The sequence below is a fragment of the Emydura macquarii genome, unplaced genomic scaffold (genome assembly GCF_026122565.2).
Source record: "Emydura macquarii macquarii isolate MOO-44397 ecotype Brisbane River unplaced genomic scaffold, CSIRO-AGI_Emac_v2 contig_2636, whole genome shotgun sequence".
Lineage (NCBI taxonomy): Eukaryota > Metazoa > Chordata > Testudines > Chelidae > Emydura > Emydura macquarii.
The window spans coordinates 29,176,651-29,465,008 of NW_027132773.1; the positions used below are offsets into that span (position 1 = coordinate 29,176,651).

General features: G+C 40.8%; 4 protein-coding genes and 1 long non-coding RNA gene across 16 annotated transcripts; 2 read left to right on the top strand and 3 right to left on the bottom strand.

Moving 5' to 3' along the window:
* Positions 1-13,262: 13,262 nt before the first annotated feature.
* Positions 13,263-31,584, bottom strand: CRELD2 (cysteine rich with EGF like domains 2). Of its 2 annotated transcripts, none has more exons than XM_067564373.1 (10): positions 31,080-31,584; positions 29,930-30,000; positions 28,743-28,853; positions 25,818-25,909; positions 24,278-24,454; positions 22,676-22,774; positions 18,556-18,639; positions 17,368-17,463; positions 15,926-16,066; positions 13,263-13,835 (listed from the first exon to the last, which is right to left on the bottom strand). In XM_067564373.1, the coding sequence occupies exons 1-10, from the start codon at positions 31,227-31,229 to the stop codon at positions 13,780-13,782; spliced, it is 1,077 nt and encodes a 358-aa protein (XP_067420474.1). In that variant the 5' UTR covers positions 31,230-31,584; the 3' UTR covers positions 13,263-13,779. The 2 variants fall into 2 exon arrangements, with proteins under 2 accessions (XP_067420474.1, XP_067420473.1); XM_067564372.1 differs by having other exon boundaries at positions 29,918-30,000; positions 31,080-31,580.
* On the top strand, positions 30,677-53,997 carry ALG12 (ALG12 alpha-1,6-mannosyltransferase). 5 transcript variants are annotated; one of them, XR_010922873.1, is made up of 11 exons: positions 40,277-40,421; positions 40,671-40,852; positions 41,015-41,147; positions 42,509-42,682; positions 44,034-44,228; positions 45,685-45,788; positions 47,366-47,589; positions 48,705-48,874; positions 49,064-49,139; positions 51,696-51,857; positions 53,023-53,155. XR_010922873.1 is itself a non-coding variant. In XM_067564371.1 (10 exons), the coding sequence occupies exons 2-10, from the start codon at positions 40,691-40,693 to the stop codon at positions 53,252-53,254; spliced, it is 1,470 nt and encodes a 489-aa protein (XP_067420472.1). In that variant the 5' UTR covers positions 30,677-30,892; positions 40,671-40,690; the 3' UTR covers positions 53,255-53,997. The 5 variants fall into 5 exon arrangements, 4 of the variants coding, with proteins under 4 accessions (XP_067420472.1, XP_067420471.1, XP_067420469.1 ...); XM_067564371.1 differs by lacking the exons at positions 40,277-40,421; positions 51,696-51,857 and adding an exon at positions 30,677-30,892 and having other exon boundaries at positions 53,023-53,997; XM_067564370.1 differs by lacking the exons at positions 40,277-40,421; positions 51,696-51,857 and adding an exon at positions 31,679-31,832 and having other exon boundaries at positions 53,023-53,997.
* LOC137163701 (uncharacterized) lies at positions 33,584-36,071 on the bottom strand. Its single transcript, XR_010922794.1, has 3 exons — positions 36,022-36,071; positions 35,315-35,459; positions 33,584-34,629 (listed from the first exon to the last, which is right to left on the bottom strand). It is a non-coding gene; the product is annotated as an uncharacterized lncRNA (long non-coding RNA).
* Positions 53,998-58,959: 4,962 nt separating the features above from the next.
* Positions 58,960-86,600, bottom strand: ZBED4 (zinc finger BED-type containing 4). Of its 3 annotated transcripts, XM_067564380.1 has the most exons (4): positions 86,453-86,600; positions 79,608-79,684; positions 76,807-76,884; positions 58,960-64,231 (listed from the first exon to the last, which is right to left on the bottom strand). In XM_067564380.1, exon 4 carries the CDS (start codon positions 63,832-63,834, stop codon positions 60,313-60,315), a length of 3,522 nt encoding a protein of 1,173 aa, XP_067420481.1. In that variant the 5' UTR covers positions 63,835-64,231; positions 76,807-76,884; positions 79,608-79,684; positions 86,453-86,600; the 3' UTR covers positions 58,960-60,312. The 3 variants fall into 3 exon arrangements, with proteins under 3 accessions (XP_067420481.1, XP_067420480.1, XP_067420482.1); XM_067564379.1 differs by lacking the exon at positions 76,807-76,884; XM_067564381.1 differs by lacking the exons at positions 76,807-76,884; positions 79,608-79,684.
* Positions 86,601-111,125: 24,525 nt separating this feature from the next.
* BRD1 (bromodomain containing 1) lies at positions 111,126-229,740 on the top strand. 5 transcript variants are annotated; one of them, XM_067564375.1, is made up of 13 exons: positions 111,126-112,263; positions 117,284-118,664; positions 148,857-149,013; positions 166,821-166,952; positions 168,577-168,705; positions 169,649-169,961; positions 171,020-171,280; positions 174,274-174,762; positions 200,659-200,794; positions 203,538-203,665; positions 211,795-211,904; positions 213,456-213,610; positions 228,266-229,740. In XM_067564375.1, exons 2-13 carry the CDS (start codon positions 117,298-117,300, stop codon positions 228,447-228,449), a joined length of 3,561 nt encoding a protein of 1,186 aa, XP_067420476.1. In that variant the 5' UTR covers positions 111,126-112,263; positions 117,284-117,297; the 3' UTR covers positions 228,450-229,740. The 5 variants fall into 5 exon arrangements, with proteins under 5 accessions (XP_067420476.1, XP_067420475.1, XP_067420477.1 ...); XM_067564374.1 differs by lacking the exon at positions 111,126-112,263 and having other exon boundaries at positions 116,862-118,664; XM_067564376.1 differs by lacking the exon at positions 111,126-112,263 and having other exon boundaries at positions 116,862-118,664; positions 174,658-174,762.
* Positions 229,741-288,358: the final 58,618 nt, after the last annotated feature.

Genomic DNA, 288,358 nt, shown 5'->3' on the forward strand with positions numbered 1-288,358 from the left:
ATCTGAAGCACAGGGAGGTGAAATGACTAACCCAAAGTTCCATAGAAGTTTAAGAAAGATGAATTCAAACTGGAACAGGTGCAGAGAAGGGCTGGTAGGATGATCCACGGAATGGAAAACCTGCCTTATGAAGGAGACTCAAAGAGCTCGGCTTGTTTAGCCTAACCAGAAGGTGGCTGAGGGGAGATAGGATTGCTCTCCCCTCCCCCGACCCGACCCCCCCCCCCGTCCCCACACACACAATAAATTCCAGGGAGGGAGAGGACTTATTTGAGTTCAGCACCAATGTGGGCACAAGAACAAATGGATATAAATTAGCTATCAGGAAGTTTAGACTTGAAATTAGACAAAGGTTTCTAACCATCAGAGGAGTGAAGTCCTGGAACAGCCTTCAAAGGGAAGCAGTGGGGGCAAGAATCCTAGCTGGCTTCAAGACTGAGCTTGATAAGTTTATGGAAGAGATGGTCATGAGGGGACAACCTAATTTGGCAACTGACTGATCTTTGACTACTAGTGGTAAATATGTCCAGTGGCCTGTGATGGAACATTAGATGGGTGGGTTCTCAGTTACTACAGAGAATTCTTTCTGGGTGTCTGGCTGGTGAGTCTTGCCCACAATGATCAGGGTTTTAACTGATCATCATATTTGGGGTTGGGCAGGAATTTTCCCCCAGGGCAGATTGCATAGGCCTGTGGGTTTTTCACCTTATTCTGTAGCATGGGGCACAGCTCACTGGCTGGTGGATTCTCTGTACCTTGAAGTCTTTAAATCATTATTTAAGGGCTTCAATAACTCAGTCTTAGATTAGGGGTCTATTACAGGAATGGGTGGGTGAGGTTCTGTGGCCTGCATTGTGCAGGAGGTCAGACTAGATGATCATAATGGTCCCTTCTGACCTTATAGTCTATGAGGTGTTGATGGCAGAGCTAACAGAACCCAGCTCTCTAACTCTTTGTCTTGGGTCTCTACAAGATAATCTTCTTTCCCACACAATCCCATTGATTTTAAGGGTCTACATGGGGTGTAAATCAGCATGGAGGTTGGGCCAGATTACTGAGTAAACTCATGAAATTCTTGCTTATTCAGAGAGCGACTCCTCTTGAAGAAGAAATGTTTGGTCCAGATCACAAAAAGCATTTTGCTGGTGGGTGCCAATGGCAGGGGTAGGGTGGGTGTGTCTCAGGGAAAGAGGCGGGGTAGAGGTAGAGTTTCAGGGGAAGAAGCCGGGCCACAGTGAGAGCTGGCCACTGATCTGTGTGCCACCCCCAATCATCAGCTGATTTGTGCAGCTGATTCATGTGCCCCCCCTCACCATTTGTTCAGCAGTGGTCATCTCCCTGAGAATCAGCTGGTTTGCTGTGACCAGCCCCCATGAATCAGCTGATTCATGGCAGCCAGCCCCAATGGGTGCTGAGCACCCCCTATTTTTTTTCCTGTGGATACTTGAGTACCCATGCAGGCAGCCTTATGGCCTGAGGGATTGCAATGCTGACCATTGCAGCACCTAATTTTAGGCACCTAGAAGATTAAAGGAACAACACTGATCTACAAAGCCCAAATTAGGTGCTTAGGCTCCCTATACAATGAATGAGGAGATAGGCACCTAAAAATGGGATCCACTAAAAAGTCAGCATGCTAGGCAAGGTGCCAGCTTAGCTAGCCACTGGGAAATGCTGAGAAGAGGCATGTCCCCTCAGCCCCTCAAGGATTTGTGCACATATCTCTACTTGTGATCCACAACTGGGATCCCCCCACCTGAAGTCAAGAGACTTAAGCTCTTAAGCTGTATCTTGTGAGATGGGAGTGAGGTGGCCGCCTCACTGCACACAAAATGATGGTTATGGCAGTGGGAAGTAGCACCCAACTGATAACTTTTATGCCACTGGTTAGTGCACTTTTCTGGGATGTGGGAGACCAAGGTTTGATTCTCCTCTCTCGGTCTGATGGGTCAATCACTATGTCTTGACCAACCTTGATTCTGACATATGGAGCGTTAAGTCCTAATATCCAGTCGATAGCTTGACAGCATAGTGCTGGGGCAAGAAGTCCTCCTTGCCCCACACCTGTGGTGTATTTGCCGACCAAGACTATGTCAACAACACTGCCTTGCTTGAGGAGAAATCAGAGAATTTCAGCCTTGTCCTCCCTGGTCTCCAAGATGCCATCTGTACTACAGGGTTGAATGTGTCATGGCAGAAAACCAAAGTCCAGAATCTCAGATCTGGGCCACCAGAAACTTTGTTGCAGGTGGGGTTAAATATCATACAGAGTATTGAGGAGTTCATGTATCTAGGCTCCAAGCAGAGTTCAAACGGTCACAGCAAACCGGATGTTCTTTAAGTAATAGGTCTTGCCACCTCCTGCATGAAGTCCCTGTCCCACTTATGGGCACAAAAAAGTCATTGCACTGGGACCAAATTCAGGAGCTATCAAACCTGTGTAGTACCTAAATTGCTATACAAGTCATAAACCTAGACCCTCTTACAGCAAGACAGCAAAGCCCCGACTATAAAGTGGTTTGACCTTGTGTGAAATGTCACAATCTCACAGAAGTGGCTTCCCTTCAGTTGCTCATTATATTCAAGAGTGGCATTACATGTTCTTCTGCCATGTGGCCAAAAATCTCAGCATGCCATGCTCTCAGATTCTCCATCGTTGAGCATTCCCTGAATCTAATCTAATTGGTGCCACCATGGGGCTGCCCCTACGGTTCCTGGATTCAGCTAGATGAGGGAACTTCACTATATAAAACCTACTGCAACACTGTCACCCCCCAGCAGTCTGGCTGGTGCAACAGTTCTCAGTAGACTGCATGTGTTTGATGTTGAGGGGAAGAAAGGATCTGAACAGGAGCAATCTCCAACCTTTTAGGCAAGTTACCTAACCATGGAACTATAGGATATTCGGAGATAGGTCCCCATCAAACTCTCCTGTTGAAGCAGTTCCATTGTGGATAAATAGAGTTACTGGAGCAGGGAAGACCCTGACTCTACCACCTCCCTAGTGGGCACCATAACCACCAGGCTATAAAATTCTGACTTTCTGGTGCAGTGAGTATGGAGTATTTATCCAAAGTCTAACAGCTTCAACTGGAGAGATTTGGGGACATCCTTATTAGAATATCTCATAGCCCAGAGGTTAGGGCAGTCACTGCAGCATTGGAAAGCTTTGTTCAAATCCTGTCTCCTGCTCAGGCAGAGGGGGGAATTTGAACCCAGCTCTCTCTCATCCCAGGAGAGTGCTCAAGCCACTGGGCTAAATGTTATAATGGTGGCAACATCCCCGCCCCCTGCCACTACCAGAGTTTGAATGGGGCCTGATCTGATAGGCATCCTAGGAACATGCATACCAGATCAGGCCCTACAGGTAAAATAGGGGGGTGAACACTTACCTTCCCAGGGATTAGGCTCGGGCTTAAGCAGGAGATAGCCTCAGGCCACTTGGAGTGAAGCAGCAATGCACATGCCCAGAGCCAGAAATGTAGGTGCCAAGGGAATTTTTACAATGAAAAGTTAGGTGCCAAGCAAGTTGAGAAGCCTTCAGGATTTTGTAGCAGCCTGGCAGGTATTTTGTGGGTCACAGTGGTGCCTAAACCCCTTTAGGATTACACAGACTCAATGCTGGCCCCCCTTCTCACTACTGTATTAATGCAGTTTCTCTGCATCACTTAGTCCACGACTAAGAATTGGAAGGCTTTTGAGGCTTTCCCAGGACCTTGGAAACAGCAGCCTAATTGAGTTCACAACATTGTGCATTCTCTCTCTCTTTTACTTGTAAACACAGAGACTAAGAATAAAGTATGTCATTTCCATTTCACCACTAGCAAAGACAGACTATCCCAATCCTCTGATAAATGCTTCTTCTACCCCAGGGAATAGGCAGAGTTTTTCACAGCATGAGTATTTCCTGGACCCATTTAACTAAGTTCAGAAATAAACAAAATTTCCCATGGAAGTTTATTCAAGTGCTATTCAAGGAACATTAACTCATGTAATTGCATCTTTCCAATACTGTACTCCTTACTCATATAAACACTATGTTCTTATTTTACATTATGTAAAGCCCAAATATTATCACAATAAGAGCTGAAGTCAATAGCCAGATTGCAATATGATTGATGACAACTTCCTTGCTAAATATCATGCTATTTTGAAAGCAATAGAAGACAACTTCAAAAGTAGTCCATTCTCATGTTTATAGACTGACTACTATGAAACTGGCAGCCTTTTACATTGCTGTTAACAATCACATAAATTCACACTTTGTTCTAGATTTGGAGCATGTGCTCGGAGATAGTTGAATTCAACAGCAAGGGATCTTTCCCATGGTTATGCGTTGTCCTAGACTGAACCGCTTAAACCAACATGCAACAGAGTGCCTCTTTAACATCACCGTGAGAAACCCAGCCCTGCTGGTAATTTAGGTCCTCATGGTAAAAGCACTTGTACATGTGCTTAACGTTAACCATATGAGTAGTCCCATTGAAGCCACTAGGACAATTCAGTCTTGAAGTTAAGAATGTGCATTACTATTTGCAGAAGGCCATAGCTTGGTACAAATGAATACTCCAGTTATTGGTTATATGAGCTCGGCTATCTGATTCAGAAAAGCACTTAAGCCCATGCTTAAGTCATACTGAAGCCTAAAGATAAAGATGCACTTAAGCGCTTTACCTAATAGGGATGGATATAAGCATGCATTTACTTCTGTTAGACAATACACAGGACAGGAGAAATCAATATAAGAAGAAAACACACAGATTTCACATTTTAAAAACAGTATAGCTCCCCCTCCCAAACAGCACATGAATAGAGTTTGTAATAATAAATAATGATGATATGTTGCATTTCTATAGTATTGCTCAGAGCAGTCACAAAAGTAGCACAGAGAAGGTTATACAAAATAACTTAATATCACATATTACAAATATGTTTAAAGTGAACATGTTTAGACAATAAAATACCTCCTAAATAACAAGAGAATACTCTCCCCCTCCCTGTGCAACAAGAACACTGATTGCCTTGTCTGTGTTTCACTCCCTAATTCCCTCCTTGCTACTCCCTGATCTTTTATAACTATCAAATCATTTAATCAGGGCAGAGTGACAAAATATGCCACTCACAATGCAATGATCATACTTTTTGTCCTTCCACATTACTGTCTATAGAAAGTTTTGAAGAGAAAAAAGGATGAATTAATAATCTGCAGTGTCAAGGCAAGAGCTACAGTAGAAAACAATGTTATTCTGTTCTTAATGAGCCACCAGCTTCCATTATACTACATCTGGCACAGGTAGTGTTGGGCTGCAAATTGACCATAAAAGTGGTTCCATTAGTCTTAGCGCTTTAATCATTCTGAGACCTCCAGATGTGCCAATAAGAATAATGAATTGTTCCCAGGTGTTGCTGGTTACCTCATCTCTCTGCTTCTCTGCCAATTTGTAGAGATGAAACATCTGTGAGCAATAAGAATAGACTTGATGCTGGGTACAGTTGGCTGATGGAGGCTGGGTCTAGGAAAGATAGAGAAGTGTGGAGAACAAATAGTTCATATGTTTAATAAAATAAGTTGTAGTTACACAAATAAAAAGCAGTACAAAAAGCAGTACTAGTACAAGTACAAAAGCAGTACTTCTCCATACAAAAGCATGGAGAAAGCATACGATGTTTTAAGAATCAATATATTATTTACACTTTTGTTGATAAAAATATTACCAAGAGAAGTGAATTGTATGTTTGTGGTACTGACTTTAACTTGTATGAGATTGAAGAGTAAAATATATGTAAATAATGATAGACCCATTTTTCTAATATCACATGGTATCAGTTATTCTTCTGAGGAGGATTACAGTACATCCATCAGGGATGATCTAGGTGTATTTAATCCCGCCTCAGCATAGTGGGGATAGTCTTCTTGAGGTCCCTTTTAGCTGTACATTTCTATGAGGTCATGTGGCTTTATCACCTATTGAATCCTATAGACTTAAATCACTTCATACTAACTACAATATTAGTTAGTTGGTAGGAATTTAAGTTTATAGTAATCTATGGCCACAGTCCTGCAAACACTTATGCTTCACTTTATGCATATGAGTAATACCACTGACTTTAAAGAGACTATTCACATATGTAAAGGGAAGCATAAACGTTTGCTGTCTTAGGATCTACCACCAGGTATGTTATTTGATGACTAAGGTAGACCTTTAGTATTCTGTGTTTAGGAATATTTTTATATTCTAAATGTTAGTTTTACCTTACTGTGAGTGAGAGCTCTCTCCTATAGACTGGCATTAAATGTTTAAAATAATTCTTCTCACCCTTCCTCTAGTAATATTGTTTGCATTTCAAACACAGGCTCGCCTTTGGGAATACAACCCCTATTCCGCTCGTAGCAGTTTAAGAGTACCCTCTACTGGTTTAAAATGAAAGCTGAGAAAGTCTGTTACAGTACAGTCTACTCACTAAGTGACATGAGCGATGCTTTTTTTCCCCCTATATTTGGAGAATAGCTGTACATCTCTAGAGAGGGGGAGATCGCTATGTAGTCATAGTTACCGTCTATAAAGACGAAGAGAATGCCTGCAACAGTACCAGACTGTTCCTGTTTCTCCCTCCTTCCACAAAGAATGCCAAAGTTATCATTCCCCTAGAACGCTTGTCCTGTCAACTGTTTTTTCAAATGCCATCTGAGTTGCTCCAACACACTAGTATTTGTTTTAGGGGGCACTCCATTTGTGCTCTTGGGTTTGAACAGTGTACAGTAAATGTTTTGGGGCTGAAAGTTGGGACACTTTGTTTTAATTGCTTCTTTTTAATATAGCTCTACCCTATTTGAGTTCATCACCTTTTTCCCCCTCTCTATCTCACATACCAAAAATGAATCTTTAGGGTCAGCTTCGTGGTAACATGTGGGTACATTGATTGCTGGAGAAAGTACAGGAGATTGTTTGAACATCAGGCCAATCATACAACAGCGTAGATATAGCTGTGGAGAACCACGTTTGCAACTATATTATGCCCCAAACCTCCAAATATTCTCATGAGTAGCTCTTACCAATTCTCTCTAGACTGGCAATAAGGATGGAGCTGAGACTTCCAAGATGGTTGCTATACTTTATATTCCTTACATTGGATGCACCAAGATGGCTGCTACTCTTTATATTCCTTAACTTGGATGCAATGGACTGGCTATCTAGTATTGTAATTGCCTGGGCTGAAGTCCTGTGGAACATGCAGGGCTTTGATACATTGTTTTTGGATAATGGCTTCCATCTATTCTTACCTTTGACAGCTAGTGTGCATGCTCAGGTACTACCTGGGCTCGGTCTCCTGGATTCCTGGGGAACTGGTATGTGTACAAATGCCAAAGCACAGCAGGCCGGGCTAAAGCCCCCACAACACTAAATTAAAAATGGCCACAGAGTTTTCTTCAAACCCTTAAAAAAATCCTCTGTGGAAGGAGATCAAATTCAGAAAACTTCGGCTCAGCAGGAGAACGTTCCAAAAGCCAATGAATGAGTGAAAATGGGCGGTTATCGCTAAAACCATTTTAAAACCTGCTTTGCATTTCAGTGCTGCAGTAAGTGGTATTTGCCTTAAAACCTCCACAGCTGGAGTCACATGATAGGTGAGAATTTCAGCTTTCTGTTCAAATCCCTTCTCCACATCAGGCTGAGGGGGGAACTAAACCTGGGTCTCTCGTATCCTGATGAGTGTGGTAGCCACTGAGTTAAAGGTTATAAGGGAGACTAGTGTCAATGCACCTCACAAGAACCTGCTTACACACCTATGTCCAAAAGAGTGTGTTATAATGCTTAAGGCCCTTCGTGGCTCTACATCATGATTGCCTAAAAGACCCCTTCCATTTTTGATTTAGAGGATTATACTACTGACTCAGTTTTACTAATAGGCTTCCCCCCCCCCCATTTCCCCACCCTCAAAACATCCTTTAAAGCTGTTCAGAGGCTTATTGGTGTTATATGGTGGTGGGTGGGTTGTTCGTGTAGGATTGTCTGCAATTTATTAACAATCAGAAACTCTCAGAATATTTCTTATTCTTATGCATCTTCCATATTGCTAGAAGAAACAATTGTCATATAAAATGTAATCTTTCTGGAGCAGGAAATGTCTTCTTTGTTGTTAACTACTGTATGGCTAAGTAATGAGTTTTGATTTTTGAATAAACTCCTTGGCACTACTGTGACAAATAATAAAATATACCATTTTTGCAACTGATGTCAGATAAATGTGCTTGATTCAGGTCATCCTGTCTCTACCTATAAATAGCGGAAGGTACCACACTGTAAACTTATATTGTACTGGCACTTACATATAAACACAAGTACTTATGTTGCACAATGTATAGTAATAGCAGAGAAGAGCCCATGTACATCACACCCGGAAAGTTTGTATAACATGACACTCAATCACAAGCACCATGTTTTTATTGAACATGTAGAGGAATCCTGATTATGTAGCCCTGCTGTAATTAAAGGTAGGTATTTTAGGAGTTAGCTAATGTGACCCTAAGAACACCCAAGTGCCAGAGGGCAAGGAGCTCAATAGTATTAGGTAATGAGCTTCAACTGGCCTGACCAATTCAATGTACCCCAACTCACTATTAGTTTAATCTGTATCTAAAATGTGTCATGTAATATGTCATTGGAAAATTAATAATTCACAGATACTAATATTCTTGTGTGATGTCTGTACACAGGATGCATTAAGAGCTATGGATATATGCTGGAATGATAACTAAATTATGTTTAAGCCAGGCATGTGAGGGGGAATTGGTAAACCAGTCAGTCCTAGACAAAGGAATGTGTTTGCTTCTCTGACCAGCTAGGTCATCAGGCAAACACAGTGAAGGTCCCTTTACATGTTAGGTAAACAAAGTTCTCATGACCACAAGTGGGGAAGGAGACAGCATAATGTCTATATCACATTGTCTGGAGCGGCTCATGGCTGAGTTCCAACCTAAGAGGACGCTATCAAAAAGCAGGGCAGACACCCCAAACTGGTGGTATAGTCTATAATTAGATTTCATCAATCTACTAACAAATGTGAATTCCTGAAGTATTATAACAGTCTTACCATAGAGTCACAGACAGTCCACTTGGGCATTCCAGTTGATCTTGCCACCCAGTTAAGCTGGACTTAGTGATAATGGCCACTTTTTTACACCCCAAAAAAAACCAAACAAACAAACAAACAAACAAAAAAAACCCACACAAAATATTCAGGCTACTGCTAAGAGACCAGTCACATACCCCAGATCAATTTGTACCGTAGCTCTCTAAGCCAATGCTGATAGACAATCCTCTAGTAATTTAACTAAGGATTTATTAACTAGGAAAAAGAAATGAGTTATTTACTGGTTAAAGCAGGCAACATATACACACAAATGAGTTACAGGTCTACGGTTCCAAAAGATGAGAGCTGTAGTAATCTGTCAGCACTGAATGTCCTTTAGGGCTAACCCAGGGGATCTCCGCTTTTGTTTCTTAGCTCTTGCCCCGTGAGAGTTCAAACATCGAAGTGAGAACTATTTCTTCTGAGCATCTTTATATGCCCTTCCCCAGAGTTCAAACTGATGGGATGAGTGCTCCTGCACCTAACTTCATCAGTGGATGAGGTAATCAAAGTTTTTGTCCTACAATGGCCCATTTAGTTTTGATCGTCCTTCTTGATGAGTGGGGGAGGGGACCACTCCTCCTCTCTGAGTTCACAAGTTCAGAGCAGGCATTTTTACAATTATAAATCAAAACTTTCATATTACCTTATAGCATAGGATACAGGCATTACAAGTAAGATTGATGCAGGCAGCATCTTTCAAGTGTTTTATAGAGTTTAAACACATCCTTACAAATCTAACACCTCTCTCAAACAATACTAATATATAGGTGAGCTGGTCTGGCTTCCAGCTATGAATTTGTCAGTGCTCAGGTGCTGCCTGCAGCTGTTCATACTTGATGGCATCCAAAAAAAAAAAAAAAAAAAAGGAGCCCCTGCCCGGCCCATCTGGCAGCCGACCCGGACTCCGATACAGATATTCAGGATTTGGGGCTATGTGATGTGGTCAGTGCAGAAGGGGAGGAGAAAGGCCCCCTGCTAGTGCAGGCTTCCTCCTCCTCCCCAGATGAAGCTGTGTCAGAGCTGAGTGGCTCAGTGCCTCAAAATCACATTAGAGCTCTCCAGGAGCTATTGAAAAGGGTAGCTTTTAACCAACGGCTGGAAGTGGAGGTTCTTAAAGAATCCTCCCACAGCCTAATTAACAACTAGGCCCTGTCGACGGTGGCCCTACCCCTCAACGAGGCTGTTATGGGTCCAGTCAGTTGCCTTAGCTGGCTTTGAAAGAAAACAATTTCTCTAATTACCCCATCTCTATGTCCTTCTTAATTAACACCAATCGTCTGTCTGAGAGAGGAAGGTGAATCCATGTTCAAAATATCTTCTACTTGAATTTCCTCTCTGGAACCTATAGGAGAGTTTAGTAATCAATCAGTCTCTTGTAAACTCACAGAAACTTGAGCCACAATTTAAAAAAAAAGAAGTAACCCATTCCTGTTCAGACTGGTAACATGGGGAACTTTCATGTTCTCCATTAGAGCTAGGCCCAACTAGGGAGCAGTTTGATGATGAGTTTGCAAAACATTATTGGGCAGTGTTTAATCAGAAAAATGGAAAGAATAACCAGCATTCATTTACATATTAATGGATGACTTGTATAATTAAGGTTTGATTAAAACACCAGCTCATGCTGAAGCTCAGATATGCTGCCATGGCCCTGTGCCCAACCCCACCAACTTCCAGGTGATTAGAGCAGGCCCAAACTGAGTGACAATTTTCAACTTTTTGGCACTTATTCATACAGCTACTACTGTACTGTTGGTTGATTGCAAAGTTTCTATAGACTGTCGCAGTGAGTAACACAAATTTCCTTACAACATAGATGGCAGTGAAGAAGCAGTCTGTGTAAGCTCAAAAGCTTCTCTCTGACCCACAGGAGGTGGTTCAATAAGATATTACCTTACCTTCCTTCGGTCTCTAAAGCAAGTTGGCATTCTAAGGAGATTCTAACTGAGGTGTCCAAAACCCATCATTGCATAGCTTTACCAGCAGTCTCCATACAGACACCGACTGAATGGCAGACAACTCCACCACCTTCCACGTGGGACCTTCAAGTCTGACATGATACTTCTTGTATGAAGAATGTAAAAGCATTAACTACTGCTGCTTGTGCTGTGGCTAAACAGAGGGTTTCAGTCGCACACATCAAGCGAATACTAGCTTCTAAAACACTAGTTAATGGGAAGTACCTTGATTTAAAAGAAATGAGTGCTGCTTTGTCTATACAACTGCAATCCAAAGAAAAATATTCAATCCAGTAAGTCAGTTGCTAGTTTTTACAAAGAACAAAAATCCCAGCAAGCGTATATACAGCATAACTGATGAACAGTCACTTGTTTATAGAGCTGTGTGGGGAGTAGTAGCTCACCACAAGAGGGCGATTACTTCACAAATTGAGAGAGCCAGTTCACTATTAAGTTTGACTAAAGACATGGTTTTGAAACAGTGTATTTGATAGCTGCAGTATGAAATATGGTTGGATATACTAGGGGATACAAATCACTCAGAAGTTTATTCATTCCACCACCTCATCTTTTTCAATGTAACTCTTAACATCTTTGCCTCTATCTATCCTTCAGACTGTGTCCATAATCTCTCTGCCGCACAAACTCCTGCTTTCAATTTTCTCTTCCACCATCTTTTAGTGGGTTCCCTCTCCCCCCCTTTTGTCAAGGGAGGTCCCACAAGGCTCTGGTTTTCACCCCCTCCTGCCTTTATTCCGTTTCTGGGTGATCTCACTTTCTCACTTAGCTTTAGAGATTGTCCCTGCACAAATTACATACAAATTGCTCCAGCACCAACTTCTCGCTTCAGTCAATCCCACCTGTCTGACATCATCTTGAATTTAACATAGCATAGGGCTGTGGCATTTTCCCACAAATCCTCTCACCTTCATCATCACTGTTGACAACCCTCCATCCTGCCTGAGATTAAGGCCGATAGGTTGGGTGATCTTTATTACTCTCCCATCCCACCTTTCCCCAAATCCAAGCAACGTCACTACTGCCACTGTTGCTAAGATCCTTTTCCTTCTGTTGCTGCAGCTAGCGCTCCTGTTGAGGGTCTAATTCTCTCCCAGTTTTATTACTATTACCACCACCTCGCTTCTCAGACTGCTTAAGGCTGTAGCTCCTAAGGTTATCTTCCTTGCTCATTGCTCTAATCATTCTTCTTGGTTTTGTCCAGTGCATCAAGTTTTGTGAGGGGGCAGCTTTTGAGGCACATCATCAGCATAGGGTGATCCCAAGACTTAAGTCTAGTTTATTGTCCAGCTCTACTCTCCACTTTTTCCATTCATTTTCCCCCACTGTTCCCTCATTAGAATGCAACTTATTTCATTTTGTCTCTAGGAATACACAGACAGTGATGCTTCTCTAGGACTCAGAGTACTAGCGGCTCTGATGCTCTAGAAATCCAGCGGTTGAACCTGTTTTCTCTCAAGAGCAGTCAATGGTATGCACTACCTCATTTTAAAAACTTCACATATATGTAAAAATGCAAACAAACATTAGAATCATTTTCAACTCGCGTCACTATGCGCTGAGTTTTAGTATATAAAACTACCACTATTATTGAAGATACTGGCACTGTCAAGCTCATTGTTAAAGATGATTTTTACATCTACTGGCACATGGAATAGTTCAGGTACTTACATACTTAAACCATACTTGGAGCAATTCACTAAAGACAACTGCCAAAAGAAGAATTAATACAGTTAGTAATATTAGTTTCAAATAACCCATTGCTTTGTCATTGGCAAGATACTAATATACTGTACACTATATACGCAAAGTAGTTACTGGTGTGCCTATGTAGTATCTAGTGAAAGCATATATTTCTATCAATTTCAAAGCGGTAGCTGCTTACAACTGTGAGCTCTTTAGTGCAGGGACCATGCCTTATGTAGGTAGAGCACCTGGTATAACGCCAACATTTGATGTAATTGCATAATTTAGGAGAAATTTGAACTCATCTGGTTTTGTAGACACCTTTCTGAAGAAACATACCACTAAGTTTGCTCAGAGAGAGATCTTTTTTCTATTATTGAAGCTGTAAGGTAATCTTTCTACTTTCCCCGGTAGTTTACATTTAGGGCTGGACATGGAGGTATTCTACAATTTAAGACACACCAGTCAAAATAAATCTTTATTGAATGCAATATCAGGCATTCGGTTTTCATTTAAGAGAAGAGTTTGTAAAAGTCTTTTTGGAAATTTCTAAAAACCACATTCTAGTATAGAAAAAATATTCACATCTGAAATCCCCAGATAGTCAGTCCATTTTGTTTGAATTGTGAAGTTTGGGACAAACTTAATTCCTTCCAAAAGGATGATCATTCCTAGTAGATGCCAGAATGAGAAATAGGTAGTTTGCTTAGTAATAAACTGTTTTTTAATTAAATACACCAAATCAAAACAAATTCTATATTGTTATGCATCTAGAGTGAGGTTTTTAAGTTTGAGGTTTTTTAAAAAACTGTATAGAAGTGATATTTAAGTGAATGAAGAAATGCAGCTGAAAGGGCAGTTTTCAAAATAATCACACTGTCAATCTGCATATTCAACACCATTTCCACAGTACATCAGGTAAAGAGCACTTCAGTCCAATAATTTAAGATGTAGATATCAATGTCTTGCTTTGGAATGCAGATCATAAATCCTCATGTTCAGTAGATGGAGGTGCAGTTGCTAATGTCTCTACTTCTCCTGCGAAAAGTAAGTGTCTCAGTTAGAATAAATCTTCTAATTATATTTTACAATGAATACCATCATGCTTGTTACCCTTTGACTCTGGGAACTTACTGTGTTAAAAGAAACTAACTACCCCAGAGTATCATCCATCAAGAAAGAACCAGCAACATGTGTCAAGTCATACTGGGGAGCTGCCTGCTGGCATTAGTCTCCTGATCTTAGCTTTATAAATTGGTTCCAGTCTACAGAGCCAGATTATTTGAGCCAGTGTTTCTATATCAGATATGTTCCAAAGAAATTAATTAGAATACACTTATAGCAGGAGCAACCATAACAGCAGCAGTATAGCTGTTTCCGTTTTAAGCTTTTGTTTTCAGTATATTATAATTCTGACTTTCTGCTTTACAAATGTGACTTAAACTTAAGTAGAATCAATTCAGGCACTTTGAGAACAAGGAGAGAGACCCTCTTTCAATTAAAACAAAGAACTCTTAATAGACCTATATCCCAAACAACTGTGTTGGAGACTGACACTTAACAGGGACATAACTTTTAAGAAGTGCCTTTTGAACATTCTGATAAAATTTATTCTGAGTTATAACCTCATTAATTCACACTGTGAACTTGCAATACATCTGTATTTTCTGTTAAACTCAAAATGCCTGATCCAAAGCCTGCTGAAATAAATGAGAATATTTCTACTGATTTTAGTGGGCTGTGGGTCAGACCCAGAGCATACAGCTAAGGAAGACTGCACATGTATGTGTTGCTAACTTAGCTATTTAGTAAAATTATATTGAAGGTAAGCATAGCTCAGTCCTTCATGATGTTGGGAAGGGTGAAGGAGGGCTGTGGCACAATATGGCTCACATGAATTAATAGATTAAAAATCAAAAGGGACCATCACCACCTAGTTTGACTGTCACGTCCCCTGTACCACAGGCCATATATTTTCACCCCGTCAAGTGACAGAAAATCATCACATCTGTTAGTGATCTGTTCCAGTCATTTCCTTGACCTAAAAAATGTGCACCTTATTTCAAATTTGCATTTTCTAGCTTGAACTTCCAACCACTGGATCTAGTTATGCCTTTGTCTGCCAAAATAAAGAGACCTTAGGTATCAGATATCTTTTCCTTGTGTAGGTATTTCCAGATTATGATTAAATTCCCTCATAGCCTCTCTTTGAACTTCATGGATTGAGTTCTTTAAATCTCTCATTGTAAGGTATTTTCTCCAGACCACAAGTTCTGGTAGCTCTTTTCTGAACCCCCTCCAGTTCAAAAATATGAAAGACCCTAGTCTGGATTCTTTTGACCCCTTACACAAGAGGGGCTCTCCCCCAAGGACCTTTAACATACAAGGGATAGAGAATTGTGGTGAAGTCTAGCCAAGTAGTTCTATATCAGAGTTTACAGATGGAGTGATTTTCTTAAACACACCCAGTAATTCCCATTAAAAATACTATTGCAATATTAAGCACTCAAGTCAGGAAGCAAGAAACTTCAGGCAGACTTAACTCCCCCTTTGTGTTCAGCCATTATAAGAAGTTTTTAGTCACACAGTCACTTCTTTTCTCAAGCCAATTTTTTCTACAACTTTAGAAACATGAATGAAGTGCACAAATCATAATTAACTACATATTAAGTTTACAAGAGACTAGTTAATCTGTTGACATAAATTTGCAGCTAAATTAGTTACAGTTAATTGCCTTATCCATTAAACTATGCCTGTAAAACTCTCTCCACTCCCCAAAGAAAAGCAGCAAAGTATAGCACAGAAATGACAAAAATAAGTAATAGAAGGAAAGTTACTATCAAAAAGAAAGTGGACCAATAAAATTAATACTGACACCTTCTATCTGGGAATGCCTCCTCTACCCATAAACAACTTAAAGACATTAAAATAGGAGGCTCAGACTCAGAGGATTAGAGGTTGATGGGTGAGTATACATGTACCTGCAGATGAGAAAGTGGAAGTGACTGGGTACTCTCAGAAGAACAAATATAGTGACTAAGTTGTAGGGTATTCACACCTTTAATGCTGATGTTAGGCAGGCTGTATTAAAATACATTGAATTTCAGGGCTTTTTTAAAGTCACTCACCTGCTTTTACAGTCTGAACACAAATACCATCTTTTTCTTCAAAGCTTTCTGAACAGACACATTTGTAACTGCCTGGAGTATTAATACAGTCTTCATTTTCTCTTACACACACTTTTTCAGCAAGGTTACACTCATCAATATCTAAAAAAAGAATTTAACTGCTTTAAAACAAGCAACTCCTTCATTTATAATGAAAATTGCTAGCACCCAGATCCCTGAAAGCATCTAACAATCAGTTACATGGGATTTTTAAAGAACTTTCAAGACTTATATAAAAGTTTAATATAGGAAGAAAAACACTGCTCTCTTCCTCTGTGGATATCAAGGCGCTTCTAGTGTATTCATGTATTGCTCCTCTGTACTGAAGACGACAGAAATGCTGCTCATAGTTTTGACTTCTGTCAGAGTTACCTGCCTTGATTCTTCCAACTTCAGTCTACCAGGATGTCAAACTCATTGGAAGGAGTGTGCTATGTTTGATTATGGTCCATGGGGTGGGATTAGCTCAGGACTCTGTACTCCTCTCATATACAGCAAGCCTCATTGATGTCAGTTGAAGATTTGCATGTACATCAAGGGGAGATTAAAGGCTTTGGGTAATAAACTATTTTTTCAGTACTACATGGTCACATTCAGTAAGAAAATGCTCCTCTTTAGGCCATCAATTCTTTTGCCTGTTGTTTATCTTCCCTGCCCATCCCTTCACTGTTTTGCTCCCTCTTTGTATCCTCTCTGTTCTTCTCTCTGAATTTCCTTCTCCACAGCAATGCCCATTTCTACACCTTGAGGACTTCACTCCACCTCTTTTCCCAATACTAAAGTAATCACCAATGGAATAATTAAAGTTGACACTGAAGTATCATCATTGGGCTTTAGAGTTGGCTCTCTAATTAGATTAATAGGAGACAGGGCGTGCACGTCTGAGGCATTGTTACAGGCTGCCTGCTAACTCCAGTAGACATGACAAATTACACTTTTCACATTTGAAAGCTTGCTTTTAATAAAAATTAAATCTTGAGTCTGCATAACATGAGCATGTAATTCAGGTCAGAAATCATGAAGGCCATGTTTGACTCTCCTCATTGAGTTATCTTGTCACTATAACTGATATACCAGGAACAAACATTAAGTGTTAAACACAATACCTTTTTCTCCTGTGTAGCAGTGTCTAGCCTTTTTAGGCCTTGCTGTAGATCAGTTTAGCAATATGCAGAGAGCCTATATATTAGAAGTGATCTCTACCATTACATGAAACCAGTGGACTATTGAGCTTTCTATTTTGTAAATGCATCAAAATATTTCATAAGAGCTGAAGCTCTAACAGACTAATATTGAAGAGAGATACTCAGCAATAACCCATCTTATTCCAGCTTTTGGAACTTACGTTGATCTAGCAAGAGCACTACAGTACATTAAGAGTAACTAATAAAAATCCAACTAACCTGTACACTTCTCATCTTCTATTGAGTATCCAGACAAGCAGTTTTTACATTTGCCAGGACCTTCTCCTGTGCACCCTACACAGCTAGCATCACACTCTAAAACAAAACACCATTAATGAATACTGGAATGCAGATGAGATGTAAACAGAAAAGATTGTATCTTGAACTTAAGTTCACAAATTTATATGCATAAGAGGGAAGAAGTGAAAAATTATAGTTCCCAAAACAACTCACGATTAACACAGAACCACCTTATTTGTACTACGTAGTGCCTATAAGCTCTCCTCCCCCACAATCAGGACTGGGGCCCCATTATACTTGGTGCTTAACTGAACAATAGTAGGACAGCACCTGATGAACTCCCAATTAGTTTCTTCATTGTTGTGCATTTAATTTTGTCATCTTAATTTGGATTTTTTTGGGGGGGAGTATTCAGCTTCCTTGATTTAAAAATTAAACAAAGAATATGGAAATAAACTGCCTGTGCTGGTTATTATTAACATTTAAACATTCCTTGCAGGCAGTGAAGGTTATCCATTATTGAGCTGAATAGTTTCTACTATTTAGCCAGACAATTTCCTGCAGTGAGGGTTTAACATGGCAGCAGTACATTAGTTTACACTCTGAAGACTCTCTGTGAAACAGAAAAATAAACTTAGTTTTCTTCAAGCATTCCAGAAGAGTCCACTCTGAGCTGAGACTAAGCACAGAAAATTTGATCAATACAGAGAATTTCAGAAAGCTATGAGCAAGGAAAAGCTGGAAATAATTAATGGGATTTTAGGTGTAACTACATCATTTACAGCTGCAAATAGTGTAAGAGGCTTTAAGTGCTTTTTAAACAAATAAAACTGATTTATAATGATGATGTAGACAAGATGGTCAAATTGCAATATATGTGTCATTACTAATGCATTCAGATTCTGAACACCAGCAGCAAGCTTCAAGTCACTCTACTGATGACATCAGTTATACAACATCCCTCAAATTAAATATGAAAAAAGGAATAGGACACAAAGTTCTTATTCTAACTTGTGGTTAGGACAGAAAAAAGTTGCACTTCAATTAATATGGATATTTTTGAAGCAACAGACACTCTTGTCTAGCAGAAGAAAACAATTTGTTCCATTCTATATAGATCAAGCATTATTCTAAATGTTAAGGAAAACAAGCATATTGAAAGGAAACCTTTGCATGTAAAAGATCCATCTGTGTTTAGACAGTACTGATCATCTTTGCAAGGAAAAGCCTCTTCAGCACATTCATCCACATCTGAAACATAAGAAATGACACAGGTTATCTACAACTGTGCAATGTGGTTAACAGTTAGCATAATGTTTAAATGTTAATCTTCAGCATCGTGTAAGAACTTGTTCATACAGGCCATGATCCAAGTCCTCTGAAGTCAATGGAAAGACTCCCATCGATTCCCAACCAAAGAGTTTGCGTTAGGCCCACAATATCCTGAAAACAAAAAGCATTTGGTGCCCAATATTAACTTGCCCAACTTGAAAATTTATATTTGACATAAATACTAATGAAGCTGTGTTGTTTAGAGCAGCAGTAAGACAGACACTTCAGACTGAAATGATTAAGTTAAATAAAAAGCAATTTGAAATTGAAAACACCTCACATCCTGCTGTGTTTCCAAGTCTAACACTTGGAGGCATGCGTTCTCCCACGCTAATCACATGAACAGCATGCAACAAGCAACATTCAGACAGTCACTTCTATCTCTCTAGAAAACTTCTGTTCTTTGCTGCTCCCATGTTAGCAAGCCAGCCAACTACTTAAGATGCTGTTAAAGATACAATATTGAAGAGGAAAGTACAGGATAGGAGAAGAAATTAAGTTTGGTTAACAAGCCATGTTGAACACTAATGCCACTTTAGGAAACCAAGTATGTGCTCGTTTTGGTTGTGAATTCAAGGAAAGGGCACAAGTCCACTCAACTAAATCAAAATCAGACAGAGTAAGGCTGTTTGGGTCATTCTTGCTGTCCACTTCATCCTGCTGCTGCTTATCTATTCCTATTATTCCTATTCATAGAATATTAGGGCTGGAAGGGACCTCAGGAGGTCATCTAGTCCAACCCCCTGCTTAAAGCAGGACTAACCTCAGCTAAACCAAGCTTTGTCAAGCCACATCTTAAAAACCTCTAAAGATGGAGATTCCACCACCTCCCTAAGTAACCCATTCCAGTGCTTCACCACCCTCCTAGTGAAAAAGCTTTTCCTAATATCCAACCTACACCTCCCCCACTGCAACTTGGGACCATTGCTCCTTGTTCTGTCATCCACTACCATTGAGAACAGCCTAGCTCCATCCTCCCTGGAACCCCTTTTCAGGTAGTTAAAAGCTGCTATCAAATCCCCCCTCATTCTTCTCTTCTGCAGACTAAACAAGCCTAGTTCCCTCAGCCTCTCCTCATAAGTCTTGTGCTCCAGCCCCCTAATCATTTTTGTTGCCCTCTGCTGGACTCTCTCCAACTTGTCCACATCCTTTTTGTAGTGGGGAGCCCAAAACTGGACACAATACTCTAAATGCGGCCTCACCAATGCCAAATAGATGGGAATAATCACTTTCCTCGATCTGCTGGCAATGTTCCTACTAATGTAGCCCAATATGCTATTATCCTTCTTGGCAACCAGTGCACACTGCTGACTCATATCCAGCTTTTTATCCACTGTTACCCCCAGGTCCTTTTCTGCAGAGCTGCTGCCCAGCTCGTCAGTCCCCAGTCTCTAGCTGTGCATGGAATTCTTCCATCCTAAGTGCAGAACTCTGCACTTGAACCTCATTAGATTTCTTTTGGCCCAATTCTCCAGTTTGTCTAGGTCCCTCTGTATCCTATCTACCACTCCCCCCAGCTTAGTGTCATCTGCAAACTTGCTGAGGGTTAAATCTACCCCATCCTGCAGATCATTAATGAAGATGTTGAACAAAACCGGCCCCAGGACTGACCCTAGGGCACTCTGCTATTCCTTTCCTATTCTTATTCCTATTTTCTTGATGTAACCCGTACTTAAATACTTGAAGTAATTGTATAGATGCTTTTTCTAAAGTGTTCTTCAGTTACCTACACACATATAGACAATAACTGTAATTCTGTTGATTGTGTACTAGTTTTCATGCCAGTCACTTCCAAAGGGGCTGTGTCCACACAAGTTTTTTCCTAAAATACTCTAAGAGCAATTTTCCTCAAAAAATATGTCCAGTGGCTTTTGGTAGTTTAATCTGACCTATTTATTGTTGCTAAGTGTTTATATTGGTAAAGTGTAAATTTAATTCTGTAGTTCTGAGAATTAAGAAGTCATCCAGAATTTCTTGATACCACCTACTGCAGGCAGCTACAAGTAGCACTGCTTTAATGGATAAGAAAAAATCCTAATTTAGGAATACAGGCCCACATTAGGCCTGAGTAAACTATGGTTTTAAACTGAGTTTGAATATTAGCATGAGTAAGGCTGAAAGTGTGTGACCAAAAAAATAAGACCAAGAGAAATAAGAGTTATTTGTGTTAAATATGTAGTGATCCTGGAAATAGCAGTGTTATCTTACTGAAGGTTAGGGCTGAACATAGTTAATTAGGTACCAGGTGCAGTAAACACTTATACAAGTCTCTTTTTGAAAAGAAATGCTTAATCCAGTAGTTGGGGAAAAATATAGCAAAGTAATATAGAAGAAAACCTTGAAAAGAAAGGGGCCCAGCCATGAATCTTGCCTTACCTGGGACAGACGATATGGTTCAGCCCTAAAACTCCTGCTCTAGCTTTGGCTAAGGTCCAATAGCCAGCAGTGACAACACTTGTTTATTACAGTGTATAAAAAGCAAGGTTCTTTGGGAGTTTCTTAGTCAGAGCTTTTCCTTACTCTTCTGAAGTCACACCATGATGGGAATATGCTTCCCAAACCTGAACTTCTTGTAAATATTTTGGCAAATACTCTTAACTGTACTGTTGCTAGGATATGGTGTATAGGCATGTATATGCTTATTCTTGTATTTTGGATGTAACCAAACACCAAGTGGCCTCTGAACTAATAAAGAAATAAAGAACTAATAAGAAAGCTGTTGTGGCAAATCTTAAACTTATTAGGGAAATTATTTCTAACATCTAACATTAAAAGTTTGTTCTGTACTTAGTGTTTCAGTGGCTCAGACACCTCATGCTTTTCCAGAAGATTGTATGCAGTGATGTAGGTGTGTCGGTCCCAGGATGTTAGAAAGACCAGATGAGTGAGATAGCTTTTATTGAATCAACTTTTGCTGGTGAGAGAGAAACTTCCGAGCTATACAGAGCTCTTCTTCAGGTCTAGGAAATTCATGACTTTGCTAACACTTAAAAATCATGGTCTTAATAAAGCCACTGGATTTATGGTTTATTACAACAATGTATAACCCACTAATCCCCCGTGCACACTCTTTTGTCTTATGACTACAGGAGTATTAACAGGACACTTCACCTAGAACGGCCCCTTAGTTTAGCAAAAGTAGTTAGCACATATTCTATCTGTTTGATCTCATAAGTAGCCATGACACTCCTATTACCATTCCCAGAACCAGAGCTCTGATTAGCTTGAAAGATTGTCTCTCTCACCAACAGAAGTTGGTCCAATAAAAGAGATTTCAAGAAAACCAGCATTTTTTAGACAGCGTCTGGACTATAATCTGTAGCCAGTATTGGGGAAAGTCTTGCTCTATACTACACTTTTACAGAGTTCTTAAAGCTTTACGGAAATACTTAAACCCTACTAGCACTGTTTAGCTGTACAGTAGCATGGAGATGGCTTCAGAGTTTTCTGCATAGCTTTTCCCGTCATCAGTTCTCTCAGACAATCCCACAATACACAGTATGATGCCAACAAGGTATTTCTAAAGCATGAATTAAAACATTTAGTATTAAAATACATCCACGTTTACCAGAAAGTGGGATATCTACATTGGTGGTTGACATATCTACATTGACATATCTACATTGGTGGTTCTCTGGATTACAGATGCAAGCTTTCAGTTCAAATAACTTGATATATCATCAGACTGATCTTTTATTATGCATTTGAGAAGCATTTTATTGAGGAAAAAAAATAAGAAATCCTTCCCATGTTGCCTTGCATTATGTTACAAATCAGGAATCAAGAGATTACCATAGATCACAGTACACATCTGAACTAGTTTCCAGAAGAATAGAATATATGTTCTTATAGTGGAATGGTTTCAAATTGAGGTGGTCTAAGCTTATCAATGTTAGCTTCAAATGTTTTTTAAAAATGTGTTTAACTGTGTTAGTGTACGCAAGACCTTGCTTACCCACACAGGCTTCTTCATCGTTTTTGATCCAGCCCTCTTTACAATCCTTGCAGTCTTTGTTAGTTGAGCCAGTGCAAGTTTTACAGGCATCATGGCAAGCTGGAAAGAAATTTTGAGCATGGCTCAAGTTAGAGCTCTATTAACTTATGCTTTAAACAAATTAGATTTTCTTTCAAAGTGTAAGTCTTCAGGCAACCAAATAGTAGGATTTATTGGCAACGACTAATCATATTAACGAATAAATATGATTCTTCAGAATAAATCTCAGAGTATTTTCCAACTTTTTATACAAATCATCACACACACAGGTGGCTGTCCTAGAGCAAAATTAGGTGCTAAAAGAAATAAATTTGATTCAGTAAGTAGCACTGCTCTGAATTAGTACTAAAATAGTGCCCCAATAGTGCTAGTGAACAAGGTTGCAGGTGTTGCTATATTTCTGGTAAGATGTGAAATTGGTCCTGACCACTCGCAGTGATCAAATTATCTCATGGCTCTCTTCTCAACATAACAGGTGCTAATCTTTCTGTACATGCCAAGTTCTACTGTGGGTAACTGCATCCTGCCCACCTCGTAGCTAGTTTCACTTGATTTTACTCTTCATGACACTTATGCAAAACACAAAAACAAAAAGCCAGCTTGTTATATAGTGTTGCTAGTTAAAATGGTTGCTCTCTTTCACACCATAGGTGATTGCATTTTGGTAGTGGGTAAGTGGAAAGTGTGCCTGAGGTGGTACTAGTCTCAAACAGCTTGGTGAAACACGCTATGCATTCAGCATTAGGATCGGGTACTACAGGATACATTTGTTTAGATCATAATGTGAAGCAAGTAAGATGGAAAAAGTGCTATGTACCTGCATTATAACACTGCCAAAATGTGTATTACTAGTTCAGTTAAAGTGAAGTAACATTTTTATTTAAATCCTACAATAAGGCTTTTTAAGCTACCAAATAAGGCTACTCTGGACTGAATTGCAAAATTAAAGGAGAGACCTGGGATTAATACTATATTTTTATTTGTAAAATTAAAGATCTCAACCAGCTTTTTTTTTTTTTTTTTTTAATATATATTTTAGTGAGAGACTGAAGCTATACAATTGTGAGGCTTTTTCATATTTTACATGGGACTTAGATGAAGCTGCTCTATAATACAGTTGAAAATATTTTAAGCCAAAATCCATTTAAGTGACCAGGACAGGCTATTACACAGGCTATACTGTGGACCATTATATGGGAACTTCAGGTCAAAATTGTATAAGACATTTGCTACGTATTTTAATATATTATCGATACATTTAATAACTGAATTTTTATGCTACAAATTAAAGAACATTTTTAGGATTATTATGAGAGCAGATTAACAAAAAAATAAACCATTCAGAATAATCATTTAACAGATGCTCCACCACAATTGAGCAACACATGGATGACAGATGTCCCACTGTTAAGACAGTAATCTAACCTTTTCCACATATTTTTCTCATTTCTTGTCAGCTCATATTCTCTATTTACAGGGTTTTCCAAGATATTTTATTTAACATATTAGAATTCTTAGCTACTAACAAAAGGCTGTACAAAGATGTAAACAAGTGATAGTTACCTGCACAAATCGAATGTGTATCATTTTTCAGGGTGCTATAATAACCATCAGCACAGTCTAGACAAAACTCTCCCGTGTACTCCCTGTTACAGCTGCATGATCCATCCCCACCTCTAGTGCCATCTCCGTCACACTGACCATTTCCATGGCAAGGCCTTTCTGATGTACCGCGACATGCTACAAAAAGGGTTAAAACATTGTAACTTAAAACTTTGCACTACTGTGAGCGGAAAAAACCTAGAAATTCTCATCTTAAAAAACAGGAGTATTCTCTACCTTCTTCCAGACCTACTCATCTCCTTCTACCCCAATCCTTTCATCACCCATCCATCCCCAAAAGGGCCAATAAAGGTGAAGTGGTTATTTTTCATGTTGGAAGAGCACATCATTAGTTATGTGTTCTACTCTTGAAATGACAATAAATAAATAAATAAAATGTGACATGGTCTTTTTCATATTTCAGTATACAGATCAATACCAATCATCAATGTCTCAGGGACATCTGACACTAAAATCATTAGTTTCAGATAAAGATTAATTTCCATAAGAATTCTGCAGTTATCTGGAGTTTACCTGTTGTGCTGATTTTTTTGTTAATCATTTAATGAAAAGTAGATTTCAACAACAATTAAAAAAGGGAGCAAAGAGGTTTTCTGTGAGGAATGAGACCCTACCCTTTTCTCACTTGCTCTCTCTCACACACACACGTTTGTGTGGTACTCCAACCAGAGCCAATATGAAATAATTATGTTTGTGCTACCTGGTAACTGGAGTTTTGACTAAGTTAATTCCATTTCCTATATGAATTTGGGTTTCAGGAAGACACATGAATTTCATGTAACTTGGAATTCATTTAATCAGAATTTGAATATTTGCAACTGCAGATAGGCATTAGTGGCACTACTTATAGGAGAGGTCAATTTCTGAGTTAACGCTATTACCATGACACCACTTTAGAGGGCAGACTTGGCCTGCCATCTGCAAGGGCTGTAGTTCTCTCACAGATGCAGCATCATTTTGATCTAACGCACTCTTTTCCCAGAATCACCTAGCCATTCTGTCTCCTCTGCTGCTGCTCCTAAACTTCTCCAGATGCCTCCCTCCAACTCCTCCTACTCTCCATTCCACCTGATCCTCAACTGTGGATTTGCCTGTGTCTTCCCCACAAGCCTCGAGGATGCTTTGCTGTTTCCGGCTTCTCAGCTGCTGCTCCATCCATCAGCTACACTAGCTACTGCCTTATGTACACATACATCCTGCTATTTATGGTACTACTATTGTACCTATCACCACAGTATGTAGGCACTAACCGTTCCTTCTGTCTCATTGTTCTAGTTTTGCCTGCCCAGCCCCCATTTCAAGGTACCATTTTCCCTCTCACCTCCTTGGATCTGGATCCCCCATTTAGACAGCTGGAGTCTCCAGAAAGGTTCCATTTTTACAAAGTAGTTCAGGATAGTCTAGCATAATATGACTGGATAAACAGTCAAACCAACCATAAGTTTAAAACTACTGTAATATTTTTAATTTAAAGAAATACCAAGGCAGTCTGGTCCATATGTTCCAGCAGGGCAGCAAACTTCAGTAGTTTCTATACAAAACCACTTAAACAAGTCAGGGTGCTTCTTCTTTCTGTATAATAAAGACATTAATTTCTTAAAAGAAGTAAAGATTCTTGTAAGTATCTAGCTCAACACACAACTTAAAAAAACCCAAAAAACTCTATTGTTTGAAATAAACACGTTTAACGCAATTCTCAAGAGTAGTGCATGGGTAAACCTCTCATCTCGGCTAACAATTTATTATAAAAAGTAAGTGAAATGCAGTTTTAGTTTTGGAGGACAAAATAAAAATAGTCAGAACATACAGATTAACTAAAAATGGATCACTGTCATAACTAAAAATGTCACTGTCAAGAATGGAAAAAGCCATCTTAATTCAGTGATCAGTTCCTGGAAGCCTTCCAGAATAGGGTATTATTCCAAAACCATATTAATTTAAACTTTTTTTAAAATTACATAATTACAAAAACTATTTAAATAAGGTAAGGTCTTATTTCATATCCCCTAACTTAAAAAAATAAGTGGAAAGATAAAAAGCAAGGCAACAGTCCAACCAACTATTTGTTTTCTTAAGTTATGGTATACTGTCTGAATAGTAACAGTTGTAAGTATTACATCTTATTCACCAACTGCACCAACCTGACATTTGAGTCTGCATTTTAACACCAGTTTTAGACCTTTCAGACATACCGCTCTCTCTCACATCAGTATGCCCAAAATACATCAAGACACCACAGGAAAAAATATTTAGATTTGCTTAAGTACATAACACTGAAGATCTCAGTATTTGAATGATTGTAAAGACTGCAGTGATAAGCTGCATTCCAACACTTTAATTTTCCTCCTGCAGTATAAACCAGTATTTTGATAGAAAAAAAAAAGTTAAAAATATAAGTCAGATTGAAATTAGAAACACGGTCAAATTCTACTCAATTACCCTGGCCTAAGTCAGGAGTAACTATTTACTTCAATAAAGTTCCCCTGATTTCTACACATGGAGAAAGTTTAGCAGTTTAGATACAAGTGTACTTTAAGAAGTTACATTTTAAAGGCCTGATTTTCCCAGGACAGGTTACAGAGAAGTCCCAGTGATTTTAATGGAGATTTCTTCTAAAGAAAAACTCCATTGAAATCAATGTGATTTTCATGTCCTGTGGCAAAAGCTTCAAATCCTAAGGTAATTTCTGAAAGGAGTACTTCTCCATCAGCTTCCCTCTTCTTACTGTTAGAAACCACAGCTGAAGTGCCAGTATGTTACTAGGTATGGCATGCTTCAGGACCTTCAAGGTGTTTAAATGCATTTTAAGTTATTCAATAATAATCTACAGAAGGATCCTTGTGAAATGGACTACAAATGCCTAGGCCCAAGACTGAATGTTTGTTACACAATCTTTGGGAACCACACTACTTTCTTAAGTGCACTGTTTTAATATAAGATGTGTCACATTAGTGGAGTAGTGGGCAGAAGGGGGGAGAGAGTGCATGTGCACTCAAGAGCAAGCAGGTAAACTAGCTGTGCTCAGCAGAAGAGTCATTCTCACAGTATGTGACAACCTAGGTGTTCTTTTTAAAGTTTATTAACATGCACGAACTTTCCACAAGTATTAACAAATTTCATTTATAACCTATAATAATGATCTTTAAAAGACCAATTTGTGTTTGGTCAACTTCCCTTCCTACTGGCTAAAATAAGTCTTTGGATGTTTTTGTTTGCACCTGTTTTTTGATCTGTCTGCCCAGCAGTCAACACTACTTGGGGAGAGAGTGCTAGATTTCATTCTAGCTCACGCATCAGCATTGTTACCTCCAATTGCACGGCCAAATTATACTCCTCTGACACCTGCACAATGCCAAAAAAAAAGATTGTGCAGATATTAAGGGCAGTAGTCTGGTTTGCAGAATCTACATCAAGTAATGATGAGGTAATACAAGCACAGTTTGCCCTACTAATCCCAAATTGAGTTGGCAGGACTGGCAGTTAGATAAACTACTTTACCAGCTGTAAACTGAGAAAATATCATCTGGATTATGAAGAGATATGAAATCCAACAAAGCCATTCTCATTGAGTAGGACTTTTTATTTATATTACAGTAGCATGCAGAAATCTTAACCAATGATTGGGGTGGGTACTGTAATGGAAATCATGGGATTGTACTGAGGGCTGTTAGAAAACCAGTGACAATGCTACAAGTTCACAAGGGATCAAATCCCTGGACTCACATTAGCATCAACCTTCTATACAGTGAGTTAGGAAGCCAGGAAAACAACAAAAAGAAGCAATATGAAGATGAAGCCTATGTCTTTAAGGAAACGTCCATCTAGGACAATCAAGAAACTCCATAGGCTAATCCAGTCCCTAATCCATCCAAGGTAAAAACAGAACAATATGCTGTTTATTGTGTATAATCTTTCAGAATTTAAGAAGAGTTAGAGATTTCTGTTCATGTACTTTTCATAAGAATAAAGATTTGCCTGGGTGTCTCAGCTAGATTTCAACCTTTCCTCATCGCTGTACTGTGTGCCAGTTGGGTGCTACCTTCCAGTCCAGATGTGGCTGCATTTCATGATGCTTTGCATATAGAGTAATAAAGTGCTTTTAGATCCTTTAGAATGAAAGGTGCAGCATAAATATAAAATAACTTCAAACTAGTATCATGGCTACTCCATGAACACTCTCTTCAATTTATTCTTATTCCATAATCCTAACTTTGATTAGTGACCACAGGAAAAAAAAACCTGTAGCTTCTTACTGAGTTATTATAGCATTGGGGGGAAGAGGGGAGAGGAAACAAATGAGACTGAACTATTCTTATTGATCAGACACAGGATTTGGTAATTATGGATTGTCCTCTCTAGATATTTATCCACAAATAAAGACCTCACTAAAAACTTTGTTACCTACAGTTTGAACCACCAAGTCTCTATATGTTCTTCATGCTCTTCTACCATGTTGTTGCATTCAAAGTTGCTGCTATCACACAGGTTCTCTATGATCTCTACAAGACGGATTTCACTACAAGTGAAAAAAATCACAAGTTTAAAACTGGATACTCAATGATCACATATCATTCTTAAATTAGATTCCAATCTCTTAACTTGTACATTATCACTTTGTAGTGTGATTTGGGCCAGTTCCCAAATATAGCAACAAAACAACCCCTGCAGAAGTATCAAGAATTAACTAAGGTTGCATCACCAACTAAGAAGCCAGCACCAATGAACAACAAAATCACAAGAAACATTTTATTGATTATACTTTCAGATTATAAAGGTATGAAAATGAAAAAAAGCAAACATTTTCATGTGCAGTATTTTTAATATTCATCTAATGTAAAATCAGATGTTGGCAATATAAATCCACAGCTTTGGTAGTAACTCAAATCCAGGAATTTCACACTTGCATCTTATTATTCAGAGACCAACATTCAATATTGAATTTGTAGATTGGGAGAAGACTGCAATTCAGACTGGCAGGTCTGAATATCCTGCATATGAAAGAAATGGGACTGTAAAGCATAAGTTGTTCTAGAATTGAAACAGGTAGAAAGTCTTTGGGGCTTTGGCTGTCTGCGAAAGTGGTCTAATGAAAAATATTACTTCATCCACCTTGTCTCTCTAATATCCTGGGACCAACACAACTAAAACAATACTGCATTCTATAATAGTGAACGCATTTAGGGAATGAGTTTTCATTTAACAAACTCTAATGCAACAAATACAACAGTAGTTTGGAATTAAGATCAACCCTATGATAGATCTGACTGACAGAAAAAAAACTAAGTAGTCAATAAATGGCTAAATAAAACAACAGCCTCACGAGATTTTCAACAGTGTGAGATAACAGAGCTTAATTTTTCGTGTAGTTTGAAAAAAAATCAGATAAAGATACTGGACTGTAGTCTTCACCACAAATAGGAAATACAGTGAATTTTATACTTCCAGAGGTATTTATCAGAAAGCATTAATACAGATTTATTTTGTTATTTTAGAAAATATTTATGTTTTTGTACAGATAGTTATAACATTGCAGCAGATGAAGATGACGACTTAATCAAGTAATAAATGTTCAGGATATACCTGGATTCATACTTTGATAGTGTTTTCTCTTCCCAAGCAGTATTCCCACCACCAAAATTCTTTTTCGCTGTATCTGCTAATCCCTACAGAAAACAAAATACTTTTTAAAAAATAAGTTTGATTGAAAATCATCCATGTAGCCCTTTACTATTAAAAAGTAAACACATTTTAAGTATAATAGGCAAGTAATATTTATTAATTATTTTCACAACATGCAAAGTGGCAACAGGTACCTTACAGAAACTTAAAACAAGATTTTGACACTTACAATCAAATGTAATGCAGGGGGAGAGGAAAACAGATAAAAAAGGGTAAATTACAATAGTATCTCATGGTGCCTATAGTACCATTTGCATTGAGGTTCTGTAAGAGTCTTGTTTAAGATTCAGAGGGGTAGCTGTGTTAGTCTGTATACAGCAAAAACAAGGAGAGTCCTGTAGCACTTTAAAGACAAACACATTTAATTTCTGCAGGAATAAGCTTTCCTGGGCCGTAAAGTGAAGAAGTGCTACAGAACTCTCGTTGTTTTTGTTTAAGATTGGTTTTTTGGCTGCCATATGGGAATATGAATGAAATCCCAGCCCCACTGAAGTCAATGGAAGTTTTGCCATTGAGTTCAGTGGGGCCAGGATTTCATCCCAATACTTGCCTGTTACTTGGATTTATCTTCCCACCTGCAGCATACGCGCACAGGCATATAACAGACGGGCCAGGGCCAGGGCCAAGGCCAAGAGCAGCAGGAGCAGAGCAGCAGGCTGGCGCACCAGGCACCATACCGGCCGGAGATCGGTAACGAACTACTGCCGAACGGGCTCAAGTCTCAAACCTCATCCGTTCAGCAGCCCCGTAAAAAACAAAACGAAACGACTGCGAAGTGAGCATCTCGTCCCCTTACGGCGGAAGGAAACCACCACCCGGCCCGGCCGGCCGGCCAGCCAGCCCTGGCACCCCGACCCCTCAAATCCACTCTGGGAGGTAACACAATGCCGGGACCCTGCCCCGCTCTGCAGCCTCCTGCCTCCCCCACCCGGTTCCACTGGGCGGGCGGGCCGCTGGCTGGGGCCGCTCACGGGGCGCCGGACGCCTGGGTCCCATTCCCGTGGACCACCCAGCCGCGTGACGCGCCGGTCTGCGGCTCCACGGACCCCAGCGACGCGCCCACCTGATTGAAGCGGTCCGCGATGCCCCGGCAGGTGGCGCAGGCCTGGCGGGGCCGCGGCCCGGCGCCCAGGGCAGGGGGCAGCAGTAGGGCGGCGCACAGCGCCAGGGACGCGGCCAGCAGCGCCAGGTCTGGGCGAGGGCAGCGCCTCATGTCGCGGGGGCCGGAGGGAAGCGGGGCGCAGCCGCCCCTCGCTGAGGAGCCGGCTCCTGGCAGCGCCACACGAACCACGGCCCCCGCTCCAGCTGCCGTAGCAACCTCCCGAGTCGCCCCAGCCCGGCCACGGCGGCCCCCATTCAGATTTCCGCGTCAGCCCCACGCACGCTCCACCCATTGGAGCGGAAAGCGGAGCTGTAGGAACGTGGTCCACTCAGAGCTCGCCACGCTCCGGGCCAATGAGAACCCGACGTGTCGGCCTGCGGCGAGGATGGGCAGGTAGCCGGAGAAGGAGTGAGGGGCGGGCCTGGCTGCACGCTCGGCGGCGGCCATCTTGCGTCTGGGCAGCCGTGAGCCCTGGCAGTGGCTTCGCACCAGGGCGCCCATTTCTGATAGAAGCTGAGTGTACAGGGGCCTGAGGCCGAGGTCCCGTGTCTGCCTGCTGTGGGCGCTTTGCCCGAATCCAACATGGCCGTCTGGAGCGTCTTGTACGGCCAGCTAATCATCTGAGCCGTCTGGCTGTCACGTGCTCCTCCCTAGGCTGTCCAGTGTGAGGAGGAGGCCACGTGGCTGACGACGGGCTCTGTAGCCGGCTAGCTGGTGAGTTCAGGCGGTTGCGGAGGCAGGTTGGCCGGCCGGACCCTGGCTGCCGCGGGCGGAGGCACATCTCAGCTTCCTCCATCATGGGCTCCCCCGCCATGCGGGGCGCCGGTGCTGCCGCCAGGGGAGGCCGGAGATGATTTAGGTGGTTGTTGCTGCTGCTGCTGCTGCTGCTGCTAAGGGGATTCGTTCTACGTGTTTTATGCACGCGCCGCCGGCGTGTGGGAAACACGTGGTTGTGGGGCACGTGTGCGAGCCCCGCCGATTCCGCTCCCAACCGCGCTGAGTGAGTGAGTGGAGCTGCTGGGCGAGGCGCGCCCACCAGTCTCGTCCGCCACGGGCCGCGAGGCCGCCTGGCGTGAGGTGCTACGCAGCTGGGGCTGCCTCCATAGTGAAAGCAGGGTGAGGTTTTCACTGCTGGGTCGCTCCCCTAGGCTAGTGCTGCTGTAGTGTGTCTGCTGTAGAAATGCACACACGCACACGGTAATTATAATGGGCCGGGAGGGGCTCATCTAAACGCGCCTCACCCCTGTCCGCATGTGGGAGAGGGACTGAGCTGGGTCATTGAGGAAGCTGGGAGGAAGATGCAGGGAATCAAAGTTCCAGGCCCCGTGTTTAAAATTTAAGCCAGGGTAAAAAAAGTTGGCAGACTTTTGTATTTTGACAATATCTGAATGACTATTCACGTCACACATCTCATAGCATTTGCTGCTAAGGCTTGGAGTTTGTCCACAAAAGTCAGCTTTTGTTAAGGAAACAGTCGAGGTATTCACACTGAAATGCTCCTCCCTCGTGACTGCCCTGATGTGCCAACATAATGGAACCACCTCAATGAGAGGTGTGGGCTTTATGTTGGTGTCCTTATGGAGACTCAGTATAGACACTCTGATCCTTACATTGGCTGGTGGTTGTCATTCTTGTCAATTTCATTTTTCAAGAGAGCCAGGCAGCTAGAGCCCAGCTACCCCTCATCCCCCTTGAGAGCTGGGTGAATGGACCCTGCTCCTGACAGGAAACCATTGGCGACTGGACCATGTTACTGGTTGGGAGCCAGGGTGAGAAGTCCAGGTGGCCAGACCTCGTGTCCGTTGGGGAATGGGGATCTGGGGGGCAGCTGGGCTCCTAGCAGGGAGCTGCCTCACATTGCCCTTCTTAGGTCAGTGGAAGTGCTCCTGGTGAGGACACAGACCACCAACCCAAGGACGGTAGTGTGGACGTCAGCCACTGCAGTAATTAAAGTGGTGGCTGTAAGTCCTAACATATGTCGACTTATCTTTGTAGTGTAGACAAGGCCTTAGACTGTCAGCAGTCTGTTTACTTGTAATATCTCTGCAGATGCTCATTTCTATCAAACACCCTTTCTTTAAAGAAAAACTGCACTGACTAGCTCTAATACCTTCTGGAAAGCATCCCCAAAAGGTCTGATGTATGAAGAGACAAGCATGGATAGCATTAACATTTATTAGAAATAAAATATTGCAGGATATTTTGATAACCTGGTTACAACCATGGTCCAAAGAAATATTAACAAGTTTTCTCCTCAGATTTACAGTTGAGTATTACAGCCTTCTCTTTTTGATTGCCCCAAACTCGAGATGTTAAAACCTAGAAAGATTGTAGTATGATAGGCTCATTACCAAGCACATCTCCCCTCTCTTCCCCCCCCCCCAAAAAAAAAAAAAAAAAAAAAAAAAAAAAAAGCCTGGTGTAGTCCTCCTGACTTTAAATATACTTTGAAGGCCAATTCAAAATACATTGTCAAAACTGCTGATACAGCTCAAGTAAAGAAAACTATCCTTATCATTGTGGCAAATTGCAAAGGGATGTAGCCTCCTAGTTGTATTCTAATTCTGATTTTCTAACTTTTAACACTTAGTTAAGTAAAAAAAACCACAACCCTTGTGTTAAAATGTTGATGTTGCAAAACCAAGCACTCAAAAGTAAAGATTGTACAGGCAATTCTGTCTCAGCTCACTCATGGATATGCAGTCTGGTATAGTTTTTAATTACATGATCCCTTACTATTTTTTCTACAAGGCCTCTGCTCCAATCCAGTGCAATGTGGACAATGCTTCGATTAGAAATCAGGGTTGTGTAGTGAATGAAGATCTGTAGGATCACTGGCTTATTTGTTGTAGAAGTTGAAAGGTTTGTAGTCTTTGAGGCAGGGGACTGAAGGAAGAGAAAGGATGGTCTTATGGTTAAGGCAGTTGAATGGGACCCTGGAAAATTTGATTTTGTCTCTGTCAAAGAGCTCCCGTGTGATGCTAGGCAAGTCACTCAAACCAAGCTTTTCAGAGGTGGTCCCTAATTGTTCTCTCATTTTTTTTTAGTGCTCAGCTTGAAATACCTGAGGCCTAATTTGTAAAAGTGCTGAATATTCCCAGTTGAAATAGAAGTCATTGGGAGCTCTGCTGTGAACATATGAAGTGCTATGAAATGTTAAGTACTCTGAAAAATCGGGTCCTAGGTGTTTCAAATTAAGCATCCAAAATTAGTGAACACATGACCTTATTCTCTTGCTACCTCAGCTCCCCATCCATAAAATGGGTAAACTACGACCTCTGCCACCTCACAGGGATGTTAAGATAAATTCATGAAGCACTCAAATATTACAGTGATGAGGGCCATAGGAAAGCCCATAGGGAATTTAATTCTGTATTTAGAGCAGGGTCTGAAGAATGTGCAATAAATAAGACATAGGCCACACATCGAACAATCAGTATAAAACAAAATATTGAATGGCTGCTCAGTCAGTGAATACTGTCCTTCCTGTATACTGAATGATGCAGGGGTTCTGTGGAAAAAAAAAATAGTGTATGATCAGTAATTAAAGGCTATATATATCATAATGCATATGCATCATGGAGGCAAATTACAATGCACAATAATCATAATACTGGCATTTCCTAACTTAAGTGCTTTACTTTGCAACTTTAGACACAAACAGCTATGTTAAAAGAATGTTAATTTCCTAAGTTTTAAACAAACCTTAGCTTAGTTCCTCTTATGCCTCTGACACATTGGGATGTCTAGTTCCTCCAATGATTACAGTTGCTCATTGGTTGTGGTACTGCTCAGGTGATGCCAGTGCATTCAGTATCCCCTATCACTGTCTCCTGCCAGTTCTTCTTTGGCCTTCCTTCTTTCCTCCCTCAGATACTCAGTTCAATTCTTGGTTAGCTTGTCTCCCATCTTTCTGATGGTGTCATGTCCCAATCACCTGATCCTTCTTTCTTTGATATTTTCTAACACATCTATCAGCTCCTTTATTCTTGCATTTATTTTATTTTTCAATTAAATATGTAATATCTTCCTCGGCCATGTGCGATGGGTAGCCTCCAATCTTTTTGTTAGCTCTTGTCATTGGCCAAGTCTCTGCACCATAGAGTAGAATGCGTTGTACAACTGCATGGTATAATCTGATTTTTAGTTTGTTGTGGAGACCTCCGTTTGGCCAGACGTAATAGGGTGGCACCCACCTCTCACGAGCGCCTTCTGGTAGAGAGTGTGCGTGCCTGCAGTTTTTCCTCAATTTCCTCCACTCATGGTGCCGCCCTCTGTTGGCTGCTGTGCTCATCAGACAGGTCTTCGGTGACTCAGCCTTCCTGCCGAGTCTCCCACAGTCTGTGTATGAAAACAAACAAACCCCTTTCAGAGTACACAGTCCAACCGGGCCTATATCAGTGCCCTCAATAATGTCCTATAGTCCTCCCAGGGCTCTGTCCTTTAACAGTCCAACAGGGCCCATCAGAGTACCCTAAGTTGGTTGTATTTCTGTAGCCCTCCCCAGGTTCTAGCCTCAATTTGACCAATAGACTCTATCTAAGTAGCCACATTGGCCAGCTTACGTGCAAAGGTTCCTGCTCTGGGGTGGAGCAGTGCCCCCAGGACTTCTTCACTAGAGACTCTTCATCAGTCCTTTAGTTCTCTGACCCTGGCTCTCTAGCTGGGCCAATCTGGGTTCAGCCCCCTTCTGAGGCATTTGGGGTTCCACATACAGTCCCTTCTCTGGGCCTATCTAAAGTCCCTTTTCTCAAGGAATAGCCACTTCCCCAGAAGTTGTTGGGAGGGACCCAGGTCCGCCCTCTGCTCCAGGCCCCAACCCAGGGACTCTTTAAGTGACACCCGCATGCCATATCCCTTTAACTAACTGCATTTCTCTGGGTCACTTCCCCATGGCCCTTACCTTTGTCAAGCACCAGGAATCCCTTCTTTGTTCCATCAGTCCCTCCCAGCAGACTGAACTCATGCTGGCCTTGCATCTCCTTTTATATGAGTTTGCTGTGCCCTGATTGGCTGCTCCCTACAGCCCTTTTTCTGATTCGCTGCATCCTGCACAGCCATTCTAGGCTGGGGTGTGGCAGAGCTGCAAGGTCTCCAGCAGGGAGCCTCAGGGCCTATCTACTCCCTGACATCAAATGTTTTTCAGCCTTCCAAAAGGGTGTATGCTTTTCTTAATATCATATGAATATCACAATCACCTTCAAATGTCATCTCCCCAGATATCAGAACTGTTCTACCTGTTTGATTTCTTCTCCATCCATGTACATACATTGTCTAGTGTCCTGCCTTTGTAATGTTGGTTTTCTCTGCATTTACTTTCAATCCAATTTTTGCTGCTTCCTGTTCTTCTAATGTAAGGACATCATACCTAATAATATCTGTTCACATGATTTATCTGGACAGAACCCAGCCTGTTGTTCTCAGAATATTCCAACCACTACCTTCTTCATTCTGTCTAGCATAATGATAGCCAATTTTTTGCCTGGGATTGATAGCAGTACACTTCCTCTCCAGTTCATGAACTGAAGAGGATTACCTTTTTTTTGGCAATGGCATGATGGTACTGACTTTCAAGTCTTGTGGCATTTATTTTTTCACCCATATTTCATTACAGAGTTTTGTTAACTGCTCAATCAGCATTTCGCCTGCTACCTTTAGTACCTCTCCGCTCTGCTTGTATTCTGTCAATCCCAGGAGCTATTAATGTTTGAGGCCTTTGATGGCTACTTTAATTTCATCAGGGGTTATTGGTCCCTCTTTTCTATTTCTAACTTAGTATTGGTATTTCTCTCAAAACCTATGCATGATCATTAGCTCTGGACAGTTTAATATGGGATGGAAATATTATTTCCATCATCTGGCTTGTTCTTTAACATCTCTGTCTCTGAGAGGCCCTGAAGAGCATCACCTGTGTCTGTCTAGTTCTTCCTGAGATGTCTTTCACTATTCTGTAGAGCTGCTGGAAGTCTCCCTCTGTGCTACTTCTTCTGCCTTTATATAGCCTTCTCCTGAACCCAGGAAATCTGTCTTGCCTTCATCTGGTTTTTGTTTTTTTGGTCCTTTTCTCTATATTTTGCATCCACCTCTAAGAGTTCTGCCTGTGTCTTGCATTGTTTCTTTTTTGCCTTCAGAGCTTTTGGCTCGTCAGTTGTTGCTCATGTTCCAGGTGTAATCCATGCATCTTTCTTCTGCCCTTTTTGATGGCCTGTTACTTCTCTGCTGTGTCAACTACCAAATCCAAGACAGTTTGATCATGTGTCGTCCCAATTTTCATCAGCCCGGTCTTGTAAAACACTAGAACAGTTAAATGCAATCTGGAAATTGATCAGTGTTTCTTTGTCCTTGAACTTCTTTATTGCTATAAACATTCTTGTTTTCATATTTGTGAGGTTTATTTAGTCTAAATTGTAAGGTGGCCACTCAAAGATAATGATCTGAGCCAACACCTGCTCCTCTGCTGGCTCTGACATCCCTCAAGGAAGATGTCCATCTCTTAGATATTTATACATGGTCTGACTGGTTGACAGTAGCATTATCTGGTGATCTCTGTCTGAGCTTGTGCTGGAAGAGACTGTCTCCTATTTTTAGGGTGTTTTGCCATTATCAGTTTGGATGCCTTCCGCTGCTGTGCTCCTTACTCTTTCGCATCCGGTAGAGGTGTTGCTGATTTGTTCATTGAAGTTGCCTATCATCAGCTTGATGTCATGAATAGGCATGTCATCTGATACTTGGTGCACCTTGTAAAAAGGAGTCTGCCAGATGGTGGGAGACTCTGGCCAGCCCAGTTATCTATGCTGGGTGGCTTATACATAGGAATCTACCAAATTCAGGTCCATTCCAGTTAATTTCACAGCCATAAGATTTGAAAATTGGTCAATTTCATGATTTTCAGCTGTTTTCATCTGAAATTTCATGGTGTTGTAATGTTGGGGGTCCCGACCCAAAATGGGGTTGTGGGTGTGGGGGGGGGGGTGTCACAAACCTGGTGTGTGTGCGGGGGAAGGGAGGGCTTCTATGCTGTCTTCAGGACTGGGCTCTGACGGTAGCAGGAAGGTAAGTCTGAACTCCTCCATGCTGCTGGGAGCATCCCAGCCTGGTTGGGACTTGCAGCTAGAGGCCCCCAGTTGGGACATTCCCAGCAGCTTGGGAGAGATCGGATTTCACAGGGAAGAGCTTATTTCATGGTCTGTGACTCGTTTTTCGTGGCCATGAAATTTGTAGGACCATACTTACACACAAGTCCCAGTATCCTAATCCTTGCAAGGGGGAATCCTGGCATTGTGGGCCTTCTTAAATCTCTTCTGATAGGGAATGAAAAGGAAAATTAAATGTCTCAGCACACCCGATAATAACTTTTTCCTGGAGCCAACTCAAAGGGAATAAGGCAGACAGTACCTTCTGGGTACTGCTAAGCAAACCGATCTGCTTAGCAGTTTTCAAGGAGACCTTCTGGTTGGGCTACTGAAATTGGGCCCACTCTATCAGGCTTATCCTGGGAACTAGGGATAGGGGTGGTTATCTCCTGGATGGGAGTTCCCTTTGTGGCTTCAGGAGTTGCTCCAGCAGTTTTCTGCTCAGGGTGATTTTGCCTCACAGCTGCAAGGCATCCTCCCTACCATACAAGTTTGACAGGGACAGAGGGGTGGGGTTAGCCCTGCACATAGGGCCTCTCTAGTGCCTTCATCAGTGTGTGGTCCATACACCTCATCATACACCTGCTCATAGAATGTGTCGTTTTCACTGCCACCTGCTGCGTTTTTGGTGCATACTTGGATTTATGGGTCAACCAGTAAAGGTAGATGAGGCACACACTTTGCCAGTGGGTGTCACAGGTATTTGCTGACAGCAGAGGAATGGTGAGACTCGGGGTTCAATTCCAGGTACTTGAGGTGTACATGTTCTAGTAGTTACAGACCATTATGCCTTGGACACCTTCTATTTCTGCATCTTGCTGTGTCTGGTCCCTGACACCATCTTCCTCCTGTCTTGGTCTCCCCTCTCTGCTTCTCACCCTTCTACATTCCAGTTAAGTTACCTCTGTCTTCTCTATACTGCCTGGGTGCTATTAGGGAGGCATAAAGAGCACAGAAGAGAGAGACTCCCTAGTCACAGTTCCAGTGCATGGCACCACAGTGGCCTGTAGCAGCCAGGAGGAGCAATTACAGAGAGACCCTCAGAGTTACGAACACGGAATTACGAACTGACTAGTTTAACCACACATCTCATTTGGAACTGGAAGTATGCAATCAGGCAGCAGCAGAGACCAAAAAAAACCCCAAACCCAAATATAGTACAGTACTGTTAAACATTAAAAATAAAAGGAAAGCAGCATTTTTCTTCAGCATAGTAAAGTTTAAGAGCTGTACTAAGTCAATGTTCAGTTGTAAACTTTTTAAACAAAACAACCATAACGTTTTGTTCAGTTACGAACATTTCAGCGTTACAGACAGCCTCCATTCCTGAGGTGTTCGTGACTCTGAAGTTCTACAAAGAAAGTTCTACTCAGCCTTCATTCTCTGAGTGTCTTCAGCAATGGCATAGTGCTGAACAGCAACGTCTCCCCACCAACCTGGTCCTCTAACCCCGCCCCCCATGCTGGTGCACAGTAGTGTAGCAGAGCCAGAATGCTGTGCTGGCACATTCTGCCTCCACCATGCCCCTGGTCCTCAGTTGCTCTGTGAGGATGGGACATGTGCAGTCTAGCCAGCATGAAGGTTTTATATGAGGTAGCATGATTTCTGCAGACAGAATCTGCACAGAATTTAATTACCACGCTCTAATATCCGCCTACTAAGCATGGATGAATTATGATTTTCAGAGCTGTATAACTTGGGCAAATTTGGGTGGGTTTTCATGGGAACAGCAAAAGGCACATTCCTGACACCAGGATGAGCTTCAGTTGCACGAATTTCTTACACATGGGGAAAATATATTGTTTTGCCCTAATTTCATTCTTGTAAATGTCTGAACTGCTTTCCTGAAATTGCCTCAGAAAATAAGCTTGTCTCTCTCATCAACAGAAGTTGGTCCAATAAAAGATATTAGCTTGCCCACCTTGTCTCTCTAATATCCTAGGATCGATAGAGCTACAACAACACTGCATGTAATCATTAAAGTTAGGCTATTTCAGACCAGAGGGAGGGGCAAATTACAAAGATATGAGACCCACACAGAAAACACCATGCCAGGAGCGTCTTCTCTTTTATGCTGGTGGTGGAGAGACGTGGTTTATAGATCAAAGCCAAAACCTTACACTTCAGGCGATTAATGCAAATCATGGAACACTGGCTGAGTACGCTCTTGGTAAGATACTCCACTTGTTTAGTGTGTGTGTGTGTGTGTGTATATATATATATATATATATATATGAAAACCTGATTGATTATTTGATCTGTTAGTCATGCACTAGGCTACCTGTACAATAGCACTGTCTTTCCCTTTATATTTTAATAAAATGCATTAGTTTCCCTTTTTCACTTTGCAGGCACATTGTCATGATGTTAATATTTCTTTTCTTTTCCTTGTCAACTTTGATTTCTGATAATGGACTAGATGTGGATTTCAAGTCCAGCATGGCTGAGAAGAGGAGCTCAGGTGAACAGCCATTCCTGCTTTTGCTGATCATTGCTGTGGTCTTTGCACATTTAAATGTCTGTCCATTTACAAAAGTGGAAGAGAGCTTCAACCTGCAAGCCATCCACGACATTTTGTACCACAGACTGGACTTGGAGAAGGTGAATGGAAAAGGACATTATTATTTATGTTTATGGTCTGTTCAAGAGAATCCGCTCTCTCTTTCCTGATCAGCACAAAGCATAAGGGCATTATTTGTCTAGTTCTGCTACATTCATCTGTTGTTAGACATTATTTCTAGCTTTCCTTTCCTTTCCTTGCAGTACGACCATCATGAATTTCCTGGAGTTGTCCCAAGAACGTTTCTTGGACCAGTCTTTATTGCTGCGCTTTCCAGCCCAGCTATATACGTGCTGTCTAAATTGCAAATGTCCAAGTTCTACTCCCAGCTGATAGGTGGGTTTTAAATCAAATCTGAAAGGAGATCTTTTATACTGCAGAATTTTGCAATACTGGTCTGTAATGCTCTTGTAAGGTATAGTGTTTTGGATCACTGCTGGGGAATATGGTAGTATATTTATTTTATAAGTGATCTTCCAAGACTGGAATTATTTAACTTAATACTAACTTAAAGGTTCCACTCAGCCTTTTTGGACCAGCTAAACAACACAAAGCAAGTTATACTAAAGTAACAGAGTTCTAATAGAAAACTCAGAGGGGGGAGGATGACAAAGGGTATTCAAAATTCACTTCCAACTTATTCTGGACACGTGTTTTATTTAGGCATAGCAGCATCTGCCTGTACAGTCAGCCACACCCAACTCTGTTTTAATCTTCAAAGCAAGCTCTTTTATTTTTCTCGTACACAAACACACATACAAAGAAAAAATTAACATTCCTGACCTAGACTCACTACAGCAGGGTCCTCCTAGTAGCTCAAGCTTCATGGTTCTCTCTTAGCCTGAGGGGTAGGGATCACAGGGCCTACCTGCCCTGTTGCAGCCTTCAGCTTCTGATCAGGGAAGTGTTTATCTCTCCTAGCCCTCCTTCTCTGACAGAGCTGGGTCCCCACTTACATCTTCCAGCTGGGAATCAGCACCAGTCATTGGCTACTGCTTAGCTGGGTTTGCTCATTCCCAGCACCTGTCTTCTGGGCTTCTCCTTTGGCTGCTATCTTGCTCTGCAGGCCTTTAAAGGAGCAGACCACCTTGCTACACCACTCCACATAACAGCATTCAGATTACTGAGCCCTAGCCTACACTTACCTGGCAATTCAGCGGCAGTCAACGGCAGTTACACAATCTAGGCAGAGTAGCTTGCGTAACTCGCGTCAACTACTGTGCTTCCCTTCTGTGCGGCATCTTCACTGCACTGTGCCGATGGGAACCACATCACTTGAGGGGGTGGTTTTACAGTGTTGACTTCTGGATCAATTGAGCGGGTCTTCACTGACCGCTCAATCAATCCATGTAGGTCAATCTGACGAAGGCGACTTTGCCGCCGTCAGTATAGACATACCCTGAGTCACAACCAAACAAGGATGGATTGCATTGGAAACACCACGTTGGATAGTTTTTCCTTTAAGTCTGATCTGTAATGTTGTATTTTAACATAATATACCTGCTTCTTCATACTCTCCTTATCCCATCTTTTAAATATTTTACTACTTAAAATATTCTTTGTAATTGTGCCATAGTAATTTAAATTATTTTGTAATGTGGCATCTTAATATTTCTTAACATTCATCTCTGTTGTTGCCTCCATCAATGATCAACCTGTCATTGCTTTCTTATCTATAATTTTTTTCCTCACAAAAGTCCGAGGAAGTCTGGGGCTCAGTGTGATTTTTGCACTATGGAAGTTAAAGAAAGAAGTTAGAAAACAGTTTGGATCAACTGTATCGACGATCTTCTGTCTAATAACTGTTACTCAGTTTCATCTGATGTTTTATTGCACAAGAACACTTCCCAATATGTTTGCACTTCCTATTGGTAAGCACTTACTTTGAGGATGTCATTTATATTTTGAAATTATTTCTAACTTTATTGAATACATATGGACAAATAAATGCAGTCAGACCAAGTTAATGTGTATATGCTTGATGGCTGGACTGTATCGGAAGGAGTCTGGTGGTTGTATGTTTTATTGCATGTGTGTTAAAATGATTTGTTAAACTGAAGTTGTATTTAAGCTGAATATATGGGGAGTTTACAAAATGACTTTAATTAAATAGAGATTTGACTACATTTATTTGATTTATAAAACATGCAGCCATTGCACAGTCTCTGGACATTCTTGCCATTTAAAATTTGTAGTAAGAGTAAAGCTAGTCTGTGCAGGAGATGGATCTTCCTCAAGAGCCAGTCCGAGATTATGAAATAAGAACCATCACAAACCTCACCACCTCCCTCTCCAAGTGCAATATGCATTTCTTTGACCTGATCTAAACGCATTTAAAAAGTAAGAAATTCCCCAAAACCAAAACATTCCACTGCAGACACAGTTCTCCCCCTGGAGAGAGAATGTGAGAAACAACCAACCATGTGTGACAGATGTGCACTTACTGCACCAGTGGATGGTGCTCAGATGAGGGCAGTGTAAGAACCTACGTAGAACAGAATAGAAAAACATAAATGAATCATCAGGTGACTGTTGTACAGCAGTAACCTTTTCAATGTACTGTGCAAGGTATTGAGACACCTAAAGTACTTTTCTGCTATTCTTCTTTCATATAAACAATTGCTGTAATTGCCACATGGATGCTTTGTGATCATGACTGGTCCTCAATATGATCTTTGTTAGGATGTGGCCCACACTAGAAAAAAAGTTGAGAACCCATAGTGTAAAGAGATGTGACGTGCAGCTAGCCGCCCAAATGTATTTATATTTCCTTGTTCCTAGGAGACACAGGGTACATTCACTTCTTGATGCTTGGATTTGAGTGCCATTAGCATTAATGCAAGGTACATGCAGGTCATGAGAATAACAAGCACACTGGCTGTCACTGAAAAGATTATAATAGTAATAATCATACCTTCTGTATTCAGAAAAGCTTTCAGTACCCTGTCACGTGTGGAGTTGTTCATGTCATTCATTATATATACTCCCCAGGGAGGGATTCCAGACTCCTCCTTTTGTGATACGTCCTTTCCTGGTTAGCAAGGATGTCAGACTAGAGTACATTACGAAGGGTCCTATTCTGCATATCTTTTTCTGGCTTCAGTAGAAGTTTTACTGCAGTAGGAGTCCTGAATAGGGCCCAAAAGAAGGAGGAGATACTTGAATTAAAAAAACCTTAAAGATGTCCAGTGGTTAATATAGTGTTTTTATATCTTTTTACAGTTCTCTTGGCACTTACATCTTGGATACAGCAAAAGCATGGACCATTTATTTGGTTCTCAGCACTGGCAATTATTGTCTTCAGATCAGAACTCTGTATTTTCTTAGGCCTCATGCTTCTGGTGACATTATTAAGTAAAAGAATATCTATTTTAAAGATGCTTTCCCATGCTGTTGCTGCTGGTGTTTTTTGCTTGGGTATGTGCTTATGTTTTCATTGAATTTATCTAATATTTCTTCTTTTTTCTAAGGTCTTTTATTTAAAAATATGCTTGCAGTAAAACTTGCTTATTAGAAAGTGAAGGTTGAGAATAAATTCCCTCCGTCTTCACATTTGTGTTAATTTATTCATTAAACTGGTGAAATTTTACTCTGGGAGAAATATGAGATATTTAGCAAAAATCTTAGGTCTATATTGTTTCATACACAGGATTAAACTTGTGTAGGAGCCAAAAAGTGCTGCACATTTCAACTTGCAAAGTTTCCTAGAGTGCACTGTGGCAGTAAAGTGAGATGGGGTTTCCCACTCACAACAGTCGGGTTGTTGGCCATCGTTACCAGCAAATGGCCTGAGATCTACAGGGCAATTTAGGATTAGATTGTTTGTCAGCATTTATATATAATGACCTAGATGTGCATGGTGCTATACAGAGAAATTAAATAAAATGGTCCCTGCTCTGAGGAGCTTACAGGCTAATACCTTTATCTTCCCAAGACTTGTGCATGTGTTTAACTTCAGACATATGACTAATCCCACTGAAATCATTTAACTACTTTAGATTACTCTCTTGCTATGTCTATGAGTAAATTTTCACAGAATTAGTGCCTGTCCAAACCTGAAAACACATACTATAAAGTATATCTACCACCCTGAGTAGCAAGTTCAGACCGGGCATGAGATGTGATGTGACACAAGATGATATTGAGCAAGAGGGAAGGAGATTTACACCAAACAGGTTCTAGGGATCCTTGAGTTGCCTGGTACATGCTTTGTTTAGTCCTTTATTATTTTATTTCTTTAACTTTAATAGCTTAGGTGTTGGTCACTGCTGAAAAATTGTGAAATCACCTGGGTCACAAGCCATCTGTGGAGGGCTGGACCATATGTGTGTATACCCACTGAGCCTCCTCATGGCAGCATGGCTCATAAAAAGCATGCTCTCAGAGGCTGCCTGCTGGTGGCTGCATCAATACACTGCCTTTTTAGGGGGAGCAGGGGGGGTGTAACAGCATGGAGAGGAGCAGCAATGTAAAATAAATCTGAGCACATCAGCATTCACTTATTCTGTGTTACCTCATGGCGCTGTGAGGTGGAGGATGCTACAGAGAGCAGCCACTCCCCGCTCCACATCCTTCCTGACCCACAGTGCAGACTATTGTTCACACTGGACATAGGGGAAGAACACAGGATGAGTCTCTTTCTAATCCTGCCTGTGATTTCTACAATGAAGTGCAAACTGTGTAAGCACCTGTCACAACATTTCTGTCAGCACGACACAGAGCCTGACCTGGCTCCCATTGGTTTTGATTGGCATTAAATCAGGCTCATAGGGCGCCCTAGTCTATGTTAATCTCTTAGGCAAAAGTTCATCTTGAATGAGCTGTTCTAGACTTGTACAGCTCCTCAGTCTTGGCTATTACTTTTTTCTTCTAGGACTAACAGTTGCTGTGGACTCTGTGTTTTGGAGGCAGCTTCTATGGCCTGAAGGGAAAGTGCTTTGGTATAATGTAGTTTTAAATAAAAGTTCCAACTGGGGAGTATCCTTTAAATATATATATAGGAAAATAAAGACATGGCCCTATGTCAGCTAAGCCAAATATTTGTATTGATTTATTCATGGGACTCAGCTGTGACGTGGTTGAAATGTTTAATGTCAATGACAGAATTCAGTTGAAATTTACCTTATGAGGCCCAATGTCCTTCTCTTGGTGCCTGCTCCTGCCCCATTAAAGTCAAAGGAAGATTTTCCATGGATTTCTGTGGGCACAGGATTGAACTGTTTGTGCAGTCCTGCATTTGTCCTTCAGTCTCTTCACTGCCTTATCTTTCCCTCTTTTCTCCCTCTTGGTTGTGAATTCCACTGTCCTCCCTGTCACCCAGGCCTTGGGCTGCATCTACACTGGCAAAACCAGAACCCATCGTTCCCCATCAGTGCAATGGTGGTAACAGTGGACTTGAAGCTGTAATACAGGCAGCTATTCGGAACAGGATTAGATGAACCAGTGGCAAAACATCTGCATCCTGTCTAGGCTGTAGCTTCTGCTGGTAGCATCAGTGGAACAATGCTGCTATATATTTTTTAAAAAGGGTACAACTTTTCTTATGTAGTCAAGGCTTTGGTGTCATATTCAACTCAGCACCACCCCTGGCAGTTATTCCTTTACAGTTTGCCCTTTCCTTTCCTTTTTTACTGATAAGGGCCCGATTTGAAAATCACTCCTTGACTCCTCCTCTCTTACTTCATTGCTTCTAACCTTGAAAGGAGAAGAGGGTTTTTTATGTGTACATTTTCTCTCTCTATCCCCTTGAATCCAACTGCCTTTCTGGCAACAGTGTGACTTGCTACCCACTTCTTAATTCTCATTGTCTAGCTGTTTAACATTCCCAGAATAGCTTTTGCAATAGGAATAGAGTGGGAAAAGACCTGTGGGTCACATACTGCAATTGCAAGGGCAGCTAAGCACAAAGCAGGGTGGAGGAGAAGGGAAGCTGTAAAGTCAGGCATATTTAAAAAAAGAAAAAATGTTTTCAGACCACATTAACATTTTTCCCAGTACCTCTCCTTCTTGTTTTTCTTGTAATCCTTAAAAAAAAATTTAAATTCAGGATCCCTGTTGTAATTGCAATTAAATGTGTACTTGGCACGATGGTCCATTAATACATGTCTATATCCTACTGTATAGGTTTTTGTACCATACTTATTTTCATGGTATCTGAATGCCTGAGGGGAATGAAGTGCACAGTGAAGGATATACTAATGAAACATACGTTCATAATGCTTATTTCTTTACACAGGAAGCTGGTTAAAAATATTCAAGTGCCTCAAAATTTTGGGGAAAAAACAATCTTACAAAATTTTTCATTGCCCTTTTTATTTCCCTATTTTTCAACAAGTTCTGTAGATGGCTGGAAAACTTGTGAAGAAAACAATCTGCAGAAATGACTAAAACACCTTATTTACAAGTTGTGTGTGAATAATTTGAAACAATGTGATAGCTATAAACTAACTAAACTGATTGCATACTTGCAAAGTTTTGCAGACTATCTCAAAGGATAAAGTTACCTTAATCCAGACATTTGATAAGAACATCCTTAACTTTTTTTTATCTTAAAGACTTCTCCCTTCTTGTGGTATTTTTATTCAGCTCTGCCTCGGGCTTTGGGATGCAGTATTATATTTGTGCCTCTAGGTGCATTGGACAAAAGGACTCGGGTATTAAGTCTACCAACGCTGGGTTTTATTTTTTTGTATTCATTTCTCCCCCACAAAGAGCTGCGGTTTATCATATATACTTTCCCCATCTTCAACATAGTGGCTGCCAAAGGTTGCACACGAATGTAAGTTTTGAGTAATGCTTCTTGAGAAAATTATTCTCGGTTCGAACTTTTGTGGTAATTTACAAGCTGTGGGTCAGCTCTTTTGTCACTTAGAGGGAGAGATTAAATGTAATGTGCCAGTCAAAGGAGGGCATGTATGCAGGTGATGCTAGGGCCAGATTCTGTATTTAGGCGAACTGGTGTGGCAGCACAGGTTGGAAGTTGGCTGCCCTCTACTAGGTCAGCACAAAGCTCTGTAGACTTTCCCCAGTAAGAGCCACAGCAGGGTGCTCTAGCCTAAATTTGGACTAAGGGGCACACTCTTTCTAGCCTAGCAGTGCCAACCAGAAAATGGAAGTAGTTTAGCACTCTTTGCAGTACATATGAGCACCTGTTTGGGAAAGCTTTTGTTACAATCCCAGAATTTGGCCCCTTATCCTGGCCTTGTAACCATATAGTTAATTATTTATGAAATAAGACATCAGTTAAGAACGGAACTGTTACAACACTATACAATAAAATGGGATAACTACTGTCTGACCATCATTAAAATGATTTATTGGAAATCTTATTTTATATACTGTATAAATACAGGTTTTTGTTCCCCTTGATGAGCATGCAGGTTCAGCAGGTGTTTATTCCTAGCATAGTGTTATAATTCAGTTAATTTCACCTACAAGAGAAAGGGGCACATTCCAGTGAATAGCTGTACTGTGTATTACTTTATTCAGGAGACTACTTAATGCTAATAAATGTATTAGGCACCTTTAACTATAGCATTTACCTTAAAGAACTGAATTTAGTTTTACAGTGAAATTTCAAAGTACTTTGTATATTTATTTCTATAGCTAACGGTTAAAATCATGGAAGTGTTAAACTGTTATTGTGAATATTTTGTTATTTGTTGTAGTTGTAATTGTAACCATATGTCATTAAAAATAATTCCTTTAGAAATGGAAGAAATGCAATGTTACAGTTTTTTAGTGAATATAATAAAACTTGCATCCATCCATCCCCACTCTCTTTTTTCCAACAGTAAACCTTTTATGTTTTTAATGTTTTGCCCCAATAACCACTTATAGAATATGAAGGCAAGATCAACAGCTAATTCTCATTCAATATTTTTACCCCTTCAGTTTGAATAACTACAAAAAATCCTGGCTGTATAAACTAGGATCACTTTTGGTTATGACACATCTCTTAATTAATGCTGCTTACTCAGGAACATCGTTATATATTTCACATTTCAACTATCCTGGAGGAGTTGCAATACAGAAGTTACATGAGTTGGTACCTTCAACAGCAGGTATGTAAAGTTGGTTTGAATGTTAAGTAGTGTTCATCTAACTTCCGTTTTGAGGTACTTTGCTATACAGTTCTCATATATACATTGGATAGTTTATTTTGGAATATTTACATTTATGGTTAGTAAGCTAATTAGTTGCAGGTGTACCGTGGCTGCAAGTATTTTGAAACAGTTTTGTTTTTGTTGTAGATGTATCTGTCCATATTGATGTGGCTACTGCACAGACTGGAGTTTCTCGATTTTTGGAAGTAAACTCAGATTGGAGGTATGTCATTAGCAAGGAATTTTTGTCAAGATAGCAAACGCTGTTTTTCCCATCTGTGTAGGTATGTATGTGCTGGCAAATCTGTACTGATTCTTATATAGTGTACTTGTTAAGTTATGACCAAAGGCAATCCAAAGCTGCAGTGAATTTTGGTGAAGTGTGGGGGGATTTCCCGCCAAACACAGAACATCTATCAAGCTTTTTATTTTCTATTTTGCTTGGCCCATTTATTGTTTAAATACCAGAGATAATTTAAAAATGTAAGAGAAAATCAAAAAATCTTTCATCTTTTTAAACTCAACCACCTTTGGTGGGGCCAGACAAAAATGTTTCCTAGATAATGCTCAAAATCCCTCTGTACTTCAGTGGATCTTGAAAAACACATTGTGCTAAATCCATCACTTTTCAGCTGATGAGAGAGTGTAAATAACTTTTTCTCCTGATTTTTAAGGACTTCAATTGAAAAAACCCCCCACAAATGTTCTGGTATTTGCATGTTCAAATAATCGTCTTATTTAAGTGGAATATCCTTTCCATTATTTGGAACATCAAGCAGCAACAGTCACATCCATGGATAAGGGCATCTACTGAGTGTTTTGGGTAATATCAGGAATGAAGTGGTTAACAATTTTGGCATTAAAAGGGCCAACTATTAAGACCAGTTAGAATCAGACCAGTTGGAAAGTTAGAATCTCCAGGTGCTATTGTTCCAGTGTCGCAGGGTGCAGGCTAAAAACACACCACAATGCACTTTCAATCCTCAAGGTCATCTCCACAACCAGGGTCTAGGCCCTTTATTTTAAAATGGAACCTTAGTCAATAGTCATCAGCAGAAAGGTGCACAAAGGGCTTGAAAAGAGTTGTAATTTAGTTCCTGGGCTGATCTGAGAACTCTGACTTTTGGAAGTACAGAGAAGGGAAATTAGAAGGAATACACAATTAGCTTCTGGGAGGAGTGCAGAAGTTATGTTTGGTACCACTTATTGTAACTACGGTGCTTTCTCATAATAAGGACAATACTGAAGACATTAAAGGGGACATTTCCTCCAACACTGCAAGTTCACCTCTCCTTCTGTCAAACTGCTCTTCACATATTGGGATCTGAAGGAAACTCTAAATCCTGAGCTGTCAAATTATTATAGAATGCCCCCTTACCTGTGGTAGGACAGACGTGATAGCTAGAGTGTCCCGATTCCTGTTTATTCAGCAGGTTTCTTTACTAAATGTACTTTGGACTATTTTGTCTTTTCTATACATGATGCCTAGTTTTGATGGATTTCAACCAGTTTTTGTGAGGCCATAACATAATGGGAAAAAGGAAGCAATAGCATTTCTGTCATACTGCCAGATGTTCCACAGTCTTGCAGCCACAGGTGGAGGCACAGTTTGTCCCTCACTGTTCTATTTCCTCATCAGAAAGATGCCTCAAGGAAAAGCTGACTCATCATAAGGATCAACATAGAAGAGGTCAGGGATAAATAGCAACTGACTATCATACACAGGAGCATCAGGTTCTCATCAGATAGAACAATAACACAAAGAATCAGGGTAGCAACACACCTTCCCCTTACATGAGGAAGCAAGAGCCCTGCAGTTGAGTAGAAAATAATTTACTGTCTTCAGATTGTACACAAAAGGACAATCGAATTTATGGATGGAGTGGCTAAGCAGACTCATGATTCATCAGCATAACTGCAGTATATAACCAGAAGTGTTTTGAAGTTAACTTTAATTGGCATGCCCCCATTTTCTATTTGCCTCAAGAAAAATGCGGGAATTTCATTATCTGCCTTCAAAGAAAGACAAAGAAACTTTGTGTAGATTCTAATACTGGATGTGTCCTATAATAGAGCTTGAATTTTCTCAATTAGTGTGAACTCTTTGAAACAGGATGAAAGGTGCTTTAAACATAAGGTATTATTTCAAAATAATATTCAGAAAAGCTTGCATCTTAATGATAGTCTCCCCCTGGCCTAGTAAAGGAGCTATGGGATTAGGAGTTTGTAAGACTGTCAGACGTCATGTTCTCTCCAACTGGTTGACTAGATGTGCCATCTCAAACTGTAGCTGGATCCGATAGGCCTTAAACTACCTAGTTCCTAAAAGGTGGTTTCTTAGGAGAGATACTGATGTAGTTTGCATACATTAAATGTACCATTACACAGTCCGTTTACAGGCATTTTGAGATTCTGCAGAACGTGTTCCATACTATGGCACCATCTTTGAAATTAGTGTTTTTAACGGGATTTTGCAGGAATGAAGACTCTAATTCTATTAACTTTATCCTGGTCCCTCTCGACTTCTCATCACTGCTAGTTGCAGCTCAGAGGTGTATACTGTTGACCAAGCAGTTGCTAGAGGACAAATGTATTTCATATCACTCTTTTCCTCATGAGCTCAATATCCATTAATTTGATTCAACCTCAGTAATATGGAGGCTGGTTATGTCATGTAAAAATAATATAAGAAAGAATTGATCAGTGCTGAGTTTGTGTTAATGTTTTGGAAGATTTTATGCTGGAATTAAGGCCCCTCCTCTTGCTAATCCATATCTAGCAGTTTTAGAATGACCTTCAGATCCCACCAGGGAGGAACCAAGTTAGATGTGAAGGACTGGTGGACATAAAAGTTGACTCAAAGAAGTTTCCTCATTCCCTCTTCCTTGCCCCATTGTTCCAACGTGTAGGAGAAGTGGAATTCTAATTACAGAAGGGAAAGGTAGGGAGCAAATTGACAATTTAAAACATAACTTTAGAAATTAAATATGTAGATAAGGGATTTATTTTTATGAATCTCATTTTTGAACAATGGAAAAGATACACATATAGGGTGAGCATATAAATATTTATCTTCCCCTTATGTGAAAACCTGGTACGCATGTTCTCATGCAGGCTATGATTTAACCTGAATCACTTACTTGAAGAAAATACCATTGCTTTAAGGGTATTAGAAACACAGCATGCCCATGACCTGTATCTACCCCACTTTAATATATTTATCTTCCCAACAGCCCTGTGCCTTTAGGCTGTTATCCCCATTTTTCAGATGGGGAACTGATGAACAAAGGTATTTAGGTGTCTAAAGATGCAGGTAGGCCCAGATCCTCAAAAGTATTTAGGAACCCCACTCCAGTTGATTTCAGTGAGAGTTAGGTACCTAAATATCTGAGGATCAGGGCCCTAGTGATTTACAGAAGTACCTCAGCAGGTTAGGCACTTCCCATGCACGAGCATTTCTGTAAATCATGCTAAGTACCGATCTGCATCTTTAGGCACCTAAAAACTTTTGTAACTCTGGCCTCAAAGTCACACATGAAGCCTATAGTAGAATAGGAATGGAGCCCAGGCTCCCAAGTCCTACACTAGTGCCCTAACCACTAGGCAGTCCTTCCTTGTTTTATCCTGGGGAGAGGAGGACACCCTACTACCACCACAATGTGGGCCCCCCCTGTAACTGCCTGCCAGCAATGGGAGAGTGCCCCTTCTGCGGCATATCCCAGGCCTCCCAGAAAAAAGTCAAACCCACAAAATCAGATCTCCCTGAAAACCAGCCCACTCCTCCTCCCCTGAAAATCTCAGCACATGCCTTGCTCTTGTTTCTCCTCAGCTCTCAAATAGAGGGGCAGAGAGAAGAGGAAATATGCTATGAACAGCTCTCTGAGCCCTATGGATGACCATAGTAGCAGCAGGAAGAGTTGCTAATGGACTGTCTGATCTCCTTTAAACATTAGCACTTACTTCTGTGGCTTCCATAATGATGATGAGAATTAGATTGTTATTGTCCCTTTTATGTTGTTTTAGACAGTACGTCTTTGCAGATAAATAGCGTAACTTTAATATGTTCCTAAAAGAATGCAAATAAATTTGCTGCATGATCCTTACAGGTATGACAAAAGGGAAGATGTTAAACCAGGGGACCGGTTGATGATGTCTTATACACACATACTGATGGAAATGGATCCCATTCAAATATCACATTACAAGATGACCCATCGGCCACTTGCACATATATCAGGCATCAGTAGAATTGCGTTGAACCTTACCACACTACCTCCTTTTACTTTAAACTTAAAAACAAAATTAGTACTATTGGAAAAGCTTACTGACTCTTCTTGACCATAAATCTTAGTGTTTTGATAAAACTTTACTGATTACTTAACCCCCAAAATAATTGCAGTTTGCCATTCTAACAATGCAGTTCAGCAGTTGTAGAAAAAAATACAATCTTTGTACTGATTAACTTATTTACATACACCTCTTTTTCTTACATAAATTACAGAAAGCGTTCCAAAGTCATGTAAATTCAATCCGCACCGTGATTGCATCTTTGTAACATTTACAAGGTCAGCATTATTAAATACATTCTTTAGATTTGCTTTGTATGATCACCTTTTACCAAAGCAGTATATATATGTTTTTAAATGCCTGGTATGAAAGATGTAATGGAGCAAGCTTCTGCTATTCAATGGTATTTTTATAGGTAATCTGTAGGCATTATAGATGTATTGCTTGATGGTTCTGTTGTATGAATTGTGATTTTTCCTGTTAAATTGCTGTGTGAAAATTTAATCTTTTTGTATCACAGCAAAGCCACATTCAGTGTAGCTTTGTCACTATACATAATTGTGCTTGGTAAGCGGTTAAATAATTAAAGTTACAAGAATCCACTTGAACAATTGTACTTCTTGGCAAGAACCACCTAGAGACACAGTTGGGCATTAAAATGCAGTTCATCACATTCTTAAATTGTCCTTTTTACATGTTAAGTGTAAGATTTTCAGAGGAAAATATTTAGAATTTTTTTAAAATAATCCTTCCTCACACAACCAAACTATTTTGATATGTAACAAAGACATGTACCTATAAAAACATTCATTTTTATCAACTTTAGGAAAACTCGTTTCCTTTTTTATAAATAAAAGGGAATTAAGTTGGCCTGGAAGACTTGCAAATGGATATGACTAGAACATATTTGAGACAAATAAATGTACTATATGCTACAGGTTGGGTTGGGTTGGGTTGTCTGTCCTTGTATTTAGAGATCATACTTCAAGAGTGATTCACTTAGCTTTCATCCAGTTTAGACTAAGCTATATACCCCCTCACACAGAGATAGGATAAAAATCAGCACTGAATCCACCACCTTTCACCAGTAATACCTGCTAAGTAAACCTATGTAGTCTATTGAAGTAAACAAGGGATGTGGTCTATCAATTAAAATTGTGACATCTTATTTTCTTAAACATATGAGACCTAGCATGGTGAGAGGTCCAGCAGCACATGAAAATTCAACGCCACTGACAAGTATAAACTTGATGGCGTACCACTCATGAAGTCTAGTAATAAGAGGATGTACTTCTTCCATATTGTCTGAAAATTTAAGAGGTAAAATATTTCTTATTGAATAAAAAAGTTTTTCCACTGAAAAAGAAGCAGGTGCTCACCTTCACTCATAAAAAGTGCATATTTACAGTTCTAGGATTTTGTTTTCTGTTGCTTAAGCCCTCACCTAACCTTCAGTGCTCATGCATGTGAGGAACCGATTATACTGGGTGGAGCCTGCCCCATTGTGGCTGTTCAGACTTTCCCAAGCAGCACTCTGGCAAGGCTGACCTGCTAAACCTGTTACTCCAGTCTTTGGTTTCCCTTGAAATTGCCATTGGTAAAGTGCCATCCATTTGGTTTCCCTTTGGGAGAAAAACTTATCTAACTCCCTTCAGAGTCATCCTGAGCATCAAATAGCACGGGAGGTACTGAAGAAAGTATAAGTGCAAGTTTACAAGACACAAAGGAAAGTTTTGAGTGAGTTCATCTCTCCAACTCTCAAAAGTTCAGATTTTTTTGGTTTTAAAGTTTGGCAACACAGTTTCAAAGGCACCAGCATTTAGAAGAGAATCACCTATTTTTAGGTGTATTGTTAAACAAAAAATAATCTAACTACTATTAAACCTTAGTTTGCAAAACTCCCATTGACTTCAATAGGCACAGGATCAGGCTCTGTGCTTTTTTATAGTCGCCCACCAAAACAAAAGTTTTAATTGTCAAGATTAAGGTTAGCATGCCACACTGAAATAGACATCACCCAGTAGAGAGGCAACCATGCATTTTCAGATTGAATCAGGAAGTATTGCACGATTTACTTCTTTGTAGTTGGTTTTTAAGGTTTTGTTCCTTTGGATAGCTATAAGTGAAGTTAGTAAATAGGTGGTGCAATCTGTCATTGCTTGATTGGATTTATGAACTAATTTTCTATCTTTCCATAAATGCCTGGGGTGGGGTTTTTTGGGTTTGTTTTGATAAAAGCTTTCAGAAAGCTGTAGCTATCTTTAAATTTTGGAAACATATTCAGAGGAGAAATAGCACCATTATGTGTTGCTCTCTTGGTGGATGAATCATTTACAGGCACAAATCTTGTGTGTTATTTACAAATCTCTTTTACACTGAAAGTTGTCTTTAAAAAGCTTACCATATTGGTTAGTTTCTGTAAAATCTGAACTTTTAGGTATCATGGTTAGCTAATACATAATGCTTCCAGAACCTTACCTTCTAAAGAACACCACGCCATGTCTTCTTTCAAAATGTTATCCTCTCTGTTCACAATGACAGAACATAAACGCAATGCACTGAAATCTTGCAATAGATATTTTGGAATGAGCTGGTCACAGCCTTCTTTTCTCCTTTACAATCACTCTGCATACACTTGCACCTCTCTTTTGTGTAACAGAATTGTTATCAGGTATGCAAGTTTGAGGTTGCATCTCTGCCCCAGAAGAAACAGAGTTAAAAACACGGTGATAATTTGAACATGACTTGCATTTTGGGGAACTACAACCTTAACTCTCATTAGCCTTCATGTTATTGAAAGATAATATACACACAGCTTACCTATAGCTGATGAAAATAAAGTTGCAGCATAAGTCTTCTTTTGTGGATGAAATTTTCAATTTTTTTTTTTTTTTTTAAAAGCCTCTTCTGGAGAGGACCTCTGCTGCAGTCAGGAGGCCCATGCAAGAGAATCTTTAGAACTTTTGCCCTATTTTTTCCCCAAAATTTGGGAGTGCTCTTCATAGAGCACACTTATAAACAATAGACGAGTATTATTTCCCCAGAAACACCCCTCTCCCTCACCCTCCCTCCAAAATACCCTTTCTTTTAGTTCTGAATGCTTAGATTTCCCCTACGCAAATGAGTTTAATTCTTCAAACAGCTATAAGAAAACAAAACCACAAACCAAGCATATCAATATAAGCAAGACTGTTTGACCACAGCTTTCACTGTTAGTGGGTTACACAATTGGCCACAGTTTTGTCTTAAATGTAGTTTGCCACTATGACTGGTTGAAAGTGGGCGGGAGAGCAGGACAGGAATAAAAGCATAATTCATGAGAATCCTAACCTTAAAAGTTACACTAAATTGTTTTTCTAAGGAATATAGTATTTTTGCCCTAATGAGATTTTTCCCCTCTACAGTGGTGGGTGTTGATCCTTTTAATGTGTCCCACAGTGTAGTAACAGTTGAATTGCATTAAATTTGTTAATATAAAGTTACAGTAAAGGGATCAAATATGAATACCCTAAGTTTTAATTTCAAATCTTATTATAGGTGGGGCTGGTAACACTGCTGATACCTTCCACTATACTACTGGATTTCCGTTGATTACTTTGCCAAACTTTCACTATTTGGACTGAAATTTTCTGGCTGGGTTTCTGCCTCTGGCTGAACTTTTTTGGGGGAAAAGTTTTTCCAGTCATTTCCAAGCGAGAGACTAAGGAAAAATACATGGTTTTGCCCATGCTAAAAAATTCTAGCAATCTTTTCTTTGAGAAACTTGGCTCCTCCCATGCTTTATATGGCAGGAGGTGATCTTCAGAACAGGGATGTGCTTTTTGCCATCCCTATGAAAATCACCGGATGTGGCCAAGTTACATCTTTGAAAAATTGCATTTCAGACACACTCAAGACTTTTAGTAAGAGTTTAGCAGCTAAAATCTCTGAAGAGATTCTGTCCACTCTGAGCATACTCAGGCCTCTCACAGCTTCCAGTGCTTTCCAGACTGTGCATGCACTATTCCAACAGAGTGACTGAACACGCTTCAGCCGAGGGGTATAACAGTTCAGCAGGACTTCTATAACTACGGTTCCCAGCCTGAATGAAGTCACGGACTAGAACTGAGCAGAGAAGCCCATCTTTCCCATGTTCTCAGTGACTTACTGTACTGGTGCCCAGGCAGTTAGAGAAAGAAGCCACCAGAACTTAAATGCAGAGGACAAAAACCAGACCCTGATGGGAAAGCAATAGGTTAAAACAGATTTTGTTCTCAGATGGCCAAGTACAACTCCCATATATTTCAATGGTATGGTGCAGAGAACTAAATTCTGTTCTCAGCTATAAGTATCTATATGTCAGAATGTTCTATTGAAGAATATATTTATATGTTGCAAAGTGCTATAATGAAAACAAAACTTCTTCATAATAGTTTCCCTGTCCCCTTTAGCCTGGAGGAATATTTTTTCAATGTAGTGGATAAGTACCTGAGCTATTTGCTTATTCCTGCTCATGTCTGCAGCAAACAAAAGAAGCCATAAGATCTGTGCCCTTCTTTAGTGAGTCCATCCTGTAATATTACCAATACCTCAGAACGTAAGCCCCCTTAAAAATTCCAGTGCCTAATATATATTTTCTATTTATTTTTTTTTAAATTAATAAAAAGTTCATAGGAAAAAAATTAATATTTTGGGTAGCTAAGTAATATTTAAATAATTTTAAAAAAATTTGTCACTGTTTCATAACATTAGAATTGGTGTCTCAAAGAGAACAATAAATAATTACTTCTCAGCAGGAAGCCCAGTCTGCTGCTATGGGGCTTGATTCCACAGAGACCCTACTTCACAAAGATTCCTATTAATCTTAACAGATCTTTTGCTTTAATAGGGACTGTGGTATCAGGCTTATGTTGTTATTTGCAACTAAGTTTCACACCCTTTGAATACAAGAAAGTGAAAAGCTTTTGGTGTCTTATTAATTACAGTAAGCAACTGTGTGTCTGTCCTGCTCAAATCAAATCAATGTTTTATTGAATTGCTTTTAATTTCTTACCCTGACATCAATTAAAGCCTTCAATCTCATACATAGAAAGGCTTCAAGTACTTTTGTCAGGAACTATGGGTCTGAACTCAAGTGAGGCAGGCTCCCAGAATTTATTGAAAGATCAAGACTTATATCACCAAACAAGATAGAACATTGCTTCCCAATAAACTACTTCCAACTGAGTTAATTTCAACTATCTACTGCAGAAAAGCATTCCTTGTGTGCAACTATTCTTTGCATTTAATCCCAGAAGGTCTTTTTTTTTTTTTTTTAAATACAGCCCTTAAAAAACTCAATTACTTTTGAAAATGTTTATTTAGCTCTGTCTTAAATTCCTCCTAAATGCTGTTATCTAGCCAATTTACTCTATAAATGTAGTTTTCAAAATATTTAGTTTTAATTGTTCCATTAACAGCTTATTTTCAAAATGTTATGGGAAGTGTCAAGTAGTAACTATGAAGCCACATGGAGAACAACTCAGCAGCCTTTACTCAGGTTGAGTAGTCATACTGAAATTCATGGAAATACTTCTAATAAGATCCTACTCAATGTAAGGGTTGCAGAATATAGTCTTTGAAATCCAGAGAGCTATATATACCAACTAATCTCCCTTCCATATAGTGTTCTGTGCTAAAAAATATGATTCTGTACATATTTTAGTCAGTTTCATTCTCACATTAAACAGTTTTTCTATTTCCATCTGAAATGAAAAATTCAGTGTTCAACAGCACTAGAAATTGCAAATAAAATGTTTAATTTCCGAAACTGAGTTCACCATTTATAAATACACTAAAACATAGTAAATGCAAAATTAGATTAGCATAGGTACAGTATTTTAACAAAACTACATTTTTTCTAAAAGTTCATAGGCAAATGAATGACTTGCTTCCCAAAAATATTTAATCAAACTGAAATGAGAAGATGACTCTTTAGTAGTTTAAAGAAAAACATGGAAACAATTGTTTAAAATTAAAATGCTTGCTATTTTTACCCTATTTTGAAGTTTAGAGGGTTCTACAATATCTCATTTGCCTGATGGACACCAACAATTATGAATCAACCCTACTACATAAAATTCTAAGCAGTGCACCATATCCATAAGTCTATTCTTCAGAATCAGATAGTTGGTTATTTTTGTAGTAGGAACTTTAGGACAATTTGTTATACACAGTTGTCACCATGTTGGGATCCAGGGTTCAATTTTTTTACACCAGGGAACCCTTATAATTTGGATGCACTAAAGATTAAAAAAGGCTTTAGAACTACATTAGATCTTCCACTGTAAATTTCTTGCCTTTTCATACACTGCATTAAATAACAAGCATTAATTCACAAACTTTGATAAAAACTTCAAAAAAGAGCTTATATAAATACTCAGAATATTTCTGTAGTTCAGTTACAATGTAAAACCTGAATAGGAGAACAGCACATGGGAAGTTTTATTACAGATTACTGTATAACTGATGTTCCATAATACCTCTAAATTTAGTTATATTTTCAAATACTAATTCAATAGTCTCCTGAAATAGTAAACATCTTCCATCATAATTCTTCATAACCCTTTAAGTACTTTAGGGCTTGCAATAAAACTGCTAGGTAAAAAGATGGCTTGAACTCCACCTTTTATGTACAGCTTCCTTTTGACAGCTACAAAAGCTATTTTGCTGCAATTAAAGCAATGTTTAACTAAAATACAGTACCTGGTTTATGGTTTTTACATAATTGAATAAAAAACTACAGAATAAAACTGTTTACATCTTTTTTTGCCATTCTATTAAAACAAATGACCGCGCTTTTTTTAAGTTCATTTACAATTATGGATTAAAACCTACATAATTTTGTATAATTTGACAAGACAGGCTATTTCTAGTGTGAACTTTTAAAAAACATATATACAATATCTGGCCTGAAGAACTATGAATAAGGCACATGTAGACATTATTCTGAAAGCTGACAAAACTAAAATTTGGAATTACAGTCACTGATTAGATGTCATACATGGCCCCTACTGGAGCAATTTAACAATCCAAATATTTAATATCCAGTGAGCAACTATAGTTTTAGTCTGGCAATTTGTTCATTAGTTTCAATACTGAAAGTATATTAAGGGAAGATTCACTTTCAAAAAGATAAGTTTTTCAAAGTGTTCAATCATTAGCCTTGACTGACTAAAGCTGCTGTTTTCGTTGGATGTATTGAACAATCTCTCTGAAGGAACAATACTTGGTGGACAACCCAAGAATCTGACAGCCAATTTTGACAATACTGGCCAAGATGATTTCTTAAAGTTCCAGTAAGTTAATGGGTCACAGTTATGCTCAAGCACTTCTTCCTCCAAGTATAAGAGCACCATTTCTTCTGGTAACTTTGCCTTCTCTTTTAGATCTTTTGATTTTTTCATGTCAGCCATAAGTGACCAAAGATTATCCTCCCCATAAGAGTTTGTAGATGGTGAACCTATATCACACCCATTAGAAACAGGTTTATCATCATCTGAGGTAGAACTCAATATTTCCAGCTCCCTGATTAAGTCCAGTTTATACTGTTCAGCCTCCTCTTCTGTAAATAAGGATGTTTTATAACGGGGGTCTAAAAGTGTAGCAAAAATGTACCTTGGATCATGAAGTGTGCTGGACAATCTACTCACCATAGCTTCTTTCAAGGATTTTAACATGGTATCAATGCCCATTGTTTCCTCAAACAACATCTCTATTTTTCTGTTAAGTATGTGAATCATTGGAATCACCTGGCTTAAAGTGGACATGTGTGTACTCATCTCTCTACTCGCAGCTTCAAACGGTTTCAGAGCATGGCACACAGATTGCATAACTTCCCACTGATCACAACTTATCAGCTCCCTAAAGCTGCACTCTATTGACATTTCATCAATTGCTCTTTTCTGTTCAATTAAGCGTTCAAGCATATGGAATGATGTGTTCCATTTGGATGGAACATCTTGAATAAGTTGATGCTGAGGCAACTCATATTCTTTTTGTAACTCTGCTAATTTCTCCTTTGCTTTTGCTGACCGATGAACACGTTCACAGATCTTTCTTGCAATACTAAGCAAAGTTTGAACCATTCTCTGACTTTTAATAGCCTCATTTACTATGAGATTAACAGTCTGACCAAAACACTGCACACTCGAATGATCGCTTTCATTTAAAGTTTTTCCTATGCTCTGATTATCAGTAACAGTAATCCCAATCTGAAGGCCAATGGATGTTATCCAGGCTTCCCACCAATATTCTAGCTGCTTTTGAATACTGATGCCATTGTAGTCACAATCAATCTGTGACACATTTAAAAGTGCTGAACAATGGTAATCTTCACACTGTGGTCTGAATGAGGACTCAAATGTTACCCAGTGAGCAGTAAGAGTTAGATATTCTCGTGTTTGATTGCTCATCCATATTCCTGACGTAAAATGTATTACTCCGCTTTCAGCTTCTTTCAGTTGTGAAATAATTATTTGTTTCACATTATCATACATTTCTGGAATTGCTGTTCTAGAAAAATAAGATGGTGAAGGTAAAGAATACTGAGGTTGCAAATATTCAAGCAGCCTGTTAAAGCCAATGTTGTCTACAAAAGAATATGGCTGAAGGTCAAGTGCGATCATTTCAGCTACAAGGCTTGTAATTTTTTTGGCAACTGGGTGAGAGTCACAAAATTTTTCATTGGTTTCATCAAAGGTTGAAGATCCTAATAATTCTGTGCTCAGTGGCATGTGATTATCTGTAGAAGAAGACAACACTGTCTCTGAAACATCAGTTTTCAACACATTGTTATGAAACCGCTGCAAATGTCTTAGAAGGCAACTTGTACCTAAATTTGTTGGCTTTTTCCCCCTGCTTATTGTACGTCCACAGTGCATACATATTACTTTAGTTGAATCTGCAGAACAAATTGAAAAGTGATTCCACAGTTTTGAGGTCTTCTTGCTATTGATAGGAAATATAATCTGATTACCATTTGTAACCATTGTGGGTAAATCAGTCAATTTTGAGGATGAACATTCTGCAGAAGCCAAAGTAGCATAAGGAGAATTTGCCAAACTCGCATCTATAAAATATTTTTGGTTCCCAATCACTTCAGGGTGGCGTCTATATAGATGTCTCATCAAGCAACTTGTGCCTACATCTCCCTTTTTCCCACGACTTATCATACAACTGCAGTATCTACATACAGCTTTCAGACTGTCCACTGGAGACAGTGAAAAGTGATGCCAAACTTCTGATTTAAGCCTTTTCATAATCCTTTTATTCTGCTGAAACACAGAGCTATGTTCAAATATCAATGGACTTAATCCCTCACAGTGCTTCTCAGGAGAAGACACTAAGGAGGCTTCACCTATATCATCAGATGACAACATTGATGAGTCTTCCATCAGAGCATCTCCAGAAGGAAGAGTAGAATGGATCTCTTCAGCCATTCTATCTGGAGAGGAAGAAGCAGACATTGAATCTTTAATCAATTTTCCTGGCGAGGATGACACAGAATTCAGATCACCATCAGAAGACAGTAAAGAAGGCAATAAAGTTGGAGGAGCAGAATACAAGGGTGGTATGCTTGTACCACCACCATTCTCCTGCAAAACGATGGAACGATGGGCTCTCCACATGTGCCTTATTAAGCAACTAGTTCCAAGATCTTTTCCATTCTTTCCTCTACTAAATTCATTCATGCAGTGGATGCAGACTGCTTTAGAATTATCTAAAGGAGACAAATAAAAATGTTTCCAGACAGCAGATCTTCTCCTGGAACCCGATGTACTCTTTGGAATTGGAACAGTTTTTTCTACTACATTCTCCACAGTTTCATCATATTGATTGTTGGGTAGGGATGGAGATGACCCGGCCATGGCTTCTTCTTTGCTGCACTTTTCAGAAACTGACAGGTCTGATATTTCTTCAGAAGAAATTACAGAAACAGATTCCTCAATTACTCGCTCTGGAGATGGTATCTTAGAAGCAATTTTCTTGACCAGTTTTATAGGCGATAACACAGCACTTAAATCTCCAATATCTGCAGACTGAGGTGGCAGTAACAATGAAGGTGAAGAAAAAGAAGATAGACCCGGCATACTTCCATTTTCTTGAATAAGTACAGTAGGATGAGCTCTCCTCACATGCCTCATGAGACAACTTGTGCTTAGGTCCTTTTCATTTTTACCCCTGCTAAATTCCTTCATACAGTACATACATATTGCTTTAGTGCTGTCTCGAGGGGATATAAAAAAATGATTCCAAGCAGGGGATTTTTTCCGGGAGCTTATGTTTCTGCTAGAAAGGAGGCTTTGTGTCACAGCTTCCATTGCTACATCATAAAGAGTGCTACTGTACTGAGAAAACAGAGATCCATAATCATCTTCATTTTCTGTAGATAAATACTTGCTGGGATTGTTATTGATCAAATGTTTTTCTTTGTCTTCTTGTTCGTCACTACTGTCTATATGTCGGAAATCTTCTTGTTCATTTTTTATATCCATTCTTTCCAAAGTACAGTTATTTATAATGTCGTCTTCTTGCTCTACTTTTAAATTGTTGATTTTATTTAACACAAAATTACTGTTCATTTTGGGGGAATATGCCTTATTTTTTTCCATGGGTGACTTGAATTATTCTTGCTGAGTTTTCATGTATTAAGAAATAAATAAAAGTAAAGATGACTTAAAATTTAATTTAAATGATATATCCTGTGTAATGCACAAACAAAAATATATCATATAACCCTTCGTTTTTGTATTCTGTATTTTTTTTGTTGTGCAAATGTAAATACGATTAGTCACAAAATATGTACTGAAAATGTATAGCTCTAATTTATGAAATCTCAATTTCTTTCTGGGACCAGAAGATCTCAGGTCTCAAATTAATTTCTCAAAGACAGCTATTGTTAAATATTTCATGTTGTAGACATAAGCCTATGAACTGACAGTTCTGTTTTCCTCATCAAGGAGGCCATTCTGCTCATCTTGATTGGTAACTATGATCCTTTCACACCATCTAGAAATAAAAAGAAAACTATGTTAAACAATTGAAATTATTATAAAAATGAAAAATGAAGATATACTTTTAAAAACAGTGGACTTATTTAATATGTAATTCCTACTCCCATAAACTAACAGTTCAGTATCTGTCAAAAAAAAAATACTCCCATTATTTCACAGTCACTCACCCTCTCTCACATGCACACATGTGGAAACTAGTTATTTTGGCTTTGAGGTTTGCACTTAAAGCAGGACTAAAATCCCTGTTTCACATTTCATTGTTGAATTCAATCTCCAAATTTGTTATATATAGTTCTTCAGAGGACAGTTGAATGTTCTATATAATATGTTTAGAAACATTAAGTTTGGATGAGGAAGTATTTAATACTTATCCTTTGAAATGTGTCCAGCTTTCTGGAACATTCCTTTGCGTTCCTCTAGCTGAACCATCACAGTCCTCACAAACTCAAAAATACACACCATCACTCTCCTCATCTTGGATGCAAGTAGCTTTTGAATTTTTTCTTTTTAAATTAAATGCAGTAACTGTTTATTTGGGGTAATTGAACTATACCACAAAAACCAATAAAGCTGCTTGGCTCTGTCAGCAACTTCCTTTTCTGACACAACAGGAGGCAGCTGCCTTTCTAGCAGAACTGCAGGCTTCCAGATTGACACTCTGGATTTCAATTCTCTCCATCACTCTGGCCCTGCTTACTTTGTCCTAGCCTTTATTAGTAACAAGGGGGTCACACAAGGGGAAGTTGAAGTTGTAATGGGCTACTGCTTGAAATTCTGCTACGAAGACAGCTGTTCCCTCTGACTAACTGCCTGTGGTTCATCAGAGCAATTCTGGTCTGATATCTGAGAATCTGTCAATCTGGGGCTCAGGTGCTGGGCTTACCAAACAAACATGGTTAAAGTAAGGAAAGAAGAGAGGATGGCAGCAAGGCTGGGGAATAGAGATCCTGGATGACTTCTAGTAAATGTCACTGACTAATCTGATCAACATTTTAATTCCAGACTACCACCAATGAGAAAACACACTTAACACTACAAAATGCACTGTTGTCTGTGTAAGGGGATAAAATTCACCAGTGGAGAAAACACGGCACACAACGGAGTGCACAAATTTCTGGCAGGACTGGACATATGTTTATAAAAGTTTTCCTGCTAATTCCCCCTGCCTATGTTTCACAAATGCAGGTGGCTTTCCCTGTTAAGGCTTTGCAATGTGGTTGATCGGAAGATTAACTGGACACATCCACAAGACTGGGTAACAAATCTACATGGCACATGAAATTTTGACAACAGACAGCTATCCCAGTTAACATGATTTTTGGCTTCTGTGGCAAGCAATCTTGGGAGGACATCAAAAGCCACAGCCTTCATATGACTTTCAGACTTGCAGGAGAAAGCCCTTTTGTTTGTTTAGCTTCACCATTTTCCTACCTTCTTCGGAAGAACAGCCTATCATAGCTGCTGCAAGAGGTAGAGTTCCCTCCTGGGAGAAGCAGGAAGAGTCTATACCATTTTCACATGTAGAAAGGGGGCAACAGATAGAGCACAGACACTTTGCTCCCTCCTCCCTCTGCTCCTGTGCAAAGTGACAGTTGCCTCTGCTTCTTCCTCCCGAGAAGGAAAAGAAGAGGACCCTTGTTGACCACCAGGCTTGGAAAGTAGGGAATGAAGAGCCCTTGATGCTGCGGGAGGAGGGGGGTGGCGGCAGAAAAGAATCAAAACAATTAACTTGCATTTTAGGTTTTGGGGAGAAGATAGAAGCCCTGCACAAACAAACAATATCAGGCCACATTTAATACAGATTTGTGCAATGTGATCTCACATTTGGGTCTTTGAGCAAGAGTTCCTGCAGCGGGGGCCAAAATCACTTCACTCGCTACCAATCTGTGAGAGTTGATAACACATCACACACACAGGGGTGGGCAGGGAGAGGGGAGTCCTTAAAGAAGAAAGGGAAGAAAATGAGGGGGAGGAAGAGGGAAAAAAAAGTCTTTGGCAGATAGTTAGAGTACGTGAATCAGGTAATACATATTCTTATATATTCTAATTTGCATATCACATCCTTTGCATAAACAGGAATTCTGGGCCTGCAGACTAGTTCTCAACTTGAAAACTCTTCAATGGCTTTTTTCCAGGAATTATTCAACCCCCATCCTCTAAAAATCAGGCCTCTTTAAGGTGACAAGTTGAGCATCCAAAATCAAAAGAATCACTTTTAAAGTTCCCTCATGAGTATTTAAGTGGTTTATGATCCATGTACATTTGATTCTTCCCCCCATTCTATTCTATACAGGATTTCAATCTAAAAATCTATTCAATTAAAAAAAAAATGTAGTGACATACAATGAAATCTAAACTTGCTTATAACCACTCAGTAGCATTCATGCATGCCTACATACTAGGTACAGAAACTTTACTCAAACTTAAAGCTACTTCTAGAAATACAGGATACTCAAGGAAAAGGTTTTCACTTTGTATAAGAAACACGCATGAAGCAGACACACTGCAGCATATATTTTATGCAAACTCTAAATACTATGACTTTTCCAAAGACAAATATGTCTGCTCAGCCTTATGAAAACTCATCTTAATTTTTGGAAACCATTCACTTATGGCCACTTCTTACAAAGTATGACGTGTATGCTGGATGAAATATGGAAATTGATAATATAGGAGGATGGGATAAACTGATAGATAACTGTATTTTTGTACAGTTGAATGCTTTTTAGTTTTGAAGAAAACTTTTATGTTCTCTTAAGGGTTTTTCCTCCTGAAGTGAGCAAGTGCTAATGAAACTTCACATGAATTTTCTCCTGGAAATAACACTGTTACTATGGTGTGTATACTGGAAACAACTTTAAAAGAGTTTGAAATGTTATTTGCTAAAATGCTTATTTTCAAATGGCTATTGTAAAATACTGCAAGCAAAATTCTCAAGCACACAAAATTATGGGGAAGATTTCCCACTGAAAGTCATTTGTGTCTTTGAAAATCTCAAGTTCAAATACACAAGCAATGAAATACAGATAATTAAGGAAGGTAATAAAGGCAATGAAAGTCCAAGTATTTTGATAGGAGAAAACAGAAATAAAGGAAAACCATTTGTTCAAATCTACTACTATAGATCATCAAGGCCAAAAAGCAGCATTTCCGAATAACAGACAAGCATCTCTATGTTTTTAATAATATATAGCAAAGCATGGATCAAAGAACACTTTCACATGTGTAGATCATTGTTTCTGAAAACAGATAAGGACCCAGGGGTTGAGACAATTTTAGATTTCATACTGACTAGGAGGTTAGTGTGAATTATGGACCTAATATCATTGGGAATCCTTCAGCAAGTGATAATTTACAACAGTAAGTGGTTTAAAAGGTGTTTGAGTTCTAAAACTAATTAAGTATATAAAAACTAGCAACACATATGGTTGCTTTAAGAAAAGCAGTAAAATTCAGATAGAAATCAAAGACAAAATACTGTTCGATACTTGGGAAAAAGTAAATAAGATTTATAAATATGATTAATGAGTGAATAAAAACAATTAAAGAAGAGAGAGCAGAGAGACATGTCAATCTTCCATGGAAAACTGGAAATGCTGTCAAATTTACTATGCTGTCCACAGATCTAGAAAACATGGAAAAAACCAACAAGTCTAATCTCTCCCCTGGACACTAATTGGTGTTCTCAATTTCTAACAAAATAAATCAGGACTCCGAGTGGCTTAAATTCTCAACTGATGTCATATTTCAGACTTTAAAATAAACTATGGAATACTACTTAGCATACACTGTAGTTCTCTATATTTTTCAAGGGTTGTACAAACATTAAGTAAAATTCAGGACACTAAATATGATTAGTGATTTGTAAGACTGATTAGGAATATAGTGCTAGATTTTGGTAGTGAAGAAAGAGATGAAAGAGTATCTGGCGAATTGGATATTAATCAATAAGCAGCAACAGATATCAAGCTTAACAGATAGTCTTAAAAGAATAAATGATTATTTTTAGAAATTAATGAACATATAAGAAAATATAGAGCAAGAATCTGAAAGTTTATAAAAAGGAGATGACGACCTAGGAAATTATTATTCTAATTTTTACCTAGTACTGCAGTGAAACCGGTCAATATTAGAATAATAAAAGACTTAATATGCAAGAACAACATGATGAATGATAAGCAACACATGTTCATTAAAAAAAACAATCATGCCAGATAAACCTGATAGATGCCCTTTGATTAAGTGAATGTTCATTAAACAAAGATTTGGAATGCAGTGGAATTAATTTATCTACAGAGACTTTATACCAAAAGCTTTTAATCCAGCCCTGCTTGGAAAGGAAATACAGAAGTTGGAACGATACTACAAGAGTATATTATATTATATTAGGGCTCCTTTCCTGGAATCAGATCTATGTGGGCAGAGCTTTATACTCTCAAGAGTCCTACAGAAGTTAATATGGCTCTGCATAGACACAGGGGTCTGCCAGAGTGGATCAGCTTGCAGGATGGGGAACTAAAGTAGTAGAAATTGGTCTTGGGACCTAAAGGAACAGAGTTTGTTCTGAGCCTCACAGACAGCATAACTTGTGTGGGGAAAGGTTGGGAAGGGGCTAAAGAGTGTGTGTGACTGAGGCCATGTCTTATGTTGGCAAAACTTTCATCACTTAGGAGTGTGAAGGGAAAAAAAAAAAAAAAAAAAAACCACACCACTGAGTGACATAAGTTTTGCTGGCATAAACGTTCTCCCCCTGACATAGCTACCGCCGCTCGTTGAGCTGGTTTTATTATAGTGATGGGAGAAGTCTCTCCTGTTGGCATAACATGGCTACACCACAACTCTTACACAGCATAGCTGTGTTGGTACAGCTGTGCCACTGTAAGCTTGTAAGTGTAGACATGGCCTAGTCTCTTTTGTGCCACCTGGATTCTGGGCTAGATGAAGATAGCATTAAAAAAAAATGGTTTACCCAGGCTGCCTAAGGGTGTATCCACGCCTGCAGCAGCCAAAAATTTCTATAGCACCATGGAGACAGCCCCTTCCCTGTTCCCAGCCCCAATACCTATACCAGGAGTTGCAAGTGGGGATATGCAAGGCCACACACAGTGATCATGTGACTCAAGCCGTGGGAGTTCTCCCTGTAGTTGACTGCATCATGTTTCCACCCCACATATGCCACTGGAACAGCTTACAGTGGTTGGGGGCCATTCATATTTAATATCTTCATTAATCCTCCAGGAGATAAGTAAAGTACATACTCATACAGTCTGTAAATTATATCAACGTAGGAGTGGCATTTAAGAACAATTATAAAATGATCTGAATATTTTAGAGAAATTGAGAAATTTTAATAGGGTAAGAATTTAGAGACGCGTAAATTAATAAGAGGGATAAATTACTACCACTCACCACAAAAATCAAAATAAGAGTGACATCCAGAACAGTCATCAAAAGAGTAACGAAAAAAGTTTGCCAGAGAAAAAAAAAAAAAAGAGAGAGAGAGAAAAACTTATTTTTAAGAGAATCCTGATTACTATTACTGAAAAATACCTGACTATAAATACTGAAAGTTTTTAAAAGTTTTCTTTTCAAATTGTATTCACTTTTAACAGTGACAAATTGGAATGACGGAACGATCCTATGGTTAAAACACAGGGTTGGGATTCTGGATATCTGGATTCAATTCCCAGTGCTGCCACATAATCCTGTGGAAGTCTTACTTTCTCTGTGCTTCAGCTCCTCACACTTAAAAACAGGGATAATATTTTTCTCCCACTGTCTTGTCAATTTAAATTATGCAAGCTCTTTAGGGCAAGGACTGTCCTATAATAAGTTTCTACAATGCCTAACACAATGAGATACCATTTTTGGTGTGAGTCTCCAGGTACTACTAAAATACTTATTGGAATACAAATATGTTTGGTAATTTAAAAATAATCTAGATTTAGGATTTAAAGGGAAAATATATTTTAGGAGGAACTAGGATACAGGTAAATCCTACTCTGTACATTGGAGTACACACAAAATCATTGCTAACTGTTTGAATTGCAACAGAAAAGAAAAAGAGCATCTGTTTCTGCCCTCAAACTGGTTAGAATCAATGTCAATGAAGTTTCACTGATACCAAACCTGTGTCGGCAAGCAGAAACTGGCCCAGAATGTTGTGTAACTCTACCAGGACAGGGGACAGAATGTTGGAATCAGATGGTTTGTGGAGATTCTGTGACAGTTAGACATAGGCTGTTGGGAAAGGCAAGGCAGCATCAGAAGTGGTGATAGCAGCTATTTCCTCCCACCCCAGCCACTTCCCCGGGAAGGAGGAACAGTCAGGAATGAGAACATTCAGTCAGGACTGAGAACAGTCAGGAATGAGAATTTAATACAGACCAGGTTAAAGCATGGGGAGGAAAGTGAAAATGAACTGTGGAAAGTGATGGAACTGGAGAAGAAACCCACAGATCTAGGGAGACAGACCAGATGGCAAGGACTGAGGAACCCAGCTACAAAGGTACATGAGCTTCTGGCTGTTCTCTCACTTTCTGTAATTGGTGGGGTCTGGAGGGCAGCTGTCTTACCAGAGAGGATTCATCTCTCCCCAAATCACTAAAATCTCTAGGTGCCTGGTCCAAGACTAAGCCCAATTCAATAATTCATTCTGGTCAGGGAATCAGGTGTGAAGATGTGAGTATGCAGCCACAACTATCACCATCTGGGATATTCAACCCTAGTAAATGCAGGGGGCTAACTTTTCCACCTGTATCTTTAGCTATAGAAACTATGCTACAATGTTAAAATTAGCAATACAATTACCTACAGTACAAATCACAAAATAATTTTATTGCGTGTAAACAGGCATCATTTTGTTTATATTAAAACTTAGAGTAGGTCTGTTGATTTGAAGTTACATTTTTATTCTTTAACAATCTCTTGGGTTCCCAGACCCACACAGCACAAAAATAATGGAGTAAGATGACACCAATAGAAAGCTCAGAAATGACCATTTTAGTTAAAAGGACACTGTCAAGTTGAAATATAGACAGCCTTACAAAATACGTCAAAAGTGAATTCAAATCAATCTGACCCAATCCCAACTTCCCCCTGGCCAATTTAGGATTTTACAACTATCCTCTCCCCTCTCAACCTTGCTGCTCCAGGCTTCATCAGGTCCATAGGGGCCACTGCCATGTGCTCTCTATACCCTTGAAAAGAGTGCAGGGAATGAACCAACCCTCCATCCCCCGGATCCCAATGTTTCTCACTCCCTACAGGTATTAAGCTCCTCACACATGCACACCCAACTCCTGATTCTTCCTGGGTCTGCACAAGTATGCTGAGTTCAAACTTGGAATCAGCAGCAATTCTGCTACCATGTTACTTTTAATATGAGCTCCCCTCAGAACAGAGAGAAGATACCCTAGGAGTACAAGGCAGGAAGTGAAATTGACCAATAACAAAATAATGAAAAGACCATACAAAACACTGTTGCAAACAAATGGAAGACAAAAAAATTCTTGTCCAAAAGAAATTTCAGACATAAGTAGGATTCCTATGACAATGAAGTCCCTTTAAAAATTGTACTCAAAGACATTTTGTAATTTAAATATGGTGAAAAGCACTTCTAAGGAATATGGTCATATTTTAAAAAGTTAAGGGCTTGATTTAAGTCCTTATCTGAATAATAATATAGCCTGTTTACTGACACTAGCCGTCCACTCACTATATAGCATTTTCATAACATGGAGATTTTGATCCTTAAATATCACACACGTTCTAGCAACGTGTGAAATTAGGAAGAAAAACAAAGATATCATGCACACATGGGTAGTATGTTTGGCTAAAGCCCATATTTGGGCCCCTATTTGATTCTCAAAACTGCAAAGTAGCCAAAGTTCCCACTGACCTCTGTGATGGATGCTGGTTGCTCAGCATTTTTGAAAATCTAGAAGGTGCCTAAATACAAACTAAGAAGTCAAATTTAGGCTATTTTGGAAAAATCTTTGCATTCATTCTTTGTTTTTCATAAATCACTTGAAAATTATTAGACATTTATATTCCTGTAGCACCTACACACATCAAGCAGGCTGGAGCTCCATTGTGCTAGGCCCCATATAAATGTATAGTGAACAATCCCTACCTCAGGGATTGCAATCTAAAAGTACTTCTTGTTTTGCATGTTTTGAGAGTAAGTACTACTTATTTTGCTAATTCTCACCTGGAAACACAGTTCATTTTAGCCTGACAGACAGCACCCCAATATAAAAATAATTTAATATCTACTAATTTTAAGTTACAGTTGCTTTTGCTTCATAAAAAATATATATATACTTTCCTATTCCAAAAATCTAATTGACCCAAAAAAGGAAATCATTAGTAAAAATATCTTCACACCTCAAATGGTGGTACAAGCTTACACAATATCAAGTGTTAACTTGAACTTAAATGTATTTGTTATTTGTGCAAGTAATATCATGACAACCTGTTGGAATTTTGGGTAATAAATACAGGTAAGATTTTCAGAAATTCTCAACGTTAGCCTAACTCTGCTTCCACTGAATTCAATGGGAGATTGTATCCGTGACATTTTAATCATTCAGTTTATACAATTTTATTAACGTTATTAGAAGACTTAGAGCAACGTTACTAAGAAAAGTCATTTTCTGAATATTAGGATTTCTTTTTCAACAGCAAAACTGCTATTTAGGTTTCATTGGTTCATAGGATTTTTAAGCACTGGACATCAATGCTGATGTTAACATCTTGTTTTGTAAGCGCTTGGGAGAAGGGCTCAGCAATAAAAAGGCTGGAATAGGAGAACAGTATGGTGGAGAATGAAAAGGGGAGTGAGAACAAGGAAGAAAGGGATCAGACATCAGAGGAAAGAAAAATAGCTAAGACAAAAAGAATTAAAGACAAGAGAGAAACATGTATCCCACTACAAACTGCAATTTTTGGGTTGAGAATACTGGGTCTACTTTTAGAAAAGCCACAGGAGATTCAGAACACAGCTCCTTTCTGATCTTGTTTATCCACACCATCCCTTCACACAACAAACACTGCTCTTCAGATAACCCTCCCCCTGAGCAGAGCCACTCATTACCAATCTTGCAGAGTCCTGCTCTTTCCCTACCTCATAACATCCAGCCTGCTCTGCTCCCTACTGTACCTGCACCATGGAAAGACCTAAATGTGCCAGTGATCTGGTATGCAGAGTGGACATAAGAGTGCAGCTGAGAAATGCAGAGGCATTCAGGAGGGGAAGGACATGGCTCCCTGACGTCCAGTCCATAACCCTGGCTCAATATATATGAAAAAGTACATATTAATAAGTTTTCAATGCAAGAATAATCATTTTACTGAGACAAGGGGAAAAAATGACATTTGAGTGATTCAAGATGATGCCAAACAGTTAAGACTGGTGGGGCATAAGGTGTAGGAGTCAGACAGGTTATGCAGCATCAGTGAAAGAAAGAAGCTGGTGTACCTGGATGTTGTGTCTAGTCAGTTTTGCTGTTTCTCTTGCTGAAAATAACCTTGATTCGTAAAAATTTAGAATACATAATTTAATGGATGCTCTAACCAAAACTGGATTTTTATTTATTTTAAGTTAGTCAATTTTTTGGAATTCAAGTTGAAAGATCAACTTTGAAACTTTCATTAGGTGTCAATTTCCTTTGATACTAACCAGGACCAGCTCCCAGGAAGGCCTGTTTTAATTCCCAAATGCCACACTGAACTCTTGATCTCTACAAATAATTCCCACTGACATCAATTTGAGTTGGATTTGTATGGACAGAATACCATTAAGTGTTTTTAGATAGATTTATTTAGGGTGTATGGTGATTTTTCATTATTTTATTATGTTACATTTATATAGAGAGACAAGGTACTACAACATTTACACTAAGCCTATGTTTGCTGGAACTCAAAGCCTGATTATGCATATGGAGGTGAATTAGTAGAATAGATGTGTGTGTTGAAACAAAGGGTCCCTGGAAAAGCAATGGGTATATTCAATGAGGCAATGAGTACTAATTCAAAATCTTTCACATTAATTTTACTGCTAAGTTTGATTATTCTTTTACAGTTAGTTCTGGTAGAGTTCTGAACAGCTTTATATAGCTTCCAAAAGTTACCATAAATTACAAACTATTTTTCAAACAAACTTCTAGTTCATCCCTATACTAGGCTCTCCTCAGAGTTCAAATACCTCCAAATCTCTTGTTTCTTTGTTAACAGGGTTTAACAGAGCAGGTCTTTCCCTGGGTTCATCCTAACATCTAAACATGTTTCTCTGATTCCCTTCTCCTGTAACTAACAATGGACCATAGTCAAAGTGCTAGCATGGAAACTTTCTATAAGTCTTAAAATACTCTTTGGAAATGCTTTATCTTGCCTATAATGAGAACAGACCAGATCAACCAATGAAGTTTAACCTGGAGGACCCAAAATAATGTATAATGTGCTTATAAGCCTAAGTGAATTGTGCACTCATCACAGGCACCTGAGCCTACCATTGTGCCATTTAGTACAATAATATCTATCTCTAACTCCAAAAATGAGCCCACTCCTAAACCCCAAAATGATAGTTTTACAGAGGCTTTCCCTACCCACTTGTCAGTAGTCAGCCAGCTCTTTGGCATACACTATCCTAGACTCCATGCCAGAAATCCCTGCTCCTAGCCTCTGTTGAGAGACATTCTGCTTGCCTTTCGCTGCTTAGGTAAAACTCTGCAGCAGAAGGAAGCAACTGTCACTGAGAGGGCCAGCTAGGGAAAAGGCGGTGCTTCCCAGCATGGCAGCATTTGGTACAAAAAGGAATTCTGACACAGACACTCATCTCTTCCCAACACACTCAAAGTCCAGTCTCCCCCTCCTCAAGGAACTGTCTTATTGATACAGGGATGGGCAAATGTGCAGGCATGGGCAAATAAAATCTTGCTCAGAAAGGTAAAATCATAATAAAACAGGGATTTAACTTATATGAATAAAATGAATTTTAATAATATTTTGCATTCTCAAAGTGCTTCACGAATTTTAATCCACACAACATTCCCTGTAACATATATAAGTATTATGAAATCATCTGTGGCTCGGTGGTTAAGGTTGCATTGAGGGTGGGTTTTATTTTTTTATTTTTAATTCTAAGTAGTTAAACCATATCACCCAGTACGAAAATTAGTGTTTTCCTTAAGCAAAATGACAACTTATTCTTTATATCATTTACAGTTCTAATTTTCTTGAAAACTGGCAGTAATCCTTTTAACAAACCATGTTTTTTTGAGATGTGAGGAAGGGGAACTGAACAAGACGCATGGAACAAAAGAGAGGAACAGAGACAAAAGAGGAACGGCAATTTGTTCCCCTCCCCTCAGCCCCCCCCCACCAACTCCAAGAGCAAACACACACACACACACACACACACACACAAAAGGTGGCTCCTTGAAAGCTGCCTTTTTCTACCTACTTCCTCAGTGCATGTACAGGGGCATCAGCCAACCTACCCAACCTTTTCTTCTACTTTCTACTTAACTGTGAGAACACATGCAGTAGTCACTAGCATATTCTCATTTTCCCCTTTCTTGGGCAATCTGTAGACTTCTGATGAGTGGAGGAATGCAGGCAGAGAAAGAACAAAAGTAATCAAGATAAAAAAATAAAAGAAAAAAGAAAAAGTGGAGAGAAAACTTTTAGATGACTGTATCTATACCAATGCATGATGTGAGAGATCGGTGGTGTGCTAATCCCCTAATTAATCACCAGGAGGGCTCCAACAAGACTAGAAGAACCACTAGTTTAGGAGGTGTTCTAAAAATTAGAAGTGATATTTTTAAAATTTCAGAGCACGTCTGACATTGCTAGATCCTGTTAAGTTGCAACTAGATATGCTTTAAAATTCATACTAAGCAGATACACAAACAAAATCTAGTGAATAAGCTAGATCAGTGGTTCCCAACCTTTTTGGTTCAAGGGCCACAAATATAATTTTTACAACCATGAAGGGCTGCCAGTCTCTGCCAGCAGCCTCTCTGCCCTCACTGCAGCCAGAGGGAAGTTCAGCAAGGAGGATTTCCCATCCCCCTGGCAGCAGCAGGAAAATTGTGTGCTCCACCTGGGCACTTAGGCAGTGGCTCCCTTCTGCAGCCAGGAGGACGGGAGATCAACACTCCCCTCCCTCTGGCTTCAACAGGGACCACAGAGCACAGGGACACAGGTGGACCGCATTGCTGTGCTCCCTGCTACAGCAAATGGGGAGGGGTGTGTTGATCTCCCATCTCCTTGGCTGCAACAAGGAGCCAGCACCCGTAACACGCTCTAACTGGGTACTTAGGCAGTGGCTCCCTTCTGCACCCAGCACGGGGGGGGGGGGGGGGGGGGGGAAGAAGCCGCGGTCCACTCTGCAAGACCCTGCGGGCCACAGGTTGGGAACCACTGAGCTAGATGTTTTAATATTTTAGTTGTTTCTATTTAGACTAAAGGAATAAGAGAGATAGACATCTAACATTTTATACCAGAACTAGGAGATTTCAAACTTTAGACATCAGCCCTTTTGAGAAGCAGAGAAGAACATACCTGCTAGCAAAACTAAAAGGTCAGCAGAAGCTGGATCTCTGCTCCCATAAAACTTAGCAGATCCATATGACAGAGAACCTGCCAAATAGGACACATTTTAAGTTGCACAGGAGGTAAGACTCACTGTCACACACAATCTAAGAACTGCAGAAACTCTAAGGGTATGTCTCCACAGCAGTTTAACACCATGGCTTGCTCAGGTCAGTTGACTCAGGCTCAGACGGCTTGGGCTGAGGGGCTGTAAAACTTCTGTGTAGACATTTGGGCTCAGAGTCCCATAGCAATTAATGCCCCACTGCCCAAGCCCTGTGAGACCAAGTCAACTGACCTGGGCCAGCCGCAGCCATGCGCATAGGTCTTTTATTCCTCAATAGACATATCCTAAGGGTATGTCTACATTGCAGTGTAAGTGCAGGTTAGCAGAACTTGAGTTAGCAGACCCTGAGTTGAGGGTCTACACCCCAAGTTAGGTACCATTTTAACCCCGAGTCCCACCCTGGGGCTCTAGTTTCTACAATGCATTATGCGATCCCAAGTCCAACCACCCGTATCCCAGATTTCCTAGTGCCCCCTCACCCCAATGTGGCTGCTCTAACCCTTTGTTTGTGATGTAGTGTGGGAAAACTTGACTATCCTCCAAACTTGACTGTTCAGAGGACAAAGAAAGTTGGCCTGTGGGATTCTTTTGGTAGACTCCCAGAACACAAGTCCAGTGGGGTTCTATCTACACTGCAAGGCATTATTGAACCCCGAGTCCCAGCTTGACTCAGGTTCCAACTCCTCTACTCTTGTGGGGTCCTGGGACCTTGGGTCCGGGCCCTGGGTTAGCACAACATAAGGAAGATTAGGCTTGAGCGTCAATCCAAACCTTGGATTTACACTGCAGTATAGACATAGCTTAGGCCCTAACCTACTCTCATGCTGCTCTTGTGCACAGTGGAAGCAGAACCACTCTCTGCAATCCCAAACAACAGCACACAATGACCTATGCACAATATGCTTTGGCTGAGGTCTATCTTGGTGGATACATTTTATATGCATAAACATTTAGCAACTTTGTATTTACTCTTAGTATAGTATACAATATTTCTTATTAATACATAGACAAATGACTTTTACTGCAAGTTGATACAGTAAATTTAACATCTATATGAAAATTATAGCCAAACATTAAGAAGAAAGAAACTGACTGGTTAAATATTAACCTAGAGATTCTATTTTCTTTATATTTCATACTCTCCAACAATAGACATGTTAAATTTCACCGTACACACTCCCATATAAACCTTAATTCTAACCCACAGGACATATTCAGCTTATATAGGCATATATTCTATTTCACAGTGCCTGAAAGCATGCTCAAAGTTACACATATACCCTATAGCTTACAATCTAAAGTTAAGACACAATGATTGAGCATGATGAAGAATGGGGAGTGAAATGTATGAACTGTATAAATGTAATGTATAAACTGTATAAATTTCCATACTACTTAATGTCTAGGCTTAACTGTTTTTATGATTGCATTATCTACTGCAGCAACCTTAGCTTGCAGTCAATAGTTATTTTATCTAGGATTATCCTCAAGAATTATTTATTGAATTACATCTGAGACATGATGCCCATTTATAATAGAGTTAAAGTGGATATTTTCGTATTTTCAATTAATGCTTTTAACCTTGAGAGCTACATTAGAAAATTGCTTTAGGTATATCTACAAAAAGCTGCAGTACTTGACATCATATAATGAAATGATGTGAGATAGGTTCTAAAATTCACCCTCTGATGTGCACATTACATTTCAATTTTAAATACCTTCAACAAGTATATTTTTCATGAAAAATAAAAATACATATTACCATGTTCTGGAGAAAGCAATATTGCCTATTTTCATAGGTCCCTTTAGAGAATACTAGAGTTGAGCCACTACAGAGAAAAACTGCTTTTTCCATCTCTATTGCTATAATTCTGTTTTAGACAGCTATGATAGTTTCTCTCTGCTTAACTAAGCTCTAAACAAGAAAAAGATTCCAAGGCAAAACTAGCACACAATAGACCTCTTGGACTTACCACAGACAGATGACCTAAAAGAAGTTTAATTTTACTGTTTCTTTGAATTGTTGGTCAGTTTTGAGAAAATATTTGAAGCTATTAGTGTTTATGTGAGTCTATCAAAGTTTCCAGACTCATCATTTTACCCGCCTTAAATATTTCAAACATCTGTTGTCACTATCCCTATGTTCCAATTAATGCACCCATTTTTAAAGTTAAATTGGATTTATTAGCAAAAAAAAATATCATCATGTTCTGAAACCCTACACAAGAATAAATAGCATTTATTGTCAAGCTACATTAACATAATATGAACAGCTCTTCCCCACTGCATTTGTGCTCTATTTTTTTTTAAACAGGCAATAAAGTGAATCCTGCTCTTCTGAAGACCTGTGCTTGCTGATGAGTGAATAGGCAGAGGGAAACCTTTAAGGCTTAGGCCTAGCACTTGTCCTTTCACAGGATAAAGATCTAAAAACTACTAGATGTTTTGGCAACTAAGGGTGTTTATTTCAAAAGCAACTAATGGATTTAGGAGCACAAATGAGACGCATGCTTTTAAATTCTATAAGCACTTATGTAATTCCCTCTCCCCCTAAATTACTCATTGCTGCACAAAGTAAGTCATTTTCATGAATACTGATTCAAGTCCCTTCTATAACAGCTGGTCTTGGTTTAAATAAAAAAAAAAATGAGGCACAAACTGGAAAAAGAAGGAGAGTTACCCAGCTATTTACTGATAGACTTACATATCTGTTCCACGGTGTTCCATTGGCTTCACTTCAGGCTCAATACATACTACCCAAATTGATGCTGGGGAGTCTACCTGAAGGGGGAAAAGCATTATTTTAAAAAGAACATAAGGAATTTTCAGTATTGTCAACTGTCTGATTTTATTCCAAGTCTCGCAGTGTTTTGTGTTTTTTTGCTTTAAGTCCCAGCTCCTAGTATTTTAACCACATGAGACACTCAGATTTCATTTGGTAAATTTCCAGCCTCAGTTGTGGGCAAAAGCTGGAAAATTTGAACTCTATGAACTTTGTAAAGACAAGTAACATGCCCAAAATTATAATTTTTAGAAATGTCATGGTTTTTAACCCAATCTTCTGATTTTTGGAAACTGACATGATTATTGGATGCATAGGTTTGGCAATAGTGGATTTCTTCATGCAAATGAGGCAAAGCATGCCACCCACTTCTCCAGACACAAGGGACTTCAATTCACTCAAAAGAGTCTATCAATTTAGCACGTAACAATACTTGACAGCAAGTTATTACTTCCCTCCAGAAACTGAATACACTGCTTCACCGCACTGCTAGCCCAACAGAATCTTGTATTAATCAACATGTAATACGGCACATGATCACCATATGCTGAATATCTTATATATAAGAACATGTTCTATATAGTGTATTGTTCCATCAAAATCAGGTATTTTGAATTAACAAGGAGGAATGAGATAATTACAATGGGCCAGAAATCACCCCCCAGCAAACTCTAAGGTTCACTTTATATATCTTTCAAAGAATTAACTCTCCTGCTGGGAGGAGCGAGGCTAGCAGATTTTAGAGGCTGTGCCCCTCTAAGCCCCACAGATCTTCACCCAGTGACATGAGCTATCCTATGGCGTCAGCTACTACTCCACAGCCTCCCCTACATCTGAAAGTATAACTCAAACAGAAGCCATGATACCAATGACAGATATCCCCTAAAACTGCTCAAACTCCCAACTATTATCTCCTGCAATCATATTTCCATGCAGAAATCCATGGAAATGCAATGGGATCCATGGAAATCCACAGAGATCTATGGAAATGCAGTGGATGGTAAACAGTATGGCACTTTCCCTCCCCACCCGTACTTCCTGGTTCTCCAGAATCCACATGGGGTAAGGAACAGTCAGTATGTCGGGGGGAGAGGGGGGATGAGAAATGCCAAAAGGAGGTTCCGCTCACAGATCCATGTGGGACAATTCAGCCCACCAGAATTACAATAATTGGTACTACTCTGCACAAATAATGAGTTGTGTTTAAAACAGTTCATAATCAACTCCAACATATTGAGAAACTGAGCAGGAGAGGGGTTAAGTGACTTGCCCAAGGTCATGGAGAGAATCAGCATGCAATACTGAAATTGAAAATTCCCTATGGACACTACTGATACAAATTCCCATTGTCTATCACCACACTATCTTGCCACCTACAGGGCAGTTACTAGTATGTGAGATCACAATGAAAACCAGAACTATCTGAAATGGAAGGTTCTCTGCATTTTGTTACTAACTCAAAAGAGAGCGCTTGAGAAGTATCACTAAGTTAAAATGTAAAATCATGCCCATTTTCCAGTGAAAAGAGACCCATAATAAAGCAGACAATCTGTTGCCTACAGAAAAGACATTACTACAAAATCCATCTTTACATAAATAATAAACCAAAATCTGTGCTTTCAATGCAAAGGTAGACCTTTATTCAACCCAGCAAATAAAATGAAATTTTAGGGGGTTGAAATTACACACAAATGAACTTTGCACAGCTTCTAGTAAAAGCAGATGTATTTCACTGTCTGGAAAAGTTATACTTTATTCTGACAAAATGCAATGATCTTCTAGCCAGCAATAAAAATAAACTAGTAGCTCTATAAGCTTGAACAGAATAATCAATCCTTTTTCAGCCCCACATATCACTACTTAAATTATTAATTAAAAAGACAATTTTATCATACAATTTTATAGAATGCATTATTTCCTAGTTTAATAAAAACTGTAGTAATATTGTAACATTTATTGTGCCAACTTCCACTGGAAACTATTACACTGTTAATCTCACAGATTGGCACATATTAAAAACAACATGTTTTTAAGTTTGCAAGAGTTCAGGATAAATTACAATTTTCTAAATTAAATATGGGACAAATAAAAAGAAAAATACCAAGATGATATTTTCCTATTCTGTTCATGTCACCTTACTGTAGCAAGGCCATAACATAATAAATTGTCCAATACTAGAAGTAGTGCATTACAGGGAGACCATTACATAATTTATGTGAGAGGTCTCCAAACTGTGGGGGACCTGGGAATCTTCGGGGGGATGCGGCAGGGCCTGGGTCAGCCCTCACAGGGGCAGAGAGGAAGTGCCACCCAGTCCCACTCTGCTCCCACCTGCACTCCAGCCCTGCCCCTGGCTGTAGCCCCAGCCTTGGCTCCCAGCTGTGGTCCTGGGCCCCATTCCTGGCTCTGCAGCTGCAGTTCCAGTCCCCACCCCGTCCTCAGCCACAGCTTGGACCCTGGCTCAGGTTTTGATCCCATTACCAGCCCCCGATTGTGGCTCCTGGGGTAGTGCGAACCAGATTTGGGGGGACTTGACCCCAAAAGTTTGGGGACCACTGCTTTAAGTCAAAACGTTATCTTACTTTTAATTATTTGTAACTTGATGGCACCTTTATGTTCTAATTTTTAAAAACTTCCAACTTTAAACTCACATAAATAGCTTTTTGAGTCACCAATATCAACATGCACTTCACCTGTTAGTTCAGCAACTGAAATTAACAAATTCCCATAATTGTGCACATTTCTATGGCATGATGTGGTGCAAATCAGGAACAAAGAGCCATAGAAAGCAGGGCAATTATGCCAAACAGAAAAGGACATAGTTATTAGGAAAAATATATTTCCAAACTTCTAAAAAGGTGAACAGTTAAGACAGATGAGTTTTTAGACTACTGTAAACTGCTTTATTTGTTTATGTCAGTGCTAACCATATACCTGAAATATCTCTACTCAAAGAAATACTGATACTACAAAGTTATTGGGCTCAGTACCAGAATTCATGCTCTCTCTCTTACCCATCACCAAGGGATCTGACCTATTAGGTGAAGTTTTATGACTTGTGATATACAGAAGGCCAAACTGAATCATCATAACAATCCCCTTCTATCTAAAAAGATCTAATATTTACAACTTTTTGTTTACTTCAATTATGATGTGAATATAATCAATCGTTTAAGAAAAGAAGCCTGCTTTCAATGGACTCTGCAGTGGCAACTCAAAAACAAAGTATGTTTCTTTTGGGATATTGATAATTTCTAATTATGAAAGAAAACCTCAGAGCCAGATTTTCCCCTACATGGATATTACCTGGTCTGGGGATGGAAATGATGGGTTTTTCCCCCAACCTCTCCCTCTCCGCCTCCTCCCCACTTGCAGACTTTCCCTGGCATTTTTGTGTTGACTGTGGTGAGGGACATGAGGCACTATGGTTGGTACTCAGGGAGAGAAAACAGAACATTTACAGAGAGCTCACGTCCCTCAGTCCCAACCCCTCCTTACCCAGAAAAAGATTCCCAAAGGTAGTCTTCAGTTAGGTCATGGAAAAATAATACAGATTAACACATGCCTGCTGGGGGGCTGTGGCAAGAGGATTAGCTATTTCCTAACAATCTAAGCATTTGTATAGGTTTTTCTGTAGTATCTAGTTAAGAAAATCTGGTTGGAGGATCCTATGCATTACAACACCAACTAGAACTCTTAGAGACTATTTGAAATGGATTTTTTATAAACTAGGATTCTGAGCTTCTCTCATTCTCCATAAGTAGAGCCCTGCGCAGATACAAAACTTGTATCTGCATCCAATCCATGATCCACAAACATGGTCCGCAGATATCTGCAGCTTTGCAGGGCTCTAGATATAAAATGTGGATTTGCATCCATCCGCGATCCGCAAACATGGTCCATGGATATAAATCGGATATCCAAAGATTTGCAGGGCTCTATCTGTAAGTGGCTCTATTATTGTACTTTTTTGTTTTAATTTTATAATTACCAGCAGCATGAACTCTGGTCTTTTCTGGTTTTCTTGGAGGACTGCATGCCTCAGAGATCTATTACTATTTGTACTGCAGTACTGCCTACAAAGCCTAATCATGGTCCGGGGCCCCATCATGCTACGTACTGTACAGACAAGTAACAAGAAGACAATTCCTACCCCAGATAACTTGCAATCTAGATCTATGACAAGACTGAACAGGTGGATGAAAAAAAAAAAAAGAAGAGTTGGAGTGGGTGGGAGAACAAGGTAACAGTGAAACAAGTGGGTTTTGCAAAGTATGAAGCAGTCTCAGTTCATCACAGTCTAAATATTTTTATATATTTAGCTCTCACACTAATTGAAGATGTTGAGTCTTTAACAAAATCTTCCTTTATCCATAGTGTCAGCAACTGAAGTTAAATAGATGTCATTAAAAACCAGTAAATTTTAAACAAGGTGATTAAAAACTCTTTCCCCTCTGAACTGCTCAGTTTACAATCTTTTGAGAGGCCAAAATTTCATATATTCTCCATTTAATTCAAGTTTTGCTTATATTACACAATTTACACAGAAAACCCCGCATTGTTCCTAATATCTATTCACCTACAAGAATGTTGCAATATTGGAAAACACTAGTGTAAATGATTCTCAGACTCTGATACCATGTCAGTTAGACTTGCTCCCACCAGAATAGTCATGAACAATCTTCCAAGCTAGAAAGGACTCTTCTCTCTAATTTAAAATCAAACAGGAAAAAAAAAAAGTCTTTCAGGACTTCATTATCCATCATAAAGAAGCAACAAATAAAAAGATATATAAGCTCTATTTTTTCTTAAGCAAACTCCTTTACAGTTCTATGTTTCCATCACCACATCCCGATCCCAACCCTTACAATATTTGAAAGAAATGGTGATTTACATGGTTATTACTATGACTTGGGGAGGGCTAACGGGGACTGACAGAAATTCCCCAGACCTCCCCCCCTCTCCACACACACATCCTGCAAATTATAGGTCAATGTTAAAGAAAGGGATTATGTCCCCTTCTTTTTTTTTAAATCACACAAGAGAGGCCTAAAAAGTTTGTTTTAATGGGAACCGAAATGATATCTTCATTAAAGATTCTGTAAACAAACCCCATGGGTTTAGGCATGATAGAGACCTCCAAGATGCTGACTATGAGCTAAGAATCCTTGGGGGGGGGGGGGGGGGGAGGGATGGGATTAAACCTTTTTATACATCATAATCCAGCAAGAAATGCACACTCTTAACTTTTTAAAAACCATTTACATGTTTTCATTAATGCCAACAGGAGCCTTTCATAATTTAAGTTGCATATCTTTAATATTTTCACAATTTTAGGTCATCTATTGCACATGCAGGCTACATTTTTTTCAAAATATCTAACATCTGTTATAATGCAACTGGTGTGCAATAAGGAAGTTTCCTACTCTAACTAGTTGTTCCAATGTGCTATTTTACAAAAATAGTAAAAATCCAAAAATACATGTAAATATTGAAGTATTTTAAAGATTTTGTTAAAAAATGTAAAGTTAATATTAAAAGCTACACTGGAATAAATGACTGTGAAATTCTGCAGCCTGTACAGACACATCACTCTTTAAACAGAGGGCAGTTTTCACTGAATACTGACTACAGGACTGGGACCCCCAAAGGACAGAGGAATAGAGATGTTGTTTATATTACTGCTGGTGCTAGCCATGGATGTTTTTCCCTCTAAAATCCAGTGTTCCCCTCAAAAAGAATTAGTCCTGATGTAGTATCTCGTTTGTAAACTGTATGTCCCTGCATGTGGGTCCAGAACGCACTTTGCATCTCAACTTGTATGCACACAAATGGGGGTAGGCAGGGGTGTGTCTGTCTTGTCGAGACGGAGCACGCACACACACACACTTCCATCTGCGGTACACACATTTACACCTACAAGCAGTGCGCCGAGCAAGGCCAGGGAGCTCCCCGCTCACTAAGTCTCACACCCCAGCATGCGTTCCTAAACTGGACACAGCAATTACAGCTCTGCAAAGCGCACCGCCTGCCTAGCAGGGCCCTGGGCTATTCTTATGCACTCTCTTAGCCATTTTAGATCGAGTTCACACCGGCCACATGGTCACTTCTCCCTCCCTCCCGCCCCCAAGCGAAGGGCTCGGTTCCTTCCGCGGCTTCTGGGCGGAGAGGGCGCAGTCCCGGGTGGCTTTCGGCCCCGGGCTGGCCTGGCGCTGTGTGGCGAAGGCAGCAGCGGAGACAATGCAGGGCGCGCGCTGCCGTGCATGCGAAGCGGGCCCCGGGCCTTGTGAGAGCTCGCCAGGAGCCGCCTCCTCCCCCCAGCCTGCCGGACACCACGGAAGGAGCACAACAGCTCCTCGGGCAGGTCAGAGCGGCGCCCCCCACGCCGAGGATGGGGAGAGCCCCGCCCAGGGGAACGGTACCGGGACGCCTCCCGTCCGCCCCGGCGGAGCCCCCCTCCCAGGGCCTCAGAGACAATGGAGAGAGCGAGCACCAGGGGCCTAGTCCCCCGCTTCCTGTGCCTCGCCGCCGCGCGCCCCCTCCCCGGCCTGGCGGCGCTGCCCCGCCGGCGCTCCCAGCCAGGACAAGGCGGCGGGGAGCCCCGGAGGCCGGGGCCTGGCGGGCGCCCGGGCAGTGGCTCAGGCACCCGGGAAGTGGGCTGGCGCCACTGAGGTAGAGCCAGTTAGTGGCTAAGACAGCAGGAGCCCGGGGAGCGGGAGAACCGGATTGCCCCGATCCAGCCCCCGCGGGGCGCCGCAACCACTCACCTCGCCGGTCAGCCGCCGCGGGAGCGGGAGGGCACCAGTTACCGCCGCCCGACCGGGCCCGAAGGAGTTAAAGGGAAAGGTCGGGCAGGACCGTCCCATTCATTAGTCGGGCGCTTTGTCTCCAGCTGCCGCCGCCGCGACTCTGATCCTCTCCCCCGGCTCGGCCGCCACAGTGCGCACCGCGCAGGCGCGCGCGGCGGGGGCGGGGCCGGGCGGGGCCGGGGCACGCCGCGAAACGGCACCACGTACGGCGCAGCGTAGCGTGTCGTTCGAGTCGTAAGCAAAGTGATGCGAAATGGCGGCCTCGGCCTCGGCCGGCTCTTGTGTGTGGGTCGGAGGCCGTGAGCGTGTATGGGACGTTGGTGGCTTTCAGCGGCTGCTGGCCGGGCCCTGCGTAGGCGGGCTGTGCCGCCCCCTCTTCCTCGGAGGAGGAGAGCGGCGGTGAGTGTGAACAGGCCCCTGGCTAGTGGGGGACCGGCACCGACCGCAGGGCTTCCCAGGCTACGGGGTTTCCTGGGCTGCGGTGGGCGTCAGCAGCAAAGGCAGCGGAGCTAACCTGGGTGGGGCCCTGGCGTTGCCCGGTCCCGCTGATGGCGCGCTCTGAACGGGAGGACTCTCCCCGACGTATATAAGCGCGGAGGCTGCTAAAAAGCGACACGCGACCGGGGCACCGCTGCAGCGTGGGGGACGGAGAACTTCGCCCCCAAACGGCACCTGCCACAGGGAGCACTCCCAGCTGTTTCTTCGCGAGGGGTTTAAATCCACTCCCGGTAGATCTAGCAGCCGATCTAAAGAGCCCCATGTCGGGCTTAGGGTCTGATCCGCAGTATGTTCATCATTTACCCTAGGCAAAGCCCTGTGTTCAGGGTCCAATCCCAAAAAGCATTTTCTCCCACCCCAAACAGAGCTACACCATATATATTCATCCCCAAATATGTATGTTATCCACTGTGGTTATGGTTTCACTATGTATTTAGGGGTATGATCATACTACACGTATCACTTACGTTGAATATGGTTTAATTATGTTTTTGGAATCTAAACCCCTGTACCTCCAGTGGTGGCATAAGAATGATACTCACTGTATTTTTGGGGTAAAATACCTAATATATCTACTTCTAATTCAGGAAAGCTCTTTGTTGATGCTTGTAGTCTTAACCCCATTATACTTGCTCCTTTCACCAGGTATTTGGGGATCTCCAGTACACCCATCAGCTGGCATTGAGAATACTTTCTTATGCATTTTGCAATACATCTATCTCCCATACTGGCTAGGTCTTCACTATATGTTTGGGGTCTAATCCAAAATACATCTGGCAACTGCCCAGAAGAGGGCTTCACAACGTTTTGATATCTAATTATGGACCAGTCATTGCTCTCTGCAATTCAGTGTTGATGTGCACCTCTAATGTCAAGGTCATGTTCTGAGGGGTTACCTATTTTAATATAATCTGTCCAGTTCCAATGAGGAATGCTGTCCTGACAGACCAGTCTGATGAGTTGGTAGGCTTTTATGTTATCTCTTAACCCCTGAGTCATTGAGGAGGCAGCTGTGGATTTTCCTTTTCTTAACTTTGGGCTCATAGATCACCATGGTTCATAATTACCTTGGACAACTGAAGCAGGAGGGGAGATGGTTACAACATTAGTAGCAAAAAAAACCATATGTCCAATATGGTGCTATTGTTAAATAAATAATTTTAAAAATCAGATATTGTCTGTGTAGATGACAGAAGTTTCTGCATCAACCATAGTGCTAAATCTAAATAAGCAGATTTATTTCAAGATGTGGAAAGCCTGATTAATTCAAGCTGTTGTTTCAGTGATTTATAGGACTAATTCCAGTTGTGAGGATATTTCATGTTACTTTGTGGATAAAAATGGAGCAGATTAAGTCAGAATTGTTTGCTTCAGTAGATGCAGGGCTATGTCTGTAGAGGGGAAATGCTAGGTTTTCTCTGCTAGAGTTTCACTCCCTAAGTTTTTTCTACAAGTGTTTTGAACCAGTGTCCAGAATGGCTGAGGAAAGACAATACAAAGTAACTATTCCATTATTGGTGGAGATTATCAACAATTCCTTAGGGATGGCAAAGAGAGCAAGTACAACCATCTGTCTATCTACTACCCAGCTTTGACATTCATACACCACCCAAGAGCTTCAGGCCCAGTCTACGCTATAAAGTTAGGTCGGCGTAAGTCACTTTGCATTGACCTATTTGTGCATGTATTTACACATAAATTTGTCTCTAGCTGATGTAAGCACCCCATTTTGTTGACTCAGTAAAATCCTCTCCCTGAACAATCTGGTGCTATGGAACAATGTCGATCTGCTGAGGTTGACCCAGAGCAACTGTACAGCACTGCATGACCGGTCTCAACCCTAACAGTCCTACACAGCAGCTGTTCCACTCCCTGCGACAGTGAGCACTCTGGTCACAACTGTAAATGCCACTGCCCAGAGATTGGAAGCCAACTCCCCCTTAAAGCCCTCCACATGTTTTTGCAATACCTTTTCCTGATTGCACACCTTAGCAACTAGCAGCACTCCCTTGTGTGCAACTGACTATGCCAGCTCCACACACTAGACACACTCCTGCCTGGAATACAGAGGAGGCATTGGCTCACGTAAGCCTGTGGGGAGAAGAGGCTGTGCAAACACAGCTATGGGCTAGCCATATAAATGTGGACATCTATAAACAGATTGCATGCTTCCCCCACCTCCTATGCTTTATTACAAGAGAATGAAGATAATAGCTTTACTTTGAAATGTTTGGAGTGTGTATTTGCTAACAGTGCACTGAAAGAAATCACTGGTCTATGTCCCCCAAAAAAGTGACAATTTTATTACATGGTAGTTACAGTAACTTTAAGCTTGTGAGAGATGACTTGTTTGTGTGTCTCTTGTCTTTGTCCCCCAGCAACTATCCCCTGCACCATATAATACCCCTCCCCACCATTTCCAGTTCACTTGCCCCTTTCTGTTCTATTAAGCCATTACATCTTCAGAAGCTGTGTGTGCACAAAAAAGTTGTTAGAAACTGTGAACTTTAAAAAAGCTGTTTTTTCTGGTAGGCTTTATCTCAGAAACTTCTTGCTCAAATGATCCTAAATTTAAATTAGTAATCCTGTTAGACAGCAAATTTCAAGACAATACAACTAAGCATGCAGATTTTAGAGTACTTAGAAAATTTACCTTTTAATCAGAAAAGACTTCTCAATCTTAACTGTAGCAGAACTGGTGCTCTGCTGTAATATTGTATGAAATTAATAATCAACTACTTTACTATATCTATATGCCCAGCATAGGATAATTCTGAAAGTATTGGAGACTCTGAGAAGTGTGAAATGGTCCATTCATCTCAATGTGATATTCTCAGATGACTGAAAATACCCCATGAAGATGAATACAGCCCAGAACAACAGCTCTGAGCTATGTGAATTACTCCATCTCCATGAATGTTCCTATTCCCCCTCTCTTGTGCTTGAGAGCCTGCGATACACATCAAGCATCCATATTCTTGGCTCCCCACCCACAGGGGCAAGACAGGGCATCCCCTGGTCCTGGGTACATGAGGGGAAGGGAGTGGGGCTCACCCCCTAGAAGGATAGGGGCCTCCAGTTTTCACATGAGGAACTCAGACATTTCTAGAGACAGATCCCAACACACATGAAAGGGGGAATGAGGAGCTGACAGGTGCCTCTTGCCCCTAATCCTTCTCACTTGTCTTGTTACCCACCTCCATGTCATCCCACTTAGTGTCCCCACTCCTCTCCACCACTTCTGTGACCTAAGTACCCCAACCACTCTCCTTGACCTCTCATCCCCATTTGTCATCCCCACCTTTCTGCAGTCTCAAACCCCTCTTTACTCCAAGCAACCATTTCCATGTGTAATTTATTCTCTTTTTAAAAATAGTTTGTGCACCTTTTGAATTTTCTGCTGTATTCAGCTGATATTTCCCCAAATTTAAAACAATTTTGACAGAAGCAGCTTGTAGCAACATGTGAACACCCACCTGATTTCTGGTCAAGGTGGGATTGAATTTACAGTGCCTTAGTGTTGCTCAAGTTCAATGGATGTAACGTCCCCTTGAGCTCCAGAGTTCCTGTGAGTTATTGTTGATTAGCAAACCTCTTGGGCACGCTGTCTGCACGCATGCAGTATAATCTGTTCAGCACTTGAGTGTTAGGCAAGGTAGGTATGCAACTACTGAGAAAGCCAAACTTGTTTGGATAATGTTTTCAGTGTTGCTCCCCAAAGATTTAGTGGGTGCCATGCACTAGTTGGGATAAATGTCCAGCTCTTCACATCATGGGCTTGTGTTCACATACAATGCTACAAGAGTGCAGCTGTGCTGCAGTAGCTTTTTAGTGAAGATGCTACTATGCCGACGGGAGAGCTTCTCCCGTTGGTGTAGTTATTAATCCATCTCCCTGAGATGTGGTGGGCATGTTGATGGGAAAAGTTCTCCCGTCAACATAGCACTGTCTACACCGGGCTGGGGGCGGTTAGGTCGATATAACTCGCTCAGGGGTATGGTATAAAATGACAGTTGGAGATAGTTTCAGAACTGTTTGTGCTGTAAATCCAAGGTTGGTTTGACTTTGGTGTTTTCCTTCCTGTAGTAATAAAGATAACTCATTTGGATTAAATGTTTAAAAGGCAACCTAAGATTGTTTTAGGGTAAAGGTACACTGGCCCATGTATACACTCAAATCCTGGTTTATCCCTACATCTGTGCAAAAGACTGTCAATCTTAAGAAAAGTATTGGGGGGCTTGTATCTCCGGAACCCCTTGGGGATCACCCTACCTGGTACCCCCATGATGAACCACCCAATTTCAAGGAAATCCAAGTAACCATGTGGATTTTAGAACACTTAGAAAAGTCAACTTTTAAACAAAAAGCTGTTCTCAAAATTAGCTGTAGCAGAGCTGGCGCTCCACTTTAATAAGATTGGAAATCCATTCTGTGCTCCAATGCCTGCTTTCCAATGCACTTCTATGCTCTCTATACTGTTTGTTTGCAGTTCCTACCTAAACTGTGGAAATCCCTTTAAAGATTAATGAAAAGGGGTATCACTTTAAAGTATCTGCTACCTGACTGGAGAGAAGATAAGCATGAAGCTGCATCTCTCAATGGGTGAGATAGGTGAGAAAGCTCAAAGGCTTTTTTCCTGTCTGGTAGGAGTATATAAAAAGCCTGAAAGGAAAGCTAGAGCTTGAGCAGGACCAGCATTCAACTGAAGGAGAGAAAAGTTATCCCACACATAAATCAACTAAAAAATGTCATAAGACAAAGCAAAGAAAAAAGAAACAGTGATTTGATGACATGGTGGTGAGGACAAAAGAGTTATCTACAAGATGGAGAAAAGACTCCAGATAGCAAGGTTTTAGTGATGCAAATCAGGAAAGGTGATCCTTTACAAGAAACCAAAACACTTGTAACTGCACCCAAAACTTGACAATAGTCATGTCAAAATCTATTGCACTGCAAAAGTTTCAATGAAGTAAATGAATCCAAGAGACTAAGGCCTAGATCTACAATGGGACTTAGGCACTTAGAAAATCACAAGAACAACACTGATCCACAAAGCCTGATTCTGCCTAGGCTCTTATACAATGGGGGGAGAGAGGCACCTTAGAATACAATCCACACAGCAAACATGCTATGTGAGGAGCCACCTACGCTAGACAATGAGATATGCTGACCAGAGTGGTGTGTGCTAAGCACCACCTTTCTCTCAGAATTCTGCACCTGAGTCTAGGGAGGTGTCTGTCTCTGCTTATGATTCATAAATGCGGGGGAAGATAGGCAATTCAGATGCCTAAGCATGTGCAGGGTTTTATCCAGTAGGCAAGCTCAGAGGCTGCCTACTGGATCAGGCCTGTCAGGTGAGTTCCCACAAAACAGCCAAGGGAAAGGAGGACCCTTATAACCGAGTGGTTAGAGTATTCACCTGGGATATGGGAGACCCTAATTCAAGTCATCCACCCTCTGCATGAGAAGAGATTTGAACAAGGATCTGCTACTTCTTAGGTGAATGCTCTAATCTCTAAGCAAAGGGCATCATTCAAACTTTCTCTGGCCAAAGTTTGAAGGAGCCCCACATCAAAATCCCATAGCCTAGTGGTTAGGGCACACACCAGAGTGGTTGGTAGGTCCCTGTTCAAATCCCTTCTAATCAAGCAGGTGGGACTTGAACCAGTGGTCTTCCCACAATCCTGGGTGAGTACCCTAACCACTGGGCTAAAAGTTGTGAGGGAGATGGTGGTTGTTCGCCTCCTCCCTTCCCCTGCTATTGTGTGAACTCACTTGAGAGGCACAATCTAGTATGTAGCCTGTTGAGCACTCCTACCAAAGCGGGCCCTGCACACAACATCAGGGGGCTAAATGCCTGTCTTCTCCAGTTTGTGAAGTAGTCTGAGGCTATAGCAGGGCTGCTGTAGCACTTCAGTGACTTACGTTGACAGGAGGGTTTCTCCTGTTGGCATAGGTAATCCACCTCCCCGCAAGGTGGCAGCTAGGTTGATGTGAGAATTCTCCTGTTGAACTAGTGCTATCTTCATCAGTGGTTAGGTTGGTTTAACTGCGTCACTCAGGAGTGTGGATTGCATACCCCAATCCCTGAGTCTCTTTGAATCGTATCGTGTGATTTCTAGCCCCTGAGACTGGCTACTCAGAGAAATTCAAGATCCTCTGCACCCAAATATGCAGTTTAAACCAAATTTACTTTAAACCCCCAGTCCTGTAAACCACACAGAATTTGTGAGCATTTATAATAAAGCAGACGTTTTATTTAAGAAAGAATAAAGATTTAACTAGAAGTGGGAGAGACTGATAAAAACGGGGTTACAATACACAACAAAATCATAAAACACAAACTAGGGTCTACACTTATCAGTAGTTACCTTTCTTTTATAATAAAGTAGGTTTTCCCGCCCAAAAATCAGTCTTTTGCAGAGCTGGCTGATTTCACAAGAACCAGAAGCCAAACATGTATGAAAGCACTCTTGCACCTCAAGGAGTTTCCTCAGTGACTGGATCCAGGGTATCTTTGTCTTTCCCTACACTCAGTTATACTGAAAACTCTCTTTTGTTTCTATTTACAACCAGGGTGAAACTGTCTTGTTATGTTCCTTTTTCACCTGCAAGTGGTTTCCATAGTTTGGTGGTGCCTCTGATGGTTTTCCATTGATGGTTTTGAGAGGGAGCAAGACTGGTCAGTTGAGTCTTGCATTACCTCCCTGACTGATTAAGGACGAGAAACAACTACTTCTTGCTTGGATGGTCCATTCCCAAGGCCCATTACCTCTTGGTGATTAATTTCAACTCCAAGTCCATAAAGCTTACTTTCAGCATAAATACATTATTCCTTAAATATTACCTGTACGTACATCTCGCAACGATTATGAGTCTTGATAAGTTACAAGCTTTCTGTAGACACCTCATGTGATACCCCTTATGGATAAATACCCTTTAAGATGTGTTTGGTGTAGTGGGTTTGTCAGGTCTGAGGTGAGAGCTATTTACAAAGAACAGGGGACCTTTGCTAAGGGGTTTCTGTGTCACACAGTGCACATACACAGAGGCAGAAACTTGGGTTTCAAAGGAGTTTAGGTGCCAGCAAGATTTTTGTGGATTGCCGTGGTGCAAAAAATGGGACTTACGCACCTAAGTACCTTTGTGGAACCAACACAAAATATCTAATTCTGCTGCCATTGAAGTAAATGGCAAAACTACTGATTTCACTGGTGCCTCACTGGGTCTTAGTAATGGCAAAAAGTGGGAGAAACGTAACATAAATCTTTGAGAAACCATTTGCACTTCCAAGCAGGACTCAGACAAGCTATTTTAAGATGTGGAACTTGGAAAAAAAATACGTTTTGAAAATTCTAAAGGTTTTTGTTTTGTTTTTTGCCTTTTCTTAACAATGATTTGCTTCAAATGGAATTTATTAAAAACTTATTGGCAAGATTTAGTACACGGAACTCATTCTTATATTGAGAAAGTCTGTTGCAACTGGAATAAGTTTTGTTGCTTGTTTTATACAAAGTTTTGTTGCTTGTGTTATACAAATACATTTTAGATGATCATAATGGTATCTCTTGGCTTTAAAATTCTGTTAATCATTTTGAGCAGTTCCACTCATCACCCTTGGCATGAGGGCATGGTAGATGTTTGCCTATAGCACCCTTATCAATCATCTCTTCGGCCCTGCAATATCCCATTTCTTTCCACAACTTGTCACTTCAACCAAGTCACATTTAGTCCAGACCCACTTCCAGAGTAATAGAAGTCCAAACACAAGTGCACATAAACAAAATGATCTTTTACCCCTTGTGGGATCATCTATAACCTTGCCCCTTAGCAGGATTTAAGTCTCTCTTTCTGGCTTTTAGATACAGCCCTCACTTGCAGGCTCCTTCTCTGGAATCCCCTCACTACTCAGCCCCTCTTCCAGAGGATTCTTCAAGATCTTCCACAGGAGCCCCAGTTGCTTTTTTTAGTTCCTCCTGTAAACTTCTTGTGTTGTATGGTGAAGCAGACTCATTTGCTGAGTCTATGGCTGCCAAGCATTGGACACCATAGATCAGCGGTACCCAAACATTTCCCCTGCATGACCCCATTTTCAGATGTGTTGTTTCCCACTACCCCAGACGGCTTGGAAGTTGGAGTTTAAAAATGGTGTCCTCCCTGCAGTGTGACCTCACACGCACTGTACATGGAAGGTCATGCTGCAAGGAGGCTGCCATTTTGCTTTACAAAACGGCATCCTCTGGACTGCATGACCTCACACACATACGGTGCATACGATGTCATGCTGTATATAGGGCGCCATTTTGTAGAGCAAAATAGCTTCCCCCATGCGATGTGACCTCGTGCATATGGTGCTTGTGAGGTCACGCTGTGCGGAGGAGGCCATTTTGTAAAATAGCATCCTCTGCATGCTCGGGATTGCTGTGACCCCATCTGCTGATGAAATGACCCCACTTGGGTCACAACCCACAGTTTGGGAACTGCTGCCATAGATAATTCAAGAATGTAAATCTTTCATCCTTCCCAGTGTTCCTAAAGAAGTGCACTACTGCTTTTTGATAGGGGCCCATTTTCCTGGTGTTCTAATTAGGTGTTGCAGTGAAAATTTTGATACTTAAGTTTAAGGCCTCTAAGTTTTTCATATAAATATCTCCTTTTGATGGTACACTCTTTGTACTCCCACAGGAGATGATCAACTGTTTCCTGGACCTTACACATCCCACCTAATCCATCTTTATAGTTTGTTTATTAGCAACAAAATACAATTTAAGACACAATGGACAGTTAACATTCTATCCTCTTTCTCTCATGGCCTTGGAGTGTATCAGCATTTTCAACTCTTGGGCATATTTAATGGGATCTTTTCCCCTCCATTTCTGTTGCCTATATTTACTGCCATTCCTCTCTAAACTCATTTTTAATTAGATTTTTAAACTCCAGTTTATTAAAAGATTCTTTGAATCAACTCACTCATGTTTGACAGCACTTTTTGCCAATTTGTCTACTAGCTCATTGCCCACTGCCCCCTCCAGTAAACCGAATCTTCTCAGCTCTTTTATGATGCAGAGATGTTTCAGGCTGTCAAGTGACCCCAATTAATCCTACCCCCTCTAGCTAAGATAGAGTTCATTATGGCACAGGTGGGCTGGTTAAACAGGATTGTCCAACCCCAGGCCCTCAAAGGGGTAGGCCCAGCATGTTCTAATCATATTTGAGAAGCTGTTCAATGGTGAATTTAGGATCATCAGAATGACCCTACTGAAATAAACAATGCTGGAGGTTGAATGGTTTCATGAGCTTTAAATGGGCCTATTATTTTCCTGTAGACCAAATTTCTTAAAAGGGACTCTTCAGCTGAGGCAGAACACCTATATGTTGCAGAACTCTCCTGTTTCTCCTCAGGAGACAAGGTAGATGAGATAGTATCATTTATTGGACCTGCTTCTTGGTTGAGTGAGAAAGACAAGCTTTTAAGCCATATAGAGCTCATCTGAGTGCCTGCAGAGCTCCTAGGTTCCTCAGGTGGCCTTCCTGAGTAATCTTCCACTAGTCCCCATCCTTCTTGTAGTCCCAGTTTCTATAGAATTTAAACAAATGAGAATCCAAACAGCGTTTCCTCTGCTCCTCCTCAACCACTTGAAAACAACCAGAAACTTACACAATATGATCCCGAAAGTATATCTTCAGTGACTCCAAACATTAAGAAGCCTTCTTAGTCTACCTTCTTTTTAATGTTAGAGACTGCACACTCATAAGCTTCACAGACATTTGTATAGTAAACACTCCACTCATGACACCTTGGTTCTTTATGGCCATATGCATATGACTTCAAATGGATTATACATGTGAGTAAGGGCTGTAAGACTGGATCCTATGTTTGGGTTAAGCTGCAAATATATCACACATCCTGTATGTGTGAGGAGATTTCTCTTACTCAAGCTGTCAGAGGTATAGATGTTCGATGTAGATGCTAAAAGTCTAAGGCTGGATTCTCTGGTCTCCTAAATCCACCTTGTGCTGTATTAGCAATGCAAAGTGGGCTTAACGTGGCTGGAAATGGACAATGGAGAATTCCCTATGTGCAGAGGAACATTCTGCTGGCAAAGGGAGCTCCACAGTCTCTTATGCCACCATGAAGGCAGGGGAGGAGACATGCTGAAGTGGAGCTCCATTACGCCTGATGCTCTGCTGCTGCAAGGTCCCTTTGCAACCCTTAAACCAACATCACAAATCAGAGTTGCCTCCCCGACTTTCACTATCTGTGACTTTTTTCCTGCCATGTCAAACCTGCAACCCTACTCATAATGCAGATGCACAAGGGGCCCAAATTAAAATTGCATAGGCTCTCTTAATTCTAGCATTTCTTAACTTTTGAGTCTGACTTTGCTACATTAATAATGTTCTCTTAACATAGTGGTATATGTAATTTCCTACGTTTTTAAAAAAAGCAAACTAAGAAATTCCATCGTGTGGCATCATATTGACATCCATAGGCTCCATCAGCAGGACTGGAATCTTTAGATCCACAGCACAGACCTCTACTACTTGAGCTCACAGACTAATTTATAGAAAATAATAGATTGTCCTCCTCTGTGAACTAGCACTAGAGGGGGATAAGACACATTTTGTAAATGGGTAGATATTTGCTGGCAGCAGAGAAACAGTGAGAGTCAGGAATCTTGGGTTCCATTCCAAGCTCTGGAAAGGAGCAGGCACAGACTCTTCTGCCTATTTCCCCACAAACTTGACTTCTTCTGTCTCATCCCCTCTGTGATAGGGTGCTGGGAGAAACCAGGCTGATACGGCCTTCTGCCACGGGAGCCCTTATTGAGCGGAATTGGAACAGGCTGAATAACTTGCACAGAGTGGGCTGATGAGGAAAGGCTCCCAGGAAGGAAGTGGGGGGGAAGACAAACAGCCAGAGAAGGGAGAAGCTACAACAGGAGGGTGAGCTTCCCTAGAGCAGTGGCTGCAACCATGAGGCCTGTGGAGCTGTTAGGCCAGACTGTGGATACATTAGATAGATAACCTGCAAATAAAGAGCACTGGTGGGAGCACGAAGCTGAAGACTGAGTGTTTTTTGAGAGCAAAGGACCTGAGCAGAGGCAAGCCCTGCATTAACTTGTTACACCCTCCAACTTATCTCTGTCTCAGTCCTCTCTTCCCCACTGCAGATTCTTGTCCCAGTCCATTCTCCTTGCACACCTGTTTCTATTCCTCAGGCTTCTCACCCCACTCCCAGTGTCCTTGCCCAATCCTAGTCTTCCCTCTCCAGGTTTGCTGTCCCAATCACCATGCCCCTACACTTCCAGGCTTTTGCTATTCCCCACACCGAGGCCCAGGTCTCCTTTCCTAGCCAGTCTCAGTTCCTTTGCCCAACAGTTCCAGTTCCCCTGCTGCCAGTTCCTCATCTGATCTGTCTTCTCCCCCTCCCCCCCTCCTCTAATTGGTTCCCTGTCAAAGACGCCTGCCCCCGGCTCCTCATCCAATCTCAATCTTTGCCCCAGATCATTGACCACTCTCCCCACTTCCTGATCTATCCCCAGTCTCTTTGACCAATCGGTCTCAGTTCTCTCCTCTCACTCCAGCTTTTTGTCAGATGTTTCCTCTCACGTCCACTCCTGATCCTAATTTCAGTCTCCTTATCTAGCCAGTCCCAGACTGCCCCTCTCCCACAGACCTTTGGCCAATCTCAGTATTCCCCGCAACTAACTGGCTCAGAAGGGGGTCCCCTTCTTCAGAGGGGAAAGACCAGCAAAAGCACAGCAATCAGATGATTCCAGGAGACCACAAATGAAAAAACAAGAGTGGGAGTGAGGCTCATAAGTTTACAATCAGAAGGGGACGCTGAGCAGAGAACCCCACACAGTGCCCTCTGCTCCTCAAAAAAGTCCAAGGAGCTAGTGGACACCACACAGATGAACTCTACCCAGAGACATGAATGGACAACTGCATAAAATTGAGCCCCACACTCTCATAGAAGAGCAATGAGTTATTTTGGGAGGACTGAGAGCAAAATGAAAATGTTAACCCACACTGACTCTGTAGTGATTAAGGTGGATAAGGTAACATTTTTTTTATTGGAACAACTTCTGTTGGTGAGATAGACAAGCTTTCAAGATACACAGAGCTCTTCCTCAGGTCTGGGAAAGGTAGGGAGAATGTCACAGCTAAATATGAGGTTGAATGGACAGTTTAGCATAAGTAGCTAGCATATATTCTAAAATAGTGGTTCTCAACCTTGTACGCTCTTGTACCCCCTCAACCTTGTACCCCTTTGAAGAGTCTTATTTGTCTTGCATACTCCAAGTTTCACTTCACTTTAAAAACTACTTGCTTATAAAAATCAGACATAAAAATACAAAGAAGTGTCACAGTACACTATTACTGAAAAATTGCTTACTTTCTCATTTTGTCTGCATGAAATTTTAGTTTGTATTGACTTTAATAGTTCTTTTTATGTAGCCTGTTGTAAAAACTAGGTAAATATCTAGATGAGTTGATGTACCTGGTGGAAGATCTCTGTGTACCCCCACAGGTACTCATATCCCTGATGGAGAACTGCTGTTCTAAAGGACCATTCAAGGTGAAGTGGCCCATTAACACCCCTGTAGACAAAGGACAAAAAGAGGGGTTAGTGGGTTACAGATTGTTGTAATAAGCCATAAATCCAGTGTCTTTATTAAGACCATGATTTTTAGCATCTAGCAAAATCATGAGCTGCCAGGTTCTAAGCACTTCTGAAAAATCAGAAAAATTATATTTTTCAAAATATGGTCAGGATCTGAAAGGTTCATAATAAAGCTCTGATTTGGATCTCAAATATCTTTATCATAACCATAAAAAGATAGTAGAATACCTTAGGAATGGCTATGAGGAAGCTGGAGTGCAGGAACAGTCCCATAAGTAGTATTCTCCACATGTAATGTGTGTTATTCGGTAGGAGGGATATGTACAGGTGCAGAGGCCTGTTCTGTCAATGCAGCCATCATTTTGTCCTGTGGTGTTCATTGCCTATTTCCATTTGGAACTGTGTGCCCACCTTTTGCATTCTCTCTTATTGAAGATGTCTTTCATAATTTCTCTGTCATCCTGCCTGAACTTGTCCTGTCTCATATTTTTTCTCCTTGAGGACAGTCCAGGTTCCTTCTCATGCATGCGCTGGTGTCAATGCAACAGTGCAACCTTTGGCTGGGCAGAGCACTACACCAGAGTTCACTCTGGAAGGGCAGTCGGTCAGTTCTTCTTGCCTGAATCCCTCCGCGGTGCATGGGTTTCCTCCTTATTCCTGGTGCCCATAGGGTCTGGAACGCTTTCAGCTCTTAAGTCTCTCAGGAGGTTGCTAGGGGAACCCTGGGTCACCCTCTCCACTGGATTCCAGATCAGGGCCATTAAGTCAGACAGGCAGAATCAAGACTCAACAAATCTGGCTGTGCCTGAGCACCTTCCTACCTCCCCTTGTTTCTGTAGACTTTTCAGCCTATTGGTCTAGTCGTCCCTTCTCAGGGTGCTATCTGAGCAGCTTCTCAGCAGCTTGCCAGCAGGCGTTCCCTTCTCCAGCTTGTTTGCTCCTCTAGAAACCACTCCACCCCTCTGTTTCCCATTCCTTTTATCTTCCCAGCTACTGTGAGGCTGCCAGTCAGCATCATCTGGCAGTACCTGCATTAATCCCTTGGTTTTTGGGCCATCATTGGGTATGCACACCCCATGACATCATGCCATTTGGCATGACCAGGAATACGTCGTCCCTGTTCTTTCTTTTCTTGGACCTGAGGTTTGTGAGCATTTCCACTGCTTCAAACCCAGTGTGTCAAACAGCCCTACTGTGGGACATCTGTGGAGCAGTCATGGCCACTGAAAGAAAAACAGTTAATGATCCTATCAGTAATCCATTGATTTCTTGAAATGCTAGGGAATGCAATAATCAACATAATTTTAGTTGTTTTTATTTCATCATCTTTTTGTTGGTCACTTTTTTCTTGGACCAGAGATGGTAACAACAAATTATTAGAATTCATAGAATCATAGAATCATAGAATATTAGAGTTGGAAGGGACCTCAGGAGGTCATCTAGTCCAACCCCCTGCTCAAAGCAGGACTAACCTCTGCTATATCATCCCAACCAGGGCTTTGTCAAGCCGCAGCTTAAAAACCTCTAAGGATGGAGATTCCACCACCTCCCTAGGTAACCCATTCCAGTGCTTCACCACCCTCCTAGTAAAAAACTTTTTCCTAATGTCCAACCTAGACCTCCCCCACTGCAACTTGAGACCGTTGCTCCTTGTTCTGTCATCTGCCACCACCGAGAACAGCCTAGCCCCATCCTCCCTAGAACCCCCTTTCAGGTAGTTAAAGGCCGCTATCAAATCCCCCCTCACTCTTCTCTTTTGCAGACTAAACAAGCCCAGTTCCCTCAGCCTCTCCTCATAAGTCCTGTGCTCCAGCCCCCTAATCATTTTTGTTGCCCTCCGCTGGACTCTCTCCAACTTGTCCACATCCTTTTTGTATTGGGGGGCCCAAAAATGGACACAATATTCTAAATGCGGCCTCACCAATGCCGAATAGAGGGGAATAATCACTTCCCGTGACCTGCTAGCAATGCCCCTCCTAATGCAGCCCAATATGCCATTGGCCTTCTTGACAACCAGGGCACACTGCTGACTCATATCCAGCTTTTTATCCACCGTTACCCCCAGGTCCTTTTCTGCAGAGCTGCTGCCCAGCTCGTCGGTCCCCAGTCTATAGCTGTGCATGGGATTCTTTCTTCCTAAGTGGAGGACTCTGCACTTGTCCTTGTTGAACCTCATTAGATTTCTTTTGGCCCAATCCTCCAGTTTGTTTAGGTCACTCTGTATCCTATCCCTACCTTGCAGGGTATCTACCACTCCCCCAGCTTAGTGTTGTCCGCAAACTTGCTGAGGGTGCAATCTACCCCATCCTCCAGATCATTAATAAAGATGTTGAACAAAACCGGCCCCAGGACCGACCCCTGGGGAACTCCGCTTGTGACCGGTTGCCAGCTAGACATGGAGCCATTGATCACTACTCGTTGAGCCCTATGCTCTAGCCAGTTCACTATCCATTTTATAGTCCATTCATCCAACCCATACTTCTTTAACTTGCTGATAAGAATACTGTGAGAAACCGTATCAAAAGCTTTGCTAAAGTCAAGGTATATCACATCCACCGCATTCCACATTCACACTGTTTAATGCAGGAAGAGCTTGACTATAGTTAAGGCTATCTAACACTTTTTATTTTAAGATCCTACTTTCAGTTGCTTATACCTTTGTCAGACTTTAACTGCTTCAGCTGAAATTTTTCATACTGTGTGTCTGCTTTAAGTTTAATTTTCTGGAAATTTTAAGTATAAATGGTTCCTATCTTAAAATAAAAGTGTGACAGATTTATGAGTGGGATTGTATAATGGGGTTGTCTATGAACTGAGGGGCAGGGCTTGGCCATCCTTGGAGTCCCTTCTGATTTATGTTCCTAAAATCTTATGCTTCAGGGCTTCAGCCAGTCACCTGTAAGGGCCAGGAAGGGAATGTCCCGTCTCCCACCCCTCTATTCCCCCCATGTTCTGGGTGGTTTGTTTGATTTTTGTCTACTTCTTCTGAAACATCAGGGATAGCCACAGCAGAAGATGGGACACTGAATGGGCTGGATTAGTGTTCTTTGGGGGTACTGTGAGAATTCTCACTTTCAGGTGCCTGGCTGGTTGGTGTTTGCTTAGCTTCAGGGGCTAGCAAATTGTCATGTTTGGGGTTGAGAAGGAATTTTCACTCAGGTCAGAGTGGCAGGGATCTTGGGGGTTGCATGCGGCAATGGTCATTTGTCAGAATAATCTAGGTGTACTTAATTAAGTCCCTACCATTGTTTGGGCCTCAGGAATCAGTGCATGTCAGTCCCTTCTAGTCTCTGCCTGTGGCACACAATCATTCAGTCTCATGAGGGCTGTAGTACTGTGGTCTAATTTTGGTTGTTGAGTTTGGTGTGTGGGTGGTGGTCTGTGATATATTTGAGGTCAGACTAATTCTGGTGATCCCTTCTGGCCATAAATTCTATAATTATGTGATTAAAATTTTTTTCTTCTTCCCTAAATGGTTTCTTGGGTCCATGCAAAGCAGTGACTTTAACCTGGGCCTCCCGCATCGCAGGTGAGTTCCCTAACCACAGGGTGATTGGCTATTCTGGATTAGGTTTCTCTTCCTTTTTTTTGTGGAGAAAAAAATTAAAAGGTCATGGCTTTGTCCTTATTCAGAGTGAAACCAAATACCAAAACTTCAATTTTTTTCATGAAACAGGAGCAGGGTGTGTGTGTGTGTGTGTGTGTGTGTGAGTGAGGGAGGGAGGGAGGGAGGGAGGTAAAGAATCAGGTAACCAGCAGGAGACACTGAGCTAAGAACTCCTGACAGCGTTCACTGCTCCTCAAAAGCATACAACTTCTTTTCACCCTCTGTGAAACAGAATTCTTGTTTTCTGGACAACCTTAGTTAAGGGGGTCAGGAGTAGAGGGGGGACAATGATAGGCTGTGGGGATAGAAGCACACGGAACAGGAAAGGTTGGGAAGAATAGGTTAAGTTGGTGGGAATGGGGACAGGTTGGAAGGGACATACCAGTAGGAGTATGGAGTAGAAAGGTCTGCAACCACTAGAGAACACTCCTCTCCAGACCCTAGACTAGAACCCAGAATTCCTTTGAATCCCAACATTCCTCTTCTGTCAAGCAAATAGCTATGAAACACACTGGAAAAAGTGTGTCTCATCCCCTTCTGGTTGCTGTTTCACATAGAAGAAATCCATTATTATTGCTACCAGTTACCATGTTAGATCAAGGGATAAAGATCTGTGCAGATGATGTAAAGGTTTCTATCCTGCTGCCTATGTTGGGGTTGTGAGCTGGTGTGTTTGTGTAACAGCACCCCCTTTGGCCAGGCAGAGCATGACATCTGAGTCCCCTCAGACTGGCAGAGCTGTCAGTCAGTTCATGTTTCCAGGGGGTCCTTCATTCTCTCAGGGGGTTGGTAGGGGAATCCAGACCCACCCACTCCTGTGGGTTCCAGGTTAGGGCCCTTAAACTAGATTGGCAGAATTAGGGCTTGACAACTCCCAGAGCTCCTTCCTACCTCCCCTAGTTTCTGTAGTCTCCTCAACCTGTTGGTCCAGTTATCCCTTCTTAGGGTACTGTCTCTGAGCAGCTTGCTGGTAGGAGTTCCCTCCTCTAACGGGCTCGCTCCTCTGGCAGGCATTTGACCCCACTGTTTCCCAGGTCTTTTATTTGCCCAGCTGCTGTGAGGTTGCCAAAAAGCATTGGGCAGCAGTATTTGCATTACCACTTGGTTGCTGGGCCAGCATCGGGTATATACGCCCCATGACAGGGGTTAATAAGATTCCACATGAAGGAATTTCTATTTTTCAGTTTGCTTACTTAAAATCTCATGAAATTACATTAAAAACTCTATGTTAAAGGAACATTAAGTTAGAAACATCAGGAAATATCAGAACTAAGATTGCCCATGCAAGCTTAATTCAGTGGTTGAAAGCAATACGATTCAATATTTAATTACAGGATTACATATTAATTTGTCCACAGGACCCCTAGCGCATTTGTGTACTAGATGCTCAGGGTTGTGTGGTGAATTTGGCTGTTGTCTGTAGAACCCTGGCCTCTTTTGCTGCAGAATTTGGAAGTTGTGTAGTGAATGAGACAAGGGACTGCAAGAAAAGACAGGAACGATGGTCTTATATTTAAGGCAGTTGAATGCCACCTTAGAGAATTTAGTTCTATCCCTGCCTTTGCCACAATGTTCTTATGTAGTGCTGGGCTAGTGACCATGAACAGCGTATCCCATTTTCTGGGTGCTCAACTTGAGACACATTGGACCTGATTTGCAGAAGTGCTGAGCACTTGCAACAGTAACTAAAGTCAATGGGAGCTGTGCATTGAACACATGAAGAGCTATATTATGCTGAGTACCCTGAAAACTCAGGTTCTGCTTATCTGAAGTTGGTCATTTTGGAGCAGGAGGAGAGGTAGACACTTCCAGCTTTGTGTAAGTCTATAATTGCTCTTTAATAAACACTGGTAATGGCAGGGACAGCTGGTATAATAGGCTGGGGAAGGCTAAGCCTTCCCAAGCAGTAGCTCCTACTCCGCCTGTCGCCCCATCCCCCGCTCTGCTCAGGCTTCAGCCTGTCCCCTAGCCCAGTTCTGATCCTCCCAGCAGCAGTCTGGGGCTTGCCTGGACTTAGTCCCCAGGCAGTTGGGGAAGGGTCCCAGGAAACCCCTCCTCACTGGGAAAGTTTTGGCGAGAGGTGACAGAGCTGTGGGGTGAGGATGGGCTCTCCACGTGGGCAGTGCAGCCCACCAATCTGGGGAGAGGGGCAAGAGCTGCCCTCTCTGCACTCCCTGCTGGGGCCCTGCAAGGCGGTAAGTGAGTCATGCTGGGCATGTCACTGCGTGGAGCAGGCAGGCCGGAGCTGAGGCCAGCGGCTGAGTTACCACTGGGAGCAGCAGCCACAGGAGCAGGAGAGGTGCCAAGGGAAGCACTCAGTGCCGGCTGGTGCCTCTGCCTCCAGGTGACTTGGGGGAACAGGGCTGCAGCTTCCACCCCCTCACGGCTCTCCTGGTGGCATTGCCATCTCCTCCTAAGGCTCCTCTCGCCCGCTGCTCATGCCTCTTCACAGGGGGATCTCGACGGAGGGGGCCAAACCACCAGGAGGCAACACCGCTGCAGGGGGGGTAGTGGCTGCAAACCTGCTGCTCCCCAGGTTGCTTGGAGGCAGAGGTGAGCGCTTCCCTCGGCACGCTCTCCCGCTGCTCCCAGCAGTAACTCAGCTGGGGACTTTGGCTCCCTCTACCCCGCACAGTCCTGACCTGCTGGTGAGTGACTCACTCACCACCTCGCAGGGTCCTGGGAGTATGGAGAGTTGAGGGGGCAGCTCTTCCCCCTCTCCCTGGCAGGATGGGCTGTGCTGCCTATGTGGAGAGCCCCTCCTCACCCCACCGCTCTGTCTCCCTTCGCGCAGAGGGGCCACCCGTGCCCCAACTATCCTTCCAAGTGAGAGGGGGAAGTTTCCTGGGACCCCGTAGCTGCCTGGGGAATAAGCCCAGGTGAGCCCTGGTTGCTGCTAGGGAAGGATCAGACCTGGGCTGAAGGATGGACCAAAGCACCTGGCTGATCACTCGGCCCAAAGGAAAACATGTTCCGGGGCTTGTCTACTGACTGGAGCAGAGGAGAGAAGACAATGGGAAGGGAATGTGGGGGACGTGTGTCTGGGGGGGGGAACCTCGGAGGAGGGGGCCAAGTGGGAGCTGGGGTAGTGTGTGGGAGGGGCGGAGCAGGGGGTTGGGCCCCCAGTCCAGCCTCCCCAAGGTCAGGAGTCACCAGCTGCCCATGTAGTGGCATTATTAAGAGCCCAGAGTGCTCTTCTCCAGGGCATGAAGCCTGCTAAATTAGCCCCCGTTGATACATTTTACAACAACAACAAAATGCATACCTTCTGTAGGGGGTCCCTTGTGTCACATATTTTTCTTTCTGAACTGCTCAGGCAGCATTTCCAGATCCTATGGCTTCTTGCCCCATAATAGACCCTGAAATTCCAGTAATGTGTTTTCTTTCTCCTGGCCTGGCTTCTTATCCAGCTGGTCAAGTTTCACAAAGCCAGCATTCTCCTACATATACACCTCACTAAGTACAGTTCCTTTTTACCAGGGATAGTCAACAGATGGATGGCGGGCCAATTCCACACCGCTAGGTGCTTTTGAACAGACCCTGAAATCTTTTTATTTACTTATTATTATCATTATTATTATTATTATTATTATTATCTTATTATTATTTTCTCTGGAGTCTGGACCTTGACCAAGAAATTTGGACCTTGACAAAAAATAATTGACTACCCCTACTTGACAAAAAATAATTGACTACCCCTACTTTTTACTGTCCAGAAGCACCTTGAGCTGGGTGGAAGGGCAAGCTCTGAGGATTACATAGTTTCATAGAATTTCAGGCTAAAAAGGACCATTAGATCATCCAGTCTTATGCATTTATTACAGGCCATGGAATTTCACTCAGATATCCCTATACTGACCCCAAAGAAGTGTTAGACCAAAACTTTTGAATCTTCATGAGACTAAACTGTGTGCCATAGGCAGAGAACAGGACAGACTGCAGTGCCACCAATGTCTGGGCCTCTGCAAGGGCAGGGAATTGTTTAGGTGAGATATGCCCAAATGATCCCAGCAGGCCAACCACACCCAATGCTGAGAGAAAGGCAAACAAACATCAAAAACAAAATCCATACTAATCTGACCTGGGGGAATATTCCTTCCTGACCCCAAATCTGGCAGTCATTTTGACTCTGAGCATATGAGCAAGACACATCAGCCACAGACACATCACCTCAGAGCATTGGCCCACCCTGTCTGGTGTCTTTTCTCCATTTGTGGCCAATCTCTGATGCGTCTGATGCTTTACCTAGAAAGGTAAATATAATAGAATATATCTAGGCAATTGTGCATTGGGGAAAATCTTCCTTCCTGACTCCAGGTGACCAACTGAAGATTTGAGGCATGAGATTTGATTATAGTCATTATCTTAATGAGAGCTGCAAGTTTTATGAGTGTTAAGGGCAATCGACAATCCTGTTTCCCCATGGCCTATGAAGGAAGGGGAGGAACCGGGGTACTCCGTCACAGATTTCAAGGGCAGAAAGGAACACAACAACTATGAAGCCTGACCCCGGGCATAAACAGGCTGTAGAATTTCTCCCAGAAACTGGATTAAAGCGTATCTTTTTAAAAAAAAAATCTAATCTCACTTTAAAGACTCCAAGCAATTGTGAGTCCATCATCTCTCCTTGTAAACTGTTGCAGTTTTTAATTCCCCTCACAGCTAGGAAATTGTGTCTTATCTCAAGGTTGAATGTGGCTTACTTTAACTTCCAGCTATTGGATCTTGTTGTGCCTTTGTCAGCAAGCTTGAGAAGTCCCCCACTATCAGATCTCTTTTATATGTGTAAGTACCTACACAGAGTGATCAAATCACCTTTCAGTCTTCTCTTTGACAAACTGAATAAATTGAGCTCCTTAGGCCTCGCTTTGTAAGGTTTGTTTTTCTGCCACTGGATCATTTTTATGATCCCCTTTTGAACTCTCTCCAGTATTTCCACATCCTTCTTGAAATACGGACACAGTATTCTAGTAGCTGTCATACCAGTGCTGAGTATAAAGGCAAGATTGCTTCCCTACTTCTACTTGATAGCACCCTTTTTATACATCCAAGGATTGCATTAGCCCTTTTTTTACCACAACATTGCACTGAGAGCTCACGTTGGAGATATTATTTATGATGACCCCTAAATCTTTCTCTGAATCATGACTTTGCAAGACAAAATCTCCCATTCTGTAGGTATAACTTGTATTCTTGGTTTCCAGTTGTATTATCTTGTGTGTTCTTTAAAATTTATTTTGTTAGATTGAGATAATTTAATCAGGAGATTCAGATCACTCTGTAACAGTAACCTGTTCTCATTATTTATTACCTCACCAATCTTTGTGTCATCTGCAAACTTCACCAACAAAAATTTTATATCATCCCATAGGTTACTGATAAAAATATCAAAGTGTTGGACCAAGAGCTGCTCATTGATATTTTCCCATTAACAGTTACATTTTGAGATTTGTCATCGAGCCAGTTTTAATCCATCCAATGTGTGTGTCCTAGCTCTTTGTAAAGGGGCTTATTGTCTGGCCCAAATTGGCCTTTTATTATGCCAGGCCTCATGATACTTCAGTCCCTTTATTGTCTCTTGATATTGCTTGGCACTTCAAACAATTCCCATCTCAGCCAACTGGATACCTAGTCAGGTTATGTGTATGATTCGAGGTCAGCTGCCCACTGGATCTCTTCTTTTCTCCGGATGGATACACATCTCCACATCAGCCTCAAGTCAGCTGGCAGCACGGTTGTACGATGGTTTCTCTGGGACTAGTTGACAATATGATCACACTTGGCTAATGGATTTTCATTGTGAAAACAATGCATAAAAGAATTTTACAGCTTTTTATGGAGGCAAAGGGCTTCTGGCCAACTTGACCTAGACAGAATGGAGTGCAGAAATCAGACCAGAAAGGCCACCTCAGCAATGACTGATGCATTATGGGACAGTAGTGGAAGGACAATTTATACTGTTGGAAATATTACGCCAGTGGTATCTGTCCATTCTGGCACCTCAACAGTGGATACTGGCATGGCAGAAGGCAACATGGCAGATAGTCTTGTGATTAAGGCATTTGTCTGGGACTTGGGATCTGGATTCAGTTTCTAGCACAGCTACAGATTTCCAAGTTACAAACTATCTGTGTCTCAGTTCCCTGTCCATAAAATAAGGATAGTAACTACTTCACAAGGATAGATTTATTGTGGGGACAAATCCATTGTTTCAGAAGCAATCAAATATTATGGCGATGGGTGCCATATATGAACTTAGCTAGACAGACTTTCTTCAAACAAAGATAACTTAATTCAATGAGTGGTTGTAACATCTGTGAACCACTGGAGTACTTTTATGTGTGGATGTGAGTTGTGTTGCAGTGGCGCTATGTGACCAACCAGCAGTTAACATGATTAATTGCTGTCATGTAGAAAAGGTCTACGTGTATATTTTATGAGTTCTTCTGTAGTATTTCTCCTTTCTACACACATTTTTAATGTAATACTTGGGTACTTAAGGCCTCTGTTTCCCAAAGGAATAACTTGGTGGTTGAAAAAAGCCCTTTCATTCACCCTCAGTTGGTGGGTTCGGCTTTTCCTTACATGTGAAACAAAGCAGGCAAAGTTACCTTATTCAGTGGCCACATCTTGTGAGAAGTTTAGAAGACTGGGGGACATGGGCACAGGTCTTTGCTGCATGTCAGTGGAGTGGTGCAGGGAGGGGGGTTAAAGCTCTGCCACAAGCTGGCTGATGGGCAACCTCAGTGTGGGAAGGGATTAAGCAGACAGCCTCTGCCTGCCTCAATGCCAGCGAGGGCCAGGCCTAGTCCTGTGCAGAGTATGCCTGAGCTAGGAGAGGGCTCCTATACCCTTGAGGGCAAGGTTGTAGCCAAGTGCAGGGAGTGCCAAGGGAGGGCCCCCTTCCTGCCCTGGTGCCAGAGAGGGCCAGGACAGCAGTTCTGTGCAGAGACTCCTCTCAGGCAAAACCTGCATCTCTCTTGCATGGTGGCTTTGTGTTGCCAACTCTCATGATTTTATCACAACTCTAGTGATTCTGGGGTGTTTTTTTATCTGTCTCATGAAAACATGGTGAAAGGTGCCAACTCATAATTTTTCCCTTACTCAAAATTGCTACCATCTCCTATTACTGTCAATGCCATTTCCCTCCAGTCCATCTGTATGTGGAAGTGAGGCTGCCCTTAATAAAGTTGGATGCCACATTACACTATTTTCAGTAAGACTAAAGCCAGGCCAACAGGCAAAATGATTACCACTCTATGACCCAGAGGGCTAGACAGGACACAGGGACTCTGAGAAGGAGCAGAAACACTGTGAAAAGTGGAAAAGTGAATAAGAGGGAGCAGGAGCAGATTTAGGGTTTGCCATGCTGCAGGATGGAGACTGAGAGGGATGCAGAGGACAGTGATGGGGGGGTGGGAGACAGAAAGGATAGAATGGCAGTTCCCCCAGCGGGAGTAGTGAGGGTGGGGGGAAGAATCCCCTCCAAACTGCCAGGGGGAAGAAGTGTTGCCAACTTACATGAAGTGATCATGAGTAAGGCTAAGATTTAGGCACGGGTATTTTTAGTAAAAGTCATGGACAGATCACAGATAATAAACAAAAATTCATGGGACCGTGACCTGTCCATGACTTTTACTATAAATACCACTGACTAAATCTTAGCTGCTCCTGGGGGGGGGGGGGGGGGGGGGGGAGAGGAGGTGCTGCTGCTCTGGGGGTTGATGGCTGTCCCCTGCTTTGGTGGATGACTGCCCCCAATCACCTGCTGTTCAGGCGGTCCCTGGGGCCAACTGCTGCAGCGGCTTCTGGTTTGGCTGGCCCTGGGGCCATCCCAGCAGTGGTCAGTGGGACTGGTCCTGGGGCTGCAGCTGCAAAAGTCATGGAGGTTGCGGAAAGTCATGGAATCTGTGACTTTTGTGACCTCCATGAATGAGTCACAGGATTTTGGTGCCTGCAGGTGGAGCTGTCCCAATTACACAAGATGCTCTTCTGATCCCACAATTTTCAGGGCTGGGCATGGAGGCAGAGCTGTATATGTCAGGCCACAGACTTGCCCTGCCCAGGCTGCCATGTATATGGGGCTAGAGCTGAGAGAGGATCCTGGGATAGGAGGCTGCAAGTCAGGGACTGGGGAAAATCACAAACTGGCTGTTATGGATCCCACGTAGAGAAGTGTAGTGAGGCAGAGAAAAGTGTAGCAGTGGGCCAAGGCAGTAATAGGAACTGGCTGATAAGGCCTGATCTAGGGTGAGGGGAAGTGGAGGCTCCCCCCAGTAGCCAGGGAGAGACGTGCATTTTCTGTGGATTAAAATTGGACTTTTCTACCTGAAATTCTCAATCCCCTTCTCCCTCCCCCACGCAGGGAGGGGACTGAAAAAGTTAAAAGCCGAAGTAAAACACCCGCGGTGATTTCCTTTCCCTCCTCCCTGCTATTTGAGGCCCATCGTGCTTTTTGGAAGGGCCGCCGCATGACTTTGGCTCTGTTGAGGTTGGCAGGAGCGCCTGCCCGGCTGGCCCGTGTCAGGGGGAGCCGCTCCCCTGGGGGGCCGCCTCAGTGCAACACAGACAGGCGCAGCTGGCAGGGGAGGCTAGAGCGCAGGGGAGGCCCCTCCCCCACGGCGGCGGCGGGGCGGTGCCTGGGACTGGCGCTCTCACGTCCCTCCCGTCCCCCGCTCCCCCCCCCCGCCGGCGCAGCGCTGTGGTGAAGCCGCATTGTTTGTGCCGAGGGGGGAGGGGAGGTTCTCAGCCCTAAGACGGAGCGCCGAGCCCGCAGCCGGACTGCGCCCAGCTCCGCGCCTCCCGAATGCGCCGCGCCCGGCCTGGCCCGGCCGAGCACGAGCCCCGCACCCGCCGCCGGCAGCCCAAAGGCAGCGCGGCAGCCCAGCGTCGTCTTGGCAGCCCGGGGCTGCTGGGAGCGGGACCAGGCAGCGGCACCCGTGGGGCCTCCCCCGCCATTAGACTGGCCGCAGCGTCGGCCCGGAGACGAGGAGCAGGAGGGTCTGTCAGCCGCGCTCCGGCGGCTCCCACAGCGTGAGTGCGGCCGGGCGGGAGAGCGGGGCCGGGATCCGCGGGAGTGTGGCTCGGTGGGGCCGGGCCTAGCGAGCGGGGCTTAGAGGCGGGAGCGGGCGGAGGCGGCCCGGCACAGCGGGCGGGGGAGGGCGCAGCGCAAGCTGTTTTGTTGGACGCCATGTTGGTGGGCCGAGTATTGTCGGGGTGGGGGGTGGGGCGAGGCTTGGGAAGGGCTGGAGTTGACGGGCCTGGGCAGGAACCATTCACGCGGGGGTGACGGACCGGGCAGGAACCATTTGCGCGGGGGCTGACTGGGTTGGAGCGTTGATGGGCGTGGGCAGGAAGCGTTCGTGCTGGAACAGGGTGTGGGCAGGAACCATCCATTGCGTGTGTGTGTGGGGGGGGAGAGGGTAGGAGCTGGGGGAGGAAACCATTCTGGAAGAGCCTCGGGCGAGTGAGCCTTGGCAGGGCGGCGGGGTAGAGAAGGAGCTAGTTTGCTGAATGGTGCCGGTTATCTCCGTTCCCGGTTCGGGGAGACCCAGGAAATGTTAGGTTTGGTGGTGTCAGGTGGGCTAGCCTAGGCCTAAAATGGGTGTTTTCACTTACGGGATCGAATGAATTCTCTGGGGTTGAGGCACTGTCTTTCTGAGACTCAATATGGCTAGTCTTGAGAGGGTGTTCTGACTCTATGGGCTGAGGCTGCTGGTATCCTCTCTGCACAAGTATGCTGGAAATGTCTGTTTGCTCTCCCTTATGGTCTGGTACTAATGGGCTCTTTGCAGCATCCTTGGTAGTTTCTTTGTGCCCATCTCAAAAAGGGGGTTCCAGGGAGGATGGGGCTAGGCTGTTCTCGGTGGTGGCAGATGACAGAACAAGGAGCAACGGTCTCAAGTTGCAGGGCGGGAGGTCTAGGTTGGATATTAGGAAAACGTTTTTCACTAGGAAGGTGGTGAAGCACTGGAATGAGTTACCTAGGGAGGTGGTGGAATCTCCATCCTTAGAGGTTTTTAAGCTGAGGCTTGACAAAGCCCTGGTTGGGATGATATAGTTGAGGTTAGTCCTGCTTTGAGCAGGGGGTTGGACTAGATGACCTCCTGAGGTCCCTTCCAACTCTAATATTCTATGATCTCTTCGTGATGGTACCCAGAAAGATGCTTGTTGAGAACCATGAATGGAATGGTTGATCTCTCTTGACACAACAAGGGAGCCAGGGACCAAACACAAATACATGAGGGAGAAGGAGAGTGGCAAGTGCAGTATTCACTGAAGGTTTGCAAAGGGAATTTGCAGCCTTTACAAAGGTTCATACAAGTGCTGCCCCATAGGTCTAATCTGCTCTCCCCTCACCTGTCCCCTTACAGTGCTTCAGCCCCATAACCTTCATTCCATATAAACAGCTGCATCTTCACCTTTTTGTCATGATAATGGAAACTATCTCCTGTATTATAGTTTCTCAGCAAATTGTCATTCTAAGAAAAACAGTAGCTCTATGGAGAGCATTTCATCATCTTCTGTAGCCTTTGGTCTGCTTTAAAAGGGAGAAAGAATGCCCCCAACCTGAGCATATTAGGAATTCTTCCTGTTTTATGGTAAGGTTAGCAACCCTTATTGTTAATATGGGACTAGAAGATTATGCATTAGGGTCCCAAGGCACTTTTAGAAACCCAAACTAGGCATCTGCAAAATTAGGACAGATAATCTCAATACTACTTCCACATGTAGTGTGCTTCCTCCACCCCATTCTTACTATTTTCCTTTTTAGTGTACATTGTTAAATTGCCATCTATTTTCAGATTGGGCAAAAATAATCTAAATGTAAGAGAAGGTGCTTAAGCATATGAACAATAATTGTCCCAGTCTCATTATTGGGAGGTGTATTTTTTCATCACTTTGTTGCAGATTCCTTTCTTTATTTAGGATTTATGACATGTTGCACTAAGTCTGGGAGGAAGGCTACTTATATTTTGAGATAAGTGCTTCCTGTTCCATCAGCTGGTTGCCACTGTGCTTGAGAAATTCTGTTTTTTGGCTTGGAAATTAATGTACATTGTTTTTTTCCCATATTAAAATATATGAAAGAACAATGAATAGGATATTGACAAATGGCAGAGCATCCTCTGTAGTCAGTCATAACAACCACTGCCCCTCTTTTCCAGTATGAGGTAATGGACCTCCATGATTTTGTAGGTGTGGTTATTGTGTATATAAACATAGGTGGATGTACACAAATGCCTTTTATAGTCCAAATTAGAGTAACATTAACACCGAATATTTATATGTTGGATTATTAAAACTGAATTTTAAAAAAGATCTATTTACTCTTCATCTATTGTGCTGTTTATCATCTTAAAAAATGAAACTGAATTGGTCAATTTCAGTGTCAGGTTCTCTTGCACTAACACATTGATAAAAGACTTAACAAAATATAAGCAAACAGTCAAAGACATATACATTTTTATTGAAATGTAGAGTGGCCATTTTATATTTCCCTACTCCTGAACTCACTCTTGCTTGTGAGATTATGGTAACTAAATTTAGGGCTTAAACTAAATTGTCACTCCCTTTATATCTAGTTATTGGATCTACTATAGCAAATATTAGTGGATTCATCTGTTCTGTGGCTGGAAACTGACACATTCAATGAAATGTTGCTTTACAAAATAATGATACCTAACTTTTATATAGTGCTTTTCATCAGTAGGTATCAGATTGCTTCACAATCGTTTGATACATTTATCCTGACAGATAACCCTATTAAATGTTTCATGCAAATTCACAAAAGGAGAAAAATCTTCCCCATTATTTTTTTGTCCATTACCTAAGTACAATGGAAATCAATTATTGCCCTGTAGTGACTGTGCACTGAATATTGCTTTTTTTGGGTTTGTGTTAGAAAACATGTTTTTAATACAGTTGTGTTTGACTTTAACACAAAATTGTTTAAATAACACACAATATTACATCCACAAAAACAAGAAAACTTTAATTCAGGCTGGTTTGTTTTTTTTTCTTTCTTTCTTTCTTTTTTTTTTTTAAAAATGAGGCCATTTTTTTCCACAGTGCGAGCAAGATATTGGAAGGGTAAGGTATGTGGTCTGATATTACCTGATTGATATAGCCCACCTTATCTTTGTGCTGCAAATCATCAGGTATATGAAGGACTTGGCACCATGGGGGAGCAAAGCATTGTATTTAAGGTTTGCCTTTGAATTTATAGGTAATAGTAAATTTTGTGTCAACTTTTCAAGAACAAAATAGAAGTATGGTGAAGCTGATGGGGAGAGAATAGACATGTATTTGCCCAATATTTTGGTAGGCATACTATCAGTTACTGAAGTATTTATTCTGCAGACTGTACTGACTCCCTCGTGTGTAATTCCTGACTTGATCAGGGCTGGTATGGTTTAGCTAGCAAGTCAGAATGGTGGTCATGGGAGCTCAAGAAATTTAATTATAGGGCACCAAGAGCTTTGCTGTTCGTAAGTTTGAGATTCGCTTATTGTCTAACAGTTGGTTTTCAAAGTGCTCTAAAAATAAGATAATATAATATCTACCATGACTTCCAGATGCTAGGTTGAGTTTACAGGGCTGCAAGGGAGAAAATTTGTATTTGTTCATTTGGTCAGCTGGGCAGACCTGTGCTGAAAAAGATACAAATATGGCAGCCCACAATTTTAATTTTAGTAATCTTTCAGATTACAGACTCTGTTATATGGGCCAATCTAGCCAGGATGCTTAGTTTTCCCTCTTTACAATCTTATTGGTACAGCTCCCCTTATGATACAGCTGCAATACTTTATTCCAGTAGATCTTGGAGCTAAAAATGAGTGTTTCTTTCCCTAGGTCACTGGTTCAAATCCAGCCGAAGCTGGCTGTGTATAATTTTAAAGTTAATAGAATTTTAGCAATGCTATTTACAAGTCATAAAATGGTGATTTGCTCTTGAGAATCTCTCTGGAAAGGGCATTGGAGGTTTCTTTCAGATCAAATGTTCATTTTAAAAGTGAAATGATGGGGTTTTTTGCTAATTGGCAGCCCCAAAAACCCAGGCTGAGAGCTAAAATTAAAGTTGTTCTCAATTTGCATTTCCATTAGTGGTAGAAGTTTTGGTATTGAACCATAATACATAGTTGTCTTGATGATACATGGTCCAGAATGGAATATGCTTTTCCACAGCAATATGGGCTATGGAGCGCTAAATAAAATGTATGATGGTAATAATTATCATCTTTGTCACTAATATTATCTGATAGTGCACCTATGAAAACGTAGAAGACCAGCTCCCGCCCCAAAGAGTTTACAATATAAATAGTGATATATGTGAGGAAATAACATAAACCTTACATCGTTAAGGTTTACTTTAGCTAAGTGTAAACATACTGACTGTAAGTAGATATAATTCTGAACACACATAGAAGGCAGATTTGTTAAAGCAAATGCAATGTTTACATAATTACTTTTCTGATCATAATTGCCCTTTGTGCAAAAATATTTCTGGAATATTTCTTATTCAGACTGCTGCTGAATAAGCTTTACATCATGAAACCAGCACTTTGTTTTCCAAGGCCTGTATGCAATGGTAATTTTCTATTACAATGACTACTTCTGTTACCTTATGGAACAAGTTTAATCCTTTGGTGGGTGGGCATTGGCAACAATTCCTCTGTGCCAGCGTTGAATTGCTTCAGTTTGATTGGCTTCCAGTAGCTTTACACAACTACAGGTGTAAATTCGTTATATTTTATTAATTTGTCACTGAGGGGTCTCTTTTAATGTAGAAAATTACTGAAATTCATTCCAACAAGCTATCAAGATATTTGTATTTGGAGTAATGCTAAATGTGTTACTCACTGGTGTGTCTTTGGAAGTTAGGGTAGTCAAATTTTGTTTTGAGTACAAACATTGCATAAATGTAAGGCTTGCATATCAATGGATAATACAAAACTTAAACTAACTCCTTTTTTACTGTATTTATTTTTATACTCTAGCAAGAGAGGTAAATATTTAAAATGCAGCATCATAACTCTGGTTATAATTTTAGGTAATCATTACCAAATGAGGAGAAAAGGAAGATGCCATCGAGTATCTGCGGCAAGGCATTCTTCTTCCCCATGCAGTATTAAACACTCCCCTACACGAGAAACTTTGACATATGCTCAAGCTCAAAGAATGGTTGAAATAGAAATTGAAGGTCGCCTGCACAGGATCAGTATTTTTGATCCGTTAGAGATTATATTAGAAGATGATCTTACAGCGCAAGAAATGAGTGAATGCAACAGCAATAAAGAAAATAGTGAGAGACCACCAATTTGTCTGAGATCCAAGCGGCATAAAAACAACAAAGTGAAAAAGAAAAATGAAGCTCTTCCAAGTGCACACGGTATACCTGCTACAACAAGTCCTCTTCCAGAACCAAAAGTACGTATTGTTGAGTACAGTCCACCTTCTGCCCCCCGGAGACCTCCAGTTTATTATAAATTCATTGAAAAGTCAGCAGAAGAACTAGACAATGAAGTGGAGTATGACATGGATGAAGAAGATTATGCATGGTTAGAAATAATAAATGAAAAGCGAAAAAGTGATGGAGTGTCAGTTGTGTCACAAAATATGTTTGAATTCCTTATGGACAGGTTTGAAAAAGAGTCTTATTGTGAGAACCAAAAACAGGGTGATCATCAGTCTTTAATTGATGAAGATGCAGTGTGTTGTATATGCATGGATGGTGAATGTCAGAACAGCAATGTAATCCTATTTTGTGATATGTGTAATTTAGCAGTGCATCAGGAGTGCTATGGGGTGCCATATATACCTGAGGGTCAGTGGCTCTGCAGACGCTGTTTGCAGTCCCATGCCCGGCCTGTAGACTGTGTACTGTGCCCAAACAAGGGAGGTGCCTTTAAAAAGACTGATGATGACCGTTGGGGACATGTTGTGTGTGCTTTGTGGATTCCAGAAGTTGGATTTGCCAATACAGTTTTTATTGAGCCAATTGATGGTGTCAGAAACATTCCCCCAGCCAGATGGAAGTTAACATGCTACCTCTGTAAACAGAAAGGTGTTGGTGCCTGCATCCAGTGCCACAAAGCGAACTGTTACACAGCATTCCATGTGACATGTGCTCAAAAGGCTGGTTTGTATATGAAAATGGAACCTGTGAAAGAATTAACTGGCAGTGGGACAACATTCTCTGTAAAAAAGACTGCCTATTGTGATGTACATACTCCACCAGGTTGTATACGGAGACCTCTAAATATTTATGGAGAAGCTGATGTGAAAAATGGTGTATGTAGAAAAGAGGGATCAGTCAGAACTGCAAGGTCTACATCAAAAGTCAGAAAAAAGACAAAAAAGGCCAAGAAATCAGTGGTTGAACCCTGTACAGCTATGCCAACAGTATCTGCTCCTTATATTCCCCCTCAGAGGTAAGCAAACAATCAAAGAATTTTTTGTTTAAATTTTGCTGTATGTCCCTTTGAATATACATTTGTCATAGGTTCTATAGATAAAGAATGAATGAAAGTTTGAAAAACTGCATAATAAGAGACTTAAGCAACAAAGGAAAAAAATGGGAAAAGGTAGGTGCCCTAATATGTGAATTGTGCATGTTGGATTACTTTTGGAACTTGTAGTTAAAAACACACAACATGCTTTCCCATGGAAATTGAAGGATCGTCATTCCCTCCCCGCCTAAATCCTGCTTTCATTGTTGGATCCAGCAGTCAGTTTTCTTCCAAGCTGTAAATCTGTGTATGCCCTTTTAATTTTCTCACGTAGGCCCCAATTCAGAATAGTAAAAATACCACCCGCTTAACTTCACCTCATTTCAAGAAAGCACTTAAGCACAGACTTAAGTGCTTTTCTGAGTGTGCCTGACTTTCCTTTCTTAGCTGTGCTTTTTAAAAGGACACCCACATGAAAATCACCTTTTTGCATATGATAGCTTTTGTATCTAGTCAACCCCACTGGTCTCTTGATAAATTATTCTTATTGTCCTGTGCATTTAGCACCGTATCATTCTATGCATTACTTTGAGCAGAGCTTGCTGGTGTGTTTTTCCCTAAGTCTTTCTCTGAAAAGAGGAAGGTGAAGAGGAGGAGAGTGAGCCTAAGCCTGTTTTGTGATCCAAATACTGTTCCTTACTGTGGAAAGACCCTTAAATCAGCAGGAAAAAAAAACAACATAAAACATTTTAATACAGGAATTAATCAAAATACTTTTACATGCTTTTATATAATCCTGTATTAGAAAAAGAAGAATTTTTTGAAATTAGTAAATTAAATACTTTAAATAAAAGTTGAAATTCCCTTAAAATCTCATCTCTAGACCATCAATATTTGTGGCTTCTGTTGAACTGGACATCCTGTGCCCACTCAATTTTAGTATGCTGTAGGATGTTTTCCAAATAGTACAGGAAGCACTCTGAGGCAGTACTTTGGCTCAATGAGGTAGAGTTTCATGCGGCTGTTCCTAAATCTTCTGTTTGATATCTCACTGTGCAATAATGTTTTTCAAGGCTGTCAAGAATCACCCTTTGGTGCTGTGCAGATTTCTTTTTGAAATTAACCAGTAAACTGTAGAGCTCTGCTCTAATGACTTAAACAGTGCATCTGAAATGAATTATTAGGCATGGGACCAAAAGCTCTGTGCCATTAACACATTGACATGAATACATGTACATTAGAAGATAAGAATGGCGATACTGGGTGAGTCCACCCAGCTCAATAACCAGTCTTCCAACAGTGGCTGGGGCCAAATGCTTCAGAACGAATGAACAGAATGGGGAAATTCATGCAGTGATCCATCCCCTGTCATCTGTTCCCAGCTTTTAGCAGTCAGAGGTTATGGACACCCAAAGCAGTGATGGACCTATCTGCCATGAATTTATCTAATTCTTTTTTTTAAATCCAGTTTAGAATCCAGTTTTGGCCTTCAATTAAATTTCATTGGGTGTCCCCTGGTTCTTACGTTATATGAAGGAGTAAATAACACTTATTCACTTTTTCTACACCAGTCACAATTTTATAGACCTCTGTCATATCTCACCTCAGTCTCTTTTTTTAAACTGAACAGGCCCAGTCTTTTAGATCTCTCCTCATATGGAAGCTGTTCTATACTCCTAATCATTTTTGTTGCCCTTCTCTGTACTTTTTCAAATTCTGACGTATCTTTTTGAGATAAGGTGACCAGAACTGCACACAGTCTTGAAGGTGAGGGGCGTACCATGGATTTATATAGTAGCATGATATTTTCTGGTTTATTATCTATCCCTTTTCTGATGGTTCCTAGCATAGTTAGCTTTTTTGACTGCTCTTGCACATTAAATTAATGTTTTCAGAAAGCAACTCATAAAGACTCAAGATCTCTTTCTTAAGTGGTAACAGCTAATTTAGACCCCATTATTTTTATGTATAGTAGGGATTATATTTTCCAATGTGCATTACTTTGCATTTCATCTACGCTTTCTTGCCCAGTTGCTCACTTTTGTGAGATCCCTTTGTAACTCTTAATAGTTTGCTTTGGTCATAAGTATCTTGAGTAATTTGATATCATCTACAGACTTTGTCACCCCCTGCTTACCCCTTTTTTCTCGATAATTTATGAGTATGCTGAACAGCACTGGTCCTAGTACAGATTTTTGGGGGACACCACTATTCACCTCTCTCCATTCTGAAAACTGACCATTTATTCTTACCCTTTTGTTTCCTGTCTTCTAACAAGTTACTGATCCATGAGAGGCCATTCCCTTATGCAAGTTAGTTTGCTTAAGAGCCTTTGGTGAGGGACCTAGTCAAAGACTTTCTGAAAGTCCAAGTACACTGTATCCAGTGGATCATCCTTGTACACATTTGTTGACACTCTCAAAGAATTCTAATAAATTATTGAGGCATGATTTCCCTTTACAAAATCTGTGTTGACTCTTCCCCAACATGTCATGGTCATGCATGTGTCTGATAATTCTGTTCTTTACTATAGTTTCAACCAATTTGTCGGGTACTGAAGTTAGACCTGCTGGCGTGTAACTGCCAGGATTGCCTCGGGAGCCTGTTTTAAAATTCAGCCTCCCATTAGCTATCTGCCAGTCATCTGGTACAGAAGCTGATTTAAGTGCTAGGTTACATACCCCAGTTAGCAGTTCTGCATTTTCATATTTGAGTTCCTTCAGAACTCTTGGGTGAATACCGCCTCGTTCTGGTGACTTACTGTTTTTTAACTTATGAATTTGTTCCAAAACCTTTTCTGTTGACACCTCAGTCTGAGACAGTTCATCAGATTTGTCACCTAAAAAGAATGGCTCAGGTTTGTGAATCTCCCTCACGTCCTCTGCAGGGAAGACTGATGCAAAGAATTCACTGCTTTTCTGCAGTGGCCTTGTGTTCCTGGAGTGCTCCGTTAGCACCTTGATCTTTCAGAGGCTTCACTGATTATTTGGCAGGCTTCCTTCTTCTGATGTACTTAACTTTTTTTTGCTGTGTCTTGAAGTACAATTGTATAGTTAAAATTAAAAGTGAATAGTTCTTTTTAAAATGTTCCCATTATAAAAATAAACTCTTGGGGAATGGGGCTAAAATTAGATCCTAATCTGTTTTTTTTACATTTTAAACTTCTGTATATTGTAAGTTCCTCCAGGAACTTAAACCTTTACCTTGTGCAGTTTTTTTGTGGGTATATCTGAAAATTATATGTATGTATGTTATAAGTATTTTAAACAAGGACTGTTTGGTGTTCTGCCAGTCAAATTTAGAATTGGTGTGAATTAATGAGAGACTGGTCACTTTAATTAAAAAAAAAAAAAAACAAAAAACCACACACACACTCTAAGAGGTTTCTTTATGTGGGGGGAAGAGAGCAAAGTTTCAAGACCTTAAACTTGGTTTCATTTATCTAGTTTCAAATTTAGGAGGACTTACAATGGCTTAATTAAAGGAAGAAAGTACTGAAACTTACTTTTTTCAGATTTCATTCATTTACATTTAACTGAGTTCTAATATCTCTTGAATTTGGAAACCTGCTGCTTATGGTGTCAGAGACAGATGGGGCTGTGGCAGAGAGGGAGATTTACTTCAGTTTTGCTGAACATTTGAGACTTGCATAGTTGATGTTCGAAAACACAACAAATAGTAGGGGACAGGAAATACAATTTCAGAAAATAGATTTTTCTGATATGTCTCTCTCTGTAAACTGACTTCAATTCCAGCATTGTTGTAGCATCAGTATTCTTGTTTTAGAGTTAAGCGAGACAAATGCTTTGTAAGCTGCTTCTGGCAGGGACCATATGTTTGGGTTCATAGTGCTTACCACATCAGGGCCATGATCCTGATTGGGCCTTTGTGTGCTACAAAAATATTACAAATAAATTATATCATTTGAAAGTTGTGACTTCATATAATGTATGGTTAGAACTGGTCAAATGATTCTTTACAAATAATGGTTGTTCAGAATGTAGCCCCATTCTGATTTCTGTTAATATGTTTGCTGAATGGCCTGGATGAATAGCTTTTAGTCTCTGGGTTGGTAGCAGACTTCAGTTAGACGGCACTCTGTTCTTTATTCACTGTGTGTGATTGGTGAAATGAATTTTTCTGCTTCTTGATGAGATAATATTTTAAAACAGGATAATAGCAAGTAACAAATACTCTTGTTCCTGTGAAAAATAGGTGTTCATACATTCAGTATAGCTCTAAAAACTTTTTCAAACAATTCTGTTTGCTTGAATGTTCACAAATAACAAGGGAACAGGTTAAATTAAATAGCAGTTCAGAATTTAAATGTTCATAGTGTTGAACCAGTTCTAGCTTTTTTTAGTTCTTGCAATAGGTAAATCTCACTAAAATGAGACCATCATGTAAGGGTGGAAGAGGAGGATAATGTGGTGGGGGTATTATGTAATCAGAATGACCCGATTTTTAAATTTTATATCTTATGAAAAATCAGGGATAGATGTACGTGCTTTTTGTTATTATTACTTATTGTTTGGAAAATTACTTCCATTCTCAGATTCCACAGATATTCCAGTATTTGTTTCCAGCCTGGCTTTGACGCAGTTGGACACTGAAATGGTCATGGGTTCCTTGGACCAGAAATTATATTTTTGGCAGCGGCCAAGAGTTGAAAATTATTTAAAAAAAAAAAACCAAAACAACCAACTTTCAGAAAAATGTTTGAAAGCAAGTTCCTGATATAAATTGTTTGGCTTTGGGTGGATGTAGATATTACCTCAAAGTCCAAAGTAGAAAGGTGTCTACTTTCCAAAACTGATCCGTGAATCAAAAAAAAAAAGTCTTTGTTTTTGATTTGCTTGATTTTTGGGATTACTGAATAAAAAACTAATTTTGCTGCAGGCCAAAATCTTCATGGTCTAATCTCCTTTGCCTGAAGGATAAATACTGTAAGAATTAATATATGGGTCGTTTTGAAAACAGTTCCACATAATGATAGTAAATGCTATAGTTAATGCTACTTGCAGTCTTCAGGTAAACTAACCCCTTTTCTAACAGTTCTTTAACCAGTATTTCTCTTGGGGCTGAAACTTGCCATGCCTTTTCTAGAGAGTGAGGAAAATTGTCATTTAAGTTATGAGCAAAGAAAAACACACACTCCAAGCCAATTATTTTTAAAATTGATATTTAGAGCTGTTGAGCAGTCACCTAAAAGTTGATGGGAGCTACATGTGCTCAGCATCTCTGAAAATCAGGCTACATTTTTTTTCAATTAAATCTCTTGTTCAGTAATAGCTCAAAATTGGTTGAATAAAGAAACTTTCTATTTGGCATGTAGCTAAACCTTCATGAGAGAGTTTCTTAGCTAGCCATAGAGGAAAAACATTAAAAGTGAAGTGAGTGGAAAAAACACGTGAGCGTGTTAAGTGAGCATCTACTGAAACTTTAGCAAAACCTAACGAACCCCTGCTCCTGTATGACATTCATTTAGGTATGAATGAGAACTGCACCATCTCATTAATCTGGAGCGCCTCAGTGAGAGACGCTACAACTGGAATAGTATGTATGAGGGAGATTGTGATACTGATACATACCTACAGTAAAATCATCCCCAAATGTCCCTGCCATAACACCAGTGAAAATAGTAGGTATGAAATTTGCGGTCCTTGTCATTTCAGGATGTCTATGTCTATTTTGTGTTACATAGTTTTCTGTACATTTGAAGTTTGTCTAAGTGAAATTCCTAGGTAAAGCTTTCAAAATCATTTAAGGGTGTTAGGATCAGATATTTCACACAGCTTTTTGCACCAGGTTAACTGTATTGGTTTAAAACCTGATTTAGGTTACCAGTGCAGCTGTTCCACACTGGCTCCTAAGTCCTTTTGGCACTTTTCAAAATTTTTATTTTTTATCTTTACTGCTTGGGGGAAAATGCATTTCTCCTAGTGCAAATTAACATACCCTATTAAACTAGTCGCTTAGTGAGGGTAGGAACTCACCCCTTCAATCTTCACTAACATTGTCAACCACACTGTACATGCTGTATGTGTTCAGTTATTCATTTAGTAGGCTATTTCCCACATACTGCAAATATATACTGATTATTAGTTAGTTACCACAGGACTCTTATTTCCTTTATGCTTTTTAAAATTTTTTGTAACTTTAATGTTGCATTAACTTTTGGCTTTATTTATTATAAGTGAGCATCCCCTAGATCTAGGTTCCCTAAAACTGTTGACTATAAAAGATTGTGACATCTTTGAGAATCTCTGACTTACATTGTTTGCCTTTGATTTTGAGCAGAGGGACTATCCCTTAGGCTACAGAAGTGCCTTTTCTTTTTCCTGTGAAATTCCATTCAACTTTGGCTGAGATATAAACTGAAAATCATCACTTGCCTTCTGTTGCTTGCATTCCTCAGCAAAACTTTGGCTCAAATAACTGATCTGAAGCAGGACTGACATTGCTGCTGCAGCAGCAGCAGTGTACACTGTAGTGGGAACACTTGAAAGATGCCAGAGCATCTGTAGTGAAGGAATTCCCACATCAGGACTCATCATGTAGTCCCAGTTGACACCATCTGGAACAAGAGGGATATGTGGGGGAAAGAAGGGTTTCCTGGGCTGGGATCCTTTTTGCAACCTCCCAGATGTAGCACATGGCCTAGTTGTCCATCCTGCCCTCTGGAGTAACAGCCTTCTGCTACCAGCTAATGTAGGCTGTGTGACTGATACCACTTGAGTTTGTATTGTAGTGTCAAGGTTCATGGTTCAAACTCCTCTGATGATGCATGATGTCTAAGCTGTTACAGTTCTACATAATGGAATTTGTTTTTCCCTTTTCCCTTTAAAATAATAACTCTAGGGAATTACATGCAAAAAGATTGCAAAGTAAATCACTCAGAATTTAGGAAATGTCAGATTTAAGCTGTCGAGGCAACCTTTATTGTTCCCCTCATGTGTATTCATTGATACAGCGTTTAATTTCATGATCACATACTTTTTTAATTTCTGTGTATGCCACCTGCCCCATTCAGGGTATGATGGATGTGCCAGCGGGCAGAATTATGGCTGCCTGTCCAAACTAAATCTAGCTTTTTCTAATTTTCAAGTGCTTGACTCTGCAACCTAAATAACATTCTTTTAGTGTTGGTTTTTTATATGTATAGACATGTTACAGATTAATTTTGAAACCGTTTATATGTTTGAGCCAAAAATGTACGTCACATTTGATCACTATGTAAAATGAGGCAGACATCAAAATTTATATACATTGGAAATAAAATTTCATGTGGGAGAGCTATGACTGAAGTTTGATACCAACTATAAGGAGTGTTGCTCAGGAATATTTTTACATAATGTTAAAAGGATGAAAAATACTGTAGAAAGATTTAAAATTCTTCAGTACTCTGGAGACTGTGACATGGTGTTACAGTAGCATTCACTCAAAAATTGCAATGTGACATGGTGTTACAGTAGCATTCACTCAAAAATTGCCTTTAACACCCTAGGTTAAGAGAGGCCATCTCCAACTTCAGATTAGAAGTGGGTAAACTTTTTTTGTGTCAGTTTCTCCAGATTGTTTCAGTTTAAAAGAAACAAAAACATAAACAAAATCAGAAAAAAATCAAACTTTTCATTTAGACGTTTTTGAAACATTTTATTTTTTTGGTTTGAAATGACTGTTTGTTTCAAAACTTTATTTAATTTTATTTAAAAAAAACCCCAAACACTTAAAAATGGTCAATCTAAACAAAACCTTTTGATTTTGTTGAAATGAAACATTTTGTTCAATTGAAAATATTTTTTGTGGGGGAGGAATTGCCTGTGAAACACCCCCCCCCCACCCCCTCCCATAATTTGTCCAGCTCTCTATTCTGGGTACTGAAGAGTACATATGCAATCTTGGAAGCTGAGAAAACAACATCTATAATGAAAGTTTGTTTTGGTGACTGGGAGCTGAAGGGACTAAAAATAATACTTGCAAATATCAATGTAATACACAGGAATGATCTAGCTTTTTTTGTGTCAAATTGTGTTCGGGAATTAGCCCTCTACTATTTTATGCTATTACCTTGAAAAGATATTTAATGTAATTATTATGATAAATAGGTGTGTAGGATGCAACTGATGGAGAGGGAAAAGTAAAGCTCTCAAGACTCTTAAATAATTATATCCATCTGATACCTTGGAGGATAAACTTTATCTGTATTACATGGATTTTTTTTTTTCCACACTGATCTTTGTTTTGGTGATGTTGGTTTATTGTCCCAGATGATAGAAATTAGAATTATGGCACTGCATGCTTCAGTACATAATATGCCTACCACCCCAGTTCTCTTGAATAGATGATAGAGGCCACCTTCCTGAATAAGTATTTATATACCAAATAATGAAATGCTTGACTGAATATATGGATAGAGAAAAAACTTTGACCACAGTTGTGACTTGGGATATCATGGAAGCTTTAACTAGGGGATGGATTAGAAAATATTTAACAAAAGATGCTTGGAGAAGGAACTTGCTGAAATATAGACTCAGTTGAAAAGGGTACATTTTAAAAGGGTTCACTCAAAATGCTGTCTCCTACAGGCATTCTGTACACATGTAGAATAGTTTATTCAAACCTTGAGCTTTTTTTCCAGCATAATAGTGACATATTATGCAGGGGAGATAGCAGGAAAATTCTGGCTTAAAAAAGACTGGCAACAGCAAAATGATTATTTTGATTACCACTCCTGGTGATGGTACCACAAAAAAAAAAATCTGAAAATAAATATTTCTGAGTGCTTTAGTGAATAACTGTATAAATCTGAATCCAGGAATAAGTGGATAATGGACAACATTGTTTTGGTTTTTTGGATTTATAAAAGAGTAAGAGATGAGCATGATATGCTCTATGTGCCTCTGACAATGAAAAAATAAATTCCCATGATCAACATGGAGAGGAAAAAATAACAAGCCTCACAAAATGCCGTAACTACCAAATAGCTGTACAACACTGTTGTCATGTATGGATGAAAAATAATTAATTGGATGATGAAATTACTGACGGAAATTTAGAGGCTCCGAAGGAAGTAGGAAATTGGTCACTAGGTAAGATTGATTCTCCTGTAAGGTTTATTAAGTTGATAACCTCTCTGTTGGATATGTAAGACTGTTGGAGTCACTTTCCCCTTCCTTTAGTAGAAATTGAAGAATTCAATTTACTTGAATCAGGAAAAGAGCCATTGAATTGTGACAGTCAGACCATGCTATCAATGAGACAAGTCTAACTTTTTGGCAAAGAAGCTTCAAACCTCTCTTTCCAAGCTGATCAACCTGTGTGTGTAGATAGATTTAAATAGATTTTAATTAGGATTAATAAATAATAATCTATTTTAAAAAACTATCCCTTCCCCTCATTTTTCCATAAGTCTTCTCTGTTACTGTAAAAAGAGTTTTTGATAAAGTGGTGGGGAGAGGGGTACTTGCATATAAACTCACGTCTCAAATTATTACTTGGTTCATCTTAACCTTCTTCTGTATAAAAATCTAAAAGACTCAATGAAAAAACTTCATCGGTTAATTATAAATTGGGTACAAATATCTATAGTTATGTCCTACCTTTTCTTTTCGTGGATTACTTTGTTTCATATGTACAGTGCAAGCCAGCTTGAAATGGAGGCGAACTGGAGTATAGTTGATATTTCTATAAGCTGTGTGGAGACAAATGTTAGTGTTTTTGCAGGTAATATCTAGTGCATCCTCCAAGAGATTGTCTCTCATTATTGCATACATGAATGTGGCTGATGTTCCTTGTTTTCAGTCAACATAGGTAAGTCCAAAGTTCTTGCTCTGAACAAACAGAGCAACTTAAACAGAACTTTCATTTTTTAAAGGCAAAGTCTGAAATATTTTGAGGGTCACTTATCCACCAATTGCATATATTAACTAAACTTTTCCTGCTGGCAGTTAAAAAGACCGTGAGAAGTGATTGGTTCTTCCTCTGCTTAATTATAGAAAAAATTGATTTTAGTGCACATTGTCAAAATGCTGTTCACTAATAATTTTATTTGTTTCACCAAGAAGGTTACAGAACTGCAAAAAGCAGGGAAAGACCATTGTTCAGTACTTTTCTAGGTGGAAAAGAGGCACACAATTCTTCAAAAAATAAATAAATAAAATAATTGGAGGTATAGATTCAGAACTTCAAACTTTCTGTAGAATCGGCAAAATGGAAAATTGCATTATGTAAATCAGTAGGAAATTCACAAACTAAGTTTATACATTTTAAATATTACATAACTGTGAATTAAGCCCATCCACATCAAGTCTTAGGAAATAGAGAATGGGAAGGTAGGAATAATTAACATATATGATGTTATATTTCTGTTTTTTTATTTTTAAGTGTGTCATTTTTGAGCAATATTTCACTCTCACCATTGCCATATATAGCCATCTGAGGTAAGTGCTGTGGTGATGGACGCTGAAGAAAACTCTTAAAACTTTTAAGACCTTTAAAGAGTAATACATGTTAAAAAAATATTTTCAGTGAGACTTTAAACAGCCACTCTACAAGGTAGTATTTATTAAGACTCTGGAACTAAACAATTCCTGCCTGGGATTTCCAAAGGAACCTGAAAGAGTTTGGTCCCCAAATATCATTGGATTTCAAAAGTATTTGAAAGCTCCCATCCCATATCATTATAGGGAAGTTGTTATATTAACTTTGTAAAACCCGAGAAGCTAACCAGTTAAGGCATGCAAAAAAAAAAACCCCCAAATTGATCACCTGTTATCATAATAAATGTTTATATTTTACTTGCTCAGTCAAAGAATATTACTCAAAGGAGCGACTGGACAGGTAGAGTTTTTTCAAGAGCTCTAGAAAATGGTTTTATAGTCCATAGTATGATTGAGAAGTGAGGGAAAAGGGCTTTATATTGGCTCTACCAAAAGCAAAATAATTGTAATTTGAGTACTAATATATAATGTAAAATAAAATGTTTCATTTATTGGTTTTATAATAATGAGTCCAAGGAAGGTTGTGTGAGCTTCACGAAGAACTTTTGAGGGGAGAAAATACCAGGTATTAAAAGGGCTCTCTAATCTTCTGGAGAAAGGTGTAACAAAAAACAATGACTAGAAATTAAAGCAAGACCAACTCAAAGTAGAGATAAGGCACAATTTTAAACTGAGATTGGTTAACCATTGAAACAAATTACCATCAGAATGAAACAAACTCTGTCTCATGGAGTCTATATAAAGACTGATTCCTTTCTGTAAAATACAGTTTAATCATGATATTTTATGGCTTATTATACATGTTATACAGTTATTCATCTGACTAGATGATCTAATGGTCCCTTCTGGCCTTAAAAATCCATGAATCCTCTAGGGCCTGCTCCAGTGCCTGTTGAAGTCAATGGGACTTCAGTTGGTGCTGGATGAAGCTTCCGTTTCCTTTTAAGGAGAACTGCAGATCTTATTTAGGCTAAGATCCTGCAAAAAGTTATGCATGTATTTAACTTTATACACTTCAAATGTTCCCTGGTCAGGAATTTTCTTCATTGTCTTTTTCTTAAAATTTTCTGAGAGAAAATTTTCAGTTTTGCTGGAAAACATAAATGATGGTACCCTGACTGTGTGATGAGAAGGCTGTTGTCAGGGGAAAAGTGAATTGATAAGAGCCATTCTGGCAGGCAGCTGAGGATCAGCTTCTGCTAGGCTGGAGGGAGTTGGGGAGGCTATGCCTTCCAACTCTTAGGCAGTCTGGATTGGGAATTGGGGAGCAGAGAGCATGCAGCGTCCAGCTGAGTCTACTTTGAAGATTCTTGTCAATTTAACTTTCTACCTGCAGAAGAAAGTGAATTTGACCAGAACTTTCCAAACAGGTAGTTGTCAAACAGAAAAATTGTTTCAGTTCTCCCAGAACAGAATCTTTCAGAATTTGCCCTGTTGAGGTGTTGACTGTTCCTCATCCTGAATTGGGACACAATTTTCTGTGAGACAGAAATTCCATTTTCCAGCCAACTCTACTTCTGTTAACTTCATTGGGGCTATTGGAACAGTATAAAGTTAAGAATGTGCATCAGGATCAGGGCCTTAGTTCTTTCTGGAGTTCCTGTGTATTCTATTAAGTGTAATTTTAAAAGGACCAAGAATCTTTTGGGATTTTTTTTTTTTTTTTTGAAGATGACTATTTCCTTTTAAAATACCAAATTAATTGATGGCCTCAAACACTAGATAATCAGAAATTCAAATGTAATTAGACTTCCGTATGATTTAATTTCACTTTCTATAGTTACACTTTTAACCTTTAATAATGAAAATTATTGAAAATATCATTTTCATATCTTTTCTTTCCACTACTTAAGAAGCATATTAAAATAAAATTTCTTTTATATAGAAATACATAACCTTTACTATTTGGGAAATATGAAGTTGAAATGGACAGAATTTTGACTGCTTTTTTTTTTTTTTTTGGTATGTACTAGCATCGGTAATGAGTCAGTAGAATTTCGGTAATGTATTTGTTTTAGTTAGTGACTATATTTCATCTAGGCATTTGGTTTTGCCTGTTATTTTTGTGGCTCTCTAACACAGCAGCACAAGAGGGAAGAACAAACAAGATTGTAAAGTCAAAAAATTGTCAGGGATGAAGGAAGCTCAGGGATAGAAATAGGAACCTGAAATTTTAGTTGTAGTTCATATTTCAGAGCTGATTAGATTTCAAGTTGTTGGGTGTCCTTTTTAATCATATAACTTATCTGGGTATTTGATCCTTTCTGATTCCTATTTATAAGAATAGGAAGTGTCCACCATACAAGTTCAGTTCTTCGAGTGATGTGGATTCCACCGTGGGTTTGTATGCGTGCTATGTGCCGGAGCTGTTGAAAGCAGTGTCTTTTGACCCATATGCACGCCTCACATTGCCCACGTGGTACGTCCGAGGTCTTGTATGTCTGCCTGCGCAGGTCGACGCCTCCTCAATTTCCTCTTACCGCCCCGTAGCTAGAGTTGGAACTCCATCTTTTTGTAGATCCTGCTTAGCAAGTAACATTTTTATTAGAAATAGTTGTTAGCCCTTAGTCTTAACATAGTTGGTGTTTAAAAAAGAAAGAAAAAAGAGTTTTTCAAAATTAAAAGTTAATTAGAAGTTAGAATTAGATAAGTCTCCAAGTTTTTTCCCCACCCTGTTTTGTGTGGGGAGTATGCCAAAGCAAGCTGGTTTTAAAAACTGTGCCACGTTCCCTCGGTCCTTCTCGGTGAGCAACGAGCACCAATGCTTTTTGTACTTTTTGGGGGAATCCCACATAGTTTCATGGTGCTTCATTTATCGCTCTTTCCATTTGAGAACCCGAGAAGCGAGACAATGTAGACTTCGCAAGTTCCTGATGGAAGAAATTATGTGCCTGCATGCACACCAGGAGGTGGCACTGGCGGACTCACCTGAGCATCCGTCAGTACTGACGGCTCCAGCAGCTGCGTGCGTACTGGCAGTGCCAACAACACCGGCCAAGTCTGATAAGACATGGTCACGGGCACAACAGCGGATCCCTGAGAGGGACCATCCCTAAATGCCGCGTTTCCTCCCCGAGCCACGAACAGTCGGGTGAGAAGTTGCAAGCGGATTTGGCAGCTCCAGCGCCCAAGAGGGCAAAAGCAGACAGAAAATCAAAGCACACCGCTAGTCCGGCTGCTTCCGTGGCATCCTCAGACTATGGAGCATCCCCGAGCCCACTGGATGCGGACCTTGCACTCCGGGCCGACTGTCGCTGCTAACCCCCACAGCGGAATTATTACAGCCATTGAAGGATTCCGCACGCAAGGGTACACAGAGTACCCGGTACTATCTCCAGATGATGAACCATTACTGCTTTACCACTAACCGGTAACAGAGTTTTGCGGCTCCAGCAGGACCGCCAGCCCCGCATCAACCACCAGCCTCACAACCTCCGCAATCCCTAACAGCTCCGCAACCATAGCAGTCGACACAGCTGCCGTCGGCACTGTCCATACCAATGGCACCACCGGTGTCAGAGCTGTCAGACACTGTCTGGTCATCCGAACTGGAACAGCGCTTCTCCTCAGAATGCAGTCCACCACATTGCGCCAACGCAAGTTCCAGCACAACAGCAATGGTTCCAGGACCCTCAAGGTCCACCACCATGATCGGATCACAGACCACACTGGCAAGAATGGGATCTGTATTATAATCAAGCCACCACATACCACCCTTCATCGATATACACAGCACCGTCGGTATCCAGAGAACAACGATGGGCTATGGCACTGCTGGGACTGATGGATCCAACGGGACCGATGGACCCACCACCTCCTACAGGGGTTTAGTTGTCATCAGATGACGCCATTATCCCGCCATCCGCATCACCACCCGATGATCATGGCCAATGTCAAGATTTTCTAAGACGCAGGGCAACAACCCTCAGTTTACCTGCGGAAGATGTCCTGTGTCACAGAAACTCAGGGTGACAGCAACATACTAGAGCTTCCTCCCCAGACCAGGCCACAAAATATACTCGTCGGCAGGCTTACAGTTCTGTATAGCCAGCTATCAGGTCATATTGGCTAAGTACGATTTCAGGCAGAATTCCAGGCCTCGCTACCGGCAGACAGACGTGCAGAATTCCAGGCTGTAGCTGAGGAGGGCAAACTGGTGTCCAGAATTTCTTTCCAGGCAGTAGTGATTGTTGCAGATACAGCGACACAATCGCTAGATTCAGGTCTCATATTAAGGAGGGACTCATTATTATGTAGTGATAAAATAGATGAAAGCCTACACTCACTGAAGGACTCCAGGGCTACTCTTTGCTCTCTGGGCCTCTGTATTTCAGTCCCCACACGTTTTCAACACAGACAATTATATCGACCCCGGTACGAACCTAGGCCCACTTACCAACTTTACCAGCCTTATCCCACCACGTCCACAAGAGCAACAGCAGCACTGCTAGCAATGCTCACAATGGCCTATACTTTCCCCTGCTACCACCCCAGCAGCCTCTACCTCTCATTAGTGCCTAAGACAGCACTTTTTACTTGCACACAAAGATCCACAAAGTTCTCCCACATCCAGCCTCAGGCCCTCCTCCTCGCTTCGGAGATTGTCTTGCCCCATTTACGACAACTGGAGCCTGATCACCACCAACCTGTGGGTCCTAGATATTGCACGACAGGGGTGTTTCAAAGAATTTCACACCTTTCTGCCTCATCACCCACCACGGGTCACAAAGGTGGGTGCAGACCAAACTCAGCTCCTGCACAAGGAAATGTTGTCTCTGCTTCAAAAGGTGCCATAGAGCAAGTTCTGTCAAGATACCAGGACCACAGATTCTACTCCCCCTACTTCCTTGTTCCAAGAGAGGCTGAGACCTCAGACCCATTTTGGACCTATGGGCACTCACCAAATTCATCTGCAAATTTTGTTTCCGAATGGTAACGATACCTCAAATCACCCTTTCCCTTCAACATGGGGCCTGGTTCACGGCTCTTGATATGAAAAATGCTTATTTCCACATCGACATCCACCCTGCTCATCGCAAGTTCATTCGCATCCAAATAGGACATTCACACTACCAGTTCCACGCCCTCCCCTTTGAGATAGCAACCTCCCCATGGGTTATTCACAGAGAGTTTCACAGTAGTGGTGGCCTACATGGGATGACTAGACCACTCCTTCCCCTACCTAGATGACTGGTTATTAGTGGCACCCTGGCGTGAACGCCTGGTATTGATCATTCAGATTTTACAAGACCCGTTGACCAACCTCAGCGTATGTATCAATGAGGAAAAGTCCACCCTCATCCCTACCAAAAAGCTCATGTTCATTGGAGCCACTCTAGATTCTCGCGTGGCACAGGTGTTTCTCCCCAAATATCATCATGCGACTACAACACAATCCTTGCATGCATGTTTGTCTGTGTCTCTCACTTCTTGGACACATGGCAGCATCTACATCAGACAGCCAACATACTCGACTTCATATGCGCCCTCTGCAGCATTGGCTACGAATGGTTTAGGATCCCTAAAGGGACCACCTTAACAAAGGGGTTTTCCTCTCCCCATGAGTGAAATGGTTTTCACCCCTGAAATGGTGGTAGGACCCCAACCAAAATGTTGGTGGGCATACGTTCCATCAACTCAAACCAATTACTACATTAGTGACACATGCATCCTTTGCGGGTTGGGATGCTTATGTGCAGGACTGTACAACTCAAGGATTATGGTCCCCCAGGGAGGCATGGATGCATATCAACATCCTAGGAATGAGAGCGGTCCTACGAGCTTGCGGCGACCTCCTTCCTCTTCTCCGAGGCAGACATGTTCTGCTACTAACGGATAACATGTTGACAGTTTGCTACGTAAACCAACAAGGGGGAGCCAGATCCCTATCTTTATGCCAGGAAGTGTTTTGCCTCTGGAACTGGTGTTTGAAACACAACATAACATTACAGGCAACACTCTTACCTGGGGCAGACAATGTCCTTGCAGACAAACTGAGTCACTCCTTCCATCTCTCTCATGAATGGGAGCTCCACGACCCCATTCTCTGTGACGTCTTTCAACAACGGGGAGCCCTCTTGTGGGACCTTTTTGCCTCGACCTTTGCCTTAACAAGCTCTCTCTCTCCTACTCCAGAGGTTCACTGGGAAAGAGGTTGATGGTAGATGCCTTCCTCATCCCACTACACCTTTCCAATATGCCTTCCTACCCGTTCCGCTAATTCTCGGGTGCGCCACAAACTGAAACAAGATTGGGCACGGGTCATACTCAGAACTCTGTCGTGGCCCAGACAACACTGGTACTCTGATCTGCTATCCCCCTCTACCCGCCCCCTGATCATCCTTCCCCTCCTACCAAATCTCACACAGCAACACGGATGCATCCAACACCTCAATCCAGCATCACTCCACCTCACAGCATGGTTTTTGGATGGGGCTCTGAGATAGATAATGCCTTTTCCTCCCCAGTACAACAGGTACTTACGCACAGCTGACGTCCGGCAACTAGAGCTGTTATCAAGCTAAGTGGCAACGATTCACTCAGTGGGCTTCAAACAGTCATCATCCTTTATCCAGCATGTCTGTTCCAAGAGTCCTAGACTACCTTTTCCATCTACGACAATCCAGCCTCGGGCACTCCTCCATAAAGTTTCATCTGGTGGCCATTAGTAGTTTCCTCCCGTCAGTGGATGGATTCTCAGTCTTTAGCCATCCGACTGTCACTAGATTCTTATGAGGCTTGCTTAATTTGTTCCCAACCATAAGAAGTCCCACCTGTGCCTGGGACCTTCTTGTATTCATGAGGCCACTCTTTGAACCCTTATTCTCCTGTTTCCTTACTCACCTGTCTTTGAAAGTGGTCTTCCTTGTGACTATTACCTCAGCTCATTGGGTTAGTGAGTTAGCACCCATGATGGCAGAACCCCCTTTTACTTTCTTCCACAAGGACAATGTCTCTCTCTGGCTTCACCCTAAATTCCTTCCTAAAGTAGCCTCCCAGTTTCAGTTTAACCAAGTTAGCCACCTTTCTGTTTTCTATCCCAAACCTCATCCTTCCAACAAGGAGAGAATCCTACACTCAATCAATGGTAGACAGGTGCTGGCCTTTTACCTCCATCGCACTCGTCCCTTCAGGACATCACCCAAGCTCTTTGTGGCTATAGTACATCACTGCAAGGGACATGCGCTCTCTTCCCAGCATATGGATTGTCTGCTGCATCACAGAGTGCTATTCCCTTTCTAGTGTCCAATTCCCACCAAGCATCAGGACACACTCCACAAGGGCACAGGTGGCTACAACAGGCTTCCTTGAGAACGTTGCCTGGTAGGACATTTGTAAAGCAGCATCATGGACCTCCATGCGTACATTCACAGCTCACTATGCGTTGGCTAATGCTACCTCCATTGATGCACCTGTGGGTACTGCAGTCCTGCAAACTTTAGCCTCTACAGAGCCCTAGCCCCGCCTCCATTCTGATTACAGCTCGCTACCCTTCCTACGGTGGAATCCACATAGGGACCATCACTCGAAGAGGAGGTTACTTACTATAACTGATGGTTCTTTGAGATGTGTGGTCCCTATCTGGTTTTCAGTTCTGCCCCCCCCCCCCCCTTTTCTGCTTAGGGCTCGATGCCTAGGAGTAAGAGGAAACTGAGAGTGGGGGCCAACCCGTGCAGACATATAAGACCACATGGGCAACATGAGGTGTGCACGCAGGTCGACGGAATTGTTGAAAGCAGTGTCTGGCTCAGTGCATGGAGTGCATGCGCACCCACGGTGGAATCTAGATAGGGACCACACATCTCAAAGAACAATCAGTTACAGTAAGTAACCTCCCCTTAGTTCAGTTAATACAATTATACTGGAAAAACACACGTTTGCATCTTCATGGGAAGAATCTCATTTTTAGCTAGACTGTGCATTGTAAAAGCCTAGTAAACGTGTAGTGTAGGCAGGTGCTACAGAAACTTCCTGTCATAGTTCTTATAACTGAGTCTTTAATCCTGAACTGCAGTACTCCTGCTCTTTGGTATTAAGCTCCTAATCAAATATGGTCAGTAAGCTACCAATTAAAGTGAATTATGTGGCATTCTGTTATAAAGAGTCACATTAATTAGTAAAAGTAGCATATTTCCTTTGCCACTGCCTATTTTGATTTCCACATATTTTCTCCAGTCATCACCGAAGAGATAAAGTTTGTTTTTGTACCTGAATTTCTCATTATTTAGACATCATCTTTACTCCTGATGTAACATTCTCTGGTTATCTTCATTAACATTTAACAGAATTTTTAAAGACACTCCCTCCCCTACTCCCACCCCCAAGAAAAGTCTTAACAGGTTATACTTGACACTGTTTAAAATAAATAACAAAACAATTTTGCTGAACAACAAAGAAACTTCTGTAACAGTTTGAATAACATAGATCCTATGCATCAGCCTCCTTTTATAAAATACTTGTCTGTGTGTTTTCTTTTTGGTATATAAAAAGTGCTCCTAGTTCATCTTCATAAATCTATTTTTGGGGAAATGGAGACTGTAATACATCTTTCTCTTTCCTCCTTATTTGTATCATATGGACTATTATGCAGATATTTTCCGTTTGCTTTATTTCTGCTTGAGAACTTCAAAATGAACAAGACTAGTTTATGGATTTAATTATGCAAATTGCCAAAATGGGCAAGTGCTATTGAAGCTGATAAGATGTTTTGGGTGCATAATATGTCACAGGATTGGGCCCTACATATTTTAATATTTATCTGATTCCTTTAGGTTACTGGTTCTCAAACTGTGGTCTTTGGAGCAGTTGCTGCTGGTTAGAAGAGGACTGGCTGGTCCTGTAGTGCTGGCTTTCCTTATTTCAAGCTGCTGCATCACATCCAAAAGGCAGCTAAAAATACATTACTTTTTCATGTAACTAATTACTGTAGCTGCTGTAGTGGTGTTAAGTAATAGAAACTGGGAGAGAAGATTGACATAATTATGAATGCGGGAGGAGGTTCTATGAGATTGCCAGTCGAAGGCCAGGCAATCCATGAAAACACATCTTAATAAAGAGATTAACCACAGTAGAGAAAAACCTGTCTTTGAGGTGCATCTATCTAAGCCACAGTCTTTCAGACACTTTAAAACAATCAAACAAAATCCTTTCTGGATGCAGGTGTGTTTAAGCCAAAATTCACTTACCACTTAACTCCCCAGTTTGGACTCTGTCATACAGATGCAATATATGTGTAGCTCCTATTGAAAACCATTAAGGAAATCCCCAAATGAAAGATTGTCTGGACTTTAATATATCCCAGTTCCATAATTATAAACCTGGTCTACACCAGAGAGTATGGTCGACAAAATAAAACCATCTTGACAAAAGGCGTAGGGCTTTTGTCGGCAGAGGTAGGGGGACACAGTGTCAGTGTAGATACTGTGTCCCCTTAGAGCAGTGGAGGGGCTGTCATACTTCTCGATTTCAATTTCAAAATTGACAGGTGTGGGGGAACTGGAGCCCGGCTCCGCAAGCTGCAGCCCTCCTGGCATCCCAGCTGCATCCCACTGCCAGCATCCCCCACATCCCGGGGCAGCAGCTGCCCGCGGCTTCATGGCATCCCGGGTGCCAGCGGAGCGGCAGTCGCTCACCCCTGTGCTCGCAGCTGAGTGGCTGCTACCCAGTTGGCAGCCTGGTTGGGAAGTCATAAGTGGCTGTGACCCCTGGTGTGGGCGATTACAGCCCCTCTGGCAATCTGGGCGTGGGTGGCTGCAGCTCCACTGGTAGCTGGGGCTTGGGCAGCTGCCTCCCAGCTCCCCTTCCAGGCTCACAAATAGCGTGACTCTCTCATAGCCACTTGACCATACCTTATCACACGATGCAGAAGAAAAATTATGCTTTTAACCATCTTAATTTAAATGTAACAAGCACAGCTGTGAGCTGGGACCGGGCAAGCCGGGGGGGGGGGCTGCAGCTGGCTCCCGCCTGGGAGCTCAGAAGTCCCTGCACCCTAACTGGGATCAGTGGTGGTGGTGGGGCAGTCAGGAACCTGTCAGCTCTCTCCATTCCCCCCACACTGTCCTTTAGGTTGGTGGAAGTGGTCCTAGTGAGGACGCACTCCACCGACCAAAGGATAGCAGTGTGGACAAAAGTCGACATATCTTATGTCGACAAATTTCTGTAGAGTAGACATAGCCGTAGTAATGTCACAATACTTAGAGCAGGCTTCAAGCAGTACTGTCAGGCTGTTAAACAAGTATAGTAGTTGTGAAAATGTTTAAACACCTTTGTGGTGGTGTAGTGGAGCCCAAGAAAGGGGAAAACCAGCATGGGGCGTAGTAGAGGAAATTCAAGAAGTCAAAAGGTAGCAGTGAAACAAAATAGCTTTAGGAAAGGGCCAGTATGAGGATGGTAGCATATGCATTTATGCTATTGGTTTCTATCAAGCACAACTCAGAACCTCAAAGTCTGGTCCTGATAGACAGGACTATTTATAACTGGAGGGCTACTGAAACTGATTGGACAGAGCTACCTTCCTTTTTACAAGAAGTAAACAATACAGAAAGGCTCTAGGAATACTGAATTTTGAAGTTTGTTCTAATCTATAATATACATATTCAGTTCTTCAGGGATGGGGGTTCCACAGTAATGTTAACACATTTGGCACCCTGTCAGCAGTCTCCAAAGAGAGATCAAGAATTGTACAAACATGGAGATGGACCTGCCTTTCCTGAAGAAATAATTCTTTCAAATCAGAGCAAAAATTTACATTTATCTTACACTTTTAATGTCTTCATGAGCGCTCTTCCCATTAAATCTCCTACCCCAACATTTCTGTGAGGCTTGGTCTACACTAGAAACCTTTGTTGGTATAGTAATGTCAGTTAGGATTGGTTTTTTTTTTCTAACAGCATTTTTATATCAGCGAAAGTTCTAATGTACACACAGTTATACTGGCAAAAAAGTGCTTTTGCTGGTATAGCATTTTCACATCTGGGAACTGATATAAGGCTATACCAGTAAAAGCACTCTTTTGCTGATATAAGATGCAGTTACACTAGGAGGGTTTACTGCAGAGGCTGCCAAACTTTTTGAGGTTGCCAAACTTTTTGAATGAAGTATTTCCATCCGGGACCCCAGACATCATGGAGAACAACATTTTGCACAGTGTGACCTCTCATGCACCATACATATAAGATCATGCTGTGCGGAGCAAAATGGCACCCTTCACATACTAAGGATTGCTGTGACACCCCATCTGTTGATGGCGCGATCCCATTTGGGGTTGAGACCCATAGTTTGGGCATTTATGGTAGTAAACTTCTATTTTTCCAATGGGGTTTCAACTGTTTGCAGCCCTGAAAGAGATTTAGATGATTACTTGAATTATAATATCTGAATATAAAAATATCTGGAAAATAGAACCATAAAACTTACTTGGGCAGGTTGTTTATGAAAAATGGTAATTTGGAAGTTGCACAGAGTTTTGAAATGTTTTAGCAATAATCCCAGCAGAGATGGATCAGTGGCAGACACTTCCCTGTCCAAGAATGGCCCTTAAGTATGCTTAAATTTAAGCATGTGTATTTATGTCCACTGAAATCAGTGGGACTTACACGTGTGCATAACTGCTTATCTGAATAGGACTGCACATAGTTAGTGCTTCCTTGAATCATGGTCTGTATACAGTTTATCATGTGGCTGTAATTTGTCACACTCATGCACTAGTGACATCCACAGGATGAAACTGAATTTGTCTTGCAACTGTATTCTGATATACAGGTCAAGAACAATATCTTGTAAGGGATCCAACCATTGTTACATAGCGGTTCTGGAGGCACTAGAGTTTTGGTTGGTTTCCCTAAGGACAACTATAGTACACACACATCTCAGTTTATTGCCTGGAACATAATCAGGAACATTCTGGCTAGGAAAATGTATATCTGCTGCTCCCATTTGCTGTAACTGTTCCAAGTATCTGGGGCACCTCTGGAAATTTGGTCCTTAGTCTCTTCAGGAACTATTATAGATAAATATTTTGTGGATGCAGCTATTCTTGAATGCACAAAGGACTCTCATAAACCTGCTATGCTAAAAGGAGGGCCTGATTTAAATGGACAGTTGAGCCACCATGTTTTCGGTGAACAGATAGAGATATTTTGGATCACAGTTACCATGGTGGAAGACCTGAGGGTTTAGGATTGAGAAGAGTTCCCCAAGGCATTCCAAATGGCCACTTAGCTAATCAGGTTCTCTCTCTTTTTTTTTTTTCCCCCTTGTCAAAGACAGGCTATGCTTTACTGGTAATTGCAACAAGAACTGATGGTTGGTGGGCGATATCTATCCTGAGCGGGAGCATGGTGGAAATAAATGATTGAAACATCTGAATGGTCTGTGATTCCTTTCCATAAGACATTGGGAAGATCCTGCACTGGCAATTATTCCTTTTTAACCACTGTGGACGGAAGTTGGTGTATAATGCTTCCTGTTACCTTTGATAGCAAAAGCCCTGGCTAAGTTTGGGGAGAAACAAATGCTTCATGAATCCAATAGTCTGTTATTGGATTAACAAATACAATTCTTAAACCTGGTAAGGATGGTGGTTTAGTGTCATCACATCTGATCACACAAACATCTCAAGCTGTGGTTTCATGGGTGTCTTCAAATAGGTTTAGTTTTGACCCAGCTTTTTGACTCAGTTGAATAGGTTTTGCTGTTTACATGAGAGCCATGTCAAAATAGTTATTTGATTGCAACTCTTACTGTGTTACTTATTAACTTAGCATGGTCTCAAAGCCTATTCCATATCTGAGAAGTCTGTTACGGCAGACAACCTGTGATTTCCCTCCCTTCCTCCCCCCCGCTGTCTCCCAATCCAGGAGATTTGCAAAGCAGCCACATGGTATTTGTGTGTTCTTGTTTAATAGTATTACTTACATTTAAGGTAACATTTTCAAGAGCATCTAAGTTACTTAGAATTAGTCATTAAACGTCACTGCGATTTAGGAGCCTAAATTGTTTTAGTGCTTTTGAAAATTTTACCCTTAGCGTCTAAATAATTTTTCTTGTCTGTCAGTGATACAGAACCTCTTTCCAGGCTAGAAGTGCCCCAGCTTTCTATTAACTTTCATTTTTAGTTTGGACCTTTTCCTATTTTTCTTGGGGTTTTTTTGTTATGTTTTGTTAAGAGCTGTCTCATTTTTTTACATTAACAGCAATACACAAAAATAAAATATATGCAGATATTGTATACCTCTACTATAAGTCATTTTAATACTGCTATACAAAACCAAACACTTTTTTTTTGCAGTTGCTATTACTTCTTGCAATATTTTTTTTTGTTCAAACATCGTTAGTGTTTTAGTCTCAGTGGATAAACATTTGTTATGATGAATATCTTACAGAAGAAAAAATTAACAAGTTTCATTCTTATGCTCCTTCCCACAGAGATGAGGATTCTGTAACCCTTTATTATTTTGCCTCCCACTCAGAAAGGAAGTGTGGTTAGAGCCTTGTGAGACCCTTGCGTTCCATTGCAGGGTCTCAAATGAGCAGGACCTGTTCGCACGAACAGCTTTTGAATTTTGCAGGTTCTTACCTCAGTTGCATCCAATAGTAGGTCTAAAAATTGATGAATAAGGTGGTTACAGATAAATTAATAGTCTTTCAGCATATCAACAGTGATTTAAACTTGGATAGAGGTCTGTCACTGAGAGAAATTAACTCACTTGTTAAACTGGTTACCACTTGCTTGGGGTTAAACTACAATTTCTTTGAGTAATGTCTCTATGGGTGCTCCACTTCAGGTGCACATGCTCCTCTCAAGCCCTTGATTGGAGATTTTTCTGTTAGCAGTGCCTGTTGACCCACACGTTTGCTCTATCCAACCTTGTGCTGTAGTCCGAAAGTGAATAGGGCTGCATGGGTGAACCACTATCTGTTCCTTATGTGCCACCGCAGCATGTGATGGAGTTCTAGGGAATTTGGCTTGTATGTGCCTCAGTGTGTTTTGTAGTTGTTTGTTTAATTAAATTAGTATTATTGTTAGTTACTTATGAGAGGTTTCAGTTTTTCCTTCCCTCCCCATATCCCCACCCTCTTCTCTCCTCTATTTTTTCTGGAGAGATTATTTGGCCTGGGTGAGCAAGCCTGGATCACCACCTTTCAAATGCTGCCTCTTGTTTGGAAGGCTGTCCTGATCAGCAACGGCCACTCTAAGTGTGTCCATTGTTTTGGAGAGTTCCATAGCTCCCAAAAGTGCAACTTTGTCCTGGCTCTAAAATCTAGAGCTTGGAAGAATCGGGAGACCAAACTTGGAGCTGCTGCTGATGGAGCATTCCCTTTGAACCTTCTGAGTCAGGTCAGAAGACCAGCATGTACATCTTTCTCCTAACAGAGTGAATGGCCCTTCAACTTCAGCTAGGGTCTTGCCTGAGAGGGAGAAGATCTTGGAGGTCTCAGGGAAACTCTGTAGAAGAGGAGTTGGCCTCCCACTAGCAGGAGCCAGCTCCCAAGAAGTCCTGATCTGCTAGGTTGGATGCCTCAGCCTCTCAGTTTGATGCCATGGAGGCAAAAGACACTTCCTCTGGTTCTGGCAGAGCAGAGAGATCCCACAGTACTTCAGAGAAGCACGGCACCAGCAGGGCCCTGGTATCATTCTCCTTTGGATCAGCACCATCTATTTCACACTTATCAACAGTGCCTTCCCACTCGGTTCAGTCGGTACCAACAAAATCGAAGCACACACTTTCAGCCCAGTGCTTATGTGCTCTAAACCAGCTGTTGTGTCAGTACCAACCCCCTCGGTATTGCAGTAGTTCCTTTACTGCTAGGGCTTGTCAGTGTTACATAAGTCAGAGTCCCCACTGCTTATGGGTACTGAAAAACTTTTGGTACTGAGACCCTGGTCTTCAGATTACCAATACTTCCTGGTATCACAGGATTATCCACCCTTTTCTTCTGGGACCTCCCCATTGGAGGGCATTGAAGAGGATGAAGAAGACATTCATTCAGTCTCCTAATAAGTGCGGGGCTCTTCTCCACGTGATTAAAGGAACCCATATTTTGACAAAAAGTTCCTTGCTCAGTCCTGGGATCATTCCTGGGTACCATTCCCTCTTGTCCAAGGGCCTTCCCAGTTTCCATACTGGGTTCCTAGAGTGGCGTATCAGCAGCAGTTTGCCAGACTGCCGCCTCCATTGCATCAGGAAAGTAGGCTCACACAGTCTTCTCCATCAAACCCCCCAACCCGAGGAGACCATTGAGGGACTGGAGGCTAGAATGGACAAAGATGTTTTCATTTTCATCTTCATTTCCAGAAGAGGCAGTCATGCTTCTGGCCATCATCAGTAACCAACGATTCTCATCAATTCCAAGACCTTGCGAAGAGGGTGGCAGATACTATCCAGATACCCCTTGAGAAGGTTAGTCACATCCCAAGCTTCTGCAGTCAGTGACAGCCACCCAGGTTGTGTTACCTATTAATGAAGTGCTCCTGGATCCAACAAGGACTGTGTGGCTAACTCCTGCCATTACCACCAACTTGTAAACTGGCATATAAGAGATATTATGTCCCCCTGTCTCCTCCCCAGACTCAGAATTTTGTTTTCTCACCACCAACTTAATTTCTTGATGACGGATGCTGCAAACAGGCAGGGTAGACAGCATTACTCAAGGTGTGCCTCTTATGCCAAGGACCAGAAAAGGTTAAACCTTCATGGACAGAAGACCTACTCATCCACAACCCTCCAGTTTCAGATCACAAACTATCAGAAATTATGGCCAACTATGACTACATGAATTACAAGAAGTTTGCATCCTTTAGTGAACTTTTTCCACAGAACCATAGAGAACAATTCCAGATCATTATTAAGGTGTTTTATTAGCCATGACCTCTCTCCAAGCATCCTCGGGTGCCGTGGACAGTGCTGCTAGATCCGTCTCCATAGCAGTTGTTATAGAAGCATAGAAATGTAGAACTGGAAAGGGACCTCGATAGGTTATCTAGTCCAGTCTCCTGCACTGAGGTAGGACTGAGTATTATCTGTTCTAGATCATCTCTGACGTGTTTGTCTAACCTGTTCTTAAAATCCTCCAATGATAGAGATTCCATAACCTTCCTAGATAATCGGTTGCAGTGCTTAACTACCCTTATGGTTAGGAAGTTTTCCTATTGTCTAACCTAAGTCCTCCCTTGGTTCAATTTAAGCCCATTACTACTACTCCCATCCTCGGTGGTTAAGGAGAACAATTTATCACTTCCCTTATTATAACAACCTTTTAGTACTTGCAGGTTGTTATCGTGTTCCCCCTCAGTCCTCTCCAGAGTAAATAAATCCAATTTTTTCAGTCTTTCCTCCTTAGGTCATGTTTTCCAATCATTTTTGTTGTTCTCCTCGGGACTTTCTCCAATTTGTCCATATTTTTCCTGAAGTGTGATGCCCGCAGTTGGACACAGTACTGCAGTTGAGGCCTTATCAGTGCTAAGTAGAGTGAAAGAATTACTTCTTGTGTCTTCCTTAGAACCCTCCTGCTAATGCACTCATGTGCAGCGTATCATGGTGCCAGTTGTCAGGATTCCTGCGAGAGCTTCCTATCAGAAACTTTTTTTGGGAGCTATGGATGAGTCCATGCATAAACTGAATGACTCCAGGGCCATGTTGTGGTTTCTGGATATATACACCCCTGCAAATGAGGAGATTTAGCAGGTCTCAGAGTGCCCAGAGATTGTGCCTGACTCAATTAACTGGTTTTCACTGAATTTGCTAGAAAAAGACAGATTCCAGAGGAAAAGAGCTTCCTACCCTCCTCCAGTCATCATCAAAACTGTAATTTTGGCAGATTGGTTGAGGGCTCAACATCTTCCTCACCTCTCGCTTGCAGGCTGCAACCTTTCGCCTGCCTCCCCACTTCTGGAGATTGCCTTTTCCATTTTCAGCAGGCTGGCGGCATATTACAGCAGGACATTATAAGTTATAACATTGGGCTACACCATCTATTTCATGTCCCTTCCCCACCATCCTCCTTCTCTATCCTTCTTCAAGGACCCTTCTCACTATACTATGTCAAGAAGTATGGTCCCACCTTTGTTTAGGAGCAGTAGAACTAGTCCCATTTCCTCAGGGGGAAAGGGTTTTATTCAAAAGTATTTTCTCATGCCAATGAAGGATGGAGAATGGAGACTGATCTTAGATCTAAGACAACTGAACAATTTTGTAAAGTCTCAAAAGTTCAGAATGGTGATTCTGGCTTCACCATGGGCCAGGGTCATTTTCAGTAGCGTGTGCTATTATCCTTTGAGGAGGCAAAACGCCAAATGAATCATAACAAGCAGTAATAAACCTAGAGATCCATCTCAACAGATTGTTGAAGAGATTGTAGACCTCATTAATCTTTTTGTGTTGGAGACAAATGTCTTTGTGACTTTCGAAATTGCTTGGTCCCATCCAAACCTCTCTTTGACCTGAAGGGTTTAGCGTGAGTGGCTGCTTATCTGAGAAGCAATTTTAGTCTTCCCGTATCTCGACAAATGGCTACACAAGGGCTGATTTTATGAAGCCATACAAACTTACACCCAAACAGTTCTCTCCCTCTTTCAGGAGTTGGGGTCCAACTAAACTTAAAAGAAGTCCAAGTTAGTCCCTGTACAGACAATACAATTCATAGGGGCATATTTGGATTTGTTGGCAGCCAGGGCCTTTCTTCCCACAGACATATTGATAATTTTGTTGAATCTGGTTTGAACAATTCAGGGAAGCCCCAGTACTACAGTAAGGAATTGCTTGCAGGCCCTGGTTCATGTGGCAGCTTGAACCTTAGTAAACAAGCATGCAAGATAACACTTCTGCTGCTTTCAAGGCTGGTTTACAAGTTGCTATTCCTCAACCGTTCCATGGATTGGTGGAAAGATCAATACAAGTCTGTGCAGGCATCCCTTTCATCTCCCCAGTTCCAACAATAACTGAGACAATGGATGGAAGACTGTTAAGGTGGAAACACCCTATTCTGTTCATCTACCTGTATTTTTTTCCTACATCACACAAATCTCAGCGGGAGACTTTCCTTCGTATGTTAGATGTATAATGGGCATCGGCCTTTTATCTGGATAGGTCCAAACAATTTTGGAAATGACCTAAATTATTTTTGTCTCCAACGCAGAAAGATCAAAGAGGTCCACAGTCTGTTCAAGGGACTGTTGAGGTGGATCTCTGAGTGTATTACTGCTTGCTATGATGCAGTTGGTGTTTTGCCTCCCCTAAGGATAATAGCGCACACTACCAGATCACAGCAACTTTCACAGTGTTATTTTGAACATTCCAATGTCTGAGATGAGCAGAGTTGCTACATGGGCTTCAGTGCATATCTTTTCTAAACACTATGCCTTGGTTTACTCCATCAGATCTGGTGCTTGGTATGGTTTTCAGTCTTGGACTTGATTCTGAAGCTCCTTCCTCCATGTGAGGATACTGTTAGGGAGTTAGCTGAAGTGAAACACCCACAGGGCTGCTACTCATAGAAGAAGAAGAAAAGATTTTTCATCTTGTGCAGTAACTGTGGTTCTTTGAAATGTATGCCCCTATGGGTGCTCCACTACTCACTTTCCTTCCCCTCTGCTTCGGACTGTTCTTGTTGGATGTTCGGATAGAGAAGAAACTGAGGCAGTTTGTCCACACAGCCCTGTATACTCTTGGAGTGTGGCACAAGTTTGTATAGAGCGCATCTGTGGGCTGAACAGATGCTGCTAATGGAAAATCCCTAATCAAGAGCTTGAGAGGCACATGCGCACCTGAAGTGGAGCAGAAGGTGAGTAACCTTTTTTTTACTTTTATAAACTTTGTTGTCAATACATTACACAGATTATCAACTGAGAAATGCTTAACTTTTTTACTTTAGGATTATTGAACTGAATGAAATAGATGGTGGTCTCTTTTAACAATCCCTAATGTTTGGATTTTGTACCATTGGAAAGTATCTTGTAACTGCTAATTGATGACCAGTTTTGCAGTTCCTATGTTTATATATGTTCCATTGAGGCTGTGTGCACACAACTATGGCATCAGTGTTCTGATATTTTAATTTTCAAATAACTTTTTTCTTCAGAAAAGTCTGGTTTTGGCACTTATGAAAAGAACAAATCTAGAGGAGGGTGTTGTTACATATTATAATATGTAAAGTGCATTTTAAATTTGTAGAAAAAGCGGAAAGTATGTATTTTGAAAAAAAACCCTGAAATGTCTAAAACAATAAGCAGTGAACATACAAAAATTCATCTGAAAACTTGTACAGGAGTATAGGGATTTAATTTCAGGACTTTAGGGCACTGGAAATAAACCTTAAAAAAAAATCTGCCGAGATTTTATTGTCAAATCTAATCTGAGAGCCTTTTTTATGACTGCGTTAGTAACTCATGACAGTTAACACATCTTCATATATTTGTACCATAATTTGTAATTTGGTGGAAACTAAAATATCGAGTAGCTGCTGTTAAAGATTTTGTTTATTTTAGTAATCAAATACAATTGCATCAAGAGCAATATAGTCCAAAGAAATTTTATAATACATGTTAGTGCCATATTGTTGTATTACACAAAATATCTTGATAAAAATGAAAATTCTGATATTTAATTTCCATAACCAAAAACGTGTGATGCTTTGCTGCAAAAATTAAACTTTCAGTTTTTCCACATTTTAGATTAAATAAAATTATGAATCAGGTGGCCATTCAACGGAAGAAGCAATTTGTTGAAAGAGTACACAGTTACTGGTTACTTAAAAGACTGTCTAGAAATGGTGTTCCTCTGTTGAGAAGGCTGCAGTCCAGTTTACAGTCACAGAGAAACATACAACAGGTACGTAGCACACTTTTTACTCAAAACACAGATTTCAAGTCTCTTAATTTAGTTTCATTTTGTAAAGAAAACACACAAAATTGATTAGGAAACTGGATATGAATATAATTTGATTTTCCTTTAAATTATCATCTAACAGATAATATCCTCTGAATTCTAATTTAAGATCATTTAGTCTTGGCAAATATTTTTTAGGCCTCATTAGATGTACACAGTTTTTTTTTTGTATTTATCTAGGGTATGTTGTAGCAGGGAAATACTGTTCACCAAACCCTCCTAGCATCTTGGTATTCAGGTTATTATATCTCACTCATCACTGTGATAGGAGTGTTTTACATCTATGGTACACCAATAAGACCCCAAAATGCATTTTTATTTTAAGATCCATTAAAAGCACGTGAAGCAAATTCAGTGGTTTTCAAGTGGAAAAGAGAATAAGGAAAGCTTTTGGAGGTATATTTTACAAACAAGGAGGAAGGCAGTGTAGCCTAGTGGCTAAAGCATTGGACTGGCATTCAGATTCATTCTTCAGCTCTGCTGCTGCTTTGCTGGTGACCTTGGGCAAGTCACTTTCCTTATTATACCTCAGTTCCCAGTTGGTAAATCGGGATAATGATACTGATATTCTCTGTAAAGGGATTTTGAGATCTATGAATGAAAAGTGCTATATAAGATCAAGGTATTTATAAACATGAACTGAAACAATTTTTTTTATTTAAAAACGTTTTAGATCCCAAAAGTTTTCTCTTGTTCCTAATGTTTGGTGGTAACAGAATTAAGCCATGAATTGTTCAAGGTGAAATTCCCACCAATTCAGAGAACCAGACAGAGATCTATGTACCATTTAAATCTTTCTTAAACCATTTTATGATGCCTTAACTGGGACTAAAGTTATACAAAGGCCTTGTGCTGGCTTTCTGTGCAATTGCTGCTTAGTAAAACCACATTTAGGTTGACTTAAAATTATGAATATATTCAAAAATAAAGAATGTGAAAAAGAGAAGAAAAATGATTACCCTTTGTCATCCAATTTCAGGGTCCTAACCAGGAATAAACATGTTCTTTGTTTCAAGGGTTTGTGAGATCATCATCTCTTGTAGGAATAACACATAACCCTGAACTTGGGTTTTAATGTGTTTTTAAAAAAGTCTAATTTTAAGTCATTAGTAGATTTTGTAAATGATTAAAGGCCCCAATCCTGCAATCTGAATCATGTGGGTAGACACTTGCCTTGTTCTGATTCAGTGGAGCTTCATGCAGTGCAGGTTTCAGCCTTTGTAGATCAAATTGCAGTAGGTTTTTGGTCACTCTTTTTTTAAAAGGACTGAGACTATATGTGGCTGTTCCTTTCAGTTCGTGCACTTATTTTAAAGGCATAAATATGTGAGTCCCATAGTAGTTATAAAGTAGTCTTTACTTTTAAAGCTGTGTTCTTTTTATGAAGAACTCTTGATCAAAAGAGTTTAGTGTAATTTGATACTGTCATTTACATTTAAATTGTGGTTATATAAAAAATATCTATTAAATTGAAAATGTCCCTCAGTGCACCAAGAACCCTGTGTTTATACTGTACCATTATTTGCTAATATATCACTAGCTGGTAATCTGTCCTTGGGGGATAAAGATCACTGTTGCTTTGGCACTTCCTTTGTTCTTCTCTTTTTCCCTTTCTCCTCTTCTCACATTCGTTCTCTTTTTCTTTTATGAAAACCCCTTTGTTGGTGGATTGTGACATACAAAGTAGCTATTTATAGAGGCAACATAGCTTGTTGATAAGACTGACACATCTTTCCTGGTAGAATTGATGTTGGATGTAAATCAGCCAGTTACTTCTTTCTCTTTTCTCCTTGCTTCCCCATTTTCTCAAATGGTACCTGTACTACAACTCTGCTTGTATAGAATTTTTTTAATGTGTCATTTTAGTTTCTTAAATATCTTAGATTTGGAATTTTTGATGTTCTACACATTTAGATACTGCTCCTGCACCACTGAAGTTAGTGGAAGTCAATAGGTGAAGGCTCAAGCTCCTATGGAAGGCTATTTGAAGAACGTCTCACAAATCTAAATTGGGTTTGAAATTTAGTAGCTCATTGCACAGTAAAACAGATAAATTGTATAATGATAGTCTTGTGTAATCTTCTAGTTTTAAGTACCAGAAATTCCAGTGCAGAAGATGGGACAGTGTTTCTGCCAGTTACTTGTGATTATTTTCAATTGCATAATGTTTCACACAAATGAAATCATTTGTGTATAATCTTATAGTTATTCATAAATATTTGCAATAAAAAAAGTAATCTTAAAATTACCTCAGTGGGAGCTATTGGGTGCCCAGCATGTCTAAAAATCAGAGCAAATGCCAAAGCATGGACTTAGTGGCCTAACTTCAGGCTTCTGTTTCTGAAAAAGTTGGCCCCATTAGTTGGTGGATGGGAAAGGAAATACAAAATAATTCTGCTTTTGTGATGACATGTCGCAGTGAATCAGACATTTTAAAACTTCATAATATTTTAAAAGTTAATAATTAAATTAACTGGCAAGTACTACATAGCGGACTGGAACTATATCTGGCAGAATGAAAGCATTCTATATTAGAATTGGATTGCTATCAACAACTATATTCCAGATTGTTGAAGTGTTTTCATTTTAATCCCCTCTTCTGAGTCACTCTCAAAAACTTTTGCTTACTAAACTGAGATTCCGCAGAACTGAGAAATTCTGCACCTTTCTCCAAAGGTGTGTGTGTGGTTGGATGATTTGTTGTTGTTTTTTTAACATAATGAAATGTGGTACAGCCATTCTTGAGCAAGAACTATGAAAACACCCCAACAATCCCATAATCAGTTTTAAAAAAACAACAACAACAAACCAACCATCTGATGTATTGGAACAGCTTGGTAAAAACATAAGTTAAAATCTGGATACTTGGGTTTAAAATAGTAAAGTCAAATGCTAGAAAATATTGGTGTTATTAATATAATGGATTAATTTTAATGAGCCACTTCTCTCTTTTAAAACGTGCTCAATGATCAGGGCAATCAACAGATTGCTACAGCCTGAAGGGGAAATTTAACTGAAATAAAGATCTGTATTAAGCGCAAGTTTTTAAAACTTGAGTAGTAACCCTTGAACAGGGCCACTTTAGTCTACCTGTCTTGTGGAATTCAACACATTTTGCTGTAGCTGCTTTTCTGCTTTTAAGGTGTGCAAAAAGTTCTAAATAGGTTTGGGGTTTCGTCCATTGTTAGGAGTAGTTTCCATGGTTTAGGTTTAATCAATAAAGATAAAATTGCAATGTAATAAAAAATTCAGAACAGGATTTTTTTAAGATTTAATCTGAAGATAAAGTCCACAAACAAAAACCCTAATTAGAAACTGAGATTGGTTGGATGTAGGCTGTTTTAACTGAATAGGCCATTGGTCCATTTTAGTTAATGCCCAACAAATGAGAATGAGATCTTTGTTATACTCATTCTTTTCATTTCAACTTGGGTGGAGTAGCTGTCCTGTATAAACCAATTGTGAAATGTATCTGGTAGATAATGGGCCTCTAATTGTTTTGAAATAAAATAGAAGGATTGAAGGTTTTTTGTTCCTTATTTCTTCAGACTCAAAAGTAATTCCCTGAAAAGAGGGTTATAATATTTTCCATAGTTTTTTTTTTCCTGCACCTTTAAGGTTGGAGGAGAAATTGCAAATATTTTAAAACTATTTTAAATGGTTTTCCTATATTGAAAGTACTTAATGGAAGAGTTCTAATAATTGAAACCTGAATATAAGGTGGTTCTTCAAATAGTGTCCCTGTGGGTGCTCAGCTTCTTTGATCAGAGATTTTTGGTAGTCGTACCTGTATGGGTCCGCTCATATACCACCGTGATCCCTGTGCTGAGGCTATATGGTTCTTTGCAGGCAAACCGCCCTCAGTTCCTTCTCAGTATCTTTGGCCCAAGACAGTGTCTGTGACTGTTCTCTAATATTTAGCTTTTTCTCACATAATTACCTTAGAGTTACTTACCTTAGTGTTATAGTTGTTGGAACAGTTGTTCCCTTGTTTTTTCTTTTCTTAAAAACAATAACAACAAAAAAACACTCCACACACAACTTCATATTCATAGAGATAGTTAGGTGATTTCCCCTTCTAGAGATTAAATTTTCATTAGTTTTGCTTTCGAATGATGGGCTCCCTGAGATTCAAGTCGTGGCTCTCCTGTCATGTGGTTTTTTGGGTAAGTAATGGACACTCGCAGTGCTGCTGCTGTCTGGGTGATACTCATATCCTCAGAAAGTGCAAGATCTGCACGTCTGCAAGGGAGACCCCAAAAATATAGAGGAAGTAGGTTTAAACTCCTGATGATAGAGCAAGCTTTACGTCCAGCTTTGGATCTAGGAGCAGGGGAGCCTTCCATGCATAGACCTCCCAGTACAGCTAGTGCCCTGTCCACATGGACATCTTGGTCACTGGAGACCAGTAGAGAGGTAGCTGGAACTGTGGCACTGAATGCATCTATGGGACCAAAGTTCTCATCTACCATCTGCCTCTATGCAAAAAGAGGTAAGGAGCAAATCTGCAAGTAGCTCTCAGTCATTGTCTGACAAGAAGGCCGTGGAGACCTCAGGGGAATTCCATGCAGACTCTGAGTGAGGGCAGCACAGCAAAAGCAAAGAGGAGTCTGTCATCTAAGACAGACACAGTATTGAGTACACAGTACCTGGAACGGCAAAGACAGGGTTGAAAAGATCAAGCTGAACAACACTTAGTTCTGAGAACAAGAAAATCAATGATATCAAAGACCGTCACCTGCGTTTGGTACCAAAGGAATCTCATATGAAGTGCTCTGTACCAGCTACATCAGTACCGAAGCTGTCCTCCAAAGGTTCTCACTTGGCCCAGTCTTTGATACTGTCAGCACTGCAAGAATTTAGGTACCCTAAGGATCTTACAATATCTTCTGAGCCAGTTCTGTTAATAAGTGCTTGGTGTTTGACTCAGTGTCAAGACTCTCTTGGTCACTGACTCCTCTATCACTTAGGGCATTAACTCACCCTCATCTACTCTGCAAGCCAAATAACTATTGCCTTCCTCCCCCTCTCCGAGTACATGGAAAAGGACTCTTCAAACTCTCAAATTTTGGTACAGGTTCCCCTACCTAGTTTAGGACACATTGCTCTCCCTACTATACTGACATATTGCAGGAGGATAGATCTCAAATGATACCCACATGGCAGGAACACAGATGGCTTCCTCCACCTATGCCCCTCTGAGGGCCCTTGTTGGGATCCGTGGGGATTGTGTAACCAACAATTTACATTGAGGTCCTCACAACACCAGAGGGAACAGAGAAGAGACCTTCTCCTCAATCCTCTTTACCACCACCTTTCCCAGAGGAAGAGACCTTTAAGGAGCAAGAGGCAAGGGTCAATAAGGAAGTGACACCTCTTATTAATATTTCTTCCTCATCTCCTTATGGAGCTGTCATACCTCCACCATTTTCTATGGCAGATGGGTTCAGGCATTTTCATGAACTGATGAAGCAGATTGCTGACACGCTGCAGATTCCCTTAGAGGAGGTTCAGGAGTTCCATCATAAGGTCCTAGATGTTTTATACACTTCAATGTCTATGAAGATTGCCATTAGAGTCAATGAAGATCTTGTGGAGCCCATTAAGATGGTTTGGCAAATCCCTGCTACCGCACTGCCTACCTGCAAGGGGGGTGGATAAGTATTATTTTCCAACCAGGCAATCGGAGTTACTGTTTCCTTGTCCAGCTAAGAATTCCATTGTCGTGCAGGCCATTAATGAACAAGGCAGACAACATAACTCAGAGTCAGTAAGTGTGACTGGGTATTTGAAGGGTCGTACTGAGAATGCCACACTCAGGGCAGACTGCAAGAAATAGGACAGACAATCCCTGAAACTGGTCGTTTAGTCACCAAGCCAGTAACAAAAGAGCTTCTTTAATATCACATGGTTAACAAGAAGCCAAAATACCCTTTAAGCATTTAAGCCCATGGCTCGTATCCAGGCAAACTGGTCTAATATAGTGAGAGTTTATTGAAAATCTGATTTACCATATGTGAGGTTCACCAATCCCAAAGGACCAGATACCTATCACCAGGTCAATATGAGTCTCAGATCTTACCCAATAAACACTGATGCCAGTCCTTTAGTAACTAAAAACTAAAAGTTTAATAATATGAAAAGAAAGAAAAAGAAGAGTTACTGAATGGTTAAAGGATTATATACATACAAGTGATTTTCAGTGTTCATACTTCAGATCATAGCAGTGATGGAATAAACTGGTGGCTTGTAAAAGTCTCTGTGGAATCATCCGAACAGGTCAGAATCCAAAGACATCTTAGATGTAAAGTCTGTTAGAGTCTCCCCATGCATTTTCCAGTGTATTCCAAATAATTATTTGGAAGATCTCAGTCCCATGGCTTGAACTTTACTGATCATAGTTTCAAGCAGACTAGAGATGAAAGGATCAGGCCTGAGGCTTCTCTTTTACAGCTCTTCTTGCAGGCTGACAAACCTCCTCACAGAAATTGTCACACAGCAGGGCTTTCCTCTGAGGAAGAATAGGTCATGCAGATAGTTTACAGACCATAGCTTTGAATTTCATCTTCTATTTCCTGTGCATACACAGATAAACTAGTTACACTTATTTACATAAGGCAATTAACTGGTCTTCCATTATATCAGAAACAGTTAAGTTGAAGACAATGTAGATAATATTATTTAGTTCCTGCAGAAACTCGCATCTTTGATCTTAAGGTTAACTGAACCATTAACATAAATAATGTAAGGCAGTTAAGACATGAATGGGAATTAACATCTACAGCATAACCTGGTTACACTGTTAAATGTCTAACAAAATTTAGGTAAACACAGATAAGTACACTTAGCATCTATCCTTGATTTATATTACTACAAATGACTTAAGTTGATGATTGCTAGTCTAGTACATCTCTATGAAATTCACATACAAGTGAATTGTCTTGATACAATGGCAGTGCCTCTTGTTTAGTTGTTAGGAGTCAGACACAGATTGGCTGATCTGTCAGTGTCACAATAAGGACCACAAAAGGCTCAGTCTTTTTGGTCATAAATCCTATGCTTCAGCCATGCTTCAGTGCAGGATAGCAAGCCATCAGGAGCTCATGACCAAACACAACTATTTAAATGATAATAAATTCAATTATTTTATTGAGCATCTGCCAGAAAAACAGGACTAGTTTAATTCCATTATGGAAGAGGGTCAAATCCTGGGTAAGACATGGCTCCAGACCTCTTTGGCAGCAGATACTGCAGCATGGTTTATCTCCATTGGAGTGGTCATGAGAAGAGCATCTTGGCTACATCTTTTGGACTTTCCAAGATAGGTTCAGAGTACTGTTGAAGACATTCCCTTAGGCAGTCGCAAGTTCTTTGTGAACTCGACAGATATGTCCCTCCACACTTTAGATGACATGAGAGCCACGTTACAATCCTTAGCAATTTTAACTCGTATCAATAAAAGGAGGTTTAGTAGATCTTAGGCAGCACAAAGAGCATGCCCTGTCCCAAATTCAATATATCTTATCCCTCTAAACACCTCCGCGCCCCCCCCCAGGGCAAAGAATCCTTCAGCTACATCTTTTCAGCCATCCATGTCCTCTATGTGACTGCTCTGATGGCTTGGTCAAGAATCTCAACCATCCAATCAACAAGGTTTTATAGTTGCAACATCTTATCCCCCTGCCTTCTTTTGGATTTTGTCTCTCCTGTTTTCCGGATGCATGGGAACATATAACATTGGAGAAATTTGTTTTGGAAACCATAATATCTGATTACACTATCCATTTCAAATTTGTTCCTCCTACCTGTTCTTCCTCCCTTTCCCTCTTCGGGGACCCCTTTCATGATCATTTGCTAGAGCAAGAAGTGACCTCTCTTCTATGTTTGGGCACAGTAGAAACCGTTCCTGTGCAACACAGGAAGGGGATTCTTTTCAAAGTACTTTCTGATTTCTTCCCCCCAAAAATGGGAGGGTTGAGGCCAATTTTAGGCCTCAGGTCTTAAACTCATATGTTAAAGCAACAAAAATTCAGGGTAGTGATCCTTGCAATAATCATTCCTTTGTTAGAAGTAGGAGACTCATTTGTGATTCTCTGCCTACAGGGCATACATCTTCATGTTGCTATTCACCTTTCAGACAAGAAGCGTCTTCATTTTCTAATAATGGTAAGCACCATATAGGGTGCCTCCTTTGATCAATCTTCAGCACTAGGGGTATTTTTTCAAAGATTCTGGCAGTAGTTGCTTCTCACCTGTGTCCTTTGGGTTTAATGTTGTTTTCACATACTTAGAGGATTGGTTCATCAGGCAGCTTGTATCAGGAAGCGTGGATGTCGGTAAAGGACACGTGTTCCCTGTTTCACAGGTTGGGCCTTCAGATCAACCTCAAAAAAATCTGTTTTGATTTCACTACAGCATCTAGATTTCTTAGGCACTTGCCTGGATGCAGTGACAGGCCAAGCATACCTACCGTCATGCAGATTTCTTGCACTTGATAACTTCATCTAAAAGATTGAGGGCAGTCCTCAAGTAACAGATTGTCTTCAACTGCTAGGACATGTCAGCTTGCATCTTTGTAGTGCAGCATGCCAGATTACACCTCCGAAGTCTACAGGGGTGGTTTATAATGGTTTACAAAAAAGCAAACAATCTAGGCATGTTACTGTCTGTTCCGCAGTGGGTTCTTATAAGCACTCAACTAGTGGAAGGACCCGACCAGAACCTGCACAGGCATTCCATTCTTGCGGATTTCCTTTATTGTAGTGTTAATATCAAATGCTTCACTTTTGGGGTAGGAGGCACATCTGAGACTTTATGAATACAGGGACAATGATCACTACAAGAGACATTTCTCCACAACAGTCTTTTTGGAATTGAGAGCCATCAAAAATGTTTGCCTACACTTTTTGACCGCTAATCAAATCAAAGTCAGTAAAGATAATGATAGACAACGTGGCATGCATTTATTATATCGACTATCAGGGAGGCTCACATTCCTCATCTCTGTGCTATAGCGATAAAACACTGAAATCGTTGCATAGCCAACTTACATGGTCATCTCGGCTTCTTACCTCCCAGGTATCAGAACACCCTGGCAGATGACATCAGTAGACACTTCTTTCTAAATTAGGAATGGGAACTGAATTCCTGAGTCCACCACAAGATATTCCTAACCTGGTGGTTGATCTCTTTGCTATGGCAGCCAGCACAAAATGCATCAGGTATTGCTCCGGGGCGGAGGGGCCTGAGCCCTTATCCACAGGGGACACGTTCCTCATCTCATGGACAAAAGGACTTTTCTATGCACATCCACTTACACTGTTACTGTTAAAAGTTGTCAACAAGATAAACCAAGATCGAGCCAGAGTAATACTGATTGCAGCAACATGGCCATGACAGGTCTGGTATCGATATACGATCAGACTAACCTTTCACCCTTCATAGAATTGTAGGACTGGAAAGGACCTTGAGAGAGAGTCTAGTCCAGTCCCTGCACTCAGAACAGGATTAAATATTATCTAGACTATTCTTGGCAGGTGTTTGTCCAATATGCTCTTAAAAAACCCCAATGACTGAGATTACACAACCTCCCTAGGCAGTTTATTCCATTGCTTAACTACCCTGACAGGAATTTTTTCCTAATGTCCAACCTAAATCTCCGTTGCTGCAATTTAAGTCTATTGCTTCTTGTTCTGTCCTCGGAGGTTAAAGAGAACAATTTTTCTCCCTCCTCCTTGTAACAGTCTTTCATGTACTTAGAACCTGTTATCATGTCCTCTCTGTCCCCTCTTCTCCAGACTAAACAAATGCCATTTTTTTCAATCTCCCTCATAGGTCATGTTTTCTAGACAATTAATCCTTTTTGTTGCTCTTCTCTGAACTTTTTCCAATTTGTCCACATTTTCCTGGAATGTGGTGCCCAGAACTGGACACAGTTCTCCAGTTGAGGCCTAATCAGCTTGGAGTAGAGTGGAAGAATTGCTTACAACATTCCTGCTAATAAATCCCATAATGTTTGCTTTTTTTGCAACAGTGTACGCTGTTGACCCATATTTTGCTAGTGATCTACTATGACCCCCCAAATCCGTTTCTGCAGTACTCTTTCCTGGGCAGTCATTTCCCATTTTGTATGTGTGCAACTGATTTTTCCTTCGTAAGTGGAGTACTTTGCATTTGTCCTTATTGAATTTCATCCTGTTTACTTCAGCCCATTTCTCCAGTTTGTCCAGATCATTTTGAATCCTGTCCTCCAAAGCACTTGCAACCGCTCCCAGCGTGGTATTGTCTGCCAACTTTATAAGTGTACTCTCTCTGCCATGAAAACTTCTGATCAGTCCTCACCCAGTATGCTGGCTGAGCACTTTGCCCCAGTGTGCAGATTCTGAAGCTCCAAGCATGGTTCTTCAAAGATTCTCTGGAATAGAGAGATTCTTTTTGTCAGAGGGGCAACATTTTTTATTAAATAATAGAAAATAATCTACAAGAAATACTTACCTCCAGAAAAGGAAATATTAGCTTTGGTGTAACAGTCATCACATTTAGCTGACATTCTCTCCTCTTTCCAGGGTATTGGGTTACCTATTGGAACTGAAAACATCAGGTCTTTCTGTGAATTCCAATAGGGTTCACTTAGCAGCAGTAACAGTTTTTCACACATCCATAGGGGGGCTTTCACTCTTAGCTCACCCAACTGTGGCAATCAAAAGTTATATTGACTTAAAATCATGGAATTTAACACAAAAATTACATCCCATTGGAGGCCTTGGGTTTTTTTTTTTTAATAGCCTTCTGATATTTTAAACTCTGGGGAAGCTATTTACCCCTAATTTGTATTTGATCATCTCAGGTTCAAAATTAATTCTTAAATACATACACAAAAAAGCAGGTTTCCCTGTTCCTTACTTGATGGGATCTCTGTTACCCTTGCCGAGTTGGTGATATGCATTGAGCTGCCATTATAGTTCTCCCTCCTTTCCTAAAGAGACATCTTTCTCATAATACAGGAACAAGGGAACATTTAAAGGCAGCAAATTAAAAACTAATAAAAGGAGAAAATATTTCTTTACACATCATAATCAACTCATGGAAATTGTTTCTAAAAATATTGAGGTCAAGAGTTTAGCAGGATCCAGAAAAGGATTAATGTTTATGTAAAAAACGAGACCATTCACAGTTACATTTGGTGGAAAAAAATGCTTGTATTTTTTTCCTAAGGAAAAGCAAGAGCTCACATTTCAGGGCAAAAACCTGATGTGAGTTAGCAAGAACCTATCCTTATTCCATAATGGACCACAGATTTATTGTATTTTACTCTCAACATATATGGTATTAGCCTCTGTGTGAGGGAATAATTGAGTTCTGTTCTGGTATGGCAATTCCTGTGTTTTCATGAGCCAGGGGGCCTCAAGGTTGCTGAGTTGAAGACTTTTTAGTCTGGTTATGCAATTTAATTACTACATGATTAGGTCCCATCCCCCTTGCAGATTTAAAATACAGGTATGCTGTAAAAAGCTCTTTGATTCATTGATTTTTGCAGTGTAGCTGTGTCTTAATGCTCTTCCCGGTGTCTGATATATCAGTGTCTGTAGGCAACTTTTAGTTACTAATAAAATATAGAAATACAAGAAGAGCAGTTTTCCACAAATACTGTCTCTGTGGAATTGACTGCTGAATCTACCTCTTGTAACAGAATTTTCCTTTATATTAAAAATATTTTTTTCTAATATTTACGGGCTTGTGGCTGCAAAGGTAACTTTTAAAATGTAAACTGTGCTATCTGCAAACAGCCTGAAGCATACTAAGAAGTGTGAAATATTCTGATTCATGTCATTGCAATAATTTCAAAATCTAATTAGACAATTTAAATATCACCATTAATTATGTCATTGGTGATCATTTTAGCAGAAAAATCCAGATAATGAGTTTATTCACAGCTGTTGGATGCAGAGGTAGAGATTTGTGGGTGGTTATTGGATCTCTTGGACAGCTGACTGTTGTCTGGAGTTATTGGCTAGTGGAACTAGTATTTCAGGCCCCTCTGCACTTCAGAAGCCACCTCCACCCTAGCCAGAAGGAAAAGGAGAAAAGTCTCCTTCCCAGCACCAAACTCCCAACTATCTCTTGAATATAAACCCTAAAATGTCTCCCACACCTTTCCAGTGTGCCAAAAACCCAGCTGCCTCTTAACTAGCTGCCTGAATCTCCAGCTTTCTGCCAGCGTATTTTGCAGTGCAATTTATGCTGGCAAAACTAACTGTTTTGCCACCATAGAAATTTGATGGCAGAGTAAAATCACATTGGAGGCTTGGTTTTAATTTTAAATTACATACAGTAATTTGAGACAGAGTACTAAATGTATTGTTCATTTCTGCACCCAATACATTTAAACTGTTTTTGAATTCCCTAGAAGACCCCACAAAAATGTCAACATGCTGCAGAAATCAGGGGACCCTGCTGCAGAACTTTAGTCCAATGTGGCAAAGAGTATATAAAGCCCATATTAATAGCAGGAAATCAGCAAAAAATGCAAATCTTTATAAATTTCTAATCAAAAGTAGAATAAGTGATGTAATTTAGTTCAGTTCATTGCAAAATATGCACATGATACGGCTGAGAGCTTAGATGCAAAAATAAAGAAATTTAAATCTTTGCTTCATAGGAGAAATAGGTTGGACAGATGCTTTTGATGTTGAAACAAATGCAATTACATCAATTTAGAAAATCAAAGCACAGGTTGCTGATGCCTAAGACTGTGTTGCTCAGTTGAGGCACATTCAAGTGTTCAGTCTGGCAATTGTTTACTAGAAATGGCACTGGTAAATTAATTTTCATGTTTGTATTCTAGGCGAAGTTGTTAATGACATCTATATTTGAAATTCCCTGACACTTGATTGTGAGCCCCTGTTTTCAGTTTCATACAGTCCTGCTACTTTAATTGTTTGAGCTTAAATTTTCCGTGCACACTGTCTGCTTCCAGTTATTTTTTAGAACTGGAGTGATTGAATCTTTTTAAGTCCAGTGATCCGTTGATGGGAGATGAGTGTGTGTGTGAGAGAGAGAGAATACCTGCTGGTTCCTAGAGAAATAGTTATGATGATTTAAGTTCTGTGTGTGGACCAGAACTCAGCAAAAGCAGTTCAGTCATTTCTGAGAATGAAGTTAAGGAAAAATAGATACATTTTCTACTTTAAAAAATGTTTTCCAACTGTTTTTTGAAGACTTCTTGTGCTTCCAAGGTTTGGATTTGGAACTTCACAAAGGGATGGTCCTGGAGCGAGAGAGAGCTGTCTTTTGTTTTCCCAGTGAAAAATCTGACCACATTTGGCCATGTTGCAAGCCTCTGAAAATCACCAGTTGCAAGTTTATAGACTCAAGGAGCGTAATCTGATTATCTTGATAAAGAGAAGGTTAAAGTGTGACTTGACTATAGTGTGTAAGTACCTACATGAGAACAAATATTTAATAATGGGCTCTTCAGTCTATCAGAGACAGGTATAACATTATCTAATAGCTTGAAGTTGAAGTGAGACAAATTCAGACTGGAAATAAGGTGTGAATTTTTAACAGTGCGCGTAATCAACCATTGGAAAGGGTCATGGTAGATTCTCCATCACAGGCAATTTAATTCAGATTTGATGTCTTTCTAAAAGTTGTGCTCTAGTAATTATGTTGGGGAAGTTTTATGGCCTGTGTTGTACAGGAGGTCAGACTAGATGATCACAGTGGTCTCTTCTGTCCTTGCAATCTAGGAAACTTTATTATAGAGCATAACCTTATAATGTTGTCTTAAGACAGGCAAGTATGACTTCCTCCATTTTACCAATGGGGGGGGGGGGGCGTAATTGAGGATCTGCACAAGGTCATGTCTGACTGAGCCGGGAATAGAACTCAGGGGTCATATTCTGTTAGGTCTCACAGGAAGCACAACAGAGAAGGTGTAACTCAGTGAGGGCAAAGGTTGCCTTAAGCTACCTGTGTGTTCCTCCAAGAATCTGGGCTGCATTGGGTACCTGTGTGGCCTCTACCATAAGTTAGATCAGCCCTGAAAGAGGCTTTCATTCACTTATGGTGACATTGCCCATTTTTCCTTTCCCTAGCATGCCGCTCGCTACATGAAGGTCTGAGATGAGGGACAGCCTAGGGCTGTTGTGCTATCCCTGCACTGAGAGAATTCCCATAAGGGTACGCTGTTTCCTTTATATGCCACTTATGCAACATAAATGGACCATAGCAGGGACCAGAATCAGTCCCCAGCTCTATATGTAGTAGACCCAAGTCTCCTGCACGCATTCCAAAAGTGCTGCAACTGTGTGCTTGGCTATGCTTTCTGTAACCACAAAACAACACTTGCCTTTAGAGCAAAATTTACGTGTTGGTGTGAAATCAGAGATTCAAAGGACAAAAGCCTCTTTGCCACATACTTCATTTCTCCTTAAGAAGTATAAATGGATCTCTCAACCAGTATGAGATCCCAGAGAGCTAGGTAAAAAATCCATGGGATTCATAAAGGTTTAAATCCTTGTGATTAATTTCCTGAAGGCAAACTCAGTCATCCAGTATTAGACCCACTATCCCTTTCTGGACAGTAATATTACTTTTTGGCCTTTGTTAACACCCTTCAAGACCATGAGTATAAATCAAATTTCTAAAAATCTGTTAAAATGATTTTTATGTTGGTCATGATTTTGACTCAACAGCTTGGGGAATTAGAAGCTTTTGCAGAAAATGGAATAATTGGCATTTAGTGAGAATAATATGATTCAGAGAAATATCACATCCTTTTTTCCTAATTTTTTCTTTTATTTCATGTCAGCCAGGACATCTTTCTGTTTTTGCTACAGGAAAGAGAGTGGGGGGAGGTGAGAAGAACTCTCTGGACATCCACAGGATGTTGACAGAGAGAGAACCAAGAAATTATGCATGTGAGAACTTTTTTGTTAGAAGGCACTAAAATGATACCTGAAAGGCATCTCAAATTGCCCTAGTCCTCTCTGGGGATATAAGTAAACACATATTTAAGAAGCCTATGCATCTTAGAACCTTCTTCCTGTCTACCTGCCATGAGGCCACTTTGTGTTTAAAGATAAGGTTTCCCTCTGCATTAAGAGAAGGGGCCTCTGCAACAATTAAACAAGGCAGTTATCTATTTCTGTGTCTTTTGCAAGCACTCAAGATTTATTTGCGAATCAGATGATGGACCTTTTGGGAACACTGAGTGCTAGTGCAGATGCAACTAGTGGAGAGTGCCTTTTTTTTAAGAATTTAGAAATAAAAATTCTTTCTTGTTAGTGGGTCTCCTACCTGACCATCAAAATTCCTTTTGGGATAAAAAGGGTTGCTCAAAATTCTTAGGCTCAACAGTTAAAAGTTGGTGCCATTTTTTCCTTTCTACTTATATTTCAAGATTTAATATTTTAAATGAAATGGAAAATACTAACTGTAGGTATATCAGCAGGAAAAAGGACACTAACGGTTGCTGACTCTGATTCCGTTTTGCCTGTCTTTGCAATTTGAAGAGAGGAACAAACCATTGTTTCCAGTTGATATATGAGAATTCTTAACTTTAGCAGAGAAGTCAGAGAGATTTACATGTCTTGAAATAGTAATTGTAAGCATTTGGATAAATTATGTTTTAGCATAACTTCTGTAAACAACAAATTATTGTGCAGTGATATAATTGCGGATCCATTGGCTCTTGCCACCTCCTTTTTGTCTTCAAGTGACATCAACTTAAAAATGACACTAAAGCCTGAAAGTCCACTGAAGTCTACTGTTGCAACAAAGAACCTATAGTAATATTACTAAAATTGAAAGATTAGAGATTTTTTTTTCTGTTTGTTCATTTGACAATTTTTGTGTTGAGCTATTTTCATGGTTCCCCCAAGCATTTTCTTTAGCTTGTTTATATATATATATAAAAATAAAAAATGGGTCTTTCAGATTTTATGACTCCCTGATTTTATTGTTTTTATTATTTGTATTCTGAAAGCACCTAAAGTGTCCAACTTTGTTTGTAGCCCCATTGTACTAGACACTGCTAATCATAGACTAGAAGACCATTCCAGAGACGCTGACAAAATTTTGGATTTTCTCCAAAATACCTTTGTGAAATCTGATTTTCTGTACCTTGAATACCTCTGTAAGCAGATCATTTTAATGCCTGATTAAGGGCTAATTTCAGGATATTTTTACTTCCTAATTAACAGGTGACTTCCCTTTCCTTTTTGAATACCCTGAATAATCTCTTCTTTTCTGTTACTATTTCTTTCATACAGCATTGTCAATTTTTCCTTCATATATATTGAAATCTAGATAAATGCTTCATGTGTAACACAATTCGTCTTTCTAGGGACACTTAGAAAGGAGATCTATGTTCAGGTCTTCATAAAGCCTACCAATTTGTTTAATCTGGTTTAATTGTCCTTGTTATCTATTTGAACTGATATTTGCTACACTGCCTTAGCATATATTTTGTTCATTGATCTTCTGTTGAAATTATCCTTTTGCCTCCTGTAGTTTCAGGGTTCTAATCCATTGCATCTGTAGTCAGAATTGCTTCCTAACTTCATTGGTCTTCCAAGTTTCCCTCCCTTATTACCCACTACTAGAGAGAGTATGGGAGGGTTGCTTTTTGTTTCTAGTTCCTCAAAGTCACAGCATTCCTGGTGCCCAGTCAGCACTACTCCTTAGTTTACTAAAAGGGATTAGTTGAGAGTGACCAGAACTGCTTCTTTTACCACGGCTGCTTCTTGCAGTGCTTCCAATTCCTGCTGGTCCAGGAGTTTTGGATCCAGATTCATATCCTGTTTGGTATCTCATTATACTACCAGCCACAACTTTTTTTTCTAAAGTATATTCAGTTTTGTCTTAAAAGTAATATGAGCCCATGTGGGGCCACCCTTCCCCCAACACTCTCCTGGACCCACAGCTATGCAGGGGAGACTCTGGGAGCACTAGGACCCAGGTGGTGCCTTCCTTGCCCCCCATGGCGCCTTAAGGGAAAAAACTACAGAGAGGAGCCAGACAGAGACTCCAAACTGTTAGGGACAGAAGCGGCCAAAGTAGGGACTCTTGGTTCCTTTGGACATTGGAAGAACTTTCTACAGTTTTGACTGGACTTTCTCTGTTCTGTTGCTGATTGGCTGTTTGCTTCAACCCTCCCACTCAGTCTCCTCTGCACCTGTTTTGCACCACACCTCTCCTCCCCTGCCCTGTCTTCCTTACCCTGCCTTTCCTTTCCTTCCCTTTTCTTTCCATTTAGCTTATCCCCTCCTAACCAACTCCTCCTGCCAAAATCATAGAACTAAAATGTTTGTTGTCAGCACATTGTTCACTCTGCCCAGTCTGCTTTGTCTGTTTAGACTGTAAGCTCTTCGGGGCAGGGATTACCTACTACTCTTTGTACAGTGATAGCACAGTGTAGCCCTATACGTGGTTGGTCCTTAAGCACTATCATAAACTTTATTTATTTTATTAATAATAAGAATAATACATTAATTAATTGTGTGAAACTGAAAGTAGTCCAATGTTACTCCTGGGTCAGGAATTTAGAAATAATAAGAAAATATTCTAGCGTGGGGAGGAGGGGAGCGGGTTTCATACCATGCTGGGACTAGCTTGCATAATTATTTTTAATCAATATTTATATCGCCAAAAACAGAGAAAGCTTTGCTGTTTTAAAAAATAAGTAAAAAATAATTGGCACTTTCTATTATACTCTAACTTTAAAAAATGTGGTTATTTTCTCTCAGAGAGAAGATGATGAAGAAATGCAAGCCCTAAAGGAGAAGTTAAAGTACTGGCAAAGGTTGCGCCATGATCTTGAGAGAGCCCGTTTGTTGATTGAACTTATACGTAAACGTGAAAAATTAAAGAGAGAACAGGTAAATGGATAACTTCAATTTGATAAAACTTGTTGAAGGGAAGAGAAAGTTGCTGGTGGATTTCTTTTTTACAGTAAAAAGTCTACTGTCTTTGTCTCATTGATTCTAAACAATAAACAACAAAACCATACATAGCATAAAGAATTTAGACTAATTTTAGGCCATTATGTTTGGGTTTCAAAGGCAGTCTGTTACTAAATGAGGAAAAATAGCACCTTTCTACTAATCAGATCTTGGGTAGAGTGTGTGTTGCATTTGTTCACTTTTGTGTCAAAAATAACTGGTATTTTGCAGTGAGAGTGAGGACCGGTCGGTTACACCTGTACAAACATAAATAAAGGCAGTGGCTTTGCCATAGTGTAAAGGAGTGCATAATTTGGCCTGCAAAATCTTTATAACTGGTGGTGCTAGGTGAGAAGGAAAGAGCTCATCATGACTCTGAGAGCCAAAACTGAGTTTGCAGTGCTGGCACTTACAAAAACACAACTTAGTTGTAAATGGGGCACGTGTTCTGGAATTCCTCAGACATTAAACATTAAAACCCCAGGATGATATTTTTCCAAAGTTACTTTTCAGAATATAATTGCACTTTCATTACAAGTTAATATAATCAACTCATCAGGTAATAAAGTCTTGACTACATACTGAAGTTTAAAGCCTTAATATATTCAAAGATGATAAAGTCCTATAAATCTACTTATCAATCAATTGATATGAAAAAGAAATATTTCATATCAAAAGTAACACTGATATATTAAAGATACTGATTTCAACAATTGTTGCTTTTAATGTTGAATACTAGAAGAATGTTCTTAAAATATCCTGAAACCACTTTTTATAGAGGATTGTGTAAAACTTACTTTACAGTTATTAAAATAAATACATGATCATCCCTACATGAGGATCAAACATTTGAAGTAATTAATGATTTTGACCTTACAAACAACTTTTACTTTTTCCGGAAGTTTAAGTAGAACAGACCTCAGGTTTTAAATTATATAATATTTTCATTTGTGGATATTGGTGCTATAAACTCATTTGATATACCTTACAAGTGGCACCATGATTGAGCTTTGCACTGGCTTAAAAAATGTATTTTTCTTTTTATTGGTTGTTCTTTTTTTTTTTTTTTTTTTTTTTTGTATTTTTGGTCTTGTCCTGTAAAGCATCTTTTTTGTAGCTTGTTTTCTGTAAAATTGAAAAATAGTTTTCAAAAAAATGACTAAATTTAATCTACACGAGCATTATAGCCACACTCAGATTGAAAGCACATTTAGATAACTGATAAAATAAATCCCTACTTGGATGTGAAGCTGCAAATTCACTTGAATTTATAGCACACACTTTTGAGAGAGCATGGTAACTCTTCACCTTCAAAACTGTTAAATTTAAATGCAGGCAAACTAACGCTGACTGACATTACTGAAAGTAACATTATATTTTGGAGACATTATGCCTGAAATTTGGCTTGCTTCAACAACTCAGCCAAAGGATAAATACTAGCAATTACTGAAAATGATGCACCTATACATCAGTTTGTACCTACATAGCAAAATAATTTATAGTCATGTCTTTTACTTGAAAATAACTTAGTATTTGGTGTGTTTTATATTTTATTATTCAGATCAAGGTTGAGCAGGTTGCAATGGAGCTCCAGCTGACTCCATTCACTGTACTGTTGCGATCAGTTCTGGACCAGCTGCAGGAAAAGGATTCTGCTCGAATATTTGCTCAGCCAGTAAACCTTAAGGAGGTGCCTTTTCAATTAATCTTCTCATCATGGTTCATAGCAAGTTAATATAGCTGAATTTAATTTTTTTTATTCAGTTGTACTGCAGGACTAGAAACATTTGATGTAAATTTATTTTACAATATGCATATTTGAAAAATAAGTTCAAATTAAATTTTTATTTTTAGCAACAAGATGGCATTGTTCCCCAGTAGAAGCAGACTGGGAACATGAAAATAATTCAATGAGAACCTGTGGCTTGGTTTTCTGTTCTTAAAATAAACAGATCTGTAGTATTTAAACATAGACATTTTATATAGGAAGACATTTAAAACTCATTTTGTAGTCTAAAATTTAATTTGTTTAAATGTGGTAAACATGTCATGATCATGTTACCTTTCCAACCTCCTTCATCAAGTATCTTCATTTTTATTTCTGTTTTTCAAATAATCCTAGAAAATATGTCTTAAATTATTTTGGAGATGGAAGATCAATATTTCCCAAAGGAAAACTAAGTTCATATACCACATTTTCATACAATGAAAATACTACTATTTAATCCCTCAACAACTACAAAAATATAATGTTTGATATTCATTAATAGTGTTAAGTTTTATTGTCAGTCAAAAGGTTCATAATCCACTTTTAGAAGTCCACTAAGTGGTCTGAACAGACTACCCATATGCAAATACTTGGCAGTAAGAATTCTAATGCCTTGACCCTACTACAGAAATTTATGCCTATGCTAAACTTTACTTTGTGGGATCTCATAATGTGAAAAGTTAACCGTGCGTATAAAACTTTGCTGGATCAGGGCTGAAGATTAGAAACTGTATACCCTAGTTTCTTAATTTCACAAAATATACTTAAAATCTCAAAAATCTAGATTATTTCATCTCAATACAATTATTTTATTATTAAACCTGCCTCAAGTTTACATATCTTCTGTTTTTATATTTATTTGTAGGTTCCAGATTATTTGGATCATATTAAACATCCCATGGATTTATCTACTATGAGAAAACGGTTAGATTCCCAAGGCTATAAAAACCTCAATGAGTTTGAAGAAGATTTTAATCTTATTATAGATAACTGTATGAAATACAATGCAAAGGATACAATATTCTATAGAGCTGCAGTGCGATTAAGAGATCAAGGAGGTGTTGTTCTGAGACAAGCTAAGCGAGATGCTGAGGGGATTGGTTATAATAATGAAACTGGAATGCATTTACCTGAACAGCCTAAACTTGAGTTGCCCCCGCCTTTCTCCTGGGAAGATGGTAAGAAACTTTTTAAATTACTGTAATGATTAATTTTCAGTAAATATAAACAAAGCGTTAGCTGCATTTTTAAAGTTTAGTCTTTTAATGGTATATTTTTTTACTGCATTCAGACTATGTAGTCCTTACACATCTTCAAGTCATATCCATTTAGTTTATTGCGAAAAATAAGGGTTTTTTTAAAACTATTTTTAGCACTGTAGACACATCATACATTTGAAAGATTAAACTGCATTCTCTGTTCTGCCCTATCCATAATCAAGAAAAAACTTTTCAGTTGAATTCTGATTCCATAACATTTAGGCCCTAATTTAACAAGGTTCTTAACTTGTGCTTAACTTTAATGCATGAGTCCTCCCATTGAAATATACAAAGCACTTATGTTTGTGCATGTTTGAGTAGTTCAATGAGACTGTTCATATGCTTAAATGTCAGTACATGCTTAACCTTCCTGAATCAGGGGTTTGTTGTTAGTGATATTTTTATGTAGTGGTGGTGTTACATGAAACAGGATGCAAACAAGCTTGATATTCAGGTTGATCTTGTAGTAGTAGCAATCCAGAAAAGTCTTATTTTGACTTATACGCTTGAGGAAAAAGGTAAATGTAAGTCAAGGAAAGAATGAAGATATAATGACCACTATAATTTCACTTTTATGATCATAATCACACCCTAGAGTTTAAAAAAATAATGATTTTTGCTCCTCAAAGGGAGGGATTAATAGTATTTGGTAGAGCTATGGGTCAAGCATCACTTTGCATCCTTTTCATCAATGCACCTGATCTACAGAGTCCCTGCTATTCTAGTTCTGGATCTCTGAAGCAAAAAATGCTAATCATGAAGAGTTGTAACAAATAGCATGGCAAGAATTTGCACTGGCACCTTCTTATTAGTGACAGTGAAACTATAAAACTTGTTTCAACTGGTGATCTAAGTTGGATTTTATTTTTATTTTTTTAATTCCAAAACATGAAACTTACACAATATTTTTTGTCCTAGTAGTTTAAAAAAAAAATCACATTAACAGATGTCTTAAATTACACATGTTTTGACTTCAGTGGATAGGTTACTGAATCCAGCTAACAGAGTGCATATGTCCTTGGAAGAACAGCTGAGAGAGTTGTTAGAAAAACTTGATCTCACCTGTGCAATGAAATCCAGTGGGTCAAGGAGCAAACGAGCAAAGCTGTTAAAGAAAGAAATCAGCATTATTCGCAACAAACTAAGTCAACAACACAACCAACCTCCCCAAATAGAATCAGGTATTGGAAGTTTTGAAGAGGAAAGTGCAGCATTAGAACAAGAAGGTGAAGAAGAAGGTAAGATTTTCATTGGTGTTTACATTTTGAACACTTTCAATTAAATATCCTAAATTTGTCATGTGAATTACCACAGTAGAAAATATATTCTATTATTATCTGATTTTAGGACTGGTTTGATAGGCTGCAAATAAACTATACTTGACATACCTTTGTTACCTTTAGTATGAGTAAAATCTGTTGTCTGGTAAATTTCCCCTTGCTGCTGCAAGAAATACATATTTTTAAAGGGTTGCAACAAGTGGTAGCAGAATTAAATTTTTTTTTTAAATTGTTGCTTTATACTGAAATTATGGGTCTTAGTATTTTTGAAAATTGTGTTATTCCTACTTAAATTACTGCACATAGATAAAAAACCCTAACTTTAGGCACTCAGTGCTAAAAATTTTGGCCATTAAACAAATCCTTCTCTACTGTTCAGCCTTCTGCCTCCTGCACCTTAGACCAGTAGTTGTTTAGTTTATTGTTGGTGGAATTTGCCAGAAATAAAGTATAAGGATACAGAATATGATAACAATAGGAAAGAAGGGTGAGGGATGGAAAATTACCATAATCAGAATAAGACGTGTTTACATAGATTAGCTATTGTGTAATTTGAGGCTTGCAAGTAGTTTGAAAGCTGGTATTTAAAAAAACAAACAAAAAAAAGATATGCTTAATTGCACATTTGATTCTCTCAGCTTGATAAAGATGTTTTTCAAAATATATAACCTGCTGCAATGTGGAGGAGGCATAGTGTTAGACAAATGTAACTACAACTGGCCTTCTCACCTAGTTCTGTGATTTTCTTAGTACCCTTAGAATAACTATTAAATTATTTTAATCAAATCTGATTCCTTAATTTATCTCCCTACTCTTGTTAAAACTGAAGACATTTATTTCTGAACATTCTTACTGACAGCTAATTAAAAAAACAGGGTGATGCACATACATTTGAATCTTAAAATAGTAAAAAGGCGTGTGTAAAAATAAAATGCATAGTGATCAGACGTACTTATTACATGTAGCTGGGGAAAAAAGTATTTTTAAAAAAAGGTTAACATACTTATTCTGAATAGATCTAATATGTCCAAAATACAGTTAAAAATTCACATAACTTTCAGGATTGTAAGTAGCTTAAAATTAAACTCTGAAATAGAAGTGGGTTAAAAAAGAATTCGAAACATATTGCAAAACAGATATAAGAGATGTAGGCAAGTAAATCCTGATAGTTGTTTAAAAAAACAAACAAACAGAAACACAACAGGCATTGACCAAGGAAGAGAAATTTTTACATCGTTAAGTCTTTCGAAGTGCTGTGGATTATCCAACATGTTTATAATTCTATTTTGGATTTCTTACCTCACAAAAAGATCTGCATAATGGGAGTTACAATATTTGCAGAATACCTCAGTAAAATTACAGCTTTGTATTATGTGGGTAAATTCTCCCTTTTGCTAATTGTTTCCATTGGCATTTAGATATTGGGTGGATGTTTCTCATATATTACATTTTTCTTACAAATAATTGGGATACATAGAGAGGAACAATCTAAAACATTCTTATCCAGTCTGTGCTTAAAAAGAAAGTATACATTTATTTTTTAAGATACCATTTGTATAGAATTCTCATTTTGGGGTCTTGTCCTAAGTAAATTCACAAGAGAAGCACCAGATTCTGCCTCTTCAGGATTTGGATGCAACTGATATTTTAACATTTTAGATGTTTCCTTACTAATTTGTAGATTGTGAACTCCTCAGAGCAAAGGCAGTCTTTATTGATTGTATAGAAAGCACTTACCACAGAGTGGGCACTGCTGTAAATAAACAATTAATGATAATTCATTAGTTTGTCAAGTCAATAGAATTCCAGACTTTCCAGTGGTTTATGTGCACTATATATATATAAATGTAAATCTGCATGGGATTAGTGAAATATGCTTGATCCTTTTGTATTCTACACCTACTGTTATTTTTGTGGTGCAACAAGTTACAAAAGTTATGTCACAAAATATCATTTGATTGCATAAATGTTTCACCTGTGAAGATTATAGCCTTTTCATTTAGTGTAGCAATATACCTGTCTCAACATGGGGGTGTAGGAAAGATGAATAATTTTTATACTTACCTCTTGAAAACTGAGTTGGGTAATTTTTTGCTAGTTTTGTTGAATACTTTAGAGCAGAATTTTTTCTTCTGTTAAAGAGCATTTTCTAGTGCTAGTTTTATCTAAATACCCATAATGTGTGTCTTGCCATTCTCCACCATGAAATTGAAAGAAAAACAAAACAAAAGTCAGATTTGACAGTTGGGGTTGGATAGGGGGAAAATAAAAATTGGTAGAGGGGTGGTTTTTCTGATTTCTCCTGTAATGTCTGCAAAGATGTCTTTGCCAAGCATTTGTCAGTAACTATACTTTTTTAGATTTTAAAACTGGTAACCATAACTGTAAAGCAGCTTTGCAGAATTTATCAATTTGTAAATCTGGTAACAGTTTATAGCTCACTCTTACAGTTGATTCTGATAGGTTAAGCTACAAATGCAATTTAAAAAAATGCTTATCTGCTTTAAAAATGCTTTTCTTATTTAAATTAACTTAAACAGGTAAGATGATATTTAAATTAGGCAAATGTATTCAGCCTTTTTACGTTAATGATGAAATACTTGCATTACCAAATACAAATCATCTGCTTCTCCACCTTTCTGTAAAAAGTTCTCGTACCTGTTTTTAGATTTACTTATGAAACTAATATCATCGCATGTAAGGTAAAATACCTACCCAGGTTTAAATCTTTAACACTAAATGTAAACACCTAATTTGTTACAATCCCAGTATAAAACTAGGCACTACTAATTAGGATAGGTTGTTGCTAGCCAAACGTTTATGTATTTAAAATGTTATGATTTGTTTCCAAACAACAATTATTTGATGAGCTGCACATTTATAGTGAGTTTTATAATAGATTTTATAACTACCAGTTTTCAAAAATCACACTTTATTTATAATTTTTTCAGGAGATAAATCTCCCCCTAAACTTGAACCATCAGATGCATTACCTCTTCCTTCAAACTTGGAGACTAATTCAGAACCACCAACCCTCAAACCAGTAGAACTCAATCCAGAGCAGAGTAAACTTTACAAAAGAGTAAAATTTGATAATGAATTATATAGCACTTCCATTCAGAAAGAAATAAATGGACACACTCCAGAACACTTACTTGACAGTAATCTCAATGAGTCGACTGTTTCTGCTGTAGCTGAGTCATCAACTGATGTAAACAGACGTACATCCATTCTCTTCTGCAAATCAAAAAGTATAAGCCCCCCAAAGTCTGCAAAGAACACTGAAACCCAGCCAACTTCTCCACAGCTAGGGACCAAAACCTTTTTGTCTGTAGTCCTTCCAAGGTTGGAGACTCTTCTGCAGCCACGGAAAAGATCAAGAAGTGCATGTGGAGATTCTGAGGTTGATGATGAGTCCCCTGTAAAGCGCTTGGATACAGGTAAATATTACAAAACTTACATATTGATGGGCAGGAATTTTGGAAGATAATGCGGATGATAAAACAGACAGATTTTAATGTATATTTACTTTAAGGAATTCTTTAATTCTTTGTTATTTCAACACTGCACCATTTTTCCTCACAGTTGAACTGAGTGCAGTTATGGTTTAGGAAAATTATTGGTTTGTTGCTGACAGCCCTTTATTATTGGACTTCTAAGGAGCCATGCTTGTTTCTCAAATTTTTATTGCTGTAGCACAGACCTATCTCTCAAAAAAAACAAAAAAAACCCAACAATTTTTGTTATGCTTGCTTCCTGTTATCTTTCCCTTGCATCCATTAGGTGACACAAACAACTCATTTCCTATGAAAAGACCACTGGTGAATCTATATTATATTTCTTTTATAGGATATAAACATGAATCCTCCTATCAGTGCCCTCAGTGTATTGTATCTGACTTCTTATTTTGTATTTGTCACCTGCCTCTTTATTTTGTATAATTTTTCCATCTAACACCATCCCATGAAGCAAAAATTACATAAGTTTAGAATGTGTGTGTGATACGTAAGTATACAGCGTATTGTATCTGGGGTGTTTAAAATAATAGTGTTGGGTTTTTTTAGAAATTTTCTGTTTTTAAACTAAGATTTCTAAAAAATAAAGTCATGCGTCAGAAAACTTGATGTCAAATATTTGAGCTAAAGAATCTAACTGTAAGATTACCATGGCTAGATGTCATCTAGACTAGTTTTATTCAGAAATTATTGTGAGGAACTTATTCCATCCTGTGAGGTGCAGTTATGTAAGTTAGTTATTCTTCCTGATGGTGGTTTTCTCAGCTATATTTGTAGTAGACCTTTTGGGTAGAACAGTGTACGAGAGAGGGAAGGCTAAAGTAAGAAACTAATAATATATACTTTCCTTATGTTGCTCTTTAAAAATTCTTTTTTTACATATCCTGTCCCATTTGTCATGTTGATATCTTTGTTTGAAACATGTATGCATGATGTTAGTTCTGACGCTACTTAAACTAAATGGGAGCTGAATAAAAAATTTGTGCTGTGAAAGTATAATTTTAAAAGGTTCTGTTTACTGTTAAACCAGCTGGAGCAGGTTCCATTGCCAGAAAATGTATGTTGAGGAAATTACAAATAAAAATCGGTACAATTTTTAAAGGAATTTTTTTCTGTACAAATGTTTTTTCAGACATACTTGGGAACAACACTGATACCTAATTTGTTATACTAAGGAAGGAATTAACCTGAATAATATGAGACTAGATTGTTTTGAATTCAGAGAATGGATTAATCTGCAGTAAATGTCTACAGAGCTTCTATCGCTAAATGTTTACTTTCATCCATTGTTAATACAAGTTTATAATATAAAATATGTATATCATATAGCATTGCTATATATTCTAGATACAGAATGTACAGATTTGTATAGACCCACTTATGAAATTAATCCAGACATTTTAAATTACATTTATAAAGGTTTATAGTATAGATTGATTTAAAAAAAAATCAAGAAACAACAAACTGCGGTTTTTAGTTCTAACATTAACAAGTAAATGTTATCAGTTACATTTTATGTAACAGTTGAAAAACAAAGATTGTCTGAAATGCTAATTATTGTAAAATTGAGTTGTGACTTCCTGCTTAGATGCAAGGATTAACATCTTGGCTCCATTGGAAGCAATGGCAAAACTTTTACTGACTTCAGTGAGGCCAGGATTTCATCCCAGATATTTTGAGTTGCATTTTTTTTGTTACACTGTTTTTTGTGTCTTTATTTAGTCTGCTTGTGATTGAGACAGTTTGATGCTTTATTTTCAGTATCTTGAAGGAATTAAGTAAATTGACTGGGGATAACAGCTTTTACTTGCACTCTATTTCATAGTTCAGAAGTTTTAGCTATATTACTCTAACCCAGAGGTCCCCAAACTGTAGGGTACGCACCCTAGTGGGCACAGAGCAACATTCAGGGGGGCGTATTGGGACCTAGGCCAGCTCCGCTCTGCACCTATCTCCTCTGCAGCCCCGGCTGCAGCCCCGAGCCTCGCTTCCGGCTGTGGCCCAGCTCCCAGCTGCAGCCCTGTGCATACCTGGCCCCTGGCCCCACGACTTCAGCTCCAGCCCCCATTCCTGCCCCAGCTGTGGATCAGGCCCCTGTCCTGGCCCCTGACCATGGCTCTGGCCCGGCGTCTGGCCCTGGCTACTATTTGCGGCTCCTGGGGAGACGGGGGGGACACGGACCATGTAAGAGGGGGTCATGACTTCAAAAATTTGGGAACCACTGCTCTAACCACATGGTTAAAAGAAAACCCTGTAGGTGAACAGAAATGTTTTCTTTAAAATAAAATTCAATTTAATAGAATTGTGCATTTTAAATCTATTCATATTTTTGTTGCTTTATCTCAAAATACATATTTAAGATACATGTTTATTTTTTATTTAGTTAATTTAGAGGAAATGTATAAGTAGGCTTAGGTTCATGTAAGTCTAGACTTGAGTTAGTCAGCAAGTTTTCCACTTAATCTTGAACATTGCTCAGGGGCTCAGTCATATAGTTGTTAAACACACACAACTTCTATGGATTTAGCTATCTACTAAATTGATGAGTTATTGATTTCATAACTGCTACTGAAATAGCTCCTTGTTTTCCATTTTGTGCTTATTTTACAAAGTTTCTCAACCTGTGGCACGTACGCGAGACACAGGCAGGGGGTATGCGGCGAAAAATCCAGTGAAGGGAGGTGAGTGGCAGTCGCCAACTTCTGGGGAAGCCAGGTTGCAGCCACCTGCTTCCCGACCAGCCCCAGCTGCGAGGTAGACGCAGTCGCCCCAGTCCTGAGAAGCTGAGTGGCAACCGCCGGCTTTTTGGGATGCCTGGCGACAGCCGGAGGCTTGGGCAGCAGCCACTGACTTTTTGGGAAGCCGGGCGGCAGCCACCCAGTCCTGCCAGGTCCCAGCTCCCAGGTGGGAGCCCAGTGGCAGCCTCCTGCGCCTTGCAAGCTGGGCTCACAGCTGGCTGGCTGCCACCTGCACCCTGGTTCTGAGTTGAGAGACAGCCTCCCATGCCCCAGTTTGAAGACGGGCAGCAGCTGCCTGCACACATTGCCAGTTCCCAGCCTGTGCGGAAGCCTCCTCTGCCCCAGCTTGCAGCAGGTGGCAGTCACCCACCTCCCGGGCTGGCAATCAGACGGCAGCTAACTGCAACTTGCCCAGGGGGCAGCTCCCCTCCTTGGCTCAAAGCCCGGTGGCCAGAAAGCCAAGCAAAGAGCCCAGCGGCTTGCCCAGTCCTGGAGCCGGGATCTACCAGCATGCTTACTTGTGAATTTCACTATTCTAGTTGAGCAGTTAAATTGACAACTATGACAGCTCCGGATTTTACCAGTATAAAAATGTTAAGAGGGGCCCACAAGTGTGTTTTGTCCCAGGCCTGCACACCCCTAGGGACGTCCATGGGGAGCGCTGCTATCCACTCTGGTGGGCTGCTAGTGCCTGCTCACACCTCACAAGTTCCCACCTGCATGAGGGGAGAACACCACATGACCCCACCATCAGGCCATAGTGATTGGCTGGCATTGATCTTTGCTCCTATATGGAGGAAGGGGAGAAGGAAGGAGGGGAGAAACAGCAGGGGGTTTTGTGATCTGCCAAAGCCACATAGCAGAACTCAGAACTCTCTTGCTTTACGAGAAATACAGTTGTCCAGCAGTAAAAGAGAAAAAGATTGTATTTCTCAGAGTGGAAAATTGAGTGTTGGGGTACTTATTAAAATTTTCAGAAGTTAGGGGATACTTGCTACTTAAAAGGTTGAGAAACCCTGCTCTAGAACAAAGTGTTTCTATCCTGAATTGCTGTCTTTTACTGACAGAGTTCTTCATTAAAGTTTTCCATACCTGTCTACCTCTTTAATACTAACTCGGCTAAGTGATCAGTTTGTTGGAATTTGCTACTGCTGTGGGCCATGATCTTTTAGGAAGGGCCACTTGCACTGGTCATTCCTTTATATCTTTGCAAAATCCAGAAACAGTTGAAATTGTTTTTCTTTGCAGGTTCAGAGTCTTAAACTAGTACAGAGCCTTTAGATGTTAGTGTTCAATTAAAATAAAATGAAATTTGAAATACAGAAAATGCAAGAGTATTTCTGTTTTCAGATATTTTACTAAATTATTATTTCATACTGATAGTCAGAGTGTTTGTGTTCCAAAGACTTTGTTGTTTTTTTGTTTTTTTTTTTAACTCAGATGTACCTTTTGAAAATCGTTCAGTCATAGACAAATTCTACTAAAAGGCACTTTTCTGTGATAGCATTCTTCTCTTAGTACATATCCACATTCATAGCAATTGGAAGATAAATCAGCATAATCATTTTTCATTAGTATGAGTGTTAAATGTAATCTGTACATTTTATTTATATATATGTGTGTGTGTGTGTGTGTATATATATATATATATTTATACATATATTATGTACATAATACAATTGTATTATGGTACTCGAATGAGCCATTTAAAAAAAACATCATATTTTCTGTACTATATATCAAATATTAAGGGCTATAGGATCTGGAAGGAAAGTTAAGTGATTGTTCCTGGGTTTTTTGCTGTCAGCATCTAGTCTCCCCCACTCCTCTCTTATTTAAGTCTGTGCACTGCAAACTCTTGTTCTTCTTGGAGTGCTTGCTCTCATATCCATTCCCAATTAGGTGTGTGTGTGCGCCACATGCACTGGTGCCAGAAATTTTTCCCCTAGTGGTATTCATAGGCCAGTCCTAGTGTCCCCTGCAGTGACACGTGAATGCTCCAGTATATAGGAGTCAATTCCTACCATTTGTGATGGTGCTGGAACACTCTTGCCACAGCAGGCTTCCCCATCTAGTGATTTTCTCCGTTTATCTCAGTGTATGTAGTTCAGTTTGTTGTAGTTAAGTGTTTGTTAGGAAGTTGCACTTCGATCCAGCGATGGGGCATGATCCGGTCTCCAGGTTTCAAACCCTGTGCTTCATGTAAGCAGCCTATGCAGAAAGCCACCCACACCAGAGCTGTCTGAAGTGTTTGGGAGAGATTCACGAGCAGAAAAAATGCAATATTTGCAAGAATTTAGGCCCCTCACCAAGAAAGAACGAGACATTAGACTCTGGGCGCTTTAATGGAATCGGCATTTAGATTGGCATCAGAGCTGAGCCAGTCGGACATGGCATCGAGCACATCTGCTTTGGTGCAGAGTGCGCCCCTCCACACTCCCCACCAGTACCGTCATCTTCCCAGCACCGATTGCCATGTCTGGTGCCTAACAAGAAGCAGAAGAAGGCACATGCCAAGCTAGGGCAATCGCCACTGCCAAGAAGGACTAAGATGGGCACAGGAGACATGGTGAGACCCGCGTTGGGCTGCCAGTTCCCATTGACCCACGAGGTGCCCTTTCCCATCCAGGTCTCCAGCCCAACACTGGCCCCACTGCGACTCTGGGGCATGACAAGGGCCCTTGGCACCTGTTGGTGCCCACATCGCCTGAGGCTTTCCAGGAGATAAAGGACCTTTTGGCTATCCCGGTGCCACCAACACCCTGAGAAGGGAGGTTTATTCCACAGTCCAAACTCAGCCTGCAGCAAGCCCAGATGGGTAGATATGGTTATAACATCTGGCAGTTGTTAAAAAAGTTCTCCAACTCCTTGCCGCAGGCCTCCAAACAGGAATTTGAGGCCATCCTGGAAGAAGGTCAAGCGGTAGTAAGGGCCTTTCCCCAGGCTACCTCAGATGCAGCCGACTCTGCGGCTAGAACCATGGTGTCTATGGTGTCGATGAAGATGGCATTGTGGCTCCAGTCATCAGGTCTCTCGTTGGAGATCCAACAGTTCATCCAGGACCTCCGTTTCGATAGGTCAGCCCTGTTTGTGGACCAGACAGACTCTAGTCTGCATGGGATGAAAGATTCTAGGGCTACACTGCGTTCTGTGGGGATTAACACCCTGCCATCCACTAGGCAGCACTTCACACTTCAGCAACCACAGGGATTCGGGAGCCAACGGAGAGCAGATCCTTATAGAAGGAAGATCAAGGGATATAAGACGTCAAGGCCAGTCGCCGGCTTTGGCCACCTGAGCAGGTCCCAGCTGCTACCACCTTGGGGGCCAACAGAACTATTGAAGGTGCACCGGAGGGTGACCTACCAGTCATTTCAAAGGATTCAGTTTCCCCCCCTCTTTTCCTGCCGCCTTATTCTGTTTCTCCCGGCTTGGGCTACTATAATATTGGACCGTTGGATTCTAAATACAATAGCGGTCGGGTACACCCTTCAGTTCACCTCGCTTCCAGCTTCCCACCCACCTTCCCTGTCCCTCTTCAGGGACCTCTCTCACAAGCAACTCCTCACCCAGGAGGTATAAGCGCTTCTGAGGGTGGGCGCTGTGGAAAAGGTTCCTCAAGAGCTGGAAGGAAGAGGGTTTTATTCCTGCTACTTTCTGATCCCAAAGGCAAAAGGAGGGTCTGAGACCCATTCTGGACCTGCAAGGCCTCAACAGGTATCTCAAGAAATTGAAGTTCCGCATGGTGTCTCTAGCCTCCATCATCCTCTCTCTGGATCCAGACAACTGGTACGCCACTCTCAATTTGAAGGATGCCTGTTTCCATATCTCTGTCTTCTCAGGCCACAGAAGGTTCCTATGCTTCGTAGTTGGAAGGCAGCACTATCAGTTCACTGTGTTCTCCTTTGGCCTATCAACAGCACCACACGTGTTCACCAAGTGCATGGTGATGGTATCAGCCTACCTCAGATGGTGGGGCATATAAGTCTTTCCCTACCTGGGCCACTCAAGACTGCAGGTCCAATGGAGCATTGAAGTCGTTCAGACCACCTGCCAGACGCTAGGCTTGTTAATAAATGAGAAAAAAATCAATGCTTATACCAGTACAAAGGATAAAGTTTACCAGTGCGGTCTTGGTCTCCATACAAGCCAGAGCGTCTTTACCAGAAGCCAGATTTCTGGCCATGTCAGACCTTGTAGCCCAAGTGTCAGCCCACCCTCTCATCGTGGTGAGAATGTGTCTGTCTGCTGGGTCACATGGCAGGCAGCCTGCACTTACATGGTCAGGTATGCCAGACTGCACCTCAGACCCCTGAAGATGTGTTTGGCGTTGGTTACTCCCCATTAAGGCATCACCTGGACACAGTCATCACTGTTCCCCCGCATATACTTACCTCTTTATCATGGTGGACAAGGCCTTGACGTGTACTCAGAGAAGTGCCATTTGTAGCCCCCATCTGATGGTGTCACTTGCATCAGATGCCTCAGAGTTAGGGTGGGGAACCTACGTAGGTTCCCTCAGGACTCTGGGCCACTGAACCAAAGATGAGCTAACATTTCATATCAATGTCAGGGAACTCAGGGCAATCCGGCTGGCCTGTGTGATGTTCTTGTCCCATCTCACCATCAAGGTGGTCCAGGTATTCACAGACCTAAAACTTCAAGCTGGAGTTAAGGTTGAAATTAGATAACATTGACTTGGTGGTTGAAGCCTTGCAAGAATGCTGGCATTATCAAATGAACATTAGAAAACAATAGAAAAAAATTACAAGAATTGTGTAGGGCTCTTTTGTAGAGGAGAGTGAGAGGGAAAGCTTTTTAAAAGGATAGGAAATTATAAGTTAATTTTAACGTCTACAGGAAGTTTAAAAGATTAACTTTTTCTCTTTTTGCTACTTTATGGTATAATAGAGAGAAACTGAAAGGTGTATAAAAAAACTTGCATGTTTTTACCTTAGCATTATCAGCTAAGTCAAATTTTATCTTCCCTGGTTTTGCTGGAGAACTACTTGGGGAGTAAGGATGTATGAGGTGTGTGATGTGAACTGTCATACCTTACTTAATTGGAGGAACAAGAATGTGGAATATGTGTAAAAAAAAAAAAAAAAAAAAAAAAGTCATTTTTCCCAGGTGTTCATTAGGAATAGGTATTGGTAAAAACAGGGTTTTAAACACTGTCTAAAAATCCTTTAATCCTCTCAGTTGGTGTTTTCGGTCTCTTGTGATGTCATAGTTCCAGTAGTTTTCCAGTCTTTTTAGGCTTGGTCTACTCTAGCAATTTATGTTGGTATAACTGCATCTCTGCGTTGTGGAAAATCCACACCGCTGAGCGACGCTGCTATATGGACCTAACTCCTAGTGTAGGCGCGCTGTGTTGATGGGAGGGCTTCTCCAATCAATAACTACTGACTCTTGGGGAGGTGGATTACCTACACTCATGGAAGAAGCCCTTCCATCAGCATAGGTTAAATAGCATGCTAAGGGGAATAATTCACCAAAGGGTATCATTTAGCCTATTCACAAAGATTGTCTGCTGCCAATTAGAGTCTCAGACAGAGGATAACTTGTTAATGTAAACAGTCAGATGTATAACATATAACATGGTAAAAAGACAGATATGTATAAAATGAGTTTTAAAGCTAATGCTTTGTGTTGATACCGTTGAAATTTGACCTGCAGTCTGTCCAGTGTAGTGACATGTTCATTTTTATTCAGCTTCATCTGTGGGTTTTTTCATTTAAAAAAAAAAAATCATTGTGGGTTTTTTGAAAGGGGAGGGAGGTTATCATGTCTTGTTGTGTGTGTTTGACTCAGGGATGGTTTAAAATGCAAGAATATTTGTTCTCCTCCAAGCACAAAACACTTTTTGGTTCAAATACTGATCTTACATCTGCTGCATAAAGCGCCCTATGCCGCAGGGAAAGAAATGAAGTTGCACACGCATATCTCTGATCATATGTTGATGCCCTTTTGGTAAATTTTGAAGCAGTAAGTTATATGCATCTAATTGGAGAAATCAAGATGTCCCCTTATGTACAAATTTGGAAAGGAAAAGTTTATCAGATAACATTCGGTAATTTTACTGTTAAAACTGCTGAAACGCTGCTTACATCCTTTTACCTTGAATTAAAAATATTTACTCTTCGATATTTAATTTTTTCTTTTCTTTTCTTTAAAGATGGCCATTGATGTGAAATAAATGAGCTTCCTATAGAAAGTCTGATATGAAATTCAGCCATTTAAATGCTTAGTTGAGTTGGCTGGAAACAAGAATTCCTGTTCCACAGGAAATTCTGAAACTCAAAATTGAACAAAAAATTAAATTTTCAGCAGAATGGCAATTCCAAAATGTCATTTTAAAAACAGTAAAAGGGACATTTTGGTTTGACTTTTTGTAAAAGTTTCTAAGGCTCCCTGAGCTATATGCAGCCCCAGGAGCCCACCTGTTGGGGAGCTTGGGAGCTAAGCAGCTTGGAAACGCAGCTCTGGGGCAGACCATCTGCTGAGATGACAGGGAGCTAGGGATCCTGGTACCCCAAGGATGTTGGGACACTGAGCTGCTGTGGAGCCAGGCAGGCAAGCTGACAGGAAGTCAGGCAGGTTTCTAATGGAAATGTTTATATTTGGATGAATCCTCATTTTCCAACAGAAAAGCATTCCGTCTGAAATTTTCCATTTGGCTCTGGTGCTTAGTCATGGCTAAAAACAGGAAGTTTTCTTTACAGTTTTTTCCTTTTTTGAGAGGGGGATGAGGAGTGGGGTGGGATGTGTATGTGCGCATGCATGTGTGTAATCATACTGAATTTAAAAGTTGCTTGGTTCCCCATGGCAAAAAGAGACCAGTTTGCAAGAAAATAAAAAACATTACACAGACATATGTTCAATAGTTTCATGTTTGCTTTCTTTTACTACCTTTTTGAAGTTTTAGATGGAGAATTCTAGCATCCCCAATAATTTATCAAGACTCGCTTACCAAATTTTATTTAGTTAGAAAAGTGAAAACTTGTAGTACTTAGTGTATGTGGGATTTGCTAAAGTAAGATTAAAGCATCAAAAATGAGGGGACTCCTATCAATTCACAACTGCGTAGATAGTTTTCTATTTTGTTTCAAAGCTTGCAATATATGTAAATAAGTATACGGCATAACATTTTAAAATTTTTCTCCTTGTAGTTCTTAAACTTCTTTACCGAAAATATTTTGTAAGGTAGATTATTTTTAAAGACTTGTGAATTATTGACTTTATGAGAATTTACTAGTGTTGAATGCTTTTTTTCTTAAATCAATGTAACTTAAATAACTTTGTAACGGTAAGAAATATTTCATGTTCCTTGATGTTACGGGTTGTGGTGATCTTTTAAATTTTCAAGGATTACTGGAATTTTTTGCACTTGATACCCACTTATGTCTTCAATTTTTTGAGCTAACTTTAGTTTTTTGATAAGTAATAAAATACTGTGGACATCTAGGTAAATTCAGCTGTGCTATTTAACTGCTATTTATTATTTTGTGGTGCAAATGGAATATAAAGAATGAATTGAGAAATGTCCTGTTCATATGAAGGTATATAATAGCAAGTTAATTGTGGAGGGAAATATAACACTCATGAAATGGGGATATGCTGTCAAATCCCAAATAACTAACTGCATTTTCAAGATTTATAAACATTTCACAAATTGGTATACTCCTCTGCAATTTCATACTCTGAAGTGCCTCGGTCAAATGTATAAAGTACCAGTGATAACTAAAATCACAGTTCTGTTTGACTTGTGTTAACTAAAGAATGGCTATAGAATATATTTATTTGCTTAAAGGCTTAATTTTAAGAGGGGCATATGTGTGTGTTTTTAATATAGGACCCAATCCTGCAAATTAAGTGCCACTTCTCGTATGTGTAAAGTTGCTCACTTGCAAATTTGCAGGATGAGTGCCTGTATATGTGTATGTTTGTGAGTATAAATAATATGGGGTGGTGGAGATAAATTCCTCTACATGTGGAGTATGTCAAATATGTAAATCAGCAGTTCCCAACCCCATGGCCCAGGGTCCAAAAGTGTCCCGTGTAGTCTTAAATAGTGTCCTGCCGCTCCCCTCCCGCTGGCTGCAGAAGGGAGTGCTTTGCTGCGGGGCTACAAGACCAGTGCAGGCTCCTTGCTGCACCCCAGGGGATGGGAGATCAGCACTCCCCTCCCACTGGCTATAACAGTGAGCGCGGCAAAGTGCTCTGCCTGGGTCCATAGACGCTGGGGTCCCTACTGGAGCCGGAGGGAAGGGAGCACTGATCTCCCATCCCTGTGTCTGCAGAAGGGAGCCACTGCCTAGGGACCCAGGTGGAGTGCACAGGGCTACAGGATGCATGCCGTTTCCCTGCTGTAGCCAGGGGGATGGGGGAGATCAGCAAGGAGACAGCCATCTCGCTGAACTCCTTCCGTCTGACTGCATGCAGCGGGGGGGCGGCTGTTGGCGAAGCAGCCAGGACCCACTATGCTTGAGGGGCAGGACTCTAAAAACCAATGCCTTCTAGTTTGGCCTGCACTTAGGAGGCCACCCACAGTGAGTTAGCTGCCAAGCCATGTGCTTCAGTGTGTAGTGACGGTTACTTCTCTACACTAATGCTTTATCTGTAAGAGTGTGACATACTGTGAGTAATTTGTAGGTATAAAATAGTGAATGTAAAAATGAGCACAATAGCATGAAAATATTTACTTTAAAAATATGTAGTGATTTGTAGTCCTTAATCAATTGTAGTCCTTACATCAGTACATTTTTTATGAGTTGATAGACTGATGGCTCTTCAGGGTTGTAAAAATGATATTTGTGGCCTTCGAGCCAAAAAGATTGGGAACCACTGATATAAATCATATTAAGGAAATCTTTGTATACCACCTCCCACACATGTGCGGGGATGACATATTTGTATTTATCTGGTATCCGTGATCCTCTCACCTGTATTCTGCCCCTTAATTCATCTCCACCAGGATGACTACTAACATATCAATCTTCTGAACTGCCATGTTTTTCAATAAACAAACTGCTCAAATGTTTTTCTCCTCTATTCCCCACCTTGAAATGTGAATTTCATTGAAAAATTACATTGGCTCTGGATCAGGGAAAAGTTTACAGGTTAATTGTATAATCGCACGTGGACGATATCCATGAGGTAATTTGTGTATCTTACAAACTTGCCTCTAATTACCTTATATGTGCTCTGCCTATAAATCCTTCTCCCCCTAGACTTAATTCGAATATTCCAATATTCTAATATTCCTTGCATCAGCTACTGCTTTATTATTTAAAAAAAAAAAAATCCACATTCCGCCAGCTTCCTTGTATTCTCTCCCTTTATCCATCACAAAGTAAAATCAATTAACAAAACATCTGAGATGAGATGGAGGAGGAGGATTATTCAACCCTAAACCAATAATAGGTTAAATTTTCCAATTCCTTACCTTGCAGGAGTAGAAATGAAGATTTACAGCAATGTGAAGGGAGAATTCTCTTTATGTTGGCTGATACACCATTTGCTTCTAGCTTTAAGGACTCGAGATATCTTTTAAGCAATGACATTTTTATGCATAGAAAAGTTATTTTAGGTAATTTTTGGAGACTTTTTAAAAAATTCATTGTTTATATTTCTTCCCTCCTTCCACCTCTTCCCTCTCCCCCTCCCTCCTCCCCAATAATCTGTATAGTGGGATTTATGGTAACTAAGCATTGCTTTTAAGGTGGAGGGATAATCCAAATACATTTCACAACATATCTAAAATATTTGTAAAATGTTTCCCCTGTACAATATGTAGCATACAGGATACATAGTGATATGATAAAAAAATAATTGTTTCAGCACTTATTGGGGGGGTCTTTTATGGTTTCAGTATGGAATAATACAAACTTTTAAAAATTATAGCAACCAAATCCAAGCACGCAACTGAGGGCCAGGACTAATCCCAGGCCTGAAACAGATTCTCATTCCTTCATGACATTGAGCATATTACTCAGTGATGATCTGCAATAAATAAATAAGCTTTTGCTTTTTAAAAAAATATTTTCTGCGTTAATGTAAAAAGGCCTTGATTTTTATTTTTTTTAAAAACATGGAAGTGGGAAAAGGAAGTGGGTAGGGGGCAGGGGAGGGATGTTAACATGAGAAATTCATGGTGTGGTCTAACCTGAAGGACTTGATGGTAATGAAAAGAAGTGACATCTCAAGGAACTAAAAGCTGAGCAAAGGGGGAGAGAGTTTTAGTCACTCTGTTTAAAAACAAAGAAACATACCCACTTCTTTATTTTGTACCTGTGGACATTTGGGAGAATGGATATTAAGGATTCAAATCCCCCACTCTTTCAGATGTGATAGCTTACAATAAATATTTCCTGTGACCCTTAAGGCGTTCTCTAGCATAATGAGGGAAGACCAAAGTTTCCATTTTTATTTCTACTATTTAAAAACAAGCAGAAAAACTTCAAAAATAAAATTTAAAGTGTCACTCTTCTTTTACAATCATATAAATAAAAAGAATATGACTGAAGTTTAAAAAAAAAAAAAAAATCTTTTCCATGTCGCCATTAATCTGTATGCCCCACTATTATACACTGGAGATGAGGGTTAGTCTTCTGATAAATAATCAGTAAAATAATTTAGTTACCTAAATTGTACTCCGCTTTATCCAACTGCAGTCCAACTTTATCCAACTGCTGCAGTCATTTTTAGTGCTTGAACTAGAGCCCTGTTGATATGAGTTGGCAGTGCGAATAGTATGCTGTCTGTGAGGGGGCTGCAACTTTGGAACTCACTCCCCAGAATGGTCCAAAATGCTCTATAATCATCTATGTTGAGAGGATAAAATTTTCATAATATATGATAAAATGCAGCTTTATACTGTACGTGGCTTGCTTCAGATGTCCGTTTAAGTTTTGTGAGCACAGAAGGTATTTTGTACATTACCCTATACCCCAGAGATTGAATACATTCTTAAAATACATGCGTTTTTGATGTGTTGTATAATAGTGGGGTATCAGTAAAAGCTGAAGTAAATGTAAAATGGATAGACATACACTTTAAAAGTTTCTATTCTTACCTTCTTGATTCTTTTTTCCTGCAAATTTTCCTCTTTTCTGATGAAACAGAAGATCTGTATAATTTTTTAAAAGACCTTTTGCTTTATTTTAAAAACTATAATTCTTTGGAGTGTGTAGTCTCTTGCAAAGCCATAACTAAGGCCATATGTACACTACCAATTATATTGGCAAAATTTATTTCGCTCATGAGTGTGGAGCGACATAAGTTTTGCTGGTATATGTGGCAGTGTGCAAAGCACTATGTTGGCAGGAGAGCTTCCACGGACATAGCTACCACTGCTCATTGAGGTCGTTTTATTATATCAATGGGACACCTCTCTCCTGTTGGCATCGAGCAGCTACACAAGCTGTATCAGTGCAAGCTCATGGTATAGACACATCCTAAGACTATGTGTACTCTAGGGACATTTTCTTACCACTGATGTTAGCAATATTGGAAGCCCCACCATAGACATGTTGCCAGCTGCTGATCAGGTTTTTAGAAGTTTTTAACCCAGCTTAGAGCAGGTATGGTCAATATGGTTAAACACTGGGTGACAGTCTGTCTTTGTCAATAACTGATGGGTCTGAATCATTAGCAAAGATGGTCCATTTTTAGAAAATGTTCCTATTATATACCAGCTTATCAGTCTTCTGCTTTCAGGCTGCATCAGAAAATGTGTATCAGGCAATCTATAGGGATCTTTTTTGCTTTGTCATCATCTTTTCAACATTTCGTTTGTTTACTGGTTTTTCATAAATGGTGATTATTAATCCGTGTTTGGAATAAATTTTGAACATTTTTGGTTTCCTTTCTTTTTGCCACAAAGAGCTGCTTCTAGCAAGAAGATTGTCAGACATTCTCCTGCGAGGACATCCTTGCTAATTGAAATTCTAAGATTACGATAGATCTTTTTATGTCTTTATTAGGTGATATAGTTACTTCAACAGACTCCTTCACTGAAGAACAAGAAGATTTGTTAGTTGAATCCATCCTGACATTTTTGGACTCCCTTGAATTTTATTTTAGGGAAATAGAGAAAAGGAGAAGAGGAGAAAAGGAACTTTACTGGGTTTTTTGGAGAGGTCATGGAGAGAGGGAATGGGAACTGTCATTTTCATGGGCTGTCTTTGACCTGTCTGTGTCTCAGTGATTTTGTCAAGTTCTTAGCCTTCCTTATGTTGCATTCCCCCATAGAGACTTGTTCTATCTCCAGAAAGATTTTAATCTTCCTGGAAGCGTTAGTCTTTTGTAGAATGTGATTCAAAGGAAAAGCATATCCTCCAAGCTTCCAGGTTACTACAGAAGCTTCTCCTCAGAGAAGGATTAATTTCACTCTTACAGTGAGAAATACCAGACAAGATTTCTCATGTGGCTGGAGAAAATTGTGGAATAGGAACAAGGGTAACTGTAGCCAAGCAGGACTTAATGCATCCACAAAAACCAGCATAGCAAACTGCACTTTTCAAAGCCTTTTTTGTTTTGTTTCGCAGATGGATCAAAGGACCTTGGGCACTTGTTGACATTTTAAAAATACCTAAATAAGATTTGAAGACCTGGGCTCTGGTTTTTGGTGCCAGTATTGATTCTTGGTGCCTCTGGAAAAGTTACTGGAGCTCAAATCTGGTGCTGAAAGTTCATCACTCAAATTCATATTTAGATATAGAGGAAAACATTAATATTTATGAAAGTGCACTTTATGGTGTTCTCCATTCCCCCACCAGTATCACCAGTGGATTTATTTGTGAGACATTTGTTGAATGTGAATGCAATGATAAATACTGGAATTACCTAGATTTGCAATATGGGAGGGTATCAATATATAGCCCTCTTTCCTTCAACTCATTAGTGCATAGGCTTTTTGCAAAATATTGTATGTTGTAATCACCTGTCTGATGTCAAAGCAGTTCCATGTATATTTGTATTTTGTATCCCAGCCAGATCACAAGAGGAGGCTGTTGCAAGGAGTCATACTTCTCAATGAGAGGTAAATCCACAGGCTGGTGATAAACCAGCAGAAAGTCATCCTTATCCCATCTGAGAGAATTACTCACTTTATGGTGATTCTGGATGCGCTTTTAGGCTGAGCAGTTCTGTCACACTTCATGTTCATAGTGTCAGCTAAAGTAAGAAAATGTGTTAGCCGTAGCCTTCTTGCAATTTCTGTGTTCAGTAGTCTTAAGTGGTTCCTTGCGCACGGTTGTGTGTATGGCCACATCAGAGAAAACTGCATGGTAAAATTGTTTTAGAAGGACAGTGTGCAAAGGATGGTAAAATATTCCATGCGTTAGTAAATAAGGGAGTACAATGTGGTGTTTGCTTTTGTTATCCAAAGGAAATTATCACCATTCAGTTTATCCTTAAAGTGAAGACGCTGAACATCCAGGAGTTTTGGATTCTACAGAAACTAGTACAAAGCATAAGCTTCCTTGAACGTAAGGCAGAGCACACATGCTTTCCTGAGCCATCTACAAAGCTGTTATAAAACAGTCACCATCTTCTTTCTAAAACATACAGGAAGCATCTGCATCTACTTTATCCCAGTGGGCAGAGGTATATTTAGTCTCAGTTCAAGTAGTGCACATTAAACAGAACCACAGGCAGACTGGCTTACTTGTTGCATGTTGGAGGAACAGAATTTACCTCAAGAAACCTTTTAGTTGAAACGGAAGGTCTAAACTTTGGGGTAACCCATCTATTACCACAGCTAAGGGAATAATAGATAAGGGAACCGAGACCAAGGTGAAACAAAAATAGTTGTCACAGAACTGCGTTTCTTTGTCTTGCTCTCAAATAGTGTGTTAAAAGGACACCATCAACTTAACATCTATTTATTGTCAAAAAATATGTTGAAAGTAGTTTAATAAATCCCATGCTCATGAATCCCCCAACCCCAATCATGTTGTTTTTAGAAAACAGTGGTTCTCTTTCATGTAACTGTGAAAAAATCTGTAGAAATAAAAAACAAAACTAATTACGCAGAGGAAACAGTAAAACAATACACAAGATGCTGTCATATGCACCAAGTAAATGTGCTGGAAAAAATATATTTGTCCATGATAGGAGTTTCAGGTATTACATGTAACAATAGTAGGAAAAATATTTGCAGGCAGAAACATTAATTTTAAGATGATCTTTTTTCAGAGAACAAAATAGATGGTCATGGGTCAGATTAGTGGCCCACAAACTGGTCTTGCAGGCTATGCTGTCGCAAACTGGAAGAATTTTCAATGCTGGAACCAGTATAGCTGCCTGTCAGGCATAGTTTCCCAGTCATACTATACTGGCTTTAGGAAGAATAAACCAAAAAAAGAAAATATAGAGGTAGAAGTTAACGTCCTGCTCTTATGAAAAAAGGGTCTATGCCCTAGATCGGATAAAATACATGTATTTTGTGTAAAGAAAAGTTTTTTGGGCCCAGGGAGATTAGCATCCTATCTATTCTTCAGTTCCTATAGGAAAGCTCCTAATTAGGTCTTAGTGTCAATTTATTAGAAGTACAAGTGATAACGTTAGGCAGTGCGGTTCAGCCTGATTTTTAACACAAGGTTATCCACTCATCTATGTGCGAGGTGCTGATTAATTTGTGAGCAATCAAGGGATGTTTCATTTTAAAGCCTTCCACTCACTAACAAACTAACTGTTAGAACTTTAAAACATCTTGGAGTATTTTCTGTTGTTAAATGGGACTTTTTTCAAGTTGCAGTCCATCTTCAGGAGAATATTGGATCTGGGGGTACTATTCACAGAAAATCAGTACTGTACTTTTCACTAAGATAAGATTGCTGTATGAACTTTTTCAAATTTGTACACTTTCAAAAGTTTCAGAGAACAGTCCTCTTCAATTTTTGCTCATATTGCTACCTGAAAAAGAAACCATCCCAGTTGCACATCTTAGGTTCATCGGCAAGTCATATAAGGAATTGGAGTTTACTAAGACACTCCAACTTATGAATCTGAAGAAATATAAACTGCAGCTATCTGGGTTATCATTCCCACCTTTACCATACACTGGAAGTTACTGTTTTCTTGAGACTATTTTCAAGTGTGAAGTTCTCCACAATGATGAAGCGATTAAAAGCTTTAAAAAATGTATACAGTTTTATATAGTGGGTTTTTTGTTTGTTTTCTATTTTGCCCTCCCAGAGATGGGGATTTTCTTAGTCACTTACCAGTACTACAGGATTGCTGGGCATGTCTTCACAAGGGAGTAAAATTTTACTTGCCCGTTAATTAGTTTTCCTTAGGTACAATGTCCAGCAATCAGACTTTCCCTCTTATAATGAACTTCTGTTTTCTACAAAGGAAAATAGATATTTGAGTTCTAGTTGGAAATGTTATGTTTTTAAATTTAAATTTCTGTAGTGTGAGGACCACCATTCATAAGGGAAAACAGGTTGGAGGCAAAGCAGGTCCTGTTGGACAGCTCTGCGACTGCTAGGGTCATATAACCTAATGAAATCTTGGCACTTGATGTAAGAAGATATTAACAGGTAAGTCCTATTTTTTGAGCTAATGACTCCCATTAAAATTGGAGTGTTCTGCAGTAGTGCATCAAAATGGGAGTATACTCTGATTCAAATTTAATAATTCTGCAAAAACATACAGTCGTATAAATAAATAATTTACATGTTGTTTTGATAAATATGTGGAAAATTGAATGAATGCATCAAGAGTACAACATAGTTCTTCTCCAGTTTTTTTGGCAGAAACCCTTACTTAATATTGTATCTAAGCATAATTCAGAAATACGTGTCCCCATTCTGGTGTTAAATCTTCTTACACTGTTTTCTTTCTCTGCATCTTGGTATAGATTATCCTAAATATTAATGACCCCTAGATGAGTCTTTTCTTGTATCAGAGCCTCGTCTCATTGTAAAATGCACAGTAAAAGCCAAAAATCTATGAAGATAAGTTACTTTTGTATTTATTTGTTGCTTGCCATAAGCCATGAAAACGTGAGCTGACTTAAGTTATCTCAAAATTACAAAATTTTTAAACTCATCTCTGCGTGTGTTTTTCATGGTGTTATACTGTATGTCCCTGTCATCACAAGTCATTGCTTTACTGTTGGAGCAGCCTCCTGGAAAATCTTTTTAAAACATTCTGTATTTGATTATTCTGCTTGCATTTTCTGTTTCTCTTCCACCACTTCCTTCTGGAATGTTTTTGAAAGTTTTCCAAAGGTTTTGCTTCCTAACTATTATTTTTTTAAATTTTATTATTTGGTTCTTTGAGCACTGACAGTGATACCAGTCCTGTCCTGTGAGAGGTTGATTAGTTTTCATCTAGAAGTGTGCAGCTCAAAACAAATAGTTTTTACAGAACAGTTCTGATGACCAGGATCTTACTATTCCAGAGTTACTGTAGATATAATTGGATATAGGATGAATTTTTAAGCATTCTTTCTAAAATATATACCTAAAATAAGCACTTTCATGATCTGTCACATTGATTTTGCTGAGTGTATTGGCTCAATTTCTTGTACTTGAAAATTTCCCATTTAGGAACTGAAAGGATTCTGTCATACAGCATGTAGGTTACCAATATCCTTACATCACTGGCTCACTCTGAGCTTTCTCTGCTTTCTTTGAACCATGGTCAAAATTATGAACAAAAATTGAAAATTCATTTCTTAAGCATCGTCTCTTCATCCCAGCTCTTGGGTACCCTCTTCAATATTACAGTAACTTGCTCTGACTTGTCTGCTACTTCTGTTTGAGGTTTCTCTGGACTCTGACATGCTCTGAGATTTACTAGTGCACTCTGAATTGAGGGGTGTATTCTAGTAGTCTGCAGTACACTCCAAGATTTTCTGGTGCAAATATATTTTCTCAAACTCACTCTGAGACTAATATGATGAGAACTTTGTGGATGTCTTTCCAGGCTGTTGATGCAGTTTGAAAGTTATCAAGGTTGTTTTCAATAACTGGAGCTATTCTGTTGTTTGTAGACTTGGTTAGACTACTCCTTTATGTATATAGGTATATTCACAGGCAGTGTAAAACCTCTTAAAATAGGGTCATCTGTCTTCTTATTCTCATTGGAAGGAATTTAGAAAATATCAAAACCATGTTCTTGATGATTATTACATTCACAAAGGTTGTATTCTGTGCTATCAATTTCTTATGTAAATAATTTTCTTTTTCAACAATGAGCAACTGAATCTAAGTGAAGCCTCTGTTTTAGTCTTGCCTCTTGTGAAGCTTGTGTTAAGTATTAGTACATGGAACATTTGTATAGTTTTCACTGTCTCTGGACACTGTGCTGCAAGGATGGCTTATTTATTTAAAAGCTTTGTTTCCTTTCAGCAAGACTTAATGGCTTTTTCACTGTCTTCCAGGTTCTCATATTAACTAATATCATGCTGGGTATTTATCTCTTTGGAGCCTAATTATTTTCTATTATCCTCAACACGGAATGGAATTCAATTAAATGATCATTTTGGAATGCAGAAAGACAATTACATTTCAAGTAATTATTTTGGATCATGTTGGAGACACCAGCCATCCTTAAAACAAAAACAAAAAACATGAACACTGTTGGAGGAAGTCTTTGACATATATGAACCTATGCTCTTCATTCAGTATATTTTCCCATATCCGTAAGTTATAAAGTTGTACATGTTACAATATATGTGACACAAATTGGTCGCAGTTTTTTTTTACCAACCCCCAGAGTTCTTATTCAGAGGACATGCTCTCTGAGAGCTGATTGGTTAAGAATGTTCCATCTCCGTCCTTCCACCACTCCCTCCCACCAATCGAATCTTCCTTTGAGATAGAATTTGGAAATAATGCATACAAAAAAATCCTATACCTACTTTCCGTGTGTTTATATAATTCTATAAAATATGCATTATTAGAAGAAGGATCTGGCTAAGAGTGGTTCTGATTGTGTATCCAATATAACTGCACAGATCAGAACTTGGTAGCTAGTCATTTGTAAAATGTACTAAACTATTTTTATATATAAAAAGTGATGCACTGTAAGAGGCATACAAGTGTACTCAGGTATAACAACACACCTTATCCTATACTAATGCTTACATATCCATCAAGCTGTGCATAATAAGGCTTGACTGGCATTGAAAGGAAATTGGTTACATGAGTTCTGCTGGTTGCTTGTTATTTCAGTGTCATGAGAACCTCAGAATGAGACTTTAGCCTTAAATGCACAACTTTATATGTTTTTGGTAGCAGTTTGTATATTTTGAACGAATATCACACTTCATACTTTTCCTATTTTTCCTTTCCTTGTCCCTGCCTTTGCTCTGTCGTCTCTGCATTTTACCTCTTCCTACTTCACTGAATTTGTTAGATGTACACAGGATTCTACCCTGCTTGAAGGCAGTGTTACATTTTTAATAGCAGTATTAATAATTATAGTAATAGTTGAAAATTTACTTCCCCAAATGATTAGTGTTGGGGAAACCCAGAAGTAACTAGCAGATTCAACTTGAATTTATTTACTTATTTCAAGCATAAAACTGTTCTATAGTTTTGGAAATTTTTAAAATATATTTTGAAGTACCCATGTCATTGGTCTTTACTCTGTCATTCACATGGAAATTAATGTTACTTATAAATTATACTGTCCGTAGAAAGGTCTTTTATGTATTAAAAGTGGGAGCAGTAACTACAGTTTGTACTTCTTTAAAAGTTTCTGAAACTTCACTGATCAGGCTGAAGATGTTTGTACTTGATGTCTACCTAAAAATGAGGTTTGTGGTCTTTTTATTTTGTTGTTTTGTGAAAGTTATAATACAAAGAAATCATGCAGCCTGCTTTGAATAGTTCTGTAGCTGACATAACTGGGGTTTGAAAATTGAAGTAGTGGATGGAAACTGCTGCCACTGAGGTGTGACTTTTCCTGTTGCATAGAAAACTAGTTTTAATGTGAGCAAGCTATGGGCTTTTGAAAATTGAGTACATAGCACACACAGCCTATTTAATGGAGATTCTATAGACTTTAAAAGTGAAAAGGAGGGTAAAGCTAAGATTCCTCCAACGCCTTTTCTGTAGTGGACCTGGTTAAGAAGATCTTTTGCTGAACTTGGAAGATGCAAATGGCTTGAGAAAAGGTTCTTGTGTGATTTACAGGAGGGAGCCCTCTTCTAATGTACCTTGTAACTGCCTAATATTTGCAGGAGACTCGGAGGATGTCTACACTGCAATAAAAGACGCACAGCAGGCCTGTAGCTGTCCTGAATCAGCTAATTCTGGCTCGGGCTGTAGGGTTAAAAATTACATTGCAAAAATCAGGTTTGGGATGGAGCCCAGTCTCCCCCCCGTGGGGTATCAAAGCCCAGGCTCCTGCCCAAGTCTGAATGTCTACACTGCAGTTTTTAGTCCCACAGCCGTATCCCTTTAAATCACCTGGGCTCTGATACTTGGTGCCAGGAGTTTTTTATTGCAATATAGACATACCCTGGATGTCTCGCTTTTCATGGGACAGGCAGCTTCATGGGTGTCTAGCAAAAAAATTCCAGATAATAGAATTTAAATGTGTTATTACCATTATTTTTTATTTGTTTTTTTGGAAGTCAACAGGCTTTGGAGTACTTAAAAAAATTATGGGGATGAAGATTTATCATCCATGAAGTCACAATACAGATTTGAAAATAGATAACAGACAATCTTGCCATTTTAGTTTCAAAGGTTTAATGAGACTTTCCCTTTTTAAAATGCTTTTTTTGAGTTTTGAAAAGTAGGTGTTGTGCAGTTATTTATCATTTATGATTTGGTATTCATAGAAATCAGTCCAGTTTTCATGGCATGCTATTCTCTGTTTTTCACACTTCCACAAGCAGGAAGTAGATTGGATTGAGAAGTTTTGACTTCTGCACTTCTAATTTTCCATGTTTGCCCGTAAAATAGGTAATTCTCTTGCACTGTAAGATGTACATTTAGTGGAATTATTGTGAATAGCTTCTGAAGATGAAATGGCTTAAATTTGAACTTTTCACAAAAAGAAAAGGAGAATTAGCTAAATCTTTCCTAATTAGTGCTATTACACTTTCTGGAGTTTCCCTTTATTTGACTCTTTCAGATTATATTATACTACTAACTCCAAGTGGATTTTTAATCTTGTCCTAGGGTGGGACATAATACAGCTCTAATAACTTTTGCTACAGATCTAATTTTATGGAGCCTTCAGCCAGGAATTGAAGACTCACGATGTAAAATCACAGAGTGATCTGGACTCAGTAATGATTGTGATATGTCTTGGGTTTGTTTTCAAAGACCCGCCCTGGACCCTGTTGGAAGTTTGCTAGATGTAATGTTAACATTTTGTGTTGATGAAGTAAAAAACAATGAAACCCACTCTAAATTCCTTATCCTATGAAGGCCCTGAAGATGAAAATGTACATTTCCACCTACAGGTGACACAGATACAATGTAGGCCAGACTTTTATGTAAGCCACAATATTTATTAGCATGTTATGCTACTGTACTTGCAAGGGTGCTTATACAGATTTCCTCTTGCTTTCCTGTTCATTAAAGGGCCACAAATTCAGCCCTTGGTCTGCATAATGAAGTTCTGGAAACAGCTCTGATTTCCATCATGACCCCACAGCACTAAGGATTGATCTGTGAGCCAATACATCTATTAGCTTCTTTAGCTATTTACTATTCTACTTGAATAGTAGCTTAATCACTGTGTAATTTACATTTCTGGTTTGTGGTCACAATACAAAACAAACCAATTGGCAAGACTTTATTTAAGAATAGGTCTGTCTACCTGCTGACAGCTATCCTACAATGAAAGTTAACTTTTGGAAACCTGTTGCTAGTCATTCTCAGTTATCATTCATATCCTTTGTGTAAAACATTTCAAATACTATAGAAAGAATGCCAAGACAGTTAATGGCGCAGTTCAAATGGGCATCCTCTTAAATCACTCTTGCTTTGAAATAATTTTCAGCGTCATTAAGGTTAATCTCCTGGAACTACCTGCACTGACTGACTCAGCATAAATATGATCAAAATGAGTATGATAAAGGGGTTGTTTAATATATCTTACAATTTAGGGTTTCATGACATTGATAAAATAATTACTTTATTCTCCTCCACCTCCTTGTAGGATAGTTTTGTACTGAGGAATATTAAAAAATTGTGTATTTTATTACTTGGACAGATCCAACAGGGAATTGCAAAAGACACACTAGAAGTTTCTAAATGTGAAGAATGATAGAAAAGTGAAAAATGAAAAAGTAATCTCTTGTCATTTTTAATTTGTTCAACTTTACATATAAAGGTAGCAGACTATAATAGTCTGTTTTTAAAGCATTGGATAGGTGCTTGTTTTTACATTTTCTATACAAATCTATATTCTTTATAATACATAAATAGAAGTTTCAAGAATTACACTGAAAAGAGCTTCTGTGTGAAAACACCATAGGATAACGTTGGATAGTATCAAATAAAATAATCCGCTAATACAAAAAGATTTGATTAGTCAGTAACTTTGTGAAGGCTTGGGAAATGGCATTTCTATCTTGTAGTTAAATAAATTAGAATATAATAAAGCTACATGTGATCAGCCATTGTCTTTACTACCCTGCAGTATGTAAAAAGGTTTTTTTGGGTACTTACTAATTTTTATAAATTTCCTGTCAATTTTGTTGCATTTTTCCAAAGTACACAAGAATATCCTAATGCAAATTAGAAAAATAAATAAGACCGAGAATTTAATAGACTTCTTTAGAAACTTCTGCCTATGGAAATGAAGGTTCTGATGTCCTTTATAGCATATAGAATGGCTTTTTTTAAACAGTTTTAATTTAAAAGTGCAAAATGTCACAACACTGCATATGTGATTTAAATAAAAAATTGAATGTACATCATCTTCTACGTCAAGAAAATAAGTGTTCTTAGAAGTTCTACTTTAAAAATAAAATTAATTTCAAAGGCTTTCAAGGTCCCTACTAGCTAGTTGGACACTAGTTCCTTTAGCTTAAATTGGTCCATTTCTGTTGATGTTCTTCCTGAGTCTGCTTTGAGTCACATCTGTTTATAAAAATGTAGTTTTTAAAAATGTTTTTCTCACAGGAAATTCTCTACAGATGCACACACTTTATTTAATTAAAGAATGTTGTTCAAACATAGACAGATAAAGAGTCTTAAGAAATACAAACTGTATGAATAAGCAAATAGAGCAAGATTTATGTGGCCCATCTGTAAAACTCTCAGATTGGTGGTTTGAGCACTCTAAACGTTTTCTACTACATTGTCCTCACTAAAACCCTGAAACAAAATACACAGACTATGGTGAAAAGATGAAAAGGCAGCATAGAATAACTGAATTTACGTGATTAATTTTCATATGAGAATAGACAAAATATTCTTTTAGTAGTCTTAAATAAATCTGGATCATTGTTGAAATACATTATTCTGAAATAGGTTTTCAGGACCTGATTATGGTGGAAAGACTCCCATTGACTTAGTGGACATTAGATAAGGCCCTTAATTAGTCATCATTACTGGTTACTTTGAGCATTGAAGCACCATTTTTAGTACTACTTGTCTAGCAATTTAAAGATTTTCAGTTCATTAAACTTTCACAATAGATGAGGTTTCTGGGTTGTTTTTTGTTTGTTTGTTTTTTTGAGAGAGAGAGAATCTGCAAATTTTGTAACACTTTTTGTTTCTTGATTCTACCCATGCACTCAAGATTAACTATCCAATGTAATACCTACTAGAAGTATGATATATGGGGAATATTTTTCGATGTGCCATTGTGCGTGTCTTGTAATGTAATCTTAATCTTTTCCTGTTAAATTCCTGTTTGTTAACATCTGGACTACATGAACTTTTCCTGATCTTTAAAAAAAAAAAAAAAAAAAAAAGTGTATTTTTGAATATGAAGTATTTTTGTTCATTTCATTTTTTTTTACTCACATCAGTCACCAGATGCAGAACAAAAATTATGTAAACATATGTAAATAGATTTGTATAAAAACAAAACGCAGTTCAAAATTCTGTATAATATGTAAAATTCTGTGTAATCTTTTACATTACAGGTCTATCAAATGGTTTTGGAGATGGAAGTAAAGAGAGAGAGTTAGATGATGCTCCAGGAAGAAAAGTTGAACCTCGTCGCCGCTGTGCATCAGAATCTAGTATATCCTCCAGTAACAGCCTTTTATGTAATTCAAGGTAAAAATGTGACTTCCCTCCCTCTTCCCCCCCCCTCCCCCCCCCAAATCCTCTCCCCTTTTTTTTTTTTTTTTTTTTGGAGAGGGGGTCTAAATAGAGATTTATAATGAAGGTTAAGATTCTGTCATGGGTATTTTTAGTAAACATTAGAGACAGATCACAGGCAATAAGCAAAAATTCACGGAAGCCCAGGACCTGTCCCTGACTTTCACTAAAAAAAAGCCTGGGGTAGGAGAGAAAAACAGTGCTGCCGGGGCTTGCAACTGCTCCAGCTCTGCTTCTGCTCTTGCAGCAGGGGCTGATGCTGCTGCTCCAGCCCAAGGCACGTAATCCATGACCTCCATAACAGAATCGTATCCTTTACTATAATCATGAACCAGCAGACTAAGTAATATGCGCTAAACTGGAGCAGCACATACATATCTGGATTTAAAAATTTTTGTTTAAATTAATCTTTAGGTGTCAGAATTAACACAACATTGAGGTGAATTGGGGCAATTCACATCTTTTGGAATCATTATTTCAGGCTTTCTGCAAAATCAGAAAGCCAATACTGCCTCAGTTTACACTAAATTCATGTATCTTCACAACTGTTAGGGCTGGAAATTTTTTTTTCAGTGCGAATGAAAGCATAAATTCTGAGCCGAATTTTACAGTGGGAGGGCCTTCCATAGCAAATTCCATGGCCATAAAATTCTGGAATAATTCATGCCATGACCATAATAACTAATTGCATTTCTTGAAATGATTGTCCCATATGAATCCACACTCATTTCTCACCTTCCCTCCTTTTTTGGAATCTCTTGATAAGGGTTCTTGAATTAGAGATAAGAAATGAAAGGGCAATTGGGTTGCACTTGCATTTGTGTGCTTATGTCTCAGAGCAAGAGGGTGAGGTGGGTGCACATGGGGCTTCACTCGAACTAGCTTGGTGACCAATGATGCATATCTCCCAGGAATGTGACTTGATATGACAGTCATCTAGAAGAACCAGAGTTGCATTAGTAATTTTTCTGCTGTGTTCTGTAAATTCACCTTCAGTGTTGGACTGCTTAAAAGGACAGCATTAAACATGTTCATACCCCAAAATTTGACTTGCATAGCATAAGGAAAATTTCATATTGCATTCCTTGTGGAAGGATGAGGATGGATACATTGTGAATGCAGTTCAAAATAATTTCTGTTTAAAGTGAAAATGTAGGTGTGCGCAAGGTTTATTCATAGGAAAATATCTATTTCCCCATATAAGGACAAAATTTGCAAGATGGAAGTCCTGAATTTTGAATGTAAAAGAAAAGCAGAAAATAATCTTTTTCTCTCTTGGCAGAAGAAAGCTTTCAGGCCTTTTCTATCATGTACAAAGAAACAAGATTATTTTATTAAAAAGGCTGATTTTTTTTTCTTTCCGTGTCACCTTTAAGAAGATATTTTTTTTAACAACCTGAAAGCAGATGTGCTCTACAGAATGATTACCACATTTTCTTTTGTTTTGCTTAAATGTTTTATTTAAATAAGTAAATACACCATGTCCTGGTGGTATTTTTCCAATTTAACTAATGAAGTGATGGAAATACAAACACATTAATACTAAGTGGAAGCATGTGAAAACTTTTGACTATGTTTCACTGAAGCATATTCCAGTGATTCCAAATGTAGTTCAGTGATGTTTCTGTTTTTAATAGAGTGAGGAGAAAGAAATCTTATCATCTAGTTAGATCTTCTTTTGCTTATCAATACAAGTTGAGTCCATCAATTTGTACATGTCTGGCTATTCCAAAAAAAAACACTTGATATGGTGTAATCAGGCTGCAACTTTATTATTAGGTGTCTAGGGCTACCTGGTAGATTAAAGTGTTCAGTGTAGGTAACTCCATGAACATTCAATATCTACGTGGAGGCTTCTATCCCTTTACTATCCAGGTCCCCCAGCCAACCCATGGCTGGGACCTTACCATCATCCTCTCCTCCTCTTCCTCTCCTCCACCCCCCGAACGAGGGTTAAAGGTGGGCTATAAGGGAGGGGTTTAGGAGCCCCAAGCACACATTCCCTCATTCTGCTTCTTTAACAAACTCCTCCTTTTAAAGTCCTTACCAAGCCATTTTTCTGGTCATTGTATCCCTTCCCTGTGCAGCACCTGCACTGGATATCTGCCCCACACTTACATAATGAAATGCAACATCGTAGCCTAACTCCAATCCTTACTCACCATAAAAAAGCCCTCCCTGAACCCACTGCAGGGAAGGCAAAAAAAACCCCAGTCTACTGAGGCCAATCTAGTGGTGAGTGAAAAATTCTTTCCCAGCCCCTCTAGAAAGGAGCGGCTAGTGCAATGCTCAAAGCAGGTCCTGACCAAACCTGGTATTTTGCCACCATCCAAGGAGAGGGAGGGTTGGTACTACTCTGCCTGGTCTGGGGAAAATGGGCTTACCCCTTTTCAGCTCCCCAGCCCTTTTGATTCCTGGGGGATGAGTCAGTGTTGCCATGCTTAACTACTCCCCTTTTGCAGCTACCTCTGAGCCCCCTGCCCGTTAAGTGCTATTCCCCTTCTCCCAGCAAAGTGGACAGTGTACCGCCTCACTTAAGGTGAGTGCAGTCATTCTGTGAAATGCAGTGAATTTACTACTCCCCTTTTTAGGTAACTGTAATGACATATGAGTACTATATCTTAAATTCCAAAGAATTTGGTAGAGGGGAGTGAACATGCGAGTTTTCCAGTAACATTTAATATTTATACTTCTGCAGTTTTAACTTGCCAAAGTGTGGTAAAGGCAAACCAGCCCTTATACGAAGACACACCTTGGAAGACCGAAGTGAGTTGATATCATGCATTGAAAATGGAAACTACGCAAAAGCAGCAAGAATTGCAGCTGGTAACTATAATGTATTCTTAAAAGTACACTATTGTAAGTGTGTATTTTGCCGAGCTACTTAGGGCCAGATTCTGACCTCCTTATTTGCATTATATAGTACCTTACTCAACAAGTAACCTGTTGATTTCAGTGGGACTGTTCCTAAAATCAGCGTGTGAGAATCTGGCCCATAGAAACTACTAATTTTGTTTTGGAATATTTAACTTTTAAATCTGTTTTTAAAGAAAATAGGAGTAACAGCTGATCAAATTTAGTTTTGCTTTATTTATGCGAGTTGTCTCTTTGAAGTAAATAAGGCTATTCAAGTAATGCAAGCAGAATTTGGTTCTAAATCTTATCAATAATTCTATTCTGTCATCAGGCATATTAAATATTCAGTGCATAATTAAAGAATTACTGTCTGTATCCATCTCTTTTTGTTGTGCTTATTTTTATATAAACTTATGTGTCATGGTGAAAACCACATAAATAAGGGAAGTGAAAGGACAGAATTGTAACGCAAGCTCTAAGTAATGTTCCATTACTTTAATTATTTGATTGGAAGGCTTAATGGCATTTGTTATACTTGATGGCAGAATGGTATTTCACCCGTATTAGAGTTCTACAGATTTATATATTCAACAGATTCATATAGAACAAAATAATAACTCAGTAGTCTGAGGAAAGAAATAGGTCTGGTAATGACATAAGTATCTAACAGGTTTAGATTGTGAAAAATGGATGGATACTTTTTTTCTTGATCACTTTCCTTATTTTTAATGTCATTACATGAATTATACTTTCATTCCCATCTCTTCCTCCCTCAATTCCAGAGCTTTTCTACTTCAACAGCTATTTGCAGGAAATTTTACATTTAGCTTTTTCATTTTGAGTTGTCTTCCCGGCTCTCTTCCCTTCACATCCCGCTCTTGGTTGTGTGTCTCTTGCTGCCTTTCCTGTCTCTGCTCTGATGTGCTGGTGAGCTGTGCTGAAATAACTCAGAGGCAAATGCTGTTTAATAGAGCCAGAAAATATACTGAATAGGTATTTATTGCTACATTTTCTCTGAAATGAGGTGATTTCAGCATCCTTTACCAATCAGTGTCTTTGGTGCTTTAGGGGAAGTGAGATGGAGAGGGAGATGTAGTGAAATGTCCTGTTTCCATCCAGTGAACTACAACAAAAGTTAACTCTGAGGCCATGGTTTGGCTACCCACATGTTATGCTACAGTTCAGTACAAAAAATGTTAAGGCATCATAACTTCCATTATTTAAGACCAGGGTTTTCAGAAGTGACCAGCTGTTGTCTGAATGTTTGGTCAAAACAGCATGCCTTCCAGGTCCTGATTTTTTTCAGAGGGTTTGTGCTCAGCTTTTTCTGAAAATGGAACACCTTTAAGGCATCTCAAGTTGGGCATCCAATATCACTTGTGAAAATGCTGACCTAAATGCACAAAATAGAAGCAATGAAATTCACAGCTCCCACAGAAACATTGGAGGCAGAGTGCTTTCATTGTATTTTTTAATAGCTTATGCTGTTCTAACAGCTTCAGAATTGCTAGACTACATGGAGTAAAATGAACCTCAAGTGTTACCTCAAAAACCCCTGTACAGTATTTTTAAATGCTGAAATTCTAGTGGAATGTCTTTTTACATTGAGCTATATGTGTACTCATAATAAAAAGTAATGTATTTCAATGTGCACATATCACACACAGTTGATGGAAGTAGGAAATGGACACAATTAATGTACATTCTGATTGTAGAGATTTTCCTAAGTCTAGTAGTGTCCTCCACCTTGAGTAAAGGGAATACCTTTGAAACCTTTACTCTATCTTAAATCAAAATAAACTTTTAAGTTCCCCCTGCTTGAGTATAAAATACCAGTGCACTCCATTTATAAGAATCACTCATATAAGAATCAACCACATATAGTGATCAAAACCACTGGGACAAAATTCATTCCTATACTAATCTATACTCTGATCTATAATCTGCTTGTAAGAATCAACTGCTTATAAGAATAAAATCCTCCAGGATGGATATGATACTTATAAAAGTAGTGTACTGTATATATATTATGGAGGACATTGATCATGGCTCAGTAGTTAAGGCTGTGTTGAGTTTTGCACATTTATTTATATATTATGCACAAACTATGCTAAGAGAACATTATTAAGATCGCCAAATCAAGTTAGGAAATGCCAGATTTAAGACTGCCTGTGCAACCTTAATTTGACCACTTTTACATATGCATTATGATGTGTCTTTAAATATATGTTCACGTGCTATTTTTTTCACAGAATTCCTACCTCATTCAATGGACAGGTCAGATAGTGCTCAAATATTTAATATTTTATTTTTGTCCTCAGTATTCGGTGTGTGGCCTCATGCCTTATTTACTACAGGCTATTCAAACCCTGCTCTGAAGACAAAATTGCTCATTTCCTCAAGGGCTCTTCTATGTCATTCATCACAGTAGTATAAGTGCTTCACAAACATTGAATTAATATATTTTCAGCAGACTCAGGTGAGAGAGTCATCCACATTTTATAGATGGGAAGCTGAGGCACAGAAAGATTAATGGCAAGTGTCCACTACTTTTGGGTGCCCAATCTGAGATGACTATAACCAGATTTTTCAGAATACTTAGCATTATTTAGCGCTTCATATGCTGAAAGCACAACTCTTACTGACTTCAGTTGCAGCTAGGGAGTGCTCATTTCTTCTTCATATCAGGCCCCAAGGTATCAGGTTAAGCACCCAAATAATGAGAGGCAGAAAAATAAAAGTTGGGTGCGACTTGCTCAGCATCACATAGGAACTCTGTAGCAGAGGCAAGGATAGAATCCAGTTCTTAGGGGAGCATTCAACTGCCTTAACCATCATTTTTCTTCTTGTAGTCCCCTGCCTCATTCACTATGTGCCTTCTGATCTACAGAAATAGGGAGACCTCGGTGCACATATGGATAAAGTGTGTCAAATTGCAGCCCTTCTTCTAACTCCTCTAGAATCTTACTGAGAGTCTGACCATTTTTCCCTGCACCTCCTGATCCTGGGACACCCATCCATGACCCCACAAAGTTGCAGGGCCTCTTCATCAAACTCTTCCTGGCTCTATCAAAGTCATCCATACATCATACCATCGGGGGAAGTTGGACAGGGGAGTACTCTGTTTCCTTTGTTCAGTCACGCCTCTGAGCAGAGTTTCTTAGATCCCTTTGAGGAGCAGTGGGTGCTATCGGGAGCGCTTTGCTCAGTATTCCCTTCCAGTTACCTGATTTTTGTCCTATGACTTTCACTCCCATCCCTATTTTTTCATTTGTTGTCCCCAGTATTCAGTTGGTTTCCATTCCAGGCTCTGGAAGGGTGTATGCCCTAGTGAATACAGACTCTTTTGCCCGTTTTCACAAACTTGACTCCTTCTATCCTATCCCCTCCAGCCTCTCCCAGTCCTAGTCCTGTCTCCCTTCCCGACTCTTAGTTCCTTTTCCCACTCCTATTTTCTTTGTTTACCCAGTTCCAGTCTCCTTGCCCAGCCAATCCCAGTTCCCCCTCTTGTATATCAGCTCCTTGTCCCCATCTCCTTGCTCAGAAAGTCCAGTTCCCCCACTTCCTGGCTCCTCATCTGATTTCTCTCTCCCTTCTCTCTCTGTCTCACAACCACCATCATACTGGCGTCCAGTCCTAGTTTCCATCCCCAGGCTTGTCATCCAGGCTGAGTCTTCCCCACCTGGTTTCTTGACCTTGCCTTCCAATACCCCATCCCCTAACTCTCAGATTCCTGGTCCCAGTTCCTCCACATCAGTTCTCCCCAGTTCAGCTTTTTGTCCCCTCTGCATTTGAATCATACAGCTTCCTCCGTCCTGCCCGGGTGCCAGTAGGGAGGTCACTAAGAGCTCAGGAGAGAGAGGTCACCATTAAGAGCTATGAGAGGTTCAAGCATGCTCAGTGAGTACTGAATCTGAGGAGATTTTAGCTGCTTAAATTGAAGTCTCTATTGAGCATGTGTGAAGTGATTTTTTTTCCTCCCCCCAGAGGCTTGTAACTTGGCCTAATGTGGGTGGATTTTCATAGGGATGGCAAAAGGCACATCCCTGACACCAGGTTTGCCTCCTATCAAATTTCAAGTCTCTGCTCCAGAGTAATAGAGCTTTTCAAAGAAAAGGTCACCAAGAATTTTTTAACATTAGCAAAACTACTATGTATGTTTCCCTAGCCTTTGTCTCAGAAACTGCTAAACCGTTTTGGCTGAAACTTTCAAAAAAATAATTCAGCTTGAGGAAGATATGCAGTATGTAGAATTTCAGCCCAGTTTGTTAAAGTGCATCAGCAATCAAAAAAGCTAAGAAAATGTTAGGAACCATTCGGAACGGGGTAGATAATAAGACAGAAAATATCACAATGCCTCTATATAAATGCTTGGTATGCCCACATCTTGAATACTGAGTGCAGATCTGGTTGTCCTATCTCAAAAAAGATATGTTGGAATTGGAAAAGGTACAGAGAAGAGCAACAAAAATATTAGGGGTACACAACAGCTTTTGTGTGAGGAAGGATTAAAAAGACTGACTTTTCAGCTTGGAAAAGAGATGACTAGGGGATATGAAAGAAGTCTATAAAATCTTGACTGGCGTGGAAAAAGTGAATAAGGAAATGTTATTAACTCCTTCACATAAAACAAGAACTATGAAATTAATAGGCAACAGGTTTAAAACAAACAAAAGGAAGTACTTCGTACAACACACAGTCAAACTATGTAACTCTTTTTGCCAAGGAATGTTTTGAAGGCCAAAACTATAAGAGGGTTCCAAAAAGAACTAGGTCAATTCATGGAGAATAGGTCCGTCACTGATTATTAGCCAGGATGGGCAGGGATGCAAAACCATGCTCTGAGTGTCCGTAACCTCTGTTTGCCAGAAACTGGGAGTGGACGACGGAATAGGTCGCTCAGTTACCTATTCTGTTCATTCTCTCTGAAGCACCTGGCATTGGCCACTGTTGGAAGATAGGATACTGCACTAGATGAGCCATTGGTCTGACCCAGTATGGCCGTTAATATGTTCTTAAGTTTGGCAAAATTATAATGAATTGAATTGAAAATAGGGTTTTATGATGGGAAGTGTTGAGCAAGCTTAATAATAGATGGTGCCGCCAGCCCCACCTATAATATACAAATGGTTTGTGAATATGTAGTATATAATTTTTTAAAATTAACCTCTACATTCAGTATTAAACTTTACAAAACTTGAATTCCTCACTGAGTACTGTGTAGATACCAAGTTTGAAGTTATACATCAAAGCTGGTTTTGAATGCAAAGAAAGTGCTTTGAAGCTTTGAAAACTGAGATACACTACTTATTCTCATGATCATATAGCTCAAAGATTTTCTCAACTTTTCAAAAAAAAAATCAAGTTTTCATTGTGAACAGTCATGGCAGATTATTAGCCAAAAATTGTTTTGAGAATGTTATAAGCAACAAAAATTGGGGGGTCACAATGAAATGGCTATCTCAACCATAGCTTTAGGATCCTTCATACTCTATTTTTTTCAGTTCACAGGAGTATTTTTATCTAAATCCTTTGACAGCCCTTCAGATTTTGTAGCAGTGTAAGGTGCCATGACTACTACCACAATAGGAATAAATGCAGTTTCTCTTCTGGTCTGGGGTAATCACAATTTTTTCTTGTCGTAAAAGAAAATTACTGAACATTCATTTTTGTATAGCATCCTAGTTACCAAAGTATGTAAGTGCTTATTAAAGGAAGTATTATCCATGAGACTCCACTGTTGGTCACATGTCCTGAGAATTCTCTCTGAGGGAACCTTGCCACATGTTCCACATACATGCAACAAGAGCATATACACCTTCTCAGCTTTAAACCATCATTTCCTTTTCTTTTTATGTTGACTTTGCAGCTGAGAGAAGTGTAAGTTTCTTTACTGTTTTCCTTATGTTAGCTTATTCAAAGAAAAGACCCCGAACCTTCAAATAAGTTTAATAGATTTAGTTCTGTATAACTTTTTAGTGGTCTATAAAATATTGCCTGATTTTATGTCTAAAAGATACATTAGTTATAAATACATATTTAAGTATATACCTGCAGGTGCAGTATTTGGGATCCTAATGAATCTCAAACTGGGACTAAGAACAGAGTAGTAGAGAATGTACCTAAATCAGTTTAGCTGTCAGTCGTGCTGGAAATGACTGTTAAATCTGATATTTTGCCAAAGTTATTCACTTGGAATTTGCACAACTTCTTCAGTAATAATCTTGAATATCTTCTTTTCTTAACCAAGCTCCTGAAAGGGTAGTTTATGGATATCATCAGAACCCGAAGATGTATGTCTATCCTTATTGTTCTCTTGTGACTTATGTGCTTGAAGAATATTGTATGATTTTGACAAAGAAAGCATGTTAAGATTGTATAAAATTTTCTTAATACTACTTCTCATTTCTCAGAAAATTGTATGAAAGTTAATATGAAGAAAATAAGAGAAGATTTTGTTTCTTTTCCCCCAAGACTGAATGGTTTAGTATTAAAAGCGATAAATCAGTCTAATGCAATCCTGTTGATTAAACAGGCCGGAACCAAGTCCATTGAAGTCAATGGCGAGACTCCCTTTGACTTCAGTGGGCTTTGGATCAGGCTTTGAAAACTGCCTTGGGTTCTGCTTTCATGCTTACATTTACACTGTAATAAATCATATTTCACAGATGTGTTCTTTGAGCTTTAAAACTTCTGACATCTTGGCCATGATACAGTGATGAGCAGGTGGCATAGAGATTTTTGTCAGTGTGGACAGTGTTTACAAACTTGAGTGCCAAGTTTTTGGAGGTGCTGAGTGCCCACACCTCTGAAAATGAAGTATAATGGATTTAGATGCCCATGTTTGAACATTTTTTCTAGAAAAGATATCAGAAAACGATTATTTTTCTGTTCTAAAAGTATACATTATTCTCTGACTTTTCTACAGCACTTTCAGCGCATTTCTTGTAAAATTCCTAAGGGTTGTGATTTATTTTCTAATAACCTTCTTGATCTGTACTGGGTGGGAAACATGATCTTTTTACATTATCATGTTCTCACTAGAAGCATTGTCTGTTTCAAATCTAAAAAATGTATTCTTCCTTGGCAAGTAGAAAAATTCTCCTATTCAGTGTGGCCCTAGCAGCTGAAAATGGAAAATGACCGTAATTTCTCATGGTGGTGGTTTTTTGGGTTCTTTTTTGTGCTTTTGCAAGAGTTTCACCTACTACAACCATCAGGGTCTCAACCTTCCTTGCGGTGGAAGTTGCCAGATAGGAGCAGGGGAGCTGAGATAACAGACAGAGGTAGCTTTATTCAGCCTCAGATGCCTATTGTGCTGCCTCCTGAGGATAAAGAAGCACTGCAGCAATTTTTACTGTCCTGCAGCCTGTACTGGGCCTTGGTTGTAGAGAAAGGAGCTTTGATAGCTGCCGCAGGGAAAAGTGAGACAGAGACTGAAGGGATCAATGGAGGATGAAAAGAGCTGAGGAGAAGGAACAGCAGAAAGGATCTGCTCCCCAGTTTGCTCTCTTGCAAATCAAAAGACTTGTATGGCATATACATGGCAGAAGAGTGGTCATAAGTCATCAGATGCAAGCCATGCTTCTCATTAAATCGACCCCTGTTGGAACATACCTGAGATTTGAAGATCCAAAGTTGGAAATCACAAAAGCGACTAAATTGCTGGGAGATTGGGCAAGTAAATAATGGCCAAGATTTTGAGAAGTAACTAGTGATTTGGGGTGCCCAACTTAAGACAAGCTAAAGGGTCTTATTATCAAAAGGTGCTGAGCACCCATCTTCTGAAAACAAGGCTCTTTTAAGACAGAGGCACCTGTAATCACTAGTCACTTTTGAAAATCTTGGCCTTTGTCTTTCTGTGTTTTTTAATCCATCTGTAAAATACCTCACAGTGTACCTCACAGAAATGTTGTCTTTCAGTTTTAGTATGCTTTGATATCCTTGGATGAAAGGTGCTGTGTGGGTGCAAAGTGTTACCAATTATAATTATGGTGAGATGGTGCTGATCAAATGGCCCATAGTGAAGAGTTGCAGAGGAGTAACTCCAACCTCTTAGTCTTTACAATACTAATGTTTAATTCTGATTTCTTCTTTAGAAGTTGGACATAGCAATATGTGGATTTCAACTGATGCTGCAACATCTGTTCTTGAGCCTCTAAAAGTAGTGTGGGCCAAATGCAGTGGATATCCCTCATATCCAGCACTGGTGAGTATGCAGCATACCACCAATACTAAAACTTATTTCACTATTTCCAAACTTCAAATCTGTTTGTACATAAACGGACCTGTAAAATCGAATGCAGAATTGAGCAATAGTGAATTTTCACTTTACCTTACTAATAATATTTTCCATAAAACTTCAGTGAACAGAAATTGTACAGTGGAAGACTATGACCCTGTGGGCTGATATTGAGCCACTATAAATACATCAGATGGGATTCAGATGTCTCGTAAGCAAAATAGACTAACCAGTATGTTTTATGCAAGGGGATGTTGCATTATTTATAAGGAGGCAAATTAGAGTAGACATTAGCTTGATTTTTTATCAATACAGGAACTGTATGCTGTCTTCTGCTGCAAAACAAGTGTAAGAAAATTCTACTTTTGTGGCTCCTTTCGGCTTGTACAAAAAAAACCCCAGTATCAGCCAGAGGTGGTATACTTCAAGTGAAGTATACAAAATTATGGAGCAGATAGTGGAAAATTTTCAGTCACATTCATGCAGCTTTGAGAATAACAGTTAATTCCATTAAATTAATGACCTTAGAGGGATAATGAAGAGAGAAAATACTATGCAATGAGTAGCCATCCTCTGGCATTCAGTATTGTGGGAAATTGTTCAAATAATGTGGCTAGACTTTTAAAGTAGGGTAGATAATCTTATGGCTGTTAATAGTAGGTATATGCTAGAAATGGTAACTAACTTTCCTGATGCCTTGTGTTTGCTGAGCATCTTCAGGGGCCAGGAAGGAATTTCTCCCTCAACCTCCACATGCAGCATTGCAGAATTAACTGGTTGCATTTTGTGTGGTTTTTTGCCTTCCTTTGAAGCATCAACCATTGATCATTACTAAAGGAAGAGAACTAGACTTGAAGACAGATGGGCTGATTGGACATCATAAACTAACAGCCAAGGTTTTAAAAAGCAACTACTGATTTTAATTCAACTTTGCCTCAGTTTTTGTGTGCCCAACCTGAGAGATCTATAAAGTGGCCTAATTTTCAGAAATTGCTGAATCACCCACACTCTGAAAATCAGGCCTCCTTTTAGGTGTCACAGTTGGACGCCAAAAGTTGTGGCACCAAATATCACTAATTGCTTTTAAAAACCTTGGCCTGTGTTTCTAAACTTTATTTGTAAATATGTCAGTTGTATTTTAGTATTCTGAATAAGAGTAGTGGTCTCGAAGGGCTTTTCTACCTGCAGCATTGCATCAGTTTAATTTAAGGTATGATTTTAAACTGATTGAATTAAGAGGTGTAAAATGCATTCTGGACAATCTTATTTCGCTTTAAACCAGGTTTATTTCAGTTGAGCTTAAACCTTTTAGGAGCAGATTTAAACTAAATCAAAATAAGATTGTTTAATTAAAGCAGTACAAGTTTATGCATAGACAAGGCCTAAATTTATTCACATTGGCTGTTTGATTTGTACAATATTTTCCCAGTTAAATATATGCATAGTAAAGAAATCTTTAACTATTGGTGACCACAGATTAAAAACATTAGGAACTGTTCTTTTTTTTCCATTTTGTAGATTATTGACCCTAAGATGCCTCGTGTTGCCGGTCATCATAATGGTGTTACAATACCAGTGCCACCTCTAGATGTATTGAAAATTGGAGAACAAATGCAGACCAAATCTGATGAGAGGCTTTTCTTAGTTTTGTTTTTTGACAATAAAAGAAGTTGGTATGTATAGTTATTTAATCAATTGTAAGAAACATATAGTTTAATGCACTGATTTATAATCAGTTTTAAAAGAAAGTTGAAACATCATTCTCTCCCCACCTATGTACTGTAATGTGAATTTATCATTTCTGAATCTGAGGTTGGAACCAGATATCTTGCTAAAAGACACTTATTTACTGCCAATTTGGAAGAACAATATGACTTTCCTTCCTTAATACAAGTTTGGTATCAGAATAGTAATTGTTTTGATATTGGCATATTAAAATTCTTCCTTTGATTGTAAAACCGTTTTAAAGGAGGATAAAGTCTACTTTTCTATGTATATCTACCTCTTCTTTTCTCTATCTGTCTTCATTGGAAATATCTGACTTCTTCGAGTAATGGTGCCTATTGTGTTCCACTGAGGGTTATAGAATCATAGAGTTGGAAGGGACCTCAGAAGGTCATCTAGTCCAAACCCCTGCTCAAAGCAGGACTAACCTCAGTTAAATAATCCCAGCGTGGGTTTTGTCAAGCCGCAGCTTAAAAACCTCTAAAGATGGAGATTCCACCACCTCCCTAGGCAACCCATTCCAGTGCTTCACCACCCTCCTAGTGAAAAACTTTTTCCTAATGTCCAACCTAGACCTCCCACCCTGCAACTTGAGACCGTTGCTCCTTGTTCTGTCGTCTGCCACTACTGAAAACAGCCTAGCTCCATCCTCCCTGGAACCCCCTTTCAGGTAGTTAAAGGCTGCTATCAAATTCCCCCTCATTCTTCTCTTCTGCAGACTAAACAAGCCTAGTTCCCTCAGCCTTTCCTCATACGTCTTGTGCTGCAGCCCCCTAATCATTTTTGTTGCCCTCCGCTGGACTCTCTCCAACTTCTCCACATCCTTTTTGTAGTGGGGGGCCCAAAACTGGACACAATACTCTAAATGCGGCCTTACCAATGCCGAATAGAGGGGAATGATCATTTCCTGCGATCTGCTGGCAGTGCTCCTACTAATGCAGCCCAATAAGCCATTAGCCTTCTTGGCAACCAGGGCACACTGTTGGCTCATATCCAGCTTTTTATCCACTGTAACCCCCAGGTCCTTTTCTGCAGAACTGCTCCCTACCTCGTCGGTCCCCAGTCTGTAGCTGTGCATCGGATTCTTCCATCTTAAGTGCAGGACTCTGCACTTGTCCTTGTTGAACCTCAGCAGATTTCTTTTGGCCCAATCCTCCAGTTTGTTTAGGTCCTTCTGTATCCTATCCCTATCCTCCAGGGTATCTACCACTCCCCCCATCTTACTGTCATCTGCAAACTTGCTGAGGGTGCAATCTACTGCATCTTCCAGATCATTAATGAAGATGTTGAACAAAACCGGCCCCAGGACCAACCCCTGGGGCACTCCACTTGTGACCGGCTGCCAACTAGACATGGAGCCATTGATCACTACTCGTTGAGCCCTATGCTCTAGCCAGTTCTCGATCCATTTTATAGTCCATTCATCCAACCCCTACTTTTTTAACTTGCTGACAAGAATACTGTGAGAGACCGTATCAAAAGCTTTGCTAAAGTCAAGGTATATCATGTCCACCGCTTTCCCCACATCCACAGAGCCCGTCACCTCTTCATAGAAAGCAATCAGGTTGGTCAGGCATGACTTTCCCTTGGTGAATCCATGTTGACTATTCCTGATCACCTTCCTCTCTTCGAAGTGCCTTAAAATGGATTTCTTGAGGACCTGCTCCATGATTTTTCCAGAGATTGAGGTGAGACTGACCGATCTGTAGTTCCCTGGCTCCTCTTTTCTCCCTTTCTTAAAGATGGGCTATATTTGCTTTTTTCCAGTCATCAGGGACCTCCCCCAATTGCCACGAGCTTTCAAAGATAATAGCCAATGGTTCTGAAATCACATCAGCCAACTCCCTCAGCACCCTCGGGTGCATTGCATCTTGCCCCAAGGACTTGTGTATGTCCAGTCTTTCTAAATAGTCTTGGACCTGTTCCTTCAGCACTGCGGGATGTTCACCTCCTTCCCATACTGTGCCTTGTACGCATGCCTTGTACACCAGAACTTTTCAAAGTAGTATTGCTTGGCAGTATACACATGCGCCCTTGTATTGCCTCATGGTTTCACCTGAGGCGATTAAGGGTAGGGCACACTGGCTACATCTCCAGTTCATTCTCACCACCTCATGGTCCAAGTTGGAGCTTTTGTTGACCTCTCGTTCTTAGTAACTCATTTTCAAAATATTTTACAAAAACAGTTCTTATTTTCGTTCATAGGTAGGATTTTATTGGTTTTTTGTTGTACTTCGGTGATTTCTAGCAGTTTTTATAATTAAGGTCTTGGGATCATATCTCCTTCCCCCCCCCCCCAACGTGCGCTCCCTCAAGCTCCCAGGTCTGGGTACTGGATAATGCTCAGAAGCATGGCAGTAAGTCTTCCTCTAAATCCAAGAAGGATGCTGCTCCATTCACAAGTTCCATCCATAGAGGAGCTACGTGCTCCAAGATTCACAAGACTGATAAGAGGCCATATTGCTCGCTGAATCCACTGGTCCCAGCACCTGATTTGTGTACCCCTCCTGCCTCAGCTCTGCTAGCATCCTGTGATTCTTTGGTCTCGAGACAGGAACCTTTACCAATTCCAGTCCCATCAATAGACCAGATGCCATTGACTCCAGAGAGAAGTGGAAGAGCTCCCGGCCTTCACAAATTTTTCGCCCTGGAAGGAGTGAGGTCTCTGCATATTCAGGTGCACTCACCTTTGTAGAGAGCTCCATCTCCTGTGTTACATTTATCTCTTCCTGGTCGTGCCTCTCTAACACATCTTGTTCCGATAGCTCCGTCGGCACCACCATTCACACAAGAGTCTGAATCGGAGGACCCAGATGTTCGGCGCAGTCCGCTACTTCTGTTCCAGAAACATGACTACCAGAGGGTTCTGATGGCTCTGTGGCAGCTTTCTCCTTTACTTCCACCCAAGAAACTGGTATTCCACTCCTTGGGCACAGATACAACAGCAGGATCAACTGGGTTGGCCATACTGGAGCCTGTGAATCCAGTATTTGCCTTTGGAGCAGTCTCATTTGGCTCGGGAAAACTCCCATTTCACTGACTCACCCTTCATCTGTTAGGCGATAGGAGCTTCGTCTAACCCCATTTCTGATTAGTCCAGCTCCAGTGGTACTGGTGGATCTGGAGAGATTCCCTTTATTGTTTCCAGATGTAGCTGTGTCATTGACACCTTCCTCCCCACCAGATGACTATCATCAGTTTCAAGAACTCCTATGGAGAATAGCCAGTGCTCTTGAGATCCCACTGAAAAAGGTGCAGAATAGTCAGCACCAGTTACTAGACATTCTGCACACAGCAGCATTGGCAAGGGTGGCCTTACCAATCAGTGATGCCATTCTTCAAAGGGCATGCACCATGTGACAATCCCTGGCCACGTGTGCACTGACCCCAAAGGGGGAGGGCCAAAAAAGGTACTACATCCCTCGTCCACCCCCCACCCCCAAAATGGTTGGAATTTTTATTTTAACACTCTTCACCTATCTTCTTAGTAATACGTCAGTACATTGGCTGCATCAGTGCAGACCAAAGAGCAACACCCACACTCCACCCCAGCAGACATGAAAGGTAAGAGACTGGACCTCATGGGTCAAAAGGTCTTCTCCTTGGCTGGACTACAGTTCCAGATCTTTAATTACTGATGACCAAGTATGACTTTATAAACTATGGCTGGATAGAGGAATTTGTAGTTAAACTACCTCAGCAGGATCGTTATCAGTTCCAAACAATTTCACAGGAAGGCAAGTTGGTCGCCAGGTTCATACTTCAGTCTGCATTCGATTCAGTGGGCACATCCTCGCATGTGTTGGCAACTGGAATTGTCACGCGGAAGGAATCCTGGTTATACTTCAGGTTTCCCTAGAGAGCTGCAGAACATAATCAAGGACCTTCACTTTGACAAATCACACCTCTTCAACCAGAAAACTGATGATTCCTTAAACTAACTAAAAGACTCTAGAGCAGTGGTGCCCAACCCGTGGCCCAACTCGTGTCCCTCAAGGTCTTTCAAAAAGGCCCGCCCGCTCCCTCTCTGCTGGCTGCAGATGGGAGCTGCTGCAAAAGAGAGTGCGTTGCCGCGGAGCTACAAGACCGGTGCAGGCTCCTTGCTGCACCTAAGGGGACGGAAGTTCAGCACTCCCCTCCCACTAGCTGTAGCAGTGAGCACGGCAAAGTGCTTTGCCTGGGTCCATAGGCACTGGGGTGTCTGCTAGAGCCAGAGGAAGGGGAGCACTGATCTCCCGTCGCCGTGGCTGCAGAAAGGAGCCATTGCCTAGGGACCCAGGGGGAGCGCACGGGGCTACAAGATGCATGTGGTTTCCCTACTGCAGCCAGGGGGACGGGAGATCAGCAAGGGGACAGCCTCCTCAGTGAACTCCTTCCATCTGGCTGTGTGGGGTGCAGACTGCTGCTGGCGGGGAAACTAGGACCCTCTATGCTTGAAGAGGGGCAGGACTCTAAAAACCAGTTCCTTCTGGTTTGGCCTGCAGGCCACCCATTGTGAGTTAGCTTCCAGGCCATGTGCTTCAGTGTGTAGTGACAGTCACTTATCTACACTAGTGCTTTGTCTGTGAGTGTGTGACATACTATGAGTAATTTGTAGGTGTAAAATAGTGAATGTAAGAATGAGCACAGTAGCATCAAAATGTTTACTTTAAATATGTAGTGATTTGTAGTCCTTAAAGGTGTATACATCAATACATTTTTAAAGAGTTGATCGGCTAGTGGCCCTTCAGATTGTAAAAATGATGTTTGTGGCCCTCAAGCCAAAAAGGTTGGGAACCACTGCTCTAGAGCCCGCTTATGATCCTTGGGCATATATACTCTGGCACCAAAGAGAGAATTTTATTGCCCACCACCAGCCCCGTACTATAGAACTCCTCACTTCTACCACCAACAGGCCTACAAACCTCCTCAGAAACTCCCTAAGGTACACAGAGCAACATAGACATCTGTACAACACACTCAGTCGTGAAAATAGTATTTCTGAGTGCACCTTGAAAGTTGTCAACCATTCTATACACCAGTGTTTCTCAACTGGGGTTCCGTGAGAACACTGTTAGGGTTCCGCGAGAAAGTGACAATGTGCTGCTGAGAGCAGCTGTTCTCCGCGCCGCCGAAAAAGGGAAGATGTCCCGGATTTTTTGGCAGAGGGTATCGAGTATGAGTGTAATTTCCCCACGGAGCCTAAAGGGGAAATTTAATTGAGAAATGCTGACCTAGTTGTTTGTATGTAATTTGCTTATTTCGACATTTTTTTTGGCCCCATATGTAAAAATACTGTTAAGAGTTTGGGGGGGTTCCGCAATTATTTATTGAGTTCAAAAGGGTTCCGTGGCCAAATTTAATTGAGAAACACTGCTATACACTATTGCTCCTACCCTCCATGACTTTTAGGGGTCGTCTCAGACTCATCAGCTTAGAGAGCTATAACAGTGGACAAGTGGGTCTTGGGCATCGTTTGACTCGGCTACACCATAGAGTTTATGACGATGCCTCCTCCATGTCTCCTGGCCTGAACTCCCCTCAGAGATCCCTCTCATGACAATATTTTTACCCTGGAGGTGGACTCTTTTCTGTAGAGAGGAGCAGTGGATCCTATCCCTGCGACCTTTCAGGGCACAAGGGTTCTACTCTTATTTGCGGGTACCCAAGAAGAAAGGGGTATGGGGAGACCAATTTTGGATCTCTGACACCTCAACCACTTAATTACGAGCTGAAATTCTGAAATGCTTGTGGCCATCCTTCCCTTACTAGAAAAAGGGATGGTTTATAAAATGTTCCTGAGGTTCAAAGTGGGGCATCAACTTTTCCAATAGAGGGCTCTCCCTATTCGGACTTATTACTGCCCCACAAGTTTTCTCTGTGGTAGCGGCTGACCTACGACATCAGGGAATCCTGGTCTTCCCATACTGGGATGACCTGCTGCTGGCAGTGTGGTCCAAAGAGGAAGCTCAAGCATCAGTGTCTCAGCTTCTTCTTCTACTCTTCTCCCTAGGAGTTAGCATCAATATAAAAAAATCAATTTTGCACCCTACTCCCTGGAATTCATAGGAGCTTGTTTGATGCGACCTCCACATGAGCTTATCGGCTACAGGACAGATTCCATAGCCTACTGGACCAAATAGCCTTGATAATCTCCAACCCTTCAGTCTCGGCCAGGACCTACCTCTACATCCTAGGGCACATGGCAATGTTCACACATATCACACTCTTTGCCTGCCTGCACCTTGGCTGTCTACAACTATGTTGCAAAGAGTTTATTCTCCTATCCTATTCACCAATCCATGGACACCATACTCAAAGTTCCACCAGAGGTCATCTCTTCTCTTTGGTGGTGGATAGACCCAATACAAGTCTACTCCGGGATGTTCTTCCTTCCATCCTTGTCGACTGTGACAGTCATAATGGATGCGTCACTCTCAGGCTGGGGCGATCACATTGGAGATCACATGACAAAAAGCACATAGAGCACGTGAGAGGCCAGGATGCATATAAACATTCTTGAACTTTGGGTGGTACTCAAAGCATGCCACATGTTCTTACCAGCCATCTGCTATCACTGTGTCCTCATCATGCCAGACACCACCACAGTATACTACATAAACAAACAGAGGTACACCTCAGTGCTGTGTATGGCAGTGACTTGCCTCTGTGCATCATACATCATATCCTTTTGTCAGCAGCATAAGTGCCAGGTACCCAGAATGATTGCAGATTCTCTCAGCAGGAACTTCGCAACTGACAACAAATAGGAGTTGTGTGACAAGATAATCGCTGATGTCTTTGGTTGCTGGAGTATGCTAATCAAGAGACCTCTTTGCATCTCACACCAATACCAAATGCACCCAGTATTGTTCCAGCAGTTAGGTGTTGGGGCTGCCCTCCCCACCCCCCCCACACAGCAGGGGGGGTTCGTCCTCCGCGATCAGCCTGGACTCCGCCAGTTACCGACTCTCACCACGAGGAGGTTGCGGTTGGACTTGCCAATCAGAGGCTTTCCTCAAATGAGGGGTCCCTGCCAGCTTAATGCCGAGCCCTAACAGGAGGGTGGAAGAGAACTCGGACTCTACGGAGAGATACTTTCAGCACGGCTCTCGCCATCTCTCCGGCACCAATTATTCACCCCACCTCACCCTCAGGTTCTTCAGGAGGGGACTCAACCCCTCCGACCGTCCGGGCTCAACAACTGAACAGGGTCCAGAGACGCATGAAAAGCCATTAAGAGAACATTAAGAGAGGGGAGGATTCGGTGCCCACTCACTAGGCAACGCTCTGGTTGTTGATTGGTCATCCCAGATGAATTATGCCTCCTCCCACCCCCCAACTCCTACCCCGCATCCTCCACAAACTCCAGTGGGAGAGAGCAATGTCCATTCTGTTTGCTCTGTTCTGGCCATGCCAGTTCTGGTTCCCCCTTCTTCTCCGCTTGTCAAAACAACCTCCACTTCTGCTCCAAATCTTTTTGGAACTCTGACACAACACAGCGACAGACTCAGCATCCAAATCTATGGATGCTACACCTAACAGCATGGTTTTTGGATGGACACCGCTATTAGCACGAGAATACTTATTGGCAGTGCCAGACATCCTCTCCAGTAGCTGAAAGGACTCCACAAGGTGATCCTACCAGGCCAAATGGACACACTTCATCTCCTGGGCCCAACAGCAAAGTCTTGTCCCCAACAGCTGTGAACATCCCCATGCTATTACACTATTTCTTCTACCTGAAAGAAAAATGGGCCCATTGCTCCCTAGTGGGACTTAAACCTAGTCCATATCTTTTTAATTAACTCTCCTTTTGAACCTCTGGCCTCCTGCCCTTTCTCTCCTCTCCATGAAGGTCGTTTTCCTAGTTATCATTATATCAGCAAGGAGAGTTGGTGAGCTGGGAGCCATGACTGCAACCCCCCTTTTCACCACATTCCATAAGGACAAACTCTCACTGCAACTGCATCCCAAGTTTCTGCCAAAGGTGGTTTCCCAAGTACATCTCAACCAACCCATTCTTTCCAAAACCATACTTCTCAAACGAGGAATCTTTGTTTTGTTGCCTCAATGTGCTGAGGGGCCCTGGCCTTTTATTTACAAAGGACAAAGCCACTTCAGAAGTCTACCAGGTGATTTGTCACTACAGTGGAGAGGCCATTTCTACCCAGAGAATCTCTAAGTGGGTCTCCGCGTGCATTACGCGATGCTGTCAGTTGTCAAGGCGCTCCCCATCAGATGGAATACGAGCCCATTCCACAAGCCCCTTGCAGATATAAGTAAGGTGTCCATGTGGAATTCTGTACACATCTTTTTCTCTCATTATGCTGTAGTACAGGGGTGGCTAAACTTACTGACCCTCAAAGTTGCATGCAACAATCTTCAGAAGTTTGAGAGCTGGGGTGCACCTGCTGGATCTCGGAACTTCAGCCCTGCGATGGGGTGGTGGGGCTAGGGGCTTCAGCCCTGGGGGGGGGGGGTCTAAGGGCTTCAGCCCTGCAGGAGCTGCCTGCTGGGGCTTAGGGCTGCAGCATTGCTCCTGCTGAAGCCCTGAGCCCCACATGTGTGCCCTTTGGGGCTGAAGCCCTGAGACCCTCCTCCCCCACCACTAGGCAGAAGCCCTTAGTCCCATCACCTTGCTGCAAGGCAAAAGCCTTGAGCTCCCTCCGCCCATTCTGATAGGTGGATAATGGGTGTGAGCATTGGCTGGGGTGGTGGGGGAGGCGGCTACGCGAGTCACACTTCGACTCGTGAGTCGCAGTTTGGTCACCCCTGCTCTAATACATGATTCTATGTTGGATGCCTCATTTGGCACAGCGGTCCTCCGTTCTATGGTTCCACTTCCTCGCATCCTCCTCTTAACTCTGTCAGTCACCCTCAGTGAAATACAATAGGGACAATCATTTGAAGAAGAGGAGGTTATTTACCTGTAACTGGAGATTCTTCTAAATGTGTGTTCCCTATCTGTATTCCATTCCCACTCTCCTTCCCCTCTGCTGTGGAACTGTAGGTCTGTGGTGGAGAAGGAACTGGGGATGTAAGTCCCGCCCTTCATCGCCTTGGGTAAAATCACGAGGTAATATAAGGGCACATGCATGAACTGCCAAGCAATGCTACTTTGAAAAGCTCTAGCTCCGGGCACATGACACATGAGCATAACTTGCAGTGGAATACAGATAGGGACCACACATCTCTAAGAACCTCCAGTTATAGGTAAGTAACCTCCTCCTCTTCCACTACAAACTTGTCCTTTTCTCCTTCAATTCTTCCATCTTTGTAGATAAGTAACTCTGCTTCTCCAAATTAATTGAATCCCACTCCCAGAATCCCAGCCACTTTTTCACCACTTTTGACTCATTCCTCAAGCCCTCACCTCCTCCTGCCTCAGCTTCTCTCTTTTCACAGGGTCTAGCCAATTTCTTCAAGAGAAAATAGACAAAAATTGACCTGACCTCCCCCCAGCTCAACTGTTCTTCCTCTCCTCCCTGTCAGATGCAGAAGTTTCTCATTTACTCTTCTCTAACCCCTCCACTTGCCTCATTGATTTCATCCCATCTCTTGATATCCCTTGCACCACATTCATCCTCTCCTTTTCTCTTCCGCTTAACTGCTTACTCTCTTCTGGTTCTTCCCCTCATGATACAAACATGCTTTTGTCTCTCCCAACTTAAAAAACCGACCCTTGACCCCAATTTCCTTTCTCATTATGACTCTGTTTCCCTTCTCCATTTCATTTCTAAGTTCATTGAACATTTTTACAATCATCATCTGGAGTTCTGCTCCTCCAGTTCCATCCTAGATCTTCTCCAACCCAGGTTTTCCATCCCCTGCATTCCAGTGAAACTGCTTTTGCCAAATACTCTGACTTCTTCGTAGCTGAAGCATAGAACCACTATTCTGTTCTAATCCTTCTTGACCTGTCAGATCCCTTCAACATCATCAACCATGCTCTTGAAATCTTGTCCTCCCCTGGCTTCTGTGACTCTGTCCTCCCCTGGTTCTCTTCCTACTTCTCTAATTCTTCCTTGAGCAGATTCTCCTTATCTGTCCTCCTCCTCCTCCCAATTTTCCATGTGGGTCCCATAGGACTCTGTCTTTGGTCCTGTTCTCTTCTCCCTCTACCCCTTATCTCTGGGTAGTCTCAGCTGGACACACAAATTCAGCTACCATTTCTAGATCACAAATCTACCTCTGTTCTCCAGATCTGACTCCTGTCCAAACTAAAATCTTGGCCCCTCTCATTGATCTATCCTCGTGGATGTCCAGCCATAAACTCAGGGTCAACATGGCTAAAACAGAGCTCTTAATCTTTCCTCCTAAAGCCCTCCCTTATTATCTCCTTTCTCAGTCACTGTGGACAATGCCACCATCCTGCCTGTCACTCAGGCCCATAATTTAGATATCATCTTTGACTCTGACTTCTCTCTAGGCCCTCATACGTGTCTGTGTCTAAATCTTGCAACTTTTTTCTGCATAACACACACAAGATATGGCTTTTCCTGTCCACCCTCACAGCTAAAACTCTTGTCCAAGCTCTCATCATCTTGCATATTGATTAGAGTAACATCCATTTCTCTGGCCTTGACAAATGCAGTTTTGTCTCACTGATACCCATTCAGAAAGCTGCTGCAAATATCATTTTCCTCTCTTTGACCATTTCACTCTCCTCATTCTTTATCACATCAGACATACACTACTTGTCTTCATTTTCAAGGTACTTCATTGCTTGTCCCTTTCCTATCTGTCATCACTCATTTGCTGTTGAGATGTTGACCCCTGCCTCTGTTTGACCCTCCATTGTCCACTTGCTAAAATTTCAAACAAGCACCTTCATGCTTTCTCCTATGTTTTAGCTCACATTTGGAAAAAGCTCCTCTTGAACATCTGCAAAATTAACTCATTCTCCTTCAAATCCTTCCTTAGAATTCTCCTTTTCTATGTTGCCTATAAAAATCTTGACAATGGCTTGGCTGCTGGTGTGCTGAGACCTTTATCTATCATGCTGACCAATATTGTCATTGTTACCTTATACTCCCCTGTCTATGTCTCTGTCTCCATCTGTTGACTTTCGTCTTTTGCTTAGATTGTAAATTCTTTGGGGTAGGCACCATCCAGTGTTTTCCCAGGAATTGAAATTAGGGCAGAATGTTTGAATTTACAGACGGGTGAGGGCCAACAAGTGGTGAGACCGCAAGGGTGAAGGGGGTTAGAGCACCATAGTAAAAACTGAAAAATGTTTCATAACTATTTTATTAGATTTGACTCATGTTTTAAAATCATCACACAAATTAAAGTTGGTGACTCAAGCCTAAGCCTACTGTGAAGCACTACATCTGTATCCTTCTTTGTTTCTTCTTGTAATTTTGCATAACACTGTTAATGAGCTTCACAAATGCAGTGCATTCATCTTTGGTGGCTTCTTGTGTGTTTGGTACTTCCCATCCTTCATGATATGCTCATGATCTGGCAGAAGACTACTTCTTTCAGAACACAAAATTCTATTCAATGAGGAAAAAGAATGCTCTACTGTGACTGTTGTGACTGGGAGTAGCAAGAGAGGAATTCCTACTTCTTTCATCCCAGGAAACATAGCACAAAGATTGGGTCGAACCACTAGTGACGATAAAGAAGTTGAAGGCAAATCTTCATTCATTCATTGTATGATAATCCACCCTGTGTTCAAATTCTCTATTTTGTCCTGACCACATCTGTAAAAGCTACGTAGAGGTAGAATTCTGGTAGAATCCAGAAGTCACTGTTGTAGATTTTTAAAAATCAAGTCTGTAATTTTTCTGCTGGTTTAACAAACACTTCTTGTCCTCTTCACTTAAGGATTCAATATAAATGCCTTTATTATTCAACTTCTGAACGAAGTCTTTGCTTCTTCCAGTAGGTTTTCAGTGAATATCTCTCTGATTTATCCAAGTGTAGAAATGCATCTATTGTCTTACCTCTGACATCAAGACAACATACACAATGACTTAATACTTGATGCCCATTCGCATCAGTACATTCATCAGCTATGTATGCACATTTTTTGAATGGCAGAAGAGTTCTTCACACTTTCAAGTGCTGAGACTTTCACTGTTGTACCACATGCTACTAACCAGTCAGTTGAGTTTTTTGCAGAAAGATAGTGAGATTTGCCAGGCTTGTTCGGAATGAGTGTCCAGCTTCAGGATTAACAAGTGACAATGCACTTAACATTAGTCTCCAGTTTGTAGTGTGTGATATCTCTTGCTTAAATGGAAAGTATGATGTGACAGCCATATTTATTCACATAAACTGTTGTACTTTCAGCATTCTTAACAGTGTCATTAAGTACTTATTAAGTTGGCTTTGACAGTGACTGGCTTATAAGGCTTTCTGCATGTTGATACAGTCCAAAGGCCTGGTGTTTTACAGCCTTTTCCAATAGGTTTTCAGCATTGGCTTTGCTGATTGGTCTGGCAAACCAAGCCCCTCCACTTTTACTATATAAACCCATGGTACGCCCACAGCTTGAATACTGTGTGCAGTTCTGGTTACCCCATCTCAAAAAAAGATCTATTGGAATTGGAAAAGGTGCAGAGAAGAGCAACTAAAATGATTAGCAGTATGGAACAGATTCCATATGAGGAGAGAGTAAAATGACTGGGACTTTTCATCTTGAAAAAGAGATTGCTAAGAGGGGACATGACAGAGATCTATAAAATCTTGACTGGTAAAGAGAAAGTAAATAAGGAAATGTTATTTACTCCTTCACATAACACAAGAACTAGAAGTCACCCAATGAAATTAATAGGCAGCATGTTTAAAACAAACAAAAGGAAGTAGTACTTCACACAACACACAGTCAACCAGTGGAACTTTTTTTGTCAAAGGGTGTTGTGAAGGCCAAAACTATAACAGGGTTGAAAAAAGAACTAGGTAAGAAAAAAGAACTAGGTCATGGAGGGTAGGTCCATCAATGGCTATTAGCCAGGATTGACAGAGATGCAACACCATGCTCTGAGTGTCCATAGCCTCTGTTCGCCAGAAGCTGGGAGTGAACAACGGGATGGATCACTTAGTAATTGCCTGTTCTGTTAATTCCTTTTAAAGCACCTGGCATTGGCCGCTGTCGGAAGACAGGATACTAGGCTAGGTGCACCCTTGGTCTGATCCAGTGTGGCTATTCTTATGTTCTTATGTAAAAATTAAGTATAATAAAAATGTTTGGTACAGAAACTCCCCAAGATGACATCCTCTCTAGATAGTGACAATGTGAGGTATCTTGGCAAATAATGCATTTTAAAATCTTGTCTTACTAGGAAGTGTATATTTATGTGAGTTTCCCAGTCACAAATCTAGCATGGAGCAAAGTCACTAAAAAATAGTCCAACAAACAAATGTTCCTTTACCATGATCATTCCTGCTCTCTCTACCACACCCCACTCACAGTTGTCCTTGGACAGTGGAGACCCAGAATTCAGAGGTGCTTTCGCGTGTAGTTCACCTTCCACTTGTTGGGCTGGGGAGGAGAAGTCACTTTGCTCATTCCTCTCTGTAGGGCACTCGCTTTGGCGGCTGCTGTTCGTTATGCCACCGTTCACTCTAATGCTCTGTCGCTAATGGCTCTGCACTGTCACCTTCTGCCACTGTGTCCTCTGCACGTTAGTTTCTTGAGGTTCCACCCAGTTCTATGATTTCAGTCCACATTTGGGGAACCTCACTGCTATTACAGGCTAGGCAGTCTCTTCCATAGAAACACTGTTCCACTGCAAATCTAAGCACTTAGATCTGATTATCAATGAATTCAGCTCTAGTGGTCACTTAAAAAAATACCCTAACCACTGGGCAAGGCTGTAAGGAAGGCACCATTCTCCTCTTCCTTGGACTGTTTGTGAATGGTACCTCAGTCCCCTCACAAAAAATGTGGCCAAAACTATTTGGCAAGCTCATGAATAATGATTTTTTTGAAAACACCTGGCTCTAATCATTACCACCTTACGTGGAAGAGTGAGCTTCACATTCTCTATCCTATGTCTATACCTATATCCTATCCTATCCTCTATCCTATGTACTGAATTGGTGATATTAAAATGTAGTAGGGTAAATGCAGAATGCTGGACTGAGCAGAAGTTCTTTGACGATGGAACTCCCCTATTAGAGGCCAAAACTAACACAATTGAGAGCGTGATGTAATCCAACTTTTGCAAAATCCTTTGTGCAATAATGGAAATAGAAGAATGAATAATATTTTTAAAATTCTCCAGGTAAAAACAGCTGAATCTAGAAGTGACTGAAAACAGAGTTCATTGCTATCTAATCTGAACCTGAGCTGTATTAATGCCTAGATATGATGTTGCATCAGACTGACTCCTGTTAAAGTCAGTATTTGCCATCAGTTACAATCCTATGGTGCCTGTTGGATTTGTAAGTCTTGTTTATGCAAGAGGCTGATGCTACCTGGTTCTTAAACCCCACCTTAGAAACACAGGTGTCCTATCTTTGGTAAGAATTTTGCTATTGGATTTTTTTGGAAGATGGATAAATTGTTTTGACACACTGCATGAAAAGCATTATCTAATCCTATATAAGGACAGTCCTGTTGATCTATTCTTTATTTACCCTAAGATTTATTTTATCCTATTTATTAGGCAATGGCTTCCAAAATCCAAAATGGTTCCCCTTGGGATTGATGAGACCATAGACAAGTTAAAAATGATGGAAGGTCGAAACTCAAGCATTCGTAAAGCTGTAAGAATTGCTTTTGACCGTGCTATGACTCATCTAAGTAGAGTCCATGGAGAACCGGTCAGCGACTTCAGTGATATTGACTAACAAAGGTGCTACCAAGGCAAGAAACACACCACACACAGACTTGAACTTCATTAATAAACTTCTTTGTCTAAAAGAATGTACTGAAGATACAACTCAATCATTGATTCAGTGGCTGAGTTCTGCAAACTTCAAACAGTTGAGCAGGTTCTCTAAATCACCATTGCCATATAGATTAATGATTTTATCGTTGTGTTGTAGTTTGGAGGATTTTCCACTAAACCTGTTAAAATGTCTTGTTCATAGTGTTCATAAATTGTACATATATGTATATTCAACACTTAACTTATTCTGATTTTAGAGGTAGCTCTTTAATTCCCTTTTTTTAATTTTGATGGGGAGGGAGTAGGTTTTCATTTCCATTTTTTTACATATTAAAAATAAAATAAAATACCTAAGCACCATCTTCCAACTTAAGGTGCTCGTAAATCTTAAAGCCTAATATCAAAATAACATCAAAGATATATTTGCCTAAATCATATATTGTACAGTATGGTGCTGCTTGTATCATTTTTCCTTGATCTGTAGCTTTTGAAAGACTTGTGAATGTTTAATTTTGTGTAAATCATTGCTCTTTGCACAAAGTACCACATATTTAAGATTGATGTAAATTTACAATTACAAATGTGTATTTTAAGAAAAAATTACATTATTTTGGAGGGTACTTTGTGAGAAAGGCATCAAGAGTAAAATTATGCTATGTACATCACTTGCAAATCACCAAAAACACTCCATTGTTGCCCAAAATAACATTTTTAGAGATTTTTTTTCTTTTTTCTTTGTTTTAAACAAACTTGGCTTAAAGCCGATGAGCACATTATTTTTTTTCAAAACCATCCCATCTATCTCCCATAGATTTTATTTTTTTTCATATATGTGCCTCCCTCTGTTTTATTTATTATAGAAAATGTATTAATTTGCTTTATAATGAAAAGATAAAATTGACAAAATATATTGATATGCATTTTTATACAGGCACATGAGACGACAACTTGCTTTGGGAGGAAAAAATGTATTGGAAATTGTATAAAATGACTTGATGGCTCGTGTGTAATTTGATTTTTTGTAAGTTGTATGCCTTTGTTTCCAATGAGGGGATTTATGTAACTTTTAATTTAGAACACTTTGGTAGCAATAGGAACTTTGGATACCTTTTTGTATGGTACATGTGATGTATATAGAATTAGTACTTTATTTTTATTTTTAAGAAGTAAAGCATTATGTATGGGCAGGGGGAAGAAGGAAGGGTGGGTTTCCAGAACTGCATTTTTTTATATTAAAAAAATAAAGTCAAGATATTGATTGTTGTAGCTACTTTATTCCTACGTTCACTGAAATACTGAATTTGTAACAATGAAAATGGCAAGGTATGTTTGCAATGTGATTTATAATGACTCCATTATTTATAAATGCACTGTGTTGAACTCTTTTTTGCAGTGATATCTTAAATACTGTACCAAGTTATGCAACACCAAAAAATGCATATGAATGCACAAAGTATTTATGCCCAGCTTTTTTTATAATGGATTAGCGAATACAGCAAAACCAATACTTTTTAAATCTTTTTTTTAATTCATTGAGTAGCATTCTGCATTGTTAAACTTGCTTGAATCTTTATTTTAAAGGGACAGTCAATTACTTTTTAAATACTTTTTAATGTTTTTATTCACTGTGGTTTGTAATACCCCCCCTTAGAAACTTGAAATAAAATTTCTTTCTCAACTGATAATTTTGTCCTGCATTTGGCCCCTTTGGAATCTTGTTTTAGTGCCCATTCTCCCAGAGGTAAATTAGATTAAGGAGCTGCTACCGTGTCATTAATTTAATTTCTTTCTGGCATTTTCATAAAGAGGGAAAGTGTCATCTTGTGCTAGGGGCCTCTACTGGCTATTCCAGCTACTCTCCTCTGAAGAGACTGGTGTTTGAGGCTGCATTATCCAAGACCAGTCTTCTATGCTGGACTCTAGTATTTTCAAGGATTCCTTGGTTAAAAAGCAGTTTGAGTTTTGAAAAATTAGTCATTGGCTGACTTCCTTCCCTAGTCATGGCAGACAACACTTATCTTACTTTGTGCAGGAATGGTGATGTCCAGGCATCTGAAGCTGGGGGGTTATGATGTGGGGGCTGTGATGTGATGTGACACTGACAGTGCATCTGAGGTAGAAACCCAAAAGTAAACTTGTTTGCTTCAGGGTTTCAGTGGGCTGGAGGACCTGTAGTGTGACCATGTTCACATCTTGAGAAGGGAGCAAAAGAGTTGAGCCCAGTTTGACAAAAACCAGAAAAAGTAAAGCCTCGTTTAAGTCCTTGAGTCTGCTGCCTAAACATCAGTGTCTGTGCCATACTGAACTAAGAGTTACAATCATTTTTCTGAAAACAAGCCTCTTATTAGTAGATACCAGTTGAAACTACCAAAACACTCGAAGTTGGCATATCAAAATGTGTGACAGTTCTCAGCCTCATACCGGTAAGCAGCAAAAAAAAAAATTTTTTTTTTGAGGCTTTCTGAGGCATCCATCTCTCATCCTCAGAGAATTTGTTTGTGAGGGAGACTAGGGTTCTCTTACCATCTCCTGGTTTCTAAATTGTTATAAAATACAAGGCCTTCATAAAAGTGGTTGGGATTAAAAAATGTCATTGAAAACTCCTCTCGATTGCCCCATCCAGTGTGTTCTTAGTACTAGGAGCAACTGAAGTGGAGAAAATCCAGTTCATTTTTGCAAATAATTCCATTGAGCCTGTACTATTCTAACTGAAAAAATATTTACACCAATTTGTTGTTTGATTCCAAAAAGAAAATCAGAGTTTCCCCTCATTATCATCTCAGACATAAACTAGTTGGTCAAAAATTGAAGATTGTGTGTCTGGAAACAATTCCACGTCATCCAAGAGAAGATACCTTTATGCATTCTTGGTCTCAGGAACACAGAAGAGCATTGCTACTTAATCAAAGTCTGGCCTTTTGGGCATCTCATATATTTACAAGACACTGCATTGTCAGTGGTATATTTACATAAAGGGCTAGATTCTTTGTTTTGCTCACCTGGAATGAAGTGAACTTAAACCAGCTGGAGATTCCTCTTGAGGAATTCCCCTTGCATAGGGGGTGTAAAGCCGGTGGCAGAAGTCTAACAGTATTCTCTGCTAGCACCCTCCAACCCCATGTTCTCAGTGGAGACAGGAGGGGACATGCTGGAGCTGAGCTTCACTGTACCTGATTGTCCACTGCAGATCTCTGTGGTGTTCTACTGTTCCAATTTCTGCCACAGCTGAGCAGCTGGGGATCAGAGAGCCACAGCTTACTCTTTAGAGCTGCCACTCTCCACTAATCTGAATGTAGTTTGGTCATAATGGAGAATGGGAGCTAAAATTCATATCCATGTGTACCTTAAAATGGACAATTGGCTGATTAAGGACTGTATCTGTGCTGTAGTTCCTGGGGTTCAGAATGAACTACCAAGTCATAGCTTATTTGTACAGACTGCTTGATATACTGTACATCAAAGCTCTGCCTGGAGACAAGTAAGGAGTCATCCTTCCCTCCAGTAGTTCTGTAATCACAGTGATGAGCATGATATATACACACTCAGAAACAGAAAAATGGTAGTTAGAGCAGGTCCGTGACAAAATGGCCTGAGCAGGAGGGAGCACTTTGGACTATGTTGTAGATATTAGGCGTGATGACCTCCATCATCATCAGTGGCCTTAGCATGCCTCCTAAATGGTGCCCTTAGGGAATGCTGTAGCAACACAGAAGTGCTTATGCGGCATATCATAGAGTTGGAAGGGACCTCAGGAGGTCATCTAGTCCAATCCCCTGCTCAAAGCAGGACTAACCTCAGCTATATCATCCCAGCCAGGGCTTTGTCAAGCCTCAGCTTAAAAACCTCTAAGGATGGAGATTCCACCACCTCCCTATGTAACCCATTCCAGTGCTTCACCACCCTCCTAGTGAAAAACTTTTTCCTCAGGACGCTCTGTCTTGGTGGCAGACCAATGACCATGTTCAGTTCCAATAGTAAACATAGTAATAAGGAGAACCATACAAGGCTGGTGGAGGGGGAGTCCCTATTCAGGGTGTTTTGGTCCCTCAAGGAGGCTCATGTACACACAAACATTCATAGGCTATAAAGCCAGAAGGGATCCTGTGATCTTCTAATCTGACCTGCATCCCATAGAACTTCCTTGCATTTATTCCTGTTTGAATTAGAGCATCTCTTTTTTAAAAAAAAATCAGAAAAAAATCTTGATTTCAAATTGCCAGTGATGGAGAATTCACCACAATCTGTGATAAATTGTTCCATTCTGGAGAGGAATGTCCTGTATGTATTTTGGTCAGTCAAGAGATTTGGAAGTCCAAAATACTGTCCATGTTTGAAATAGAACATAGCTGCCTGGTGATTCTGTGTTAACAATGGAGAAGGACAAGTTCTTGCTTTCTGTTCAGGGAATCCCTCATCATGTGGAACTGTACAATGCCTAAAGTTGCCTGATCAGTTTGCTTTTACTTCCCCGGGAAGTAAATAGCAATGTGGCTTCAGGATTTGTCTTCAGCTGATAGACCAGATTTTCTCAAGTGCTCACAATTGATATCACTTTTCACCATATCACCATCCCGTCCCTGTCTCCTTCCCCCTCAAAAAAACCAACAAAACCCCCAGCATTCTGCTTATGAGGAAAGACCACAGTGGTAATTGACACTTTATTTCACATGGAGTGGGGGTGCTGGAACAATTTTTGTAGTGGGGGTGGTGAGAGCTATTGACCAAACTGTAAACCCTGTATATAATGGAAACTACTTCAAGCCAGGGGGTGCAGTAGCACCCCCCAAATTCCAGAACCTGTGACAAAGAAATGTTCATGAATTGGTATGATCACCATTTACCCAGTAATTCCTAATCAAATTCAGAAGAGATGAAGATTTCATAATTCAATATTATAGATTGACACACAGATATACACCTATGGCTGTCGTTAGCTTAGGTAGGATTTGGAGCCAGAATGTCTGCATGGTAGCCAGATATTGTACATTTTACAGCGTTACTAGGACTAGGTATTGGTATGAGAAGCCAGCTTTGACCTATTGGTGATACAGGACCTGTTTGGGGTTAACTCTCCCATCTCCTAGACTCATAGTTATTCTTTTTGAGTTTTATGCGTTTAAAGGATTCCTAACCATCTCCGAAAGAGATCTTTAGTTCCTCTAAAATGATCTCTTTGGCCGTATATAAGAAGAAATCAAATTCTCCATCTAGGTAGGTAGATAGTGAGCAAAGCCCAATGATTAAATTGCATATATGTGTCTGAGGCTATGTCTTCACTGATTGACTTCTCTGGATCGACTGAGCGGTCAGTGCAGACCCACTCAGTTGATCCAGAAATTGACGTATTAAGACCACCTTCTCAAGTGGCATAGCGCTGCGTCGACGGGACTGACGTAGTGCTGTGAAGACAGCGCACAGAACAGAAGCAGAGAAGTCAATGGGAGTTATGCAAGTTTTGCGTAACTCCGGTCGACTGCCGCTGAATCTCCAAGGTAAGTGAAGACAAGCCCTGAGAATGCATTCTGCTCCACTGTGTTTTACTATTTAATTATTTGTAACTCTTATTGGAGCAGAAATCTTGTTTTGATACATGGTTAGTATTTTACAATGAAACTTCCATAGAATGGAAATCTTTCTTCTTCAGAGTAGTTATAAAATTCTTGATCTCTGAAGACAGATCATTTGCTCCTTTCCTCAGTTAGGTTTTTATGGGCAAGAATTGTGGGAAGGGAGGGTTCTGCCTTGGTTTGTCATTGTGGTGTTTCTCCTGTTTTTTTAAAAAGAAGAGGTGTAATGCCTGAGAACCCTGCTTTATTGTCATGGCTTGGAATTTAGAGCTAAATCAAAATTAAATTTATCCTGTGTCTGAGGCAGAACAACTACAGATTCGTAATTTATTGCAGCTACATATCTTTAGAGAAACAGTTAATGGTAGGTACACTTTTTATTCATCCTCCACCATATATTCACCATTCTCTGTGTCTGTTTTTATTACCAAAACCTATCTTTTGTCCACCTTAGTGTTTGTACTATGTAACACTTCAACTGCGATTGTGTAAATTTTCCTTTTTGTTGATTATAGTTTTTTGTTTTTACACTAGAGGGAGCAATATACTAAGCTCATCTGCAGATTAAGAAATTAAATATTTGACTATTTTGTTTTAAAACTTTCACTGCTCTGATCATATTCAGTTTCTGTGTTTACCTGCGGTATTTCATGTCTTGAAATGTTTGTAGTCAGTTTAAAATAGCTTTTTAAAAAAGTGATTCCTTCAGCAAGTGATCCATTTCGGAGAAAAGGTTGTTCTAAATTTTCTGCTGACTTAAGTATTGATTAATGGATCTCTATTCCAGGTTCTATTGCCTGCTTCCCTCTCACATGGAAAGCTGACTTTGAGTGTTCATTCCCTTTAGCATGCATGTGCCTTTTACATTACATATAATGCTCTGTTTGCCCGGTATTGGCCGTGTTGGTCCCAGGATATTAGAGAGAGAAGGTAGGTGAGATAATAAGGGATTTATGGTTTATTACAACAGTCTGTAACCCACTAACCTCCCTTGTTTGTCCTGTGACTGCAGAGATGTTAAAAGGCCACTTCGCCTTGAATGGTCTCTTTACAATATGTGTTAGCTACTTATGCTACACAGTTTTCTCCACTTTGGATTTAACTGTGACACTGAGTACTTTTCCCATACTTCAAGAAGAGCTCTGTGTAGCACAAAAGCTTCTCTTTCTCCAACAAAAGTTGGTCCAATAAAAGATAGTACCTCATCCACCTTGTCTCTTTAATATTCTATGTGTGCCAGTTCCTTTTTACATGACTACTGAGTTCATTTTATAATTTTATGAAGAGAGAAATACATCGATTCATTGAAGCCCACTTGTGTCCAGATCTCTAGTGTGGGTCAAACACACAGCAGTTAGTGGCAGGAAGGTTTCAACAAGCTGTAGCAGACAGGAGAAATCTGCAAAGTTGGGTAGTGCTACCTACCTTTCAGATCAGAGAGGGAATGAGAGAATCACTCCTTCCTGCAGCCTGACAGGTGAAAATAATCATAGAGGAAAGTAAGGAAGTTTGAGCCAAATTTTAGTTTGAGTACTACAATTAATGCCACACAGCTGATGTCATTTAAAGGGCTAAGGGATTATTTGTGAAAAATGATTGTTTTATTTCCCAGTATATAAACAGCATAACTGCAAATGTCTAAAGAATGTAAGAGGGGAACAGGGAAAAACAGCTCTACCCATTGTAATTATCTCCTGTGTATTATTCTAATGTTAATGTAACCAACCATTCAGTTGCCACAGAGAAAGAATAGAATCAAGATAGAGGGGCTGGCAGTATCTCACATTACAGGAAAAAGTTTTGAGATCTTCAGTTACTGTAAATGTAAAAAAAGAATGAGTCTGCACTTCTGCATAATTTTATACAAAATATTTTATTTCTGCATTTTGAGGCTAAGCAAAATGGTGTAAAATGATGCTAATCAGCAGAATGTTTTAAAACCAACCCTGCCATTGGATATTTCTAAGAATAGGTTAAACAAATACCTATCAGCAACAGTCTAGTTTTACTTAATCCTGCCTCAGTACATGGATATGGACTAGATGATCTCTTGAGGTCTCTTCCGTCCCTATATTTGTAAGATTCTGTACTATTTGAAGAGAAGTATCATGGGAAGTGTTTTAGGGCATGGGCTTAGTCTCTGTTCATGAAAAACCAGTTTGGCTTCATTTCTATTTCCCCATAAACCTGCATCTAAATTAATTCCTTACAATGACTTATCAGTATTTCTGTGAAAGATTTATTTCCCCTAAGGCCTCTCTGACAAGGTAGAAGAATAATGTATTCAAATGAATGTTTTGAAAAATTGTTGAAAAATGCTGTTTTGAATAAAATCAAATTGCTAAAAGCAAGAAGCTTTTACAACTTCATATAAATTTGGTATTTGATTAAATGGATTTTTTAAAAATCTTAGTCGTTTGTACTCAGCCCCTTTATTGTAACCCTTCCTCCTGCTCTATCTAGCCAAAGCCTTTACTATAGCAATACAATTCCACCAGTTACAAGATGCAAGATTTGTCAATCAACTGCATTCCTTAAGCTTCAGTCCAGCCCCCTTGCTCATTATTTGCTTCCTACATGCCAGAGGTATAGCACTGCAGTTTCCTCAGTCTTTCTGCCCCATTTATCCCTGTCCATTCTTCTTTCCTCCCTCCCTCCTTTAGTAGCAAAAGAATAGAGGAGACAGAATAAAGAATAATCAGGCTATAGGCCTACTTAAGGACAGGAAAGGCTCAAAAAGGGTAATAACAGGGAGAGTTCTCAACTGTGTGTATGCCCTAGTATTCTGGGTTCAAGTGGTAGCTCTTCTCTGTTTCCCAGGGGCTCTGTCATTGACAATCCAGTATGCAATCTTTTCTTGTCTCAGATGTTGTGCGCTCTACTGATCTTTAAGGTTTGCTCTCTGCTGACAAACTTTGTAGGCCTTTCTCATCCTGCTCAGATGCTTCAGATGGTCCCAGCCCAGCAGTTCTTCCAGGAACAGCAGGTCATGTAAGCCCCAGCTTTGTGGATTCACCTCTGAAAGCATGATTTTGGGCAACTTAGAACCCTTTTCCATCTCCATCCTTTGCCTTCCCTGTCATTGTTCCCTCTTTCACCACCAAATTTGCCATGTCTCAGCACACCTATAATGGTGCTAGAGCACCCTTTTCCTTCAGAGACAATCTGTATTGGGGTTGGGCCTCGCCATCCTCATCCACCCTCACCCCTCATTCTCTGGGGCTGAAGAAACTTGTATGTGGGAGAGCTGTAAAGTCCAACTGTCTCTGTGCTCCAAACAGAGGCCTTCCCAATTCTGCTCATTTATCCAGTCCTCTGCTCTTCCACACTTACAGAAAAAAGCTGTGTGCACTTTTGTCTTCTAAGCTGGCCACAAATTCATAACCTTGTCCAGAGGATGATGGAAAGTCTCATATTATGCACCTGGGAGAGCATAGTAGATGAGCAGTGCAGGTGATGGGTTGGGGAAAGAAGAAATAATTGGGGGGGGGGGGGGAGGGTTTGAATTAGACTGTCACCAACAAGAGACCATACACCTGAGGGAATGGAGACATTAGGAACATAAGAATGGCCATACTGGGTCAGATCAATGGTCCATCTAGTGCAGTATCCTGTCTTCTGACAGTGGCCAGTGCCAGGTACTTCAGAGGGAATGAATAGAACAGGTAATCATCAAGTGATCCATCCTGTTGACCATTCCCCAGCCTCTGGCAAACAGCAATCCCTGCCTATCCTGGCTAATAGCCATTGATGGACTTATCCTCTATGAACTTATCTAATTCTTTTTTGAACTCCATTATAGTCTTGGCATTCACAACATCCTCTGGCAAGGAGTTCCACAGGTTTGACTGTGAGTTGTGTGAAGAAATACTTCCTTTTGTTTGTTTTAAACCTGCTGCCCATTAATTTCATTTGGTGACCCTTAGCTGTGTTATGAGAAGGAGTAAATAACACTTCCTTATTTAGTTTCTCCACACGAGTCATGATTTATAGACCTCTCTCATATCCTCCCTTAGTTGTCTCTTTTCCAAGCTGAAAATTTCCAGTCTTTTTAATCTCCCATCATATGGAAGCTTTTCCATACCCTAATTATTTTAGTTGCCCTTTTCTGTACCTTTTCCAGTTCCAATACATCTTTTTTGAGATGGGGTGACCAGATCTGCATGAGTATTGAAGATGTGGGCGTACCATGGATTTATAAAGAGGCAATATATTTTCTGTCTTATCTATCTCTTTCCTCATGATTCCCAACATTCCATTGGCTGTTTTGACTGCACATTGAGTGGACATTTTCAGAGAACTATCCACAATGACTCCAAGATCGCTTCTGAAGTGGTTACAGCTATTTAGACCCCATCATTTTATATGTATAGTTGGGATTATATTTTCCAATGTGTATTACTTAGCATTTATCAACACTGAATTTTATCTGCCATTTTGTTGCCCAGTTTTGTGAGATCCCTTTATAACTTTTCACGGTCTGCTTTGGATTTAACTATCTTGAATAGTTATTTATCATCTGCAAATTTTGCCACCTCACTGTTTATCCCTTTTTCCAGATCATTTATGAATAGGTTGGACAGTATTGGTCCCAGTACAGACCCTCAGGGACACCATTATTTACCTCTCTCCATTCTGAAAACTGACAATTTATTCTTACCCTTTGTTTCCTATCTTTTAACTAGTTACGGATCCAGGAGAAGACCTTCTTTCTTATCCCATGAGGGCTTGCTTTCCTTAAGAGCCTTTGGTGAGTGATCTTGTCAAAGACTTTCTGAAAATCTAAGTGCACTGTATCCACTGGATCACCTTTCTCCACATGCTTTGAGATCCCCTCCAAGAATTCTAATAGATTGGTGAGGCATGATTTCCCTTTATAAAAACCATGTTGATTTTCCCCCAACAAATTGTATTAATCTATGTGTCCGATAATTCTATTCTTTACTATACTTTCAACCAATTCGTTTGGTTCTGAAGTTAGGCTTACAGGCTTGTAATTGCTGGGATCACCTCTGGAGCCTTTTAAAAAATTGGTGTCACATTAATTATCCTCCAGATATCTGGTAAAGAAGCTGATTTAAATGATAGTTTGCATACCACAGTTAGTAGTTCTGCAATTTCACATTTGAATTCCTTCAGAACTCTTGGGTGAATACCAACTGGTCCAGGTGATTTATTACTGTTTAATTTATCAATTTGTTCCAAAACCTCCTCTAATGACACCTCAATCTGGGACAGTTCCTCAGATTTGTCACTTAAAAAGAATGGCTCAGGTTTGAGAATCTCCCTCACATCCTCAACCATGAAGACTAATGCAAAGAATTAATTTAGTTTCTTCACAGTAGCCTTATCTTCCTTGAGCACTCCTTTAGCATCTTGATCGTCCAGTGGCCTCACTGCTTGTATAGCAGGCTTCCTGCTTCTGATGTACTTAACAAAATTTTGCTGTTACTTTTTGAGTCTTTGGCTAACTGTTCTTCACATTCTTTTTGGACCTTCCTAATTATATTTTTACACTTCACATGCCAGAGTTTATGCTCCTTTCTATTTTTCTCAACAGGATTTAACTTCCACTTTTTAATGCATACCTTTTTTGCTTCCAACTGCTTCCTTTACTTTGTTGTTTAACCATGGTAGCACTTTTTTGGTCCTCTTATTGTGTTCTTTGATTTGGGGTGTACATTTAAATTGACCCTGTATTATGGTGTCTTTAAAAAGTTTCCATGCAGTTTGCAGGGATTACAGTTTTAGCACTATGCTTTTAATTTCTGTTTAACTAACTTCTTCGTTTTTCTGTAGTTCCCCTTTCTGAAATTAAATGCTACCAGGTTCGGTTGCTTTGGTAGCCCTCCCTCCCCTACAGAGATGTTAAATTTTATTATGTTATGGTCACTATTACCAAGCAGTTCAGCTATATTCACCTTTTGGACCAGATCCTGTGGTTCACTTAAGACTAAATCAAGAATTATCTCCCCTCTTGTGGGTTCCAGGACTAGCTGCTCCACGAATTATACCGAATCCAACTAGATGATCTTTACCTACAATACTGAGCAGGGGCTAGATCCACAAAGGGACTTAGGGAATTACAACACTCATGGCTTGTCTATACTTAAAATACCACTGCAGCACTTCAGTATGGACGCTACCTATACTGACAGGAGGAGGTTCTCCCATTGGTGTAGTTATTCCACCTCCCTGAAAGGCAGTAGCTGGGTTGACAGAAGAAGTTTTCCATTGACCTAGCAGTATCTCTATGGGGACTTAGATTGGCTAAACTGTGCTGCTGAGGGGTTTGGATTTTTCACATCCCTGAGTGATTAAGCTGTGACGGCCTAATATTCTAGTGGACATCAGGCTTCAGTGTTGCAGCACCTAAATTTTAGGCACCTTGCCACCCAGAGGAGTTCACAGCCCTGTGTTAAGGACCCAGGCATCCTAATTAATACAGGGGGAGAGAAAGGTGTCTATTAATGGGATCCACAGTGTTCTAGGCAGGGAGCCATCTAAACTAGCCAGTAGGAAATGTGGCCTAAGTATCACTCTGAAAAATAACTTCGGTGCCTAAATCCAGGCTGGAGGGAGGCACGTATCTTTGCTTGGGATTCTCAGCCATGAATCTTCTTTTGGAGTTAGACATCTAAGCCATTTTGAGAAAGAAGAGGTGGTGGTACTGGGACCCATGTCTCCCCTCCCACAACTTTTAGCCCACTGGTTAGAGCACTAAGGGGTGTTGTGGGAGTGCCCTGTTCAAATCCCCCCTCTGTCTGATGTGCACAAGGATTTGAACTTGGCTCTCCCATCTCACAAGAGTGCATTCACTCCTGAGCTGTGGAGTAGGGCTATTTGGAGGGTGTGCGCGGGGGAGGTCTCAATCGCTTCTGTTTCACTCCAGGTTCACTCCCAGGCTCCTTGTCATCAACTACTTTCCTCTCTCTCAGCTCCTCAGATACCACTGACTCCCACAAGCCTTTGCTCTGCCTCTAAGGGGTGTAGCAACTATGTTTCTGTATTGTAGTTTAAATACAGATCTGAGGAATAATTCATTAATATGCCCAGTAAGGAACCTATTTGTCAGAAAACATTTCCTGAATCTTTTTTGTTGTCTGCATTCTTACAGACATACTTTCTGATAGGTGTTTTGTGACTTTTTATATTCTTCCATAAACAGCTTTCACCTAATTACCTCTGTACTCGTTATCATATATACTAATTACCTACCTTGGGTTTTCACCCTTAACTACATTCCATTCTCACCATGATAATTGGGGTCGTCAAAACATCATCTGGTGATAGGGGTGTGTGTGTGTAAAAATATGCCCCTGGGCAATGAAACAGTGTACCCTTAGACATTCAAGGATAACTTGTTGTTCCCATCACCGTTATCTATGTGCAACTGCAAGCATACATGTTGTGTATTTCGCCTTGTTATGTGCTGTGGTATGCAGAAAGTGAGACATCTGCAAGGTTACTCAGTAGTCCTATTCATGTCTTCCAACGGGAAGATGTCATGCTATAGGGGTCAGAATAGCCAAGCAACTGAAGCTATGCTAGGCTTGTCGGACAATGGTCAGGCAACTTAAATTGCACTGGGCCTCCAGCACTGCTCACTTATACTGAAGCATTTTAGTTGCTGTAAATCTGGCTAATAAACTTTGGCTACATTAGAGACATGTACTGTTCTAATAGTCCCTGAGAATGACTGTGAAATGCCTGCCCACACATAAAAGTGTTCCAATGGACTTTCATGTGTTCCAAGTAGAGCTGGTTGGGAATTTTTCAACTAACATTTTTGCAGCAGAAAATGCTGATGCACTGAAATGAAAACTTTTCATAGAAATGATTGATTTCCACAAAAGTTTAATCAGGAAGGTTTCTTAGATCCAGGATGGAATTCCTGGTCTAGATCAAAGAGATTGGAATACCCGTTCCTCTGCATGAGTCAATAGCTTGGTGGTTAGGGCAGTCATTGCAGATGTGGGAGATGTAGTTTCTAATCCCTGCTCTGAATCAGGCAGAGCAAAAGTTGAATCTGAGTCTCTTACTTCCCTGTTAAATGCCTGGGATGGGTTGTTCACCAGCCTTGAAGAGGTTAAGGTGGCTCAGAAAGGGCTAATTATTCTAATAGGTCAGACCCAGGGCAGAGTCAGGCTTGAGTGATAAGGAGCAATTGAAGCTGGAGCCCAGCTGTGCAGGAGCAGGCTGGGATTTTTTAAAGCTAGGAAGTTATAGGGAGGGAGTCTGGAGTCTTTCTCTGGGCATGGGGAGGTGGGTAGGAGTAAGTCCAGCAGGGTGCAAAAGCCCTGGTGTCCTGGCCCTATGGGAAGGGTTTACCCAGAAGAGTTGAAGGGAAGAGAGCCCGTGGAAGGCAAAGTAGGGAAGAAGCCCAGGAAAGAGCAGTGAGGGTTGAGACTGTGCAGATCTTGCCTGCTCATTATATGGTCCCTGAGTGGGAACCTGGAATAGCAGGTGGGGTAGGTTTCCTCTGCCAGCTGCTGGGAAAGTGCTATGGCCTAGGAATTACAGGAGGCTGCCTGAGACAGCACAGCAGATTTTCTGGTGGGACTTGGCTGCCCTGAAAGAGGAAGACTATATAGTGTCTTTGCTGGAGGGCTGAGAACACCCCAAGTCCTGTAAAGAAAGAGGGACCATGGGAGGGGGGGTGATTGAACAACAGACGGGGGTGCTCGACTGAACAAAAGCTGATCTCCCCTCCCAGTGGTGAGTGAACCTATTACAATGCCCTAGCCACTGGGCTATTGGCTATTCTGGGGTGGGTGTGGGTCTTTCTCCCCCACTCCCCTTTGAAAAAATTTGGAATTGTCTCATTTTCCTTCTGCATCGGAACAGAAACAAATGTTCAAACCTCAAAAACATTCACAAAACAGACATCTTGTCTTCCGGCCAGCCCTAGTGCTAAGCAATGTCTGGATTACGCTTGCTTTCTGGAGGACTAAGAATCAGTTTAGTCTGGAACTGGTTTAGTGCCAGTTTGCACAACATTAAACCTGTTCAGACTGAAACAGTTCAGTCCACTCACTATTGTCCCACACTGTGCTAATGGCTTTTCCAAGTCTGTCAGAATCTACTGCTTCTGGGAGATCTGAATGTACCCAGCAGGCATTGTAGATTAAATGATCTAAAACAGTTCCCATGAACTTGGAACAAAACAACAAGGGTTCCTAAACCGATTCAGCGTGACCACAGTGAATGAACTATTTGTGCTTAAATCTACTGAAACAACCCATTCTCTCACTGAGAAATGGTTCAGTGCTGTAATGTAGACACAACATAAAAGGCTGACAAGAAGCACTGGGAGGGTGATATAAAATTGTCTGCCAGGCTGCCACAGTTTTGACATTAACTGCACCTCTGCTCCCTCAGTCTCAGGGCATTCCATGAGGTCTGAGGCCTCTCACTATCACCTCAGTGTGGGTGAGATCCCTCATTCCTCTCCCTCTGGACCAGAGTTTTAGAGTTGCAGTTCCCTTGCAATTCACTGTGCTTGTCCTAGCATGTCTGACTTTAGTCCCTTGCAATTCTGCTCTTTCCCAAGGGCTATGACAGTATTCACAAGCGACCGACCAGTTTTCACAAAACGCAAAGTACACTTAGGATGAAAGCATTACAGAGAAAACACTCGATAAAATAATAAATAGCCTATGTTCATGCTAAGCTTACCAGCTGTCGCTCTGGTTGGTTTCAGTCCTTCAGACCTTTCTAGTAGGATTTTATCGATTTATTTGAAGCCTTGTGTCACTTCATGGATCAAGGGAGGGGCCTCATAATCAGTTCAGGCTGGCACATCATACAGTTTTGTGTCTGAAACTGGTAAACCGGTCACTGCATACTTCCCCCAGGGGACAAAGTTTCATGGGCTGGGTATCTGTGTAACCTGCATTGGGACTTTGTGTTAATTACACCCCCAGCGATTCCAGATTCTACAGGAAAGTGACCAATGAGCCAGGAAGATACATGTGACTCTTGATACAAAAGTCTCTGAATATTCAAGGAACGTGGCTACATCTACACTGGCTCATGTTCTTCTTGTGCATGGTAGATTGTAGGGCTTTTACTAGCAGGTGAGATTCTTGTATCAAATAAGGACTGGCTATAGATCTTCCTTTATAGAGAGAGACTAGAGATGTGTCTTTCATGAGAACCTTTAATGCACATGGCACCACCTAGTGGCTGGAGGCAGTATGTAAGGTATATCTACATGCCACAGGGAAAAGTCGGCTGCATTCATTCAATGATGTGTACTACATGTGTCAATGAAAGCTTCTGGCAGGGGGAAGCTGCTGATGCCTTTTCCTGCTGCTGGCACCTTTCCCTGTGGCAGGGAAAGACTCCAGCAGAGAGGAGAAGAAATGTAGGGACACTACACTCCTAAAAAATAGCAGTGTAATGGAGGGAGGCCCTGCTTGGGCGAGTAGGGTACATATCCAAGTACATACCCACAGCGTTCAGGCATGTCCTTACTCTGATAGCCTATGCAGTGCCTCAGTGTCTATGTGACTATTTATACCCGTGTTGGGGCTGTAGTGGGGTGGTATATAGTGTAATACTCTACATGCCATTGAGGAGTATGCAGTGTAGACATACTATGTGTGTTTGTGCGGGGTGGGGTGGGGGAGACTGAGTCACACATTCTTAAAAAATAAATCAAAGTTTCCCATTTCTCCACAATATTCACTTTGTCTCTGCCGCTCCCTCTCCCCCCTGCACACACACACCTCTTCTGACCTTATTTCTGTCTCTTCTAATGTAATACTGGAATAGAGAATGTGGTCATCATGTAAGAAGTTTGTCTGAAGGAGCAGTGGTAGCCTGACGCACTAGTGCTAGGTCATCATTCAACCATCTTCAGTGACACCTCTTTCATGGGGCATGAGGGCCAAAAAAGTAAGTGCAAAAGGTAGAAATTGAATAGAAACACAACTGAAACTGGAACTGCCTCTCTTCATTAGTGAAAAGTAATTATTAATCATCTAAAAAGGTGATAACACAAGGTGTTTTTAAAAGATTATTATATTAACTGTGTCCATCTTTAAAAAAAAAATGGGCGACTATTTAAAATTGAGATTTTTCTCAATAAAAAAGCATGTCTCGTTTCTTTACTTCGTTTCTGATTAAACTTGCTTTTTCCCTGAATGAGAAACAGGAAAATAGCTATTTGTGCCCAGGGGAAAATGAATCTAATAAGAGAATTTAAACAGAAGAAGAGTAAAACTCTAGACAAGTAGTACATGAGTTTAATTAGCAATCTAAATGTCATGCCTTTTCAATAACTTCTGTGTTGATAATTGTGAAACTGCTTCATTCTTAATGTACACATTTTAGTATGAAAGTGAAATTAAACCATTATTTCTCTGCACTTTCTTCAGATGATGCTTTTGGGGAGAACATACAAGGCACAGTTAGGATACTGATGAAGCATGAAGATCAATTTCTCAGATCAGTTTAATCAAATAATTTTAACTGAGGCAATCTATTATCTGAATTCTTCTGTGCTTCATTCTACAGATGGCATTTCTTCTGAAAGTGCCTGATACAGTCCTTGTCAGCAGGTGTACCTTGGTGACAAATATGGGACTTGAATGTGTTATCAGTTACATTAAAGAACAACCTAAATTTTGAAGAAAATGTCACTCTTTGAAAAGGGATTTCAATGACACAGAAAAAACCTGTGGTACACTGTCAGACTGCGAGAAGAACTGTATGCATAACCTTTTGTTCTCTTCAAACTCTTAAATCATGTGGAACTCTTTCTCAGTGCATCCCCATCAAGCAAAACTATTAAGTAGGCCCAATTTATATGGCTAAGTCTCTTAAAAGAAAATTGTTAAATGTTTCTTTTGTTTTCCTCTGAGGAGATGTGCATTTCTGCAATTCAGCTGCTATAAAAATCCTATTTTTTATTTCTAATTTATTCTGCTTTCAATAGGTAATGAAATATTTAAGTTCTTTTGTTCTTCGTAGACTAGAACAATGCTGGCAGTATATCTTGTTTACAGGAGTGGCCTCTGGGAAGCAGATTTCACATAAAATGTTGGTTGTAGTATTTGAGAAAAGCAGCAATAAATATTTAATACTTCAGAGAACACATCAGAAAACAATACATCCAGGAGGTCATCCTCACTCTCATTGCACAGACTCTCAGATCTGACCTGTTTGGCTAATGTGTATTGGGAAAGGCTACTTCTCAAAATGTTTGTTTCCATTTTTGTTCTTTGAGTGGCTCTGTGTATTCCCACTTACCGGGTAAATGCTGCCCCATGTAACCTAATGATGGAACCTTCTTCAGGCAGTGTCTGTTGGAGCACTCATATGCCCTGTCCCATCCCTCCCCTGAGTGTTCATTCTGAGGGGAAGGCTAAAAAAAGAGGGTGGTGTGCTCTCTACTGCCTCAGTTCCCTCCAGTCGCAGTGAGATAGAAGTGAATGGCTACAACGGATCTTAGTGCTCAGACTTCTTAAGTGTTCCTTATTTTGTACAACATCCTGAGTCTGGCTCCAGTTTGCAAAGGGGTCCCATGCTGCTATTGAAAAGTCCCGCTCCAGCACCCAGACACAACTACACCTGGCAGCAGTGGTGGATACCTTCTCCTCCTCCATTGCATGGGGTGATGCCTCTGTCCTACTGGACAATGTGCAGCTGAGAAAATGCTCCAGTAGCCACTGGGGACCAGGCCAGACTATGAGGGTTGGTAGTGTTGAAAGGTCTCATGGGTGGTGTGCCTCTGAAATGAGAGAGGAGAGGGGAGGAGAGACTGGGTGTCTCTGACACAGACGAGGGGGTCTTTGGGCAGGGCCCCCACATGGAGGGGAAAAGGGTACACTTTACCAGGGCGTGGAGGCCCTGAGGGGCCCGGCCCAGGCTGCAACCTGCGTTACCATGAGGAAAAACTTTTTCATGGCTCATGAGATTGTATGTATGGGATAAAGTATGGTGGTATGTGTGTGGGAGGGGGCCCGTGTTACAAGTTTGTACTGGGCCTGAAAAAATTATGCTTGGGGCCCTGTCTTTAGGCACAAGATAGGAGAGGAGTCTGCAATGGGGAAAGGGATTCTGGGGAGGAAGGCAGGCTTGGGGGGTTCTGACATGGGGGAGGGGAGACTAGGCGTTTCCATGAGGGACAGAGGGAGTCTGGAGTGGGAGGTGGCTTGCTACATAAAGTATACTTTTAGTATACAGAATCATTGTTTAGTTTCACTATAATAAGCTCTAGGCTGTGTCTGTATGTTTAAAAAATAAGTGTGTTCAATAAAAAATGTAATGTTACTCATTTCAAGGTGTATTGTCCCCCCTTTTGAGGGTGACTATCCCTCATTTCAGCATCTGGGGTTGAAAGGTATGTTAATGTCTTATAGGATTAGTTTGTTAGCATTCATTTTTATTCACTTTTATGTAGTTTTAGTATAGTTAGATAGTGTTTACTAATTTATAGTCTACTGTTAAATAGCTTTAGGTTTGTTAAGTTTCAATTCCATGAGCTATGGAGGATCTGAAAAGGAGACGAAAATGGGCTTCAAGAGGTGTGCTTTTTTCCTAGCAATCTTTCTGGCTTTGGCTGACCATGTGATCTGCCTTAAAGCGGGGTTTGCTCTTTGTCCAGGTGATCCAGCTGTCAGATCTAGAGCTCAGAAGGAGAGACAACATAGACTGTAGGCACTCTTGCTCAAGGAAGCTTTTTCTGCTAGACCTGGTTCTGGGAGATTATTGGATCTGAAGGCAAAGATGCACACCATCATCTAATCAAGCTAAGGTGCCCAAAACGATAATGAGATCTGCATCATCTTTGCGTCTGGCTGTGGCCCCACATTCAGGAACTGGTACATTAGATCCATCTGTGAAGGCTGTCAAGGTGTCCAAGGCACCCTCTGCTCAGTCTGCATCTAAGGATCCTAGAATAAAGCCACCGACTCTGACTGTGTTGGCTCCAAAGAAGAAGGTAAGGGAGAAGACTGCCACTGTTAGCAGTGCCAAGTCCCATGGGTCAGATTTTTTTGTTCCTTCTGATTCTGATCCATTTTCCTCAGTTCTGGTTGCAAGACCCAAGTCTGTTCTGCATACTGGGAATGGTTCCAGGATAGAGATTATAGATATTAGACTCTCCTCTGATGAGAGTCTATCTATAAGACTGGCACCAATAGTCAGATCTGAAAAGAATTTTACAGAAGTTCACCATGCTAGTTCAGATCATTCTTCAGATCTGAATGAAAGATCTCTTAGAGAAAGGAAGAGACCTCAGTGGTTTCAAGATATAAATCTGCTACTTCAGATAAGAAGGGCAGGAATGAAGATGCCCACAGTGTTTCCACAGAATTGTCTCTGCCTCTTCCTCCCAAGACTCTTAGGGGATTCAGGTAGATTTTTCTTGTGTTTTTTACTCTTTATCCTCTGGTGCCATTGGTTTCGCTTGTTATATTTATTGTGGATTCAAGGTTGGATTCACAATTAGGATACGATCAGATGAGCTGAGCCTTCTAGGTTTGTGATGCCTAGGGCAGGTTTTCCACAGTCTTGTGCTCAATTTGTACCTCTTCAGCCTATGGGTATGTTTCCAATCTTAGCTATTGGAAAGACTGACCATCCTGCACTTCATGGTCTTATTGCGCTTTGTCTACAATATTATTTGAAAATCCACATAATAATGAATTCATAAATTAGTGAAGTTCCAGCCAATAAGGATTTGGTTACATTGGATCCTTTGGAACCTTCTGGCCTGGATCTGCCTGCAGCTCAGACACTGACACATTGTCTGAGGAGGTAGGGGAATTGGTCTCTCTCATGGAACAACAACAGGTGGATCCAGAGTTTGAGATGGAATTATCTCCTGATGAGAATGTGGGCATTGCTTCTGCTTCTTCTTTTTCAGAGCCTACACTCCAGTTCCCTGAGTTTGTGGATCAAATGATATCTAATTTGAATTTACCTTCTGTGGCTGTAGAGGAGACATCACAGCCGGTATTCAATATCTTAGGAGCTCACTTGAGGAATTGGATGTCTTTACTTATACTGGATGGTCTTCTGCAACCCACTAAAGCCATTTGCACTGCTCCTACTGCTTGTCAACACATCTCTAAGAAGGCAGATACCGTGTACCAGCTCCCACATGAGGGCTTTTTGTATTTTCATACTCGCCACACTCCAAATTCTTTGGTGGTCATAGCTGCAAATAATGGATTTAGGAGTGGTCAAACTCATTCTATACCCTCTGAAAAAGATGGGAAAAAATTGGATGTCCTAGGGAGCAAGGTTTTCTCCTCTTCATCTCTGGATATATGAACAGCTAATATGCCCTCTTGGCATCATTTGATACCTCTGATTCTACAGTGAGGGCTTATCTGCTGTCACTCTAAGAAGACATGTATCATTGAGATCTTCTTTGGCCATTGTTATCAGTTTAAGGTTGAGGACTCCCTTTCAAGGATAATGGTGGCCATAATTCCTTCCTACCCTTTGTTTGGAGACAGGCTAGTCCATTTTGTCAGCAATTGGAGGCTTCTGATATCAGACAATGGATTCTGGAAATAATAGAAAAAGGGATATGCAATACAGTTTGAAACATGATCTCCTTTCAATTCTCTCTACCATTCCTCTATCAGGGAATCCTCTCACAAAGTTGTTCTTCTGTTGAAAGTTCAGAAATTGCTTCTGATGGGAGCTGTAGAGGAAGTTCCAAAAAAATGTATGGAGTCTAGAGTTTTATTCAAGATATTTTATAATGGAAAAAAAAATTATTCTGGTTTCTGTCCTATTTTGAGTTTAAGAAAGTTGAACAAATTCATTCAGAAGTTTTGGAATGCTAACTCACTCTCAAACATGAATCGGTTTGCAACTCTTGGTTTCAAGGATGCATATTTCCATCATGAGAAATATCTTTGTTTTGTGGTGGGACAGGGACATTTGCAGTACAAAGTCCTCCCATTTGGCCTTTCTAATGCCCGAAAAGTATCTACAAAGTGTCTTTCTGCAGTAGCAGTGCATGTCAGACAGGAAAGTACTTTTGTTTACCCATGTTTAGATAAGTGGCTGCTGAAGTCAGCATCATGTGAGGAGCTGCTGAGTCACTTCAGTTCACAACTGCTCTTCTCACAGCAATGGGACTGTCAAAAAAGTCAAATCTCTGACTCAGAGAATCCTTTTTATAGGATCTGTGCTGAAGTGGGTAGCAGGAAGGGCTTTTTCCCCTGAGAACAGATTTCTAAAGATGGGGCCTCGATATCAAAGCTTCAGCATCATCTAACCCAGAAGATGGTCTTGTTTTTAGAATTTATGGGCCTCATGGTGATAACAACTGATGTCAAGCCTTATGCACCTCTCAGAATGAGGCTGATGCAATGTTGGTTGGCTCAAGATTACTGGCCAAATTTGGACTATCTAGACAAGTTGGTCAGCACACCACAGGTCATGATGCCTTGATGTTGTGGGGACACAGTGGGCTAATGTTCTGGAAGGGAATATTTTCCTAAGGCATCTGGGAGTGAGTCTTCTTTAGGCTCCCCACCAATCCTCCCTCATCATCAGCCACAATAACCGCTGATGCATCAAATAACAGAGGGAGCTCATCTCGACTCTGACAGATTTTGGAGTCACTGGGCTTTCCAAGAAAATAAATTGCATATAAATGTTTTAGAGTTTAGGGCAATTTGCCTGACTTTCAGATCATTTCTTCTTCCCATAAAGGGGAGAGGAGTTCAGATGGTGGCGGACAATAAAAAAAGTTATGTATTACATCAACAGGCAGGGAGGTGCTCATTTGGCTCTGTTGTGCACTGAGGCAATTATTCTATAGGATTGGTGTGCATGACATTGAGCAGGAGAGAGCAGTGTGTTGACGGATTGGCTAAGTAGGAACATTTCTCAGTTGCATTAATGGTTCTTAAAGGACCACGGGATTCAAGAGATTTTCTGTGTTTGGGGTCAACCTGTTATAGACCTGTTAGTAACCAGGTTCAGCAAGAAGTCTGTATCTTTGACTTTTTTGATCAAGGGCAGGAAAGGACAATCAGTCCATCGTGGATATTTTCCTAATTCATGGGGATGGGGGGAGAAAGGGGTCGAGCCTTCTGTATGCTTCCCACCAATTCAAAAGTTGGTGAAGAAGACAGGACAAGGTGAAGGGTACTTATTTGTAATTTGCATTCTTCTAGATGACTCTGCAGACTCACACTTTCTGTCCTCCTCCTCTTTGTCAGAATCCTATAATGGTTTCTCTGGGTCAGTGGTGGAAGGAACTGAGTTGGTAGAGGGTACAGTGCCCACTTTTATAGCATTCACTGGCTCGGAGGAGAGGGATGGGTGTGGGAGAGGGATGCAAGTGCTCTAAAGGGCATTGCTTTGAAAAGATCTCACTGTTAGGCTGCACCAGTCAACACATTACCCCATAACGTGTGTATGAATACGCAGGGTCATCTCCCAGAACTCCAGATAAAAATAAGTAACCTTCATTTCTAGACTGCAGACAGACACAGCGCTGCTGTGCATGTGGGTGTAGCCACAATATATGTCTATACTTGTACACTGCTCTTCAGGATATTTTTATTAGATGCATATTTCAACAGTTGTGCTTATAATTTTGTGCATGAGAATTCCTTCTAAACCCTGTAGCGGGACTGACTGATCACCAGTGGAAGGGGTGGGGGTGAGGGTAGCTTCACTGCCAGTATTTGGTTCTAGTGAATTGCACTTGCTTTTTGTGTCTGTGGAAGGTGAAGGTCTATAAAAATCATATTTCTTGCATTTCCCTTTCATTTAATAGTAGATTCCAAAGTGTGACTACAGAGACTCTTGGGATCAAACTTTCACAAATGCTTTTGTAAGAGCAAAATGAGCATATGTTTTTGGCATGAAATTACTATAGCTGTGTGTGCGAATGACTAATTATACATCTCGCTGTCTGTTTGTATCTGTATTTACTCCATCACAGTAACTGCACGCCAATTTGCACATGCATCCATTCATTGGGCTATGAGAAATTTGTGCCTCAAATGATAAAATACGGAATAATGCACTATAATGTACTAGGATTTGGTATTTTAGTGAGCAATGGCTCCCTTTAATGGCTGGATCACAGAGATAAAAGTTCTACTATTGTTACTACTAGCAGCTATAGGAGATCTCTCTTGGTTCAAGTGGCAGAGGTCTGTGGTTTTTGGAGCTGAAGAAACCAGGATGCTACTCCTGGCTCCCTTTGTATGTGTGTGATTTATATTTTTTCTGTTGCCCTCAGTACATAGCTTCATTATATCACCCCTAGCTACTGAATATAAGAAGTCTGTAATTCAGTGAAGATATTTTGAATAGGGATTCAGTGCTTAGCTACCAGCATGACAGGCACCTTAGAAATACCTGAGATACTCAGTGATACCTCTGACATAAGACCAATGCTCGTATGGTCTATTCCTATCATTAGACCCTCAAAGAAGTTACAGCCTTCTGCTCTGCAAATTACCCATATAAAATCCTGCTCTTGTGGAAGTGAATACAGAAATCTTTTACTGAACCCTGTCAACTGAGACCACTTACCTTCCTGTCTTGCTTTGGGATCTGGAGAATAGGTACTGGCTGCCTTTTCTTTGTTTCTTGTTTTCAGTGGTGCTGGGTGGTAGCCTGTGTGAAATTCAACGCAGACATTGTTTGAGTCTAAACTAAATGTAATCACTCAGGAGAGATACCTGGGTATCAGTGTAATTTTCTGGATAATCCTGACATGTAATGTATGTTTCTTCTGCTCTATAGTTTACCTATTTTCTTAAATCAAGCATTGCACTAATGAAAATAAATGGGTTCCAGAGGCACATGAACAATTTTCTCCTGTTTTTTCTCCTTTTACCTAGTAATATTGTCTTGTCTTCATTTGTGAAATATAGCCTCATCAGTATATTCTTCAACCCTTATTTACACTTGGGATGCATATATATCATCAACTAGAAAAAAATCTCTACTTTATTAAAGATAATGATATTCTAATCAAATCGAGATGGATAAACCCAGACCTTAATTCCACTCCTTTTGGTTAGCAGGAAATCTACAAACAAACTTTTCTGAATAGGGGGGAGCAAAATTTAATTAAAAATGAACAATAAGGAAGAATTGTTAGGAGTTAGGGACATCATAAAATCACTTTACCCATCTGAGATTATTTATGCGCTGTCAGTCTGGATTAATCAAAATAAAAATAAGCCAAATAAACCTGAATTTGATAAACTGGACAGTAAAAACATTGTTCCTCAATAAAAAACAAATATCTAATTTCTAGGCGAGGATTCAGGGGTTGCATAAAAAATGAGGACAGACGGTTCTTGGTTTAAACACAGAATGAAAATAAATAAGATCAAAGACAACAGCAACAGCAGATAGTCACATGATGCTTCCGCTTGGACCTTGCATGTAAAAATGCAAGCCATGCTGATTTCTTATTACTGCAATTGTTCAAAGTGTCTATCAAATCTTGTCTGATTCATATATGTTTACTTACAGTAAATTCTTGCCATTTTAACACCTCAGCAATAAAAAATTCTGTCTTTGAAAGCACTGGCCTTGTGTTGTGTTTAACATATTCGAGTATTTTCATTCATCTTAGTTCGTGTGACACTATCTTTTGCTTGCAAGGTTACGAAAGCTGAGAGTGATGAATTCAATCAGTCCGAGAGGTATGTGTAGTTAATGAATTACATGAGTCTGTTTTATTACTTGTCTTTCTAAAATTAGTTTTGGAGACAGCCTGAAGCTCATGCTAACTGCTGTATTTTACTGTCTCTTTAATGTTAGCCGTATGTGCATACTTACCAACTAAAGAAAAGACTCTTGGCATCAGAATATAATGAAAAATCTCAGTTGAGATTGAGCGGCCTAGCTTTATTCTTAGCAAAGTGAAAAAGCTTTGCATATACTAGTGACTTGGTGGATTTTAATCCTTTCAATCAAGCATATCAATTCATGCCCATCCTGAAATAATTCTGTTGGACCCTCCTCTAAGACCCTGATCCAAAGCTCAATAAAATCATTTAAGACTCATTACCTTTAATGGACCTTGGATCAGGCACCAAGTCTCTTCATGGTCATGAATCCATCTATCTCCATGAGTTTAGCTTTCTTTGCTCATTACTTGTTCCTTTTGCTCTGATGATTCTTTTCTCCTCTGTTTCCAATCCCTGGCGGGCACAGGTTGATCTGCTACCTCATCTGTTCTCTGGAACAGTCTGTCTTCTACTTCACTGATTCCCCTCCCTCTCTAAAACACTGCTGAAGTTATCTCACCTCTTCTTTGATGTTGCCAACTTCTCCATAATAGTTATTTATTGTTATCCCCTCCAACTGTTGTTCCTCTTATGTTGTATGGATATTTGTACAAACAACACATTATACCAGGGGTTCTCAACCAGTGGTACGCGTACCACCAGTGGTACGTGGAAGAGGGCTCGGTGGTACGCGATGGGAAATGCGCCGCCGAGTCCGCCGCCGAATCCCCCTCTCACCGCCGCCGATAAACCCTGCCGCCGCCGAATCCCCCCCCTTTGCTGCCGCTGAAAAACCCCACTGCCACCGCTGCTTCCCTCACCCTTGCCGCTGTTGCTAAACCCTGCCTCCGCCGAATGCCCCCCCTTGCCGCCGCCGCTAAACCCCTCCACGGCTGAATCCCCCCCCTTCCGCCGCCGGGAATCTGTTCTGCCGCAGAGTCTCTCCCCCCTCCTCCGTTAAAAAACTTTTTGCCGCCGAATCAAAGCCCTCCCCCTGCCGCAAAACCCATTTACCGCCGCAGAGAAACCGCGCCGCCGCCGAAAGCACCATCCTCTCTGCCGCCGAAAAGTGTGAAGCGATCCCTCACGCAACCCCGCAATTTTACCGAGTCCTACTCTGGCCAGGTACAGTCAGGTGAAGCGGTACTTGACCCGATTGTACCTGACCCGAGTGGTACTCTGTAAAAAAAAAAAAAAGGTTGAGAACCGCTGCATTATACAATTTTTAACATTTAGTAAACTTTATCATGTTCATACTTGTAGATGCTAATTCTTCTTTGAATGCTGGTGCCCATGTGTATTCCAACATGGGAATGCATGTGTGCCACATGCCCAAGACTGGAATTTCTCACAAGCAGGTCTCCTCACACTCCTGATCAAGGGTATAAGAGCCAAGGTCAACACCTCTCCAGTTCTTTCTGACTGCCATTGGTCTGAGATGGAATCTTGTGTCCTCTCTTCCTTCAGTGCCTGTGTAGAACCTCTACATAAAATTGTAAATAATTTTTGTATTCTGCTTAGTTAGCTAATTAAAGTTTTTTGCATAGTAAGTTTTCCGTGGCTGAGGATTCCCTTCCCAGATCTGGGGTGATGCCCAGAGTCCTGGGCTTCAAGAATTGCAGCTCTTGTCCTCAGTTCTCCTTCACCAGTGATGAACATCACTGCTGCCTCTGCCGTCTGGGTGAGATGCATATCTCTGCGAAGTGCAATATTTGTTGTTTGTTCCCACCCAGAACTCAAGAAGCTTATGAGCTTTGCCTGAGGAAATACCTGATGGAGAACCCTCTCTGATCTGGGTCAGGGAGACCCCCAGTACATCAGCCTCAACTGATGAGCAATGCCCTTTCAAGCACGTACTTAAGAATGGAGCCACCAGGGCCTAAGCCCAAGGACTCTTCACCCAAGACTTCCCATGAGGCACTCTGATTGACAGAAGGACAGATCCCTATCAAGGCCTGACCATAAGAGATGCACTCGTTCCCCCAGCTCATCAAGGTCAGGCAAGTCTTCTCATGAGGATCCTAAGGAACAGACTTCACTGAAAGCCCCCAGACTAGGAAAAAGAATGTAGAAAGAAAGATCTGCTGATTCCATCGATCACCCTGTACTGAAGCATGCGGGTGAATATCTGTTGGCTCTGCCTAGGATCATCGGTCTGGACCCATTGTTGGTACCACCTCACCCATCCGAGGACTGCTCTACTTCTAAGGACTCCCTGGTTCCATTGGACTTGTCAGTCGGGACCACCCAGACACTGAGACGTACAGAGACTTACACAACACCAAGGGGTATATCTACCCCCCTTATCTGCAGGCCCCCCTCTCTCCCCCCGGCCCAGCTCTTCTAAAGGATATTAATAGATTGGAAGAGGCTACAACTATGGTGTCCCAGGAGCCATCTCACCTCCAATCCTCTGGCAGAAGTGCTCCAGTACCGACGGCTCTGCCACTTCCAGAGGAGCAGTTTTTAGACTTGGATGAGTTGGACATGTTGGCCACAGCGAGAGTTGAGTCCTGACAGATATTTGAGGAGTCATACTCATCATTCCTCCAGTTTCAACTTCCCTAGGGACCACTAGTACCAAATCCCTTGCAACCATCTGACCACTCTTTCTGGCCTTATTGGAGACCATGGGATCCCTGTGGAAGATGCCTGGGCCCTTCAGGAATCCTACCACTCCTTTCCTTCTCACCAGCCTGATCCATCTTGTATGAGGAAGAAGACATTGATCCAGATCTGCAGGTACTGACACTTGCAACAGGCATCTCTCCTTCATCCCCAGATGAAGTAGTTACTCCTTCCTTTCCATCTCTGCTGGACAACCATAGGCAGTACCAGGAGCTACTGCAGAGAGTTACCAAAGACCTCCAGATCCCACTGGAGGAAGTCCAGGACCCTCACCACCTGCATCTGGATATCCTGCAACCTGAAGAACTAAGCAAAGTGGCCCTCCCAATTAATGAGGCCATCCTTTAACTGGCCAAATTGGTTTGGGACACTCCAACATCCTGTGCTCCCACCCCTGAAAGAGCTGAGAGGTGCTATTTCATTCCCATTCAATGAACAGAATTTTTGTGTTCTCACCCCACCCCCAACTCAATGGAGGTGCAGACACCTACAAAGGACATTCCTGGCAGACAAGGGCTCAAAGATGGTGGACCTTCTAGGGAGAAAGGTTTTCTTCACTGCAGGCCTGCAATTTTGAGGCAGAAATTACCAGACTCTGTTAGTAAAAAAATGACTTTAACAACTATCCAGAACTAGTGGACACCAACTAGTGGACTTTAAGTTCAAGCTTCCCCCTGAGGACTGAGCCCAATTTCAATTCTTCTGTGAGGAAGGCAAGTTCATGGCAAAACTCAAGGCTGCAGTGATACGACTTCCAGAAGTTTGGCCACTGGCTTAGACGTGAGGAGAGATTCTTTGCTGCACTTATCAGGATTTCCTAGGGAGGTCCAGAACACCATTTTCCCTTTGAGTTGAATTTCTTTAATGAAAAAACGGATGAGTCCCTACACCCCAAAAGGACTCAAGATTGGTTCTACATTCCCTGGGGATCTACACACCAACTCCCAGGAGGAAACACCAGACACAATTGTATAGACCAAGGATGCCCCATCTTCATGCATTTTATTACCAGTGCCCAACAGAGCCTCCATGAAAATGCCAGAGGGTTTAGAGGCCTTGATTCTTGGCCCCCTCTACTGCCACAGCCTCTACTCATTCCCAGACACCTGATAAGGATCACTTTGACATACTGGTTGAGACCCACCAACTACCACTGATACCATCCTTGCCTTCCCCTGTTATTTTGGGAGGCCGTCTCATGTTGTTTGCTCACAACTCACAGATGATCATGACAGACAGTTGGGTTTTAGAGATTATCCGTCTGAGATACACCATAGAGTTCCTTTCCTTCCCATGGAATTCCCAAATCCCCTTCCCAGTCCCCCTTCTGGGACCACTATCATGAGGTCATTCTTCAATAGGAAGTGGAATCCCTCCTCCACTGGGAGGAGGAGGGGGCAGTAGAACATGTCCTGCCTCAGCATCACAGGGGAGGGTTCTACTCTCAGTATTTCCTAATTCCCAAAAAGGACAAATTGTGGAGATCCTATCTGGGCTTTCGACAACTCAACATCTTTATTCAAAAACTGATATTTTGGATGATTATGTTGGCACCAATAATCCCTTCCCTTCAGGAGGAGATGTGGTTCACGATTCTTGACACAAATTACTTATACTTCCATATAGACATTACCTACCCCCGCCCACACAGGAGGTTCCTGCATTTTATGATGGTCCAGGAACATTTTCTAGTTTCGAGTCCTCCCCTTTGGACTAGCGACCAATGTGTCCTCAAAAGTCTTCTTTTTTGGTGGCAACCCAGGTATTACACCAGGGCTACACAGATTTCCTGTATCTGGATGACTGGCTCTTGGTAGGTTGCTCCTGCCAGAACATCAGGTCGGCAACAGTTTCTCATACAGCTTCTTGCAGCCCTAGGTGTTTGCATAATCAGAGAAAAGTCCATCTTATCAACCACAAGGATGATAAACTTTACTGGAGCAATGTTGGACTCCGTTTCTGGGAGAGCTTTCCTTCCCGCAGACAGATCTTGGAGAACGAGCAACCTGAATGCACTAATTACCCATAATCTAATATGCGGATGTGCCTTTTGCTTTTAGGTCATGTGGCCATATACATATACATGACACTGTTCCCCAGGCTTCATCTGTGATGTCTGCAAGTCTGGCTCCTCTCAGTCTACTTACTGGACAAGGACCATTTCAACTTAAGGATGACTGTCCCCACCAGTGGTCAAACCCAGAAAAGGTGAAATGTTCCCTTCCATACTCCCACCCCAGTGCCACTATTGTGATGGATTCCTCCCTCTGAAGGTGGGTTGCTCACCTGAAAAACCACACTGCTCAGGATACCTGGACTTCATGGAAAGTCAGACTACACGTCAGCGTCTTAGAATTGAGAGCAGTCCTACTTGCGTGCAACACCTTCCTGACACTCATACGCTCACTCCATATCCAACTGATGTCAGACAATATCACCACTCTGGTTTACATCAACACACAGGATGGAGTCCTACGCCTGGAAGCAGTTGGGATCTGGAACTGGTGCATCAGAAATGACATCATAGTGCAGACAGCTTACCTCCCAGGTATCCAGAACTCCTTAGCTGACAACCTAAGGAGGTAGTTCTCAGCAGACCATGAGTGGGAGAGCCATGACTCCCATCCTCAGCAAAATATTCACACAATGTGGTACACCTTAATGGGACCTCTTTGCATCCCAAACAAATAGAAAAATTCCCCTGTATTGCTCCAGAGGAGCCATGAGTGACAGCTTCCAGGGTAATGCCCTTTGGTTGTCCTGGACAAATGACTTCAGATATGCTTTTCCTCCCACTTCCTTTCTTATGACCTGTGGAAGCAGGATAGTTTGCCACAAGACCAGTGTCATTCTCCTAGCACCCAACTGGCCTGGACAGCTTTGGTTCCTGGCATGCATGACAATGTCTGCCTGCCCCCCAATCAAGATCCGCCCCTTCCTGAACCTTCTTAATCAGGGCAAGGGCAGAATCAGACATCCCAATCTGGACTCACTCCACCTAGCAACCTGATGTTTGGATAGGTGTTGGAAATAAAATGTTCCTGCTTGGCTCCTGTTCAGGCTATTCTTACCCAAAGTAGGAAAGATTTGACTAGAACCTGCTATCTTGCCAAATGGGGGCATTTCTCTGCCTGGGCACAACACAATCAACTTTTTCTATTTATTGCATGTATTCTGAACATCTTAGATTATCTCCTGTCCCTGAAGGTCTCTGGTCTCTCCATTAGTTCATTGCAGGTCCACCTCACAGTAATTAGTGCCTTCCTTCCTCCAGTAGACAGATATTCTATTTTCAGACACCCAGCTACAGTATGGTTTATTAAGGGCCTAATCAGGTCCTTCTCATCACTGATCAAACCTACACCTCAATGGGATCTTATTCTTGTCCTAATGACCCTCATCATACCATCATTTGAACCTTTAGCGACATGCTCCATGTCCCACCTGTCCATGAAGGTTGCATTGCTGGTAGCTATCACTTAGAGCAGAAGAGTCAGTGAGCTGGGATCCATCAGGGTAGACCCTCCTTATACAGTTTATCCACAAAGAGAAGGTTTCCCTTTGCTTATAATCAAATTTTCTCCTCAAAATTGTTTTTAGAATTCCACATCAATCGAAGTATTCACTTTTTTCCAAAGCTCCACATGAGAAGAGACTTCATTCACTCAGCCCGCCCTGGAGTTCTACCTGCAGAGAACCAAGCCAGTAAGTCACCAATACTTTTTATTGCCATAAGAGAAAGATCACTTGAGCAAGCTATATCTTCCTAAAGGATCTCTAAGCAGATTTCAGGATGCATCTTAAAGTGCTACAGGTTAGCACACATCCCTGCCCCTGGAAGAGTCACTGCTCACTCCATGAGAGTGCAACCTGCTGCTATGGCATCCCAGCAGGAGGTCCTGATACAAGACACTTGCAAAGCAGTCACATGGAGTTCCCTTCACATGTTCACTACACACTATGCATTAGTTTATGCTTCTGTGGCAGATGCAACAGTAGGATCTGCCGTACTGCATTGATCTTTGTTGCCAGCTTTCTTGCACCCATCTCCATTCTAAACACTGCTCGTCAATCACCCACATGTGCAATACACAGAGGGGCCAGCACTCACAGAAGAAATAGAGGTTATTTACCTGAAACTGGAAGTTCTTTGAGATTTGCTGTCCCTATCTGTGTTCCACTTCTTGCCTTCCGTCTACTGCTTTGGATACTATTGGATTTGTGGTAAGAAAAGGAACTGGAGTGGTGTTGACTTGCACTGGCTGTTATTCCCTCAGTCAGGAACATGAAGAGACTTACTGCGCATGTGCAGGCCAATCAACACGCTTTGTGAGAATTTCCAGACTTTGGTGCATGGCAGGCATGCGTACCCATGTGTGGAATACAGATCGGGACAACACTCCTTCCAATCTGTTGCTATGAAGAAATGGGTCATTTTTTCTCCTTTTCATGAAAAAGACCAAGGAAGGTGTAAGAAGCTCAATTTCCTTCTGATTGTTCATTTAAGTGCCGGGGTCTTGCCCACCCGCAACAGTCAAAGTGTTTGGTTCCCTAAACCAGAAGATGCCCTGAGATCTACATGGTCTCTGCACAGCAGCATTGCTGCCTTATTTCAGCCAAGGGTGTCACAGTTCCTAAGGCTCCCCTTCTTCCTTTTCTATCAGCTTTTCAGTTTTCCCTGCTGTCACACTGAACCTAGGTAGCCCCTGGGGTTTGCGACCCTCATGAGCCCTTGACTCAATATATTTATCAGCAATTTCTGTTGCCTCCCAAAACTGTGGAAGGTTTTTTGTCACAGATGGCTCCTTTTCTCATTAGTGACTGTCTGCAGTAATTGCTCTCGTGCCACCAAATCAAACAGCTTGTCATAGCTACCTTCAGCCCCTGCCCCTATGGCCCATTTTTTTCCATATAATTACACGTATTATGCACATATTCCACATAAGTGACATTGTCAAACATTTTAAGATTTCTATACTTCAGTTGATCGGACTCGGGGGTGATTTTAAACCTCTTCAATATGTTTTCTTTAAATTTCTTGTACACCATGGTATCACCCACCTCATATCATTAAAAACTTGTTTGGCTTCCCCAGTCAATCTGGGTAGGAGAATGGGCATCCATTTATCCTCTGGCATCTTGTGGATCCTACACAGTCTTTCAAAGGTGGATAAGAACTCCCCAATGCAGTCAGTCTCTTGATAAGTTGGGCAGGCTTTCTCCCAGTCCCTCCTGTTGACAGAAGATGTATTCACAGTTCGAGGCTGCTCCCTTTGCTGCTCAAGGACTTTCCTCAACTGCTAGATGCTCCATGCATTTTTGATTGGCTTCCTTCTCAATTTCAGAGTTGGCTTTGCGTCTTTGATAGGCTCTCTCCTCAGCTTCTTTCTTCTCCTTGATCTGGAGCTTTGCGACCAGCTCCACCATCTTTATTTCATGCTCACATTCTTTTTTCACTTTCCAGGTTTTGCAGTCAGGCCAGTTCCCCTGCAGTGGCCGGGGCTTCAGGGTCCTTGGTCATGGCTTATGAGCAAAGCTCTTAGTTCCTGATCCTCTTAAAGGATAACTCCCTTTACAAGCACAAATGCTCAAGCTATTTTGTCCCAAGACCCACATATGACTGTGGTTCACTTATTGTGGCTAATCTTTAACCCTTAAAACTCTCAATATAAAATTTAAACTTTTAATAGTGTTGGGTTATGATCTATAAATCCAGTTGACCTGTGGCATATGAATCCTGTCACAACTATACCAGTTGTCACACTGTCTGGAGTGACTCACAACTTTGAGTTTTCCCTGATCACCTTCTTGTTGCTAACATACTGGTAGAAACCCTTCATGTCCCTTGCTAGCTGCAATTCCAATTGTACTTTGGCCTTCCTGATTTCATTCCTGCATACTCGAGCAATATTTTTATACTCCTCCCTAGTCATCTGTCCAAGCTTCCACTTCTTCCTTTTTGTGTTTAAGCTCACCAATATTTCTCTTTTAAGCCAAGCTGGGAGCCTGCCTTATTTACTATTCTTTCTGCACATTGGGATTTTGTTCCTGTGCCTTCAGTAAGGTTTCTTTAAAATACAGTCAGCCCTTTTCCCCTCATATTAGATCTCAAGGGATCCTGCCCATCAGTTCCCTGAGGGAGTCAAAGTCTGCTTTTCTGAAGTACAGGATCCATTTTCTGCTGCTCTTTTTTCTCCCTTTTGTCCAGATCCTGAACTCTAACATCTCATGGTCACTGCTGCCCAGGTTACTACCTACGTCTACTTCCCCTACCAATTCTTCCCTGTTTGTGAGCAGGAGTGTGGAGTTTCTGCAGCACTTGCACCAGGAAGTCATCCCTAATACTCTCCAAAACTTCCCGGATTGTCTATGCACTGCTGTATTGCTCTCCCAGCAGATGTCAGGGTGATTGAAGTCTCCCATGTGAACCAGGGCCTGTGATCTGGAAACTTCTGTTAGTTGTCTGAAGAAAGTCTTGTCGACCTCATCCTCATGAGCTGGTGGTCTACAGCAGATGCCAACACAACATCACCCTTGCTGCTCCACCTCTAAACTTAACCCAGAGTCTCTCAACAGATTTTTCTCCGCTCTGAGCAATCATATTGCTTTCTTACATACAGTGTAACTCCTTTTCTTCCCTGCCTGTCCTTCCTGAACAGTTTACACTCATTCATGACAGTGCTCCAGTCATATGATTTACCCCACCAAGTATCTGTTATTCCAATCACATCATAGTTCCTCGACTGTACCAGGACTTCCAGTTCTTCCTGCTTGTTTCCCAGGCTTCTTGCATTTGTGTACAGGCACCAAAGATAACTGACTGGTTGTCCTACTTTCTCAGTATGAATCAGGAGGCCTCCCCTGTTGCACCCTCCTCCTTGTGCTTCCTCCTGGTATTCTACTTCCCCACTTATCTCCAGGTTTGGTCTCCCTCCCCTGGTGAACGTAGTTTAAAGCTCTCCTCACTAGGTTACCAAGCCTGTCTGTGAAGATGCTCTTCCCTTTCTTTGTTAAGTGGATCCCATCTCTTCCTAGCAATCTTCTTGAAACAACATCCTATGGTCAAAGAATCCAGAGCCTCTCCGACACCACCTATGTAACCACACATTTACTTCCACAATTTGATGGCCCCTACTGGGCCTTTTCCTTCAACAGGGAGGATGGACGAGAACACCACTTGTTCCTCAAACTCCTTTATCCTTCTTCCCAGAGCCACATAGGATCTGGGAAGAACGATTTTTCCCTGAATCCATACTTATAGCTTTTTCTCACAGAAAACAAGCTGACAGGGTCACTATCCACACTGGCTTTTCCTTTGATGATCGAGAGTGAAGAATGCATTTTGAGTCTTTGACCTCAATTATCACACACAATGGCCACATGCTTTGAAATTAGCTCTTTTCTGTTAGGTTTTCATTTGTATTCCATAATACTTCTTTCTCCTTTGATGGGTTATTTAGTTACAGAGGTATATGCAATGTAAAGGTTTGCTACTATATTATAACAGGATACAGATAACTGAAAACAATGCAAGTAACCTCCCATTCGTTTTCATGAAGTTTAAACACCAAATTCACTCTTATATATTTAACAATCACTTTGATTTATACTAAAAAGAATCCTACAAAAAGTGGAAACTAGGTCAAATTACAAAGGATGAATATAAAGAAATAACACAAGTATGTAGGGATAAAATTGGAAAGGCCAAGGCACAAAACTAGAGAAAACTAGCTAGAGACATAAAGGATAACAAAAAAACCATTCTACGACTACATTAGAAGCAAGAACAAGACAAAGGACAGGGTAGGCCCATTACTCAATGAGGGAAGAAAAGCAATAACAGAAAATATGGAAATGGCAGAAATGCTAAAAGACTTTTTGGTTTCAGTTTTCACCAAAAAGGTTAGCAGTGATTGGAAGTCTAGCATAACGAATGCCAGTGAAAATGAGGTAGGATCAGAGGCTAACATAGGGAAAGAAGATGTTAAAATTACTTAAACAAATTAGATGTTTTCAAGTCAACAAGGCCTGATGAAATGCATCCTAGAATAGTCATGGAACTGACTGAGAAGTTAGCTGAGCCATTAGTGATTATCTTCAAAAAATCATGGAAGATAGGAGAGATTCCAGAGGACTAGAAAAGGGCAAATATAGTGCCAGTCTACAAAAAGAGGAATAAAGACAACCCGGAGAATTATAGATCAGTCAGCTTAACTTCAGTACCTGGAAAGATAATGCGGCAAATAATTAAGCAATTAATTTGCAAACACCTAGAAGATAATAAAGTGATAAATAACAGTCAACATGGATTTGTCAAGAACAAACCAACCTGATAGCTTTCTTTGACAGGGTGACAAGTCTTGTGGATGGGGGGAAATGGTAGATGTGTGGTGTATCTTGACTTTAGTAAGGTCTTTGATACTGTCTCACATGGTCTTCTCATAAACAAACTAGGCAAACACAACCTAGATGGCGGTACTATAAGATGGGTGCATACCTTGTTGGAAAACTGTTCCCAGAGAGAATTTATCAGTGGTTCACAATCAAGCTTGAAGAGCATATCATGTGGGTCCTGCAGAGATCAGTTCTGGGTCTTGTTTTATGCAATATCTTCATCAGTGATTTAGATAATGGCATAGAGAGCACACTTATAAAGTTTGTGGATGATACCAAACTGGGAGGGATTACACGTGCTTAGTAGGATAGGATTAAAATTCAAAATGATCTGGACAAACTGGAGGAATAGTCTGAAGTAAATAGGATGAAATTCAATAAGGACAAATGCAAAGTACTCCACTTAGGAGTTGCACACATACAAAATGTGAAATGACTGCCTAGGAAGAAGTACTGCAGAAAAGGATCTGTCGATTATAGTAGATCACAAGCTCTATATGAGTAAAAAATGTTACACTGTTGCAAAAAAAGCAAACATCATTCTGGGATGTGTTAGCAGGTGTGTTGTAAGCAAGACATGAGAAGTAATTCTTCCACTCTACTCCATGCTGATTAGGCCTCACCTGGAGAATTGTGTCCAGTTCTGGGTGCCACATTTCAGGAAAGATGTGGACAAATTGGAGAAAGTCCAGAGAAGAGCAACAAAAATTATTAAGGTATAGAAAACATGACCTATGTGGGAAGAGATAAAAAATTGGGTTTGTTTAGTCTGGAGAAGAGAAGACTGAGAGGGGACATAACAGCTTTCAAGGACATAAAAGGTAACAACTTACATGGAGGAGGGAGAAAAAATGTTCTCTTTAACCTCTGAGGACAGGACAAGAAGCAATGGGCTTAAACGGCAGAAAGGGTGGTTTAGGTTGGAAATTAGGAAAAGCTTCCGAACTGTCAGGGTAGTTAAGCACGGGAATAAATTGCCTAGGGAGGTTGTGGAATCTCCATCACTGGAGATTTTTAAGAGCAGGTTAGATAAACATCTGTCAGGGATGGTATAGATAATATTTAGTCTTGCCTTGAGTGCAGGGGATTGGACTAGAAGGCCTCTTGAGGTCCTTTTCAGTCCTATGATTCTAGGATTCTATGATAATACACAAGTGAATTGGCCTAGGGCTTTGGCATGAGCTGACACTTGGTCTGCCAGCATCACACCTGCAATTAACCTCATTCCTCCCTTCTGCCATCAAAATCTTTATTGCCTGCATCCCTTTCAGTTGAGTGCGTTGTAACTAGAATGGGTCAAAAAATTTGAATGGAAAAAGGTTTTATTGGGAAAATGGCCATTTTTTCTTTTAGAGAAATTAAAACATGTCATGGAGGAAAAATTGGTTCTAAAATGTTCAATTTTTTCTTGATGAAATTTGGAAATGTAGCCACTTTGGATTTTTTTCCCTCACCCTCTTTTCAATGGAGAAAAGAGGACAAAGAGGAAGAAGGACAGAAGAAGCAGGGTCAAAATAAGCAAAAATTGATATTCTGAGAGTAAAATTCTTTTGAGACCAAAAATGTTCTTTGCATTTTTTGAGTAAGAAAAAATGTTCCCTATTGAGAGTTGCAGAGTAAAAATATTTCAGTATTCCATGATTCCCCCTGATTTTGATCAATTCTAATTGTAACCAATAATGGAGTTTGGATTGCTCTTGCTATTGACAGGAGAGTGAACAGAGGAATGGGAGACAGATGGTACTTGGCTCATAGAGGTCAGGTTTTGCTCATTTTAAATTAGCAAGGTACTAACAATGGTAAATTAAATATTTGCAGAAGCACCTAAAGTCCCCAATTGACCCTGTACATGCACATTGCAAGATAGCCTCTGACTTGAAGAGTTTACAGTCTAAACAGATAGAACCAAAAAAAGATGGGAGAAAGGAAGCATCATTATCTCTTTTACAGATAAGGAAGTGATGAAGTACATGCCCAAGGTCACACAGCAAGTCTGTGGCAGAACTTGGAATTGAACTCAGCTTTGGAGTCCCAGTGCTGTGCCTTAATCACAAAAACATCTTTCCTGTAAGTACTGATATACTCAGTACTTAATTATCTTAGCTTCTTATCTGTGGTTTATCTAATCTATTTTCCTGTACTGCAGCTGTGAAACATAGTATTAAAGAAACCCATGAAAGACAGATGCTAACCTATTCTAATGTGGGCATTTATACTGCATAAATAAATCTTTCTGGCTATTCCTACTTCATTCAGACATCCCAACACCGGGTTGAATGTGAAACAAAAACTACATTGCACTTCTTTGGGAAGGGATCACTCCTTTCTCTGTGATTTAACAGAGATCTAGCACATTGTGAGCACTACTGAAAGACGTAATTACTGCCAACAGAAAGTCTTAAAATTCAGCCCTTGTAGTGATCAAAGTGATGGAATTTTACTGTTGTTGTTAAAATAGACTAGTGTTGAGTGGGCAAGGAAAGGAACAATATTTCATATTTCTTTATCCCCTACTTGATATACATAAAATATGTGTAAATTCATTTTATACTGTAGAGTCCTAACCGGCAATAAAAAACGATATGCTGTTAAATTTAGCTTCCAAAGTGTGTGTTTAAAATAGTAAAAGAAGAAAAAAATCATTTTTTATCTTTCCCTGGGTTTTTGAAAAGTAGAAGCACTGAGCATTAATCAAATGATAGCATTAAATTAGCACAATGGTCTTTAAGGGATTTGAGCACTTCATTGTGATGGATGAGCTGCTCATTTACAAACATAGAGAAACCTATAGAGAATTTCGATAGACTAAGTTTTCTTGTGGAAAACTTTCCTCATTAACATCAGCTTGTTGTGGAAATCATAGAATAATAGAAATGTGGGGTTGGAAGGGATCTCAAGAGGTTAGCTAGTGCAGCCTCCTGTGCTGAGGCAGGACCAACTAAACCCAGACTATCCCTAACAGGTGTTTTTCCAATCTGTTCTTGAAAGCCTCCAATGATGGGGATTCCACAATCTCCCTTGGAAGCCTATTCCCGAGCTTAACTACCCATAGAGTTAGAAAGTTTTTGCTCATATCTAACCTAATCTCCATTGCTGCAGATTAAGCCCATTACTACTTCTCCTGTCTTCAGTGGACATGGAGAACAATTGATCACTGTCCTGTTTATAACAACCTCTGATTTATTTGGAAGACTGTTATCAGGTCCCTCCTCTGCCTTCTTTTCTCAAGACTAAACATGCCCAGTTTTTTCTTAACCTTTTCTCATAGGTCAGATTTTCTAAGCCATTTTTGTTGCTCTCCTCTAAACTCTTTCCAATGTGTCCACATCTTTTCTACAGTGTGGCACGCAGAACTGGACACAGTGCTTCAGCTGAGGGCTTTTCAGGGCCCAGTCGAGCAGGATAATTACCTCCTGTGTCTTACATCCTACTCTTTTGCTAATGATATTAGCCTTTTTTAAACCACTGCATCACATTTTTGTGTCTCATTCAATTTAAAATCCACTATACGCCAACAGGATATGTTGTAGTCATGGTTGTAAACCATGTAAAGCACATCATTACCATTGGGGATTCTTGTGCCCCTGTGGAACTCAAGGATTGCCCTCTTTAACATCTGGAGAGTGGAGAGATGTGTTTGACATTTCCACACACTGTTGCTGTGATAATGACTACATCACTTACACAAGATCTCATTCGTGGTTTGTGCTATTAGAAGCCAAATTAGAAGAAGAAAACCCAGATCCTCTTCAGCAGTACTTCTGTCTAGCCAATTATTCCTTCACATTGCTCCTCCATCCTCAGCACTCTCCCTATGCTGTGTGGGAGGGTGGGCATTTAAATAGGAGCTGCTAGAACCTGCACTCTTTTGTCAGGCTTTGGATTTCATAATGCATCATTCTGTCAGGTCCATGGGCATTAAGATCAGTGATCTCTTGCTCTCAGACCTTGACTATGCTGATGATGTTGTTTTTCTAGTATAGAGCTCCAACAGGTTTTGCAAGGCACTCCAGCAAATGGAGGAACAGTCAGCTAAGGTTGGCCTCCATGTTTCATGGTCAACAACAAAGCTGCAGAATCTAGGATCAGGTTCACCTGCTCCAGTGATCTCTGGTTATAATACAGCTGCTAGTGCTGCTAACAGCCAATATAAATTAGAGCACCCATGAGGTTGCTCTAGTTTATGCCATTTTTACCCTTGCCCCAATCCTGAAGATGGAATTTGTTCCCATGGCATAGTTTAGATCTGGTCTGGACTTGTTCCCCCTCTTTCAGCTGCCTTGTTGCCACTCCCAATAATCCTCTAAGGTCATGGGACTAGCAGGGAAAGGCATAGATCCAGCTACATAGGGGATTTGGCCCTGTGTCCCAAGTCTTAATTTCTTCCTTTTCCATAATTTTCCATTGTTTGCTTTCTGTCTTTCCTCAGTTGTTCAGCTTTTTCAGTCTCTCTTTGAGATTTCTTTCCCCCTTCCTCCATTTAAATGCCACACCTCCCTCCTTTTTCTACATTTTGAGAGAAGGGGAAGGAGGAAGAAATGATAGATTGAAGGGAAGTGGGGACAGTGCTGAGATTTACCGTCTAAACAAAATTTTACCATTACAGAAAGTGAGATCAAAGGAAATGAGGGTGCAGGTGAAGAAGACATTGGCCAATTTCTGCTTTGTTCCCCCATGCAAGCTCACTGAAATCAACAGGTTGGAACTTGGAGCAGACATAGACCTATATTCTACGTAGATTACAGCTACATAAAAATACAGTTGAAAGAAGACGTTTAAAAGTGGCAGTTTAGTTGTAATTACTTTATTTTTTTTTCAAAATGAAAGAAATGTTTGAAGTAAATACAAAACTGACACTGTGTAATTGAATGAAAACAATGTTACAGTGTGAAGAATTTAAATTCTTTAAATAAACATAATTAGTGTAAAAGTAATTTACAATATTTATTACATTCAGTAAACATGTCTGTATCCTGGAAAAATAACGCTTTGCTGTTTTTAAGGGGACAGAACAAAGTAATTTTGTACTTGCTTTGGTAAATAATTCCTTTTGGATTAACACCTCCTTTTGCATTTTTATTTAGGTATCAAAAGTGTGGTGTATGTTTCAAATTGTAATCAGTTGCCTTTGACTCTCATAGTCACCTTTTCCAGCCCAAGGCAGTTTAATTCATATAGTCCAGAAAAGAGAAATTGTTTGAGGTCTCCTTTGGAGCAAGTGCAAAGTTGACTTGCTGCTCTTGATGACAAAGTTTTACAGACAGTATCAAGGGCAATAGGCTTTTGGCAGAGAATTTTGATAACTTGCCAAGGATGAATTATGAAAGGTGGTTTTTTTAAAGAGTTCAGCTTCTCTTTTTAACCAGTACGCTATCCCAGCACACAAACCTTGTAACACCATGCCTTTTTTCCGATATTCCTTTCCCTTGGGGTCCCCTACCACCTCCCCCACGTCCTTCTCAATCTCAGTCACTGTTTACACGAATCAATGTGGTAAAGGTAAAGGTAAACAAGAAGGCAGGGCTCTTAAGCAAAGCGGATAACCTGGCAAAGTGGGCTGCAACAGAGGCACCCTCATAGCCATGGGAACCACATCAGAGTGTGACTTTAGCAGTGTTTACAAGAAGTGGGGTGGACACAGATCGGGAAGGGGTGAATTCGGGAATTGCAGGAATCTGACCCAGGACTGAAAGGCATCACAAAACTTGGGGACAAACATGTGCCAAAAGTGGAACTAAGGGAAGGTATTTGGTGCGACTCCCAAATGGAGGGGCCCCTATCTGGTCCTGGACCAATTAGGGCCCAGGGCCCAGCCTGATGCTATTGGGCACAGATAAAGGAGGGCAGGAGTGGGTTCACTGCACACAAATAAAAAGATACCAAAAGTGGATTGGGAAGGGGGATGCATAATTTATGTTATGTGTGTGTTACAGGTCAAACCAAAAAAAAATAAAAAAAAATTGGGGGTTCCCTGGCCCTTCATGGTGCAATTATTGCTGCTAATCACACTTGCTACAGTGATAAAATTCGCTCAAATTCCACGATATGAAGTGTCAAAAGGAGGAGACAGATGGACTACAACACCCGCAACTTGTGATAATGAAGCAAATGAGGACTATGAGAATTTCCCTATAGAAAGATATGCCATCGATCCTCCAACAAGAGTTTGGCAGTGTCTGTATACAGTTTATGGATTGGATGGGGGAATCCCAACCTGGTGGAGAATATCAAATTTATCAGGAAATATTGCATGGTATTCCCTGGGTGCTGGCATGGTTAACGATAGTGGGAGACACAGTTATCCAGCCATGTGGTTTGTCACAGAGAATCCCAGGAATATAACTCTCAGGTCTTCTAAAATGTATAAGCCCTCTTTGGAAAATAGGGGCCCTCTATTGGGGTGTGATGTCACCACGTGTAATTAGAATGGTACTTCCATTGAGGATAATCCCAAGAGGTGTGATTGTTATGTACATATTACACTGGGCGTAAAGTCCCCTTTTGGGACGTTGGTGTATGATGATTTAACCATTTTACAGAATGTAACCCTACAGGTCATATGGATGCCAAGCTGGAAAAATCCAAATTTAAATAGGTTGCAGCCAGGAGTTGGAAATATTCCCCGATAAGCAAACGTGTGAGAGCCATTGTGGGAGTGAGTGCAGTCAGCGCTTTTCAACATGTCTTTTTGATCTATTACATGGGCGGTACACCCTAAGGAATGGTGGGTGGACCAAATTCATTCCAACTGTAATGTATACATAGAAGGGTTAAAACAACAATTTGATTGATGGGTTAGGGGACGTACTTGGGACCATCGCCAGAAAAGGGAATTGGGAAGCAGGGAACACAGAACTGGTACATGGAGTCTGGGGGATGAGTGGGTAACCAAACAACTGATAAGCCAAAATGCAAAATTTCAAAAACAAATCAACGAATTAATGGCACAGCAATTATCGGCAATTGCCACAGGATGGGGGAAGGTAGCAGAGGTAAATCTGCAGTTAATTCATTGGGCAGGAGATCTTGTGACATGGGTGGGGGATGGTTTCAGAAGGCTAACCTGGGGAGAGGTGTGTGTGGGCAGGAGAATCCCAAAAGTAAAGAAAAGAAAAGGGTGGAGTGTTAGTATATAGAATATAGATATTCAGGCCTGCCTTTAAAGTTCCATGTCTTGTAAGTATATCCGTATCATTTAGCTGGTTATAGGGGTATAAAACAAAGAATCAAAACCACAGGCCTTCTCTCACTGTGACAGTCTGAAGCCTTGGACTTTGGCTCAGACTCTGGCAGCCATAAGCTGGGAAGCGTGCAGTCACATAGGCACATTCCAACATAACATCTAATACCAGGCTGTTAAGATGGTGATTCAGTCTAACACCACCAGATAAAGAAAAGATCTTAGAATGTGTAAAGGAAACTTGGTTTGATAGCATTCTGTCTGGCAAAAGTATTACTTATCAGCAGTTGTGGTTGTAAAATCTACACTCCTTATTGTTTTGTCTTTATGGTACCCAATTCTCTATTATCTATTTGAATGATTTCTGTCTGGTTCTTTGATAGTTTCTGTCTGTTGCATAACTAAGTGTGATCAGTTAAGGCAGTGGGATAAGATTAGTTAAAGAATGATGTTACAGTATGTTAGAATTGGTTAAAGAATCATCTTGTAATATTGTTAAAAAAATGATTGGTTAAGATACATGATAAAAACTGAGGTAAAACAAAAAGTAGGGGGGAAGATTTATTAGTGTAAAAGACTGGGGTGTCCTAATGGATGCTTGCTTGAAAAGATCCCAATAAACCTGTCGTATTGCCTGCTGCTGGACTCTGGACTTCTGCTTCTGTCAGCGAACTAAGAACTGAAAGGACTGGAGTGGTCCTAACAGTCGATGTTGTGTTTTATACACCAGTTCCAAAGCTTCATTGACTCGCTGCACAGGGAGCGGGATCTGGCTCCGCCCTGGTGGTTTTTGTAAAACATACATGCTACATTGTCCGTTATTACTTTTATTGACTTGTTCTTTATGTGTGGTTAAAAAGTGTCGGCAGGCTTTGGCACCGCTTGAAGTTCTAATACATTTATGTGCAGGTAAGTTTCTGATTCCAACCATCGGCCCTGAGCAGTGTACTCCTGCATGTGTGCTCCCCATCCTAGGAGTGAAGCATCTGTTTTATGCATGATTGAGGGTTGAATCTGGGAAAATTGAAGAGAAGCGTTTACTTCGTCTGGTATTGACAACCATCTGCCCAGATTGTGTTTGTTTAGTTTGTATACTGAGGCGAGGCATCTCTGGAGGCATCACATATGTAATCGTGTATGTCGCACCACAAAAGTAGTAGCTGCCATGTGGCCTAGGAGCTGTAGTGCAACACAAGCTGTCACAATATGCATTCCTTATTAAGGATATCAGGTGTATAATAGCTCTGAATCTTGGCATTGGTAATGATGCCCTGGCTATTGTTGAGTCCAAATTCACTCCTACGAATTCGAGACACTGAGTCGGGTTCATAGTGGACTTTTCAATATTTATTCGTGGTCTGAGCTTGTGAAATATTGCTGTGGTTTGATCCGTAGCGTGTATGGCTAGACTTTGAGTAGATGCGTTTATGAGGCAATTGTCCAACTATGGGAAAATGGAGATTGCCTGCCTTCTTAAATGTGCCACCACAACAGCAAGAACTTTGGAAAACACCCTCGGTGCCACAAATAGGCCAAATGGTAAAATTCTGTGTTGGTAGTGGTTTCCTGAGACCATTAACTTTAGAAAGTGCCTGCGCGCCGCGTGGATAGTAATGAAAATAGGCATCCTGGAGGTCGAGGGTTGAGAACTAGTCCCCTCTTTGCAGTGCTGGTATTATGGTTGTTAGGGTAATCATCTTGAATTTTTGCCTTCTTACAGATTTGTTCAATGCCCTGAGGTCTAATATGGGTCTATATCCCCAGCTCTTTTTCTGTACCACAAAGTAATGGGAATAGAATCCCTTCCCTACATGTTGAGGTGGTACATATTCTATTGCCCCTATCTGTAGGAGATGATCTATTTCTTGTAGCAACACTTGCATGTGAGATGTGTCCCTGAAAAGGGACAGGGAAGGGTAATGGGTGGGGGAGGATGGATAAGAATGGGATGGCATATCCAGCTTTGATTATTTTTAAAACTCATTTGTCCGTTGTTATTGATTACCATACAGGATAAAAGGGTCTTAGGCAAAATTCAAAGTTTCCCCATATTGAGGCTGGCACTGCATGTTATTCAGGGCTTTTCAGACCCTCAACCAAACCCTCAAAACTGCTGCTTGGGCTGTGAAGATTGAGAGGTGGCAGATGATTGTTGGGGATGTCTGCAGCGTTGTGATCTTTGTATTCTCCTGTGGGTCTTGTATTGTCTATATTGTAGCTGAAATGGGTATCTATGAGGCTGGAACCTGTGCTGTTTCTTTTTTGTTTCAGGTATGTAAATGCCTAATGTCCTGAGGGTTGCCCTGGAATCCTTCATAGAATGCAGGACTTTATTGGTTTTTTCAGCGAAGAGCTGTGTCTTGTCAAAGGGTGGATCCTCTATTTTAGTCTGCAGCTCTCTAGGAAGGCCTGAGTTATGGAGGCTCTGCGCATGACAACTGTCATCCTAGCCGCTGTATCGGTCACATCTAGGGCTGGTTGAAGAGTTGTGTGGGCTGTGAATTGCCCTTCATTAATGAGCTTCTTATATTGTTCTCTTTTAAGATTCTGGAATGTCATCCGTAAATTGGGACAATTTGTCATAGATATTATGATCTTAATTGGACAATAATGCCACGTAATTGGAGACTCTCATTAATAAGGTGGACGACGAGTATACTTTTCTACCCAATAAATCAAGTCTTTTCCAGTCTTTGTCTTGTGGGGTGGATTTATAGTTCGTCTGCTTCCCTTTTTGATTGGCCGCATCTACAACTAATGAATTCAGAGTGGATGGGTGAATAGGAATTCCATCCCCTTGGCTGGAATGTAGTATTTTCTGTCATTCCTCTTGTTGGTTGGAGGAATGGTTGCTGGTGTCATCCATATTAGATTAGCCGGCTCCATCAAAGCCTCATCCATTGGGAGTGCGATTTTTGCGGGAGCTGCTGTGCGTAGGATTTTAACAGCTTATGTTGTGACTCTGCAACCTCCTCTAGGGGGGATCTCCAGATCCTGAGTGACTCTCTTGAAGAGGTCATTGAATTGTTTGGGATCCTCTATAACATTCGGTGTGGGTGGGATGACTGCCTCATTAGGTGAAGAGGACGATTCATTCATGGGAGGGGAATTCCCTTGATGTGCAAAAGAGGTGTTCATTTGAGTTCTGTTCCCCTCCTGAGCCACTGAGGCTGAGGTCGATGGTCTCACAGATTTAGTTGTACTGACATGGGAACTGGCAAGTCTTTCGTATGGCTTGGAGTAGGAGTAGCAGGCATCCCAGTTGTGCCACTGCATGTGGTATGGCATTGGAGAAAACCATGGTGGACCATGATAAGAGAGTGGCCTGTGTCCTCTATGCTGGGGATAGTGGCTAGACTCTACTGAAAGTCTGGTGGGGAAGGAATGCTCAGATGAGAATTGAGCTTCCTCTATGCCGCTGTCATCAGATTTGAAGGGATGTATCGGCAAAAAGGCCTCATCATATGCAAGGTACATAGGAGAACCATTGGTAGTATCGGATTTTGGGGATGAAGTATGAACTGGTTCGATATGGTGCTGTTTGCACCTTCTTTTGCCCGATGGTGCTGAGGTCAATGCCATGGTCACAATCGGCTACACTATAGCAGTTGATGCCGGGATAGGTGCCATGTCAGAAACTGACGGTGCCGTCTGTGCCTCATTAAGGATCGGTGTCACTGTTGGTGCATTAGCGGACACCGGTGCCGTGATCGGCATATTGTCTATGGTTGGCACCGTGGTCAGTCTTGGTGCCAACGTAGGTGCCATAGTTTCCTTCTGCACTGTAGTTTTTTTAGGTACTGTGGGGCATGATGGTGTGGTAGCGACTGTTGGTGGTTGGTCAGCATGTTTCTGCACCATATTTATGGGGTGCCATGCTGCAGGAAGACAATTTTTTGAAGTCACTCGACTCCTGACCAGGATGTTTCGAGTCCTTGGAAGACACTGGCTGCGTTGTACTGGAGGATCCTTTTGCCTCCTTGGTTTGTGGTTTAGGGGACAGTCTCTTAGGAGAATGCTTTTTCTTTGTCACAGGACTAGAGGTAGGAGATGAAGTACTCTTTGTCGGCGAGTGTTCAGTGTTAGGCTTGTCCAGTCCTGGGTCAGATGCAGGTCTGAGGGACTTTTCCATCAGAATTAGCTTTAATCTCAGATCCCTGTCTCTTCTGGCCCTTGATTTAAGGTTTTTGCAGTATGTGCACGTTTGAGGCACATGGGCTTCGCCCAGGCACCGCGCACAGAGCGTGTGTCCATCCAATACTGGCATCACCTCCCTACAGGAGGTGAACCAGGGGAACCTGGCATCTCTTATTCCTACCAACTCCACTAATCGGAGGAAGAAAAAACTATGATAAAATAAATTTAACTACTTTTTTTCCCCTTTTTTAAAAACTAGGTAGGTAACTAACTAATTAAAAAGACTGAACTATGACTAAACTAAGCTAAATAACCAACTCTAAATTTCTAAAGGATAATAAAGTTTAATGACTGACGATTGCTCCATCTCAGACTGTGGACAGCTGAGAAGGAACTGAGGGGCTTGGGTTGCACATGTGCTAGAAGATGTGCAAATGGTGCCGTGAGACAGCAACTGCACATGCGCGACCCGAGCGAATATTGCTGAGAAGATCTCCAATCCAAGGCGCGGGATGTGACGACACCACAGAGACATCACTCGAAGAAGAAAGTCTTGGTCAAAAGAACCATTATTAGAGGAGAATGGTAAAAACGATACACAGGTCTGTTACAGTCTTAATCTGCAGTCTTAATTTTTTAGATAAAATGACCTACTCCCAGGTCCTTAATCTCTTCTCACATAGGTGTAAATTAGGAGTAAAGGAATTACTCTATGTGAAAATAGGACTTTGGTTTTACAGTTCAGAAAGAAGGAAATTTAAGGGTAACTACTCAGGGCAAGTACAGAAATAATCCAAGAGTATCGCATTCATATTAATTAATGTGATTAACTATAGGCTAATTTCTTATTCTGTAGGATTACTAGAACAAAAGTTGCTGGCCATAGGGATTTTTGTTGATGCCTAAAATTACAATTAAAAATAACAATTTCAATGGACTTTTAAAAATGTTTTGTTGTAATCACTCCTCAGACCTCTCCGATCTTTAGGTTGTCTCCATGTCCACACTGACAACAGCCAGATTGTTTGTAGCACTTTTTTTTTTGGAGGGATGGGGAGGGAATTACACAATCATTTTCCTATGATCAAGGTCTCAGACTGTAGCCTTCACTCTTGACTTGGCTTTCCCTGAAGACAGAGTTCAAATTTCTTTTCTCCTGAGGACTCGGTAGCAATTGTGCCTCAGTATTCAAATTCTAATTCGGGATAAATAAATGTTTAATGGAACATAAACTAGACTAAGCTCCGTGATGTGTGTGTTGCAGTTTAATTACAGGGATATTTGTTAAGCTATCTGAGTGTCCTTAGCCAGCTCTCCCACAGTTGAGCTCAGGCTTGTATGTTTATGAAAGTCTCTAGGAGGCCTCAGGTCTCCCTGTGCCAGAATGGTCATTACCATTGCAACAGCTGCCAGTGTCCTAGGGGCTATATGTTGCACATCTTTCCAAACCAGTTTGGATGCTGCCTCATCCTTTGCCCCAGTTTGGGTTGGTGCAACAGCACCCCCTCTGCGTGGGTGTGGAGCATTGCACCTGAATTCACTCCATCTGACAGGGCTGCCAGTCAGTTTCTGGTGCCCAGGCAGTCTGGAAAATCCCCTCAGTTCTTAAGTCTTTTAGGGGGTTGGTAGGGCCAACCCAGGCCTGCCCATTCCATTGGGTTCCAGCTCAGGGCCCATAAGCCAGCCAGGCAGAATCAGGACTCAACAATTCCCTCTGTGCCCTGAACTCTTTCCTACCTTCCCTGGTTTCTGTAGGCTTTTCAGCCTGTTGAGCTGGTCCTCCCTGCACGGGGTGCTGTCTCTAAGCAGCCTTTCAGCCGTTTGGTGGCAGAAGTTCTCTTCTCCAGCCTGCTTGCTCCCCTGGAAGCTGCCCCACCCCTCTGCCTCCCACCTCTTTTATTCTCCCAGCTGCTGTGAGGCTGCCCATCAGAATTGGCCAGCAGTACTTGTATTGTTGGTGAGTCAGCACGGGGTATATACACTCTATGACACCCAATTATAATCAGTAAGCAGTTCCCTTTGACGACCTCCTTCCAATTGTTTTGTTCACTGTAATGACACTTCTTTGGAGATATGTCCTGAACATACTGACTACACTCCTACTCCTTCAAAATTCCTCCTATACCTATCCTGTAGGTGAATTTCATTGAACTGAATAATGAAGAGTTCCTGTAAAACCAGAACACTCTATTCCTTCAGGACAGAAGGAATTTTAAAGGGCTAGGACTGGAGACATAACTGTGTTGCAGTTTGCCTCCTAACCACCAGTACAAGGTACCATGTACTACAACAAGCTTCAGAACTTGTAGTACCATATTACTACTCAGATATTCAGTTTACATAGATTGTAAACTTTTTGGGGCAGGGACCATCTCTTGTTTGTACAGTGCCTAGCACAATGGGAGCCTGATCTATAATTAGGGCTCCTATGCACTAAAGCAATACCCAATAATTTATAATAATATAGTTATTGAGATGTATAATAGACAAGTTATTAATTTATTTTGTAACCATTATTTTCTAAATTCTTCTGACTTTCGCTAACAGAACAGCAACTTGCATCAGGAATACGTGATACTTGTCCTAATGTGCATAAAATTAATATTTATCTTTCTAGTGTCACAAAACAGCCCGTGAACATAATATATTTTTTATGTTCTTACTGCAAGGATGGAAAACTGTGGAATTAGATCATGCAGATATTTGTTGTGTCAAGCAAAATTCCAGCAAAAAGAGTATAAAAGTGATTTGAAGAAAAAATCACATTCAACCAACAGTCCTCATAGCAAAAATCAGCAATGTATTCCCTGTTGTTGTAGAGTCCCCATTCTGTTTTAGATTAGCCTCATGTGCTAAACAGAATGTGTTTTCAGCATTCATTTTTATTTACTGGAGTTCTTTGGGGAAAAGAACAAAAGGCACATTTTGCTTTAAATTCAAAAATTGAAATTTCTTATTTCTGGAATTATCAAACACCGTGTTTCCTAGAATGAAAGAGCCAAAACTTTCCATGCTGGGTTTCTAATGTTAATTGTCCTCCCACAGCCTTATGCAGGTGCCTATATACAAGTAATCTAACTTTTCAGAGGCGCTAAGCACCCACAGCTTCTGGTCACAGTGGTGGTGGCATTGCTCATGCACCATTTTTGTTGCAGAATTAGCATAGTTGATAGCTTTTTCATCATTCCCAAGCTGTCTTTATGAGACCACTCCCAGAATGATATTCTTCCCCCTTTAGCCATTATATCTGATCTAACTATCCTCTCATTACCATTCTTGATTCCTCTTCCACCACCATCACCTCTCCGCCACATGCTCCTCCACAGATAAACAGATAAAATACGTGGGATAGGGACTTTCCAAAGCCCACTAAAGTCAAAGTGAGTCTTTACATTGCGTTCAATAGGTTTTGGCTCAGACCACATTTTGGTTTGCAGTGTGACCAGTACCACACTGTTATGAAGGCCTGATACTAAAGCAAATATTTTGAGAAAGCTGTTCTTTGATTCTTAATGAAGGTTTTAAAGTGATGACAAGCCTCAAAGGCTGAATAGTGACTTTCATCTTAAATGACTTGTATAGGGACAGCTTCTCTCGTGTATCTGAATATCTGATTGGCATCTCAAGGCTACAGAAGTAGGTACTGAACAAATGATTCCCACTTCAAAGGGTGCAGAACAAACATTAATTTCAGACATCTTAAGAATTTACACAAAAAGCTAATCTTCTGCAAGATCATTTTTTGCATTTAAATTACACTTGCTACTGATATGCGAGCCAGGACTAGAGGTTTATAACAGCTCAGGGAGAGCTGGAAAGAAGTGGGGATTAATATCTGGAGAAAATGTTTTGGTTTTTTTAATAATAAGGAATCTTGTTTTACTATTTCCACAGATTCTTTTCTTGTACCCTTTTTTTGGGTGTTATAGAATCCAGGCCTGATTCTCATTTACACTCTTTACACTACTCTCTAGCAGTTTTTAATGGGCCTCATAGTGTATGTAAATGTTAAGTAATGGTTTGGAGAGTCTCCTATTCCTTTCTTGAGACCTCTTGAATAAGCTCGGAGAACTGCTGCTGCACCAGGCTGGAGTTGGACAATATACTATGAATTTAGCATCGCACTGCTCATGCTGAGTATTTCATGTTGCATAGCAGTACAGCTGAAAAATAACCAAACATATTGCTCGTTTTCATCCTAGAGTAGAGGAGTTTTGTACACACCTCCTCTTGCTGTCTTTGCAAGTTCTCACTGTTGCTAGCCTGAGTGATGACAATAGGCCTGGTCCTGCAATAGGATCTGCCTGGGCACACCAGTGCCTGGACCTGATTACAAGATTTTGACCTGTAGGGGAAAGACTTACAGAAGAAAATCTGAATCCCCACATACTTAAAATGCTTAATGTAGTTGGAAGATTTTTTAGATGAATGCTACTTACATAGACGTACGTCTGAATAAGTATGTCAGCAAACACAGTGAAACCTATTTTGAATGACTGGTTCCCAACTGGTCACCTAGTAAAGGGAAAGGCCTTTTACTAAAGGTCAAACAAGTATATATCAGTGACCTTGGTGATACTTTAATGAGACCAGTTCAGATACTGGAGCAAGGTGGGCTTTCAAAGCAACTCAACCAAATATTTTGGGAGAGGCAGTTTGTGCAGCATCAGCAATTCACAGCCTCACCCTCTCCCTGTGGCAGCTAGACTGGAATTGGAGAGAACTCTCACAGCCCAATTCCTTCCTTCTCCCACCCTCCCACTCCTTAATTCTAGCAACAGGATGAGAGGAAAAGGCTATTCATGACTCATTATCTCTGAATTTATAGTCCTGCTTGGTGCTTCACATGAAGGAAAGCTGGCTCTGTTCTGGATGAGCTCCTCAGTGGAGGTTTCACTTTCTGCTTAAAAGGAAAAATGTTTCCAGATTGTATAACTACATTTTCCAGATATCGTCCCCTATGGAAATGAGAAGAAAGGAAATTATTACCAGTCACTATAGCCTGCACCAAACTTTCAAAAATCTTGAAAATTGGCTAAAATTTATGAGAGAGAGATTTAAAAGAAATACATTTTGTGTTCTTTTTATTTACCTTCTGATTTTTGGGCATTTCAGAGAAATGTTTCCAATCTTTTCTCCACAACTACAAGGGCTAGAAACTTTTTAAATGAAAATTGACATTCTTATGTAATCACACCAGGATTTGTTGATAAATTGGCAACTTTGGCCTTTTCCACTCCGACTGAACTTCAGAAAGGGACAAGAACATCAGTGTTTTTTCCTCTTGGGAATAAATGTTATGATCTTTGTTTTTTAAGTTTTCCTGGGTTGCTGAGCCACTCTGGTAACGTTTGTTGATTTGGTTGGTTGGGTTTTTCTGGTAAGATTTCCAGCAGCTCATGAAAATACAGCTCAGCAGGTTCAGCTTCTCTTTATATTCTGGACACATATTTCATGTCTGTTACAGGAAGCAGGTACCATTGCATGAATGTGGAGTTCTTATGGTTTTTGGGTGTGTGTGTTTCATTTACAAAAAATAAAACTATCAAAATGAAAGTGGCACAGTAAAATTGTGTTAATTCATGCATGAGACATGTCTCCCTCCTCTAATTGTATCATAATTCTTAAGCAAGTGAGTAACTAAGTTTAAAATTTATCTTACCCAACATTTCCTAAACTTTTGGAAGCTCGGACCTGCTTTAGGAAAATAAGCCAGTGGTGCTTCTTCTGCAATAGTGCTATGTGTTAAAGGCCTACACATATTAATTTGTACATCTTCTGTGCACCCAACCCCACCACACTAGTCCTCTGCACCACCTCAACTTTGAGAAATGTTGATGGCGATATTCACAATATGGTCTTTCTCTCCTTTCCTACATACTTTGAACAATGAAATACTTTAACTGTCAATATTGTTAACTATCATGGGTCCCTACTGAAATGAGTTATTATCCCATTGAAATGAATGGGGCAGTTCAAACTTCAGAGCTACCTTTGTTTTCTTATGACGTTGTGTGGGGTATCTGATAGATATGTCTATGATTTCATCATTAGTATGGGTTGACCATAATCCACATTCTAATCAAAGTCCTTTTGAACAAAGCAGGTATGCATGTGTGTGAGGCTGGGGTGGGTTGTGATGGGAGGTCATGATGTGACTCTCTGGATCCTAACTTGAACCTATGGCTTTAGTCCTTGCTCTGACTGAAAACTGGAAGGGGCATTGTGATGTTTTGCGGATCACCTTGATCAGTTAGGGGTTCTGTCACCCCTTGCCTCGTAATCTTTGGTGATTTGACACCAGTAGCCTGCCCACAAGCTCAAAGTCTCACCTGGGCTTCCACCAGCCTAGTTACTCCTTGCAGCATGACACCAAGGCCTCGTCTACACTAGAAAAATAAGTCAACATAAGATATGTCCACTTTCAGCCACCGCTATAATTACAGTGGTGGCTGATGTCCACACTGCTCTACTTGGGTCGGTGGAGTGTGTCCTCACCAGGAGCACTTCTACAAACCCAAGGGGCAGTGTGGAGAGCTGAGAGACCTGGCTCCTGTGGGATGCCCCTCCTGCACTCCCCGGCCCCAACTGCGTGGGGACTTCTCCCCGGCTGCAGCTGCCACATCTGGCCCAGTTCTGGCTCGCAGATGGGACACGTTCCACCCAGTCTCAGCTCAAAGTTGGCATGTCTGGGCTTGGAGCCTGTTGCCGAGCTGTAGCTGCCCTGGTCCTGGCTCGCAGCTGGGAGGTGGGTGGCAGCCACCTGCATCCCACCTGCGTCCCACCCTGGAGCCAGGCTCCAGCTGCCTGCGTCTTGCCCCAGAGCCTGGAAGCAGGATCCAGCCACCCGCATCCCACCTCAAAGCCTGGAGCTGGGCTCCAGCTGCCTGCGTCTCACCCTGGAGCTGGGAGCCAGGGTCCAGCCGCCCGCGTCCTGGCTTGCAGTGGATGGCAGCCGCCCACCTTCACGTCCCGCCTGCTCTTGTAGCCAAGAGCTGGGCTCCAGCTGCCCCTCGCAGCTGGGAGCAGGGAACCAGCCTTCCCGGGCTTGCAGCAGCCAGGGCTTCTCACCCCACTTCCAGCTGGAAGCAGGAAGCAGACACCCCAGTTTTCTGAATGACAGCCCCTCCACTGCTGTAAGAGGACTTGGTGTCTACACTGGCACTGCGTTGCCCTAATTCTGTCAACAAAAGCCCTGCTACCCCTCTCGTCAAGGTGGCTTTGTTTTGTCAAAAAAAACAGGGCAGTTTTGTCAGCAGGGGTGTGTGTGTGATTGCAGTGTGTACACCAGCGCTGTTTTGTCGACAAAAGCTGACTTTTTTCGACAAATCTCTGTATTGTAGACGAGGTCCAACAGCCCTTCCAGTCCTGAGGGCTTGTCTACATGCTGCAGCTGTGCCCCTGTAGCATCTCAAGTGTACACAATACCTGTACCAACAGGAGTGGTTCTCCCGTCGGCATAGGTAATCCACCTCCCTGAGAAGCGGTAGCTAGGTTGACAGAAGAATTGTTTCATCAACCTAGTGCTGTCTACACTGGTGGGTAGGTCAACTTAACCATGCTGCTCAAGCGATGGGTCAGCCTTACTTTTTAGTGTAGACCAGGCCTGAGTATCCCCAAATATGTCCTTCCTGAGTTCTTAACTACCAGACACTCTCACTCTTCCCCTCTGGTTCATCACCCTCAAAGGTGTTAAACCAGCCCCCGAGTTATTAGCTCACTTTGGCACACACAGTTTGCACAACAGAGCCGTGCTTGGGGTTAAAAATAAACAAAAGGTTTATTTAACCGAAGAACCAGAGATTCGGAGATAAAATAGTAAGGGAAGCAAACATATGCAAGTTAGATGAAAATAAACATAAAGACCCAAATTCAGGCTTCATTTTTTATATTAGATAAAATCCCTTTTCTAATACAATTTATCTGATGCCTTTGAACAGTTTCCCAACATACCTCCTAGCCACAGAGGAGTTCCAGCATCCAGAAGTTCTGGATGAAAACCTAAGATTCACACCTCCTTTTTAAAAGGTTATTTTCCTTCTGACATGGTGACTTGTGGTTATTCGGGGGGGGAGGAGGATTCCCTATTGTCTGAATGGCTTTCCATTAATTTTAGTGGTCCATCATTGTTTCTTCCTGGTTTCATGTATACAACTGGCTTGGAAGGTGTCTCTCCTTGTCCGGCCGCTCATTGTTCTGCTGTGAGGTGGAGCTGAAGTTTTATGAGCCCAGTTCTCTCTCTCTATAAATTCATAACCTGAGTCTGTATAATTACATTTTATTACATTTTATACATTACATTTACATTACATTACATTTACATTTACATTACATTACATTACATTTTATACAATCATTTGATTCAATTGCTTATTCTTTGGGGTTCAACCGCCCTGTTCTCCCCTTGGGGTGTCTGGACCCTGATTGCTACTGGTATCTCTTTTTCAAATCTGATTTAGATGAAGCCAAAATGTCAGGAAATGTCTATTTTCATGAGATTTGGACCTTAAGGTTTCAGAAATATCACATAAGCAGATGATTTCTACTTTTTGATCTTACTTTTATGACAACAGCTTGAAAAATGTCAGTGCTGTTAAATCCAAGCTTTAGCCTTGATTTAATTTGGCATGCAAGCCCTATACTAATCCTTTTATGGCCACTGCCCCTGTGATGGGATTGACAGACTGCACACAAAGGGCTGTCTACACATAAAACTCAATAAAACTGCAATGCTGGGCTGCTGTAGGGCTTCAGTGTAGACACTACCTATGCTGATGAAAGGGGTCCTCCCATCAGAGTAGGGAATTCACCTTCCAGAGAGGTGGTAGCTATGTAGACAGAAGAATTCTTCCATCCACCTAGCACTTAGGTCATCTTAACTACACTGCTTGGGGATGTGGCTTTTTCATACCCCTGATCATTGTAGTTAAACGAACTAATTTTCTTGTGTAGACCAGGCCTAAGGTTAAAGGAGTGGTGCAGTGGCATACCGTGTGCATCCGGTACCTGGGGCCCAATACTTTCTTTGGTACCCACTCCTCTCCCTGTCGGCGGCAGCAGCGGTGGCTGTGGTGCCCTGCGGTGGGGGGAGGGGGGTCTGCGGGCCCGTTTCCTGCTCTTCTCCAGTCCCCCCCTCACTGTGGCGGTAGCAGGTGCAGCTGGGAGTGGGAGTGACAGGGGCAGATGCTCCAGGGCTTCCTGGCAGTGGGGGGGAGGCATTACGGGCTCTGGTCCCCATGGCTCCCTCTTTGCACCCAGTGCAGGGGCGGAGTGGCTGGGAGGACACTTGCTTCCACCGCAGCGGGAGCCCTTGGCCACCAGCAGGCCTGACCTGGGGTCGGCATCAGGCCCTGGCCTCCTGCGACAGTGAGGGGCAGCTTCTCGTTAGAGACCCTGACTGGCACCCACCCAAGCTGGCACCCCGGGGGCATGGCCCTCCCCATCCCCACCTTGTTATGCCATTGGAGTGGTTGAGCATTATTGGGCCAGAAAGCCCTGCACCTCAGCAGCTGCTGGGTATGCTCCCTAGGAAGGATCTGCTTAAAAGGGAGCTCTGGCAGTCAGGCAGGGGGAGAGTGACAGGCTGCAACAAGGCAGTTAGTAACTGCTGAGGCAGAGTCATCTATGAGGGAAGGGCTGGGACTGAGGGTAAAACTTGGCCAGCAGGCTGGGGGTTCACCCCACCTCTTTTTCCCTGACTAGAGGGACAACTGGACTCTGAGTAAGCTGGGAAGCCTTCATCCCCCCAGCTGAGGCTCTGAAGTTCTGAGACCATGCAAGGAGATGGCTGGGGCCATGCCCCAAACTGAAGGGTAAACAGGGATGGCAGGAAGTGGCCCGGGGGAGGCTGATCTGGAGTGGCCGCCAGAATGGACTGAACCACCCCTCACCGCTCTCCTCTTCAACCCTGAGCTGGGCCATAGTGGAGAGGGAGGCCCCCTACCCTTCCCACCTCCCCAGGCTGCCAGAGAGATCCTGGGGGCTTTTGAGGGATGATGAAACGGGACTTGGTTGCTGGGCACCCCCAACTGCCTGGAAGAGCTGTCCCAAGACATAGAGAGACTGTTTGGCTTCAGTCTGTCCACTAGTCTTGCTGGCCCCCTGCTACAGCCCCCTGTAACTGTCTCTCATCATTATGTATGTACGGGCACACACACACGTCACTAAATGTTATTTGAATAGACACTCAGAAATATTGACTAGATTGGGATGAAAGTGAAAGACCACTGATCTGTTATGTTTTTTCCTTGAAGGCCAGCTTTTTATTCTGTAATCACTTCCTTTGATGGATAATGCCATTTGTTTTGTTTTTGGTATAACAAACTGCCTGTTAAAATAAATCTAAAACAGCAAGGTCATACTGATTTAGTCCCAAGCGTCCATAGAGGCATATGTAGAGACAGGTGGTTAACTCGCTCTCCTGGCCAAAAACAATACTTGGAGGAATTTCATGTAAAGTCCAGGCAGGTGGTCAGCTCATCACAGAGATCTGTGAACATGTTTGCCCAAAATATTTACATGCATTTAAAATGGAATTGTGGTGTCTCTCTCAGTGTAAGCAAAACCACCATCTCACAGTTTAAAGATGGTCCATTTGGTCTTTGTGAAGTAGCTGGGTACATAGTACGAGAAACAGAACTCTTTTGGATACCCAGACAGGTGCAGCATAGTTTCATTGCACTGTGCCTCAATCCTGTTGTGGAGACATTCAGGATTACTATTAAGATAGCTGTCTCTATACGAATCACTCCTTGATCTATCAGGTGGATGTACCAGCAGAATGCCATTGTTTTGGCAACTTTTGTGTTGTGGACATCTGTTCATTATGAACTGGACTGAGACACTCTCTGAGGGTATTCATCATAGAATAATTAATCTCTGTATTATAGAAACATCTGGCAATGATGCAGTTGCACTTGTCATAAGCAGCAGTGTCATGAAAATCAGCTCAGCACCTGCAGAAGTTCTAAATTCTGCAAACGTCCTCTTCCTTCAGGACTAGGGTCTGCAGGGTGGATAGTAATTTCATTGACAATGATGTAAATCTAGGGAAACACTAATGACGTCTCCATTGTAGCTGAAATCACATGGCCTTGTGTCTGTGACAGTTACTTTATATAGCGGGGTCCTCCATCCCAGAATGCATGCCAAAAGGGGGCACGGATTGCCATATCCCCCCCCCCCCCTCCCCCCCTTCATACTATGTTCTTCAGCAACTGAGACAGTCTCTAACCTGTCTCAACATTAGAAAAATTAGGACATTGCAAGTGCTAGCAGTGAGGTCGTAATACTGATACCTAGCATTTATGCATTTGATGAAGTGGGTTTCTGCCCATGCAAGCTTATGCCCAAATAAATTTGTTAGTCTTTAAGGTGCCACAGGACTCTCGTGGTTTAGCTTTTATATAGTCGTTTTCATCAGCTGATCTCAAAGCACTTCCCAGTCTTTAGTGTATTTAGCCTCAAAACATACTTGTGAGGTAGGGAAGTGTTTTTATCCCCATTTTACAGATGGGAGGTGAGGCACACAGAGGCTAAGACCCACATTTTTAAAGGTATTTAGGCATTGCTGCACTCAGTGTTGAAATGGCTGGCTGATTTAGCAGCCTAAATCTTATTTCAAAAAGGATTTAGACACTTAGGAGCTTAGTTGATGGGATTTAAGTTACTAAATCCTTTTTGAAAATGATATTTAGGCTCCTAAATCAATTAGTCATTGCAACATGGCATGCAGCAATACCTAAATACCTTTAAAAATTTGGGCCTAAGTGACTTTCTCAAGGTCCCACAAGAAATCTGTACTGGGGTAGGGAATTGATCCCAGGTCTTCCAAGTCCTAAATTAGTGGTTAGTCCTAACCACTGATTTCCTTTGTGTAAGCATTAGTGTAGAGTAGGCTTAAGTGTCTTTTTATCATTGGGTCATTGCTGAAACATGGAGAGCCTACTTTTCCTAATGGACTTGAGGTTTTTGTGGCCTTTCTTAAGACTGTATCAGGGTTTCCATCATGAATTTCTGCTTTGATAGATATAGAATTTAGCTACAAAACTTCTTTAGGCTTAACATTTAAAATAGCTACAGATTGAGATTTAAAAGAACTAACAAACCAGTTGGGCTTTTTAAAACTTACGGTATATTAATATATAACAAGTGTTTTCAAACACTTTTTAAAGTTCCTGAAAGTTCAAACTTTGTGGTAAAGTTTTGATTATTGGCT

Coding starts and splice junctions, on each gene's coding strand:
- BRD1 (XM_067564374.1), top strand. CDS start 117,172: ATGGATAATACAAAACTTAAACTAACTCCTTTTTTACTGTATTTATTT. Junction 168,706..169,648: donor AGCCAGTAAACCTTAAGGAG/GTGCCTTTTCAA, acceptor ATTTATTTGTAG/GTTCCAGATTATTTGGATCA. Junction 213,611..228,265: donor TTTGACAATAAAAGAAGTTG/GTATGTATAGTT, acceptor CCTATTTATTAG/GCAATGGCTTCCAAAATCCA.
- ZBED4 (XM_067564381.1), bottom strand. CDS start 63,834: ATGGAAAAAAATAAGGCATATTCCCCCAAAATGAACAGTAATTTTGTG.
- ALG12 (XM_067564368.1), top strand. CDS start 40,277: ATGAGACCCACACAGAAAACACCATGCCAGGAGCGTCTTCTCTTTTAT. Junction 42,683..44,033: donor TATGTTTGCACTTCCTATTG/GTAAGCACTTAC, acceptor ATCTTTTTACAG/TTCTCTTGGCACTTACATCT. Junction 45,789..47,365: donor ATAAAAGTTCCAACTGGGGA/GTATCCTTTAAA, acceptor TTTATCTTAAAG/ACTTCTCCCTTCTTGTGGTA.
- CRELD2 (XM_067564372.1), bottom strand. CDS start 31,229: ATGAGGCGCTGCCCTCGCCCAGACCTGGCGCTGCTGGCCGCGTCCCTG. Junction 28,854..29,917: donor CTATCAAAGTATGAATCCAG/GTATATCCTGAA, acceptor TTTCACTTGTAG/TGAAATCCGTCTTGTAGAGA. Junction 13,836..15,925: donor TGTTCAGACTGTAAAAGCAG/GTGAGTGACTTT, acceptor TACTTTTCGCAG/GAGAAGTAGAGACATTAGCA.